At 38.3% G+C, this 288,358-nt stretch overlaps 1 long non-coding RNA gene across 1 annotated transcript; it reads right to left on the minus strand.

Annotated features, from left to right (window-relative positions):
- Positions 1-34,728: 34,728 nt before the first annotated feature.
- On the minus strand, positions 34,729-186,526 carry LOC119535965. Its single transcript, XR_005217324.1, has 3 exons — positions 186,460-186,526; positions 72,846-72,937; positions 34,729-34,749 (listed from the first exon to the last, which is right to left on the minus strand). It is a non-coding gene; the product is annotated as an uncharacterized LOC119535965 (long non-coding RNA).
- Positions 186,527-288,358: the final 101,832 nt, after the last annotated feature.

Consider the following 288,358-nt stretch of genomic DNA (forward strand, 5'->3'; position numbering starts at 1 on the left):
GATGTTGGTGCAAGCTATTCTTTCCCCTCACTCCATATATTTTCATTCTAAGGACCCATTTAGCCAGCCCCAACTCAAAGACTAACTTCTCTGTGCAATTGTCTCAACTTCTTCCTTTTGCAAACACTTACAGTCTCATATTACTATATTTTTTCTCTTTCATCTTGCATTAAGGCCATTTATGGAAAGAACACTTCTTTCCTATTAGCCTGCAAACTGCTTGAGAGTTGAGCTCAAGTCGTATTATCCTCATTCAAACCACTACTGTTGATTGAATTGATTTGGTTCCATGAGACATGCACTTCATTGAAGAGGATATGAGTGCTGCCAGAGAAATAAAGTGATCACAAGTAATTCTAACCATGAAGGAATACACCATAGCACCTTTTATCAGGGAAATTTAAATCACCTTCCAACCTTATTGGTCTGATCTAAACTGCTCCCTGTGGCAAAACAACTTTCTGTAACTATTTTTTCAACTAGTCACTGACTTTTTAAATCCTTTACCCATTGTCAGTATCTCATTTGACTCCTGTGTCATGTCCCCTCCACCACCATTACAAATCCAGTGGAAGAACTTTGCTATTTTTTTTCTTGGGTATTCTTATCCATCAGCCCATTCACCCATCTATCCAATAACTATTTATAACTCAATTGCAAAGCAACAAACACTGTACAAGTCACCAGAGATATAAAAGTAAATAACGTGCTTTCCCAGTCCCCAGAAACATACTGAAGAAACATGGTATCAGGAAATTCAATTCAATTCCATTAAAATTGATTGAACACTCACCATATATTTGGCTCTGAGAGTGTGAATGTGAATAAAATACAGTCACAGGTATCAAGCAGCTTACAAGGCTAGTGAAGGAAACCAACACAGAAAATTCTTGTAAATGTCACAGTGTGATAGGGTTGAGAAGAAGCAAATATCAGACAGATATGGAATTAAATGTAGGCTTTGTCACATGAAGGCTTGATGCCCTGGGAGAAGTTGGAGAGTTGCTTTAATACTCACTTTTCTCATTTGTAAAATCATGTATAATGGTATCATTCAGGGTTACTCTGAGCACTGAGAGAATGGATAATATGCTTATCACTTGTAACTAATTTTAGAGCTCTTACATTAATGTTTTCTTTTTGAAGTCACTTGGGGGATAAATAGGATAATGGATGGGAAACACCCTGTATATAGCAGGTGTTTAATACTTATTAGGTTCCCTCTCTCCTCCTCGACTCATTTGGTCTGTGTAGGCTTCATATTATATTTTACAGTCAGAGTTCCATGTTCTTCTTAAGATTTTCTCTCCCCACAGTTTTCTTTAGGCAGCAGTTCTATCTTGCTGTCAGATCACCATGTTATCATTAAACACTTGACAACTTTGTCCTCATCACAGAGTGAGATAAGAACAAGTTATGTGCCAAAAGTGATCAACTGTGGCTACCATCCATGGCACCCCCTCCATGTCATTGCTGCCCATAAAGGTAGAAAAAGAAGCTGCTCAGGGGTACCATATTGCTTCTCTATACTCAAAAGAAAAGTTAAGCTGTAGAAGGAGAGCAGACATTCACCCAAGAAATGGAAATAGGGAGATAATGTGGTCTGAGTTTCTTTTAGAGAAAACAAGACTGCCTCTTCAAGTTTACTTTCATTCTTTTATTTGTGACATAAAATAATCTATTCATCAAACATTTCTGAGGATTTACTGTGGGACTGTGCCTGTGCTAGGTGATGGTGAGTTACATGAAAAAGGCATTGTCTTACTCTCAAGGTCCCCACAATGTAGTAGAAAAGACAAATATTCATTTACATGTTATAAGAAAGGAATATACAAGGTGATGACAAAATTCCATTTGAACATGTCATGTCTTCATCTTTGAAGAGTAGGAACTGACCTCATATTTATTTAATAAACATTTATTGAGCAATTGCTGTATACTAGGCAATATACTAAGTTTTGAGCTGCAAAGGATAATATGACACTCATGGGCACCCAAAGGAACTCACAGCCTAATAACTGATAAAGTAGGATGCTCCAGAAGGAAAGGATTAGTCACCGAGTTGTGTGGAAACATGGAAGGTAGGGGAATGGTGAATAATTCAGATGTGGGGATTATAGAGAGTAGCTGGAGATGAGGTTGGTACCTGATTTAGAGAGTTCTGTAAATGTTAAAGGATTTATCATGGAATTTAGACTTTTTTTTCAGTTAGAGTAAAATGAATGCATATTGCCAATTCCATTTCGAAATGAGAAATGAGTGATGTAGAGAAACTCAAAGCTCTACAGCAAATGGTTCTTATTAACCAGCAGCATCAATAGCAATTGAAGCTGCTTTGCACTGCAGAATCTCAAAGCCAGATCAGACCTACTACATCAGGATTTGCATGTGAACAGGATCCCTACAGTGTATGGTTCCTAAGTACCTGGAGCAGGTTGAATTATGCACCCCAGGAAAAACACATGTTCTTAATCTTAATCCATTCCTGTAGGTGTGAACCCATTATAAATAGGAACTTTGGAAGATGGAAGATGTTCTTTTCCAATCAGGTTGGGCTTTAATGTGTATTACTGGAATCCTTCGTAAAGAAATTCAGACATATGGAGAAGCAGCCATGGGAAGAAGATGGAAGTCAATGGAACCCAGAAGAGCAAGGAGAAGATATTGTCAAGTGCATTGCCATGTGATGGAGAAGCCAAGGACCCAAGGATCATTGCTAGCCAACACCAGAATGCCACACTGTTGATGTCAACTCAATTTTGGAATGCTCCTAGCTTCAAAACAGTGAGCCAATAAATTTCTGTTGTTTAAACCAATCTGTCTTGAGGTATTTATGATTGCAGCTGAGACACTAAGACAGCACCTTAACATCTGAGAAGCATTTGTCTAGGAAATAAAGAAACATACTCATGGCCACACATCTGATAATAATCAGACACAGATTTTCTGACCTCCTACCCAATTGTTCTTTTCATTCCTAACTTCATTCCTCAGGTATATCTATGATTCCTCACCATGGTGGTGGGGCAGGAGATTCTTGCTTCTAGCCATGCTCAGGAAGGAAGAATAGGTCTTCCTGGAAAGGACAGGCCTGAAGAGAAAAACCCCATCCTGGCAAAAAGAGGTTTTTGGCTAAAATATTTACTGGAGTCCAACTCTACCACGTCAATGCTTATTACAGTATTAATTCATGCTCGTTCCCAATAGATATTTTGTGCTAAAAGTCTATCCTTAAACCAAATAATAATAATAACAGTAATAATAATAACAGGAATAGTAACAATGAATTTTAATTTTGATGGAATTCAAATTATCTTGATGAGCAAATATTTCTCTTAACAAGGATAACTCCAGGGTGATGTGTGTGGCAGGGGATGATAACAGCATTCATGGGGTGGCATGCAACAGTGAAAGGACCAAGACAAGGACAAAGGGGTATTGATGAGAGAATGGTCTTGGGCAATGAAAAGTGAGGTTCTCTCAGGAGTCTCAGGGTGCTTGAGAATGGTTCGTGGCAGAGGATTTTATAAAAGGGTTGCCATGGACAATGTTTGTTGATGCCTTTAAATGTTTGAGAGACATTTAGAAATGTTTATGTAAGTAAAGATTGTGATTTTTTTTTTTTTCAGGAAGAGCTTCTTTATATATGTTGCCACTCCAGCACTGAGGCAGGTGGAGTGTTTTACAGAGAACTTGAAGAAAAAAAAAAAATGCTTCTCCTAAGGCTCTTATTTGAAATTGGATCTCCAAATATGCCCCTCTCTCAAATGAACCATGTCCTACCGGCATATGTCTTTGTATAGTTCCCACCCTTTAAGTTTAGTCTGGCCCTGTCATTTGTCCTTGACTAACAGACTCAGAAGTAATGCTGTGTAACTTCTAATACTAGGTCATAAAAAGCCTTGCAGCTTCTGCCTGGGTCCCTTAGAATGCTAGGTCTTACAAAGCTGTGTATAACCTCCATTTAATTTGTATTTCATCCATATGAATTAGTGGATATGAGATAGATTACATCTTAAAAACTGTCTATACAATGAGGAACTAAGCAAATAAGATTTCTGCCCTCAGAGAGCTCAAAGTTAACTCCCTTCACACCATTTCTCTTACTTAGGTTTCCTTTCTTTACTTCCCTATTCTATTCTCTCATCACAGCCAGCCAGTGTTCTTCCTGAATCTGGACTCTTATCTTCAGGACACTGAGCATGTCAACACTTACCACTAAATGTATCACTTTAAAACACCACTAAATCTTGTAATCTTTCTGTGAAGAGACAAAAAATGCTACATCAGATGAGTCTCCAGGCTTCATCAGGAATAGGGGAAATTGGGGAGAGGAGCTGATTAAGAACCACTACAGAGTCTTGAGGTCTATGAAGTTAGTAGAGTGGGCATTATTGAGTACAGGACCTGAAATTCTAGGAGGCCAAGATGTGAAACCTACATTTATTAAAACAGAGTAAGGAAGTCCTGGTGATGGCCAGGTCCAAGGAGTATGAGGCTGACATTGACTGGGACAAATATCATTGAAATTTGGAAGGTTTAAGGGGTGAGATGACAGGATTTTGCATGGGTCATACACAAAGATTTTTAAAGCCCTCAATATGATGACAAGATTTGGGGTGTAGAATAAGATCATGAATCAAATACAGGCATCTCTAATGAATTTAGGGAAATGACGAGGGAGGCAGTGGATGACCCTGAAAGAGATAAAAGATGGAAGAGTAGACTTATCTTCAAAGCAAGATATAGAAATACTGATTTAGGAGCTGCACTGGGGAAATAGAAGAATTTGAACCTCTTTAACTACATGCCTGTGGTCAATGGGATGTTTATTCATTTACCCCATATTTTTTTTTAGCTTACCAAGTGCAAAGAACTGGACTGGATTGTGGAAGAAAAAGCAGCCTTCACTTAGCAGTGTCTTTAGGAAGGAAACTATCTGAGGGGATAGGGCAGTCCCTCGAAATCAGAACCCTCAGATCTGTGCTTATAGGAGTTTGTTTTTGTTTTTTCACACAAGTCCATTTTTCGTGGCCACTTTCTTGATCACACTTATGGAAATTCAATTTCACAATCTGTTTACACAGAAAAAATCAAGACTCACTTAAGGAAGCAAAGTAATTGTTATTATTACCAAGCCATTGATTCTTAGTATTTTCAGTAGTATGTTATTAAGGTGGCCACCTTGTGATTTTGCTCTTTGTCCTGCCTCCTATCAATTTTATTGTCATTTTACTCTTTAGCATTTCCTCCCCCGGAAGGCAAATAAGAGCAAAGAAAGAGAGAGTCAAGAGACAATGTTATATGCTTTGTCAATCCCTTGATGTATTCCTTTCACATCTGTTGCCTCAAATGTTCCTAACATGCCAGAAACTTCACATGCATGCATCAGGATACTGGGACCCACCCCCAGAGCTTCTGACTCAGGAAGTCTGGGCTGGACTTAGAGAATTTACATTTCTAACAAGTTCCTAGGTGCTGTCGATATTGCTGGTTCAGGGATCCCACCTTGAGAACCGCTGGTAGACAGAATTTGAGGGATCTGGTTTAGAGTCCTGGAACCAACCTAATTATGAAGTCTTAGACAAGGTAGTTAATGCCATCTGTTTATTTATCAGTAAAAGAAGACTACAAGCAATTCCTTTCTCTAGTGATGGTTGTAGTGTTTAAGGGAATTAATGCATGTGAAATCTTTTTGTAAACTCAAAAGCCTATAAAATATTAGTTTAAATATCCCCTAGTTTATAGCAGGAAATCTAAAGCAGAGAAAAATGCAATTAATTTAAAATATGAATTTGTGTTAATTGAGAATGCAATGAATTTTTTCCCCATGATCCATCAATAAACACAGATGGTCCGAACATAAGCAACTAGTGAAAAATGGGATTCTGTTCCTCCTCTACCATTTATTTACTTACTATGTACATTTCACCAATTGGCTGGAGACTTCTATACTTTTTATCTCTAGCCCTAGTCTCCTTAGGGAAGCTCAAGATTTGTATATTCAACTCTCTACTTGATATTTCCTCTTAAATATTTCACACTCATCTAAAAAATAATTGGAAATCCTCAAATGCTTGATTCCCCTCCCCCCATTCACTCCTGGACTCCTTCATCTCAGTGATACCACTGTCTTCTCAATTGCTCAACTTTCTTTCCCCCTCCCTTACATTATCCATCAGCCAGTCCCTGCCACCATTATATTTCTCCTGAAATCCTACAAAAGCCTCCCAATGATGTCCATATGTCTGCTTCTTGTCCAATGAGCAGCCATAGTTATCTTCTCAAAAGTGTATGCAAGGTGATGTCCCTCTATGGCTTCCACTGAAGTTAGAATACAATCCACACTTTTCCCATTGGGCATAAGGCCCTGCCCATACCCACTCCTTGATCTACCTCTCTTCCCCTTGTTCACCACATTCCAGTTATTGTGCTTTCTCTCTCTCTCATTTTTTCTATGTCATTTAAAGCATTATTTTTTACTGTCATTTTGAAAGTACAATGATTGATACACACAAAAGAACATAAGTGGTATATATATATTATAAAGCAATAAAATGTTTATGAACCTACCACCCTATTTAAGAATTAGAATCTTTGCTCTAACTTTACATTACCCCAATCCAAATTTATGACCCCCATACTGCCACTCTCAGGGGTAAACATTTTTCTAAATTTTGTTAATAACTATGCTTTAAAAATAGTTTTATTATATGTATATATCTGTTATGTTTGCTTGATTTTAAGCTTTATAAAAATGGTACCCTACAGTAAGTTGTCTTCAGTAATTTCCTTTTTACTTACAGTATGTTCCTAAAGTTTATCCATGTTGTTGAAGTAAATGTAAATCTCTCATTTCTTCTGCTGGGTGATATTCCACTGTGTGAGTAAACTATACCTAATTGGACAACAACTTATTCTCTTGTTGAGGGACATCTGAGTTGTTTCTACTTTGTTGCTATTATCTATAATGCTGCTGTAAATTGTTTTTGTATATGTCTCCTGGTGCATATCGGAGAGAATATAAAACTAGAATTGGAATTGCAGATTATAGAGAATGCAAATGTCCTCTACCTTTATGGCACCAAATTATTTTCCAAATGGTTGTACCAATGTACACTCCCATCACAGTTTATGTGTTCCCTTTGAATTCCATCTACTCCATCCCTTAGTCTATCAGACTTGTTTCTGCCAATTTGGTGGTGCAGATTAGTATCTCAGTGTGGTCTTAATTTATATTTCCCTGATTACAAATAGGATTAATGTTCATTCAGCCTTATTTTTTCTCACAAGGTCTCTATAGAACTGAAATGTACTGTAAAACAGTAGTTCCTGAACACCAGTCCTCAGCCAAGTGCCTAGTTAGCAGAGTCAGAATTGATGGGAAGGTGGGAAGGAAGAAGATGGTCAAATGCAAATTAGCCAGATATCTAAATCCAAATACCAATCCATAAATTCTAGAGGTGAGGTGAGGGTTAATGTGACAGGAAGTTATCTGTATTTTAAACCTCTTCATGTGATTTTCTTACAGTTGGCAAGGTTTGAACCTCACAGTTCTAAAGAACTGTGTGGGTGCAAATTTGTATTTAAATTGAGGTTGCTATTAATACCATTGAAAATGAAGAATTAACTGCAATGCTTGTGGAAATCAGAGCGGATGGGCTATTGAACATATGCTATAAGGACTCCGTATATTTCTATACAGGTGATTTTAAATATTCAAATCAACCAGTAATTTTGATGAATTTTTAGGAACAATGAATATAGAGTTTTAATCTGTAGACTTGTTATGAGTATGAAATAATTAACACCTAAGCACAATTCTTGGCATATAGTAAGTTCTCCAGAAATGTTAGCTCAATTAATGAATATGCTTTTAAAATATGGAAACAGGTGTTTGAGATTAGCTACCTTAGTGATATCACTGAAATTTAGCAATCTAGCCATTCTTTTTTTCAACAAATATTTCCTGAGGTCAAGGTACTCAGTTGGGCTCTCCTTGGGAAGCAAATCCTGAAGGTAAAGCTCTAGCAGTTAATTAAGGATAATAAGATGTGTGCCCAACAAAAAGCCATACACAGCAGAAAAAAGTGTCACGATAGAGGTCGGATAAAGTGCTGTGGGAGTCAAGAGGAAAGTGAGATCACTCCTGGCTGGTGGTACTAGGAAAGTTTCCCATATGAGTTGGCAATGGAAGAATGGAAGTGGGCTTTGAAGAATGAGGAATGCAGACTGGCAGAGATGAGGACTCTGAGGAAATTCCAGGCCTAGGAGTGAGCATTAGCAAAGATTCAAAGATAGTACATTGTACAGTGAAAGGCAAACAAGAAGGCAGATCTGAACAAAGACAAACTTGACTTAACAAAAGCAGAATCGGTGCCATTGTACAATACTTGCAAGGTGAGTCAGACTTTGGCTATATTAGCAGGTCATAGATTGCCACCACCCCCAATTGGGAAATCTGAAGAAAGTTTAATATAGACACTATATACAATGATATGGTCAGGCGGTCGTGAAGTACCCCGAGGCTTCTAACACCTGGGAAACATCATCACCACACCTCAGTCTGAAGGGGCATGAGGGAAGAGCTGTTTCCCAGAATAAGAGAGAAATGGGGGATCACCTCAGAGACAAACTCAGTCTGAGGGATCCCGGTGGGGGCCAAGCTGGGAAAATAAATACCCCAGTCTCATCCCCTTTCCTCTCCGCAATCTCCTATCAGGATCCTTAGAGGCACAGTCATATGCTGACTGACTTGACCACAATGTAGAAACATGCCCCTAATTCTTATCTTCTCATTATAAGCCTATGCTTACTTCCTCCAGAATATTTCACAAAAATCCTCCCCCTACATATCATGGACTTTGTCTTTCACTCAAGTTACTTTACATAATTGTCATCATCAAAAGTGACCATGTGTAAATTAACATGTGTATTATTGTATGTTTTGTGTGCCCTTATGGCCTACTTTTCAGTTGTGTGGAATCTCATAGCATTTCCCAGTCACAACAAAGGACAGGTGATTACAGCACACCACTTGCCAGCATAAGACGAAGCATTTTAGATTATGGGGACATTATATGCACATGACAACAAACAGTGTCCTATGTATAGACCAGGGAAACCACAAAACATCTCTTGGGAATCAGTGAGAACACAGAATAACCCAAAGTCTCATTCACATGTCAGATTAACTAGGATGTTAATGATTTCTGATGAGTAGGAGGCTATAGCTTCCACTGTGACATTAATGAACTTTTTCTTAGGGCAAGGCATTTTCTTCAAACAGGGCTTTTGATGGTGGTCTTAGTATGCTTAGCTCCATTTTTTCTACCTTCTTTTGATGACAGATTTTGCTAACATGGCCAAAGAAATGGGTGCATGATCCAGACTGAGCTGATCATGAATTGTTCCCTTCCGCAACCTCTTGTATACAAGAACAGGAAGAGAAAAGTATTTCTCCCTTACTTCTTTGGCTATAAAGCTGTAAGAATGTGACCCCAGAGCTGCCAGCCACTACATCACCTGCCAGGTACGTAGAGGAAGAACCAAGAGAGGATAAGGCTAACACTCAGAGAGAAGGAGAGGAGAGGGAATTAGGCCAAGGGCAGCTAAGCCAGGCTCAGCTCTCTGCAGACCTTCCCAAGTTGGCTGTCTTCCTGCATCTCATCTTTGGATTCTATGAACCACCTAAGTCTCCTTCCTGTAAATCTCTTTCTCTTAATCCAGTTTGTGTTGACTTTCTGTTACTTGCAATTGACAGAGCTCTGCCTGATATTGCACAGACACTGCCAGGCCCCTGCCAGCTTTTGGCCTCTGTACTTGTTGCTCTCTCTGTTTGTGATTCCCTTCTCTTCTGAACCATTGTGGTTCCCTCCCTCACTTTGTTTGGATCTTGGCTCTCAGGGAGGATTCCCTTGGAGGTTCTGTCTGAACCACTCTGCCTAGTGTTCCTCCCTCCTCCTTTCCCTTGTCAATATCTAACATACCAGATACCACTTTATTATCTTCTTGATCATCTCTCTCCTCAATTGGAATACAGGGAGGGATTTTTACAGTTTTGTCCATTGCATATTCCCAGTGCCTGAAAGAGGCATAGACACAGATATTGCTTAATAAATATTTTTTAAGGGAACAAACGAATTTTTAACACCTCCTATAGGCCAGACCTGTGCTCAGAGATTGACATGTGTTATCTCATTTTGCTCATTTATTCTTCATTTTTTTTTTTTTTGTAAAGATGATCTCATGGAAGTATTTCATTACATTGAAGTATCCTCTCTTGAAGACTGTCAGCTCTATGACAGCAGGCAGGGGATCCTGCCTACTTTTTACAGCACTGATCCCTACTGCCTAATGTAGTTCCTGGAACCTGGAACTTATGTAAATATACATTTTACCTTAAACATAAGAACATGAAATACACCTGTTCTGGTTTGCTAATGCTGCTGTCTTGCAAAACACCAGAAATGGATTGGCTTTTAAAAAGGGGGTATATTTGGTTACAAAGTTACAGTCTTGAGGCCATGAAGTGTCCAAGGTAAATGCATCAACAATTGGGTACCTTCACTGAAGGATGGCCAATGGCATCCAGAAAACCCCTGTTAGCTGGGAAGACACGTGGCTGGCATCTGCTTGCTTCCAGGTTGCATTTCAAAATGGTGTTCTCCAAAACATCAGTGTCAGCTTTCAACAGCCATCTTCAAAATGGCTCTCTCAGTTGCTCTCCAACATGTCACTCACAGCTGCTCTGTGCTCCTTCCCTGTCTGTGAACTCTTTTTATAGGACTCCAGTGATTTAATTAAGACCCACCCTGAATGGATGGGGTAACACCTCCATGACAATTATCTAATCAAAGGTCTCACCCAGTTGATTGAGTCACATCTCCATGGAAACACTCAAAGGATTCCAACCTAATCAACACTAGTACATCTGGCCCCACAAGATTGCATTAAAAAACATGGCATTTTGGGGGACATAATACATCCAAATCAGCACAACACCTTATATCTGAAATGTAGCAGTACTCCTCTTTAGTCATATATTTTTTATAATTTCATGGACACTGATCAGTGTAGCTGCTAAGGCTTCCCTTTGGAGGCTGGCTTCTGGAGACCTTTACACAAAACGGGTGACCTATTCTTGGCCATTGCTTTGGACTGACTCTTCTTTCCACTGCTCTTTAACTTATTTCTTTTCACCCAGTCTTAAATCACATTATTATGTCCTTGTAAGCCACCTTCAACCCTTTCTGGAACAAGGTGGAGAGTACGTTAATTAATTTGCAGATTCACTTAATTCTCAAGCAATTCAGTGAGGTAGGTATTAGTCCCCTCATTACATGGGAGAGGAAACTGAGCCTCTGAGATATTAAGCAATTTGCCCAAGGTCACACAACTGGTAAGTGCCAAAGTCAGGATTCATATCTAAGAAAATCTGTATCCATAATATGTGCTCTGCCACCCTCTTCACAATCTGCTCTGGAAATGATATTGCATATGGAAACAGAAGACCAGTGATTAAGCCCAGCCTTTTCTGTTTTTAGATCAGTATAACCTAGGGGTATTGCCTATTTTCTGGATCTCAGTTTCCCCACTCCTCATTGGGAATGGTAGTGTCCCTCCCTTCAAACTGCCGGCCTTCCTCTAGTTCCTTCCACCAAGGAGGGGCCTCATCCAAGAGACAGTAGTCAGAGTTCCAGAACGAGGACGCCAGTGCGAACCAGCAAACTGTGTCCAAAGACACAGCCTTCATACCTTCTTTCATTTGATATTCACAACAAATGAGTTGGACAGTGATAATGAGGGCTGTCTGAAATGGTTCTACCTGCCTCTGCCAGGGGCAGAGAAAGACCAGTGTCTCACAACATAGGGAGGCTTTGGCCATAGTGGACAGAGAATGGGCTTTGGATTTAGAAATCCTTTGGGAAAAACCCAGACCACTCTACTTGCTGTTATTTTGAACTACTTAATCTCTCTGAATTTCACTTTTTCTATAAATCAAGTTATACAAGAAAACTGGTCATAATATTTACTATCCATATATTCATCCTTTAAACCCATTTGAAAATAATAACTGTAAGAATGGCCCCCTACACAGAGTAGCTAGCCTTTTATAAGGCCAGATTCTTTTTCTTCACAAATTTCTTTTGCAAAGATCATATTCTATTCTTAGGACCCCTTGGGAGTTGGCCAGGTACTTGCAGAAGCAAAGCTTTTTCAGGATGCTTAATTCAAGAATGATATTCAGAAAATTATCCCCCAAGACATCTAAGTCCCTGAGATAGCTTATATAGAAGTGAGACCAAAGCTCACATCTCCCACTTGATTCATTCATTCATTCATTCATTTCACAAACATTTACTGAATGTCTATTCTGTGCCTGACATGAATAAAAGAAAATAAAATAATGCAGGAGGTGGGGTGGGCCAGACAGACAAAAAAAATGTTACCCACGGTGTAAGGAAGGGATAAAGGTCTTACAGGCGCACAGAGAAGATCTAGTTAACCCAGTCTTAGAAGGTGAAAAAAAACATTTTTTTAATGAAGATGCGTAATGTGAGGCACCTTGGAGCCTTCATATACATGACTGGTTCTAGCGTTCATATTCTGGAGAGCATCTGGCCTCTGCGTGGGAGTTCTCTTGACCTCAAGCACGTGCTCAGCTGGGATCTGTGCTCCTGCCTTTCCCAGGCTTCTGCTTACAGGCTTCCCCATTCCCTTGCTACTGCCCCCAAAATGAAGCCATGTAATTCATCTGGCTTGGTGCTTTGTCAATTCTGAATGGTCTTAATTGTCGTATTATCTGCTACTTTGCAAGAATAAAGCCTTTTAATAGTCCATTCCCCACCCAGGAGGGAAAAAAGCTCTCTCTCTCAATAGAATCATTATTGTCTCCTGCCTTTGTATAAAAGGAAAAAGAAAGCAAAGAAATTGCCCCATGCCATGGAGGTTACAGATACCTACTGTGTACCTACTATGTAGGATGCACATGCCCAGAAACTATATTGCTAGATCCTAGGGTTACGATGGTAGTTTGGAGCTGTCTGTACCCCAGAAAAACACGTTCTTAAACTTAATCCATTCTTGTAGATGTGAACTCCTTGTAAGTAAGACCTTTTTAATGAGTTTAGTTCAGTTAAGGTGTTGCCCACCTCAATCAAGATGGGTTTTAATCCCATTACTGGAATCCTTGATAAGCAGATGTAATTCAGACAAAGAGAGACAAAACCACAGGAAATAAGAAACCAAAATTCAATGGAACCCAGAAGAGAACAGAGAGGCAGCCCTGTGCCTTGCAAGTGACAGAAGAACTAAGGACCAAGGATCACCGCAGCCAGTTCCAAAAAAGCAGTCTTCGGGAAGAAAACATCACCTTGATGATACTTTTATTTTGAATTTATCCTAGCCTCAAAACTGTGAGCTAATAAATTCCCATTGGTTAAGCCAACTCATTGCATGGAATTTGCCTGAGCAGCCAAGGGAACCAAAACGGTTACTCAGGTCAAACTCCCTACTTTCCACACATGGTAACTGAGATTGGAGAGGGGTTGTATCTCAGTTGCAGTCTCCTGACTTCCACTTCCCACAACACCAGCCCACTTTCTCTGAAGGGCCAGGGCTCAGCACTTCTGCTTTCTCCAATCACTGTGTCTGCTGTGACCAGTGATCCCCATCTTGCCCAATCATTCTTTTCCAGCTACTTATTACTGAGCATGTAGGGGATGCTAGACCTTGTGATAATGATTCTATACATGTCTCCTTAGATCATGAAGGATCTTTCAGAACTTGCTGGAATAATGCACTTGTAATGGAATAATTTAAAAGAACCATACTGAAGAGTCCAATACTGCCTCCTTGGCTTAATGAATAATTTTGACCCTAATTTTCAAAACAGAGACACCATGGAACTTACAACTCTTTCCCAATGGCTTTGCTGAGCCTCAGATTCACAAAACCAGTTGCCAGTTGAATATCCCCACACTCCCTCTGTCAACTAAATGCAGCATTTATGTACCACTCGCTAGAACCAGAAGCTTAATGTTGACTCTAGATACTTGTCTTACCCCAATTTGAATTTGTTTCTAAGTGTGGACAATATAACTTTTAATCATCTTTAATCTAAGTGGTAGATATAACCTACATGGAAAAGGTATGTGGTATGCTCAAGTTTACAGAAAAGCTAAGGAGGATGCCAAGGATTCAATCCCCAGTATTAGTGTATTTTCTCTTCCTGTATCATGAAGAAAAGAAGAGAGAGGATCTAGCAGAATGGTAGCTTCCTTCTTTTAGCAATGTATTTAATCTCTCTGAACCTCAGGTTCTTCATCTATTAATAAAAATAAAAAGGTATAATATCACCCCTGCTTATTTTACATTAAAAATAAAATCAGAAGCTAAATGGGAAAAAAAAAAATGCTCTGTAAATTTTTAAAGTAATCTGGCTATTAATTTTGAATGAAAAGCTTTTTTTTTTTTTCCCCTAGAAGAGATAGGCAGGACTAATATCTTATATCTAATCTTGATTTTCAAAATGCTGACAGCTGGCACTTGGGGAACAAATTAGAGCTCAGAACCAAAGATAAATGGAAATCATTTACAAGCTACATGATCTAGAAAATGGGAAGAGAGAGAAGATTTTTAAAATGAAGAGAAGAAATTGACTGAATAATTAGAAAACAGAAATGACATATTAACAGTCTCAATATACCACAAAGAACAGGGGCATTGATCAAATTCATTGGATATATATTTTTTTCTTTTAACAATTTCAGTGGACAGATGTGAAGAGGAAGGATCAGGCAGTTAAGAAAGGCAGCAGAGGAACTGGATAAGAAAACCTGAACAAAAACAAAATCACATTATTTCATTATTTTGCATTGGAACTTCATGCAAACACAATTCCAGATGCAGGATCAAATTGACAGTGGCAAGTAAAAGGATGATTGCTTCAGTCATATTTGACAAATCCTTTCAAGAAATTGTGAGTTTCCTTCCTTCTAGGCATGTTTTAGGCTCACAGTTTTCATTCAAACTCCTTTGTGGCTTTCTCTAAGGCTGAGTTGCTGGTGACATAGTCCCTGACTGGAAGCAGGAGGACTGGATCTTAATCCCGGTTACACTATCAGCAAACTGTGTGACTTCTGGCAAATCATATAACTTCTCTGAACCTGTTTCCCCAGCTGTAAAATGGTGATTCTAGTACTTTCCTACCTATCTCTCAACACTGTGTTAAGAGTCCAGAAGGAGGTAATAGAGCTTAATGGATTCTGGAGCAAGGCCGCCTGTGGGTTTGAATCTCAACTTGAAACCTGTGTGACCTTGGGCAAGTGACAAATTCTCTGGCCTCAATTTCTTCATCTGTAAAGTGGGGAAAAGGATAGCACTTATTGCACTGAGTTGTCACTGAGATTAACTGAGTTAATGCAGGTCAAGTGCTTACAACAGTATCTAGCACATGAAGACACAAACATGTTAATTATCATTATCCAAATGTGAATGAAATTTAAGCTATTAAAAGCCCTACAAACATGAGACTGCAAAAAGAGGAGGAGGAGGAGAAGGATGAGGAAGAAACAACTCAAAAATCAGACTTCCTGGATATCACCAGTTGATGCATGGAATGCATTCCAGAATAAGGAAAGCGAAGAGAAAAACAGAAAGGTGAAGAATATATGAGGAAAGAAGAAAGTTAATTAGAAATATTAACTGAGAATCAGCACCAGGCAGACTCTTATTCTTCTAAAACCCAGATCAGGCATCACCTTCTGAAGCAAGCATTGTAAAGAAAAATAAATAAATAAATAAATAAAGTAGGAAAGTAGTTAGGTTATGACAATAAACTGCCTAGATTTATTTTCTTGGCTTTGCTTCTTACTACCTATATGTCCTCAGGCAAGTTACTTAACCTTTCTGAGTCTATTTACTAGTCCATAAAATGGGGATGATGATAACAATATTTAGTGCATAGCATTTTGTGAGGAGTAAATTAAGTAACTATGTAAGGTATTTAGGACACTGCCAAGCACTTACTAAACAACTATCAGTAGGTATTATCCCTGGATATGAAATATGTCCAGCAGTGTTCATGGTGTTGTTCAGTTAAACTCTTAAAATTTCTAGAACAACCAACTGAGGGCAGTGGAGCTGAAGGGAAGTAAATTATTTTCCCAGGACGCCTCAGCTAATGAGCAGAGCTAGGATTCTAATCCAGCCCTTCCTGTTTCCTAAATCCATGGATCCGCTGCATCCCAAATGAATTGCCAAGTGTAAATCACGTTCTTTCCACTGCAGAGCACATCACTTTACACCCCAAAATAGAACTGCATAAAGAAACTCAGCTTTTTGCCTAAACCCAAGACATTATTTTGAAGCCAAATTTTAACAGTGAATAAAAATTACAGCAACTGTGGTTTAATAAATGCTAGTTAGTTTGCACAGATTACATCATCATATTTTATTGATCACCCGTATATGTCTGGTGCTGTACTTAATGTTTTATATGCATACTTCTTAAACCTCAAACTGAACAAGAATCACTTGGAGATCTTGTTAGACTGCAGATTCTGATTCAATAGTTCTGGGGAAAGCTGGAGATTCTACATTTCTAACCCACTGCCAGGTGATACTAATGCTGCCAGTTTGTAAACATCACTTACAGCAGTAAGATTTTACAGGATTTTCTTGTTCATTCCTGATATTAACACTCTTATAAGATTTTGACTGGAACTATTATGCCCATTTCACTGAAGAAGAAACTAAGGCCCAAAGAAATTATATGCCCTGCCTCCCGGCATAGTTAGTAGGAGAGAGAGGAAAGATTCACTTGCCACCTAACCAGGTCCAATACCTCTCAAATACCTTCCCTCAAATACACTGTAGATGATATGTAATCTGCATCAGGATTCAGTGTTCAAAATATTCACACTTATTGTACATTAACCACATGTTCATATGTATATCAAAAAACCTGATCAGATATTAAAATTTGATAAATCTACATCCTTGATCTCTATTAAGATCAGTAGCAGACTTTTAAAACAGTCTCATGGAGTATCAACTGGTATACCCTTTCTGGCAGGCAACATATTTATATACCAAAATTCTCTCTATATACATATATATCAATTGACACAATAATTTCATTTCTAGACATTTATCCTGGAAAAATATATAAGTGAAACAAGATGTATATATAAGTATGTTTGTTACAGTATTGTTTAAAAATGTGAACAATTGAATACATCTTAGATATCTCATAGAATAGAATACTACAGATCTATTCAGAAGAAAGCTAAAGCTATATATATTGGCTTGGATGGTTTTTCAAAGTATATTTTTATGTGGGAAAAAAAGCATGTTACTGAACAGTGTGTTTGGTAAGACTTCTTGTGTAGTGAATGTTTATATAACCAGTAAAACCAGGATACAGTGTATAAACACATGGTGCTTCTCAGGGGGTTGTGGGATAAATGAAAAGGTTTTCACTTTTCCCTTTATACAATTCTATTTATGATCTTACCAAGTGGATATACTGTTTTTATAAATGGCATTATAAGGATATTGCCACTGTAAAATGAAACATTCACTGTCACAAATATTAGGTGTTCAGAGTGTTCCTGCAAAAGAGACAGCAACTCCTCTCTCTGCCTGACGAGGTTTGGTAAGCTCTATAGAAAGACTTTCCAATAGGAGCTAGACCCTAGGATTTTCTCTGAAGGTGAAGAGAGGAAACCCTCAAAAGTAGGGGATGGGGAGTGGGGTGGGAGACAAGTTTGGCAAGTCCCTGTGACTTGGTGACACCAGAATGAATAGACCTCAGCCCATTCCAACCTAAAGGAACTCCCAACCTGTATGATAAGACAATGACCACACAAGACAATTCACTAATGGAAGCCAGATAATGTAGGAATTCAGAGGAGAGATTGGATTTAGATAAGAACTCTTTAAGACAAGAGGATTTAGTTCCTTCTACAAAGGCTCTCAGTTTTTCCCCATCCCCAACACATCTGAATGAAAGAACACATTTCCATCATAGTGGTAGCTCAAAAAGTTTGCTATTCTTAAGGAATCCCTAGGTTTGTCTGTTCCCCCTTAATAATTCCTGTATAGAAAGACACTCTGGGAGAGAATGCTGGAGGGACAATGGGTAAACAACGCTGGCTGGAAAAGCTATGTGGTTTGTAGAAGTGTGAGCACCTATACTGAGCAAAAGTTGGAGTCAGGTCATGGGGACCCTGACCTTACCTTACCTTAGAGATCCCTCTCTAAGAGTCAAGTGGCCATGAAAACCGCATGTAATTTTCTCTTTTATATCCCCCATATTATTTACTAGTTTTCTTCTGGTATTCAAATAATTTTACAACATAAAAGGTAATTTTAATATGAAAATACTAACTCTTCTTCTACCATTTTTACTTAATTTCATAAGGTATGTATTGATCATTGAGTGGTTGCAACCAAGCATTTACTGTTTTTAACACTATAATATTACCTGTAAACTCTGATTGTGGATTTTTATTATGTAACTTTACAGGAACAAATTTTTCCATGTAAACACATAGTGCCTAATTGAAATTTTAATGGCACTATATTCTATTGAATTGGTAACCTATAATTTAACAGGCTGAAATAAGTCTTCTTAAAAAATATTTCTTTAAAATAAATTCTCCTGAGACAGATTATTAGGCCAAAGGTTATGCCCCATTTTTTATGCGTCTCTAAAAGGTCACTCTTTGCTTATGAGCATGCAGTTTTATCACAATGTCACTAGTACTTGGTACTATTTTTCAACAAAACATTAATAATTTTAAAGGATGCAAAACTGAGACTTGCTATGGTGTGATATTTTAAATTTTCAATTGCAAGTGCTAATGAATCTTTTATTCTGTGTTAGCATAGAGGTTAAGAAAATTTACTGGGTTCCAGCCTTCTGTATGATTGTGTGTCTGGGCAAGTTGTTTAGTCAGTCTGTACTCTCATTCCTTATCCATAGAATGAGAATAATATCATTTAGCTGGTTGGATTCTTATAAGGATTAAATGAGTTAATACATGTAAAGTGCTTAAAACGGTGCTTGGTACACAACTGTCACTCACGTTATGTCAGGTATTGTTACTATTACTATTATCAATAGTACAAGTAGTGGTATTATATTGATAGAAGCAATAGCTATAGAGTTTCCAAATCCTATTAGGAGAATTGTCAGTTAACTCATTTGGGACAGAAATATTTCTCTAATGGATTTGCATGTACACTGTTTACATTTCTACTGCTTTAATTCCTCTTAAAACCATATAGCTACATATTAATATGTTACTTTGGGAGGTATTTCACCTCTCAGTTTCCATTTCTGTATCCACAGAATGCCAAGAATGGCTGTCTTGCAGGACTTCTGTGAGGATTTGGAATAATACACATAAAGAAATAGGGAAGAATTAATCTTCTTAGAGCTAATAAAAGAATTGCCTTAGAAAGAGGGTCTTCTTTGTTCAGAGAGTGCCAGAAGTCCACTTGAGTTGGGCATCAAGTATTCTGAGAAAGAGGGAAAACCAGACTAAACATATTAAGAGCAAGAATTTGTTCCTGAGGAGAGAAGAAAGGAGAGTGATGGGAGTGAGGTGCAAAAACATGGCAAAGGCTTTCTGGTGTCATCCTGTGTCACCCTGTGACCCCTCACATTCTCCATAAAGTTCCCATACTCACAAGATACATGGAGTGAATTCGCTATGTGAGAAGGTTTGAGTTTGGCAGGAACAGTACAAAGTGGACCACAGGGAAACTGAGGTGCCCAGAGCTCAGTTAAGAGAGAGTGTGTGGAGGGACAACATGAAATTAACTGAATTTCTCCCATTAAGGCTTTGGACATCTTGACATCATGGAATAGGGTGATCTTAAGGTCCAGGGAGACCCCAGATAGCATGTAAATTATATGGATGTAATATTTAAGACAGTGTCTAGTGCATAAGAATTAATTGCTCAATAAATTGTAGCATAACTTTTAACATGTAACATTTATATTTTGCTTTATAGTTGACTATGCACTTTCACATACATCATCTCATTTGAACTAATTTAATTTTCATAAAAATCTCCTTTATTTGACGTACTTGGATCAAATATTTTTCTCAATCTGTTTTCTTTTCATTTTAGTTATTACGTTTTTCATTGTGCATACATTTTACAATTGTAGGTAACTGAATATGTCACTCTCTTCTTTTGTGATATCTTTTCCTGCTTTAAATCTTAGAAAGCTACCATTCCTCCAAGAAGTTGATAAGTATTCACTGTATCTTCTGTTAGTCATCTGATGACTTCTTTTTTTAATGTAACTCTTTACATGGTGCATTCATGAAAGCAAATGTGTATGTGGTAAGGGGAAGAGCTTCCATTAGTGAACTTCTAGATACTGTAACAAAAGCTAGGTGATTTGTATATACTTAAACTCCACAATGACCTGGTGAGGAAAATTTTATTGTACACCCATTTTTCTGAAAAGAATACCAGCATTTCTGAACCCTTACTCCCTGCAATATGCCCTTCTAACCCTTTGAAGTTCATCTTCACACTATCACAAAGATGTGGTTATTATCCTCATTGCACACAGGAGGAAGCTAAGGCAAAGAGAAAGCCAAAGAGTAGTTAAGTCAGTTAGCTGAGATCACAGCACTAGCAGGGATCTCTACTACAGTAGAGATTTATATCCTGCCAGTCTGATTCTGGAGCTACTCAGTTACCACCTGATACAGAAAATCCTGCAGCTCAGAGAAGTTGAGTCAGTCAAACAGACAGACACAGAGTCTGCTTCATCATGCAATTTTTCTTCTTTTCATGACTATACTCTATGCATTAGCTCCCCCTCCTCTAGACTGCATAGTCAAGATGACAGTGTCATCAGCACTGCTAGTTGCACTCAACTTTTTGAGATAAGTATATAAGTTGATCTGTAAGGCAAGAGTGAGCAATGTACTTAAAAAAAGTAGGGGCTTCAGTGAGTGAAAATGTGCTTCACAGTGCTATTTCCACCAAGGGGTTTATGTGCCTGGTAAAAATTAAATCACTATGTGATAAATTGACCATGAGATAAAGCAATTTTCAAGGAAATAATGCTAGGAGGAACAAAAATGATTAAGAAAATGGGACTAACTGGGTGAGAGATTAAAGGAGTTAACTGTATGGCTGAGCTTAGTGAAGTCAGAAAGAGAGCTGCAACACAACAAACACCCAGGCAAGCAAAGTTCAAAGGTAATTCCAAGGGGTGGGAGGACAATAATTGTTTTGTATGTTCCAAATGAAAGAAAATTAATAAGGGAAGAAAAATCATGAAACCATTGCTATTTACAAAGTACTCACATTACAACTAAATCACAATCAAAAACAAGAGCAGCCAAGGGTGGGCTGGGAGAAATGAGTGTCCCTGGTTTCTAGGTGGTCATTTCACTGTGCTCCCTATTTAACAGTGTGCTCAATGGTGTCAAAAGGCAGCTGCAGCTCCCACAAGCCCCTGCTCTCTTACATGGGGTGAATGACCTCTCTTCCCACTCTCTCACCTTGTGCGCCTTTAATCTCTGAGCTCCAGCCACCCTCCTCTTTACAATGACTTCTTGACCATGCTTAGCACCCACCACTCTGAGAGCCTTCACAACTTGTTGTTCCCTCTCTTCCAAGAATAATCATCATCAACATTGTCATCAGTAGCAGCAACGTCTTTATTATTATGCAGACCGTGTTCTAACTCCTTTACCTCAATTATCTCCCATAATTTGAAGCTATAGATTTTATTATTGTTTCCATTTTACAGGTGTGGAAACTGAGGCACAGGGAGTTTAATAGCTTGCTGTGTCCTACACAACTAGATTATTTCCCCATTTTCTCTTCATCTTTCAAGTACTATTCAGTCTTTATATCTCAGCTATAATGTCATTTCCTTAAGAAAGACTTCCCTGATCACACCATCCCAATTATAACATCCTCTTACAGCATCCTTTAAATAATTGGCAGTGCATCAGCATTTCTATTTGCTTAATATCTTCCTTTTCTGAAGTTTGTATGCTCCATGGGAGGAAGGACAGGTGTCTGTTCTGTGAAGTGCCTGGTGCGTAGTAAGAGCTTAACAAATATTTTCTATTCTTTTTTGTGGTCAGTTCATGTCTGAAATTTTTAATTCAATTCTTGCTTGTAGCCTATACACTGAAAAGAACAAATACCAATAAAAGCATATTCAAATGAGAGCCATGGGTATCTAAGAACAGGTGTCAGGGTCATGGCTCAAAGCTTTGTCAAATAAGAAATAGTTGATGAATGAAGGCTATTTACTATGGTAAAAACAGGTTAAGAGATATGCTTAATTACTGAAAATATTTGAATGACCCCATATGTTGAATAAATAAAATGATCAATTGCCCTTGTTTATTAAATCTGTCTTCCAATAACCATCACCCCCAAATCTCTTCCAAACAAACAAAAAATATTTTTTAAAAGTTCCATAAAACAGCAAACAATTAACTATTTTAGAACATGCTTGCAGAATAGCACAAAGAACAAAGGCTCCAGAAAACTGGGGATGTGAATTTTACTTGCCTTTGAGGTACCAACCTGGGCAGCAAAAGTCCACATCCTGTAGAAATGCTAATACTTTTGAATGGTCCATGTTCAACTGAATTGGATTTCATCAAAAGGTACAAAACAGTTTTCCAAAGTTTTGCTGTAAATGCCTTCTACATACTAATCATATTTGATTACCTGGGCTTTCAGTTATTTGCGGAGCCCAAGGAGCAGCCTGGGGGTGTTTTAGAATCAGCAGTTAGTTCAGTAACTAGGTGCTCTATCTGGAGAGCCACCTCCAGATTATGAGGAGCTGCCTGATTTAGCCTACATTTTACACAACACTAATATAAGAAATAATTACTTAGCCTTGCATTCATGTCTTGAGATACTGACTTCCAATCCTTACGGTACAAAACAAACCCATTGCTAAAGACAGGTTAATAGACACTCTGGCATTTTTACCTAGATATCAAATAGGTTTTTACCTCTTTTGGCTCTTCTATGGCTTGTTGCTTACTTAAATCCTCCCCAGCTCTTATACTATGCTTAAGCCATAAATTCCTAAGATGTCTTTCCAGACCTTTCCAACCCAGTGATCTCTCTGAATCTTTTGTGATCTCCTCAAACTCACCTTATCACTAAACTAGATGATGCTATGCATAGTAATTTAACAATATATGACTCAGATGGGGCAAAATGGAATTTCATTTGCCCTCTAGCAAACAGCCAGGAACTGTCTGGAACAACCATTTGGGGGACTTCCATGACCAGACACACATAATACACCAGTCTGGAATGGATGGAAGGGCTGAGATCACAGTGCAGAACTCTAAGTCAAGTCTCCCAAACTGTGGAAGCTGGTTCCCCTCCCCCATTAGCACAGTAGGCTGTTTTGGAGTTTCTTCCTCGTAAGGAAAAGCAGCAGTCTCTACAAGAAGCAAGGGAAGATAGCACAACCAAGCTCCAACTGTAGATTTAATTAACAATTTTGGACTGCTGAATATAAGCTCTGAGTATAGATAAACCTGGAGAAAGCACAAAAGGAACCAAGGGATCTTTCCTGGCAGACAGGAGGCAGGGCTGACAGAAAAAAAAAGAAAAAGGGGAAACAGAAAAACAGAGGTGTTTGGAGTTGCCTGAGTACAGAATACTAGAGAAGATTGCTGTTTCCCATGAAAAGGGGCACATAGAGCCAGGTACCAACTCTGGTTCTTGATTTGTGAGCTGGGGGGCTGGGGACCAGCTCTGAAAAGGATGGATTTATTTATTTGTTTGTTTGTTTGTTTATGTGTGTATTTATGTATGTATGTATGTATGTATGTATGTATATACATATTTACTCTTTAGCATAAAGAAAGTGCAAGCTTTTCTAGTTTTCAGCACTGCCCCAAGCAAGGGTGGAGTTAAGGAATAACTGAAAGACAAAGTAACTAATTTGCTGAAGGAGATAATTCCCTGAATAGTGTATCTTCCTCAAGAAAGGGGGTGGGGGGTGGGGGTGGGACAGGGCCCAGAACAAGTGATGGCATTCGTTCAGAGAATTCAGACCCCAGAGGCTGGGAAACAGAAACAGTTTAATCCCACCCTCTGCCTAAGCCTCTGACTCAAGCACACCCTTGGCAGGTACAGGGTCTGTTGAGAACTAAAGGAACTGTACAATTTTATGTGGTGGGGAGCTGCAGCCTGACAGTATATGAAAAGCACAGAATCCTGGGCAGGATAGGAAAAGAACAGAATCAAGAGGATTCACAGGAAAGAGTAGCAACCTGCTGAAGCTCATCTCCATAGAATCTTGTTACTTAGTACATACTCTTCCTGAGTCCTGGGCCTGTCTTGTCTAGGAAAATATGATTGGGGATGATCCTATCTGGAGAGATCCTCCTCAAAATAAAACTTCCATATCGGCAAGGCAAGAACAAGAGAAACAAGGGCTGAAAAATTCTGATCAGTTAAACAGAAGCTATGCTAGAGGTCTAGAATAAGTTGAACTGAATGTCAAAGAACAGATAGAGAACAAAGTCAACCAACAAGAAAGCCCTAGGTAAAAGAGAGAAAACAACCTCCAGAATAAACAAATCAAGGAAATCACATGCCTAGACAACGGCAAAATATCACGAGTCATACCAGGAAGCATGAAAATATAGCTCAAAGGAACAAACAAACACTCCAAATGATATAAAAGAGTTGAAACAGCTAATTAAAGATGTTCAAACAAATCTTCTAAATCAAATCAATGAGTTGAAGGAAAATGTGGCAAAAGAGATGAAGGATATAAAGAAGACACTGAGTCACCATACAAAAGATCATGAAAGCATGAAAAAACAAATGGCAGAACTTATGGGAATGAAAGGCACAATATAAAAGATGAAAAACACAATGGAGATGTACAACAGACTTGGAAAGGCAGACGAAAGGAGCAGTGAGATGGAGGATAGGACATCTGAAATCCTGCACACAAAGGAACAGACAGGGAAAAGAATGGAAAAATATGAGCAGGGTCTCAGGGAACTGAATGACAACTTGAATCACACAAATAGACATGATAGGGCTGTTCTGGAAGGAGAAGAGAAGGGAAAAGGGGCAGAAACAATACTGGAGGAAATAATCACTGAAAATTTCCCAACTCTTATGAAAGACATAAAATCATAGATCCAAGAAGTGCAGTGTACCCCAAACAGAATAGATCCAAATAGATCTACTACAAGATACTTCCTAATCAGATTGTCAAATGTCAAAGGCAAAGAGAGAAATCTGAAAGCAGCAAGAGAAAAGTGATCCATCACATACAGGGGAAGCTCGATAAGACTATATGCAGATTTCTCAGCAGAAACCATGGAGGCAGGAGGGCAGTGGTATGACATATTTTAGATACTGAAAGAGAAAAACTGCCAACCAAGAATTCTATACCCAGTAAAATTGTCCTTCCAAAATGAGGAAGAATTAAAATATTTTCAGACAAACAGATACTGAAAGAGTTTGTGAACTAGAGACCAGCTCTACAAGAAATACTAAAGTGAGTACTACAGGCTGATAGGAAAAGACAGGAGAGAGAGGTTTGGAGAAGACTGCAGAAATGAAGAGTATGAAGAAGGTTAAAAAGATAGGAAAAAAAGATACAACATTTAAAATCCAAAAGAGTAAATGGTTGAAGAAAGTACTGTCTTTATAGTAATAACATTCAATGTTAATGGATTAAACTCCCCAATCAAGACATAGACTGACAGATGGATTAAAAAACAGGACCCATCTATATGCTGTCTACAAGAGACACACTTTAGCCCCAAGGACAAAAATAGATTGAAAGTGAAAGGTTGGAAAAAGATATTTCATGTAAACAACAACCAGAAAAGAGCAGGAATAGCTATTCTAATATCAGACAAATGGGACTTCAAATGTAAAGTAATTCAGAGAGACAAAGAAGGACACTATGTACTAATAAAAGGAACAATTCATCAATAAGACATAACAATCATAAATATTTATGTGCCAAGACAGAATGCCCCAAAATACACGATGCACACACTGTCAACACTGAAGAGAGAAGTAGATGCCTCTATAATAATAGTTGGATACTTCAATACACAGCTCTTATCAATGGATAGAACATCTAGACAGAGGATCAATAAGGAAACAGAGATTTTGTATAGTATGATAAATGAGCTAGACTTAACAGACATTATAGAACACTGCACCCCACAATAGCAGGTTACACATTTTTCTCAAGTGCTCATGGATCATTCTCAAGGATAGACAACATTTTGGGTCATAGAGCAAGTCTCAATAAATTTAAAAAGATCAAAGTTACACAAAATACCTTCTCAGATCATAATGGAATGAAGGTGGAGATCAATAACAGGTGGAAGGCTGGAAAACTTACAAATATATGGAGGGTAAAAAACACATTCTTAAATAAACAGTGGGTCAAAGAAGAAATTACAAGAGAAATCAGTAGATATTTCAAGGCAAATGAAAATGAGAACACAACATATCAAAACTTATGGGATGCAGCAAAGGCAGTGCTGAGAGGTAAATTTATGGCCCTAAACAAAGAAGAAAGAGCAAAAATCGAGAACATAACTGCTCGTCTGGAGGAACTAGAGAAAGAACAGCAAACTAACCCCAGAGAAAACAGAAGGAAAGAAATAGCAAACTTTAGAGCAGAAATAAATGAAATTGAGAACATGAAAATAATAAAGAGCCTCAACAAAACCAGAAGTACATTCTTTAAGAAAATAAAATCAATGGACTCTTAGCTAGGCTAACAAAGAAAAAAAGAGAGAGGATATAAATAAATAAAATGAGAAATGGGAGGGGGGCATAACTAATGACCCCAAATAGATAAAGGAGATAATGAGAAGATGCTATGAGCAGCTATATTCTAACAAAATAGACAACTTATACAAAATGGATGACTTCTTAGAAAAGCACGAACAACCAATATTGACTTGAAATGAAATAGACGACCTCAACAAACCAAAGTAAACAGATTGATTCAGTCAAACTGCCCCCCCCCCAAAAAAAAAATCCAGGACCAGACGACTTCATATGTGAATTCTACCAACCATTCAAGAAAGAATTAGTACCAATCCTACTCAAACTCTTCAAAACTCTTCAAAAAACTTGAAGAGGAGGGAAAGCTACATAACTCATTCTATGAAGACAACATCATTCTAATATCAGAGCAAGACAAAGATACTACAGGAAAAGAAAATTACATGCCAATCTCTTTAGTGAATAAAGAAGCAAAAATCCTCACCAAAATACTTGCAAATCAAATCCAGCAGCACATTAAAAGAATTATACACCACGACCAAGCAGGTATCAGTCCCGGTATACAAGGTTGGATCAACACAAGAAAAATCAATTAATGTAATACACCACATCAATAAATCCAAGCAGAAAAAACACATAATCATCTTTATTGATGCAGAAAAAGCATTTGGCAAAATTCAACACCCTTTTTGATGAAAACACTCCAAAAGATAGGAATAGAAGGAAACTTCCTCTACATGATAAAGGCAATATATAAAAAATCCACAGCTAACATCATACTCAATGGGGAAAGCCTGAAAGCTTTCCCTCAAAGATCAGGAACAAGGCAAGGATGCCCACTGCCACCATGGTTATTCAACATTGTGCTGGAAGTTCTAGTTAGAGCAATTAAGCAAGAAAAAGAAATAAAAGGCATTCAAACTGGATAGGAAGAAGTAAAACTTTCACTGTTTGCAGATAACATGATGTCATATATAGAAAATCCCAAAAAGTCTACAGCAAAACTACTACAGCTAAAAAGTGAGTACAGCAAAGTGGCAGGATACAAGATGAATGTGCAAAAATCAGCAGTGTTGCTGTACACTAGTAAGGACAATCTGAGGAGGAAATCAAGAAAAAAATTCCACTTACAATAGCAACCAAAAGAATCAAATATTTCAGAATAAATCTAATCAAGGACATAAAAGACTATACACAGAAAACTACAAAAAATTGCAAAAAGAAATCAAGGAAGACTTAAATAGATGAAAGGATATACTGTGTTCATAGACTGGAACACTAAATACGGCAGATGTCAAGTCTACCCAAATTGATTTATAGAGTCAATGCAATACCAATTAAAATCCCAACAACTTTATTTGCAGAAATAGAAAAACAAATAATCAAATTTATTTGGAAGGGTAGGGTGCTCCAAATAGCAAAAAATGTCTTGAGAAAGAAAATTGAAGTGTGAGTTCTCACACTACCCTACTTTAAAGCATATTACCAAGCTACAGTAGTCAAAACAGCATGGTACCAGAATAAAGATAGGTATACTGACCAAAGGAATGGAATTGAGTGTTCAGAATTAGACCCTTTCATCTATGGGCCATTGATCTTTGATAAGGCAGCCAAGTAACTCAACCTGGACAGAGCAGTCTCTTCAGAAAATGGGGCTCGGAGAACTGGATATCCATATCCGAAAGAATGAAAGAGGAACCCTAACTCACACCTTATACAAAAATTAACTCAGAACAGATCAAGGATATAAACATTAGAGCTAAGACCCTAAAACTTTTAGAAGAAAATTTAGAGAAATATTTTAAATATCTTGTGATAGGAGGTTGTTTCCTAGACCTTACACCCAATGCACAAGTAATGAAAGAAAGAACAGATAAATGGACTCTCCACAAAACTGAACACTTTAGTACAAAGGACTTTGTCAGGAAAGTAAAAAGGCAGCCTATGTTGGGAGACAATATTTGGAAACCAAATATCAGATAAGGGTTTAATATCCAGAATATATAAAGAGATCCTAAAACTCAACAACAAAAAGACAAACAAACTAATTTAAAAATTGGCAAAAGACATGGACAGTTTTCCAAAGAGGAAATACAAATGGCTCAAAAACATGAAAAGATGCTCAATTCACTAACTATTAGGGAAATACAAATCAAAACCACAATAAGATACCATCTCACTCCTATTAGAATGGCCATTATCAAAAACCCAGAAAACTACAAGTGTGGAAGAGGATATGGAGAAAGAGGCACACTTATTCACTGTTGGTGGGAATGCAGGATGGTGCAACTGCTCTGGAAATCACTTTTGCGGTTCCTCAGGAAACTAAGTATAGAACTGCCATATAATCTAGCAATTCCATTACTAGGTATATAGTGAGAGGAACTGAAGGCTAGGACATGAATGACATTTGTACACTGATGTTTATAGCAGCATTATTCACAACTGCCTAGAGATGGAAACAGCCAAAATGTCCATCAATCGAAGAGTGGATAAACAAACTGTGGCATATACATACAATGGAATATTATGCAGCTGTAAGACAGTATGAAGTCATGACATATGCAAAAATGAGGTTGAACCTTGAGGACATTATGTTGAGCAAAATTAGCAGAAACAAAAGAACAAATACAGAATAGCCTCACTAATATGAACTAAATATAATGAGCAAACTCTGAGAGATCAGGTTAAGAACACAGGTTATCAGGAAGTAGACAGCAGGTAGAGATTGGTCATTTGATGCTGAAGGAGTACAGAATTTTCAACAGGATTCATTGTAAAGATTCAGAAATGGATAGCAGAATACTATGTGATGGTAGCACAATATTGTTAAGTCTAAGGAACAAAGCTGAGTGTGAGTATGGTTGAAAGAAGGCAGCTAGGGGCATATATGACACCAGAAGGAAAGACAGAGGATAAAAACTGGGACTGTATAACTTAGCAAAATCAAGAGTGGACACTGATGGTGTTTAAATGTAGGAATAAAAGAAAGTTATTACGTGAGGGAGAACAAGTGAATCTCAACATTGCAATGTGTTCAAAATAGGATGGGACATGAGGAAAAAAATGCAATCAATGCAAACTATGGTCCATACTAAACAGTAACATTGTAATATTCTTCCTTTAATTGTGACAAAGGCAGTAAACCAAAGCTAAATGTCAACAGAGGGGACATAAGGGAGGGGTATGGGATTCTTGTTATTTCTCCTTTTTTATTTGTTTTTATTCTTTACTATTTTTTTCCTCTTGTTTTTTCTTTGCAGAAGAAATGGAAATTTCTCATATAGATTGTGGTGGTGAATGCATAACTTTGTGATTATACCAGGGGTTGCTGATAGTTCACTTAGGATGGACTGTATGGTGTGTGAATAAAACTGTTTAAAAAATAAATAAAGATACAAGTGCTAGAGAAGATGTAGAGGGAGAAATATACCTATTTGCTCTTGGTAGGGAAGTAGAACAGTGCAACCACTGTGGAGGGCAGTGTGGTGGTTCCATATGATCCTGCAACCCCTTTATTTGGCACATACTTGGAAGAACTGAAAGCAGGGACACAAACAGGCATTGGCACACTGGTGTTTATGGCAGCAGTATTCGCAATTTGCAATGGATGGAGGTGGCCTAAGGGTACACTGACAGATGAACAGAAGGACAAACTGTGTTGTGTACATACAATGTAATACTGAGCAGCTGCAAGAAGGAATGAAGTTGTAAAGCGTGCAACTAAGTGAATGAACCTTGAGGACAATATGTAGCGTGAAATAAGCCAGAAACAGAAGGACAAATATTGTAAGTCCTCACTAATATAAACTAATTATAATGTGCAAATGCTGACAATTGAATTTGAGAGCATAGGTTATCAGGGAATAGAATGGGGCAGAGATTGGGCAATTGACGATGCAAGAGTACAGAATGTTCAATAAGGCTTATTGTAAAGGGTTTTAGATTATAAGCTTCTATAGTAATCACATCTATTCCTGAGTTTTAATTGTTATTTAAGAGATGTTTATGTGGCACAAAATTTATATCCTCTGTAGTACACTATCTAACACCATAATTACATGGAACCTAGAATAGGGAACGAGATCTTGTTATTCTGTACAGGTTAATGTAATACCCTGATACATACAAGAGTATTTTGAGCGGAAAATAAAAATGTATTTGCAAAGTCCCCTTGAGGGACTGGGGAAAAAGGTGGAAATACTAAACTTCCCATCCTGGGGAATTCCTGATATTCTCTCAAGCATTAGGGACTCCCAATTTAATGTCAAACCCTCAATCTTCGGGCTTGCCCTTATGAAACTTATTCCTGCAAAGGAGAAGCAAAGCCTACTTATAATTATGCCTAAGTGTCACCCCCAGAGGACCTCTTTTGTTGCTCAGATGTGGCCTCTCTCTCCCAGCCAACTCTGTAAATAAACTTACTACCCTCTCCCCTACATGGGACATGACTCCCAGGGGTGTAAGTCTCCCTGGCAACATGGGACATGACTCCCAGGGATGAGCCTGGCCTTGGCATTGTGGGATTGAGATCACCATCTTGACCAAAAGGGAGAAAATAAATGAAACAAAATAAAGTTTCAGTAGCTAAGAGATTTCAAATACAGTTAAGAGGTCATTCTGGAGGTTATTCTTATGCATTATAAAAAGATATTCCTGATTAGTTTCTAGTGTATTAGAAGAGCTAGAAGGAAATACCTGAATCTGTTGAACTGTAATCCAGTAGACTTGATTCGTGGTGATGATTGTGTAACTTTCCATGTGACCACGTGATTGTGAAAACCTCGTGACAGACTCTCCCTTTATCCAGTGTATGGCCAGATGAATAATAAAATAAAGACAAATATATATATATATGGGGGTATAAAGGGTATAAGATGTTTGGGGTGTTCTTTTTTTTTTCTTTGTTTTGGAGTAATGAAAATGTTCTAAAATTGATTGTGGCTATGAATGCACAGCTATATGATGATACTGTGAGCCACTGATTGTATACTTTGGATGGATTATATCTCAATAAAATTGCATTTAAAAAACAACAACAAAAAAACAAAACAAAAAACAATATATGGTATATTATCTCTGACAACATTAGTTTATAATCTAAGGCTGTTTATTTCTTCTATTTTCAATAGCCAGTAGGGTGTTGTGCAAAAATAAATAATTGTTGAATCCATCTTTGGTGATTTAGCTGGGTCAACAAATCAATGTGGTTTTTAAAAATAATTTTAAAATAACATCATATTTTATTTATCAATATTCTAACTCATTCCAAAAGGCATTTAAGGCAGACCACAAAAAACGGCAAGCACAGAATACGATTTCTAAAAGAAACAATTAGGGTTAATATTGGGATGAACATTAAATTTTTTGAGTCTCTCAGTGGCCAAATTGATACATGATACATTATATAATAACTTTCTATCAGATACAGTGTAGTAGATCAGTTCTTTATCCTTTGCCTTATATTAAATATTAATGGAAACTTATTTTTTGAGATATTACATAAGAGGTCACTAGCTAAGAGTGAATAACATTTTCAGTATATTTTATGGCAAATGCATAAGTGATCTTCCTATGGATTTTTCTTCTATTAATGTTTGCTAAAGACCAAAGGTATACTAGAATTGAAACTACTCAGATACAGATGGATTATGTGCTACTTAGACAGGCTTCCTTAAATATAATTTCTTTTCTCAATTGGGCTTTTGAGATGGACAATTCAGGGAATTTTCAATACCTCCATCCTTGGTCATTGGCCTCTTCATTTTATTACTGGTTTATGAAGCTTAGCTACCAGGATCATAGTCAACTACACACCTTCTCCATTCTTACTACTGCACACATCTTATTTAAATTTATTAATGATAATTAGACAAATTAGTATCTATGCAGTGCTTTAGGTCTACAGAATACCTTTTTGTCTGTTATGGAGAGTGATCCTCAAAAGAACACAAAGTGTTATTACTACCTTCATTTTTTACACAAAAAAACTGATGGGATAAGAGATGAAGAACAGATACTTGAGTCAAGCCTGTATGCGAATGTATACATTAACAAGATGGGGGAGAGGTAAGATGCTAATGATGGCACTTCGATTCTTTGCCAAGATAATGCATTTTGAAAAAGCAGTGCCATCTAGTGTTTGTTTTGGACACAAAAGGAATGAGGATATTTCAAGATGGCCCCTGGATAGTGCAATCAACATTTTATGCTATCCTGACATATTATTTGAGCTTACAGCATTTCCTGCTAGCTGACAGATTCTGACCTTTCAATATGAAAAGTGCTTCACATCTGCCCAGAGTCAGTCAAAGCTATTGATCCTGATAAATGATTTAACCTCAACCAGTGGTTCTCCTCCAATTACTTAATGCTTAAGCAAACCAGCAATGTAATCTGAAGAGGTCAAGTGTGCTTACAAAGGACTATTGACACAATCTCAGAAAAAGGCTCACTAATATGTGCATGTGTTACATGAAAACAAGACATGTTTTTCTGTATGTTTCCCAAGAAAAGGGACACTCTAATATTGTTCCACAAATATGACAGAGTCTCTTGATAACCATAAAAACAACTAATAACTAATGAGGCACCTAACATTTTGAAGGTCACAAGACTACTTCATATACATTATCTCATTCTTATCAATGCTTACAGGCAGTACATGTTTTCCTTCATTGGTTCAAGTCATTAGCTTTGCTTGGAATTCCCTCTCCTCTCCATCTTATATTTAAAAGCCAACCCAAGTGCCACCTTCTCCTTTAAGTCTTTTCTGACCCCACTTTTGCTTATCACTTTGAACTGCTATTTTTCTTTTTATTCAGATCTCACCACACCTCATTTCTACCTCTCTATAACACTTCTCTTTTTTGGTCTTATTTATATCATTTTTGTATGTGCATATTTTGTATCCTCCACTAGATTTTAAGTTTTACTGATTACTCTCTTCAAAATATGCCATATAATTGATCTAGGGCCTGTCAACACGAACTTCACAGACTGGTGGGTACCTGACCCTTATTTTAGTTCTGTAGCTCAAAGTTAAAGAATGGCACTTAGACCAGGGTTGTCAGCCTGTGAAGGCTGAGGGTGATAAATGAGAACTCGTTTCAAGGCTTGGGGTACAGTACTGTACTGTATTCCATAGTCATTAAGTATATCACATAGCCCCAGAATGAATGAAGTGCATCTGGCTGATAAGAGGTGACCCTGGCACAGAACTGCTCTAGTCTTACGTACATAAAGCTGACCTGGGGTGGAGTTGGTGGGCAAAAATGAACTTCCTATAGCTTTGATGTGACCTTCACTCACTCAGATATTAAACATTTGCAACTGTGCATCTCCTGAATGAGGATTTTGAAACCCTGAAATTTGTACCTCCACCTGTTCTGGGTAATGCTGCTGATCCTTCTTCTTTACTGTACTTACTTCTTTATTCTCTAGATAATTCAAGCTTGATTGATCTACCCAAATGATGGATGGATCAATTGTCATATCAATCTGAAACTACTACTAGTAGTCATTCAGTGTCCTTAGAATAATATTTGGTTTAGGGTACCAATGTCATAAAGAGGACTGTTTGAATGCCTAAATAAATGAATGAATGAATAAACACATGAATTGTCAAATGAACAGAGGAAGGAACATATGCAAGCTGTGCATGAGATGATACTATATATTAAATTTCATTTTATCATTTATTCAATAAGCATCTATGAGGTACCTCCAAGGAACTAAACTCTTCAAAGTTGTAGGGAGCCATGCCTGAATACATGGGTAAAGCGTAACAAAATGGTGTAAAGAAAACTGACTAGGGTGGTGGGTTCTCCTCTTACCTTACAGGACACAGCTCAACCCTTCAGGAAACCTAACATCTGCCCATATCTATACCAGCTGTTGGAAGGTGGCGTAGGGCAATAGAGAGCTGAGAAACTGAAAGCACAGAAAAACAAAGAGTAAAAATATCAAGCAACCATGGTCTACCACCAAGATAACCACTGTTGACATTTTAGTTTACATAATTCCAAGATTGTTAATAAACCAGAAACACTTGTATACTAATGTTTATGGAGCTTGCAATATATGCAAAACACAAGGCATTATTTTTCTTTGCATATGTCAGTCATTTTATTTAACTAGAGTCATAGTTGCTGTACTGTGCCTTCTAGAGCCCTGTGTAAGGCTGAAGGATGTATTTCCTAATTGCTGTGAAGGCTGTATTACTAGCAGTGCTTAGCTGTCATCACCCTTCAAGGATGGCTTTGGCTAAAAAGAACTGTCCCCCAGTCTCACCTCCTTTACCCCAACTTGGGACCACACTAAAGGGCAGTCCCATTTTTAGGACTCCTCATGGTGTAGGGGGAGTCAGCTAAGGTTGTATTGTAACTGCATCACAGCCCAACTTCTCCTCCCTCACAATTCAACTTCTTCTGCCCTCTCCACCCCCCACCCCCAGTTATTGATTCTGAAAGGACTCCCCATTAACTCTTCTGCTTGCTAACCTCTGTCACAGTCTGCTTCCTATGGGAACTCGCAACCTGTGGCAGCTATGTGAGAGGGAGATAATATTAGATCATATGTTAAATTCCCATTTCACAGATAATGAAACTGAAGCAGAAAGATATAATTAAGTTGCTCTCTGTCCTGCAGAAAGGAAAGAGTTGAGTAGAAATGCAAGGTCATCTTATCACTGAGACCCAATGCCGTAACAAGCTAATAAAGGAGTGTGTTATTGGAAACAAACTGATTTTAGCATCTCTTTTCCCTAGCCAAGAAAGAAACAAGATCATTGTGTCTCTTCAGGTAAGAACTTCTACCTCTCACTTTCTCCCATCTTCTCCTACCTTCCCCTACCCTCTTCCCTCACATAACAAATAGGAGGTAGCTTTAGGATTTCAGACTCAGAGCCGAAGATTAAATTGGGTAGTCTTGGACTTGAAGGACGTAGAGGCTAGTGCTTGGAGTTGAGAACGTGCAAGAGGTCCTGGGAACAGTGAGATTCTCTGAGGCTGACGAGGAGGCCTCAAGCCCATAATGTGGAAGATTTCCATACTGTTTCCAAAAAGCTCTGCCAAGCTGTGTCTGGGCCTCTGAGAGGATGATGTATGGATGCAGGAGGGAAATCCCACTAAGAGCCCTGGTCTCATGAACTGCAGCTAAATATCCTCATGCTTGGTGTGTGGAACCATCAGCTTTGGAAACGAGCAATGCGCTTGGATAGTAAACATCTCAAATATGGTCTAAGGAACAGACACTCCCTCCAGATTATGGCATCATGTAAGCCCAGGTCTCCTGTAGGATACTTTAGATGCTATGAGGACACACCTACTAATGTCTGAGAATCAATTTAGCACCAGACATGCAGGTGGATGTTAGAGCAGGGTTAATTTTATTTAGAGAAATATAAGACTATAGCTAGTCCTGCTCTTAAATGCTATGGAATAAAATATATTTTCTTTAAAGATAGATATAAATAGGGATGAATAGATATGTACAATTAAAATAAATGACATATTATACTTTAAAGTAATTAATATGTTTTTTGGAGACCATTTTCAACATCTGTATGGAAATCCATTATATGGGTTTTTAAGTATTAGTCTAACAAACCATCTACTCTCAACCATTTAAATTTATTTTAATTTTTCTTTTTATAAACACCACTGTTTTAAATACCCTTGCATGACATTTTTGCTCACATCCAATACTTTTTTTGTAGGATCAACTCTGTAACAGGAATTTTATTTCATATTTTATATCATAGAATATGTTCATTGTTAAGGCTTTTGAGACCTGTTCCCAATTTGCTCTACAGAAAATTTGATCCAAATTAAATACCCACTAGTCCATGTTTCCATACCCTCACCAACATTAGGTATTCTTCTTCAGTCTTTGCCAATTTTTTGTGTAAAATGTGGTATTTCATTGCTTTTAGGTATCTACATTCATTGATTTCTTCAAACACTTAGACTTTTACAAATTAACTAGTACAGATTCTTAAGGTTGATGTATTTAAAAGGGCCAATTTTGCAAAGATTCAGGACTTTTTAAAAATTCTTGCTTTCCCCTGCGAACTGTGAATCTCTTATCTAGGATTCCTCAAGTGGAACACACATGCTTGATGGAAACGGTAAATATAACCAGGTTCGATAACAGAACCCAGCCTCTCTTGCTTCCCAAATCAAAGCTGCATTTCCTTGTGTGATATCATTAATATCCAAAGGCAACACAAGGCAACATCACTGTCACTCCCTCAGTGACAAGTCTCACAATTAAGATTAGAGGCAGAGCTAAGGGTAGAACCTAAGACTTCTGACTCCTAGGAATTTCTCTTTCTCCTATATTTTAATGCAGTCCTAGGGTGAAAGAGTATATATTTATTTTATAATCATAAGCATTTTTGGCTCATAGTTAAACTTTGACTCATCCCAAGGTGTCTTCAAATTAAGGAAAAGGGCGTGGACATGAGATTTTTTAAAAGATGTAATAGATACTTGGCTTATTATGTAGCTACTATAGACCAGAAACTGCACAAAGTTTTAGAAATAATAAATAACATGTTCTGAGAATGGCAATTTACTCTAGTGCTTTTGGTTTTCCAGGATCTTCAGTCTTATTAAAAACAAACAAACAAACAAAAAACAGCTTAGCTTTTTGCAAATTATAACATTTACAAGTGTTTTAGTTTCTGAGGCTGCTCAAAGCAGATATCATGAAATGGGTTGGCATAAACAATGGATATTTACTATCTTACAGTCTGAAGCCAGGAAAATGCCCAAATTAAGCATCATCAAGGTGACGGTTTCTTCCCAAAGACTGGTTGCAGGTGATCCTTGTCTTCTTTGCCACGTGCCAAAGCAAGTAGCAGCGTCTGCTGATCTCTCTCTCCTCTTCAAAGTTCTGTTGATTTCAGCTTCTTGCTTCTGTGGATTTTCCTCCCTTTGTCTGAATTCATTCTGTTTATAAAGGACTCCAGTAATAGGATTAAGACCCATACAAAATGATGTGGGTCACACCTTAACCAAAGAAGCCTCATCAGAAGATCCTACTTACAATGGTTTGTACCATCAGGAATAGATTATTCTTAAGAACATGATTTCTGGAGTAGTTACAGCTTCAAACCACCACAACATGTTTCATTTTATGTAAATTACATGAGCTGATCACCCCCCTGGAGTCTGGACTGTATCTCTTTGACTCTATAGGACTTGTTTGCCTCAGTTAACTTGGTGGAGCTCCTAGACTTGAGTCCCTTGGTTGGCTCAATATTAAAAAAAATGGAAGCAAAAAATGAACCAACCCCTTTCTGTTCCTCCAAGATGAACAGATGAACCCCATGAGCCCCTTTCTTCCTACTCCTCCTGATTTAATGAGTCTTGTAGCTGTCATTCTGCCTCTAATCCTACCCCTAATATCTAGCCACACTTCCAGCACTGTGTTGTTCTGGCCAGATGTGATAGCAGCACATAATAGTAGTGACAGTTAGAAGCTGAGCAGACTCCTACATCCGTTCTTATTACAGCTAGAAATGATAAACAATTCTCATAATCTGACCCACAGCCTATGGCTAAGGAGAGTCCAAATGAGAAAAATAACAACAGCTTTGTGGGACAAATAGATGCTACAGTTGATTTAACCACAAGGTCCCTTCTGATGGGTTTTTATCTGGCTTCTCCATGAAACAGGGAATAATAATAAGGTAGCAGTGGGAAGTCTGACAAAGCAGGAATGCATTCAGAGAAGGGTGCTTGGGCCTTAAAGGGAACCAATACCATGTAACATTAGAAATGTTTAGCCTGAAGAAAATTCATGGGGAGACCTGATCTCTATCTTCACTTAACAGAAAGGCTATATTTGCAGTGGGTAGAAGTGAAAGACAAAGACAGGTTTTGGCTTGACATATAGAACAACTTTTCATTGGTCAGAGATGCCCGGAGATGAACCAGAGTACACTGCATGGGGATGAGTTTCCTGTCCTGGATACATGCAGGTAGAGACTGGGAAGACTTTGCAAAGGAATGCCCTTGAAGAGATACAACATATGATGGAATTTGGCCTTGAAACCTTAAATCTCCCTTTGAATCCTGAGAGTCTATATTTCTGCTGTTTCATCTGCTAATCTCCAGTTCCAGCTATACTTGCTCAGAACTTCCCTAAAATACAAACAGCTAAAATACAAACATCCATAAATGGTATGTCTTTGAATTCCCTGTGACATAGATAGGCTCACCCTCTTGACCCTGCTGCTCCTTGCATGCATGGTCTCCCTAAGCCTTGTGGTTCCAGGACACTAGTCCCCAAAATATACTGAGTTTGCTTTGCTTAGAACATGCTCAGCATCAGGCAGCTCTGATTCATCTGCTGTACAGGACTTCTGCTGGCTTATCCCATCAATCACCAGCCTCTCCATTATGGGAAGAAGTGTACTAGAGAAACGAAAATGGAAACACCAAGCGAAAACAGAGAGGAGCACACATTGTCCAACCATATGTGCCTAACGGCTTGTGTAACATTTCTTCCTTCCTGGAAGGCCAGATAAAAGCTGGCTGGTAGGAGTCTTTCCTGGGAAGGGCAGTAGTAGCTAGACTAAGCTGAATTTAGAAGAGGAGATGTACTTTTTTTGAGAGAGAGAGAATATGATAATCACCCAAACCACTCATTTGTGAAAAAGAAACTGGCAATATGCAATTCTCCATAGCTAATGGTAGTCCGCCTAGGATAATTCTGGGTTTTCTCTGACAGGATGAAAAGCCTGTATGTAAAGAGATAACAAACAAAACTAACACTCCCGTGTGATTAATGACCTGAAATAGGTCGGCTATTCCTACCAGTCCTGGTCCCACTAAGCATCACAGTCAGAGACAACAGATCTACAAAGTGCTGACCTCTTTAGTCGCCGTCGCTTTAATGCCATCTCTGCCTGCCTGTAGAAAGTAGTAGATGGACTAGGATTTCATACCCTCCCTGGAGTGTGGACCGTATCTTCTGGTCTCAGTTTTCTAGAGTTCTTTGTTAAATTTACATTTCAACAGAGTTTACTAATCTAATGACCAAGCAGTAACTCTAGGCCTTGTGATAGGGCCCTGGGTTTACAGAGAGGACCTAGACAAGATGATTCCCCTCAAGAAGACAAATGCAGTCAAAGAGATTATACTAATATAAAGTAGTGTGGGCTAAGACAGAGATGTGTGCAGGGTGAATGAGGGAGCTTAAGGATTACTGCCTCCAGTCTGGACTTAGAGACAGACTTCCTAGAGATGGAGATGACCCCTGATGAAAGACGAAATGAAGGGAGTCAGGTAATTGTAGATATTCTCCATCATGGAAACTTTACTATTACATCTACTACTTATCTACTGACATCTAATTTTCATGTCATCTTCTTCCCCAATCTTAATATTAGTATGTGCATGTGCATGTGTGTATGTTTTATCACCATTTGAAGATGAAGATGACAATAAGGAATCAATGACATGCCTACAATGACATTGGGTCAGGACTTGGATCTAGACATCAGACACTAAATTTGGGGGTCTGCACAAAACTCTATACTTGTTTGCATTTCATTTTCTTCTCACAATTGATTGTTCTGCTCTGTAACCTGAAGGTCATTCTTCCTAACTGCAATGAAGGAAGCAACTCCTCTGTACTGATTCCAGGATCCTTGCAAGACTTTAAAACTAATGACCCTGTTCCTTACTTTCTTCATTTGTAAAATATGACCTCATGTCACCATGTCACCCATGTGACCTCAATTCTCACCACTGCCCACTTCATGTCCCTTTATTCTTTTCCTTTGGGAAGAGTTAGCCCCAGCACTTCCCCTATCAGCTCATACTATATTTTCCTTTCTATAGAAAAATCAACCATCACTACAACAACCACTCACACTGAATCCCTGGTGGATAACCTGCTTATTGAGGAGTCCTACATTGGGCAAAATAAATTTAAACATTTTAAGGTAAAATTGCCGCATAGATGCAAACTTGTACATTTCTAATCCATTTAATCTTAGCACAGTCTCTCTGAACAAGTCTTTCACATTTTAAGATGAAAAATCTTCTTGCTCTTTGCTACTTGTATGGCTCTTTCCTCTGGCCCCTACCCTGGCTTGTTTTTTCATATTACTTCTACTTTTATTCTTTGAGCACTCTTTCCTATGTCTTCTGATGCTGAGATGTGCCATTTCTTTTAAATTCTGCCAACTACAAATAGTTTTTCTAGGACTTGCAGAGCATAACAGGTATTTTGGATAGAGATGTCAAATACACTCAGATAACAAAAAACAGTCTTCCATTCTCTCCGAAACCAGGCCTCTGAATGATGTTCTCACATAAAAGGGCCAACTCAGGAAAGGCACTCGTGACTATCTTGGCCATTTAAACTGTTCAAACATATAAGCCCAGATTTGCAAAACCTTCCCTTGAAGATAAGAGCTTAGGCTTCACAACCAGGTGGGTCTAGGATCTAACCCTGGCTCTACCATCTAGGTGCATGATCTTTTAAATCTCTCTGACACTGTTGTTTCTCCATAATAATGCCAACCTTGCTAAGATAATTATAGGTTAAAAACAAGAAGAAAACATATGCTTCTAAGCACAATACTTGACACATGCAAGGTATTCAAACAACAGTTGCTATTGATTTCTTTCACAATCTCTCATTCTTTCACACACAGAGAGAGAGACTCTCACTCCCTCACTCACATACACATTTGTCTGGTGTGGAAAATTCTTACAATAAATGGAAAGCATATACACGGGAAAAAATCATTTCTCTAGAGGTAGGAAGGTAAGTTATTATAATTCTCAGACTTTTTCTGGCTCATTAATTATAAATAATTTCATAGAGGATGTGTAGTTAGGCACAAATATCCTTATCTTTTGGCACTTCCCTTCTCTCTCTCCATCTGCCCTCACTGTATGGTCTAGTACCATCAAACATTTACTGAGCACCTACACTGTGCCAGGAGCTGTGCTGCTGAGTTAGATGATGAACAGGAAGATGATGATCTTGGTCCTCAAGTGACTCAAAATCCAGTTGGGAAAACAGACGTATGCACAAAACACCATTGTATACTGTGTTGGAAGAAGTATGTTGGAATGGGGAGAACCTGGGATCAGAGACCAGTTGGCAGGCTCCTATGAGGGCTGGAGTGAAAAGAGATAGTCTGAACAAGGATTCTGGAGCTGGAAAAAAGAGGGCTGGTTCCCAGAGTGATTCCTGGTGTGGAGGACCGAGGGTGAATAGGAGGTGCGAAATGTTTCCCTAGATGCTGGGTAGCATTATGAGGAGTGAAGTGTCAGATGAAACCTGGACATGTGAGGCAAAGAGCAGATGGGGGATGAGTTGATGAAGCCACTTTTGGATGTATGGGGTTGACCAGTCTATGAAATCCAAGTGAAGCTGACTAACAGGCTGATACAGATATTAAACTCTAGGAAGCTCAGTAGTGCCTGGCATAGAATGAGCATCTGCTAAATATGTGATGAACAAATGATTGAATTAATGAACAAAGGAAAAACCATGCTTCCTTTTTTGGAAATGTGGCCTTGATCTTCTCTTAAAAAGTATGCTCACACTTGAATGAGATATCTCAACTCAGTGTTTTCCGGGTACATTTATGGTCAACCTTTCATTTGAAGTACAATCCAGGGCTCAGGAAATTAACAGAATTACATGTAGCACTTTTTCTATCATCAAGGAAATGGATCCAAAGGACCATTTTAAAGCATAATGGAGTAGAATAAGATAAAATTACAGAAATGAGATAGCCCTTTCATTATTTTATCCAATTCTGTATTTTCTGGCAAATCCCTGAAAACCTGGGCTCAGTCATCACCTCTATTTTGAGGTCTTCTCTTACCTGACTTTCCTTCCCTCCATTCATCTCCCAGCCCTATCCTCTTCTAAATAATTCAACCATTTCTTCTTCTATTTGACTTGGTATGGACTTGGAGCCAGAGAGATCCTGGACCTGCCAAGTTTTAGTAATATAACCTTAGCAAGGCATTTAAGATCTCTGGAAAAATAATATTTAATAATTATACCACGTACTTGATACCTACTAGTCAGTCAATAAACATACACTGAATGTATGAATTTAATTTAACAGGAAAAAGTAGAGACAGCACTCACAAAAGTGGAGACAAAAGTGGGGACTCATTAACAGCTAGATACTTTTATAGTAGATGTGTCTATTATTGTATTTGTCACACTTTTTAACTCTTATTTTACTCTCCATTTCTATCTTCTTGAAAAACCCCACACTTATTAATCTTTGTGTTCACAGCATTTGGCACTTAGCTGGTGCTCAGTAAATGTTAGCTAGACTGAACCAGTGAGGGAAAGTTAGAAGTCCTTGGTCCTGCTGTCCTGACCCATAACGTCCACAGTGCTGAGTGAGCGAGGGTGAGCCCAAACCAGACAAGCAGAAGGCATGAAGAGGGGAAGGTGGTTCTCAACACCAATAATGGAATTTATTAAAAAACAGACTGTTCCAAGGGCATCCTCATCCAGGAACTCTGTGGCCCATGCATCCTCAGTCCATCCGCCTCCCAGCCATCGGGCAAAGTTGCTTATTCCACATCACTGTGTATGTCCTAATTCCACATTTAATGATCCATCTCAGTTCCCCAGACTTTCTTCCTCCAAAGCGCCCCTGCCTCCTTCTCCTTTGAGTTCATGTCACACTTTATATAACATAATTACAGATCAGGTTGACTCCTCAGTTCCCAGAATACAGAGGTTACTCTTTTAATTGCAGTGAGTTCTTTTAAATTCCTGCTTATTTTTAATTATGAATGCCTGAAGCCGGCCAGCCACAGTATAACTTTCAGCTTTGAAGAAAGAAACAAGCCCAAGAAGCAGAGAAGTAACAGAAAACATATTTTCGTGCAAATTGATTCAATGACAAAGAAATGTGGAGAGAAGAGGCTCATTCCTACATTCCTGAGAGGTGACACTGGCCTTTGAAAATGTCTGGCTCTACATTTAGAAGAGATTAGATAAAACTGGCTCATTATACCACAGTTTCAGGCCCTATAAACATATCAGTAACTCAACTTCTTTGCCTGTGTGTCTATAGCTCATTTCTGATATTTTGACTGGCAGGATGGGCCTTCAGCAATGTTTTTATTTTATTTTTAAAAATTTTTCTGCCTTCAGGAAACCAAACTCCTCAGCCTAACACCTGACAATATCCTTTCAATATAAAGTTCTAGTAACTACTACCCATGTGTGAGAAACTTCTTTTCCCAAATGGTCTCTACGGTTGCTGCAGGCAGACATCACTTTTTAATTCCTATGTGCCTGCCACGAGTTGAGCCCACAAATGTGACTTCATTATTAAACCAACTTTTAATCACAGAAACCTGCCAAGTATCTAATCTATCCATGCCAAATTCCCCACTGCTAAAATCCAGACTAGTTCAGGGCTCCTACAAGATGAGTGAAGGAATCTTTGCATTTCCTGCTGATTCGATGAAACCTCCTGCCTCAGTTGCTTTGTCTCTCTCTACCTCAAGCCTTCCTGAGGGTTGGCAGGGTGAGGAAGGAGGAAGGGACATCCCATACTGACCTAGGAACTAGCTATGCCAGGGAGTATACTAAGTACTTTATTAACAGTCTTTCATTTAAATCTGGATTGATGTGTGAAAAAGTGTCACTAGTCCTGGGTTTCAATCGAGAAAACCAAGGCTCAGTGAATTTAGGCAACTTGCAAAGTCATTGTCTTGGTTTGACTTCCCCAGAGGTGGACACTGAGGTGAGGATTTGAGTTTGAATAGGTTATTAGGTTATTTGGGAGAAATCACCTGTAGAAGTGGGGAAGTGAGACAAGGGGAGACATTTGATAAAGAGTGTCTCATCAAGCCGGCTATCACGGGGAGTCCCTGGGATCCACTGGAGCTTATTTCTGGTTTCACTGGGTTATCCCACCTAAGAGATAAGGGAGCTGGGGCATTACTCACAAACTTCTATCAGACAGTTGCCTTAGGGCTGCTCCCAGCGTTTTAAATCTTTGGCCAGTCCAGTCAGCCAACTGGCTGAGCAGAGTGGCTCCTCTGCAGAGTGAGAGAAAGCCCTCATTCAAAGAAATGCAGATAAAGGCATTTGATACAGTATGAGTGAACTAAAGTGATAGGGCCTCAGATAAATTGGAGAGTGACCAACAACTTCTGCTGCAGCCACCTAGCTCTTGAAGACAGAAGAGGGATTCAAACTGAGGGCTGCATGGCTCCAAAATCTATCATGATTCTACTATAGTATTCAATATCAGATGCCTCTAACTGTTGAAACAGATGATTGTCAGTCCGTATTCAGGATCTATATCATGCTGTTAAGTAAAATAAAATGGCTGCCTGCTTCGAGCATTGCCAGGAAGAGATCTCTTTCCAAGAAGGACTTGTCCAGAAGACAAAAACAATTAACCTGCAGAGGCTTTCTGAGAAAATGGAAAAAGCAACACCTGGTAATAAAAATAGTTTTGGTCTAGTAGAGAGAGCTTTTCAGAATGGTCAAGCATTGCCATACTAATTAGCGTATAGTTGCCCTCCACTTAGTAACAGCTCTCCTAACACAAAATGTAAATTTCACAACAGCCAATCAGAACATTTCCTCTTTTGCCCTATATGACCTTCCTCTTTCCACTCCCTTGGTGGAGCTCCCTTCTACTTCCTTAATGGGATAGTGCCCAGTTCATGAATTGTTCAGTAAAACTGTGAGATACTAAATTACATGAAAAGTGTCTCTTTTATTGATACATATAAAACAAGGTGTTAAAATTGTTGAATATTCAATATAAAATCAGATGTCATAGCCTGGTAAAGAATTTCTCCCCTCATATCACCCCTCAGTGCAGGAGACAATATGCCATCCCAATGTTCTGTTCAGTAACCTACTTCTACCTCAACCCCAGGTCCAGCCCCAGTCTCTGCAGAGCTAGTACAGTATTGTGCCGGCTGGCACAGAGGAGAGTGTAATGCTCCCACTTCCTAACAAAGTATAGAAGAGGCCTTCTTTCATCCCCTGGACCATTATACCTCTAAGAGCTGCTAGAAGAAAGATTATCATATAATTTCCATATTAAACAATTTTCCACACCCTTCTAGGAGACTTCCAGGACAATGATACCATTTATCTATTCTTCATCACTTTTTACATCTGCTATTGTCAGAAGCCAGTCTCCCTAACCCTCCCCCCCCCACTCCCACCCCCACCCCTCCCCACAGTCTTCTACCATCACCCAAGTTTTTCACTGTGCATTTTGGAACTCACAGTCTAACACCAGCACCATCTTTATAATTTCTCAGACTGCCCTCTCAAAATTCCTGCCCCTTTCTCATCTTGTCCTACCTGTCCAGCACCTAGTACTGCTTTCCCTGCAACTCTCTTTAGTGTGGCTATTTTTGCTTTTATTTCCCATGTCAGGGTGTGGGTGTTGGGTGACTGCCCATCTTTCTCCCAATTCTTTAAAGCATTTTCTTCTCCCACCTCCTTCCAAAACTGAAGTGTTTTGAAATTGAGACTGTCCTTCCCAATCTTCCTCCTCATTGCTATCAACTACCTGCCTCCTCATCAATCTTCATTGGTGATTTCAGCACTTAGCTTACTGTTTCTTTTCCATTCCTATCTGTATATTCACTCTAAGTGATTTTAAGATTCATTTAGATGATGCACTCAACACTTTGACCTCTCTGTTTTTTAAAGTAGGCTCCAGTGATCTTTCCTCCACCCCCCTCTGACACCACTCACACATTCATACCAGTTACCTTGTCCCCACAAATAACTGGGTCCCTTTCCACAATTCTTTCACCATTTCTTCCATGTTCAGTTCAATTATTTTATATCCCCACTCCAGCTTCCTTAATTATCATTATGAGCTTTTATCTCATCCCTCTTTTTTCTATCCTTATTCTCTTTATTTTTTCTATTTTTTTATTTTGAAATAAATTCAAAGTTACATGAATAGTTGCAAAAAACAATACTAGCCCCATACACAGAATTCCATCATACCCTGACCTCCCTCCCCCAATAGCTCGATCCACCAACTTTAACATGCTGTCACATCACTATTTCTTTCCCTCCCTATCTATCATCCATCACATATTTCTCTGTCTTCTGAATATATGAGAGTCAGCTGCACACATCCTTGAACATACACTATAATTCACGTATGTACTTCCCATGAACGAGAACATTCTTTTATGTAATTCCATTAAGCACAGCTAAGAAGTATAAGAGATTAAATGATACAATGTTTACATTCTATATTTTCTTTTCCTTATGTCTCAACTGTGTCCCTTCGAGCCACCTGTCCTCCACCCTCCAATCCCATCCAAGTTCATCCTTAGCATTCAATTGTTGTCTAGTTAGACTGTCTTTTTTTTAATTTTCTTTTTTCAGTTGTGGAAACATATATACAGCCTAAATCTTCCCATTCCACCCCTTTCCTAGCCTTTCATTAGTGGGATTAATCACATTTAAAATGATGATATGCTCTTTCCCATCATCCATTACTAGAAATTTCCCTTCACCTCAAACAGCAACCCTACACTCCTTTCTTAACTTCCCATTGCCCCTTCCCCCATTTTTCTTAACCCAAACTCTACTTTTCATCTCTATGGTTATATTCTCTGATAATTTCTTTGTGTTTACTGTGGGGCTTAAAATTAACCTCTTAAATCCCTATTAATCTTGTTTTTCTTTGATACCACCTTCACTTCAATAGGACACATAAACTATGTTCCTATACTCCTTCATTCCCCCACCTTTATATAGTTGTCTAAAATTACATATTTTACATTGAGTTCAAAACCATTGATTTGTCCTTAGAGTTTGTGTATTTTTTACCATGTAGGAAGTAAATAGTGGAGTTATAGTTCAAAAATTATTGACTTCTATTTGTATTACATTGTGTTTGGAGAATGTTCTTTGAATATATTCAAATTTTTTTTTTTTTTTTTTTTAATTTCTTGAGGCTTGTTTTATGTCCCAGCTTATGGTCTCTTCTGGAGAAAGATCTGTGATCACTAGAGAAAAATGAGTGTCCTGGTGATTTGGGATGTAAGGTACTATATATGTCTGCTAAAATTCTCTCTATCTCTTTCTCCTTTCTTTGTCTCTCTGTTGGTAGGGCTTCCTTTAGAATCTGAAGTAGGGCAGGTCTTTTATTGTCAAAGTCTCTCAGCATTTGTTTGTCTGTGAAAAATTTAAGCTCTCCCTCAAATCTGAAGGAGAGTTTTGCTGGATAAAGTATTCTTGGCTGGAAATTTTTCTCTCTCAGAGTTTTAAATATGTCATGCCACTGCCTTCTCGTCTCCATAGTGGCCTCTGAGTAGTCACTACTTAGTCTTATATTGTTTCCTTTGTATGTGGTGAATTGCTTTTCTCTTGCTGCTTTCAGAACTTGCTCCTTCTCTTCAGTATTTGAGAGTCTGATCAGAATATGTCTTGGGGTGGGTTTATTTGGATTTATTCTATTTGGAGTTCGCTGGGCATTTATGCTTTGTGTGTTTATATTGTGTAGAAGGTTGGGGAAGTTTTCCCCAACAATTTCTTTGAATACTCTTTCTAGACCTTTACCCTTCTCTTCCCCTCTGGGACACCAATGAGTCTTAAGTTTGGACATTTTATTTTATCTATCGTATCCCTGAGATCCATTGTGATTTTTTCAATTTTTTTCTCCATTCTTTCTTTTTTTCTTTCATTTTCTGTTCTGTGGACTTCTACGATGCTGAGATGTTGTTCAGCTTCCTCTAGTCTTGTATTGTGAATATCCAGAGTCTTTTTAATTTGGCCAACAGTTTCTTTTATTTCCATAAGATCTTCTATTTTTTATTTACTCTTGCAATGTCTTCTTTATGCTCTTCTAGGGTCTTTTTTATGGTGCTTATATCCTGGGCCATAGTCCTCTTGATGTCCTTTAAATCCTTTGCCATGTTTTCATTCTTTGATTGTAGTTCTTTAATTAATTTTGCGAGGTAAAACATTTCTTTCGAAATCTTGATTTGTGTGTTTGGAGCTGGATTCTCCATATCATCTGGTTTTATCATATGCATTAAGATTTTCTGTTGTTTTTGGCCTCTTGACATTTGTTTTGCTTGATAGGGTTCTTTCAAGTTGTATCAAAAAAAAAGGACATCGATCTAATTTTTCAGAGACAGTTTGGTGACGTACACTTTCTCTAAGTAACCAGCAGATGGCGTCTGTGAGCCACCTACATCCCTCCAGTCAGTTCTCAACCTTTTTTCCCGTGTAGTGTGGGGAAATGATTCTTGAGTGTTCAGTTGGAGAGCTCAGCCTGGGTGCGCCGCTGGAGTCGCCCACCCTGAATGTGGGGCACGCGCACGGGTGGCCAGGGGGGAAAGGCAGCTCTCTCTCGGTGTCCCATAAACCACTGGACTTGGCGTAGCACCCCTGGGTTCTCTGAGTGGATCCCCCCTCCCAGCTGCGATCCTCCCTCAGCCGAGGGGGATGCCGTGCTATGTCATCAGTGTGCGCCATCCCTCTAGGGAAGCCCTGGGCCGCTTGGCTGTGCCACGGGGCTCTCAGCTCATTTCAGAATACAGAATGTGTGAGGCTGTCTTTAGTGCAATGCCTTGTGGGCTGAGAGCAGCTGAGGTTTTCTCCACAGAGAGAGAGCGAGAGACAGAATATTTCCCCCGATTTTCCCAAGGTCAGTTGTCACCAAAAGCCTCTGTCTGCTTGTTTAGGATTCGCTGTCTGTATTGAGCAGTTATTATTAAAACCTCACTTGGAGCTGGGCTGAGAAAGTGCACGGCATGGCCTCCGTGAGGGAGGGGCTCCCGGCTCTAGGTTCTCGGCTCTCAGTGCGGGTCCGCAATTTTACTTACAGATTTTATGCTGTGATCTCGGGCATTCCTCCCAATTCATGTCGGTGGATGTTGAGTGTACTGTCACGTTTGTCTCCCCGCTACCAATCCAGGTTATTTACTGGTTTTTTGTTCATTTATGAATTGTTCTGGGGGAGACTAAGTCTTCCACTTCTTTCTATGCCACCATCTTCCCAGAATCCTCCTTATTCTCTTTTTTTCCTCACTTCCCTCCTTACTCAGCTTAGGTTTCATAGCTCAGCTCTTCAACCACAGCTTTACAAACACAGTCTATTCTTTTCCCTCCATCTAAATTGCCTGGAAGAAACCAACCACTAGTTAAATCTAATTACCCAGCAATTCCATTTGTGTACCTAAGCAACATTCTCATAGATAAACACACTTTGTTAAGCAGTGTCACTTTAAACAGATGCCCACAAATCTCAATGTTTATTCCAGAATTCCTGGAAATCCTATTACCCTTAATACACCCATGTGCCCACTCTTCAGATAACTATTTTCCATTTTCCTCTCTTCAAGCCCACATCTTCCCTTTCAATTCATCACTTACCCCATGATCTAAAAATAAAGACAATTAAACTTTCATGCATTAATCCACCACTAATACATTAATTCCACTAATATTTTGGCCTGCTATGTGTCAAGCATTATTCTAAGTAACAGGGATACAGTGCTGAACAAATAGATGAGGACCTTTACATCTTGGAACTTACATTCTACCACCATAACTACCATCCACATTAGTACCAAAACACTCTGCTCTCCTGTTGGAATGGATGGCCTCTTCTCTCATCTAAAGCTGATCCTACACTTGAAGTCTATATCACATCCTCTCTCACCTTCTTAGGTAATTAATCCTTGCAGTTGTCACCTGTGTTATCCAGCATCAATTTCTTTTTTCTCTACTGGATTGTGCCTTAACAATGTACAAAAACATGCTCTAATATCTACCTAAAAAATAAAAACAACCAACAAGAACCCTCTCTAGATCCCACACTCCTAATTATTCCCTCACTTTTTGGTTCCTCTGCACAACAAAACTTTCTCAGTTATCTATAGACACTGTTTTTACTTCCTAGCTCCACATTCTTTCTCAGCCCACTCCAGTCTGCACTTTTTCCATAAGACTTTTGCATTTTCATCAGACATCTAAGCTGCCAAATCTTATAGTCACTTCTCCATCTCCATATAGGTTATAAGATAAAGCTTAAGAGGGTAGGCTCTGAAGACAGTCCTCCTGAGTATAAGTTCCAGTCTGCTAACTTACTGTCTGTGTGACTTTGGGCAAGTTACTGTATCTTTCGATGTCTTGATTTCCTCATCTGAAAACTGGTCATAACAATTGTACATAACTCTTAGATTTGTTAGGAGAATTGAGTTAATATATGTAAAGAACTTGAAACTCTGTGGCAGGTACAGTGTAAGTGCTCAATTAATGTCAGTTGTTATTATGATAATTGATCATGCTACTTCTATTACTATTAGCATTATTTGGGACCTTATCTTGTTGATCACTAAGTACCATGTCATAGAATTAAGCACTCCTCCTTCAGTTTTCTGAGTCTGCTTCCCAGATCCTCCTCTGTATGACCAGTGAAAAGAGAGCTCCAGGTCTTAGTCCTAAGACTCCTCCTTTTCTCAATCCACACTCTCCTTAGGGTATCTCATACAAGTCTATGCCTTTAAATAATCTCCATATGATGATGACTTCTCAATGTGCATCTAAATCCTTTTGGTTCTTTTTTGAGGATAGGACTCAAATACTCAATGCCTACTTTGTATCTCCACTTGGATGTCTATAAGAACTCCTGCACTGATTTTCCCAAAATCTTTAGAAAGTGGCATAATCTTCTACCTGGTTGATTAAACCAAAACCTGAGTCGATCTTGATTCTGCACTCTTCCCTTCCCCCCATATCCAATCAACTCATTTTTTCAGCCAGTATTTATCGAGATCTTAGTATGTGCTAGTCATTGTTTTAGGCACTAACAATACAGATCTTAGCAAACCAAATTAAAACCCTTACTCTCATAGAGCTTATATACTTGTCTTTTGACTCGACCTTGAAAATACATTCCAAATCTGTTCACTGTTCTCCATCCCTATCCCAACTCTAAACCACTATCCTTTCTCATTGGGACAAGTACACTGGCCTCCTCACCCTTCTCCTTACTTCCATACTTGCCCCTTTACAATTCATTCTCTACACAGCATTGGAGTGACCATGTAAACACCTTGATTATTGTGTTTCAATAATAAAATCTAATCTCCTTACCCTGATGCCTCTCTCTGAATTTCTCCCCCATATCTCTCCTGCTCACTGGGCTTCAGGTATATCTGCCTTCTTTCCCTTCTGGATCATGCCCAGCCCCTTCCTGCTTTAGGGATTTTGTGTCAGCTATCCTGTCATTCAGATCTCAGTTTAAAACATCACCTCCTTCTTCACCTGCAGAAAGAGAGTACTTCCCTGATCTAAAATAAAGTAGCCCCCAGTCATTTTCTTGAGTCACCTTGTTATATTTTCATTGGCATCTCTAGTAAAATCCCTTTGCACTTTTCTCAGCACACTTACTACTATAAACTTATTTTCATCATTCATATGATTAATGTGCACATAGTTTCTCCCCAAACAGATTTTGTGTTAGGGCAAATGTGTCTATTAGTTATCATTTTGTATCTTCCATGCACATAATAGAAACAAATTAATATTTGTTAAAATACGAAAACATGAAAGAAGGGAGGTAGATATGGAAATAAATGGCTTTGGGCTATTGGTCAGGAATTCAGTGTTTAAATATTAGCTTTGTCACTAGCTATTGGGTATGGCCTTGGGCACATCAATTCTCTATGATTCCACATTCTTGTTTGAAAAATTAAGTAATTTAGAGATAGGTCTCAAAGTGGGTAGAGCATCAGTGTTAGAACTAGAGAGGACTGGCTTTGAGTCCTGACTCTGCCTCCTATTGAATATATATATGATTTGGAGAAGCTTACCAAAAACCACTCTATCTATTCAAAGAGTTGTTGTAAAGGCTAAATAAAAAACTATGGGAAAGAATAGTACAGATTCTGGCACATGTGGGCATTCTGGAAATTCAAGTTCTTTTCCTACTCCCATTTTCTGCTTTGAGCTATAATAAGCAATGTTCCTCAAACTCAGCAGACCCAGCTAAAGGTATGCGGAATGAGTGAAATATGTGTAAACTTGGAGTGTAGAAATGCATTTTTCTTTCGTACTTATTGTAAGGCATGGCGAGGTACAAAGTCATTCCCAGCTTTTGTTCAGGCCCAATCTTGAATGTGTCAAGCTAGTTAAAATGAAGAATAAAAAGAATCCCACTGTGTATGCACAAACAGACACATAATATTTGCATTCAGAAGAAAGGGGTATAGGCTAAACTTTGCAAAGCATGGGCCAGTCTTCCTTCTCAGAATAGGTTGTGCTGGGAGCAGGGAGCCCAAAAGGAAAGGAGGTATGTGAGCAGGTGGACTCCAGGGGCCCCTTCTACCCTCAGAGGCCCCAGGCAGGACAGCTGGGCTAACACCTGGGCACTTTTTAGAAGCATTTGATGCCTCAGGGAGGCTTATATATTCCATGGCTGCTCCGAGAGCCCCTATCTGCCTCCTTGACATTGTCTAACCCAAAGAAGAAAGGGAGCCTACATTTAGACAGTCCCAATACCTGGTAGCCCTTCTTCCTAGGCAGTACATAAGCTTTACAACAAACCTTAGAGTAAGTAGTATTTTTTTACATCTCATATTTGTTGAGTTTCTACTATGTGCCAATGACTCTGACTGGTGTGTCTCAAATTTCATTTCAATCTGCACAGCAATCCTAGAAGAAAAGGTAATTGTGCACTTTGTTTCAATGAGGAAATTGAGGTTTAGAGGGAGTGGATTACTGCTGGGGTCCCACAATCAGAAAGGGGTAGGGCTGAAATTGAAAACTTTGTCTATGTGACTGCAAGATCCAAAAGAGGAACTATATTATTCAAGTCTGACAAAATTAAAGACCCAAAAGTAGAGTCTATGCATGTGTGCTTATATATACAAGTCTATACAATTAAAAAAAAATGTATCTTGATGAAAGATTTCATAATTTCTGGATGTACCACAAGCTTTCTTTCTTTAGTGCCTTAATAGCAATTGTTCACTACACTGGAATGTCCTTTTTTTTCATTCCCAAATGTACATATTGTTCTCTACCCACCAAAGCCAGAGGAATAAGGGTGGGTGGTATTTCTTGATGGGTAAGTGACTGGGCTTTGGGCTTTTCTCAGATAACCAGACATGTTGGAGGATTGAATGAGATAATGTATGTAAAGTGCCAGCTAATTGCAGCCTTTAAAAAATCAGTTGTTTTTACATAAACATTTATATATTATTTATCTATAGATCACCTTCCTGTGAAACAGTCTTTCATCTTCCTAAGTAGAAGTAAGCTCTCCTACCCTTGACATTCCAAAGAAATTTAGCTGGGCTTTTCTTCTGAAGCTCAGCATTTTTGCTTTGTTTAAAATATATTTCTTCTGTTCTCTTACTTTTTATATAAACTATTTTCTTGAGTATGGGCTCTACATGTGGTTCATCTGTTTATTGCTCTTTATATGTAGAACAGGGCTATGCAGATAATATAAAAGCCACGCATATTTATAGAAGGAGGAAAAGGAAAAAGGAAGGAAGGAAAAAGAGAGTGAGAGAGAGAGAGGTTAAAAAAAAAATGAGGAGGACAGAAGGAAGGAGAGCATAAAGGCTGACTATATTACATATATTACATAGCTACCTAAATTCAGTGGACTTTAGCAAGTAATAATACCAACAACAATGATAATCTAAATCAATGCACCTCAGTAATAACAACAGCAAACATTTATAAATACCTATCTTATGCCCAGATACTACTCTAAGTGCTTTCCCCGTATTGTCTCATTAATTCTCATGATTCTCTGAGGTAACTTATATCATCTGCATTTTGTAGATGAGGAAACTGAAGTATAGGAGCTTAAGTATCATGTCGAGGATCATATACTTAGTCAGTGTAGACCAATCTGATGCCAGCTGGTTCTAACAGACAAATCTTGAAAGCAGCTGGTACTTAAATCCAGATTGTCTGACTGCCATACAGTCATATCTTGTTTTACTGTGCCTTTTATTGTGGGTCACAAAAATTACACTTTTTTTTACAAATTGAAAGTTTGAGACAACCCTGTGTCAGCCAAGTCTATCAGCACCATTTCTCCAAAAGCATGTGCTCATTCTGTGTCTCTGTGTCACCTTTTAATTAAGGTATGTACACTATTTTTTTAGACATAATGCTATTTCATACTTAATAGACTACAGCATAGTGTAAACATAACTTTTATATGCTCTGGGAAACCAAAAAATTCATGTGACTTGCTTTATCACAGTGGCCTGGAACCAAACCCACGAAATCTGTTATGATTGTGTCTCTCCCATTGACAAGTCTGTTCTCACACTTTCCCTATAAGAAGGGACAGCTACATGGGGGCATGTCCTCACCCTGGAGTGCTAATTCACTTCAAGTCCAGTAGAATGAATGCCCTGGCTCCCACATACCTTAGTGTGACTATAAAGAGATATTAGAGGGAGACCTCTACTATGCTAGGCAGGATAACGGCCCCCAAAGATGTCTATACCTTAATCCCTGAAACCTGTAAATGTATCACTTTACATGGCAAAAAGAGACTTTGCAGATGCAATTAAGATTTATAGACTTTGAGATGGGGGTGATAATGCTGCATTATCTGTGTGGGTCTAATCTAATCACACGAGTCCTTTAAATCTTAGAACCTTTGTTGGCTGCAGTCAAAGAGAGATAATGACAAAGGAAGATGGGTCAGTGATTTCAGCCCACCATTGCTGGCTCTGAAGATGGAAGGGGACCAGGAGCCAAGGAATGCAGTCAGCAAATAGAAGCTAGAAAAAGCAAAGAAATAGATTTTCCCCTAGAGGCTCCAAAAAGGAATACTGCCCTGCCAACCTTGATTTTAGTCCACTGAAACCCATTACCTCTGACATACAGACCTGTGAAAAATAAATATGTGTTGTTAGGCCAACAAGTTGGTGGAAATTTCTGTTCGCAGCAACAGAAAACTAACACAGATGGTCTCTTCTTCCTGAGTCCTGCTTTAAAAATTTCCTCATACACCACACCCTGTGATGTGAAATTTATTCAGAGCCTTGATGAACAAGAGGTGTCAAGCAGATAAGTATCCACCTTGCATGGTGGTTGGTTTATCTAAAAGGAACTGTTGAATACTTTCTTAAAAACAGTTATCTCTTACATTAGCACGTCTTAAAAACAGTTATCTCTTATATTAGCGCTTCAAATATAACACAGTTACATTAGCACTACTAAGTATTTACATGATATACTTCTAAGGTATGACACTGGTATAAGGAGTTAACAAAAGAGTGGTATATGGTAAAACTACCAGTTACATATTATAGACTATATTTAATAGGAATACCTTGACAGTACTACACTTATACGAGGGACAAATAATTAGGGGCTAAGAGCTTTGGGATGTTTTGTTTTATGATACTTGTTTAAAATTGAGATGGATGATGACAGTACAACTAAGTGAAGATAATGTGAGATATTGATTGGACAGAATATATGCTATGTATAATTTTACATGCTATGTATAATTGTACATAGAAGGATGGCCTGGAATCAAGTATGTGTCCTTATTCACATTATTTGTCCTTTGGTAGCCTTAGTTACCTCATCTGCAATATGGGGATTATATAACAAATTAGTTATCAAGAGAAATATTATGAGGATTAAATGAAACAGTAACTTTATCTAATATTTTGGGCTCATATCAAGAACTCAATAAATATGAATTGGTATTACATGTATCTTTTGAGTATCAAGACATAGAATGAAATAAGAAGCATCAATATTTTTCTTTAATTTGTATTTGAATAGCCCTTTCCTCTTTTCTTTTCTTTTGCACTTTCCTTCTTTTTTCTTTTCCTTTCCCTCTTTCTCTTTCCCTCATTGCTCTATTTCCTCCTCTCCTGCCCTTCCCTCCCCTTCCTCTCTCTCCTACCTCTAAGGTCAAGTTATCAGGGAAATGGTAGGCTTTGATTGTTTCAACAATTTTAGCTTCATAAAGAATAATATCCCAAATTAGACATCATGGAGAATGAATCGAAGCAGAAAAAGACTGAGGCAGTAACTCGTTAAGAGGCTATGATTACCACCATCATCATTGGAGTTTCTTAACATGGATGATGGTCTTTCATCTAACTCAACTTCACACTTAGATGCCTTAGAATCATGAGTCATCCTCAAAATAATCCCTTCTTCTACCCACCCATCTAAGCATTTAGGAGCACTTAACTTCCTAAGAATTTCTTGAAACTACTTCTCTTCTCTTTCCCATTGCTACTGACTCTGAGCACCACTTGCAGGGGCTTCTGTAAGAGGTTCCTAACTGCCACCTGCTGCCAGTCTCACCTTCTCCCATCCAGTTTACATATAGTTGCCAATGTGATCCTTAGGAAAGGAAAATATATTCAAGACCCTCTTCTGTTATAAACCCTTTGATGACTCCTTTTTACTCTCAAAATAAAGGCCAACTTCTGCAACTTGGCATATAAAGCATTTTAGAGTAAACCTTGTATACCTCTGCAGTTTTATCTCACACTTTGTTATGCACAACTTATACTGATACTTAACTGTTCTGAAATACCTACTATTCACCTTGCATCCTGTGTCCATGCCAACCTTTGCACATGCTGATCCCTCTGCCTATAATTCCCCTTCCCCACTCTTCTGCTTCCTCATTTGTGGTTTGATTGAATCATGTCCCCTACAAAGACACATTCAAGTCCTCACCCCCATTCCTTGGGTATGGACTCATCTGTAAATAGGATCTTCAAAGATACTATTTGGATAAAGCCAAACTTAATCAGGTGGGCCTTAATGCAATAGGACTGAATTCCTAGAAAGCAGAGGAAATTAGGATACAGTCAGTAGAAGCCACAAGAGGAGACAGAAGGACAAATCACTACATGGTGGAGGCAGAGATGTGGTTGCCAGCAAGCCACTACAGAATGTGGCAGACCTTGAAGAAGGCATGGCCTGCTGATACTTTGACTTTGGACTTTTAGCCTCCAAACTGTGAGCTGATAAATTCTTGTTGTTTAAACCAATCAGTTTGTGGTATTTGTCCAGCAGCCCTAAAAAACTAAGTCCACATTCTTTCCTTGGTTGAAGCCTACCTCCTTTGTGACTTCTCTCCTACACAGAGTTAGGGAAGGCCACTTCTGTTTCTTTAGCATCTTGTACATCCCCCCAATATGACATTAATTTGTTTCCTTCTCAGTACATGTGCATATGAGTTCAAAGGACAGAAACAGATTCTCTTCAACTCCTAAAAGCTGTGTGATCTTAATCTGGACCTCAAAGTCTTTGTCTCTGAGACTGAGATAATAAAGGTGTCTATGTCATAGAGCTGTTGTGATGATTAGAGTACACATACACATAGTGCCTAGAATTGTGATTACCCTTAGTCAGAAACATATATTTTCTCTTTTGGTCTCTGATTCTGTAAATTCTAGCACAGGCATGACCTGGAGTTAGTGTCTAACCTTCTCATCCTGTCTGATATATCCTCCCTCACCTGCACTCACCTGAGGCTAAATATTCCCCACCCATTAAAGCTCAGTTCCAATGACTCCTCTTCTCCATAAGACTTCCCTAATTTCAGTAGAAAGAAGATCTTTCTCTTCTATGCTTCAGAAACACTTTATCTCTGTCTCTCCTTTCCACACATTTTGAGTTCCAAATTGAAGTTATATCATATGAGTCACATTTCCCTGGTAAAGCTTATGCTCCCAAGGGCAGATCCTGAGCTGATCATCTGCATCTACTTTCTTCCCCCAGCACCAGTGCAGAGCTGGACACACAGTTGGAGTTCTGAGAATGGGTGTGGATAAAAGACTGCAATTGTAGGCTTCCTTCTTCTGTGTTTTCATTTCATTGTTAGCAATACGGAGGACCTTGTGGCAGGGAACACTAGGCGGCACACTAGCTTCAGTGAATAGATCTGCCTTGCAATGAATGCCTCGGGTTGTACTCTCTTACTGTGTGACTAGAGATAATAGGAGCTGCTGAGTCCAAAACCATCCACTGCTGTGCTCTGGGAGCTGAGGGTCTCTAGGACCCCTCTAAGAAGGAAGTGTTTCTCCAAGCAGGGAAGAAAAACTAGAGTCAGGAAGACCTAAACTTCCATTAACAATAGCAGAAGAGGAACTCACCCCTTATCTGGGTGGTTAAAAGACCAGAGGTAGAGATGTCAGGAAAAGGGGATGACATTTCCTTCTGGAACTGTTGGAGTTGTGGGGAGGGTTGGGACGAGAGAGGAGATGGTTCCTTCTGGAGTAGTGATTATGCAGACTTTTAGGGATAATATCACTATTTCCATTATGTCTTCTTCATCAGCACCACCACTGCCATGTTGTCCTCGCATATCATTTTACACTTGAATAAAACATGCTTTCATAACTCATATCTTATTTGTATTTGGTTTAAAATCCTGTGAAATAAATATAAGTTTCAGTCATTGACTCATCTATGAGTCAATGGGGCTTAGAAATGTTGGAGCCTGGGGATTGGTAGAGCTGGGCCTCTTCCCTTGCACTGGACCTTGAAGGATGGGTCACAACTCTACAGGCAGAGTTGGCCCCATTTTGATGTAATGCCTATTTATTTCCCCTGTTTCTATTTCTGGCTTTCTGTCCTCTGGGGCAGTCATTTACTCCATTCTCACGTAGAGTTCTTTCGAGAGGTAGGCTGGGGAATGAATCAGCCCTTAAAGGCATGGTATGGATGACACCTTGCACTTAGGAAACCATTATTCAACCTTAATCATTGTAGCAACTTCATGTTTTCTGATTTGTCCCCAAATGCTCAGCAAATGAGCAACCAATGTGCTAAATCTTTAATACTTTTTAAATCAGTTTGTTAATTTGCTACGTAGAAACTTTTTTAACCACTAATATCATTATAATCCTATTTTTTTCCCCTCAGAACATAGAGCAAAGAGGAATAGAAAGGTAAATAAACTATCCAGGATTTTTAAAGCAGTCAGCAGACTAATCCTAGGAATTATTCATATATCTAGTTACATCCTCTGTGCGTGAGACTGTGTATAAAGATTTGGATAAATGCAGGGATCAACAAGGTGCATCAACAAGGTAGGTCCTGACCTCTTACAAATTCTGTGACACTAAAGGACACTAAATAATCCTTTATGCAAAAAGACTGGAATACAAGAATGAAAAATACTTTAATTTAAACCTCCAAAATAAAGCACATACTAGAAAAAAAATATATATTTTCCCCCAAAATTAGCAATGGGCTGTAACTATATTCTGCAACATTGGCTTATAAAATGATTTAAGATAGTTGGGAGAAAACTGCGGTGTTTACTACCTTGACAAAGTGAAGGCATACTAGATTTGTTCACCCCTACATATTTTTTCCATCCTTCCTTCCTTCCTTCCCTGACTCTTCACTCTTTATCCAACAAATTTTTGTTAAATACTTAGAAATAGTGCTCACAATTTGCAAGCTCACATACTTTTCTTTCTTATTGCTTCTTTTACTCTCTCCCTTCTCTTCCCTGCTTTCCCAAGAGTCAAAAGCTACAGTCATTCCTATCTTATTAATATACATACTGTAGCTCTCATCACACTCATTTTTGTTACCCAATGCCTGGGATATGTAGTGAAAATAGGTTTGAATGAATGATTTCTAATAACCATAACCACAATTGATTCTCTTATCATCATCACTGTGATCTCTTTACTCCTACTATAACTATTACTTCTACTATTTTTCTTCCACCTCTTCTTCCTATGATGATAATATCTTAGGTATGTTGTCATAATATGTATAAAAGCTCTAATATTATATAGAGGTATTCTGTACACAGAGAGAGGCATTCTATATACAGGTATTCTGACTATATTGTAGTCAGAAATGTTAAGGCCTTCCCTGTCAAATGGATGAACGAAGCAAAAATCAGGAGGCAACTGATCTCTCTTTTCTCATACTCCCTTGGATTTGGACTTCTTCCATTTAAGAAAAAGGTATTTACCTTGGCTTCTAGGACCCATGGGACAGTTTGGCCAGCTCAGAGCTACTAAGCTATTTTCAAGAATCCTGCCCCCTTTCCTTCTCTTGGGCTCCATTTAGGCCCAGGGCAATGCAGACCTCTGCGGGACATTTACCAGCCTCATTCAGAAGTGTGGCAACACATTCCACTGGCTGGCAACCTCCAGCAGCTCAGCCACTTGTGACCCCAGCTGGCTGTGACTGATTCAGCAGGGCCTCTGCCACCCACCAGCAGCCCCACTCTAAGCCTTCTCTTCCTCCTCTTTACCTGCGTCCTCACTGGTGTGGCCCTGGCTGAGTCAGAGCTTTGGTACCTGGATGGGCCTGTCTGAACATTAAGGAGGTGCTGCTTTCCAAGGGATCAAAACACAGCTCCTTAAGGATCATACTCCTTAGGGTACTTTTAAACCAGGAAGGGGCAAAGGGAAGGCTGAATGCCATCTTTCTGTTTCTTTCTTTCTTTCCATTTTCCTCCCTCCTGCCCTCCTTCCTTTCTCCTCCCCCCGCCAATCTTTCTCTTTCTCACTCTCTCACTTTTTCTTTCTCTGTTTCTTTACCTTTGTTTTCCTCCCTCTTTGCTTCCTTCTTTTCCTCTTCTGCTACTGCTCTTCAACTCCACTTCTCTGATCTTCCTGTTATTATTACTATCATTATTATTATTACTTTTATTTCTGTCTTTCACTAAAATAACTTTCTACAGTTTAGGTTAATGGAAATATTCTAATATATGGATGACACAGCTCCAAACTGAAACAAAGGAAAGCCTCCAAATTTGTTCATGCTTATCCTTGTTTAAATATGGGTAGCTGAGTTAGTAGTCATTAGCAACTTAAGTCCTTTTGATTAACAAAGCCATCAAGAATAGGGTTAGAAATTCTTCACAGTTCCCCCAATTGTATAGTATATTTTTCCTTTCTTCTTTTAATTATACTGTGTTTTGTTTGATAAATTACTCATTTGTCCACCTCAGTCACATGAGGATAGCACTCGTATTTTCTCAATTGACCTATTGATATTATAAACCACCTTTGCTTTCCAGGAATGAACATCGCTTTGATGTAGTATATTAGTCTATAGTAAGTTATGGAATTCTATTTATTTTTATTTTACTTTTTTTTTTTTCCTTTTTGCATTAATATACAAAAGAAAGATTGGTCTGCAGCTTTCTGTATTTTTACTAACTTTGCATTGCTTTGGCATCATCATAATGGTTATTACTTAACAAAGACTTGAAAGTTTGCTTTTTTTTCTCCTCAATGCTTTGGAACATTTTCATGTTACTGAAATGACCTATTCCTTAAAAGTTTGAGACAATTCACCCGAGAAACCATCTGGCCCTGGCATTTTTCAGAACTACAAGTAGTGGTATGTTGTTAAATGTTTAATAACTGACTCTTCAGAAAAAAAAAGTCTTGCAATTTCCACACTCTAATACCTCCACCACGACTGAGATCAAGCTAATAACACAATGCCACTGAACTTGAAGGTGGGAAGGGTTGTGTAGGATCAGCTCTCACCAGCTGCTGCCAGCCAGCTCTAGTACACTCCCGCTTTGGAATTTGATAGTTTTTTCTCAATTTTGTCATTTGCTGTCTCTTATGGAATCATTGTGGTCACATATTTTCTTTAAAAATCATCAATTTCATCCAGATTTTTAAACATTTTTTTTTTAGTTTTGAAATGTATTTCTTAGGATTCTTTTTATTTCCTCAGTGTCTCTGATACCCACCCTCTACCCTTTTGTTGTATATTTGTATTTTCTCTCTTTGTACTTATCAGGTTAACTGGAGTTTCTGTAATTTTGGATTGTTTGTTTTAAAAAGAAACCAATTGTCAGATTTATTTATCAATTTTAGTATTTTTCTGTTTTCTAATTTATCATTTTCTATTCCTCTTTATTTGTTCATTATGTTCTAATTTATCTGGATTTATTATTTTCAAGTACCAGAAAATGAGAATACAATAAAGAATTGACATTCATTATTATCATGTAAAATTTAACCAATAAAATCTCTTAGTATATACTGTTTTCATATATTACACTAGATTTTTTAAAAAAATTGAGCTAGATTCATTAACCATAGAAAATTTTTTATGCTTTTTACAATAAAACCAAATCTTGCTTCACGTCTGTACTTCTGCAACCCCACCAGGGTTGCTGGGTGACATCATTTAGTTATTTCCCTTATTTCATTCATGCCAATGGCCATTTTTCTACCCACCGTGGCCTTGTGTCCCCATCAAGTCTCCTGTGGTTAACAACTCCAATTTCGCTGAACAACACCCTCATTGAAACATTCCCTCTCACCATCATTTTGTCTCTGAATATAGGCTGTCTTCCAATCACACCATGGGGCAGAAAACATAATTTCCTTTTGGTCATGGCCTGTGCTGCCCATGATAGTTTGTATTAAGACCAAGTTAATGGAGTTGGGTTGTAGAAATTCCATCTAAAATTTAGATTTTTCAAATGGTCCTGCAGGTCGTTTGAGAAATTAGGGCAATGGCTTTTAAAACAAACACATGGACAAGAAAGGATTCACATTAAGCATCTTATATTTTCTCAATTTCCTTTTTTGTAAAATATGGAAAGGTAACTTTGGGCCACACAAGGGTAGATGGATTGATGGTTGCTGGTTAACATAATCCACTCTTAAGAGTGGTATGAGTATAGAGTCCAAGTGAAAAAGTAAGCACAACAGTGGAAGGAAGAGGAAGGAAAGTACTCTGGTTGAGTGCCTACTATGTGCCAAACACTACTTATATTCATTCGTTCTTTGAACCTCTCTACAAGATAGGTATTACTTTGAAATGGAGGCTCAAAAAAGTAAAATATTTTGACCAAAGCGATGAGGGAGGCAAGGTACAAAGGCTTCCTGATTATAGAATTTGTACACTTTCCCCTCCCAGGCACTACTGCCTTTCTTCTGCTCAGGACAATTCTATGTGATGTGTAATTTAACTCTCATTGCCATGGAGTGCCCATGTTGTGAGTTCTACAAATAAGCTGATTTGCTTCATACTCATAACGCTTGGGAATATCTTTGAACCTAAGAGGCATGCATTGACTGTCACTCAGCACATAGTAACAGAAGTTGTTTCGTTCTGCATCATTCCTGTTATCATTATTAGCATTGCCAAATGTCATTTGGAAACTGCTCCACCCAACTCTATCCTTTCAAATCTTTGAAACCTTGGCCACTGTGGTTGTATAGCTTGAGAATCTTACCCATGCACTGCTACCCACCTATTCCATCTCTAGTAAGTGCTCAGGACTATGAATCCCCTCTCTCTCTCAAGGTCTTGAATGTGTGCCCTGATTCAAACTTAGGTGCCCTGGAGCCAATGAAGACTTCATGGAAGTTTCTGGGAAGAATCCTTGTTTCTCTCCTTCAGTTTCACAACCTTTTTTTGCCTCAATGGTCCAACAAACAAATGAAAAACCAAAGAAAGAAAGAAGAAAGTAAGGAAGGGAGGAAGAAGAAAGAAAGCTGTTAAAGGAAGGAAGGATGAAGGAAAGAAAGAAAGAGAGAGGAAGGAAAGAAAGAAAGAGAGAGAGAAGGAAAGAGTAATTTACAGCTATTTTTAAAGTCACTAGCTGAAATCTCCTGGGGCATCTCCCTTCCTATCCTAGGACCCTTCTTTTTTTTTTTTTTTTTTTTTCATAATTTTACTATCATTTCCATTAGAGCTAGAACAAATATACACATTCATATTTCTTCTGTATTTCAAAACTTAAAGAATCCTTGCCTTAAAGAATCTTTTACAGATGAAAGCTATGCCAGTTACTTTTGGGCACTGCTCATCTTCCAAAGCTTCACCCTTTTTGGAAAATTGTTCCTGGATCATTGGAATGAGCCCTGATACCACTTTACCCAGAAACCATATTTATACTATATGATCAGCCCTCTGACATAGTGGATTAGCTCAGGAAAGGGAAGAGGGAAAGAAGACAAATGTGTGTTTTGGTGTGTGGCAAGTACTGAAACATGTAAAACCGAGAGCTGTGACACCTGCCTCCATGTGGACTGCAGAGAGCAGAGAAAGGTGAGCTCCAGAAAGAGAAGGATGGATAAGACATACAGAAAAACCTGGAAGTGTGCATTCTAAATGCTCCTCAAAAATGGGCTTACTCCCCTCTACGTGGGACCTGACTCCCAGGGGTGTAAATCTCCCTGGCAATGCAGGATATAACTCTGGGGGATGAATCTGGACCCGGCATCATGGGATTGAAAACATCTTCTTGACCAAAAGGGGGAGGTGAAATGAAATGAAATAAAGCTTCAGTGGCTCAGAGATTTCATATGGAGTCGAGAGGTCACTCTGGTGGACATTCTTACGCACTATATAGATAACACCTTTTAGGTTTTAATGTATTGGAATAGCTAGAAGTAAATACCTGAAACTACCCAACTCCAACCCAGTAGCCTTGACTTTTGAAGACAATTGTATAACAATGTAGATTACAAGGGGTGACAGTGTGATTGCGAAAACTTTGTGGATCACACTACCTTTATCCAGTGTATGGATGGATGAGTAGATAGAAAACTAAATGAAAAATAGGGTGGGATGGGGGGGATGATTCAGGTATTTTTATTTTTATTTTTTTATTCTTATCCTGATTCTTTCTGGTATACGGACAATGTTCAAAAATAGATTGGGGTGATGAATGCACAACTATATGATGGTACTGTGAACAGCTGATTGTACACCATGGATGATTGTATGGTATGTGAACATATCTCAATAAAACTGAATTTTTAAAAAATTGGCTTAGACTCTTCCTGAAGTCTGAGTATCCTTGTCCTTGGTTTCAATGGTGGGTTTGGGGAGCCTATTTCTGATTAGGCTAGGATTAAGTGGCTCCTTCTTTCTTACAATCACAGCTTCTCAATGAATAGGAATGTTGTCAGAGCCCCTGTAGCCTATTGCCTGCAATGCAGCATGGCACATGAGTGATGCCTAGCACCAAGACACCTGGAATGGATGCCCAACTCCAGCATGGCTAGAATGTGGAGGGCTGAATAGTGGCCCCTACAGTTATCCAGGCCCTAATCCCTGGAAGCTGTGAATGGTAACTTCCATGGCAAAAGGAACTTCACAGATGTGATTAAGGACCTTGAGATGGGGAGAGTATCTTGTATTATCTGGGTGGGCCCTAACTGTAATCACAAGTGGCCTTATAAGAAAGAGGCAGAGGGTGATTTGACAGAGAAGAGGAAGTAGCTGTGATGACAGAAGCAAGTGCTGGAGTGAGGAGAGGGAGGGTCAGGAGCCAAGGAATGCAGGCAGCTTCCAGAAGTGAGAAAAGTCAAGGAAATACATTATCCCCTCAGAGCCTCCAGAAGAAATACATCCAGTGAAAATTTGACTTTAGCGCAGTATCACTGATTTTGGACTTCTGTCTCCAGAAGCGTAAAATAAACTATTAGTATTGTTTTAAGCCATCAAGTTTGTGGCAATTTGTTACAGCAGCTATGGTATATTAATATAGTAGCCATGTGACCTTGGACAGGTTTCCTAACTACTCTGTGCTTCTGTTTCATCATTTGTAATGTGCAAACACATGCCTCGTCATGTGGTTGTGAGATCGATGAGCTAACAAAGGCCAAGTGCATAATATAATGCCTTACACGTGTACAGTACTTTATCTTCCTTATTCTCATCCCTGATATATTCCCAGGAAGTTTCAACATCCAGTTAAGCAAACATATTAAGAGTAATGCTAGAAATAATTTCCAGATCATTTGCCTCTCCAAATGGAATTTCATGTTTTTGTTTTTTATCAGTAAAGCACAATTTCTTGACACAACACACCACTGTTTGCTTGGCTGCTAGGAAACTCAGACTGGAATTGCCCTTTCAATTCCACCATCACATCCCAGATAGTAATACAGTTATATTCTTTTCTCTAAAAGGATTCCCTATCTCAATCTGTTTCTTTTTCTCCTTTCCAACCCTTTCTCCTCAGCTTTCTCTTTTTCTCTCCTTCTCTCATTATCTTGTTTCATATGTTATTGATAACATAAGGAAACATGAGGGAATAAATACTAAATAATTGTATTTATTACTATTTATTAAATTTATTAAATAGTAGTTATTACATTTACTAGCCACTCTAGTGCTGGACACTTGTGGATGTTATTTAATGTTCAGGGTTATTCAGCAATGTTTCTCTCTTTCTTTCTGTCTTTCTCTCATAAGTATGAGGAATAAGAAGAAAACAAGTTTTGGAGTCTAGTTTTCTGATTCCAACATTTGCTTATTTTATGACTGTTGGAAACAGGTCTAATTCTTTGAGATTCAGTTTTCTCATCTGTGAAATGGGACCATAAATGTCCCCTCTACAGGGTTGTTGTTAAGACTAACATAAAATGATGTACATGGGGCTCTTCATGGAGAGCCAGACAGGTTATTGGGATGCCATATTGGATAACTATTTTTCCTCAGTACTTACCATGTTGTCTGCCATGTGACAGGCACTCAGTAAGCATTTTGCTTATTTAATGCTTGCATTCAATATAATTTTAGATACACTGTTAAGTTATTGATATAGTAAGGACTTCTACCCAAGTTTGTCTGACTCCAAATCTACTACAAAGAAATTGGAGAGAAACTATCAAGTAATAGATCAACTCTGATGTGAACTGACACTCCTTGGGCTTTCCTTTAAAAGTGACCACTCTAAACAAGGAAAATGCTATTTTATGTCACCTGTCTGTGGTTTTTGAAGAGACCAATTTACCTTATGTGGTCCAAAATTCAACTCTTTCTCTGCTGAAAGAGATACAAATAGCTATCCCCAAATTCTCTTTTTCCTGTTCTATATGTATATTATTTTTATTTCTGACATTATACTTTTTAAATCACCTAATAGGTAATATTTCTAAAGACATCTATATTTCTCATATTTAATAAACTTTGACTAGTGATTGGGATGTCAATTTAACTCAACAAACTTTTACTAAATACCTACTATGTGCAAGAATCTTCCCACATACTTATAGAAAGCAAATCAACTATTCATGTATCCATCCATCCTTCTACTTCACCAGCCATCCAACCATCCATTTAGGCAAGCATCTGTGGACCACCATTGTGGTCTATTTGTATATGTGCCAGGTGCTGGAGCAGATGATATGTTGTAGTCTCTGTCCATGGAGGGCTTGGGGTCCACTCCTGAATCCAGACAAATGATCTGATCATCAAAGGAAGGTGGTAATGACAGTGATAAGGGTTTACCCAGGGACTGAAGGGAAGCAGGGTGAAAGTGTGCTAATTCTTACAGAAAGCAGTGATTGTAAGGAAGATTTCACGGAAGAAATGTAGGGCTGAGGTTGGGGAGTTTAGGAAGGAGGATTTCAGGGAAAAGAAAAAGAACCTTAAATAAAAGCTTTAGAAGCATTAAAGGGAAAAGATGTTATGGCTAGATTAGACATGGTATTTGAAAACATATAATCAAAGAAAATTTCTTTGCTTCTTCCAGACAAGAGTGCAGATAGGCATTTGGTTGTCTGATGCAAATAAGTTAGAATTACATACTAGCATACTAGCATGCCATATATCAAGGCAGGCAGCTTTCTGAAATTAATGCATGCATTCTTACTTTCTATTTTTCTTTTTCTTTCTTTTCCCTGAAACATTACTGACAGTCATGGCTATAGTCCACAACTCTTGAAGTTGACATATGCTGAGTGACAGATCCGAGATAAGAGTAAAATACATTTGAATGTGCTGATAAAGGAAAAATGGGAAAGGGATGAAATTATAGAGTTATAAAGGTGTACCTTTAAAGCTCTTAGGAGGATAAATTGCTAATCAGGAAGAGAACTACATAGAGGCTTGATAAGTTTGAATGCAGAAACCCTTCTGAGATAGAAAATCTTTCTAGTGTGTAGTGGTTTTAAAAGAGGTCTAATGAGACCCATTTGAAAGTACTGGCTCTGTTAGGTATGAAGGAGAATTGTAGAGAGATGTTCAGATGTCTGAATGAGCAGTAATAAGCCCAACAGAGCCAAGGTGGGGTGTCCCATTGGCCAAGGGGCACACAAGCTATCTTTGGAAACTCATCATTCACAATAGTACATTTGGTTCCCTTCAATTTCTGACAAGTGGAAGCCATTTGTGAGGAAATAACTGACATGGATCAAGTCAATCATAGCTTGGAATTTCTTATAACCTATAATTCTAGTATATTCTATCATTTTATAGTCAATGAAACACTTAAATACACACAAATGCACTCCTGCACATATGGGTTTTTATAAAGCATATATAATTTCAATTCTTATCCTGTCACCAACCTCCCATACAATAATTTCTTCAATTGTTTAATTTTTAAGAAGCTGTAGTAACTACCATGTGGTTTTCGTATTTTCCTTTCTCCAGGATCATTGGGCCTGTAGTGAATAGGGATGACAAATTGCTAAGATTCTGCCCCTGCATTCCTGGTCCAGCTGGTTGATTGTGGGGCCAGCCAGACGATCTCTTCTTGGAACTGCGGAAATGGTGAGGGGAGACCTAGAGGAGGAGCCCATTCAACGCATTCACGTAGAACAGTGCACCTGTCCCTAGAATCCTGGAAACCCAGCTCTTTGAAGACTGCTGATGTGGATCCATTTGAAAAATGTCCCCTCTGTCTCTCTGCCAAACAGTTTGCAAAACAATTTGTTAGAAATGGAAACCACAGTTGCCTTCACATTTCCCATAGTAACAACACAGCCACCCACTGAACAAGCAGGCATCCAACCCAGACTGCTCCAGAAAGACACATCACAAAAAATTTCTGATAAAAGGCTAATTTAAATTTCCTTATGATGCCTTTAACACCTCCAAAATTTACTTGCCAGATGAACCATTCCTGAGGTACTAATCCTTCAGTTATCTCAAGTATCAATATATAATATGATAAACTCTGAAACAGGATAGATGGATTTTGATTTTAATTAAGATAACATTTATCTTAGGATATGGAACCTCAGAGAATAAGAAGTGTAGAAGGACAACCTGTTGCTAACCTATAAACATATTAATTACTGACGATGCTCCAGATGCTGTGTCATTTCATGTGTGGGTGACATATATCTTATATCATATCATGTGATATACTGTCTCAATTTTAACGGACAAAGTGAATATGTACATTAAGAAAAGTGCAAAACAGATTCTAACTTGTCTAATGAATAAATATTCAGAGCTAAGATGGCGTACTGTTAAGGGAAACTGGTGTAGAGTAAGGTAGACTAGGCCGAATTGTGGCTCCTCCATCTACTAGCTACTTAGCCTTAAGAAAGTGTCTTAACTTCACTGAGTTTAGGTTTCCTTAGCTATAAAATGATAGTACTATAATAGATGTAACTCACAGGGTTTTAGCAATAATTAAATTGTATCATATATGTAAAGCATTTATGACACTGCTGGGTTCAAGAAAGTACCTACTATTTCTCAGCCATAATTACTACATTATGATTATACTGGGAAGCCTTATGGAAAGCATGACAAGGCAGTAGCCTTTGAGTGGACCAAGAAGGCAAATAGAATTAGACAAGCGTAGTACTAATAATAATTATCATTTTTGATAATTGAGTGTTAATTAAAGGAGAAACATTTTAATACATATATTTAATTCCCATAGCATTCATAGAATTTTCTCAAGTTAACAACAGGAAGTTAATACTATTTTCTCCATTTCAAAGGTTAGAAAATTGAAGCATAAAGAGATTAAATAATTTTTCTAAGGATATCTATTTATCTATATCCTTAGAAATATATATATATATATATATTTACTGACTATAATAATGACGATATTAACTACCAAATAACAAACCAGCCTAAATTCAGAGCCTTTAGTTTCAACAGCAAATGCTGTTAATTTATAAAATATCCATTATGGTATTTTATGAAATCCCTCATTGTATATAACATTTGTGTCATAGCTTTATATGCCATCTTCTGCAATAGACTGATGAGAATGAAAGGTCAATGAAGTAAGAACAAGGACAGGAAAGAGTGAACAGAATGAGAAGCACAGAATTGGTGGAACAGGAAGACTGTAGCAAGGAATGAAAATGATTTGGTTTATGCTGGAGGGTGAACGTATGTTGTTGGTTTTTCCAAGAATATTTTCATTTAACTAGGGTTCTCAGGAAAGATAAGGCCTCAATCCAAAGAAATAAGTTGTTAATGATGGAATGCATGGCTCCTAAAAGACTAGGGGAAAGAAATATTGAAGCGAGCATGAGAACTATACCCAAAATATTCAATCATTTAATCCTTCCTTCAATCAATATATTTTAACTGTCTCTGTGTGCCAGATTCCATATGTTTTCCATGCTAGTCGAAAGTACTAAGTCGAATTCTCTTTTTCCCTCAATTTCAAAAAAATGTATAGAAATATTATAAAAATTTTACAAAACACACATACTTTTCACCTAGATTCACCCATTGTTAACATTTTGCCATGTTTGTTTTCTTTTTTGGCTGGACCATTTTGGATTTAGTTGCAGACATCAAAACACATTACCATTAAATATTTCAGAATGTATCTTCATAGAATAAGAAGTCTATATAACCACAATACAATGATCACACATAGTAAATTAAACATCAATACAGTTCCATGATCTAATGTACCTGAAATATTCAATTTATTCCAATTGCCTCAATTGATGTTATTAATAGATTTGTTTTCCTAATTCAGGATACAATCAAGAATCAGCTGGAAGTAGTCCTCATATCTCTTTTACCTAATATAGAAGAGTCAACCAGAGTCTTTAAAAAAATCATAACATTGACATTTTTAAAGAGTTCAGGTCATTTATTTTGCAGAATCTTTCTCAATTGGAGTTGTCTGATTTGTTGTCTCTTGATTACATTTAGGTTAAACAGTTTCGCAAGAACACTACATGGGTAATATTGTGACTTCAATGTATTATTTACAAAGCTCATCATGTCAACTTATTTAGTCTCTTTATCTATAAGTGAGAATTTAGAATTCTGAAGGGGCAAATCCCAGCCTCAATTCCCTATGCTGCCTTTGCTTGGAGCACATATTCTGCAGTGAGGTCAGTGCAACTCTGTGTTCATTTATCTGCAATTCATTATGTTCATTCAATCACTCATTAATGAATGAATGGTGGGCTCATCGATGAAATGATTTCTATTTATGGTGGTGAAAAAATATTTTTCATAAGTTAAAAACCTTTATATGCAAGGCTGGGGACCATATCTGTATGGGGGTTTTGATTATTATTAAATTATAATTTTCTCAAAGTAGGGGAAGGGACATCTAAAAAAACTGAAAATAGTAAGTTTAGGATGAGGAAGATAGAAACTTACTTTCTATAGCAGCTACAATCTTGTAAAGTACATTAAATGGGTGACCATGGACCAAGTTACTTAACTTTTCCAGGCACAGTTGATTTATTTTAAAATGAAAGGGATCACTTAAAGGTTCTAAATTCTTTTTCCTCCTTGACATTCAGTTTCAAGCTAAGTCTGTTAACATTTTAAAATGTGGTTTGGATAAATTCATTGAACACAAATATATAGTGGGTTATTAAGGGAAACTTGGATGCTTGGAAACTTCCCTAATATCTTCAGTAGACATCATAGAAGGATCACCACCGTAGCCCCAGTGGTACCATGCTTACACTACCCAGCTTATGTTAACTTCACAACCAATTGTGGCTCATTCTGACTTTCAAACACCTGGCTCATTGTTTCGTGTATGGTTTCTTTTTCTCTTTATCCTTCTTAATACTTTGCCAAGGTATTCTTTGGTTCTCGATCCTCTACCATGATACAAATGTGTTCTTTGACATTGTTGCTGTTGATGGCTGATGTAAACAGGTCATCCCAGCCTGGTCCTGGCTCATAAAGAGCCTGAAGAGAGGGGCTGCTGACAGTTTACCTTGGCTATAGAATGAAACCCAGACAACAAGAGCATCAGTCTGACCAAGTACGCCAATTTGTAATCTTCTCAATTGTTAAACCCAGAGACACAAAGACATTCTGACCTTTTCAGTTTCAGCAACACATTCCATATGATTTGTTTCCATTTCATGGTATATCTGGGGAAATCGAAAGTAGAAGCCACTCAAAATGTTGGCTGAAGAAAAAACACAAAAGAGGGACTGATGAATTTGAATCACCCTGGATTTGAGAATAGGGCATATTTTTTCCACCAGGATTTGAGTGTGTTTAACTGATGAGGCTTATTCATTCATTTACTCATTCATAGAGTAAGAATCTCTGTAAGAATGATGGTAAAGAGTATAAATCTTGGAACTCGACTGCCTTCCTTTGAATCTCAGATCTGCCACTTACAGAGAAGTCAAATAACTTTAGAGACCTCAGTTTCCCTACGTAAAATATGGGAATATTAATGGTAGCTACTTCACAGGATTGATGAGGATTAAATCTGTACTGGTAATTAAATCCTTCAGAACATTACTTGATACACAGCAAGGGCTACATATACATTAGTTATTACTATTAATCAATAAAACTGTGTTTTACTGTACCCTTTCGCAAGGTCTTCTGGGAAGCATGTAGATATTTATGTTATTACGTAAAATTTAATACATTCAATGCTAAAAAACACACCACTGCCATTTTTTATCTTCTATGAGTTAGGTGCTTTAGATGTATCATTAATGTTACTCTCCACAGTCATTTTACTAAGTAAGGAATTACTTGCCCATTTGACAGATGGAGAAAGAAAGGCTTAGAACAATTACATAATGTGCTCAAGGCATCTCAGCTAAGTGAATGGTAGAGTCAGGATTGAAAGCCAGCACTCCATGCCTCACAAAGTTGTACTGTTTCTTCTATACCACCTTGCCAGTTGGGTAGGGTAGGTAGACAACAACTTCTGACAACATAGATAACTGTATGTAATTCCTCCCTAATAGGTAAGCTAAAGTTATTTATTTATTTATTTATTTATTTTTAATTTAATAAATTTTATTTTGAAATAAATTCAATCTTACAGGAACAGTTGCAAAAACAGTACAAACTCCATACATAGAACTCCATCATACCCCGACCCCCCCCCCCCCAAACCCCGATCCACCACCTTTACCATCCTATCACACATACCACCATTTCTTTCTTTCCCTCCCTCTCTCCCTCCCTCCCTATCTATCATCTGTTGCTCTGTCCTCTGAACATATGAGAGCAAGCTGCACACATCTTTGAACAATAAAGTTATTTATTTTTATGAGAAACAAGGCTTGCAGGAGACTTAATTAGCACATTAATACCTTTAAATATTTTGTAAACATAAACCCAATAGAAGAATGAAGGACAGTGTTTATTTTGTAAGCACATTCTTTAAAAGAATTATTCATCCTAGTAAGTCTCTTACATAACAATTAGTAAATAAGTATTTCTTAATAATTTAGGTTTAATGAATCTTGGGATGATTAGACATTAAAGGCTTGCACACTAGTTTTTATTTTTTTAGAAGGGGCAGAGCTAGGAGGAGATTCAAGATTATATAGTTTTATTTTCCCCAATTTATTAATCAAATTAGATGCCAGCCAACCAAATGGGGGACATTTTAAAAATAAAATGATCTACACAACCACACAGTCATTGGTATAGCACAACAGCTGTTTTCTTTTTTCTTTTTCTTTATTATTTTATTTTATTTTTTTATTTTTTTGCATTTCCTTCAAGACTTACTCAGTATGGGGCTGTAGTAACTTTATATTGGAAGTATTTTTAAGAATAGCATACTGCCAGGAACACAGGGTCTTAATAAATATGATTTCTTGAGAAGATCCACAAGTTCATCTTCTGCTCCCAAGAGTACAATGTAACAGCTTTATTTGATTAAGAATCATGCACACAGACTGCGTTACTGCTCATAATGACAGAAAGAAGTATTAAATATGAAGAGAAAGTCACATTTTCCAGTGAGATATTAAATAGACAAAATAGGCTGAAAGATCAGGGAGGGAGGAAGTTTTAGAAGGGAAAGGAGAGGAAGAACAGTTTTCAGCTACCTGACAGATAACATATATAGAGATAAGAATATCATTGTTATTTGTTTTTTGGAACTCTTTCTCAACCAAAAAAGGTCATTCTGTCTACTTATAACACACATGTGTATATATATATATTTTCAGAATTTACTAATTGTTCAGCCCTACACGTGATGTAGATATTAACAACCCCATTACACTGATAAGGAAACTGAGAGGTTAAGTGATTTGCATGAAAGTTGTAGGGCTGATAAGTAATGGTGGTAGGCTTTGCCGGAAGGCTGTTTGACTTTGGAGTCTGCACTCCTAACCATACACTTTTCTACCATTCATGGAATCCTTCTTGGAATTCTTAAATGTACCAGGAAGGTGAACTGGTTTATGGACACCTGTTAGATGCTTTACATATATTATCCTTAATTTTACCAAAGCTCTGAGAAGTAGCTAGTATCATCTATGTCTGACACTCCAAGAAGCAGAGACCCAAAGAGGTTGGCAATTAATGCAAGTTTACACAAATAGTAAATTGCAGAGTTGGAATTCAAACTCAGATCTGATTTCAATGTTAAGCCCTTTCCACAACAACATGCAGCCTTTCCCCGACTCTCTGATTATCCATCAAATTTATGACAAAAGTGATAAAAGACAGGAAGCAGTAGTGTCAAACATGTTTGCCTGTATAAGGAAATGAGAGAAGGTAAGAACAACACAAGAGGCAAGTTAATTCAGCTGAATAACTAATTTCTGAGGACCTATTATGAGCAAGGCACTGTGCTTGGTGCTTCAGTGACTAACTCTTCTCACTGAGAAACCCCTGATCTGGCACATGCTGTAGGCAAGTACACAACAACCGTGGAACTGTAGACATTATTAAGGAGTGGCACAAAGATGGATGTGGTAGCAGTGGCTACATAAGGAAAGCCATCTGATTAAATATATATACCTATCTACCATTATAAGGCACTCTGCTAGGTCTTCATATGTATTATTTTACTGATGTTCACAAGAGTCCTTTTAAATAAGAACTACTACTGTTTCCATTATACAGATGGGGAAATGGAAGCTCAGAAGCTCAAGAGGATTAAGAATTTTGTGTAGAGTCACACAGCTAGTAAGCCCTGGAACTGGGATTCAGACAGATCTTTACTCCCGAGTTAAGGATACAAACGACTTTCCCATATTAGGTATATTCCAGGATCTCACTTCAGGCTTTGAAGGCCTAGAGTCAGGTTCTTCACAGTACCCTGGGTTGACAAAAATCTAACTAACAGACATAGGAGAGCAGATTTGGAGACCAAAAGCCGATTTCATTCATTTTTTCAACAAGCATGTATTGAACTCCTTCTATGTGCTAAATAATGTTCTAGGAGGTAGGGATACAATGGTAAATTTTAAGCTTTGTTAGACAAGACAAACTATCAAAGAGTTAAAAAGGAAGGAAGGAAGGGAGGGAAGGAGGGAGGGAGGGAGGCATATAGATTACATGATGTAGTGCTAAAAGCTTTGAAGAAAAATAAGGAAGATTATGTTCAAAAGTAATGAGTAAGGGTAGCTATATCAGGAAAGCCTTTAACAGGAGACAAGACCTGGTGAATGAAGTGAGGGCACCTGCCATTAGAAACCCAGAGGAAGAAAATTCCAGGAAAGGCAGTCTCTGAGGCCACTGAGTCGTCTAGCATGTGGGTATCAGAACATGAATATTTGACAGAATGGTTCAGGGAGGGAAAGAAGGAGAGGGGTAGGAGAAGGGATGCAGAGGTAAGCAGGGGCTGAACCTGGAGTGCCTTGTGGGCCATGAACACAGAGCCTGGAAGTTACTTTGAGCGTTAGCCACAGGAATGTTCTGAGCAGAAGAGTAACGTGCTCTGCATTAAGTTCTAAAAACTTCATCTTGGTACTGTGTGGAGATTTTACTACAAGGACACAAGGATGGAAGCAGGGTACCAGGCAGGAGGCTGTTGAAGCTGTCTGGGCGAGAGATGATGGTGGCATGGGCCAGGGTGAAAGCACTGGAAATGGAGAGAAGTTTGAGAAATAGAACTTTCTTGAGGATCAAGAAGGTTACACTTGGATAATCAACAAATTCTCTTACTGGATTCAAGCTACAATGGGAAACAAAATCATAATCAGAAACCACTTCTGAGTTTTCCATGAGCAATTACTCCAACAGGAACTGAAAGTCTTGTGACCGGAAGGCAAACTTGATGAGCCAAGAGATAATCAAGGAGCTTCCTTTGTGGGCATGGAATTTTAATAAGCAGAGTAAGATAAGAATTTTATGCTGACTAGCACAAGAGAACGCCTTATTTGACATTTTCATAGTAAGGATGGTCTTGCCAAAGGCGTGAGAAATGTTGAATTTAGTGGCCATAATCCTGTGCACCCATCTCATTTTGCCTGTGAGATCAGCAAGTTAGATGCCTGAGCATTCAAAGTCCTCCTCCCTGATAAAAGCTTAGATCGGCCTGGAATGTTTGTTTCTAACATGTTTCTTTTGCTGCACTCCCAAGGCTAACCACCTTTATTGTGACTTATTACACGATTGTGCATCAGGTCTAAAATTTACCCATTATTACCTAGGTCTGCAAAAGAATGTAGCTATTTTTATTTCCCCATAACTGATCAAAATATTCTCACAAGCCTTTATTAACAGAGGTGGAGCGGGTCAAATGATGAGACTGATGATCACCACTTTCCTTTTTAAGATATGTCAGTTTTTTTTCCCTGCTAAACTTATTCTCTTTGGAGAGAATGTATAATCAAATTCAAGGCTCAAACATTCTACTGTGGCTGTTTCTTTCCTCTCCTAGTCCTTCTCCCCACCATGGCACCCGTCTGCAGGGCAAGCTCCAGTAATTTATGGTAGCAGGAAGAGGAGCTTTAGCTGGTGTCCTGACGTCACTAGTTTCTAGCAAGCTGGTTAGTTTGAATCGGTCTCTGTGCACATATTTTCTTAATTGAAATTGAAATTTTAAAAAAAGTACTTACGTACATATGCATTTATTTTATGCATGGCATTTTTGCACTTACTGCTGAATTCCATAGTGCTGGATATTTGTCTCTTGTCTTGAGATGCCCCATATTCAGTAGCTCCCTCATTCTGGCCACAGACCTCTGGGGCATCACTGTCTTCTCAATACCTTTGGTGTCCTTGCCTCAGGTCACTTGGGGATCCCTAGGTCTCCTGAATTCTCTACAGAGACATATCTCTCTAAACACCTCTGTGTCTCCCTGCTGTCTTCCATCTCCCAGGCCATCCAGATAAAGCTGGGAAGAGAAGCAGCAGCCTGCATCTTCTTATATTGTCATACAGTCTCCTTAGACTTCTTTTTCAATCTTCCCACTCCAGCCTCTCCTTTGGCTAGGGCCCTTAGCAGGAGTCAGGCAGCGTCCTGATTCAGTTGCATTCCCTCCAAATCATTCTCCTTTTGGCACCCCACCTAGAAACGAAAGGTTTCTCTGCTCCTTACCCTTCCTTTCCATCTCCTCTCCTCTTTGGCCTTGTCCCTCACATTTCCATTGGCATTAATGGCAAAAGGCACTCACAGAACAAAGATAGCTTGCTGATAAAGAAAAATATATGAGGAGGCATTCTTCAGATATTATTACTGTTAATTAGGCCAGCCAAGGAGCCAAGTTAGTGCCCATTGCTTATCAATGCTCTGACTTTTTACATGTATCACTGCTAGAAGGCGATATACTTCCCCTTCATCAAAGTTCTTAGGGCATACATATAGTCCCTAAGGGTCTATGAAAAGTGCAAACAGAGCTATACTCACATATGAAAGGAAAAGAAAGAGACAATTAATAGTTTACAAGAGTTTATTTGCTAGACACTGCTAGGATATTTATATACATTTTCCAAATTAATACTCCCAACAAATAAACGAAATCCCTCCATTACAAATCTGGAAACGGAGACTAAGTCTCAGATCAATACAGTTATCTGCTTACTGATGTCCTACAAGTATCTAAAATCCACATTTTCTACTCTTCTCTGTATGGAGGTTCCTCCTTCTTTATTCCCTATTTTGATGAATGTTACCAATATACATCCAAATTCTAGAGTCAGAAAATTTGTAATCATACTGTAACACTTCGTTCCACTCATTTTCCCAGTTAAGCAGATACCAAGCTTTAAAGATTCTGCTACCTTAATATATTTTTCCTTTTTGTCCTCTTTTCTCTGTTAACCATGTGACTGGCTTGGTTCAGACATTTATTGCTTCTCAGTGCAACACTGCAATATCATCCTTATTGGCCTGTTCCATTTTATATTCCACAGACTATAGGTGATATTTCTGAAACATGGATTTTATTGTGTCACTTTCTTGCTTAAAATTCTTACAGTGGTTGTGGTAGATTCAGTGATGCACCCCAGAAAACAAAACAAAACAAAACAAAACACGATCTTAATCTTAATTCCATTCTTGTGGGTTAGAATCTATTGTAAATAGGACCTTTGGAAGATTTTTTTTTTTCCAGTTAAGTTGTGGCCAACTGCATCAGGATGGGTCTTAATCCTACTACCAGAAGCCTTATAAAGAGAAAGCCACAGTGGGGAGCCAGAAGCAGGAAGTCAATGGAACCCAGAAGAGAAAGAGAAAAGAGAGGACATCACCGTGTGATGAGAAAGCCAAAGAACCCAAAGATTGGGGGCCAGGCAGAACACTACCGATTCTGGGAGGAAGCAAACCTTTAAGCCTCTGAAATCATGAGCCAATAAATTCCTCTTGTTAAGCTAGCCTATTGTGTGTTATTTGTCATAACAGCCAGGAAATTAAGGCAATGTTTTTCCATTTCCTCCTTAATAAAGTCCATCCTCCTAGTTTGCCTTAAAATGCCCCTGACCTGCCTACTTTCAGCCTTACCTCTATGCCATCCTGGGAGTTCACACTTCTCTGCCATTGCAATTGCTTGCTGTTCCTTTGGCCTAAAATGCCTTTTCCTTTGTCTGCCTCTGTCAGTGAACTTGTCTAAAAAGACCAATCTAAGAGTAAAGCTTTCCTGATCCCCAGTTAAGATCAACCCTTCTTACTATGTGCTTCCACTAAACCACACTTCATAGGAAGTTTTCCTCCTTAGATGCCTGTAGTTATAGAGTCATATTCATATTTATATCTCTTGTGCCAAGAAAAATACCTAGATCTTAGCAGGCACCTACTAAATATTCATAGTCCATTTTGAAAGAGAGACATAGATGAAGAGAAAAGAAAAGAAGAGATAACAGGAAAATAAAAAAGTAATGAGAAAGATGGGAGAGGGAGAAAGAGAGAAAGAGGCAGAAATGGAGGAAAAGAGAGGGGAAGGTGGAGGAAGAGGAAAGGCAGACAGTAGGATTATTAGTCTAGACATTTAAATAGAAAAGATTGCTATGTCTCCATTATCAAATCTGTAAGCACTTGTTCAGAGACTAAGATGAAAACAAACATGGGCTCTACAAAGCACATTTGGGAAGGTGTCAATCCTGGAACAATCCCAGCTCATCTCTCTGGCTTTTCTATTTAAGTCAAGACTTTCTGGGCATGCTCTGCAAAAACATAGTGAGAATGCAGCTGAAGTAAATGTGTTTTGTTCTATTACTGTTATTTTCAAGAGAGATGAGTTAAAATACCTGCTATCCACATTGGAGAGCAGTTATCAGCCTGGCAGCTTATGGAAGGGTTGCCTAACCCCCCAGATTGTGATCTGGGTGCTTGGCACACACTCTGATAGAGAAAGTTCCCTGTCTGACTCTGGATTCATGGGCCAGGTGATCTGAGCACTGAGTAATGCAGAATCCAGGTGCCACCTGAACATGGACTAAAGTCAGAGGTTATAGAGGGCTTGTGACTAGCAGGAAAACAAAATATGTGAATGAAGAAATATTAGGCTTATTTATTTGATTTATGGAAATAAAATAATATTTTTTGGCATTGGAGCTGCGTTTGTGGCATATTTTCCTTGTCTCTTCTACCACTCCCACCCCTCCCCAGTAGTGGCTACTGGAGGTATCTCAGATTGAATAATAATAATGAATATGAGGACAACTGTAAACCTGGTCCATAATAGAAACTGTACCTGTCAGGCAGGGGTCAAGCACTAAATGCATTACATAGAACAGATAATGTAATTCTCAAAATATATTTATATATTTTCAAGGTGGGTATCATTATATCTGTTTCCCAGAGGTAAAGTAACTTGCTCAATGTCACATAGTAAGTAGCAGAGGGGTTCAATCCCAAAAAACCTTCCCATTGCCCAAGATTAAGTTCTAAATTCCCTACCATTGTTCTTCACGAACAAGGGCCACCGGTTTCTCTGATCTCATCTCTGACTGTTCCCTTCCTCCTTCACAGTTCTTTGATTACACCGGTCAGCAGTATTTGATTTTTCAGAACTGCGTTGATCATAATGGCCTTGGGGCCTTTGAATTTGTTGGTCCACTTGTCCGCAATACATGTCCTGGTCCTTTACGTGGCTGGCTCCTTCTCTTACTCAGAGAGAGAGTCCTTTCTGGCCATTTAATTCAAACTAGTTCATGTCACTCTGCCACTCTCTGAATTCAAATGACAGGATTGGCTGTTGTCATTAGCTCCTGAGTTTTGAAACCACATTTCAAAACATGTACAAGATCAGGAGTTTTATATTACCAACTGGTAAGTAGGAAAAAAACAGGTGCTATCTCCATTTTATTGACCGGAAAGTGAGACAAAGGGGGAGATCTTGGTCATAAATATAGAAAACAAGTAGGTATAGATCAGCTATTACGGGCTGGACACGATGATGGGCATTTCCACCTCATTGAAAGTCACAATGTGTTACTTCTGGCATGAAGACTCAGACCTAGGTCTTTGACATTTCAAGTCCAGTAATCATCATACCCCCACTTACTCTAATAATCATAGCATCTTATCAAAATCTTAGTTGGCCTATAAGCAGCTAATAAATGCAGAAAGCTTGGCAAGTATATATATATATATATATAATTTTATATGCATGTGTGTATTTGGTGTAGATGAATCAAAGGTTTAGAATGACAGACAGCAAAAAGGGAGGGAAAAGGAAAAAGCCTAATTTATTTCTGCATTGTCTGGTTAGTTTCTCAGAGACTTCTCCACTGACTTGACTTTAATTAAGCTTTCCTTAAGCCCATGCATTCTGGGAAGCTATAAAGTAATGGGTGCCAGGTGGGAATATGCCAAGAATTTCCAGATCTGATTTTTTTAAATTCTTCTTCACAGCAAACATGTACTATACAGATTCTGTTGACAAATGACCCATATGCAGCTGAGGAGTACTGGTAGTACATTTGTGTTTTGTGTTGACAGAAGAAACTATGCTACTAGGAAGACCAAATCTTTACCAGGCTCCTGGCCTCCAGGACGCAGCAGGCTGCAATGGAGAGAGGACTGGACTGGGCATCTATAAACTTGCTTTGCTACTAACAACTTGTGTGACCCTGGGGATATTAGTGCCATTAGTGCCATTTTCTGCTTTCAGTTGACAAGTGAACGATGTAGTCTGTGCTACAGACAAAAATTCCTTCTGGAATTAAAAGTGTATACTTTCCGATTTTTATTTAAAGTGAATAAAAAGCTTTATGCTTCCCTTTAAATGAAACAAAATAAAAGTAGTATTTGTGCGGAAGGCATTATTCTTTCTCCTGTCTGAAATAGCATTCCAGCCTTGTTTGTCTGGCTAATTTTCTCTCATCCCTCAGTTTTCATCCAAGATAAAATATCTTTTTCTCTTTTCTAAAATCTCTTTTAGAAAGTATTTCCTGACTGCCTAGGTTTGCCCTTGTTGATCTTGTCTTTGTGCTCACAGTCTTCTCTTTTATATCCCACCCTAGACTATCAATTGAGGCCAAGGCCTTGTCTTCTGTTTTCTAGCCCCTGTACATGACACAGTATCTCCAACATAGTACATAGAAATAAACATTTGCTCAGGGAAGAAATGAGTGAAAGAATAAATGAATGCTAAAAAGGAAAAACAAAAGGAAGACAGATACTGTGTTACATTTTTATAACATTTAAAAATTTACCACTTGTGAAGTAGTTTTGTTTTGTCTACCCAACACCATATAGTAGGTTACCAGCAAAGCCTATTGGCATCTGGGGCAGGGCCTGCTCTCTCTCTACCAGGCCACAGCCAGCCACAGTAGTTCTCAGTTTACAGGGCTTAGCCACAATATACAGGGCACATACTGCAAAGTGGAAGATGAACTGTCTCATATCAGGGGGACACAGGAGGTACTGGGAAAACTTTGAGTCTGGTTGCATAGAGCAGGGCAGCATCAGAGTCCAAGTGGATGGATGATAAAAAATGCCTGAAAACTTAAGCAGCTGCTCAAGGCAGGAGTAAGAGGACTGTCACAAGGCAGCATAAGGTTAAGTACCTACAGCAGGGTATGGATGCATGAGTGCTCCTTCTCCTTGTCTTCCAAAGCAGGCAGTGCAGGGATATGCATATAGAAGGCATTTGCAACTCCCTGCAAACTAAGAGCCTGAATGAGGAATACCTTATGGAAAACACATGTACTTTTTTCCATCCTTAAGAACGAAGTTCCAGGCAAGGAAATTCAGCTAAGAAATTACTTAAAACAAAATGTAAAAATCAAATATTGGCTTGATGCTACATGTGAAACAATTGTTTTTGTTCATTGAAAATGTTGTTATTATACCAGTGACACATCTTAGAGGCACTGGGTGCCGAATCATTCATTTAATCTGTCATTAATTCTGTCGGTCAATATTTCAACCCAAATTACTCAACAACTATTATGTGCAGAGCCTTGACAAGGGCTGGAGAGTTCTCCATGCCTAAGACATACTTTCTTCTAGAGGAGAAGCTGGCAAAAAAACATGATTTAATGAACATATATTATCTGCTCTGTACTGTGCTAAGCATTAACACACAGTAACCCTGTGAAGCAAGTTTTATTACACTGGTTTTAGACGTGGGGCTACTGGGACTCAGAGAGCTCCAGTTGCTCAAGGTCCCACAATTAGTGGTAGAGCCGGGCTGGGGATCTGGATCATTCAGGCTGAGAGTCTTTGTGCCAAACCATGTGTTATATGCAAAGAAGCTGGGGCTCCTGTCAAAATGCAGATTCTGATTCAGTTTATCTGAGGTAGGGCCTAAGATTGTGCTTTTCTATCAATAGCTACCCGATGATACCTATGTTTCTGGTCTGTAGAACACACTCTGAACAGCAAGGGTATAGAGAACCTGGCTGCTCACAAAGACCCTTCTTCCCTCCTCTTTCTTCCTAAATGGAATCTTAATTCCACTCACATCTTCCTTCAGTCCCCTAAAATTCACATGACTCAGTGGCATCTGACTGCAGTTACCACTCCAGGTAGTGTCCTCATCACTCTCCTGCACTGGTCAGTATGGTAGCTACATGTGTATTTAAAAATAATAAAGATTAAAGTTAAGTAAAATAAAACCTTCATCTCCTCAGTAACAACAGCTTGTTTCAAATGCGTAACAGCCATATGTGGCCAGTGGCTACCAAACTGGACAGTTCAGAATAGAACATGTTCATCATTGCAGAAAGTTCTATTAGACAGCACCAAGAGTCTAGGCCAATCATACATTCACTCCCACTGTTTCAGATCCTATTTTAGAGCATGGTATGCCTCTGTGACTGCCATTGGCCCATTAATACATAGTTTGTCTAAATTGGCCCAAACTGGTTGAAGGATAAGACTTGTTTGGGGGGAGATGTTTCTTCTCTCTTTCTGCATGTGCTAAATTAAACAAACAAATGTGTATTCCCAATTGCTGTTGGCATCCATCTGTGGGCTTCAGTGGAAATCTAATGACCAGGAGGGCAAACAAGAGCCCTGACTAACCTGCAGTTGCAGATTTCTTGTCTTCTATTTCTGGTCATGTGAAATATTAAATTTCCTTAGTATTTAGACTGTTTTGAGTTTAATTTCTGTTACTTAAAGCTGAAAGAAAATTGATAGATATCTGTAATCCACATATTTTCAATTCAGTTGTATAGGTGCCAGGGCTAAAGATAGAGCAAGTCAAAAAGGTATAGCTATTATTCTCAAGTGCTATTTAGTTTTACATGAAAGAAAGTTTCCTCTACAGAAAAATGCCTAAAACCAGGAGCTGCTGGAAGATGGGGAGAAACTGTTGCCTTTGGAGTTTGGAGTAGGGGAAGTCCCTTCTTTATGAGAGAAAATCCAGGAAGACGTCCAAGAGGAGGTGCTATTTCAGCAGGATTTTGGAACAGAAAGATTTTGAGGCATAGGTTTGAGTGGCAACATTCTACGAGGTAAAACAATACGAGAAAAGGTGCATGACTGAGAAAGGGCAGGGAATTTCCAGGGAAATGGCAAAGGCCTGAACACTATGCTTCACATTATACACTGTATTAAACTGAGAAAGAGAAGGGCTGCCTTGCTTACTAATGCGTAAAGATATCCTTGGAAAAGCCTTCCTAACATTTGTTTAGCATTTGACATTTGTTTAAACATTTTCCAGTGTCTAACACACTTTAGCAAACTTTAAAAAAAAAAAAATTGTTTTGTTTTGGTTGCAATATTGCAACAACATAGAGTAATTAGGCCAGGGTGGGAATATGGCCAGGGTCATAAATTAAAAATGGCAGAACTAAGCCTTTAACCTACACATGTCCTAGCACCTCATCTTGCAGCATTGTTGGGACAAAATGTGCTATGGCTTGAGTGACAAAACTTTGTCCTTTCTCAGGGACAACTCCACTCCATGCCTACTGGGCACAGGCATGCCAAGTGTTAAGAGCATCTTCACTTTCAAAAGAGTCCTGGTGTGGGTGACAGATTCTATGGTCTCCCTATCATTCCTGCAGAATTGACTGCTGTGAGTTCCTACAGGTTTTTAGGAGGTTAGACAGGCCTAGACAGACAGGCCCCAAGCCCCAGGAAGAGGTTCCCAAGCAGCCCCAAAGACTCCATGGGCTCCAGCCAGGGAAGAGTTTTCAGAAAAGACAGTGAAAATGGTTTTATGTTAGTAGGCAATGGTTTACTTCAGCAGACAGTGAAGATGTCTGAGGAGAGGATTAACCTGATCCAAATTCTGCAACTTATTTCAAATAGTTCATAACAAGTATATGTGTGTGTGTGTGTGTGTGTGTGTGTGTAAAGAGATAAAGAGAGATGATTAAAGGAAAAATGTCAATGACAAGTGAATCTAGACAAAAAACAAAACAAAAAAAACCCACACTATTTTTTCAACTTTTTTACAAGTTTGAATATTTTCAGTAAGTAAGAAACAAAGCAAAACAAAAGATTACTAAAAGTGTAATTAGAGATAAACTTAGTTGGGGTTAGGCCATGAAATCTGTGTGACTTAAGCCATTACAATGTTGGCCCTTAGAAGTTAATGTGTCTGCACTTTGTAGGCACAGCCTGGTGAACTTGTATGTCAGCAGCATTTGTAAAGTGCCTGACTATAATAAGTCCTCAAGTAATGCTAGTTCCTTTCAAGAGTTTGCCTATTCCCTTGAGGGATGAGTATCTAACCTCTACATTAGCTGGTCCCTATAGCTGGAATTCAGTTTTACACTTCCTCAACCTGCCACCCTTAGCAAGCATGACACTGAAACTCATTTTGTCTGACACCAAAGCCTGTTGCACACTGCTAGATTAGGCTTTCTGACAAAGACATACTGAACAGAATTACATCTAAGCCTGGGTAACCACTTGGAAAGTAAATGTTAGATATAGAATACAGATCCAGGTGTTTCCACCAGGGTTTGAGAAATCTGAGAAGGGCTTTAGATTTGTTGGTCTTCAAGAAGAGGCCAGTGGTAAACCTTGACTCTGGGGTCCCTGTTTCCAGGCCTGGTTGCCAGAGATGGAACCTGGGGTAGGAATTAGGGAGCCACATAAGAGAAAACTTTATAGATCTTGAGCCCCAGATGATGGAGTCAGTTCCTGCTCACAGGATGCAGTAGACTGAAACTCCTTTTGGTTAGGGACAGGGAGAGAAGCAAAAAGGTTCAGGCACACCATGGGTCACTGCAGAGGAAGACAGACGGGGGCAGGGAGTATGGCTGGTGCTATCTGCACAGATACAGAAACCATCCTAAACGAAGCAGACAACTTTATTATCAGAGAACATTTTGTTGGATATTCCTCACTCCTCCCTAAGTTACATCATTATAAGAGGATGGAACACAGGGTAATACAGAGCAGGGAACAGTCAACTTATCTAAACATCATTAACAATAATTACTGGCCTGGAGAAAAATCTTTTAGTTCAACCGAAGTATTTCACAAACATCATTGAGAGAATTTGTGTGGGGTTAGCAATTCTCCTAACATTGATGGGCCCTGATCAAGACTAATATGACCTCCCAGAAGAGAATTTGCACTCAGCTGGGCTCCTTGGCAACTCAGTAGCCTAGGCCTGCCTAAGTATGGTGGCAAGGGAGAGAAGAAGGAAAGTACTGTGAGGGTCATGGTGCAATGTTTGAAATAAGTGAGGCTGAGCAAACTGTGTGTTACTGTGGTTAGCCCAGTCATGTCCTTGGCCTTCATCAGCTCATCTCCTTCAAGCCTCACCAGCAGACAAGTTATCAACTTATCTGGGATGTTTTCTTTGATAGAAAAAAGAGGAAGAGACCAGAGGAGAGAAAAGCATGGGGATTTTGGAGAGGAAGACAGGAGGACCGTCTGCCAGCCTGGCACCAGGGAAATGCTCTGGGTTCTAGTAGGAGAGAAGACTTTGTGGGAGATCCCATGTAAAGAGGTTCTCAAAGTGTGATCTCTGGATCAGCATCATCTGAGAACCTGTTTTAAACACATATTCTTAGGGCCTGTCATAAGACCTAATGAAACAGGAACTCTGAGAGTGGGGCTAACCATATGTGTTTTAACAAGCCTTCCAGGTGATTCTGAGGTATGGTAAAGTTTGAGAACCAGGGGTTAGATCCAACTGTTCTTTCTAAGCTCCTACAAAGGGCCAGAAGTGATGCAAGACCCTGTGGTTCAAAAGAGGATAAAGAAACTAATGAAGAATTGATTTTGCTCCCAAGGAACTGGTGGGAATGAGCCAGAAGAAGAAAAGATAAGGCAAGAATGAAATAAAGAAGCACTAAACAGAAAAACAATATGTATGCTCTAGAAGGAAAAAGCAGCTCTGCCAGGGGGATAATTTGGAGAAGTTCTTCTCACAGATATGGTGCTTGATCTGTCACTGGATCAACCCTGAGCAGAACTGCAAAAGATGGTGGTCAAGGTGACAGAGACTGCTTTTCTACATGCATTTTTTCCCCTGCCTTTTAAACAGAAAGCTCACCCTCAACCCTCCCCCCCCAGATACTGTCTGTCTTTCCTTCTTTGTTTGTTTTGTTTTGTTTTGTTCTGTTCTTCCTAGGCAGCACTGTATCACAGGAAAAGCCTAATTACATTTCAGCCCTGTCACATCTAGGCGTAGCCAATGAAATAAAGGGGGAGATTGTTCGATGGAACATTGAAGAAGGCTTCTTAAGCGCTTGCACTCAGATGGCATGTGCACTTTTTGCCTCTCTTGCTTCTCTGGCTTCCTCTGTAGTGTGAATGTGATGGCTAGACCTCTACCAGCCATCTTGTGTCCTTAAAGACAGAAGCTGCTCGCTGAGAACTGTGGAATAGAAGAACAGAATACCTTGTCTTCCTGGTAAATTTGTGAGTCACAAAATCAGTCCTGGACAGCCCAGCACCTAAACTTTTATTTTTAATAAAATAAAAGAATAAACTCTTACATATTTAAGCTACTTGTGGGTCTCTGTGACTCACAGTTAAAGACACATCCTAACACATACAGTCAGGAATCTCATTCAGGGATGAGAGAACAGTGAAAGCAAATATAGATAATTATGAATGTTCACTGAAGGCTTGGCGAATTGCCATAAGCTAAGACAGCTGGAGAGTGAGACATATAGAGCAATGTAGAGGGAGACAAGGCAGAATGAACCTAATGGGGCTTGCTTTATAAGGAGGAGACAAGGGTCAATTTTCAGAAAGGCAGTGAGTTCTTTGTGTCCTAATATGACTTTTCTACAAACACCTTAAACTCAAAGGGCCCCAACATGAATTTGTCATCTACCTTCATCTTCTGTCTCAAGTCTGCTCCTCTTTCTGTGAAATGGCCCCACATTCACCCACAAATCTAAAAAATGGCATACAAAACCTTTCTTCTATCCCAAATCCCATATATCATCACATCTCAGTCATCTCTTAAAAACCTTGCTCGCACTTCCCTCCTTCAGTTGCTCCCATCACTAGCACCCAATTCCAACTTCATCTTCTCCAATTGAAGTATTGCACAGCTTCTTATTTCATCCCCGTTTCCAAATTGAAAGCTTCCATCCCAGGTCCCACACTCTAACCAGAGTGGCGTTTTGAAAAGCAAAATTGATCATGGAAGTTCCTTACTTAAATCCTTCAAATTCTAAAGTATTTGCTGACATGGTGTTCCATAGGATTCAAATAGATGTTGCGAGGAGGAAAAAAAATTGTCTTTTTGAGAGCATTTCCTAAACATTGGAAAATGGTAAATTTCAGCTAAGCTAAACAGCTCCCTCACTTTTTAGTTGCTTTTATAAGCAGATGCACAATGTAAATGTCTAAAAAATACATAAAGAGTTTTTCAAACTTATTTGTTTCTAGAACCTTTCCTAGAGGAGCTTCTTGTGAGAATCAGGAATTGCCAGCCAACAGCATGAAGGCCAAGCCCCCTAACCTGGCAATTAGATCTCCACAGTCTCACCCTAACTAACATGGCCAGCTTCTTCCAACCCATTCCTGATATGATGCTAATCATACATCCACCTCCAGCCACCACCAGACTATTCAGCATTCCTGAAAACACCGTCCACCATTGTTCTTTTCTTCCACTATTCCTCTACCTGATATGTCCTTCCCACATCTCCATATATTGAAATTCTCCTCTTGAAAGATTAAGCCCCAAAGTCACTTACTCTCTAAAAGCATCCTAGATCCATTCCCAACATTTCAGAGAAGAGTTTTTATCTCATTCCTCTACCTTCAAATTTCTGTGTATATATTTAACAAAGAATACTACCACATGACAGAATTAGGTATAGCCTACTGTGTTTGCTTCTACCACTAGGCTGAGGAATGCACATTATTTATCCATCTGTCCATCTATCCATCCATCCATCCATCCATCCATTCACAATGATATGATGGTATAAATAGTACTTTAAACCAGACAAACATTTTGAATAAAAAAGTGGTATACTCACTAACTTAGCAAAAACTTATTTGTATTACAAATTCAATTTAGGGCAGAAATACACAAAGGTGCAACAGCTCTAAATTAGTGTGTCTTTTTCAAAATTATGAGGGAATACCTTAACTAAAATTAACATGCTCAGGTGGTCCTATATATAATGGAGTCACATCCACAGGAAAGCAGATTAAGATTAAAAACATGTCTAAATTGGAGTACATAATTCAGTCTACCACATACACTAGTCTTAATCTAACTTTCTTTAAACTAGGATTACAAGCCTTTTCTCCCAGGAGTCCTTTTCTGCTATCACAGTTCAAATTGCCACTTCTAAGTATCCATAACACTCAATATCTTCGTTAATCTATGTTTAGATATTATTTAAAGGTCTTGTGTCTATAAAAATATATATGCAAAGACTGCATTTCCCCTTCTAAACTATAAATGTCATGAAAACAGAGGCTTTTCCCCCTTGCTCTTCTATTCCTCATAGTTTGTACTGCATTTGATGTATAATCTCTCATCAAACATTTTTTAAGTACCCACTATACCCCAAACCCTATATAGGACCATCTGCAACTGCTTCCTTCTCAGAATGAGTTGAATTAAAATGAATGTGTTACTAGCCTCTTCATTTGCTTTTTCTTATTCATGAAGATAGTCTGAAAACTAATTCAAAGCATATTCCAACTTTTACCCATCTTTCAATGCCCTGCTAAAATTATGCTTCTTTACCAAAGCTTTCCTGATATACTCAGTTGTGATAAATCTCTTCTTGCCTTATTCTATTATTGCATTTTATTTTTACACATCTTAAGCACACATCACAGCACCTCTTGCATTGTGGTTAACTATTTACTCGCTGCCTTACACCCTCTCTCAGCCCATTGTTTTGTATGCCCTGCCTTACACCCCCTCTCAGCCCACTGCTGCGGCCCAGTGTCACTCCAATTAAGATGCTTCTCCATCTCACCCACCATGCTGTCAGCTCTCAGAGGGAAGAAGTCATGTTTCCTTCATTTCTACTTCCCCAGCCCTAACTAGAATTGGGACTAATTAGATGTTCAAAAATCTTGGTTAAACATATTAAATGAAATCTGTGAGGTCTAAAAGGGCAGGGAAGGCATTCTTTTTTCATTCATTTATTTTACAAAGTTGTATTTGTGTGCCTGACATATGCCAGGCCCTGATCTAATGTCTACAGGCAAAGGCAGTAAATAAAGTTTCAGCCCTCAGAGAACTTACATTCTAATGTAAAGAAAATATGCTAATGAATATATGATATACAATATAGTGAAGAAAATAAAAGTCCATGGAGAAAATAAAATAAATCAGAGAAGAGGTAGCTAGTGCAGGGGAAGGGTGGTATTGTAAATAGGATGGTTAGAGAAGGGAGGCATTTCATTAGAGACCTAAGGCCAAAGTGGGAATAGATCACATGGAGAGCTTGGCAAAGAATTAAGACAGGGAACTTGGAGTCCTGAGCCAGAGGAACTCCAAGGAGATCAGAGTGGCTGGAGAAGAGTGAGTGGGAAGTTAAGGAGGAGGAGATGGGATCTAAGAATTTGCAAGTGGCCAGATCATGGAGGGTCTCATGGGCCCTTGTAAGACATTTGGCTTTTCCAATGTATGGTCATTGGAAAAACTTGGGCAAGGGAGTACCATGATCAGATTTACATTTTAAGGGATTATTATTTTGTGTTGAGAATAGACAGAAAGGTCAAAGGTAGGGAGGACATAGTCAAGTTAAGAGATTCTTCCATTAATCAAGTCAAAATATTATATTGGCTTGGTCCAGGGTAGAGGAGTAGATATATGGTAAAGATAGAAACACTAGGATTGGCTAGTGGATTATATGTGGAGTGTAAGAAGAGATAAATCAAGAATGACTCCCAAGTACTCCAAGGTACTGGAAGGATGGAATTGAAAGTTTCTAAGAGGGGGCAGATTGTGGAATGAGCCAGAGTATGGGGTGGTGGGAATAATAAGTTCAGTTTTGGAAGTCTTAACTTTGAGATGCCTATCAGACAGCCAAGCGGTGATTTCAGATAAGCAGTTGGAAGCATGAGTCTGGAGTTCAGGACAGAGACCTGACCTAGAGGTATAAAACCACAAAATAGCATAGATCATATTCAGAGTCATACCACTGGATGACATCACCTATGGAACAACCATGGACAGAAAGCAGAAGAAATCTGAGAGATGAGCCCTAAAGCATCCCAGAATTTAAAAGTCTAGTAGGTGACACAGAGCTATGGAAGAAGAGAGTGAGTTAAGAAGAGAACAGGAAGAAGAGTATCCTAGAAGACAAGTGAAGGGAAGGTTTCTAGGAAGAGTGATGCCAACTGCTGCTGATAGATCAAGTAAGATGGAGACCAAGGACTGACTTCTGGTTTCAACAAAATTGCCATCTCAGTGACACTGATAGTACCTATTTTGAAGGAGAGGTTGGAGGTGAATGTCTGATTGAAATGGGTCAAGAGAGAATGAGCAGAAGAGGATTTAGGGCCATGTCTTAAACATCTCTTTTGCTCTGGAGCAGTGGCACATTGTATGTAATGAATTGCATAGACTATGAATTATATGTGATCCATGAATTCACTGAGGCTCCCCTCTAAGAGATCATATTTCTGTCCATTATTTTCTGAGCTATAAAACAAGCAGGAGATTAAAAACAGTATCTTCCTCATTTGTTTGGCACCCATAATAGTGGTTTCCTTATAGGGTTGTGTTAAAACTGGTATTATCCTCATGTTACTGATGAGGAAACTGAAACAATGAAAGATTAAGTAATTTGCCCACGGTCACATAACCAATAATACTGTAACCTTCTAAAGGAAGGACAAACATTTGGGGGAATTCGGGGCTTCTGTTTCTTGAACCCTTGGGTCTGCAGGTTCACCCTCACCAGATTTCCTCTGATAGTGGGTTCGAGAATGGGATAGCTTTCATTAGAGACCACTGATTTTCTGAGTAGACCCCTGCAGAGATGAAAACCTTGATCATTGTTGCAAAATAAAAGACACAGTGCATGCTCCTGCATCTGCCTACTCCGGGCTTTTCTGTAGATTGGCAAATAGGGGTTTTTTTTCAGTCTTTCATCTGAGCCTTTCTTTTAAAAGCTGGCAGAGAAAGCTTTAAGTAGAAAAAAGTGGTATCTCTTTTATAAAGAATCTGTGTGTATACATAATGTTTTATTGTAAAGTAAATAAAGCAGCAAAGAAGAGAATGCTGAGGAATTCAAATACTCTGCTCTTTGAATTTGAATTCAACATTTTCTGTCTCAGGAGATAAGTTTTTTTTTTTTTTTCTTTCCTTCTCAAATAGCCATTGTTAAATACTGTGCTGCTGTTTTATTTGCCTTTTCAATAGCTCTATAACCACAATAATAAACAATAAAATGAACATTATCTTAGACATGTCCTGAGAATGACAGTAAGACAGAATCAGGCAACTGGATTTAATTTCCAGCTCAACCATTCCTCTTGTATCTGAGTGGCTTTTCCTGGCCTATTATAATTAGCTACCTCCGTAAAGTCTAATTGGAATAGAGAAGAGGGTCTGTGCTATTCGGTCCCCTCATTACTAATTTCTGTGATCCCATTGCCTCTTTCCTGAGTCACTGAAACAGCCTCTGAATTATTTTCCCCACATCCACTCTTGCCTTCCTCCAAACCATTGTCCACACCGAAGCCAGAGTGACTTTAAAAAACACAAAATTTGATCATGTCATCCTTCTGCTTTAAAGACTTTAAAGGTGACTCTCTGTTGCACTTACGAAACAGAATAAACTCTTTAATATGCACAGATGTCTGTCTGATCTAGCCCCTGCCTACCTCAAATGTCTAAATATATACTATTCTCCTTATTAGGCCTCTGTCCACACTGGCCATCTTTTACCTTCTGACTCTCATGTTCTCCCTTCTGCCTGGGAAGATCTCTCCCCATCCTTCATTCACACGTTAATTGATGCTCATCTTTTAGGGCTCAACTCAAATTCATTTTCATAAGGTAGCACTCTCTCATGCCCTCACAATCACCTCCAGAATAGGTCCATTCCCCACTTTATGCCATTATACACTGCAATCCCTTGCAGCCCTCACTACAACTGAAATTAAATATTTGTAATGTAATGATTTATCTAAATACTCTAACAATTGATAGAGAACAATATTTATAAGGTAAAAAATTCTTATTACCCATCATTTAGCTCCAAGCCCTCAATAAGGATTTGCTGAATGAATGAATTCAAGTTCTCATCTTCTACATCTGTGACACAGGAAGTGTTTTCTATCTTTCTAGTTTGTAAGGGTCTTGGGGGCTGGAGATACTATGTACTCATTTCAAGGTGTGTGATTAGCTTACAATGACTCCTCCTACTACTCTGGAAATTGCTCCCCACCCCCCCACCGCCTGCCTTGTCTCTTGATGGAATGGTTTCACAGAGATACGTTTTCAGTAGCCATCTGTGCACCACTCCACTAGTCCCCAGATCACAGCTGAGTGAACCCCAATCTGGGCTAATTAGGAGCCATTCATCAGGAATTTGGACTTAAGCCGGCAAGTCACCTATCTTATTCTGGACTTCTTTGAATAGGAGATATATGAAACACACACACAATAACAACAGCAGCAGCAAACAAACAAACAAAAAAACTAAACCAAAAATCATACAGGCAGAGAGTAGATATTTTCCAAAATTTGGACAGAGTAGTGAAGAAACTTGATATGCAGAAAAATAAAACAATGGCACAGATGTGCAGAGAGAAGCTAAGACAGAATTGGAAAGAAAAGTCCCTGGGTTCCCCTCTCCTGGTTCTGCTACCTTTGTGAGGTTTGGCTGCCTGCCTGCCTTTGAGCTGGTTCCACAAGATAACTCTGTATTGTTGATAATAAGTTCTCCACTTTTTTGTATAAGCCAGCTTCTGTTGGTTTCCATTACTTGCAACCAATGAATCCTAACTTAAAGAGTATATAAAGTGTTTATAGAACATAGTAGGCACTATAAATGGCAATTAGTATAATTGTGCTTACCTCAAATGACAGTACTCATAATGACTCTTGTACTGGTTAATATTTACTGAATGCCTTCAACTTAATTGATGCAATGGTTTTCATGTAATATCTCAAATTTTTACAAAATCTGTGTAAAGTGGATTGCTAAATGTTTTTCAGATTGCATTAGAATTTGTTCTCAATGTACCTGTGTCCTTTACTACAGGTAAACTCTGCAATGGAAGAGATTCTGCCATTAGTTATTTTTAATCATCAACACCTTGAACAGCTTGTGCTATACTGATATGCATAAAGTATATGTTTGTTGACTGAATAACTGGATGGCTTTCTGTACGTTTCTAAATCCTTCTGAGCCTTCATTTTATTATTTTTAAGTGGAGATTTATACCTGCCACAAAGAATTGGAGTGCAAATCGGATGAGACAGATGTGAAAGTGATCTGAAAATATCAAAATAAAATATCAGTTGTTATCAGCACTGTTAGCATTAGGCAGGGCAAGTCCTATCAACCCCATTTTACATAGGAGAGTCTGAGGCCAGAGAAGTCAGATGACATGCCTCAGCTTCACAAGAGTTAAGTATTACCCTTTGAATTTAATTATATCAACTATATATTTAGGTAAAATAGATCTGAAGGGAAAATTTATTTTTTTATGAGAGGAGGGAAAACACGTAAGACCATAAAAACAACATGTGTTTAGTCAGCGACATGGGAATAAAGAGACAAAATACAATGGAAATGAGGAGATAATCTGAGAACAGAGAAGGAATTCAATCAAAAGGAGCAAAGCTCCAAATGAGGCAGAACTCCCAGATGCCTCAGTTATGGAACGTCACCTCATTATAATATTATCACAAGATAAGTATCTGAACAACATGCAGCCTCAGGATGTCCACCTTGAGGGAAAATCTGGAAAGAAATAGACAGGTTTCACCCAAAGAACCAGTGATACTGTGATAAAGAGTGATGGACTTGAGTTTTTGAGCTTGTGATCTGGGAAATTTTCTGGCTCTGAAGACCTATTGCATGTCTTAGTGTAAATAAAGTAAATCATCTAAATCCTTGTGGCCTCATACCATCTATCACAGATCAATGGCCAAAACAAATTTTATAACATGCCAAAATCAAATTTCTTGATTATCACCATCCCTACCAAAGAAAAATAAAACAAAACAAAGCAGAAGACCAGCTCCTCCTGTAATTTTCCCTACTTCAGTAAATGACATGCTAATCTTTTTAATAAATACGGCCGATGTGCTACTTGACTTTTCTATTTCTCTCATATCCATAGTCAATCTTGTTGGTTTAATCTTTAAAATATGACCACTTCTTACTACTTCATAGTTACCAGCCTTGCCCAAGCCACCATCAACTCTTGGTCAGAGGTGATAGTATCTTACTGGTCTTCTTTTGCCCTTGCCTCCTGTACTGATTTGAATCTATTACGTCTCCCAAAAAAGCCATGCTCTTTAATGCAATCTTGTGAGGGTAGATTTATTAGTCTTTTGATTTGGGTGGGACTTTTTGATTAGGTTGTTTTCATGGAGATGTGACCCACCCAACTGTAGGTGAGACCATTTGATTAGATCATTTCCATAGAGGTGTGACCCCACCCATCCAATGATCAGTTCACTTGAGTGCTTTACCAGAGAGAGCTCATGGAGAGAAGGAGCTCAGAGAAGCTGAGAGAGTCATTTTGGAGAGAAGCTAAGATATGCAATCCAGAATTGCCTCCAGGAGAAGCTAAGAGCTGACACAGACCCCAGACTCTTGGAGACACTGGGAGAAGCAGACAGAAGGATGTTTGGAGATGCTAAGGTAAGAGATGAAGTCCAGAGTTTGCCCCAGATAAGCTAAGAGAATACTCCCAGATGCTTAGAGAGAAACTCCCTGGGAGAACAAGCAACAATGCACAGGAGCTGAGAGAGAGAAGGTAAGAGAAACAGAAACCCAGAGACATGTTGGAGAAAGCCATTTTGAAATCAGAACCCAGGAGCAAAGGACCAGTAGATGCCAGCCAAAGGCCTTCCCAGCTAACAGAGGTGTTTCTGACACCATTGGCCTTTCCTCAGTGAATCAAATTGAAATAACTCCCTTCAGTTTATTCTTAATATTGCAGCCAGAATGATCATAAAATATTTATGGAGCATTCTGTTGCATAGAAATCCCCAATGGCATTTCACCTAATTTAGAAAAAAATGACAAAATCCTTACAGTGGCCTATAGGATGTGACATAATCCACCCACACACAGTCCATATATACATATACATATATAGAACAAAATTGTAAGTCTCTAATTATTGACTTAAAAAAGACATCCTGAATTTGACTTATTTTTATTGCAGAAATAAAGTATTAAGAAAATAGTATTAATAGTATATAAGCACTGTACTCTAGCTGATAAAGTTGTTCCTAATGGGTGCAGGGGTTAGTAATTCTGAAACCACTATACAAGTCATGGTAGTTAGAAGCTATATGCACACCAAAATAATATGTTCTTAAATCTAATCCATTTATGTGGCTGTAAACCTACTGCAAATAGGACCTTTTGATGAGGCTACTTCAGTTAAGGGGCGACCCACCTCATTCAGGATGGGAACTTAATCCTATTACTGGAGTCCTTTATAAAAGGAATGAATTCAGACAAAGAGAGAAAAAGTCAAGGAATCAAGAAGCTGAAATCAATGAAACCCAGAAGGGAATGGAGAGACCAGCAGATGCTACCATGTGGCAGAGGAGCCAAGGATTACTAACAGCTAATCTTGAGAAGAAAGCACCACCTTGATGAGGTCTTGATTCGGACATTTTCTCAGTCTCAAACTGTAAATTAATAAATTCCTGTTGTTTAAGCCAACCTATTTCATGGTATCTGCTTCAGGCAGCCTAAGAAACTTAAGCACATATATACTGGAATTTAACAATTAGATAAAGGAATGGCAGAGGGTAGGAGACAGGTTTCTCACTGTTGAAGTGGAAGCTACAGATAAGGGCAGGGAAGAGTCTAGAATGATCTATATGGTAATGGATTAGAGTTGGGGACATAAGTGTGAACTTGTCTTTAGCTTAATATAGATAATATAGATGGTTACCTATAGAACTATTTACAGATACATGTATAAATACAGGTTTGTATACATGCATATATTTTCTTGCTCTGTCAGTTGAGAAGGCCTAGAAGCAATGATACTCCAGCAGCAACAAGTATACCTGTGTCCTGATACTGGTTTCTAACACCAATAAAATGAACCAGGGCTCCTTGGGGAAATGGCTGATTCTAGGACTGGGGCAGGAATTATACAAGATGACCCTGGAGTATCTTGCAGTGGCAGAAAGTAAGTGCTAAAAAATATAAAAAATTAAAACCAAACACACATTGACGGGGGTATGTCAAAGACACACAAGGACCAACAGAAAGAGCTCCCAATGTCCAAAGTTGGAACAATCTGAGCAAAACAAAAATAAAGTAATATTTGATGATAACCCAAAATACAGAATATCCATAAGTCCATGCTAGTATAAACAAACGATCGATGAAAAAACAAATCTCCTATGCAGAAAAATTCAAACTAATTTATATAGATATTCTGCCCTCAAGGAAGTGCAACATAAATCTCCACTCCTCAGTAGTGTAGGCTGTGAATATAAATTCTTCCCAAAGAGTCCAGTATGGAAAGGAGGAAAAAGTAACTTGACAGTGGAGAAACCTGATAACCGCTACCTCAGCCAGGTGATCAAAGTTAACATCAATCATGAAAAAAGGCAGGTTGATAATACGTACCCTTAATGAGATGTGATGAAAATGGCACTTTATTTTTGTGGTCCTCCTCCCCCAAACCCCCTTAACACCAGTCTAATCATGATAAAACATCAGATAAATCCTAACTGAGGATCATTCTATAAAATACCTGTTCAGAACTCTCAAAACTGTCAAGGTTTCCTTAGTCTTGGAAACTGTCAGATCCAAGAGGATTCTAAGAAGTCATGAGGACAAAATTGTATGTATAAAGGAAGGGATTCTAGGACAACAAAATGACATTAGGTTAAAAAAAAAAAAAAAAAGGCAAGGCAGTCTGAATGAAGTATAGTCTTTAATAGCAATGTGTCAATATTAGATCATTAATTGTGATAAATGTAGCATAGCAGAAATAAAGAGTTTAATAATAGGGAAAAGTGGTGTGAGGCATATTGAAGCTCTTTGCTATTTTTAAAAATTTTCTGTAAACATAACCATTCTAAAATTTTAAAAAAAGTTTATCTTAAAATACAACATACAAAAATGGTCCTATTTACATAAAATCATATGCATTTGTTTATATATACATAGATATCTTAAAGAATGTTCTTGAAAATATTAACAATGGTATGATTTGGATAAGTGTTTCCTTAAAGTGTTTTTATTCTGTTTTGCTTATTTTAAATGGTACTTTAAGCATGCATTATTTTACTAAAAATTTTTGTCTACCTACCTACCTATCTTTCTACCTATCTCTATCAAAAGAAGGTTCATACCTTGGGGGAGTCTGCCAATTTACCTCTAAAGTGTATTTTTCCCTATTATCAAGAAGAATAAGTTCCTTCTTTCCTTACAGAGAGCTGTATCAGCATCCCCAGCAAGCAATGTTTTTTGGTCTGACAACATATCCTAGCTTTAATTTTTTTCCTCTACAATGGGATAGCTTCTAACAGTCAGAGAGAGCTAATCAAAGTAATTGCTGAATGATAACCAGAGCTTCATGTGCCAAGCATTTTATCCCACACTGGGTTATTTGGAGTCCAGTGAAGCTGGGAATAAATGTATAAAGTTAAGTAATTTGGAGAGATTGTAGAATTTTCAGAAAATTTGTTTCACTTGGAAGCATGAAATCACACACTACAGGGAAATGAAATAAAATCAATCAGTAGTTTGGAATCTCCCTGGCTCTACAATCAGCAGGAGGTAAGAACTCTCTCACTAGGAAGGAAGCTAAGGTTTGGCGGAAAAGTACCTTATACTAGAAAGCAAAGAGACTGAGCCATTGTCCTTTGGGAGATCCAGCTTTGGTAATTGATGAGGGAAATGCACAGGAGAATACAAGTTGATCAGAGGACAGGGACAGATGCTGGAGAGATTGCCCTAATGTACAACTCTCTATCCCGTACTTGCCTGCCAGAATCCTTCAAAGGCTCCTCACTTACTTTTCAATAAAGCGAAAACTCTTTAGGGTGGAATAAAATTTTCCTGATGAATCTAATTCTTGCTCCCTCTTGAGCCTATTTTCATTACTTCCTCCATTCTACCCAAATTCAGTCAAATCAGCTAGATCCGTCTTCTTGTGAGTTTCTGAATGAAGAAGTGCTCTTGGACCTCTCTGCCTTTGCACCAGCATCTTCCTCTGCTCAGAATGCCCATTCCCTGCCCAACACCTGGCAAAGTGCCCTCAGTTAGATGCCCACCTCTGTGTTTTCATACCACATGCACCAGATATGTTATAGTACATCAGGTTTCCTGCCCCTTTCCACAGGGAATAAAGACTCTACCTTCTATCATGGTTTTACCATCATATAACACAGAATCCAGCACTTAGTAGGTGCTCAAAAACTGTCTGTGGAATGATGCATGAATGAATGAATACAGCAGCTCACAAAAAACATGAGAATTTGGAAAGGGGTTATTAAGTTAAGAAAACACAGGGCAGATTTCAAATATTCAGGAAACTTTGCTTAAAGGTATATACAAAAGCATAGTACACTACAGCCTTAAATGAATACAAAACTGAACCTAAAAGGAAAAACAAGATATGCTTCTAAAATGCCACCTTGTCTAGTATTTTCTTACAATGTTCAAAAATGTCCCCAGTGCAACAGGATAGAAATGGGGGCAGAGGACATTCATCAACACTGTAAAACAGCTCATCTCCCATAATCAGACAAATATCAGTCCAAGAGAATGCCTCTTGGAGTGCATCAGTAATTAGAGAGCTAATGGAAAATTACCAACCAACAAAATCTGTAACCATTCCGAGAACAATGGAATCACAGACTGAGAGTACCAAAGGTTTATTAGGAACAAATCATGCCCATACATTTTGATAGCTTTTTTAATATTGGCTGCCCACTTCTTGCCACACTTGCTCCATTGGTTGGTTCTACATTGCCTTCTAAATCAATTTAAAACACTTTTTTTTTTCAGTTGACCTTCAAGGCTCTCCAATACTCAGTTTATTACTTGCCTTTCATATACTTGCTTGCTAATTCTCCCATCTGTTCACCTTCTGTTCTTGGATACTCCTCCTTGCTCTTTGTTTTTGAGCACCTGCTCTGAACTTTGTGCACACTCTCATATACATAAATTGTGACTTCACACGTAACATTGGCTTTATCCCAAAGCCATCCCCTCTCTAGGTTACCCAGTGACGTTCTACACATTCTTCAAAGTCTAGCTCTGATGACACCTTCTTTGGGATCTTACATTGTCCAGACCAGCTTCCAACATCAGAGTTAGGTCTTAAGTCTACCACATTATTTGTTTTTCTTTCTTGATGTTTTTCATTTCTCTGTTTTCTTTTCCTGTCTTTCTATGAGGAGGGACAGCCTTGAAACCCATGGATGATAGTCAAAGTCCTGACTCTTTACTAGGTTTCCTCTGAATCTACCCCAGCAGGGAGAGGGACAAGTGCCTTGCAATTGCTGGGTGAGGGTTAAAGTCCAGGCTCCCCATGTGGTCTCCACTGACACCATGTGGGGTGGGGATGTGGGCTGCTTCACTACTTCTCAGTGGGGGTGAAAGTCTAGGCTTCCTTCTCACCTTTGCTGGCATGGGCAAGGGGTAAAAATCACATTTTTTTCCTATGGTATTTGGCAGGAGTAGGATAATTATAATCCAAAAGTTTTCTGTCTTGCTAGCCTGTCCCTTTCCTATCCTTTGCCTAGAGTTGGTAGGCTTTTGTTGCTGTTGCTTCTGTCTGTGCCTACTGGCATTTTTCAGTTGCTAGCTCCATCCCCAAGCCTTGGATATGCGTGGAAAAAAGAAAATCCAGGAAGTCCTCATCATGTAATTCCTCAGGTCTGAAGGTCTCTGTGTGGTCTACCTGTTTCTCACCACCTTTCAGTCTTCTTATATTTGTTTAACATGAAATGTCCAGGTTTTGTAAGTTTTCAGTTATCCTTTGTAGGAGGAATCAAAAAAAGTATATCTACTCCATCTTTCCAGAAACAGAAATCTACTTGAGGTAGGGATTTGATGATGATGATGATGGGGGAATCAAAGGTGAAAAGAATTGGCCCTCACAGTCTTTTGGGAAAAGCAGCCATATAATAATAAAGTTGATGGTGTAGAATGTAAAATAATATTTTCTGTGATCAACAGAAAATAGTCAGAGGGGTTAAGCCTGACCATGCCCAATTCTATTCTGCTGCTGTAACAGACATGAGATCCACAGACGGAGCCCCATTGGAAATGTAAGTCAGTAACAATCCTGGTGAGAAGGGAGATGGATGTTGTCAATTATATTACTGACATTTTATGTAAGGATATTGATGATAGGTGAATTGACAACGTTAGTTATTGACCACTTGTATGTAAACTCTGTGAAGACAAGGACTTTGAAAGTTTACCTAGGGACACTGTCTGGAATATAGGAAGCAAAAAGGAATATATATCGAATAAAAGAACAAAGTAATAAAATTATCTTCAAACAATATTTAGCACTGCGTGAGCACAAGAATCGTTCACTGCCTACAATCTAATAGTTTTCTCCTAGTTATTCTTCGAATTACCAAGGGATTCCTTTATCCAAAGGAATAAAGGGAATGTCTGTAATTTCTAATTTACTCTAATAATTTTTTGGCCTTTAACAGATGCATGGCAACTGTACTATACCATCTTATGAATTCCAATTACGTATAAGACAGATGCCTCCCCCTTCCCACAAAGCTCACAGCCTTGTGAACTTTCACTGTAAATTGCAGTCCAGAGTAAAAAATGGATGTTTTTTATTCAATGGGCATGCATGTTTAAGTCACTCAGTGAGTTTCCTATCACTTAAGATTTCTGAGTTGCAGTACATAGTAAAATAGATACATATTCATGTATATTTGAACACAATTTTACGATTCTGTAATGTGGTCACTACCAAAAAAGCCAAACAACAATAATAAAACTTGAAATTTATCATTTGTTGATGGCTGCAAGACATAAACCACTTGTTACCCAGAAAGCCAGTTCTTTAAAATGAAGTTCTTTGTAAAGATTGCTTAATTCCATTATTATATAGACTTGGTTATGAATCTTGTCTCCACCTTCACCATTGATAGTGTGTTTATAAGCAAGTTACTTAGCTTGTCTTCCTTTGTTCATGAAAATTTGGAATAATGATGATAATGATGATAAATATCAACCAGCACATCCATGGTTAAGGGCTCACTATGCTAGGCAAAGCTCTAAGTCCTTTTAAATAGACACTTATTTAATCGTCACAATAACCGTCCAAGAGACATTTTCTACTCAATTACTAATGTCTATCTCATAGGAGAACATAAATGGCTTAACATATATGGACAAGGCTAAGTAATCACTTAGATGTTATATAATATTAGCTACAATAGGTTCTTTGCATCATTATTTGCATGGGCTATAACAATTTTTATATAAAATCATACAGACTGACCTGGTTTTAAGGTCAGGTTCTACCACTTATCTCTTTGACCTTATACAATATTCTTAAACAAGTCTCAGTTTTCTCATCTGTGAAATGGGCATAATATATCACCTAACTCATAAGAACAGTTTGAGGATATACTGAGACAATGCATCATGCCTGGTACATTTACTCAGTAACTGTTAGTTATAATGCTGAAAGAGACACAGTGAAGATAAAAACATTTGTTGAGAAAGTGAGTGGAATATTGCAAATGGTGAGATAGCTCCTTGAAGTTTTTGCATGATATAAAGACTATTTTAATGCACTGTGGTTTATGTGTACGTAACATATTACCTTTAACTTAGTTACTAAGTCCTTGTTAGTAACTAAAGTGCATACCATATTCACGTCTTCTAGCACAAAGTCCAGTTCATTTTATTTTATTTTTTACTAGATACCTGAAGCCTGGAGAGATTAAGTACCTTGTTAGTGTAATATATGTGAATCTGTTTAAATTATAAGGTTCTAAATTCCAAGACAGCCTAAATATTCACTAGAGATCACTGTAAATAAATAAATCAGCAAATACTCAATGCACTGACGATACAAGTTTGGGCACAGGGGAACATTTATTCAAGACATGAGGTTACCACATCATTAACATAAAAAAAAAGTGATAATTTATAACTGGAGGGAGAAACTGGAGATATTTCATCTATTTCTGTTTAGAGGTCTTGCATGAGTTTTAAAACAGAACTCATCATTTTTTGATCCAAACTTACCTGTCTGTCTTCCTGTGTTCTGTACTTCCTGTAAATGACTCCCATGGTCCCAACCAGAAATTTTGGTGTCATGCTTGATTCTTGCCAATGTCTCACCCCACATTTCTAATTAGTCTCTACCTGCTTCCTTCCAAATATCTTACATACACATTCCCTTCTCTCCAATCTCATCACCTGATATTGACCTTCATTGTTTCTCAACTGCACTAGTGCAGCTACATCTTAATGTAGTCCAGTGTTCACTCTTACCCTTTCCAGTAAAGAGATAGTTTTAAAAACACAAATCTTAGCAAATCACTTCCCTGCTTAAAACTCTTTAACGATTCCTATTGCCATTGCAATAATGTGATAATATGGCCTTATGGACTGCCCCTTGCCTGCGTCTTAAAGGATCTGAAACATCTTCCCTGCCTCCTTCCTTCCTCCTTAAAACACAATTTTCTAGCCACAATGAGTATCCTTCAAGTCTTCAAGGTTCCAAGGCTCTCTTTCTTCCTTTGACTCTTTGAACCTGCTCTTCCTCTGCCGTGGACAGTTTTCTCCCTGCCTTCCTTCATTTAGATCCTTCCTACCCAACTTTAGATGTAAGCTTAGCTTCACTATTCAGGAAGCTTTCTTCAAACCTTCCTTATTATCTCCATATTACTGCTGTCTACTCCCATCACAGCACTCAACTCAGTAATTGAATTCCCTACTAGACAGTTCCTTGAGTACAGACCCTATGCCTATTTTGCTTACCATTGCATCCTAAGGGTTCCTCTAAAAACAAGGTAGAGATTAGAAGCTCAACACGGATTTGTCAAATATACTCATGCATGAAAGAAGAAATTCTGAAAAGGACTCATGAATAAAAATGAATCAGTATAAGTTGATTAGAGGAAATAGGGCAGGGGGAAGTGGGCAGCAATTTCAGATAAAGTAGTCAAAAAGTATTTTTTTTTAAGGAAGTGTCAGTTGAGCAAAGACCTTAAAGAGGTAAAAGTGTGTCACATGGATATCTGGGGATAGAGCCTTTCAGGCAGAGAGGGTTGGTACAGCTCTTGAGGTTTGGGAGAACAACAAAGAAGTCAGGGTACCTGGAGGGTAGTGAACAGAGTGGAGAGTGGCAGAAGTTAGGACTAGACCATGTGGCATTTTGTAAAGCCAACATATCACTTTGGATTTTATTCTAAGTTCAGGAGAAGCAATTGGAGGGTTTAAAGTAAAGAATGCCAAGATAGGGCTTAACATTTATTTATTGAATATGTATCATAACAAAGGGCATTGGAAAACTAATCTTAGATTTCTAAGGGATGCATCTGGAATGAATGATGTTCACAAAGATAGTTGTAAAATCACAGATCATTTTACAGATTTCAGGCAAGCTGATTATTTTACCAAAAGTCATATAGCAAATTCATTGCTAAGTAGAAATCAGGAGCCATGCCTTTTGACTCCCTGCCTGATTTGCTATCATAAGGATGAAGAGTAATACATGCGTTACTTGGAGCCATACATACAGGCTTCTAAGTGGCCATCATAGATATAAAAAGAACCTCAGGACATCAGAAAGCTTTTGCATATTTCTTCTTCCAACTAGATTATAAGCATTTTCAAGGCAAGCATAGATTTGCCCTCATTCTTTCCATTTCTCTTAACACATGGCACAGATGCCGATGCTTCATAGGGCATCAACAACGAATGTCAACCAATCAACAACAAATGCATTGAATGTGTGGTTCACTTCTTTTCTTCCTAAAGTGATCCAAAAACCATTTATCCACCCATCAATATTTCTGAGTCCCTATTTTGTGCAAGGCACCATGATAAAGACTAATACAGCACAGCATCTGCCCTCAATGAGCTTACACTGTAATGAAAGTGACAGACATGGAGGTGAGGCATCTTGTAACACAATGTGAGAAGTGGCATAATGAAACCAACACAGCATTTAATGGTTTAGCAAAACAATTATAACACTGCTTAACATTTAGTGTTCACTTATGTAGAAGTGTGGTAAGTGCTTAATTTACACTATCTCATTTAGTCATCTAACAATACACTTAATATCTTATGGGTTATAAAACTTCCCCAATTTCCTTTTTTTCATGAGAAAACTGACTATAGAAAAGTTGGTTGGCTTAAACAACTGGAATTTACTGGCTCAGGGTTTTCAGGATAGGAGAAATCCAAATCAAGGCATCAGCAAAGCAATGCTTTCCATCAAGGACTACGACTTTCTAGGCAGGCTGCAGGCAATCCTTGGGTCCTTGACTTTTCCATCATATGGCAATGCACATGGTTTGCTTTCCTTTCTCCTCTGGGTTCTGCTGACTTCCAGCTTATGCTCCTCCATGTGGCCTTCTCTTCCCATTACTGGATTTCTTCCACTTATAAAGGCCTCTGGTAAACTGAATTAAGATTCATCTGGTTTCATTTGGCCAGCCCTTAACTAAAGTAACATCCTCAAAACATCCTAGTTGCACTGGATGCACACCCACAGGAATGGATTAAGATCATGTTTTTCTGGGGTACACAATTCAACCTAGCACTGGAGAGAACTACTTCAGTCAGTACAGAGCACAAAAATATGAGGTCTTTCTCACTGACTCCGGCCTGTGGAAGTAACAGGACTTTGGAGATGAATCCAGAAGAGGCTTCATTTGCTCTCCCAATTTACAGACAACATACAATGTAGGTAGATGGACCAGCTGCTGGAAGTTCCCAATCAACAGACATGCTGGAAATTTTTTTTTGTTGTCCCAAACTACTGAACATGTGAAAATTGCTCATTTTCTCTAAGTTCTTTTATAGTTGTGTGGTAGGCTCAAAGTGAACCCTCAGATAGGCATGAAAAAACTCCATATCCTGAACTTCCTCTAACAAGTACTGGGTATCCTATCTCATAAGGGTAGTTTGTGGATGCAACAGCAACAGCCAGATTCAATTTATATTTTCTATATTTGCAATCATATGTTCATTTATAATTTGAGACATTCAAAAATACCATAAGGAGTACCCAACATTCAGAAAATGACTGAGAATCATGTATCTTTATGTAAGATTAGTTCTCTTCCTTAAACCAAATTAAAACAGGACCTAACTCATAAAAGGTTAAATGAAATAAGGAAGGTAAAACATTTGGAACAAGTCCTGGATCATAGTATTTTTCCCAGATTAATTCAATTCTCACTTTCAACACATTTTTTACTGAGCATTTACTATATGCAACGTACTATGCTAACTTCAGGATATACTTCATATGTTGTAAAAATGCATTTACTGAGGGAGAGCATCTAAAATGGCGGCATAGAGAGGAGTGGAAGCTAAGCAGCCCCCTGGAACAACTAAAAAAAAAACAGAAACAACTACTAAATAATCCAAAATAACTGCAGGGGGACAAACATGACCATCCACTCATCACACACCAACCTGAATTGGGAGGAATGCCCAAGATCAACAGCAAAAAATCTGTAAGTAAAAACTGCAGCTCCAAATCAGGAGACCCCTTCCCCACAGCCTGAGCTACAAAGCCTCCTGGTGCCAGAGAGAAGCTTTCTCCCAGCAAGTGAATATAGCTCAGCTGATCTCCAACTCAGGTTTTAATTAGTGAGTGTGAACTGCTCACTATGAGCTATGAATCCCCAACAAGGAGACAGAGGCTTTGGGTGAGGTCTGACCTTGGAGAGCCGGAGGGTCGCCTCAGACTAGCTCTGTTCCTTTTCCGACTCAGTGGACAAAGCCTCAGCCATTTTCAGTTCCCAGTTCTGTGACCCAGACAAGGGTATACCACAGGCAGAGAGAGACCATTGAAATGCTAATGACCCCCCCCAGGGCATCTATCTTCTCTAAGAGGAAAGGGGTGGGGCCCAGCTCTACTACCTGCCTTTCATTCAGAACTTACACCAGACAAGAATTATGGGCTAACAGATACCACATGTTGGGCAGAAAAGCAGTGACTGGAGGCATCAGAGGGTGTACCAATTTTCTAAGATACTGAATATTTCTTCCTCCTGGGACCTTAGCTCATTCTGGTCTGGGGGGGTCTGATTGGGGTAACCAAGGAAACCATGCCTAGACAACAGAAAACTACAAACTACACCAAGAAAAATGAGGTTATGGCATGGTCAGGGGAACAAACTTGCACTTCGACTGTGAGGCAGGAATTGAAACAACTAATAATAAGTGAATTCAAAAAGTTTAGGGAAGATATGGCAAAAGAGATGAACCATATAATGAAAACACAGGACATACATAAGGTAGAAATTGAAAGTTCAAAAAACCAACTGGCGGAATCTATGGAAAGGAAAGGTACAACACAAGAGATGAAAGACACAATGGAAACATACAACAGCAGATCTCAAGAGACAGAAGAAAACACTCAGGAACTGGAGAACAAGGCACCTGAAAGCCTACACACAAAAGAACAGATAGAGAAAAGAAAGCAAAAATACGAGCAATGTCTCCAGGAACTTAAAGACAAAACGAAAAGCAAGAATTTACATGTCATTGGTGCCCCAGAAGGAGAAGAGAAGGGAAAAGGGGCAGAAGCAATAATAGAGAATTAATCAACGAAAACTTTCCATCTGTTATGAAAGACATAAAATTACGGATCCAAGAAGCGCAGCATACCCCAAACAGAATAGATCTGAACAGGCCTAGGCCAACACACTTAATAATCAGATTATCAAACATCAAAGATAAAGAGAGAATTCTGAAAGCAGCAAGAGAGAAACGATCTATCACATACAAAGGAAGCTTGATAAGACTGTGTGGATTTCTCAACAGAAACCATAGAGGCAAGAAGGAAGTGGGGTGATATATTTAAGATACTGAAAGAGAAAAAACACCAACCAAGAATCCTTCAATCTGGCAAAACTATCCTTCAGATATGAGGGAAAGCTTAAAATATTCTCTGACAAACAGGCAATGACCAAGTTTTTGAACAAGAAACCTGCTCTACAGGAAACACTAAAGGAAGCACTGCAGATAGAAAGGAAAAGACAGGAGTGAGAGGTTTGGAAAACAATTTTGGGAGATAATAGCACAGCAATATAAGTACACTGAAAAATGATGATTGTGAATATGGTTGAAGGAGGAAGGCTGGGATCATGTGGGACACTGGAACAAAAGACAAATAATAAAGACTGGGACTGTGTAACTCAGGGAAACCTAGGGTGCTCAACGATTGTAATAAAAGGTACAAATATGTTTTTACACAAGGTAGAACAAATGAATGTCAACATTGCAAGGTGTTAAAAATAAGGTGGGATTGGGGGGAAAATACAATCAATGCAAACTAGAGGCTAGAAGTAACAGAAACATTGTATTATGCTTCCTTTAATGTAACAAAAGCAATATACCAAAGCTAAATGCATGTGGGGTGGGGTATAGGGGAAGGGTATGGGACTCCAGGCATTGGTGATGTTGTCTGACTCATTATTCTACTTTTAGATTAATGCTATCTTTCCTTTTGTCACCTTCTAGCTTTCAAGTTTTTTGTTTGTTTGTTTTTCTCTCTCTCCAGCCTTTTTCTTTTGCCTCTCTGCCTTCTTTGACTCTTCCTCCATCTTTGTGGAAAAAATGTCCCTATATAGAGAGTGGCAATGGTGCTCAATACATCAATATGTGACTATGCGGGGAACCAACGATTGTTTACTTAGGACGGAATATATAGTGTTTGAACAAAACCATCTTAAAAGAAATGGGTTGATGAAGAAACCTTGAGGGCACTATATTGAGTGAAATAAGACAGACACATAAAGGCAAATATTGCAGGGTCTCACTGATATGAACTAATTATATAATATGTAAACTCATAGACATGAAATATTAAGTTACCAGGATATAGAATGAGGATAAAGAATGGGGAGCAGTTGCTTATTATGAGCAGAATATTCAACAAGGGTGAACTTAGATGTTTGGAAATGAACAGAGGTGACAGTACCACATTGTGAAAATAACTAACAGTGCTAAAAGGTGTGTGAAGGTGGTAGAAAGGGTAAGCTCAGAGTTATGCATGTCACCAGAAGGAAAGTTGGAGATTAAAAGATGGGAATGTATAAAACAGTGAATCTTGTGGTGGACAATGTCCGTGATTAACTATACAAATATTAGAAATCTCTCTCACGAACTACAACAAATGTATGTCACTATAACTAGAGGTTAATAATAGAGAGGCATATAGGGAAAAAATAAATACCTATTGCAAACTATATACTACAGTTAGTAGTATTTTAACATTCTTTCACCAACAGTAACAAATGTACTATACCAAAACTATGAATCAATAATGGAGGGGGGGCATGGCTAGGGGTACGGGACGATGTGAGTTTCCTTTTTTTTTGTCTTTGTTTCTTTTCTGGAGTGGTGAAAATGTTCTAAAAATTGAAAAAAAAATAATTGTGTTGACGGATGCACAGCTCTATGGTGGTGCCGTGGGCAATTCATTGTATACTTTGGATCTTCGGATAATTGTAAGGTATCTGAACAATCTCAATTAAAAAAAATAAATTAAAAAAATGCATTTACTGGGGGTGACATCATCAATATGGCAATGTAAACAGGTAATGAAAACTCCCCTCCAGAGATTCAATGAAGAAAAAAGGACAATTCTGAATTGTTTGAAACTCTGGAAGAGTGTATAGGCTGGAGAAGGACCCTGCAGATGCTGAATTGAAGAAAGAGAAGAAATATCAGGTAGGACTCTTCTGTCCCACACCAGCCTGTCCTTTCCCCTCCCCCTCACTTGGGCTCAGTGTGGGAAAGGCACAGAATTGGTAGACAGAAATCCTCCAACCAGGGACACAGATTTTAAAATCTCTCACAGCAGTAAGACATGCCTATACTCTCTGAAGACCAGAGTGACAGGGAGTGCATTTCAAGACCCAGGTCAGTGAGAGACAAAGAGACAGAGAAAATGTGGACAGAGACTGCATTTCCAGCCCTGGATCTGAAAATCCTCCCCCTACTCTTAAGGAAAGCAGCAGGCAGCCATTTCCTTGCCTTGGGGATGGCTGGAGAAGTGGGTCAGAAGGAGTACTCTGCCACAGGTGTAGCCCCACAATGAGCCAGGTTTTGGCTGGCAAAGGTTTTGGCATAAGAATCCCACAGTTTCAGCTCATCTTTGTAGACACAGCCAGTGCTCAGAGGCAAAACAGCCTCTGAGGATGAGTAAGTTACTGAACAACGCCATCTGCTGGACAGTCCAGATGGTGCAAGGGAATAGAAACTCCTTTAAAAAGATGCTTCAGACCTATTATTAGGGCCACAGGAGCTGGTCTACATGCCCTTCACAGAAACCCAGACAGATTTTGGCTGACAAATACAGACAGCCCAACTGTCAAAGCAGGGCTCTAAAGCAAACCAAGGTCTTGCTGATTGGCAGAAAATGGAGTACCACTGGAAGCCAGCAGATCTGTATTACCAGACACAGTGAACTTTCTGGGGTACCCAGTGCCTATCTCCTATACCTGTGGCAGGTCATGGTGGATGCTTGATTTGGGGGCAAAGACTGGGGAGCAGAGCCAATCTTACAACTGGCCAGTGAGAGAAACAAAGAAATACAGTTTAAAGAAAACCCAAGGCAAAAGAGAGAAAACAACCTCCAGAATAAACTAATCAAGAAAATCAGATGCCTAGACAGCAAAAAATCATGAACCACACCAGGAAACACACAGATATGGCCCAGTCAAAGGAATAAACTAACACCTCAACTAAGACTCAAGAGTTTAAACAACTAATTAAGGATGTTCAAACAAATCTTCTAAAATAAATCAACAAGTTGAAAGAAAATGTGACAAAAGAGATGAAGAATATAAAGAAGCATAAGGAAGAATTTGTAAGCTTGAAAACAAATGGCCAAACTTATGGGAATGAAAGGCACAAGAGAAGAGATGAAAAACACAATGGAGTCATACAACATCAGACTTAGAGAGGCAGAAGAAAAGATTACTGAACTAGAGGACAAGACATATGAAATCCTACACACAAAAAAACAAATAGGGAAAAGAATGGAAAAATAAGAGCAGGGGCTCAGGGAACTGAACAACATGACATGCATGAATATAAGTATTATAGGTGTCCCAAAAACAGAAGAGAAGGGAAAAGATGCAGAAAGTGTAATAGAGTAAATAATCAATAAAAATTTCCCAACTCTTATGAAAGACATAAAATTACAGGTCCAAGAAGTGTAGCATACACCAAACAGAATCGATCCAAGTAGACCTACTGCAAGACACTTAACTAATCAGATTGTCAAATGTCCAAGACTAAGAGAGAATTCTGAAAGCAGCAAGAGAAAAGCAATCCATCATATACAAGGGAAGCTCAATAAGACCAAGTGTGGATTTCCCAGTAGAAACCATGGAGGTGAGAAAGCAGTAGTATGATATATTCAAGACACTGAAAGAGAAAAACTGCCAACCAAGTATCCTATATCCAGCAAAACTGTCCTTCAAAAATGATGGAGAATTTAAAATATTTACAGATAAACAGACACTGACAGAGTTCATGAACAGGAGACCTACTCTACAGGAAATACTAAAGGTGCTTCAGACAGATAGGAAAAGACAGGAGAGAGAGGTTTGGAGAAGAGTGTAGAAATGAAGATACCAGGAGACAAAAAGAGGGTATAGATCAGGCATTTGATACTGAAGGAGTACAGATGTTCAATAGGATTGATTGTAAAGATCCAGAAATGGATAGCGCAATATTGTAAGTACACTGAACAAAGATGACTGCATGGTTGAATGAGGAAGGTTAGGGGCATGTAGGACACCAGAAGGAAACATAGAATATAAAGACTGGGGAAGTATAACTTAGTGAAACCTAGAGTGGTCAATGATTGTAATTAAATTTACAAATAGAATGTTTTTACATAAGGAAAACAAATGAATGTCAACTTTGCAAGGTGTTAAAAATGGGATAGTACTGGAGAAACACACAATCAATGCAAACTAGAGTTTATGGTTAAGAGTAACATTGTAATATGCTTCCGTTAATTGTAACAAAGGTAATATACCAAAGCTAAATGTCTATAAGAGGGGGATATAGGGGAGGGGTATGAGATTCTTGGTATTGGTGGTATTGTCTAATTATTTAGAGTTTTATTTTAAATTTATTTTTTCTTTTGTTGCTTTTTAGTTATCATTTTTTTTTATTTTTCTTTTTTTCTTTCTTTCCTTACCTTGTCCCCTTTTTTTCATGGAAGAAATGGAAATGTCTTCGTATAGACAGTGGTGTTGAATGCCTAACTGTGTGATTATACTGGGAACCACTGACTGCTTACTTAGGAAGGAATGTATGGTATGTGAATGAAATCATCGAAAAAACAAACAGAGGAATACAAGTGCAGGAGAAAATTTGGAGAACAGGATGTACCTAATCACCATTGGTAGGGAAGTAGAATGCTGCAGCTCATCTGGAGAGCAGTGTGGTGGTTCCACAGAAAGCTAAGAAAGCCAAGCATGGCATTGCCATATGGTCCTGCAACCCTGTTATTGGGTATATACTTTGAAAGACTGAAATGAAGGACACTAATGGACATTTGCACAGTGGGGTTTATGGTGGCAGTATTCATGATTTGTAGTAGATGCAGGTGGCCTAAGGGTACATCAACTGATGAACGGAATGGCGAACTGTGGTGTATACATACAATAGAATACTGAGCTTCTACAAGAAGGAATGAAGTTGTGAGGTGAATGGGCATTGAGAACAGTTAGTTGAGTGAAATAAACCAGAAATGAAAAGAAAAATATTATACTGCTTCACTAATATGAAGTAACTATAATGTGCAAACTCTGAGAAATGAATCTAAGAGCACAGGTTATCAGGGGGAGGCTTATTGTAAAGGTTCCCAGACTGTAAGTTCTTACAGCATTTATATCTGTTCCTGATCCTAATGGCTATTTCTAAATTCTGAGATGCTGAGCTCTTTGTGTATAACCTGGTCGATCCCAGGTCAAGTGTGTGACACCTGAGACTCAGAGCCAGTGTCGGGCAGCTATGATTGTCAGCATGACCCTATACAGCAAATGTTAAAAGAGTCTGAAAAAGAGATCAGACTTCAATTAGAGATATGAACACAATAGACTTGGTTAGGACTAAGGTAAATCAGACCAAAGAATAAAAGACGATATTGATGGTGTTTAAAAACTTTAACTTTTCTGTTAGACCAAACAAAGAGATGTTTATTAGATGCAAAATCTATGTTTTTTGTAGCACACTATATAATTTAAGTTGTATGGTCAGTTTATTCAAACAACATAATTACATGGAACTTTGAATAGGAAGCAAAATCTTCCTACTCAAAGTTGTATAGGTTAGCATGAAGCCCTAATACATTCCAGAGTAATTTGGGCAGAGATTAAAAATATATTTGCAAAGCACCCTTGAAGGACTGGGGGAAAATGTGGAAATATTAAACTTCCCCACCTGGGGAATTACTAATATTCTCACAAGCAATGGGTACTACCAATTTAGAAGGTTGAGCCCTTAATCTTGGGGCTTGCCCTTATGAAGTTTGTTACTGCAAAGGAGAGGCTAAGCCTACTTAAAATTGTGCCTAAGAGGAGTCACCCCCAGAGAACCTCTTTTGTTGCTCAGATGTGGCCTGTCTCTTTCTAAGCCCTCTTGGCAGGAAAACTCACTGCCCTCCCCACTATGTGGGACATGACTTCCAGGGGTGTAAATCTCCCTGGCAACGTGAAATATGACACCCAGGGATGAGCTAGACCTGGCACTGGAGGACTGAGAAAGCCTTCTTGAACCAAAAGGGGAAGAGAAATGAAACAAAGTTTCAGTGGCTGAGAGATGTCAAATAGAGTTGAGAGGTCACTCTGGAGGTTATTCTTATGCATTATACAGATATCCCTTCTTAGTTTTTAGTGTATTGGAATAGCTAGAAAGAAACTGGGTTGAACTGCAACCCAGTAGCCTTGATTCTTAAAGGCGACTGTATAACCATATAGCTTACACTGTGTGACCGTGTGATTGTGAAAACCTTGTGGCTCACACTCTCTTTATCCAGCATATGGAAAGATGAGTAGAAAAATGAGGACACAAAGTAAATGAATAATAGGGAGGGATAGGGGCTATGGGATGTTTTGGGTGTTCTTTGTTACTTCAATTTTTATTGTTATTCTTTCTTGTGTGTATATAATGGTATATGAACAATTGATTGTACACTGTGGATGACTGTATGGTTTGTGAATATATCTCAATAAAATAGAATTTTAAAAAGATACAACAAAAAACATATTTATTTATTGAAGGAATGTGATGTGTCAAGCTCTACATTAGGCAATTTATGTTACTTCATGTCATCTTCACAATAACAACTCTCTCAGACTTTAATTAGAAATGAGGGACCTGAAGTTCATGTAAACAAAAGAACTTTCCCAGAGTTACTAAGTTATTCCTCCATGCAAATATCATAAGCTAGGCTCTGTTTTGGAAACAGGTCATTCGCCCACATTTAGTCACTGGGGACCTGGATATTTTTACTGAACCTCCATCCCATATTCCATCTCTTGGGAGAATCTGAAAAGATAAGTCTAAAACTACATTTCCTAGACTTCTTTGCAGCTAGGTCTCTATTTTCCCTGGGATCTGAAGGCAAAATTGAGACAGATCGTATCTTCCCACTTACCTTTGCTGTGTCTATACAAGCACACATTGGGAACATGACATTTCTATACAGTGGCACCCATGCCCAGCCTCCTGGGTGACTAAGACAAGCAGTGGCTCCAGTGGTGGCAGTGTTCTTCACATGATTTCTCATGCTGACATCTGCAGATATGGGTTTACTTTCTCCACACATCGAGGGTCTGGAGGCAAATGCAATGTAGGAAGCAGTGGGGCTGGTTCATGATTGTGTTACAGCTCCAGAGGTAATCCAGATGTGGTAGCACCCCTATGAGTTACTTCCGTAGTGTTTGGGAGTCTTTCTTGAAGGCCCAACTTACACTCCATTCCTTCAACATAGGTAATGAATTTGCAAGCCTCTAATTCTATATATTAAATCTGTTCTTGTTTAAAATATCTAGAGCAACATCTGTTTTCTGTATTTAATTCTGTGTAATACACTGAATAATGGTCCCTACTAGTTAGAGGAAGTCTACAAAAGAGAACTCTTCCAGCAATTTTCTTGCAATAAGGAAAGAGGAAATATTATCAAAATCTTACACACACTTTCACAACAAAGATGTCAGTTGCAGGACGGACGGGGAAGATCCATGGTAGGAACTCCCTCTGCCATTGCACATATTAATGAATGACCAAATGAACAAATAAAAGATCCATTGACAGCACTGCTTTCATATTATTTTTGGGAACTTCAGCTTTCTTTTTTACCTTAATCACAGAAGAAGCTCCTAGAAGCTCCTACTTTTTGAGTACTACTGTGTGCCAGAAATAGTGATAGGAACTTAGGGAACTTAGATAAACCATTATCAATCCACAAAACAACTTTGTAAGATAACCATTTAGTCCCTGTGTTGTTTGTTCAGATGAAGAAATCCAGATTCAGAGGTGTTAATCTGGCTGATTCAAAACCAACTCATTTCTAGGTAATGCAGGGTGCCTTTTCACAGACCTTCTCTTTCACCTTTCATATAAGGCAAGCTTTGAAAGCTCCTCCAGCCACACTGGGTGAAAGGAAATGCACCTGAGAAATCAGAAGACCTGGTGTGAACCCTATTCCAAAATTTCCTAGAAGTGAAATCTTGTGCAAGTCACTTATTCTCAGTCTGAGTTTCCTTCTCAGTTAAATGGATAAAGCAGCATCTGCCCTTCCTACTACATGTAATTCCTGTGTCTATCCACAGCTCTGGTACAGCAATTACTAAAATGTTGGAAAGGTTTTAAAATATACCCATAATAACAAGCAGACACTTGGGCAAGTCCCTTCTCTAAATCTGCTTTCTCATCTTAAAAAAAAGGGGGGGGGGGGTGATAGGATGATAGCTGTAGCTCTGTTACTCAGTTTTTATAAGAGTTAAACAGGGTATCATTATTGAAATGCTTGGAACAGTGCTACTACATGGTAAACATCCAACGATGTTAGCTTTACTTATTTTCATTATAAAGGGCACAATCATAAGTTCATCCAAGACTTTTTTTTCAACTAGCCTCCTCTACAACACTCTTCAAAAGTTCAAGGGTATTTTTAAGCAAGAATGATGCTGTTGGCTTTAGCAGTGCCCTGAATTTAGTTCACCTGCCAGGCATGACTTGCATCCTGAAGAGGAGATGTGAAGCCTCCTGCCAGTTGGCCTTGTGCTCTGTTTGGAAGGCTGCTTTCTCCCTGTCCTCTTGGCTCCTGAGGCAGATAAGTGGGTTTTTCATCCTTTGGTCACTGCCAATGTCTCGGGCCAGAGGAACAGATGTGAAGAGCAGCTCCTCCAAATGGGGAGTCTGATCAGATGAGAACCTTCCTTGGAACTGCTGCTTTCATGTCTGGCCTCCCTGGAGGCAGGAGAATGAATGAGAGACAGCAGCCATATGCCAGAATCCATGGCGGGTACCCAGCAATTACAAATACATTGCAAGGTTACTTTTTGATTGCTTGCTTCTTGTAAGCCAGACAAGATTTCAAAGTCTCCAGAGAACTATAGTGAAACTCATATCTAAGTGGATATGCAATACGGCTCCAATTTAGATATTTGGGGAGAATGCCTGACTAACCTGGGAACTAATCCTAGAGTCATTCACTTATTTACAATGGGGAAGCTTTCAATTTTTGCATGCCAACATCTTACCCATCAACCAAATGACAGAAGAGAGATAGGTCTATACCAAGAAAAAGCAGTGGGCATGCTTGTAGATCACATACTAGAGGAGGGATCTCCTTGAGTACCAGCACTGAACAAAAAGTAGGAACAAGTAAGGCATACCAGCAGCTAACATTATAGAAATATGAACACAGAGGGTTTTGTGTTTCAAGTCTGAAGCTTAAGCAACTGTAGTCAGAGAAATTGAGAATTCTCTGCAATTAGTTTATCAAATTTGATAAAGTCAGTCCAGTGAGAGGCAATATATCATATAAAAAATGATCAGAGACCTTTTAGAATCAGTGCAATATAAGCAGGACTTCTGAGCTGCAGCAATTCAGTAACATTTCCCTTATATACTCATGAGGAGAGGGGGCATGTGAAAACAAATCATACAGTGTATGATGGATGGTTGTTCTTTTTTTCATGTGTGAGCATGTGCACGTGCTGAATCTACTGCAAAATGCATCCTTGTGCCATTATTCAGACATTATTAACAGTCTTTCAGAGGGTTTTTACACAATCTGACATAAAATAACTCCATCCAGATTTCCCAGGGAAAAACTTGAACAAGCTCTACCCAAAGGGCAATGTAGAATCCGGATTTTCATGCCCAGAATGGAAGACCTTGTCGGACAAACTTACAAATAAGAATCCTTTACAGTTTCAGTAGTGCACATGTTACAGTAATCTTCTAATGTCTAGTTTTCCCTTTGGGGCTCCTGGCTTCTTAAACTTCTATATAGTTTTCAGTGACATTGTTCAAAGATTCAGGAAAAAAAGATGAAACCATTTTGCTTTTCAATGTGTATATAAATATATACACAGTCCTGGGTACTTTTAAAGGAACACTTAAAGGAAAGCAAGGCTACTCCTTGAGAAATCTCTTATGGGGATGGGTTGGTTAGGTCCAGCCTCAACTCCCTGCTGCCCTCTGTTGGTTTGGAAAGGGGCAAAAGGAGCACACCTGGGTGACAGAAGGATCCAGCACCCTATATGGAGGCAAATCGGGTAGAAAAAGAGAATTATACCCTGTCCCATGGAGCAGCTGGTTAGATGGTGTAGGCGGAAAACGGTCATTAACATTTATTGAGAGACTACTATAAGCCTAAAGACGTCTTCTCCTCTAATTCTTAAAAACCACACTGGAGGTAAGTAATTTTATTCCCATTTGACACAGGAAGATACTAACAGTCAAAGTATGGAATAACTTACTCTACATTACAAAGGAAGTGAGTGGCTTAATGAAGATTTGAACCCACCTCAATTCCAGAATCCCTTCACTACTATGTCATTCCAGATCTGAAGTCACAGTTGGTCCTTCTCTATTTCTTATCTCCTCTCTCTAATCAGTAGCTAATTCCAACAGAGTGGACTACTTTTAGGTTCTCCCACTAACTCCTCAGTTTTTTCTCTCCATTCCGACTAACTGCAGCACATGGACCTTATCCTGGACCAGATGTCATTTCCTAACAGTACTTACCAGTGCTGGTCTTTGCCTAACATCCATTATGTGTAGTGCTGTGAAGTTAATGTTCCTAAAGTTAAAGTCTTCATATTATTCCATGATTAAAAACAAAACAAAACAAAGCCATTCTTCACTGCATTCACAATTCTGATTATACTTTATACCCTGACATTTAAGGTCTTCTATAATGTGATTATTAGAGAGTTCATAACTTAATCCAGCCCACAGATACATTTCATTTGACCTGTATAGTCATTTCCTTTTATTATTACTCCTCAACTTGGGAAAGAGCACATGATAATCTGAATTTTTAGCTTCTCTTGAAAAATAAAACCAGCAAATATAGGTACTTTGGGTCTGCATTCTCTTATGGTCCCAGTTGGTTTAATCTGCATATTGATAACCCTCTTTGTAGCAAATATCTTCCAATTTGTGATGGTCCCACCCTGTCCACTCTATGTTATACCATCCTAATGTCTGTATATTTGTTGTAGTTCTTGAAATCTAGATCTCTCTCTTACTCCATTTTGAATGAAAATACTTCACATGTAGCTGGCACAGTGCCTCCAGCAGAGAAGAGTAAGGGATTCAGAGAGAAGCAACATTTAAAAGCCATTTTTTGTCTGTTTCAGAGAGACCTTAATTTGAATCTCAGCTTTATTTTACTAAATGTTGGGAGGCTTACTTAACCTCCTTCTACCTGTTTCCTCCCAGAGTTAGTGTGTGAATTAGATAAAATGTGCAAAGTTATTAGTAATACGACTGGCACATAGTAAGTGCTCAATAAATATTAGCTCTTATTATGGTGGCTATTATGTCTGGATTTTAAGCAAATTGAAAGTATTTTCCATTAGCAATAATAGAACTAGCAAAATGAGAAAAAAACAACAATTAAAATTCTGCCATTTTACTGAATGGATCACATAGGACAATCTTTTTTCTCTCTTTTTCTTCATTTTTCACCAAAAGCAAAAGAAAAAAGTCAATCAGAAGCTGCTAGAGCAGAGAAAAGAAATCACTTTGGCACCTGAGCAACAAAGCAATGTTAGTTTATTTTCTTTGTAAAAAGTCATCTGTTCACAAACCTCTTTTATGAAATACCTGTCATAGTCCATTTTATTGAACGTTACTCACTCTGCGTTTTTCTGGCCTCAAGGTCATTCCATTATCAGTTCCTACATCACCTTCAGTATTGGAAATGGACTGGGAGAGATGGGAGGGAAAACACACACACAAATACACAACACGCTCATCAGATGGACAGTTCAGAAAATAAAGGCAATTTCAATCCATGGCAGGTGGAACTCAGATCTGTCCCTACTTCAGAAGAAACCAGCACCAGTGACACTTAATGACAGATCCGGAAAGACAGCCTGCTATCGAAGGTGCCTGAAGCCAGGAGCAGCTTTCAGTATAAGCAACAGCTCTGATACAAAATAACCCAAATATATTTTATGTATAGCTTCATAGCTTCATTCTTTTTTAACTTACTCATTTTCACTTCCTTTAAAAAAAAAATAATGCAACCACCAAGAAAGAAAGAAAGAAAGAAAGAAAGAAAGAAAGAAAGAAAAGAAAAGAGAGAAAGAAAAAAAAAGAAAGTGCCTCAAAAGCCTCTTCCCATCCTGAAAAATACTGCAAGTCCCCAGCACATTGTCAAAGGTGCTTTATTCCAAGATTCCTGCTATTTTTTGCTGTTTTCAGGCTATTTTTTTGCTGTTATAGTCTTAATGGGGTTGGCATGATTAACTAATTTTTTATGTGGTACTTTAATCATCATGTAGAGTGGTCTAAAAATAAGTTTGGAGATGGATGGGGTTTATGGTCTGTCCATATTTCTACACACTTCCATCTTGCAAACAACTTGGAAGCATGTTTTCTAATCATGATCTGCTACTATGTTACAAATCAAATCTCTCATTTTGGCCTTTGAGATGAAGGTAAGGGGGCTGCAAGTCTTGTGCATTTTGGGCACTAGGCTTATATTGTACCTACTTTCTTTCACTGAATTTGTCAAAAACCTTGGGATGTATCAATGCTGATGATGACTGATAACAATGATGATAATATGACGGTAGTGATGGTGATGGTGGATATTTTATAAATTAGGAAATTGGAACTTATAAACTTTAAACAACTTTAGTCAATATCATGTAGCTATTAAGGGTTTATCCAACATTTAAACTTGGGCCTATCCCATGTTCTCAATGCTCTGTAGTCTGCCTGATCAGGCATTTCCCAAGATTCCTCTTGGAGGCTTTCCACCATCAATCTGCTCCATTCACTGCTCTCCAAGTATCCTTTGCCTATAAAACATCACTGTTAATTGAAATGTTTATCATAATAGCTTTTAAAGTTGCTCAGGGCCAGATACAAAAAGGAGTTGATACATGTAGGTAGAAGTTAATTAAATTCAGAGAAGTGATTGACTTTCTAAGCCCTTTCACTCTTTCTATGAATGAATTGTGGTTTAAGCTGCACAAACAGCCAGGTTAAGTATATGAAGTCTATATCTTAAGATTCCGTTGAGGTCTAGGACCTATAGGAATGATATTCTGATATAGAAGATGGTAATTACAGACCAGGTAAGACCCGTGTATGTTTAGCCACTCCTTTCTTTAGAAACTATATCATAATGACTTAATACCACACTTCCGGATGAGTAGAACACATGCCTTCAGATATAGAGAAGTCAGAAATATTCTCGTTCATATTGAAGATGTGTATTTATTGTCACAAAAGAAAAATCATCTCAATGGACAACTGATCATGTTCTCTAATTAGAGTCAAAAAAGGGGCTTTAAACCAACCACTTTAGAGTGAAAAGCTTTAATTTTGGCAGATGTCTTTCAACATTTTACAGGCTACTAGCGAACAATTCCTAGTAGCAAATCAATTTAGTTACATAAGGGTATATTTTACAATGAAGATGTCTGTTTTAGTTTCCTAGGCTTCTCAAGCAAATACCATTCAAAGGGATGGCTTAAACAATGGGAATTTAATGTCTCCCGGTTTTGAGGCTAAGAAAGTCCAAATTAAGGCAACATAAATGCAACAGTTTCTCCCCCAAGACTGTGGCATCCAGGGGCTGGCTGCAGCAATCTTGGTCCTTAGCTCCACTGTCACATGGCAATGCATATGGCACCCTCTCATGGCCTCTCAATTCTCTTCTGGTTCTGCTGAATTTTAGCTTCTTGCTTCCTGTGGCTCTCTCTATCTGAATTCATTCTGCTTCTTAAGGACTCCAGTAATAGTATTAAGAGCCCTCCTGATTGAGTGGTTCACACCTTACCTGAACTAACTTCCTCAAAAGGTCCTACTTACAATGGATTCATACCCACAGGAATGGGCTAGAACATGTTTTACTGGGGTACATATAATTCCAAACCTCCACAATCACCAAAAATTAGAATATTTTCTATTCAATCACCAACCTTGAAAAAGAAAAAACAAAAGCCAGCTCTCTTATCATCTTATAAACATTAAACAATAGTCATTTTAAAACTAAAAATTTCCTTGGTGTGCCTGCAACATTTGTTTTTACTTACAGAATGGTTCTGTGTTGACTAAAAAAAAATACTAGAATATCCCAAAGTAATATTATTATATTTTTTAAGTTTCCATTAATTCTCAATGAGATGCTGAGATTTGGGCAGGCACTTAAAGGGTTATGGCCAACCAATTGTTAATAACAATAAGACTAATAGTTCTTTCATTCAAGCAGAAATTTAAAATTTACAAATTACATTCATACCCATTATGTAATTGAATTCTATACAAAATTCATTTCAAAAGGTAAGTCACATCATTTTTCTTATTTAAAACTTGAGGAAATTGGTGTTCAGAAGGGTAAGTGCTTTACTGAAGCACATACAACTAAAGTGGAGTTCTTAGTATATTTTATGAAGTAGCTTTAATTATCAACTAAATGAGGATAACTTCCAACTCTGTAACTCTAACCCAGATCTCTCTCCTGAGATTGAAATCCTATCCTACTGCTTTTCAGACATCTCCATCTGGACGTGCCATAATCCCATCCAATTTAGCATGTTCAAAATTGTTTATCAACTCTCCACCCCAAACCTGCTCTTCCTTTTGGGTGCCCGATTTCAGTGAATGGTACCTTCGAACACTAAGGGACCCAAACCACAATTTCACCTCTTATTTTTCCCACTACCTCACATCCAAATAAATCATCAAATTAAGTCAATTTTATGTTCCAAATGTAATTAGAATCTATTCACCTCTCTTTACTTCCCTCGTTAAGGGCATAATTTTATTTTATTTGGAATAATACAATTATCTCCCAACTAGATTCTCCTTCCTACCGTACTGCAATTCCAAAATGTCTTAAAAGTAAAGTTTAAATTATTCAAGTTTGAATTTCTTCCTCCATAAAATGGAGTTAACTGTATGTATTCTCAGGGTTGTTGTACAAGAATAACATCATGGGTATAAAAGTGGAAAGGTTTATAATCATCATTTCAGGAAAGTCTAGGAACTCTTGGGCTATCTGGACCACTAGCATCCTCCAACATGGAGGGTACTGTGTCCGTTTTGCATGTGGGGAAACTGAGATTTGGAAAAGTGACGAGATCAGTTGAGGGGCATACAGTTGGTAAGCGATACTCTGGAGATTTTTCCAAGTAACTATCTTACTCCAAACCTTTGTATTTTCTTTATAGTACCCTTGATCCTGTGGGAACTTGTAATGCAGGGCTGGTTTATGAGGCTGACCTAGATACCCAGGAGAAGATGTGATGCTACAGTGCTTCTGGCCTTTCGGCAGTGCCTTGTAAGAGCCTATGGTAGGGAGACTGAGTTAAGCCTTGAGCAGAAAGGGATGCTGGCTTACTCAATGAAATTAATGAAAATGGTACCTCTGAGATGCTCGGAGAAACACATTAGTCCCATTAGTAGCTCAGATGGGTTACTCTGCCTCTGAGTTGCTGAATAACTTGTTGCCATGTGTCTCTCTCATCTATATTTATCTAATGAGTAGCTGCAACATTTTTCTTGTCAAGGCAATGGAAGAGGTATAAGATGACCAGCCCAATCACAAGTACTTTTCAAGTCTTTGATAAAAAAAAAAAAAAGTCATGTCTGCCAACAACCCACTGGACAAAGCACCTCATCTGAAGGAGTCCAAAATCAAGGAGCTGGGAAGTACACTGTACCTGTGGAGATGGTCAAACTGCTAAAGTACATGGCAAAGGATGTGCATGCAGGAAGGGCTCAAGAATTGCAGACAGCAATGCAATTTACCACATGGTAGTTTCTCATTGAGGCTATTAAAAACAGTGCTACTTTTAACGTTCTAGTCCATGTCTTTTGACAAACATGTTTGCACTTCTGTTGGGTATATACCTAAGAGTGGAGTTACTAAGTCATAGGGTATTTATATGTCCAGCTTTAGTAGATACTGACAAAGCATTTTGTAAAGAACTTGTAGTAAATTATAACCATACAATCACTGAGTAACAGTTTCAGTTGTTTCCTATCTTTTCAGCACTTATTTTCTATTTTATTCATTTTATCCATTCTGGTGATTACAAAAGATATTACAATGTGGCTTTAATTTGCATTTTTCTAATGACTAATGAAATTCAGCATCTTTTGTAAAGTGACTGTTCTAGAATTTTTCTGTAGAATTGTCTGTATTTTGCTTCATGATTTATAAGACCACTTTATATACTTTGGATACCAGTTTTTTTTTTTAGATCTATACTGCAAAAACTATTAGTACTGTGTGGCTTCTCTACTCACTTTCCTAAGAACTGAAGGTCTTAATCCTAATACAGTCCAACATAGCAATGTTTCCTTCTATTGTTAGCACTTTTATGTCCTGTTTAAAAGTTTTTTACCAAAAGCAAAATCATGAAGATCTTTTTATGTTTTCTTCTATATGCTTTTGTTGTTGTTTTACCATTCACATTTAGATCTATGATGCATTTAGAGTTAATTTTACGTGGTGAGAGGTAGGAGGTAAAGATTCCTTTTTTTTCCATATGCATATCAAATTCACATCATTTATAGAAAGTGCCATCCTTATCTCACTGTAATGCCCTCTTTGCTGCAAATAAAGTGGTCATAAATATGTGCATCTGATTCTGCCGTCTCTCTACTGGTTTACTGACCTGTTTATCCATCTTTGCACTGGAGTGTAATATAAAGCCTTCAGCTTTATTTTCCTTCGATTTTCATGGTTATTCTTTGATCTTTTCAACACTTTAAATGCTTAAATGGTTTCTCTTTGTACTTTGGGTAGACCAAAATTTTTATGAGAGCCTATGAAGCCTTGTTTGGACAGAGCACCCTGGCTTCTCAACCCTTATCTTGTCCCATGTTCATCCTTGAACTCTTGCCTGACACTAAGCTTCTGGGGTTTTCTTACACCAGTGGCACCTCATCACTCTGAAATGCTCTCCTATCTCCTTCCTCCTTTGCACTTTGATCCTTCAGCTGACAGTCCAGTTGTTACTTGTGATGATTTGGAACTGCATGTACCCCACAAAAGCCTGTTCTTAAAGTTAATCCATTCCTGTGGGTATGAATCCATTGTAAATAGGATCGTTTGATGACATTACTTCAGATAATGCGTGGCCCACCTCAATCAGGATAGGTCTTAATCCTATTACTGGAGTCCTTTATAAGAGGATGAAATTCAAAAAGAAAGCAAAAAGCTGAAATTAACAAAACACAGAAGAGAAGTGAGAGACCAGCAGTTGCTGCCTTGTGCCTTGCCATGTGGCAGAAAAGCCAAGGATCACTGGCAGCTGGTTTTCAGAAAGAAAGCATTGCCTTCTTGATACCCTGATTTGGACATTTTCCAAGCCTCAAAACTGTGGGCAAATAAATTCTCACTGTTTAACCAGACCCAATTGAAGGTATTTGTTTTGAACAGCCTAGGAAACTATAACAGATTTTGGTTCTAGGAGAGTAGAGTACTGGTATTACAAATACCAAAAACATGGAAACAGCTTTGGAATTGAGTAATGGGTAGAGGCTGGAAGAATTATGAGGCACTTGATAGAAAAGGCCTACATTGTTTTGAAGAAACTGTTCAGAGAAATATGGAAGCTAAAGGTACTTTCAATGAGGCCTTAAAAAGAAATGAAGAAGGTGTTATTGGAAAATAACTACAGGACAAAGGGACAGTCTCTTTTTGGGTAATCATTGAAGTTTGAAGATGCAAGCACTACCATTTGGGAGAAACAGATAACTGACTGGTTTCATGTCCCCACTCATTTCTGCTCTACCACTTTTATTAAGCCTGAAGCCTGGGAGAAGGACTTGCCTGGGATACAGAATCCTCTTGAACTAGAGAAGTCTCAAATACAAGGCAAAAGAAGAACAAAGTCAAAGATAACAGTCAGAAAGCAATGACAGTGGATGAAAACTTTGTAAGATATTGCTACCTTTGGCACTTCTTCAAATTTATATTCTGAAATTATTTGTTTCTATGCAGTAACCAGTAGGAGATGTGTTCAATGGGAAGAATTTATGGGCAAATCTTTAGAAGCAGCAAGAAGTTTAATGTCCTTGAAGAGCTTGGCTGCAGGTGGTAGAAGCCCAAGGATAGAGTGTATGGTGGCAGCATTTACTTATATTGGCTAACTGGGATAACCCACAGGATGTGCACCGTGGGTGCAAAGCAAAGCAGCACTGGATGGCACCAATGCAGTTTCCTGAACCTAATCTTGTAATATAATAATGTTCCTTTCAGACATAAAGATCCATTCCATTCCGCTATCCATTTCACTCTGCTATCATACCATATAAAACAACTTCAGGGTAAACAATGTTTGTTATCTGCATCTTTACAGGTTCTTCATTATCATATCTGAAGCTAGGATAACTTTATGAATACTTTCGGAGTACATGAATATTTTCTGGATGTGATTTTTCAGTGGGTCTTGCATATCAAAACACCAAATGACTGAACCATTTGGTAGAATGTTTAGAAATACAACAGTGCAGGAAAACTCTGTCTTGGTTAGAACCTCTCACCTAATTCTGCTTCACAACCTGTGTAAAAAGCTCATGAGCTTCTGTGTCAGAGGGCCCTGTGTGCAAATATTGCTTCCACCAGCAAAAAATAAGGTATGTGAAGCGTGTAGCTGACATGTGGTACTGCTTGGTGAATATTAGAGACATGGCTGAGATCCTACTGTGTAGACTCCTATTTCAGTATTCTTAGTAGATCATGTTATAAACATCTGGAAACTATAAGGATTGGGCCAGAAAATTTCTGGGATGCAGTAATGGTTAATCTCTGGCTCAAATTAGATCACCTGGGTTTGAAACCTGGCTCTATCACTTACTTGACTCTATCACTTGGCTCTTCTATGTAGCATATCTGTGCCTCAATTTCCTCAACTATAACCAAGGGGTTATTGTTAGGATTAAATGAGATAAAATGTGTAAAACACTTAGAGTAGTACCTGGAAGGAAGAAAATGCTCAGTAAATGGTAATTGCTATTTCCGTTATAATCAACATCATCTTTTCAACATCATCATCATTGTTGTTCTTATTAGCTTGGGGAAATAATGTGCCAAAATACAGGCTCCATATGTACATAATTATGATAATGTAGATGACAACTGCATATATATCTTCAAATACTCCATCATGCTGGATCCACTTGCCCATATATTTAAAATAAAATTCCTTAAAAATAACTAAAATGTTTTTCAAAACTTACCTTTGTTGATAAAAGTCATAATAATGGTTACTTCTTGGGAGTTACTGATTGGGAAATGGCAAAAGAGAGTCTTTCAAGTGCTGAAAATATGGTGCTCGTTATATGAGTATAAATGAATGTAAAAATTTATCAAACCATACATTTAAGAACTGTGCACTTGACTATAAGCATGTTATACATCAAATAAATGAAAACGAAAATTCCTTGAAGCTCTACTTCTTGTTCAGTGGCAAATGCAGACTTCCCCACGCTGCTGATCCTATAATTCTCAGGAAGATTATGTTTTTCTAGTCACCTCTTACATCATATGTATGCTTCTTTTGAAATCCCCAACTTGTTCAACTCTCCCTTATAGGAGGCATATTTATCTTTCCACTCAATATTTTAATAGACTCAAATAAGAAACACAACTTTTCCTTGATTTTCCCAAGCACTGCTTACAAATGGTGAGGTAACCACAAGAGGGAATTATAATGGTTATAACTGTGTACCACACACAACTTAAAACTGAATATTAGATGCTCCAATTTGTCAAAGCCCCTTGTCCACATCTGCCCCTGAGCAATTCTCACCAACTTCTCCCTGGATTCCAACTCCTTATTACCTTGCTTTATTCCCTACAATCAAATCTCACTGTTTTCCCCATCATTAGATCCCTCACCTCTGCACGGCCTGTCCATAGAACTGAAAACTTGTCTTTCTTTACCCTTCAAGAGTACCTTTCCCCCTAGCCAGAGGCCACGTGCTTAAGGTTTGTCTGTCTATCCACAAAACAGCCTACCAGAAGAGCAACAGATACAGTTTTCAGGAAAAAAATCAATTTCCTCCACTCATGAATGTTTTATGATTGTGCTTTTTAGGAAAATTATTTCATATTCACACTCTGCAGCAATATTAATGATATACAGCCCCAAACAAACTCACCTGATCACTATTTAAACACTGCTAAGGTTATTCAAGTTAATCTTCTCAGATTTCCTTTTTTTTTTTTGTACTTTATATATTTAGCATTACCAAAATATATTCTGTATATGCTATATATATTATATATACCATGTTCATGTACATATATACTATATATAGCATTTATAAATTTATTCATATATATACACATAAATACCATATATCCTTGATTTAAATGTACCTATTTTTCACATTTTAAGGTATCTGAAATATAATTTCAGATTCATAATTTATAATTAATTTTTAATTTTTAAATTATAATTTATAATTTCTGTGAAAAATAAAAAATACAACCATTAAGCAGAGAGGTATATGGAAACATAATTTTGTCTGTGCACGAGTTAGCTAATTTCATACCAGTTACCTCAGTTGCATTACTTACATTGTTAACACTGCACAGAGTTAAAGTTTGACTTAAATTTGGATCCCTAATTGTCATTTAAAATGTCTTCAAAAAGATTATACAGTACTACAATGTTCAACTGAAATAAAAGTTATTGTGTATGCCAAAGGCTGTCTATCAAACAGCAGGCATTGCAATTAGAGTTAGTAGAAATTGTCAAATTTCTGGGAATAGATAATGGTATTTTCAACCCTAGGAGAGGTTAGTGTGACCAATTTATGCATCATGAAGGAATACCACTCAGGAACATAACATCTATCTGTCAAAAGCCTTTACCTGACTTGCAAATGGAGGTGTTTCATTTCTCATAATATATAATCAAGTTACAGAAATTTCAAAATGCCAAGTTCATCCAAATGTGGAAAAAAATCTAGCTTTTTTTTTTTATTTTATTTGGTTCAAAATTATTATATCAGCCCAAAAGATGACAAAGCCATCTAGATAACAAGCAGAGGTTACAGAAACAGAAAGTTGTCACTAAGATACTGCACACACCAGTTTATGGGCAAATTGATTCATGAGATCTTTTAGGTTCAAGGTGAAGGTTTAGGCTAAAACTCTGACGGCCACACTAAAGAAGACTATGGTTTGTAATTGTGTAGATAAATATATATATTACTATTTATTTATTGTAAAAAATCTAGTTTATTTTATATTCTGTGTTTTACCCTAGCCTTTTCCTCTAAGATATAGTTTATTTGATGCGACATTTTATAATTACTGACATTTTAGAATTAAGCAGATGGGGTTTTACATATTAAAGCTGAATATATGTGAGATGGATAGGTTGTTGTATGGGTATATGGGAGAGAAGGCAAGAAAGAGGGAATAGAATAAAACTACTCTGTAATCTCTGTAGTTTTGATTAGGGCCTGTTTTGTCAGTCATAGTTTAACTGAAATACTTCATTTTACCAGTTATTTTAATCAAATTCTGCATATATTCACTGAGAGGCCGTACTGTGGTAGAATATAGTGAAGGGCATTGCCCATGAGGAGACAACACACTGTTAATCTCTTGATTAATATGTAGCCACATAAGAGTATTAAGTGGGTAAGTCCACAGGAGAGAACAGACTCACTGTTGACCATCAGGGCAGAGGGTTTCAAAGAACATTATGCCTCAAGCCTGAGTTAAATTTGGAAATGAAAGAAGGAGTTGAAAAATTGTGGGAAACAGTACAACAGGGCATGGTTGGAATGATTTAAACAGATTATATTAGCAATATTCAAGGGAATTATTTATGGGCTTATGTTTTGATTATTCCTGGCCTGATCCATAACAATAACATTTACTTTATGCCAATAACTCATTTAAGTGGTAAAATAACCTAATGTAATAGTAGAGTTATACCCATTTTATTGATATGGACAATGAGGCATACTAACTCAGCCAGGGTCACTCAGCTGGTAAATAGTAGAGCTGGGATTTGAATCCAGATAGTGTACCTACAGAGTCTAGCCTTTTAACAACTATACATTACAGCCAGAGATGTGGAAGTTCATCTCAGTAAGTCTATCATGACCATCCAATCCTGGTTCTTTAAACAAGATGGGATTTTGTACTTCTTATCCCACCTAGGCCCATTTTGGTGACCCCCTTTTAGAAGCTATCTTAGGCAACTTCTGTTATATATAATCTCCACCTCTTGTCTGCATTTTTTCCAGTTTCCCTACAGCACAGTTCTAAAACTTGTAGTCTAAGGAATCTTTTGAACTCTGAATAATTACTGAGGCCTCCAAAGACCTTTTGTTTACATAGGTTATATCTATCAATATTAACTGCATTAGAAATTAAAAAGGAGGAAATTTAAAAGTATATATTTATTAACTCATTTTAAATAATTTATATTTTAACATAAATAACAAGTTTTTATGAAAAATAACTACAAGACAAAAAACAGTGAATGGAGAGGAAAGGAGGAACATTTTTGAGTATCTTTTTAAAATCTGGAATAATAGAGGAGAGTTTACTTTTGTATCTGCTTCTGCAATTAATATATTTTGAAATGTTCTATTTGTTGAAGTATATGAAGAAAGTCCAGTTTCACCCATATATGTAGTTGGAAAATGGAGGAATATTTCATTTGTCAGATAAGTACATTCTTATTTGATAATACACCCAAAGTTGACAAGTCGTAATTTCTTACCTAATTTGCAGTGTGGAATCTAAAAGACTATCAATGAACTTTTCCTATTATAGTGGAATCTGTTTCCTATTATAGTGAATCTGTTGCTCTATCCATGCATGATTTTATATCATTCACTGGTCATTTAAAAAATATCTTATGATATATTGATTTATGTGGATCTTGAAAATAGTGACACATTTCCTTTTACAATAAAATCTCATTCTTGAGAAATCACCCCTGATCTAAACAGGAAAGTCTTTAATTATTGGTAAGTTCTCAAGCTCACAGTAGTGAACAAAGATTTTCAAAATTTCTAATTTTCACCTAAAATCTCAAATTTTGTCATTGTCAACAAATATGTCAGTTGTTTTCCTGGAAGTGACAGGTTAACATCTTTTATATTCAAAGGAATGTCTACAAAATAACCACATATGAATAATCAAAATTTTGTTTGCCAATTATTCCTTTAAATAAAATGATGTTCCTTGAATAAGTGGCCAGTTCAGCTCATAACTCAATCATACAAGTACTGATACAATCATCGTATTTCAATATGTAGAACTGCTTTATGCAAACTCCCATTTCATCGTGTAGAATAGTAACAAAGATGTCTCCTCAAGGGTTAAGATTTAATAAAATTAATAATAAATTAATAATCTCTACTACTCCTCAAGGGTATTCTTCAGTGAAATTGGCTTTTTTTTTTTAATCTTAAAATAGTGTTGAAGAATGCACTGATTCTAATACAGTTTGGTGCCACTGCCATGAATCATGCTAAGGCAGTTTTACTCACCACTTTACTCACCACTTTTACACTATCAGTGGGAATATCAATACAGTTTAAAAGGCAATCATTGTTTAAAATTATTATGAAAGCCTTCTTCAAGAAACTCCTGGAAAGTTCAGAGACCCCAAGGAGGCTGGGCCAAACTGTGAGAACTCTACCTTAGTGTAAAACACCATACTTCTGCAGGTTTCTGTTTACAAATAGTTCCACTCAAAAGTGTTTTAAAAACTTAAAAGGAAAGAAACCAATAAGTGAACTTTAAAAAATATCATTAAATTGCAGGTGTATGAATTGGAAGACAATATAAAAACTTCATTTAAAGTAAATTCAATGAGGAAAATAAGCTTCAAAAATTTGAATTGAGAGGATGTTACTTAGCATATCTGGAAAACAGCACATTAGACTTTGAGTAAATTGCTTCCTTTTGCCTATAAAGCAAACTAAATTTTCAATGCATTGCCATAGGATCAATATCTGAGTAGACAAGTTTAAACAGTTCAACATTGGGAAAAATTTAATTTTTTCTGGGAGGAAAAAGAATTAGTTTCTGTGACATATAAGCAATAAATGATATTAAAATTTTAACAGTTATTGTTTACTTCTTTTTACGTGTTATTCAATTTAATCTTGCTGTGCAGTTGCGATTTAATCTCAGATGAGAAAGTAGGCATGAACCATCTGCGTTCTGTCCAGAGCTAGGAAACTATGAACCAATATCTACCCAGGTTTGCATGACTCAAAGCCTAACCCTTACCACGAGGAAGTCACACACTCAGAAGTCTTCTTCAAACTTTACATTTTTGATCTGGAAGATAAAAGGTGCAACAACTATGACTATAAAGAAAAACCGCTTAAAATCTTGCTTGAAATAGGCAGTGATCTAGCTCTCCTTTGCAATAAAAGGATGAAGTAGAATATTCCACATCTAATTAGCAATCTTAGGAAAGTAAATTAACACCTTCTCTCTGAGGTGTTTCAAGGCAGACACAATCAAGCCTCAATTCTTCCAGGCCTGATATGGAGAGGTCAACAATAGTAAATTGCTGGGATGGCTGGTGCAAGGCATCACAAAAGGTACCCTGGTGGGAAACCAGCATTTCTCTACAAAACATAATGAGGGAAAATAGAAGCAGATTAAATATGGATGGTATTTAGTCTTCCCTCTACCTTATCAATATATTTTGGGGGAAAAAATGCTATATAATTCATTTTTTAAAATTTTCTGAAGAACAGAATGCTCTGGCACATGGAAGGCCTTCAATGTATATATATTTGTTTTTAACAAAGTTGAATGGAAATTGAAGTTTAGTGTTATAAAAAGCGATAACCCTTATAGTTGAGTGTTAATATTTTCAAAACTTTGTTCTAATCATGCTTAAAGTTGTTAGTAATTAGTAAATGTTTAAAGAACTTTTTATTCTGAAATTAGTAAAATTATATGCCCAAATAGCATCTATGTTGTAGATGCCTCTTAGGTCTTTTCATTGGTGAGCTAAGCTTCGCATCCCAGCTTGTAGAGTGTAAGAAACATCTGTCCCTGAAAGTTTTTATAATTCTTTCCTCACATCATAGATAATAATATATTTTCAAGGTTATATTAGTTTCTACACATGCACACACACATTTATATTTTGTGCATATATTTGCATGAATTGGTGTGTATGTGTATATATACACGTTATATACACATGTGTGCATATACATACATATACTATATATTATAAAGACTGATATATCAACTTTTTTTTTAAATACACATCTATTTTTTAACCTTTTATTGATACAAAAACATGATTCATACTCTATGTAGCACCTCTCCTCTAACAAACATATGAATAAAAAAAGTTCTTTAGCTTGTAGGAAGATGGTAGAGTAGAAAGATCCAGCAAGCAGAACAACTACTAAACAAGCAGGAACAGACCGAATCAACTAATTTGAAACTCCAGAGTTTAACAGAGCACTATACAGCATCTAGGAAAGAGCAGGAGGAAGAGACTGGCAAATGTGTGGTAAATACTGGTGAATTTCACTCTCTATTCAGTGGCCACTGTCACCCATCCTCCAGCCTTGCAGCAGGCAGCAGTGAGGGACTCCACCCAGACCTTGGTACAGTTTGTTGGTTCCAGGATGGGATAAAAGGGGCTAACTCCCCAAGATTTGGAGAGTCGAATCAATGCTTTTGATTAGCTATTTCACATCATTACGGGCCCAGCTCTGAGGGTGGCCATTGTACCAAACCACCGCAGGAGCTTTAAAAAAAATACATATCCTCAAAACCATGCAAAACAGTTAAAAGAGTTGCATTTACTTGGCAACCCCTGAATCAAGAAAACACATCTTCAAAGAACCATAGGAGAAGCTCCTGGCACCTTTACCAGCTCCCCCACTGTCCTCCCCAAGGCAGTGTGAAGCCAGAGGTGCTCCAATTTTGTGTGCCTAGCCTCCTTCCAGCTGAGAAAAACTAACCTAGGAAATTCCTTACCAGCTTGCCCCCAATTCCAGAACTTGCCTATTGGCAGAAACAACTTGACGACAGCAGAAGCCCTGTATGAAACATTTAGATCAGGAAGCATAGGGCAAAGGTTAATTTTCTTTAAGTACTGAGGTGGAACACCCAGGAGAGGGACATGGTTTGTTTCCTAGGGAATAGAGGGGACAGTCAAATTCCTGTAAACAGAGGAACTCCTAAGGACACTAGCAAACCCATATATTGGACTACAAAACAAAGGTAGGACCCCATACTTTGCATTCACCTTGGGCTGATCTTCTTAAAAGTATGGTTGAATACTAAAGTAGAACACCTGCCAACGCAAAGACAACTTGCAAAAACTGTGAAAGGTGGTTTTATACATTGGTTCGTTTGTTTTTTTACCTGCTAGCACTCAAAATCTCTGTCATGTCACTAGCTATATAAAAACTCAAGAAACAATTCAGGGACTAAATCCCAGAGTTAATATCTTAAAATATTAAAATGTATACTGTGCAACCAAAAATTACAACACAAAGAAAAAGGAATGATGGCCCATCCACAGAAAGAAGACAGAAATCCAGAAAACATTAATGAACAAGACCACACTGTGGACACAGAGGGCAAAGACTTTTTAAAAAATCATCTTCAGTATGCTCAAGGAGATGAAAGAAAATATAGAGAAAGAACTAAAGGATATCAGGAAAACAGTTAATGAACAATATGAGAATCTCAATAAAGATGTACAAGCATTAAGAAGGAACCAAGCAGATTAGTGGAGTTGAAGACCAAAATAACTGAAATGAGAACTTCTAAGAAGGTTTCAACAGCAGACTAGGGCTGCTAGAAGAAAGAGTAAGTAAACTCTAAGACAAGACAATTGGAATGAGTCAGGGTGAGGATCAGAAAGTAAAAGGATTTAGAAAAAGTAAAAATATCCTAGAAGACCTGTGGGACACCATCAGGCCTAACAATTTATGTGTTATGGGAACCCCAGAGGAAGAAGAAAGAGAAAAAAGAACAGACAGAATGTTCAAAGAATAATGACATAAAACTTCCCAAACTTGGCAAAAGATATGACTATGCACATTCAAGAAGCTCACTGAACACCAAACATGATAAACAAGTAGAGAAATACAAAGAAACACATGGTGGTCCAACTGCTGAATGCAAAGGACAAGGAGAAGTAAACCACAAGAGAAAAGCAGTATGTTTTATACAAGGAAGTCCCAACTAGATTAAATTCCAATTTCTCACTAGAAAACACAGAGGCAAGGAGGTAGCGGGTTGAAATATTTAAAGTGCTGAGAGAAAAAGTTGCCAACCCAGAATATTATATCCAGTGAGACTTTCTTTCAAAAATGAGGGAAAAATTAAGACATTCCCAGACAAACAAAGGCTGAGGGAGTTCATTACTAGATATGCCATACAATCAATACTAACATGAGTTATTCAGACTGAAAGGACACTAGACAGTGAATCAAAGTGGTATAGAGAAATAAAGACCTCTGATAGCAGTAATCATTTGGGTAATTACAAATGCCAGTGCTATTGTATTCTACTTTTTATTACTTATAGAGGCTAAAATGCAAATGCTTAAAAATAATGATGAATCTATGATTTTGGATGCAAATTGTACAGATATAATTTGTAACAAGTCCAAAAACTTGTGAGGGGTGAAGTGATATAGGAACGGTGTATATGCTATTGAGGTTAAGTTGGTATCACATCAAAAACAATTTTTATATATTTAGGGTATAGAATTGTAAGCCCATGGTAACCGAGGAGAAAATATATTAAAAACATATACAGAAAGAAATGAGAAGGGACTCAATCTGTTACAACATAAAAATTAAATAAATATGAAAATAAATATGAAAGTAGACATTATCGAAAGAATTGAGGATCAAAGGTATAAGATTTACAAAAGCAAAATAGCAAAATGGGAGAAAAAAGTCCTTCGTTATCAGTAGTTTCTTTAAATGCAAATGTATTAACATCTCAAGTCAAAAGGCAGAGATTGGCAGAGATTGGCAGAAGCAGGACCCAACTATTTGCTGTTCACAAGAGACTCATTTTAAATTCAAAGATATAAATGGGTTGAAATAGAAGGGATGAAAAAATTCGTCATGCAACTGTAACCAAAAAAAATCTGGGGTAGCTATACTAATATCAAACAAAATAGACTAAGTCAAAAACTGTTAACAAGGGACAAAAAGGGTCATTATATACTATACACTGATAAAGGGGTAAATTCAACAAGAAGACCTAACAATTTTATATATTCATATATATATATATATATATACACACATATATATATATATACATATATATATATACACATATATATATATACACATATATATATATATATATATATATATACACACACATATATATATATAAACAGTAAAAGCCCATAACACCTGAAGCAACTATAGACAGATTTGAAGGGAGAAATACATAGTTCTAAATTAATAGTAGTAGAGTTTAATATACCTCTTTCAATAATGAATAGAACATCTAGACAGAAGACCAATAAGACAATGGAAGACACGCATGATACTTTAAACCAACTCTCCCTGGCATATTCAGGGCATGCGACCAAACACCAGCAGAACACACATTCCTCTCTAGTGCCCACGGATCATTTTTCCAGGTTAGACCATAAGTTAGGTCAAAAAAACAACACCCAAATTCAAAAATATTGAAATCATACAATGCATCTTCTACAAACACTGAGGAATAAAAATAGGAATCAGTAAGAGGGAGAAATGGAAAATTCACAAATATGTAGAAATTGAACAACATTCTGTTAAACAACTAATGTGTCAGAAGAAAACACAAAGGAAAGTAGGAAATATCTTGAAGCAAATGAAAATGATACACCACATAGTAAAACTTAAAGGAAGTAGCAAAGTCAGTGCTGAGAGGAAAATGTATGGCTCTAAATATGTACATTAAAATAGAAGAAAGATCTCCAATCAGAGACCTAATTTTAAACCAGAGGATCTAGAAAAAGAACAAACTAAACTCAAAGCAAGAAGAAAGGAAATAAAGATTAGAGCAGAGATAAATTGAGAATTAAAAAAAAAAAAACAATAGAATCAACAAAACCAAAAGTTAGTCTTTGAAAATATCAGTAAAATTAATAAACCTTTAGTTAGACTGACAAAGAGAAAAAGCGAGAAGACATAAATAACTAAAATCAGAAATTCAAAGGGAAACATTACTTGTCACCTCAAATAAATGAATAAGGATTATAAGATGATACTATGAACAACTATATGCCAACAAATTAGATAACCTAGATGAAATGGACAAATTCTTAAACCATAAAAACTGCCTATTCTGACTCAAGAAGAAATAGATCTCAGCATACAAATTACTAGTAAAGACATTGAATCAGTAATAAAAAACCTCCCAACAAAGAAAAGCCCTAGTCCAGGGCTTCAAAGGGAAATTTTACCAAATATTCCAAGAAGAATTAATACCAATATTGCTCAAACTCTTCCAAAAATTTGAAGAAGAGGGAATACTCTCTAACTTATTTTATGAGGTCAACATCACCCTCATACCCAAGCCAGGTAAAGATAACATAAGAAAATTACAGACTAACATCTCTTATGAATATAGATATGAAAATCTTTAACAAAATACCAGAACACCAAATCCGACAGCACATTAAAAGAATTATATACCATAATCAAGTGTAATTTATCCCAGGAATGGTTGAATATAAGAAAATCAAATAATGTAATATACCACCTTAACAACATGAAGGAAAATACAAACATGCAACACATAAACACATAATTATTTCAATTGCTGCAGAAAAGGTGTTTGAGAACATCCAGCAGCCCTTCATGATAAAAGCCTTTAGCAAATTAGGAACAGAAGGACACTTACTCATCATGATAAAGGGTATATATGAAAAAAGTCACTACTAACATCATATTTAATGTTCAAAGACTGGAAGCTTTCCCTCTACGATCAGGAAAAAAACAAGAATGCCCACTAACACCACTGTTACTCAACATTGTACTAGAAGTTCTTGCCCAGAAAAATTAGGCAAGAAAAAGAAATAAAAGACATTCTACACGGAAATGAGGAAGTAAAACTTTACTTACTTGCAGATAATACGAGCCTATATACAGGAAATCCCAAATTAAAAGAATACAACAAAGTTCTTAGAGCTAATAAAAGAATTCAGCAATTGGCAGGGTATAAGATCAATACCCCACAATCATTAATGTTTACATACTAGTAATGAACAATCAGAAGAAGAAATTTTTTAAAAATTCTATTTGCAATAGCAACTAGAAGAATCAAATATCTAGTTATAAATCTAACCAAGGATAAAAGGCTTGTACACAGGAAACTACAATACTCTGCTATAAGAAATCAAAGAAGACTTAAAGAAATGGAAGAACATTCCATGTACATGATTGTAAGACAAAAGTTTAAGATGTCAATCCTATCCAAAATGATTTACAGTTTCTATGCAATCCCAATGAAAATTCCAACAGCCTTCTTTGCAGAAATGGATAAACCAAGCACCAAATTTATATGGAATGGTAAGGGACCTGAATAGTCAAAGCCATCATGAAAAAGAACAAATTTGGAGGACTCACTTCCTGATCTCAAAACATATTACAAAGCTACATTTATCAAAACAGCATAGTAATGGCACAAGGATACATATAGACAATTGGAATTGAAATATCATTCAGAAATAAACCATCACATCTTGGGCAAATTGATTTTTTTAAAATTCAATTTTATTGAGATACACTCACACACCATACAATCATCCAAAATGCACAATCAACTGTCCACAACCCCACCACAAAGCTGTGCACCCATCACCCCAATCCTCTCCCTGAACACCTTCCTTATATTAGAAAAAGTGAAAATAAGAGAAAAATAAAAGTAAAAAGTAACACCCAAATCATACCTATACCCCCATTCTTTATTTAGTTTTTTAAGCCCATCTCTCCACCCGTCCATCCACACTCTGGACAAAGGGAGTACGATCCACAAGGCCCACACAATCACACCGTCACCCCTTGCAAGCTGCATTGCTATACAATTGCCTCCAAGAGTCAAGGCCACTGAGTTGCAGTTTGATAGTTTCAGGTATTTATCTCCAGCCACACCACTGCATCAAAACCTAAAAGGTTATCTATACAGTGCACAAGAACACCCACCAGAGTGACCCCTCAACTCCACCCAGAATCTCCCACCCACTGAAACCCCACCTCATCCCACTTCACAGGAAGATGCTCTTAATCCCACAGTGTTGGGTCCAGACTCATCCCTGGGAGTCATATCCTGCATTGCCAGGAAGATTTACACCCCTGGGAGTCCGATCCCATACAGCGGGGACGGCAGCGAGCTCTCCCGCCAAGTTGGCCTAGCTAGAGAGAGAGAGGGCCACATCCAAGCAACAAAGAGGCACCCAGGAAGAGACTCCCTGGCACAACCACAAGAAGGCCCAACTCCTCCCCTATAGCAATGAGCTTCACAAGGGCAAGTCCTGTGATAGAGGGCTCGGCATACCAAACCACCAGTCCCCAATGTCTGTGAGAACATCAGCAACAATCCAGGTGAAGCCCAACACCTCTGCACTTTTCCCTCAGCTCCTCAGGGGGAACCTGTATATATATTTTTATTCTTTGTCCAAATCACCTTGGGCTGTGTCGCTATTTCACACTAACCTATGCAAACCCACCAGGTCCCACTTCCTATTAAAAGTTCCATGCAATCATGGTATCTGAACAAACTGTACAAGTTAAATTGTTTAGGAGATAAAGATCTTGCACCAACTAAATATCTCCTCCCTTGATCCCACACAGAACTTGAGGCTCCAAAACCAGTCAGCACCATCTTCCACCCCCTGGTCCAAACTGCCCCAGTCCCAACCATATCTGCTTCACTCATATCTCCAGTTGAAGCCTGGACACTTCTTCAGCTTTTTTAACCACTGCTGCATGTTCAAATACAGTCATTCATATCTGCTGAGTTCTAGCTCTGAGTGTCAGGTGTCACACAGATACCCAAAGTTCCAGGGACCGACCAGGCCACACACAAAGGGATCAGCAACTTGGAATCTGGAGATAGCCATTACAATTCAGGAACAGATGTGGCTGATGTAAGAGCTTACAATCCAGGGACTGCCAAAACAAGAGATCCCCTGATAACTTCTGCTTTAAGGTTCAATTCTGAGTTTACACATTGTAGTTAGTCCGTATTGCTGAGGCATTACAGTGTTTGCCTTTGTTTCTGGTGTAGTTCACTCAAAATGCTGTCTATGAGGTGAGGATCCATTCACCTCATTGCAGGTCTCACAGCTTCACTCCTTCTAGCAGTTGCTCAATATTCCATTGCACGCACCCGCAACAGTTCACCATTCCATTCCTCAGTTGATGCATCCCCAGGCCACATCCACCCATTGCAAATCATGCATACTCTCTTCACAAACACCAGTGTGCAGAGGTCCACCCATATCCCTACTCCTAGATCCTCCAAGTAAATGCCCCCTAAAGAGGTTGCAGGACCTATGGCACCCACATACGTAGCTTCTTGTGGAACCACGCCACCGTCCTCCAGAAACACTACACCATTCTATCAGCCAACCAACAGTAAATACATACATCCCTCTCTCCATGTTTTCTCCAGCACTTTTATCCCCATTTATATTTTTCCATGCAATTTTATAGAGCTATATACACATGCCATATAATTATCCATAGTGTACAATCAGTTGTTCATGGTATCATCATACAGTTGTGCATTTATCACTACAGTCAGCATTTGAACATATTGAACATATTTTTAATGAATATAAAAAGATAATAAAAAGAAAAATAAAATATCATACAACACAACATAACAGTAAGGTCAGACACCACCACCACTACCAAGAATCCCATATCCCTCACCCTTCCTCTCATACACCCAGTTTTGGTACATTTTGGCAAATTGATTTTTGACAAGGGTGCCAAGTCCACTCAATGGTGAGGAATCATTTCTTCAACAAATGGTGCTGGGAAAACTGGATCTTCTATGCAAAAGAATGAAGATCGATCCCTAACCTCAGACATATACAAAAAAAAATCAACTCAAAATAAATCACACATCTAAATAAACTATAAAATTCCTAAAAGAAAACAAAGGGAAGCATCTTCAGGTCCTTGTCTAAGACAATAGTCTTAGACTTTACACCAAAAAGCATGGGTAACAAAAGAAAAAGTAGATAAATAGAATGTCATGAAAATCAAAATATTTTGTATAAAGGACTTTATCTTAAAAGTAAAAGGAGAACCTATATAATGGGAGACAATATTTGGAAACCATATATCCAATAAGGGATTAATATCCAGAATATATAAAGAAGTCCTACAACTCAACAATGAGAAGAGAAACAACTCAATCAAAAATGATCAAAAGACTTGAATAGTTATTTCTCCAAAGAAGACATACAAATGGCAAAAAAGCACATGAAAAGATGCTCAACATTATTAGCTATCAGAGAAATGCAAATCAAAACCATTTCACACCCACTAGAATGGCTGCTATTAAAAAATGCAAAATTACAAGTGTTGGAGAAGATGTGGAAAAATGGGAACACTCATTCATTGTTCTTGGGAATGTAAACTTGGCAGCCAATATGGAAGAAAGTTGGGCAACTCCTCAGAAAGTTAAACACAGAATTATCATATGACCTGGCAATCCTACTACTTGGTAAATATCCAAAAGCATCGAAAGCAGAGAGTCAAACAGATATTTTCACACCAATGTTCACAGCAGCATTATTCACAATTGGTAAAAGATGGAAGCAACTCAAGTATCCATCAACTGACATATAGTTAAACAAAATGTAGTATATACACACAATAGAATATCATTCAGACATAAGAAGGAATGAAGTTCTGATACATGTGACAACATAGGTGAACACTGAAGACATCATGTTTAATGAAAGAAGCCAGACACAAAAGGATAAATACTGTATTATCTTATTGATATGAATAAAAAAAAATAAGCAAATTCATAGTCAGAGAAACTAGAATAGAGTTATCAGGGGCCAAGGTGGGGGAAGGGAATGGGGAGTTAATTCTTACATTGTACAGAGTTTCTATTTGAGATGAAGGAAAAGTTTTGGTAATGGATAGGGTGACGGTAGCACACCATTATGAATGCAATTAACAGCACTGAAATATATATTTGAATGTGGTTAAAAGGGGAAAATTTTAGGTTGTATGTTACTAGAATAATTTTTATCATTTTTTATTGTGGAGTATAACACATATACATAGAAGTGATAACTTCCCAAGTGCAATTTAACAAGTAGTTAGAGAGCAAATTTCAAAGAATGTCATAGGTTACAGTTCCACAGTTTGAGTTATTTCCTTATTGTGAAATATAACCAAAGGTAGTTTCTCAATTTCAGTACAGTTTGATGTGGGTTCAGAGGTTCTTTTCAACTCTTCTCTGAGTGGTGACTCATAGGCCTTGGCTGCTTCCATCTTATCACTATGACATCTCTATCGTGCCTTCTAAGGTCACCACAGAAAGTAAGCTGAGGGCTGAAAAGTTACATGGGTTTTTTCTAACACCAGGTCAGGAAGTTATATGAATCCCTTTCATCCACATCTTATCTGCCCAATGCCATGTAGCCTAACTGCAAGGGAGGATGGGAAATGTCATCCTCCTAAGTATATCTCAGGAATGAGGCCATATGGCAAACACTGAGCATTGTCCCTGCCACAGTTACTTTTATCATTACCCTTAGAATTATACATCTATACCATCTTTTCTTTTTTAGCCAACTAACTTGATTACCTATAGTAAAACCTTGTAATAATGTGCCCCCCAGTAATGACAATCTAGATGAATTGTCCACTGGCTCCCATTTTCTGCTACTGACTAACTCTAGCTATTTCAACAACCTCACAATAATGTGACCCTGCATTTTATGTGGTTAAATTTTTAACACTACGGTGAGAATTTTCTGTTTAACGTGCCTTTTTGAATGTATTAAGAGAATCTAAGAGGTACAGTCAATTCTGACCTTCTAATATAGGAGCACAGAAGTAATTTATTGATGAACTTTAGCTCATTGGACAACCTGCTTTATAGTGAATCAGTCTGATTTGGTGTATAAAGAATTAGAATGAGATGAAATAAAAAGTCCTAGTTGTATGATTCAACAGCTTAGTGCCTCAGTTTCCTCACCAATAACTTAGGTCTTGGTAAAATGTAAAAATGAGTCAAAGTGTGCTAGTAGTTATCTATTCTAATACTGAGCACTATAAACACGTGTATGTGGTGTGTATATATGATCTTATTTAATGTTCAGAGCAATCTTTTGAAGTTACTGTTTCTAGTCCTATTTATGTAAAAGGAAGCTAAGGTTAAATAACTTGTCCTAGCTCACACAACTAGTAATTGTTAGAAATTGTATTTAAATCCAAGTCTGTTTAATTATAATGACCAGAATCCATCATGCTACTGCTCAAAGAGTTCTGTCATTTTTAAAATTAGTGGTGCTGTTGTTATTTGGTTATTATTAAACCATCAGTCTTGGTTTTTCCATTCTGTCTTAGGAAGATTTTCTACTTTCATCACTAAAAGAGAGTTTTGCTATATACCACTTGGAAAATATAAAAGCAGATATATTCAAGACACTGATACAGTTTCAGAATCAGCAGAACTATAATGAACATTTAATTTTCAATTTCAATGGTACTTCTGGTACTACGTGAGATACTAATAAATACTGAGTGCGGCTGAGTCCCTGCCTTAATTGCTCTTGTCTTCAGCTTCAAGTGGGCCAAAAATCCAAAGCCAGCTCATGCTCATTAGAATGTGAAGTAGTTTTACACTGTTTCCTTTTTCTCTATGAATTTGCTCTCTGAAACCCTCAGTTTTTAAGTCTGGTTTTTTAATTTCTTCACAAACACTTTTTTCCCCATATTAAAGGAGAGTTGAGAGGGAGAAGAGAAGAAAGGATGAGAGAAGAAAGAGAAGAGGAAAGGAGACAAAGAAAAGGATGAGAAAGAAATGCAATATATGAAACCTCCTTTTTAAAGTCTGGCTCTGTAACATTCTTCACCAACACATTTTTTTTTTTCTTGTATTATATGATCAGTTTCAAAGGTGAGAGAAAGAAGTGAGAGGTAAGATGAGAGAGAGAGAAAGAAAGAGGAGGGGAGGAGGAAAGAGACATATCAAAGTGCCCATCACTCTCGTCTGCCTCACCCTTGGTGACATGCGATAGTGCAGCAGTTGGTCCCCACATTCAAATGTTGAATATTTCCTGAATGAAAATATTATATTTCATAGACTGGTAAGATATTAAAAGATTTAACTGTGCCATTCCCAATCAAGACACTTATATAAAATACAAATGGCCTCTAGCAAATACAGTTTCTTGTACTACAACTGCACTGATGGCTGGGCACCTGTATTAGATCCTTAATGACCGCATTTAGAAATTTCACTAGTCTAGATAAATAAGGTGGAGAGAAACTGTTTAAGAAAGACTTTTACATGCTAAAAATATGGGGCTTTGATGAAAGAATAATTGCACAGTCAAATGGGAATCTCAGTGTATTTCTCAGGTGATTAAACTGAGACAATCTAGTTAAGTGCCTCCTCAGGGGGGGAAACAGGATTTGCACAACCCTCACCCCAGGCCCAGTGCCTCTCTCATCTGACTGTACCCCATCATTCTGCTCCCAGAGCAGCCTGAGAAAAATCTACACTGAGATAAGCTAAATTATATCTTCCCATCTTGAAAAGTTATTTCCCATTGATATTACTAATATTTTTCAATTTCCTCTCCCTCACTCTCCATTATTCAACAATCTTTACAGAAATATGTATACTTATGTATGTGTGTATGTATGTGTGCAAATATATACACACACATATAAAATATTGCCCAGCCAAAGAATTAATAATCTAAAAAAGGGCGAGAGGGAAGATTCTTATGACTTGAAAGTTAGGAACCACAGACAGATGATCTATCATTCCTTATTTTATTAAAACCTTTTCTATAGAAAGGAAATCTGCATTTATAAACACATTCCATCTGCTAGCACTGTGCTCAGTGCTTTGCAGACATTTATTGTTTCTTTCTTAACAACAACCCTGTAAGGTGAATGCTGTTATGCCTGTCTTCATAAATAAGGAAACAGCAAATTGAACATTTACACAATATTTACATGGTAGCTGGGACTGAAGCCCTGGTGTGCCTGATTCTTTCCAGCATTCTGTGCCATTGTCTCTTCTTTTATTTTTAACTTATAATTTTACTGGTATCAATGACCTCTTAAACTTTACTATTTACTGGAAGTAGCACATTCAACTACCTTCAATTCACCTCTTCATTTTGAGTTCTTATGTAGAAGTAGCAAGGTAATATTCTCTCTACCGATTTATTTCATGATTTTACAAATGCCAATCTGTAAATATCCACCATCCTTTTATTTGAGCTTGAAAAGAAACAGGACACCTAACCATATCATGTGGAGAATAAAGGGAATTGGTATTTCCATAAGACAAATCCTGATTTCCTGGGCTAATAGTGTCTATTCTTGATAATCTATTGTTCTAGAAAACAACAAAAAGCAATAAATTTGATCAATAAATGTCATGAGTTTCAGTGGAACATCCTAGTTGAGGGCACTTTAGAAATAGGATATTGTGAACATTGCAATGATCTAATTATTTCTGTATTCTATGAATGAATTTTATGTTTGCAATTTCCTTATTTTTATTAAAGAGACAGATTGCATCTCATAATTTTTGTTGCACCCACTGACTGCCTACTGAGTTGTGGAATACAGTAAAGTTGAATCAAGGATTTGCTCCTGAAAAAGAAACACACCAGCACAGTATCATTGATTTCCAGTTGGTTTTATAACAATATGCAAATTGAGCTCCTACTCTATTAGGAGCTACTCCAGGCACATGGAGTTTTCCAAAGTTCTATCATTTACACAGTATTTATGATGAGTATTTTTATCCCCACTTAACAGACAGGTTCACAGTAAACAAGTGCCATGTTCCAGATCATCCAGTGTGTAAGTGCATTTGATTCCAAATCCAAGAGAATCTATGCCTTTGAGCCAGAGCATCTCAAATATTTCTTTGAAAGTATCCCACATGCTGGAAGGGCAAAAAAGGTTTACACCATAGGGTATAGGCCACAGCCCAAAAAGGCAAACTTCAAATTCAAAATACATATGAAATGTTGGGTGTTGAAACAAAAAATTTCACACTGTATTCACCAATATAGCCATGCTAATTTTAATGTAAACCACAATATTTTCAATTATTTTCCCTCAATCAACCACAGAAATAGTCACCTTGCTTTCTAATGGATTCTTTAACCCACCTTGCACCAGGCAACCTTCTTGCCCTGGTCCCTCACTCCTCTCTATGAAGCAGTTACATTCATAGAAAACTCTTTCCAACATCAGCAACCTTCTCCCATTGGCTTTGGGAGTTGTTCTTCTCACTATTTAGGATGCTATCTCAGTAGTCCTCAGGATCACCCTCCACCTCAACTCATAACCACTTTTTCATGTTCCAGCTCAAGTTGCCTCATGGCTGTCTCATTTCTAACTTAACCAATTGTCCCTTATTCCTTTTACTAGAAGTCCTTAGGTCAGAGGCAAATCCAGAGCATTAGGATAAATATATGTCTTGTACCCTCTGGCCTGGAAAATTATTTTGTTATTATTATTAAAATCTATAACTATAGCAGCTTTTTTATTGCATTTTCAAGTATAATTCTCACACTAACTCAGTAAGTGTTGTCATTATTGCCACTTTCAGGTTAAAAATCAAAACAAAGACAAAAACTGAGACTTAGGAAGGTTTATGACTTCCCAAGGTCACAGGCTGGTAAGTGGAAAAGCCAGTAAAGAAATGTTTACTTAGGTACACACACACACACACACCTGATACACTGGCTTGATATCCACTGTCTCATCAGCCTACACAAGCATTAAATCCTGTGCTTGAATTGCAAGTTTACAGCTGGGCTTCCCCCCACCCGCAGCTCAGGCATCCAAGAGGCACACCTGGATACCTTCAGTCCCAATGGCTACTTAAATTCCAAGTTCTGGTTGTATGAAAAGCCTGAGACCTGATTATAATAACTAGCAGGAACCTCTATCAGCTGTCGATATAGTGGGCTGTCCACTCTTTCTGAAAGAATTCCCAATACCTAACATTCATACATTCATTCAATAGCTATTTATGAAACACCTATGCTAGACTACAGTAGAAGCTGCATATATATATATATATATATATATATATATATATATATATATCTCACAAAACCATAATATTCCTGTTCCCTCCCCTTGCTGCCACAATGGATGTTCCTGGGAACCCTCTCCTCCTTGCTTCCCTCAGGCAGCCTTCAATCCTATAAGTGTTGGAAGGTTTTACCTCTACTCCCCAAGCACACCTTATCTACTACCTACCTAGAAATAAGAATATTCTCAACATCACAGTTATTGGTACCACTCAAAATGTAATAAAATGTTATCTTTTTTTTTAAAGTATACACTTGTGAATCCACTGCAAATGTAAGTGATTTTACACAAATTAAGGTAAGGCAGCCAGTAATCCTATTTTACAGGTGAGGAAACTTAACTTTAAGAGATTCTGCAATTTCATGCTGAAACAAAGTCCCTAATCCATTTCCAGTTTATTTTCCTTGCACCAAGCTTTCTATTATAAATAGAATATAAACCATCTTTTCCCAAAGAAGCACATCAAATGTATTAAAAATGTAGACAATAGATGCATAAATGGAAATATAAACAGTGGAAGAAGGTAATAAAAAGCTCTAAAAAATAGAATTTCTATAATTGAGTATTCAGTTTTGCTCTGATCTTCTTAGCAGCTAAGAGAAACGCAATTAGAAATTCATGGAAATATATTTCTAAGTCATTTAGAGACTGCTGATATTTCTAAAAGATAGCAGAATTTTTTTTTTAATTGTATTTCAGTAATCTCTAACACTAAGTAACATTTTCTAATCTGTGGTCCGAGGCTAAGCCGCTGAGAACTTTAAATGAGTCCCTTAAGTGGGGTTCCGTGAGCGTTTTAGTCGGAACCCCAGTGAGAGACAGTCTCTACTCAGCAGGAGCCCACCCATGGCTTCGGAGGGACTAGACTAGAGGAGATAAAGCACTAGAATATAGCAGCTAAAATTCCACTCACGAGGGTTTAAGTGGAGATAATTTAATGAAGAGATCATGTTCTCAGTTAAGACGTCTTGAGGTGTCCAGAGAGGGACAAGCAACAGTGAGAAACATTTTGCACAATTAGGCCTGAAAATTCAAGGATGGAAAGAGGTCCCTGGCGCCCGTGAGCGCCACAACCAAGGAGGAGGGTTCGTTCACCTACCAGCAGCTGTCGGCGCAGGGAGCCAAGCGGGAAGCAGGCACCAAGCTCAGAGGCCTGAGGAGGAGAGAAATACCGCCGCCTCTCTCAGCCTTTGTCTTGCCGCCTCCCTCCGCCAACAGGGCGACAGGCGTTTGAAGCTTTCAGGAGGGCGAGCCTTCAGGGCGCAAAACAAGGACTGAAAATAGGCCTGGAGGCCGGTGGTGACGAGAATAACCAGTACACCTGCGTTCAAGTCTAGGGCCCTCCTCTCATTACGTGGAATTGGGCAAATTACTTCACGTTTCTCAGCCTTAGTGTCCTCACTGGGTTGTTATGAAATCAAAAGGTTGTAACATGGTGTCTCAGTGTGCCAGAGCTGTTGTAACAAAGTTTCACAGCCTAGTTTGGCTTAAACAACAGAAGTTTATCCTCTCACAGTTCGGGAAGAAACCCTGGTCTGAATGAGGACGGAAGAGATCATATTAAAGTTTCTTCACTTGCTAGCAAGGTGTCGGCGGGGAGCTGCTTTCTCTTAAAGGGGAGGATGCGTCCCAGGAGCCTCTCGGTCCACGACATTCCGTGGCCCATCAGTCTCTCCATCACGTGGGCAGCTCTCTCTGCTTCTGTCTCTGCATGTGACCGCATTTCTTCTCCTCATAAGGACACCGATCACATTGGGCTCACACTAATCCATTTTGGCATTATCTTTAATAAATTCTTCCAAGTACCTATTTACAGATAAGTTCATATTCATAGGACCCGGGGCGGGGCGAGGGGGACAGTTCAATCCATAATACATAGTGAGTAGAACATAAAGAGTGTTCTGTAAATATTTGCTGAATATAAACCTGAAATTAAAATTGTAGTGCCTATGGCCCTGGGATGAGAGAATCAATTTGATAGTTCTGCAGGCAAGGTAGAGGCCATGAGTAAAGGCCTGATTTCCTTAACATCTCAGCTGAGTAAATTTTGATCATTAGCAGTAAAAGTATAGCTTTAGAAATTCTGAGTGATCATGTACTCAGAAACCCAAACACTAAATGTTTTAAAATATAAATTACTTACATCTTTATAATTCTTTATCCCAGCTACAGAAGGTCCACCTGACTTCTCACACTGAACTCACATGACATGTATTATCTACGTACACAGTGAAGTACCATTTACTAACATGTGTCCAGAGACTTAAAACAGGTTGATAATGGAACTTTCTTGACTGCCTCTTCTGGAAATGGTCTCAAGTACAAAAGGGTGGTCACACTATACCACGGTATCCAGGGACAGTCACTTGATGCAGCCTGAGCTAATCTAACTTCATTGTTTTCCTAGAGGAAGAAACTGAGTGCTCCAGAAATTGAGGAAGCCATGTCTATAGCCATGTTCTATAAAGGAAAACCTAAGAATTCTTGCAGCTGAGACCAACCTCTCAACAACCTTCCACACCTGAGCCTTGGGTTGTTTCCCTCCTCTTCTAAGAATACAACATACTTTAATATCCTTCCAATAAACTCTGTAAGTAAATGTGTACATAGATAAAATCTTAAATTAGCTATCATCACTTTCTTTTGCTAGCAACTGAATGAACTTTAATTAATATGATCTCTTCCATCCTCATTCAGACCAGGGTTTCTTCCTCAACCCTATTAACACTTTGGACCAGATCATTCTGTGTTGCGGGGTGCGGGTGGGGAGGTGGTCCTACACATTTTAGGTAATTTAGCAGCATCCCTGGTATCTACCCACCACCTTCCAGTAATACCCCCAGTAGCACTCCCCAGTCGTGACAAGCAAAAATGTGTCCAGACATTGCCACATGTCCCCTAAACGGGGAACAAAATTGCCCCCCAATAGAGAACCTCTGATTTAGAATAAGAGAAGGCCATGGTAGACAAGAAACGTTACTCATCTTTATGTAACATTTGGTGGTAGCAGGGTTCTTGGTTAAAAATCATGTTTTAGAGGCAAACAGGTTTAAATTCTAGCTCTACTACTTACTCTGTCACTTTGAGTAAATGATTTAACCTCTTTGAGTTTTTGATTCCTCACTTTAAAAATGGGGATAATACTATAAAACCCACTGATGATTGTGAAGATTTAGCAGAATAGTGCATGCCGAGATCCAAACACATAGTAGAGCCTCAATGAGAGCTTGTCCGGGCCTTCTTTCTTCACGTATCATGGTGCATTTCTCTCGGAAATAATTCAATCACTTTTTCTTTAATGAACACATGATTTAAAAGCTTGTAGCTGTGCATGTGCATACATATATGGTCATTTCCAACACTTCTGTTTGCTTATAATAAAATTTCAATTAAGTAAAAGAGACAAAGTTTCTGTGTGCTCACAAATATCAGAGCAATTAGTAATGATAAGAAACAAATAACCTGACATTTAATAGGGAATTTAGCAAAATACTATACTTTCAGTGTTTGCAACATGTGGATATGGTCTTCTAGGCAAACATAAGGTTGCATGCAAATCACTTATGTGTAGAGTTCCCCAGTGCCTGAGCCCCTCCCAGCTAGTAAGCTGCAGTGACCCCTTAGACCCTTTGGGGACTTGAGGCTCAAGTGAATTATTCTCCAGAAATGGATTTTTTCATGAAATGTTTTAGAATAAAAAAGGATGCCAAAGTATAATGCTGAAGGTATGTATTTGGTGTGCACATAGGGTGAGTTTTAGTCAATATTTGCAATGAAAAAGCCAAGGGAGGGGTTACTGGTTGCAAGTAGAAAATTTTCTAATTTTCTTTTCCTCCTTCTTTCCCTCCCTCCCCTTTCCTCAAACCTTTTGAGAAGAGTGGAAAACTATTATTGATATTAGGAAAAGAAGGGGAAAAAAAACAGAGCCCCATTCATTTATTACTCTATTGTGCACATGCTTTGTGCCAATCACTCAGCTGCTGGGAATATAATAATACTCAACTAGAGTGCCTAAATCCCCACATTACATTACTATTTGTATTAGTTAGGGTTGTCCGGAGAAATAGAACCAACATGGTAGTCTCAGGCCCTTGTGAGAGCTGGGCTTGGCAAGGGGTTCCCCTCAAATAGATGGAGGCACCATCCTCCTGTCCACTCTCATTTTCCATTCATGGCCCCCTTTTTATTCTTAAATGGGAAGCAGACACAACTGCACAGGCAGGTCCCTTCTCTCATTCAGAGGGAGACAGAATTATTATGGGAATTGTAGGAATTGGGTCACATAAACATTGTGACTGGCAAGTCCAAATTCTGAACAGCAGGTTGCAATTGGAAAACTCCAGTGAAGATGGGGTTGACTTCCCCAGGAGAAGCTGGCTGGTTGAAGTAGAGGCAGGAATTATGTCTTCAGAAATCCTTAATTCTGGCCTTAAGATCTCCAGATGATTGGATGAGGAGACTCCCCTCATTGCTGAGGACATTCTCCTTTGTTGATTGTAGAAGCAATCAGTCATAGATGCAATCAACTGACAGTAGATGAAAATCCACAGCCAAATACCCTCACAATAACAATCAGTTCAGTGCTTGCTTGACCAAAAAACTGAACACCATGTGCCAGCCAAGTTGACACTTGAAATTAACCATCACAGGCACCAAACAAAGGACAACTCAAAAGATTGGTGAAGAGTTACAAAAGTGAATGGCCCAGACACGGCCTGGGTAATAAATCCTTTGGCAATGTGGTTGCCTATTTTTTGCTTTCTATGACATTGAAGGAGGACCTAATAAAATCTCAGCTGCTGAATCATTAAAAATATTTTTTTTAAGAATGATCACACTATGATTTGGGGGATATTAATCAGAAAGAGATAAAAAATGAATAGAGTTGCAATAAAAGATCTGTTCATTCCTGTGATGGTTGGGTTCATGTGTCAACTTGGCTAGGTGGCCTAGCTGTCTGGTCAAGCGGGCACTGGCCTGACGATTGCTGTGAGGATATTTGAGGCTGGTTAGTAAACCAACGGGCTGGTTTGTCGGATCATCAGTCAATTAACTGCAGCTGACTGATGACTCATCAAGGGGCGTGCTTCCACAGTGAGAGAATGCAATTGGCTGGATTTGGTCCGGGTGATCAGTTGGAGGCTTATAAGCCGGACGGTTAGAGAACCTTCACTTCTTCAGCTGCTCAGTGAAGCATTTCCTGGGGAGCTCATCGAAGCTGCCGGTTCGTTTCCTGAGGAGTTCGTCAAAGTTGTCGGTTCGTTTCCTGAGGAGTTTGTCAAAGTTGCCGGTTCGTTTCCCGAGGAGTTCGTCGGACGTCTTGCTTGGAGTTGACAGCTTGTTGACGGCTCTGCAGAATTTGGACTCCTGCGCTCACGCAGTTGCGTGAGTCACTTTTACAATTTGATAATCAGAGACATCTCTCATTGATTCTGTTTCCAAGGAGAACCCTAACTAATACAATTCCCGTCCTCTTATATATGAGAAAGAGCTTTCTCAGTGATTATATTTAAAAAACAAATGAAAAATAAGAATGGCATTGATGTGCATTGAGTTTTATTCTACCCATATGAAATATTAATCCATGGACACATGAACTAATTGGAAAAAGGAAATAATTTCTCTGATTGAAATGCATTTCCAATAAAATTTTGCTTTTATATTTAAAAATTATTTATTAAACCTACAAATATATGTATATGGTTTTAATCAGTGTAGAAATAATAATTGTAATAATAACTCAATTGAGAAGAAAAAAATAACACTGAGTTTTATGACCTAGGAAATGGGAAAAATTTAATTTACATACATATTTTTGTTTCAGAGAAGTTTGATAAGGTGATCAATAAAAGACTTTCAAGCATAAAAATGCATTAGGAGAAAATTCTTTGGGGGATGTGGGTTGGAAATAAAAGTTCAAGGAGATAAGAGTAACGAAGTAAGATTTCACATTGTTAAAAAAGAGCTTGTTCGTGTATTTTTAAAATGGATGATGGCGGGTTTTAACATCACCCTAGTATTTAGATTTCATTGAATGCTTTTAAAAGAATGATGCAAGAGTTTTATATTTAAATGTTAGTTTTTACAATATACTGTAAATTACATCCTCTGTGACTATTTACGTTTACAATGAAAAATTGTAGTTGTCAACTAAAATTGTACAAGAGGTATGTAAGTTTTTTTTTTTTCCATAATTCTTTCATAGGATGGGTGAACCAAATGGTTTGAAGACCACTGATTTAGAGGGAAGACTCATGGTGGGTTTTGTGAAATTTTCAGCATGGTTGATGAGGAAAAAGGATATGGAGGGGAGGAGAGGGAGTTCTTGGGCGTTTCTGTGCATTCCCCAGGGGGCTTTGATCCTGTTTATCTGCAGAGCGCTACTGGCATATTGTCCAGGGCACGTCTGCACTGTGAGGAACTGTGCTATGCATCCCTGGCCTATGGGCACTAAATTCCAGTAGCAATCCCTTTTCCTCATTGAGACACCCTGAAGTGCCACAAACATTTCCCTACCCTGGCTGAGAACCACTAGAGGAAATATTTCCGCTCCTCTTTTGGCAGATGCATAGCAGAGGCCTTACAGGAAGATTTTGCCACCATTTTTGGCTCCAGCTTTGTTTGCCCAGGGCTTTGTCAGGAACCAGCATCATGCATATCACTCTGTCACTCCAGAACCACAATATGACACAAGAGAGACAGCTCCATGTTTCCATCCAGATAATAGTGGAATTACGCTCTCAAAAGGGGTTTGGAGTTCAGACCATCATTTCATCTGCAACCCAGGAATCACACCTGCTCCACCCATCAATATTCAATGGCTACTGAAGGGAGGACAGAGCTGACATACTGTCAGAATTTATCAAGTAAAGAGCAGGAAGCAAGCTTGAACTTCCCCAGAGTAGCCCATGGGGAGTCTAGGTACTTGGGAGACTGCTTTTCTTATTCTAGACAAGGACTTGATGTAAGCAGCCAGCAGAGGGTAGGGGGGGTTGTGTTGTGTGTGTGCAGGGTAGGTGGGAGGATGGGGAAAGGGTGATTCCATATGCTATAAAATCTGGCATGAGGAAAATATGGCTAAATTAATATGTCCAGCCTCCATAATTGCTCTGTCTCCAACTTCAAGGGTGATGGCTAATTTTATATGTTATGATAAAGAAAGTGATTTCCGGCCACTTCCTCTGGGTTACTTTCCCTCACCCCCCTACCACTCCATGCTGGTTTAGGAGCCCTTCTCCTGAAGTTCCAGACAACTCCCTGATTCCATCTATAATGGCACTGTGTATACTTTTGGTGTGTGGCCAGGCTGAAGGGATAAAAGAGGAAGGAAGGGGGAGCAGTAATGGTCTATAAGCTCAGAGGTAGAAGCTGGAATAGAATTCAAAACTTCTAACTCTCATGTGCTTTTTCCCTGTGGATTTCTCACCAGCTTTCTCTGTACTCTTGTTCTGTTGTTGTTGGCTAAATCTTGACACATATCCACATCTTCACATACAATTTAAATATGTTTGTAGTTGCATTTGTAGTGAATGTAGTGATCCATATGACTATTTTGAAATCAAGGAGTTAATAATGGTAAAATTCTTCATTGGGTCCCAGGCCTCTCTAGAAACCTGTATGTGGAGAAGGGAATCGTGAAGCCATCATTCCCATTATAAAAACTATGCACAAGGCAAACCTGCCCTTAAAATGAACTTTGACAAAGGAAAGAAAAAGCCCATTGAGACAGAACTTGATGACAGGGAAAGAACATATTATGAGAAGCTTTATAGAATAAAGTAGTATCTACAAATAAAGTAGGAATAGTACATAAGACTACTGAGAGTCTTGAGGAGTCAAATACAATATGTTCAAAAAATGAAGTAGCCTTAAAGGTCATTGTTTGAGACATTTAAGAAGCATGCCCAACCCATGCCTTCTAGGGAAGGGCTTCCATGTTTCCATTCATGGCATGTTTGTGTCATGTGATTTGGGGCCATCGTGCCATAGCTCCACAGACGCCTGATTCAAGCTAAGCCAGGTAGATTCCCTCCCTCCTCAGTATTAGAATCAAAAGACCACAACTGTGAACAAAAGATTCTCGGAACTGACGCTATAAGGCCAGGGCAGATTCAAAGGTGAGAGCCATAGTCTATCACTGATAACTAAGTGGAGAAAACCAATCTGCAGAGAGAAGGTGCAAAGAAAGCAGAGACAGACAGGAAGAAATAAGATACAATATTGTACCAGACAAACAAACACACACACACGCACACACACACACACATACAGAAAGAAAGAAACGGAGAGAGATGGATGTTTAAGATGTTAGGTCCAACTATACTGCCTACTATTGGATTTTACAAGTTACCTTCTACCCTTAAAATAAACCTCTTTTTACTTGGGGTTTGTTATTTGAGTAGGTTTTTTTTTTTTCTTTTTTACATTGCATAGAATCACTAAGAAAGGCTTGTCGATCAAATCCTTTGTGTACAAAAGGAGAAACTAGAGAATAATGCTAATTTACTCAAACTCTAATTGGTGAGAGTCAGACCTGGCATACAGATCTGAGTTTCCTATGCTACCAGCTGGGATTCAGAGTAAAGGAGAAATCAGCTTTGAAACATGTTGCTGTCATTTCTCCTGATTTCTCCATCCCAGCCCCAGGAGTGCTCATCTGAATCAAAGGAATTTACAGTTCAAGATTGTTCACTGATGCTGAATCACCAAGCTATTGGGGGAAAATGTGTGTGTGTGTGTGTGTGTGTGTGTGTGTGTATGTGTGTGTGTATGTGAATGTTTATATTTTCACTTACTTGATTTTGGAATTTAGCATTTAACAGTATTTCTACATATTGAAGATTACTTCTTTTGGTCATTGGTCACTGCAGAATTTAGAGTACAAATACCATTTATATCTCCATCATTGATCCTTGTAATTCCCTGGCCAATATCTGACCTATTAGGAACCCAGCTCCATGATGATCTGCCCCAGGAGAGTCCTCTCTTCCACTCCTTTACCAGGGCTGTTTTCTCCTATATTTTAGTCCTCCAAATAGAACAGTGCCCTGCAATCAAGATAGTAGAAGCCCTTATCCTAAAGTGAAGCTTTCACACTGTCCTGGGAGTCTGTAAACCAGGCAATGGTCCTCAGACCAGGACACGATGGCCTCTTGGCAAATCTTTTGTCAAATACCATCTCCTCTCTGTTGGACTTTTAAACTCCTCCTGGCCTTTCTTCTTTCTTTTTCTAGACTGGGTCCTATGGTTGTTCATCTAAACTACTTTCACTTCAACACCTTCAATGCCCTTTCATCCTTGTCATTCTGCCTCTCCTCTCCCACAAAATCCCAACCCTAGAGCAGAGCCATCTCCTACTTTTTCCATGTCTTTACATTGGCAGCTGAATCCAGCTGTTCAGACTGGCATTGTTGCACACTTAAGATTGCTAATCTCAGCTGGGACTTGGGCACTACCCATCAGCCCTTTTACTGGGGCTTATATACCTGTTCTTATTCCGGTCCAGTTTAAAACAATCCCAGAAAACGACTGTGTGCCTCCTACTTCATCAAGGGTACCCGAGGACCTCAAGTTCCATATCCTTTAATTCCATACCAACCCCTCACTCCTACCACACTATCTAGATCCATACTTTGTGACATCTTTTCCAAGCCCAGAAGAGAAAGTAAAAGTGATTCTACTTCTCAATGATAGCCTATCCACTTGGGCCTTCTCTTGAGCCCTTCCCCACAGGAAGACCATGATATCTCAGTAATCCCCCAGCCATAGGGTAGTTTTAGCCTCTCCCTTCCTACTGGCTCATTTTCCTGAGCCTATAAACAAACTCAAGTCTCTTGAAGCCTGTGTCAATGCATTCCTGAGAGAATAAAGCCCCAATGCCTTAAGGCTTATTTTGCCAGGGATGCTATGACAAATACCATAGATTGAATGTCTTAAACAACAGGAATTTATTGTTTCACAGTTTTAGAGGCTAGGTGTCCAAATCAAAGTATCAGCAGGCCATGCTTGCTCCCGGTATCTCTAGCAACCCAGCAAACCTTGGGGTTCCTTGGCTTGTAGATACATCTCTGCCTGTGTCACAAGGTGATCTCTCTCCTCTTCTCTGGCTTCTACCTCTGTGTTCAATTTTCTTTGTTTCTAAAGACTTCAATCATAATGGAGTAAGGCTGATCATCATTCAATTTGGCCTCATCCTAATTAATAACGTCTTCAAAGGTACTATTTACAAATGGGTTCACACCTAATACCCAAGCTTAAGACTTGAACATGTCTTGTGGGGGACATGGTTCAATCCCCAATAGCACTGATTGTACCTAAAGAACTAAATTCTCCTTTATGGATCTAGATTGAAACTGCGCTCTCTAGTTTACCCACAAATAGCACCCCAATAACACATGACTCTCTGGGAAAAATGCCTTGATTTATAGCATTTACAGACCCCTCTGGTATAAATACTATCACTATTTGGACAACAAGTTACCAATACAATGTCATTGAACATGGAGTTGAGAAAAAAATGTGTAGTAGTACACCACGATGTAGGATTCCACCATATAAACACAAGAAACATAAATAACCTCAAGATCATAGATAATAGTAACATATGGTAAGTAATTAGGAAGTGTTGAATTTTTAATATTTATTAACTGTTTTTAACATGATTTATTTTGTTATAATTTTACATTGTTTAATTTTTAATATTGGTTGCACTTAACAACCAGCTTATAAAATTCTAAACAATTAATCAGCTCTCACACACCAGTAGCAGCCAACTCGAGGACACCATTTTGCCACCAACTCTAGCACACCATTTTGTTAATGAAGTTCCTTCTTGAAACCTAATGCTTCCATACCTTCTGTAATTCTATGTTGTGGGAAGACTCTTCATATCTTTCCAATGCTGCATTCCCTATTTCCTCTGTGAGCTCTTTCTCTTCTTTCCACCTAAGCAAATTGATATTACTAAAGTCCTACACTCAGTCAACTGATCTTCTCACACTGTACACATTCCTTGGTACATTCCTGTATTTCTATTTCTATTTTCATTAATACTGTCATTACTCAGCCAGACAACTGAGTAAGTCACTTCAAGTCATCCTTGATTCTCTCTAATTCTTTGATATGCCACAATCAACATCTTTCTTATATAACATTCTAAATATACCATGTACCCTCTCTTCTTCTTCCCTTCTGTAACCATTGTTCTAATGCAGGTCCTTATCTTACTATAACCATTCCCAAATGGACCTAGCTCCCTCTATTCTTGCCTATACTTCTCACCAGTTACCATAGTGATTTAGTAAAATTCATATCTAATTATTACATTCCTTGATTAAGTCCTTTCATTGGCTCCCTATTACTCACTGGATAATTACAATGCAACATAAATTCATTCTTTATTTGGCCTCTGCCTAATCTCACTAGCCTCATCTTTCAACCTTCTTGATTTACATTTTGTGCTACATCAGATTGAACTTCAAATAAATGTCTTCATAATGAGCTCTTGCTTCCTTCTATGATTTAACTCAAGCTATACTTCTCTGTTGAAATATGCTGCCCATCAGCCTTCATCAGACCTTCTCTTTATCTAACTCTTTAAGTCTCAGATCAGTATCAGGTCCCTTTTTTGCTAACTTTGCTAATCCTCTAAGATGTACTAAGTGTTTGTGACAGTCATGAAAATGAGCCACTCACAGCCCTGGCTGTTGGAGCATAATTGACTGATGGTCCCTGCCTCTGGCCCTGGAGTTCCTGTTGAGGTCATGCTTTGCACAGCCTGCTTCCAGCCAGCAATGGAGCATGTTGGGTCTACTAAGGCAGGCCCATTCTGGTTAGAAGCAGTACTGCTCTGATGGGTGACCCATTGTTCTGGCTGAAGTTTTCTTGGAATTATGATGCAATCTGAGATACTTCACACCCCAAGTCTCCTTCCTTTCCTCTTTCCTTCCACAGGTGTCAGACCTGCCTCAGGATCTAAAGGCTTAACCCATACTCTCCTGCTTCCTACCCCAATAAATCTCTTGCATGTCTAAGTCTGTCTCGACATCTGCTTCTTTGAGGACGCTGTCCTACCCTTCCACTGATTTCTATCCTAAAACTAAATAACTATATTAAAATAGTCTGTGCATGAGTGTATGTATATGTATGTGTATATATATGTTTGTGTGTGTGTGTATATATATATATATGTATATATATGTATATAAATTTTCCCAAATGAAACTCTGCAATCTTGAAGGTAGGAGCTCTGGTATTCATCTCTATATCTTAGCACCTAGACACAGCCTAGTCGATCAGTAATATTCACTGAAGGAAAAAATAAATGTGATGAAAATTTCTATTTTGCAAAAAAACAAACAAACAAACAAACAAACATAGGTGCAGTGCAATCCTCAGAGTAATTTACTGAGCTAGAGTTTCTCATAGCATGAAAATATGTGCTATGTCAGAAATATGGCAATTTCATAAAAAGTGGTTTAAACCATTATATCACCATTTCAACTTAATTGTAGTGTATGAAATAACTTTAGCTCTCAATTTGGAAGCAGCCAATATAAAAAGAGTGACAATATATTTCTCACAAGTCTGTGTCTTACAGTAAGTAACTTATTTCTTCTAAAATTGATCTGGAATAAAAGCTAGTTAGAATTTTCCTTAGGAACTTTGGGGAAGGATAAATGGAAATAGAAAACACTCTCATTCAGGGACTTTGCAAATATATACTGATTCAGGAAACAGCATGCAGCCTAGGGAAATCTCCCTCCATAATTTCAAATATACCTGTTTCATTTCACCTATTATGAGGTAGTATTCATTGAGTGTTTGTGTTTCAGGAATTATTTGAAACATGAAGAGGGGTGACACATACGCTTATATGGTTTGTGAAAATCCTTGAGAATCTTTGAAATAAAAAGCAATAGAAAAACATGATCATTTTTTGTGACTTTATGAGTCCATTCTCCTATATTTTAAAAATATCTAAATATGTTCAAGGACATGTACTTTTAAAATTATTACAAACTGAAAAACCCAGAGGATATACTGTTTATTTGCTCATGAAAGAATGGGATACTTAATTAAATAAAGGGGGGGGGTGGAAATCCTTGGGACTTTTTTATTATTACATAAATTTTAAATCTGACATTTAGGTGGATTGTTGCTAGTCCTATTCTGATTTTTTTCTATTATTAAGCTGCAGAAGAAAGGGAAGACTCTTGAAAATATATACTCCTGAACGGAATGCATGGAACACAGATATTAAGGCTAGAAAGAAATTCTGAGGCCATGTGACTTATAAGCTCCAAGGAAATAAAAGAGGCCCAGAAAAATTAAGTTACTTGACCAAGGATACTTAACAAGTTGATGATAGAGCTAGGAATTTAATGTATTAATTTATTCATTGATTGATTGATTCATTAATTGATTCATTTATGCTTTCTTACAGTCATGGTAAACACCTGTGGACCACTTAGGATGTCCTAGGTGTACTACTAGTTGTGAAGACATTGAGACTACAGCAAGGTCCTAACTCTCAAGGAGCTCACAGTCCAGTGATGGAAAGAACAAGATATGTAAAGGAATTGCCATAAAATTACAAGAAAATATTAAATATATATTTATATTAAATATAATAGAGGCAAAAATAAGTCCTTTTGGTATACCCAGGAGGGAAAGAACTTAACCTTTTAAGAGAATTTAGAAAGCGTGTGCTTCTGTATGTAGAGTTTACCTTGACCCTTTGTTCATCCTGGTGAGACCCCCTCTTCTCCACGGAGCCTTTTGGTTCTCCAGTTACACCTATCTTCCAGAGTGAAACTCCAGGAGCTGAAACTTTCTTGACTCTCTTGTGAAAAAAAATGGGTTTATCCTATCCCATCCCAGGTTTAGAAGAGATTTGCATGTCTCCCAAATTGTAGAATGTGTGTACTCAGAGAATGAATAATCATTTGGAACCAGAGCACTCAAATGGAAGATAAATGAGAAACATCCAGAGTCATATACGATATCCACATCAGCATCCTATGGATTCAACTTTAAAGGATTTTTTTTTTTTTTTTTTTTTGCCTAATTTTAGAAGATACTTTTGTTTGGGTCACGTGGAGATAGATTTCAGAAAACTGGAGGTAAGAAGTCTCTTTGACAAAGGGCATAGGATGTGATTTGCACAAGTCAAAACTGCTAATCACTATAATCACTAGGAACTTTGCTTAATGTTCTCTACGGAGGTCAGGGCTGGCTGTGACCAAAGGACCTACACTTGCTAAGAGGATAAACGTCCCTTATGTAGATATATTTGGAATTTGTTATATTCAAGATCCCCAGTGCTAAACAGCTCCCAGTGTTTTGTAATGAAAATTCTGCTTTTTAAATCCTAGAGGCATTTGCCATTTCTGTCTTCTCACTCTGCACTTTACTAAATGTCTTAATTATGCTGGGTAAGTTCTCACCTCTGGAGTGAAACATTTTATTTTGTCTTCCTGAAATACCTTTCCCTCCTTTTTTATCTCTGTAATAGCTACTCATCTCTTTCATCTTTCTCAGGAAGCTTCCATGATTCTTCATTTCTCACTATATGCACTTACATCACCTTTTGCTCAGGTCTGTTGAAACTAATGAAATTGCATTAAAAAATGCCTGTTTACTTCCGTGCTACACCAGCCCTGTTGAATAGAATGATAAAGCAGTCACATGTGTAATTTATAATATTCTAATAGGAACATTAAAATGGTAAAAAAGAAAATAAAGAATTAATTTTAATAATTTATTTTATTTAACAAAAAAATCCAAAATATTATCATTTCAACATTTAATTGATATAATAAATTATTAATGAGACATTTGCAATTTTTGTACCTAAGTCTTTGAAAATCCAATAGAAATTTTAACACTTACAGCATATCTCAATTTGCACTAACCACATTTCAATTACTCAATATGCTACCACATTGGATAGCATAGTTCTAGATCTTAAGTTCCTGAGGACAAGCATTGTGCCCTTCTATAGCTCCAAGACCTATACAATTTAGCAGAGGGTTTTTGCAATAGAAAGAGACATTGTTGAGTAACTCCCCAAGATGGTCAGAGAAACTGGCTCTGCCACTTACTATCTTCATGATGTTGGGGAAGTTCCTTAACCTGTGTAAATGTTCTAAGTTTAACTTTTCTAACCTTTCTTTATCAGCAGAACTGAAATCTATAGCATCAATCATATTGTGGTGATTAGTAACATAATATATGTAAATTATTTAGCTCACAGGAGGACTCTGTATAAGTGGTGTGTTATAATTGACTGCTCAATTAATATTATTCAATTGAATTATGTGAAATACTGAATCATTTTCCAAGGTAGGATTTTTGCCTGAGCATTTGAAAATTAATCATAATTTTATGTCTAGACAAAACTTTTTAAAATAATCATTTGTTTTTCTGTCATTATCAGGAGAATATAGCTAGATAAATTTTCACCAAATTTGGGGAATACTTTGGTTTTGTGTGGTTTATTGGAAAGATACAAGATATAAAGTTTATTTTTGGTTCTTCAAGAGGGACTCCCAGTAAAGGCATTTATAATCTACAACAATCAAGTTGAGATGCAGTAAGAGGCTGTGTTACTGTTGATTTGGACAGACATGTCATGCATATTGTACATATATGGATAGAGAAAGAGAATAGTCATTTCAAATATGAACAGCATAAAACAATTCACAAAGGCAAGAGTTAAGACCTATTACAGGTGTTGGTTTGCAATTGAAGACATTCTCACTTAGGCAACTGTGTAGTCTTATTCCAGGGTCAGCAGGAGACAGATTTATTTCTTAAAGGACTACTAGTCTTTTTGTTTGTTTTTGTTTTTGTTTTGTCTGGTTTTTATTTTTTATTTTTTATTAAGATTTATTCACATACCATACAATCATCCAAAGTATATAATCTATTGATCAAATTACCATCAAATAGTTGTTCATTCATCACCCCAATCTATTTTTTTTTTTAACATTTTCCTTGTACCAGAAAAAGTGAAAGTAATAATAAAAAATTAAGAGAAAAACAGAACACCCAAATTTCCACCCCCCCCCGGCCCTATTTTCCTTTAGTTTTTTTTGGCCACATTTTTCTACTCATCCATCCATACACTGGATAAAGGGGAGTGTGATCCACATGGCTTTCACAATCACATCGTCGCCCCTCATAAGCTACATTTTTATAGGATCATCTTCAAGATTCAAGGGTTCTGGGTGTAGTTTGACAGTTTCAGGTATTGACTGCTAGCTATTCCAATTCATTAGGACCTAAAAAGAGTTAAGAGTGCCCACCAGAGTGACCTCTCAGCTCCTTTTGGAATCTCTCAGCCACTGAAACTTTATTTCATTTCATTTCACATCCCCGTGTTGGTCAAGAAGATGTTCTCCATCCTATGATGCTGGGTCCAGACTCCTTCCCCATAGTCATACTCCATGTTGCCAGGGGTATTTACACCCCTGGGTGTCAGATCCCATGTAGGGGGGAGGGCAGTGATTTTACCTGCCAAGGTGGCTTAGCTAGAGAGAGGGCCACGTCTGAGCAACAAAGAGACACTCAGGGGCAGACTCTTAGGCACAATTATAAGCAGACCTAGCCTCTTAAGGACTGCTAGACTTTTGAATTAATACATAAACAAACACAGTAACACTAATAGAACAGCTATTTGCTAAGTATGTAGTACATAACAGACACTGTGTCAAGTGCTTAACACACATTCTTTTTAATGTCACAAGCCTTGAGAGGAAGGTATGCTTATATTCAATTTTACAGAAAGGAGACTGAGCTCTGAGATCTAAATAACTGCCCAGCTCATATAGCTGATAAGAATCAGAACTGGAATTTGAATCCAGTTCTGATTTAAGCCTAGAACTCGAACTTCCAGAGCAGGTTGATTTCCTTCATTTCTAGAGTTTAGTAATTTTGACAATACTTAGAAGTCTATTTGAAGGATTAGAGCAAGATTAGCACTTAACATGACTGGCAATAAAGTGGCAAGTTAATTATGTCTGTTCCTTCTTCTCCCCTTTCATTTTAAAGATTAGGGATTTAGCCACAGAGAGATTACTTAACTTGCACAGAGCCACACAGCTGTTATGTGTGTCATGCTTTCTAACTCTTCCCAAACCTCATTGCAAATATGGGAGAAACATGGACTATAATCTCCCAGGATGACTTCATAGGTTTTTGAAAGTAGGCAGGCAGACAGAGAGCAGGGTGGCTAAGACCAGAAGGCTTGAGATACTCAGGGCTCCACATGCCACCTAGTGAGGGCAGGAGAGCAGACGGTTATGAAATGCAAGCAGGAGGAGCCAACACCAGAACCATTTTTTTTTTTTTAAAGGCAACATGGAATTTCACTATCTGACAACTTCAATCTTTAGCATGATCACAATACATGTAATACTTGTGCTTGGAAAATACCACAGTCTGAAAAGAAATAGATTTTAAGAGGCTTATCATGTGGAAGAGAGATTGGCTTATATTGTTCATAACTTAATCAGAAAGCAACCAAAATTGGACCAATGGAACTGAGAGTTTTTACAGGAAGTTAAACTGAAATGCAGTGTAAAAAATTTATAATTATTAGTTATATGGTGTTCCTCTATAAGGGCTTTTCTCTATCACTCCCTCTTCTCCCCACCACCTTTCTTCTGAAAATGTCCCCCACATCCCATAAACATGTGACCAGAGAAGCAGCCATATAATGCAGTGGTCTGTACGGGTACCTGATATCTCTGGAACTCATGCCTTTACTTAGATTCTGAATAGAGAACAGAATGTCTTTGCACTGAACCTGGAAGAAGAAAAAACCTAGGGACTCACATTTTACAATATGTAAAGAAGGTCCACAGCATAAGAAAATAATTAAGCTAATTAGGAGAAAAAAATGAGAAAAGATTCTGATGTTGGTTGAGTCAGCCGTTTTGGCTCTTGCAGCATCCATGGCCTTGTGAGATTCTTCACTCTTCTATTAATTCCCTTCTTCTGTTCAAGCTATATGGAGCTGAGTTTCTCCTATTTTCAACGCAGCATGAGATCTCATTACTATAAGTGAGCATGACTGTTATGGAATTAAAGGAAGAGGAAGAAGCAAGAAAGAAGATGTTCTGGTTTGCTAATGCTGCAGAATGCAAAACACCAGAGAGGGATTGGCTTTTATAAAAGGGGGTTTATTTGGTTACACAGTTACAGTCTTAAGCCCATGAAGTGTCCAAGGTAACACATCAGCAATCGGGTACCTTCACTGGAGGATGGCCAATGGTGTCCAGAAAACCTCTGTTAGCTGGGAAGGCACGTGGCTGGCATCTGCTCCAAAGTTCTGTTTTCAAAATGGCTTTCTCCCAGGACATTCCTCTCTAGCAAGCTTGCTCCTCTTCAAAATGTCACTCACAGCTGCACTCCATTCCCTCTCTTTGAGTCAGCTCATTTATATGGCTCCATCGATCAAGGCCCACCCTGAATGGGTGGGGCCATGCCTCCATGGGAGTATCCCATCAGAATCATCACCCACAGCTGGGTGGGGCACATTCCAAGTAAATCTAACCAGCACCAAAACGTTTGCCCCACAAGACCACAAAGATAATGGCATTTGGGGGACACAATACATTCAAACTGGCACAGAAGAGGAGGAGGAGGAAGGAGTAATAAGTTTTCCAGGCCTCAGTACTTAAACATAGTACCTGCCACATGCCAGGCACAGCTGGAAAGACTCAAGATCTGAGATATAAGGACTTGGATAAAGTATCTATAAGGCTGAGGTATAAGACTAGGATCACTGTGTGATGTACCTCCAACTATAATACACAAAAAACATACACTTAAAACACTCATTTGCATAATAGTTGTTCTAATTTGCTAATGCTGCTGGAATGCAAAACACCAGAAATGGATTGGCTTTCATAAAAGGGGGTTTATTTGGTTACACAGTCACTGTCTTAAGGCCACAAAGTGTCCAAGGTAATGCATCAACAATCAGGCACCTGCACTGGAGGATAGCCAATGGCCTCTGGAAAACCTCTGTTAGCTGGGAAGGCACATGTCTGGCATCTGCTCCAAGCTCTGGTTTCAAAATGGCTTCCTCACAGAACGTTCCTCTCTAGGCCACAGCCCCTCTTCAAAATGTCACTCTTGGTTGCTCTTGGGGCATCCTCTCTTAGCTTCTCTGGAGCAAGATTCTGCTTTCAACAGCCGTCTTCAAACTGTCTCTCTACAGCTCCTCTCTCAGCTTCTGTGCATCTTCAAAGTGTCCCTCTTGGTTGTGGCTCCTCTTCAAAATGTCACTCACAGCTGCAGTGAGTTTGTTCTGTTCATCAGCTCATTTATATGGCTCCCATTAGTGACTCAATTTAGATGCACCCCGAATGGGCGGGCCAACACCTCCATGGAAATTATCCAGTCAGAGTCATCACCCACAGTTGGGTGGGGCACATCTCCATGGAAACACTCAAAGAATTACAATCTAATCAGCACTGATAACGTCTGCTCACACAAGATTACATCAAAGATAATGGTGTTTGGGGGACATAATACATTCAAACCAGCAAAACAGTGAATTATGTATTGAAGTTTTACTCTTTTAAAGCATTGACTCTTACTTGAGATAGTTACCACTTTTCCTGAGATGGAGTCTCATATTCTGATTTTGCATATGGAGAAACTGAGGCTTCAAAAGGTCAGGCATTATACTTAAAACCACAAAATATGGTGACAGAGCAAGAGCTTAAACTCTTGTCCTCTGATCCCTCATTCCAAGTTTTCTCCTGCTCCTTTCTGAATCAGTAGCTCCAGACATCATCTAAGCAGAAACTGGATGACTCTCTGGCAGGGATCCTGGTGAGGGGATTTCTTCTTGGGATAAGGGCTGGGATAACAAGTGGCCTCTTTTCCCAACCCATATCTCTAGGAGACACTGAAGCAGTTGACTTTGTACTGAAATCTACAATGGAATCCAATCCCCGCCACAAATTTTGAACAGTAATTAGTATTATAGATGGGAAGCATAACAGAGAAAGGCATTTAAACCTCCTGTTGTTAAGAATCTTTAGGTCAATAGCAGCATTTTAAAATCAATTTGAGAGTGTCCTGGAAGATGTAGAAGAGGAACTACAATCAACGTAATAAGGTTAGATAACCCTAGCCATGTTAATAGCTACCTAAAGCTTGACATCAATCCCTTACATTGATTCCCACTTATGGTTTATAAAAAGGAAAAAAAAAAATAGAAAGGACAAGCATAATACATAATCTCATTGAAGCATCAAATTAGTATAAATAATGATTAAGAATAATTGTGGCTGTTATTGGAGAACACCTTGAAAACGAGGTTCCCAAGATAACTACTGACAATGAGTAGAGGCCTTGGCAGTTTGAAAATGCAGAGGAGAAGATTAATTGGCACTGCAGGAGAATGACTATGATAGAGAAAATGCAGAGCACAGAGCTAGACAGAAGGTCAGGTTTGTCCCCACTGGGGAGGAGCCTCTTCCCCATTAGCTGCGGGAGGTCTGGCACTACCTAGTACTGGCATTGTGCTAGGCATTTCAGGAGTCACAAAGAAATGAGGTTCCAAAAATTACAAAGAAGACAGTGTAATAAGTAAAAGCTGAATAGAAAGTCAAATCCTGTTCGTTTCAGCTACTTTCCACTTTTTATAAGCTTTGAGCTAGTTATTCACGTCTCTGAATCTCAGTTTTCTCATCTGTCCAAAGGAATAATGCCCATTCTTGGGGTTATTGGGAGAACCAAGTGAGAAAGCTTTGTGTATGATGATAACACCAACTGACACGTGAAAATTAGTTTACTTGCTGAGGGTAAGTGAACTGCTCAGAGTTACATAACTAGCTCAGTAGAGGAGCCAGGTTTCACACCCCTGTCTGCCTGGTTCTGGGGTCCAAGTCCTTGACCACTCATCATACTTCATGGCATTAGCAACTTCTGGCGATCCAGGAGTGCCAAATGCTCTTTATCCCATGGCCACAGTACTTATAAGCAGGGAGAGTACTTTTACTACGCCCCCACCACACCCCCTACATCCAGGCAATTCAAGTTTTGAAGCTACAGATATGAGATTAACTGAGCGAATAACATTCACTAGGTGAATAAAATTTTAGCCAAAAGCAATAAACACATTGAGTTTTAGATTGCCCAGCCTTAGACTAGCAAATGTGTGGCATTTATCTAGTTCTTTTAGATAGAGCAAATAGCTTGGACCCATCATGAAACTACAAGCCATGTAAAATAGGAACCAAGCTTGATTTTACTCACTTCTGCATTCCTATACCTAGCAGAGTCCCTAGAGCTGCTAGTCCTCAATAAAAACTAGTGGCAGGCAGGCAGGCAGGCAAGAAGGGAGGGAGGGAGGGAGGAGAAGGGGAAGGAGGAAGGAAGGAACAAATATTTATGATTTTTTTCAAAGATAAAAAAAGATACAAGATAAAAAAAAGATTACAAGATAGTTCCTTAGCCTTTAAAGATGAGAAATCTGAGGACTATAGAGACCATTTAGTTTGTTCATGTGAATGTCAGAGCTTAATAAAAGTTGTGGTCCTCTGACTCCTAGTTGAGAATTTAGAATTATATACACAATTATTGGCTTAGAGAAGGAAGAGATAGTGGGAAGAGCTGCTTCACAAAAGAAGGCATCAGAAAGCTGCAGAGACTAGCCCTGAATATACCTAGTTCATCACTTCACTTGATGGTTTTGGTTGATTGAGATGAAACCTGTCTGGGTTTTCTGGACTCCTCTCTCCAATCTACTGTGACTGACATGCTGTAGAATTGCTGCTGATTATTGTGTGATTGCATGCTTAATGAAGGTCAGTGAAGTTTAACGAACAACTAGGTCATATACCACTGGGTTTACAATTTTGTCATTCCAGGTTTGGCTGAGGCTACTCTGCTGATACATGGGCTTTTGCAAATAATATAAACCATCTCTGAAACCTGCTTCATGATTTTAGTGGAAATAGCAATTGCATCTCTATTCATCGTTCAAATGTTTATTTGTTCACTAACACACTCTTTCAAACAGTCATTCATTTATTCAGACATTCATCATTCAAAATATCAACTCACTCATCCATTCATTAATGCAAATGTTTGTTTACTGACTTGTAAATGTGCAAAGCGCTGACCTAGATGCGCAAGACTTGCCTAATTGAAATGTTTTACAAACATATTTTCCAAGAGCTTACTATGTATCTTCTGTGTCTTACAAGTACCTTAAATGCAACATGTCCAAAAAACTATCTTTATATTCAAGTCTGTTTCTTCTCCTGTGTTCTCTATTTCAGTTATTGGCATTCCCACCTATGTACCTTGGGTTTTTCATTGTTTTCTTTCTGTCCCATTCTTCAGACAATTACTAAAAAATTCTGCTGACTCCACCCTTCAGATCTTTCTTAAACTCTTTCCAAATACCACTTCTTGAGTTGTATTCCTCTAGCCTTGCCATGTCTTCCCCACTGTCTGACATGATCTTCTCAGGCACTGACTGGCAGCTACCCTCCCCCTGTTATGGCTCCAGACAAAGAGTGCAGAGGGGCTGTGGGTCAGATTAGTCAACTCCTGCCTGCAAGAATGCTAAAAGGACAAGAACCTTCATTTAATATCCAAAACAAACCAACAAGTAAATGATGCAAAGCTGTTTATTGCTTACTGAAATTAGAGAGAACTTGCTGGTCAGGCATAGTCTCTCTGAGCAGACTGGGGGAAGTGTGCATTTCAGGGATTGTCAGGGTTTTCAGAGACCTGAATTGTTTGACCCAAGCTGGAAAAGCTATTTTACTTGGTTAAAACTGTTGATTTGTTGGCACTCAGAAGTGTTTTCTTTGCAGTGAATCCTTTCCCAATTGGTTGACTTTCAGAAGCAAGTGGGTTGCAAAGAACCTTCACTAAGGTAAGTTGTTCTTGATTGGTTAGACATTTAAAACTGGTTCTGGTAATTCCAAAGCTCTAAACTGCCACCCAAAATTATAATAATTATGAAATTATCTTTTTCTATGTGTGGGGAAATTTTTTAAAAAAATTCTCCTGAGATATCTTTCAATAGTTCCCCACTTCCATTTAGAGTAAAAGCCAAAGTCCTCATAGTTGTTTGTAGGACTCTACACAATTTGTCCCCTAACACCCCATTTACCACTTTGAACTTCTTTCCTACTATTCTCCCCTTTGCTGATTCTACTCCAGTCACCCTGTTCTTCTTGCTATACTCCATACTCCCACCTCAGGCACTCATAGCTCTCCTTGCCTGGAATGTTATCCCCTCAGATGTCAATATGGCTCAATGCCTCATCTCCTCCAAGTCTTTGCTCAAATAGCACCTACACTTTCTCATGAGACCTGCTCTGATCCTCCCCTCCATTTACACTAACATCACAACCCTAACCCTCCCTCTCCCAAATTTATTTGTTCCTATATTGTCTTATATCATCAGTAATTTTTAATTTTCTGTCTCATTACACCAAATGCAAGTTCCATGAGGGGCAGGGATTCTCCCCCCCTTTTTTAAACTAGCATATTCTTAGCATCTAGAATAATAATACCTGGTACATAGTATGCACTCAATAAATATTTGCTCAATACATTTTTTATCGAAGAGTCCCTGCATGGTTTCCCCACCTTCAGTTTCCCCTGTCACATTCGCTATATCTGTTCTTTATACTGTTACTGGAGTCACTGTCTAAGAAATGAATCACCTGCTTTAAAACTCATTTGCAATCAAAATGGGGAAGAGATGTGAGAGAAATTGAAAAAGAAATAAAAATTAAAAAAGAAAATAGAAACCTGATGGTGACATTTCTCAGCTTGAAACAAATTTAGTGTTTTTCCAATTGTTCTTAGGATTTATTTCAAATTCCTTAGCATGGCTTGCAGAGTGCTCCACCTAATATTTCTAGCTTCATCTTTATTTCTCCTTATATATTCATTTGTTTTACTCATTTTGTACATTCTCCAGGCATGCTGCATGGTTTTATGCTTTTATGGCTTCGTTTACTTGGTTCATCTCCCTGTACTATATCCCCGATCTTCAGGTTATGCTGAACAAATACTTCAAGATCCAAGAAGTCTATGTAGATTTTCAAGATTTCCTCAAAGTCTAATTAGTCTCTTCCTACTCTTTCTCACTACTCCATGAACATGCCTTGGTTTGAGAAGTGAACTCATGGTAATATAATATAATCCCTCACAAGACTCTGCATTAACCAAAGGTACAACTACATCAGCACTGGACCATCATCATGCCATCATCACATCATCACCCAAGAGGTAGGAGCCCTAGTTCTCGTGCGATACCTGGCCAAACAGAAGATGCTGTAGAAAGTGTTCTTGAATAAATGTCTAAATTAACAGGAACCCAGATCTAAGCAGCAAAACAATATGTACCAAATAATAGCTTAATAAAATTGGGGCTTACTATGTACTGGACATTTTTCAGATTTCAACTCACTCAGTCTTTGCATTACCCCTATGAAAGAGTAACATCCCTTTTTACAACAAAGGAAACTGAGGGCACAGATAAATTAAGAAACTTGTGCAGCACACACTGCTTTTAACTTGTAAAGTGGGGACTGAAACCCACATGATTTACTTCTACAGTTTGCACTCCCAGCTGTTCTACTGTACACCCTCCCCCCCAGTAGAGGCCCAGAGATGTGGACAAGGTCTAAGTTGTATGACAGTGGGCCAGTCATTTAATCTTACTGAATTCTACTTTTTGCATTGGTAGTGTAAAAGTAACAATACATCGCCTGCAGAATTGAAGCAAGAATTCAGCCAAAACTAGATATGGAGCTTCCACCACCCTTTTCCTGGTGGTTGCATGGCAGTAATGGAGAAGGTAACTTACTAGTGGAGTTTACACATGCCTTGATAACTTATGGACAGTTAAAATAAGGCAGCACCAAGCTGATACCATTATAGAATTTCTAAAATCCACCCCATTTTCTTCAATTCAAGTCAGCAGAAAAGACTTAATGTTTTTCTCCATGAGAATTCTGCAGAAGAGTAAGATGAGTCATCACCCTCTGGGTGAACCTCAGTGTGGGAAGGCTGTGCTGTACTCCACGCTCCTGCCTTGTTCGTGTACGTGAAGCGACTCCCTGCACAGGGGAATGTTAACCGCCCTTGGGGAAAATAGCAATGCATTTCTGTTTCCTTGAATGAGGGAACAATAAGCCAAAGCTATCCAGGTAGGAGACAGGCAAGGGTGAATGACAGGAAGTTTATTTTATTCATTTATTATTGAGAGCTAATAATATTCCCTTCCATTTTTACAGCATTAGAGTTTACAAATCTTTTATGTGGGTGACAAAACTCTTCCTTCCCACTCTGGTCTGGTGTTGGGTATAATCATTCAGATATAAAGATGAAGAGACTGAGGATCGAAGAAGTGGTATGTTTGAAGAAACTAGTTAGCAGAAGATTCCAGACTTTAGACAGAAGTCTTCAGGTCTTAGTCTTAGAGTTTTCATCCTTAACCTCACCTGCCTTTCAAGTACAAACAGGTAGAAGTAAAATAGATGTTATTATTAGAACAGCTGGTACCAGAATTTCCCTTAGGATGAAATTACCTTAGATAAAAAATAACAACTGGTAGGAAAAAAAAAAATGCCTTGGAGTAGATGAGGGTCTGTGGGGAAGTATTCCCTAAAGTGAAATTTAATGAGAGTTGATAAGAAAGATCCTTGGCTTCCACTCATTCCTCCTGGCTTTGCTGTTTACTTAATTTAACAGTTATATATGTGAGATAATAAAAGTTAGGATTTAATATAGTCACAAGTAACTGATGGTTATAAAGATCTAAAACCTGATTATGACTGATTTTGGTGATTTGGAAATTTTATTTTCCCTCATCAATGAGATCTGCTTTTCTGTTTTATTTTTTCATAAAGAAAAACAATTCGAAATATCTAGAAGTCCCTGATGAAGCAGAATGCAGCCAGATGGCTCAGGTGAAATATAGACAAGCATAGCAGATGAGTCTGCCCAAGCTTGAATTTAGTGCCTCCGAAATAAATTTGTCAATGTTTTAACTGACAAAAAGGCCATGGGCTCTCCCAAGTTAATTTCACTTCCTGCTGTTTATACCAGAATGGTATTACAGTGTAAGGTTCTGTAAAATTTTGTTTTCATTATAATCTTGGACAGTCCAGAACTCCTAAGCATGAGTGGGGGTTTTGAAACAGTCCTGAATCTGCAGTAAGGAGATGTGGGTTTGAATCCTGACTGCCACCAAGTGTGAACTTGGATGATTCACTTCACCTCTTTGAGCCTCAGTTGTCTGTTTATAATATTGTTGGGATTTCAGACAGAATTCAGATGTTTCTGTGTAAGTGACAAACTAGAGTCATGGGTCTGCTAGGGGTTTACTCCATTAAGTTGACTTGCGGGAAGGTTCCCCAGCTCACCCACAACCACTGCTTCCGGGACAGAGAAAGGGCAGGAGAAAGAGTATTAAAAATCCATATCCCATAGCAGTGGTCCTCAATATGTAGTCCCTGACCAGCAGTATTAGCATATCCTGGGGGCTTATTACAAATGCAAATCCCCAGGCCCCACACTGGACCTCATGAATTATGACTTTTGGGGAGAAGGCCCCAGCAAACCGTGTTTTATCAAGCCCTCCATGTGATTATGGTACACTCTAAATGGTGAGAACCCCTGTCCTTGTGGGAGGGTGAAGTGAAGAAGAAAGCTTCATGCTGTATCTGAGTTTGGTTTTCTTGCTCATTCCCTTGGCCTCATGCCTGAAGCCTAGTAGGAAGAGGGGAGAAAGTGGAGAACTTACTCCAATGTTTCTTCACTAACGTTCCCTCTTTATGAACGTAAAAAATGCCTGGCCCACATTTAGTGTTACATAAATATGGATGAAATTGTGCCAAAAAGCAACTTAAAGCAACAGTCTAAAATACTACTCATGCTTGCCTGGAGATTGTTATGTGGGGATCTTAACTTTCTCTCCATCCCCAACCACAAAAACTCACTTGTATATTCTACGCAATCTCCGGAATGTCCATATATTTTTCCTCATTCCATACTCAATGCCATCTCTCAAGATGCTAGAACCTGTCTGCCCCAGCTTCATCTAATAACTTAAAAGGATTTCCCAGACACCTGTAGGCTTTCCCATCTTTTCTAGGAAGCAGTGAAATCCCAGCCTAAGGGAATGTTTAGGGCATACTCTTCCCCTAATAAGGTGATCTGAAAGTAACTATCCACTTTTTAAGGGTCAGAGTGCACAGAGGCTTATAGGACCTTTTTCAGGTTGGCCATGCACTTATTTATCACAGATACCTCCAAACATACTTGGGCGATGGGTTTCATCTGCCATATATAGTAGCTCACTTGTATCAGATCCAGTCTCACTTGGCTGCATTTTTTTTTAACTGTATGGATGTTGGCGATGAAAGGTAAAAGAGCCAAAACTTACAACAGGAAAACAAAAGTAAGGCCAAATTTGACACTCATCCAACCTAAATAAGAAGTAACTCTCAGAACACAAAATCATAGAATTATGCCAATGTCACTGAGAATGATCACTCAGGTTGGAATTTCAGAAAGGAAATGTATGAAAAGAAAGAAAACTGATATTTCCAAACATCAATTTTTATGTTCCCAAGTCATATTTTATGATTGAAATGCATACCACATGGGTACAAAATTTGCCAAAGTCAGTCACTGTGGAAACTTAATCACCAAGCAGAGCACAGCTATGCCTGGCTTCACCTCACCATCACCCTGCACTGGGAGGTAGGTGCTCCAACCACACCACCCCCTTTTACAGAAGAAAACATCAGGACACAATGAAACTAACTTGCTCATTACCACAAAGTCAGTAAGTGAAAGGTTGCTGTGCATTGGTAACTTCATGCCTCCAGAGAAAATGGGATTTCAAATTATTTTTCCATCTCATGATCTGATATAAAAATCTGGGATGAGCCAGGGAATACCCTTTCCTGTAAGCATTCTCCTAGTTCTTAACTGTGTTCATCTCACCGAATGATTGAGTTTTTTCCTTGATTTCCTACTTTTGCTCTAATTCTTTCCTCTAGGATAGGAACCCTTCACAGAGCCAACTGAGCCAGGGCTCATACCCTCCAGTTCCCTATAACTGAATAGGAGCTACTTCAACTGGAAGGAGCATCAGAGACTGGATGCTGCCACTTTGAGAAATATTATTAAAAATGTCCTGGCAAGATGGCAGAATAGGATAGGCAGAGCTCACTCCTCCACCGTGGAACAACTAGAAAAAAGGCAGATAATGTCCAGGACAGTGGTTCCAGGGTTTGGGTGACCCGAGAGGGACTTCTACATTATATAGAGAAGACCTGGAAGAAAAAGCAAAGAAATTACTACTGATAGGTTGGAGTGGGTTTATTTTATCCTGACCATTCCTGAGGCCAGCTGATACATGCCGGCTGGATTGAGTGACAGAGGAGCAGTACAATTCTGCACTCCCACTTCTGCAGCCAGCTGGGGAGCTCCTCCCTCTCAGTTCCACAGCTGGGAGTTCCCATATGGGAACCTGGGAGCCAGTAGATTCATTTTATCCACACACAGAGACCTTGCCAGGGTACCCTGTGCCTACCCCCATTCCTGAGGCAGGCTGCTACAGGTGCCTGGTTTTGGGGGAAACTGGGGGACTCTCCCCTCAGGAGAAGAGGGGACACAGAGCAGAGCCAATTTGACAATGGGCTATGAGACACTCTGGGTCACACTGCCTCAATCCTTTCTCCCTGGAGGCCAACAGCACTCATGGCATGCATGGATGGAGAGGCAGGGACAAAGGAAGGAGCCACACTGCAGTGCCAGGAGCTCTTTCCCCACCCAAGGCCTGTGGGTGCACACCAGTCTGAGTCTTGCTGGCTGATGGAAAGAAGGGCCCTCCTGGGCTGGCTATAGACTGTGGGAAACTTTAAGTCCCACAGCCCAAAGTCATTCCATGCAGGAGCCTGGGAATCACCAGACCTATTGTACCCATAAACAGAGTATCTTTCAAGGTGCAGTTCTCACCCCCACCCTCGGGACTGGCAGTTTTCAGTACCAATGGAGACCTGTGACACTGACTGAATTGTTGCCCAGTCAGGACCCTGTCTTGTGAGCTGCTGCAGTCAGGGAGAGGGAGGCCATTAGAGAAGAGGTGGTCCAAGAGTGCCATCTCCTGGGAAGATAGGGGAAGTGCACTCTGGCAAACTGCTTCTCTGTCCAGCCTGTAACAGACTTCCAAATAGAGTTACACCTCCTGGGTGAGGCCCCAGCTCTGGTTTGGCTGGGAAGTACTGACAAACCAAGTGCCAAAGAAGACCTTCAACACAAACCCAAGCAACTACAAAATCTTAGGAAAGTGATGAAAATCAACTTTCAAAATAACCTTATCAAGTTAATCAAATGCCAAGAAACCAATAAAAAATCACAAAGCCCATGAAGATGCAAGTAGATATAGCCAAGCCAAATGACCAAGCTAAAAGCCAGAGAAGACACAGAATTTGGAACAACTAATCAAAGATGTCACAAAAGTCTCCTAAATAAGTTCAATTGGTTGGCAAAAAGACATAAAAAGATATCAAGAAGACAGCAGAATAGCATATAGAAGAATTTAAAAGAGTAAATGGAAAAATAGCAGATCTTATGGAAGACGAAAGATTGTAGATCAAATTTAAAATACAATGAGAATACACACCAGCAGATTTGAAGAGGCAGAAGAAAGATAAGAGAACTAGAGGACAGAGAAACTGAATTCAATTGGAAAAAAAGGACAAATGGTGAAAAAGACAGAAAAATTTGAACTGGAGCTCAAGGAAATGATTGACAACATGAAGCACACATAATAAGAATCACTGGTGTCCCAGACAGAGAAGAGAAGAGTAAATGGCTAGGAAGATTGAAGACATAAATGGGGAAAACTTCCCAACCCTTATAAAAGACATAAACATGCAATCATAGAAGCCCAACAAGTCCAAAAATAAGTCCAAACAGACCCACTCCAACACCTACTAAATCAACTGATAAATGCTGAAGAAAGGAGAGAGCCTGAAAGAAGCAAGAGGAAAGTGATTCAACACATACAGGGAAGTCACATAAGACTAATCTGACTATTCAGGTACCATGGAGGCAAGAAGGCAATGTATGATATATTTAAGACTCTAAGGAAAAATTGCCAGCCAAGAATTATTTATCCAGCAAAACTGTCCTTCAAAGTGAGGAAGCAGAAGAGGATCTAAGATGTGGCATAGAGAGGAGTGGAAGCTAGTTAGCCCCCTGAAAAACTAATAAACAACCAGGAACAACTAGTAAATAATCCAGAATAACTGTGGGGTACAAATGTGACCATCCACTCATCATACATCAACCTGAATTGGGAGGAATGCCTGAGATTGTAGCATAAATCTGTAAGTAAACTGCAGATCCAAGCTGGGAGCCCCCTCCCCCCCACAGCCAAGCTGCAAAGCTTCATGGTTCTAGAGAGAAGCTCTCTTCCAGCAAGTGAATGTAGCTCAGCTGAGCTCCAACTGTGGACTGCTACGAGCTAAAAATCCCCAACAAGCAAACAGAGGCTTTCAGTGATGACCGATCTTGGAGAGCCAGAGGGTGGCCATAGACTGGCCTGAAGAGGGCTTTCTGTCTCTGTTTCAACTCAGTGGAAAAGGCTTCAGCCATTTTCAGTTCCCAGGGCTCTGACCCAGACAAAGGTGGAGATAGCACAGGCAGAGTCTATTTAAATGCTAATGACATCTCCCTAGGGAGGTTATCTTTCCTAATGGAAAGGAGTGGGGCCCAGCTCTACTACCTGCCTTCCATTCAGAACCAGACCCCAGAGCCTGGGGAAAACAGCCATGGGCCACACCTCCATATACCAGTCTGGAGTTACAGGCTGACAGGCACCACCTGCTGGGCAGAAAACCACAGTGACCTGAGGTATCACAGGGTGTACCAATCTTCTAAGACACACCCTCAGGGAAACTGGATACTGAATATTTCTTCCTTCAGGGGCCTGAGCCCATTCTGATCTGGGAAAACTTGATTGGGGTAACCAAGGAAACCATGCCTAGACAACAGAAAACTACCTAAGAAAAATGAAGTTATGGCCCAAAGGAACAAACCTACTTCAACTGAGATACACGAATTGAAACAGCTAATAATAAGTCAATTCAAAAGTTTAGGGATGATATGGTGAAAGAGATGAAACATATAATGGAAACACTGGGCATACATAAGGTAGAAATCAAAAGTTCAAGAAAACAACTGGCAGAATCTATAGAAATGAAAGGCACAACACAAGAGATGAAAGACACAATGGAAACATATAACAGCATCTCAAGAGGCAGAAGAAAACACTCAGGAACTGGAGAACAAGCCACCTGAAAGCCTACACACAAAAAGAAAAGATAGAGAAAAGAATGGAAAATATGAGCAACATCTCCAGGAACTTAAGGACAAACAAAAAGCAAGAATGTATGTGTCATTGGTGTCCCAGAAGAAGAGGGGAAAAGGGGCAGAAGCAGTACTAGAGGAAATAATCAATGAAAATTTCCCATCTCTTATGAAACACATAAATTATGGATCCAAAAGCACAGCATATCCCAAACAGAATAGATCTAAATAGGCCTACACCAAGACACTTAATAATCAGATTATCAAGCATCAAAGATAAAGAGAGAATCCTGAAAGCAGCAAGAGAAAAGCGATTCATCACACACAAGGAAGCTTGATGAGATTATGTGTTTTCTCAATAGAAATCATGGAGGCAAGAAGGAAGTGGGGTGATATATTTAAGACACTGAAAGAGAAAACCACCAACCAAGAATCCTATATCCAGCAAAACTGTCCTTCAAATATGAGGGAGAGCTTAAAATATTCTCTGACAAACAGACAATGACAGAGTTTGTGAACAAGATACCTGCTCTACAGGAAACACTAAAGGAAGAACTGCAGACAGAAAGGAAAAGACAGGAGCGAGAGGTTTGGAACACAATTTTGGGTGATGGTAGCACAGCAACGAATGTACACTGAACAAAGATGACAGTAAGTATGGTTGAAAGATGAAATTGGGACCATGTGGGCCACCAGAACAAAGACAAAGGATAAAGACTGGACTGTGTAACTCAGGGAAACCTAGGGTGCTCAACGATTGTAATAAAAGATACAAATATGTTTTTTACATAAGGTAGAACAAATGAATGTCAACAATGCAAGGTGTTAAAAATAGGGTGGTATTGAGGGGAAATACAATCAATGCAAACTAGAGACTATAATTTAAGGAAACATTGTATTATGCTTCTTTAATATAACAAAGGCAATATATCAAAGCTAAATGCATATGAGGGATGGGAAATAGGGGAAGGGTATGAGACTCCTGGCACTGGTGATGTTGTCTTACCCTTTATTCTACTTTATGTTAATGCTATCTTTCCTTTTGTTGCCATCTAACTGTCAAGTTTTTGTTTTGGTTTTTTTTTTCCCCTCTCTCTCTCTCTCTTTCTTTTCTTTTTCTTTTGTCTCTCTGCCTTCTTTGACTCTTCCTCCTTCTTTGTGGAAGAAATGGAGATGTCCTTATATAGATAGTGGTGATGGTGCTGAATACATAAATGTGTAATTATACAGGGAACCAACAATTGTTTACTTATGACAGAATGTATGGTGTGTGAACAAAACCATCTTAAAAGAAATGGGTTGAAGAAGAAACCTTGAGGGCACTATATTGAGTGAAATAAGACAGACACATTAAGGCAAATATTGCAGGGTCTCACTGATATGAACTAATTATAATATGTAAACTCATAGACATGAAATATAAGTTACCAGGATATAGAATGAGGCTAAAGAATGGGGAGCAGTTGCTTAGTATGAGCAGAATGTTCAACTAAGGTGAACTTAAACATTTGGAAATGGACAGGGGTGATGGTAGCATGTTGTGAGAATAACTAACACTGCAGAAAGGTGTGTGAAGGTGGTGGAAAGGGTGAGCTCAGAGTCAGGTATGTTGCCAGAAGGAAAGTTGGAGGTTAAAATATGGGAATATATATAACAGTGAATCTTGTGGTGGTCAGTGTCCATGATTAACTATACAAATATTAGAAATCTCTCTCACAAGTGATGGCAATGACGGCAGTACTGAGCAGGAAATTTATAAGCTCTAAAAGCATAGATTAAAAAGGAAGAAAGAGTTAAATCCAAACTTAACTGAATAACTGAAGAAACTAGAGAAAGAATAGCAAACTAACCTGAGAGCAAATAGAAGGAAAGAAATAACGAAGACTAAAGTGAAAATAAATGAATTGGTAAATGTACTATACCAAAACTATGAATCAATAATGGAGGGGGGCATACTTAGGAGTATGGGAGGATATGAGTTTCCTTTTTTTGTCTTTATTTCTTTTCTGGAGTAATGAAACTGTTCTAAAAATTGAAAAAAAAATTAATTGTGTTGATGGATGCACAGCTGTATGATGGTACCATGGGCAGCTGACTGTGCACTTTGGATCTTTGGATAGTTGTATGGTGCATGAACAATCTCAATAAAATATACATACATACATATATATATATGTATGTATGTATAAAGTAAGGAAGAGTTTAAAATTCTTACAGACAAACAAATGCTGAGAGAATTTGTTAAAAAGAGACACACCCTGCAAGAAATACTAAAGGGAGTTCTGTCAGCCAAAAAAAAAGACAGGAGAGAGGTCTGGAGGAGGGCACAGATTGAAGAGTATGAACAAAGCTAACTTAACGGATAGAAAGAGAGTCAAAAATAGACCTGACAAATAAGAACTAAGGGACAAGATGGTTTAATCAAAACTGCATTTACAGTGGTAACTTTGAATGCTAATGGATTGAACTCCCCAATTAAAAGATACAGATTAGTAGAATAGATAAAAGATATGATCCATCTGTGCCAGTTTGAATGTATTATGTCCCCCAGAAAAAGCCATATTCTTTGATGCAGTCTTGTGGGGCAGACAGAATAGTGGGGATTAAGTTGGAATGTTTGGATTACGTTGTTTGCATGGAGATGTGCCCCACCCAGCTGTGGGAGGTGACTCTGGTGGGATACTCCCATGGAGGTGTGGCACCACCCATTCGGGGTGGGCCTTGATCAGTGGAGCCATATAAATGAGCTGGCTCAAGGAGAGGAAATGGAGTGCAGCTGTGAGTGACGTTTTGAAGAGGAGCAAGCTTGCTAGAGAGGAACGTCCTGGGAGAAAGCCGTTTTGAAACCAGAACTTTGGAGCAGACGCCAGCCACGTGCCTTCCCAGCTAACAGAGGTTTTCCGGACGCCATCGGCCATCCTCCAGTGAAGGTACCCAATTACTGATGTGTTACCTTGGACACTTTATGGCCTTAAGACTGTAACTGTGTAGCCAAATAAACCCCCTTTTTATAAAAGCCAATCCATCTCTGGTGTTTTGCATTCCACAGCATTAGCAAACTAGAACAGATTTTGGTACCCAGAGAAGTGGGGTGCTTTTGCTGCTGAGTTTGCAAATACCAAACATGTTGGAACAGCTTTTTAAATGGATAAGGGGAAGATTCTGGAAGAATTGTGAGGAGCTTGATAGAAAGGGCCTAAACTGCTTTGAAGAGACTGTTTGTGGAAATACGGACTCTAAAGATACTTCTGATGAGGCCTGGAGGAGAAATGATGGATGTGTTGTTGTGAACTAGAAGAGAGGTGATCCTTGTTTTAAAGTGGCAGAGAATTTGGCAAAATTGAGTCCTGGTGTCAAATGGAAGGAGGAATTTGAAAGCAACAACCTGGAATACTTAGCTGAGGAGATCTCCAGACTACGTGTGGAGGATGTATCCTGGCTTCTCCTTGCAGCTTATAGTAAAATGCGAGTGGAGAGAGATAAACTTAGAACTGAACTCTTGGGTTCAAAGAAACCAGAAGCTGATGGCTTGGAAAATTATGAGCTTCCAGTGGGTGGAATCCCAGAAGATACAGCCCAACGTGAGGACATAACCAAACATGGAACCCAGCTGCCATTTCAGTACAAGCCAAGATTGGAGATGGAATTATCCAGAAAGGATTTGTGGAAAGTCCTATTGTCTGATGGCTTTGACCCCTGCATGCTTCATGCAAAGCCAACAGAATTTTTGCAAGATTTTTACAGACAGAGCCATTGCCAGTCTGGATTGGAGAAGACAGACAAGGAAAAAATTGAAGGAAAAATTACTTCAAAGACAGAGCCATGGAGGTTGAGGTCTGGAGTCAAGAGGCCTTGGGCTAGGAGAGTGGAGCAGCCCACACACATGGAAAGGGTGAGTTTGCCCTGGAGATCAAGGGCGGGCCTTCCACCTCGATGCTCAGGAAATGTCCTGCCACCCCAAGCCCCAAAGAGGGTGGAGCACATTCCTAGGGAATTGGGGAGAGCCTGGCTGCCACCACACTGTTCTAAAGGGGTTGAGTGTGTGCCCCAGAGATGGAAGGGAATCCGGGAGCTGCCCCGATGTTTGAGGAGGGTGGGGCCAAGAAGGTGGTCTCCTCAATGTGTAGGTATGTTGGAGCACTCACCCAAGCATTTGGAGAGGAGAGGGCTGCCAAAAAGGCCCTTAGGAAGGGTTAGACTCCTGCTCTCTGAAGCCCCAAGGATGCAATGTTTTTCTGTAAATGACTCTCAGACTTTGAAATCTAATGGAGTTTGTCCTGCAGGTTTTAGGAACTGTTTTGGTCCTGTTAACCCTGTTTTCCTTATTGTTTCTCCTTATGACAATGGAAATGTTTATCCTATGAATGTCTCTCCTTTGTATATTGGGAGCACATAACTTGTTCTAAGTTCACAGATCCACAGCTAAAGGAAAATTATGCCTTAGGACTGGCCATGCCTAGAATTGATTTTGATGGGATCTTGTACTTAACTTTTGTTACTGAAATGATTTAAGTTTTTGTGATATTGTGATGGAATGAATGTATTTTGTATTTGGAAAGAATATGTTTTTCTGGGGTCCAGGGGGTGGAATGTGCCGGTTTGAATGTATTATGTCCCCTAGAAAAAGCCATATTCTTTGATGCAATCTTGTGGGGCAGACATAATAGTGGGGATTAAGTTGGAACGTTTGGATTAGGTTGTTTGCATGGAGATGTGCCCCACCCAACTGTAGACGATAACTGATGGGATATTTCCATGGAGGCTTGGCCCCACCCATTCAGGGTAGGCCTTGATCAGTGGAGCCATATAAATGAGCTGACTCAAAGAGAAGGAACTCAGTGCAGCTGTGAGTGACATTTTGATGAGGAGCAAGCTTGCTAGAGAGGACCGTCCTGGGAGAAAGCCATTTTGAAACCAGAACTTTGGAGCAGATGCCAGCCATGTGCCTTCCCAGCTAACAGAGGTTTTCTGTATGCCATCAGCCATCTTCCAGTGAAGGTACCTGATTACTGATGTGTTATCTTGGACACTTTATGGCCTTAAGACTGTAACTGTGTAGCCAAATAAACCCCCTTTTTATAAAAGCCAATCTGTCTCTGGTGTTTTGTATTCTGCAGCATTAGCAAACTAGAACAAATATTCTCTCAAGCATTAAGGACTCCCAATTTAACAAGCTAAGCCCTTGATTTTGAGGCTTGCCCTTATGAAATTTATTTCTGTAATGACAAAGCTAAGCCTACTCATAATTATGCCTAAGAGTCACCCCCAGAGAACCTCTTTTGTTGCTCAGATGTGGCCTCTCTCTCTCTTTAAGCTAAACTCTGCAATAAACTTACCACCCTCCCCCCTACATGGGACATGACTTCCAGGGGTGTAAGTCACCCTTGCAATGTGGGTCATGATTCCTAGGGATGAGCCTGGCCCTGGCATCATGGGATTGACCATGCCTTCTTGACCAAAATGGGGAAAAGAAATGAAATAGTTTCAGTGGCTAAGAGATTTCAAATAGAGTTGAGAGATCATTCTGGAGGTAGCTCTTACACAAGCTTCTGTCAGATATTCCAAAATGTCACAATATGCCAAGCCTCAAACTACAGTACTCCTGAAAACCCTAAGGAATACCCTGGGATCTCTGTAAGACTATATAAAAGTTTTACTGATTAAGTTTGCTTTTTCTGTAAACTTAAAACCTCCAGATTGTTCCTATGCCAGATAAGCCCTAAAACCCAGAATTACCAGTCTCTCCAAGAACATCAACCAGTTTGATTCTGCTACCCCATAATGGCAACACCCCTTTTCAGCTAGAAGTATTTAGAATGGTCATTGCCCAGATATCCCTGAAGATTAAGAGAGTGATCAAATGAGAGGGAGGAGTTTTAACAGAGAAGTTAGGATTTAACAAATGATGATGGCTACTGAATCATAGAGATTTTGTTTTAGTTTCTAATGTCTTAGAACAACCATAAGGAAATACCTGATACTGTTGAACTGTAACCCAGTAGCCTTGATCTTGGATAATGATTGTATAAGTATATAGCATTTATCTTGTGACTGTGTGATTGTAAAAACCTTGTGTCTGATACCCCCTTTATACAGTGTATGGTTAGATGAGTAATAAAATAAACACATGCGTGGAAAAAAATGGCCTGCACCCCAGATCAGGCTCCCTGAGATGTCAAAGCTTGTTCACACCAAATACAAGTTTAGTTAAGTCCCTGAGGATACAGACTATTGTCTTTTAATTTCTGTCCTCCATATCATACATCAGATCCTTACTTAGGACTGAGCACATCTCAGATCTCTTTCTCAAGCCTCACCAAGATTCAGCTCAAATATAATCTTGAGTAACCAATGCTACTGTCCGAGGAAAGAGATTCCACTTTCTTCTTGCAACATTTTCTTTTTTAAAATACAGGTAAAAACTTAAAAGTTCAACTGTTGGAAACTGCAGTATCTGAAAGTTTTTGGTGCTTTAAGAAACGCCTATTACAATATTTTCTAAAGAAAGGTATAGAGACAAATTAGAAGGAAGAAAAAGAAAAGAAAAATTCAGATCCCCAAAATTGTCACTTGCGATAGTGCTCTTACCTTTTAATGAAAGAAAAGATCAGTGTTCCAACCAATCTTCTCATTCCTTCAGAAAAGCAGCTTCTGCTGAGAGAATGATTAATGGCTCTTAATTATTTGCCTCCAATGACTGAGTTTTAGGGCATCATAACAACTGTTTTCATTGGTTATCATTGGCTTGTTTCTTAGTACTATCAACTTTGACACTCAAGCCAATGATGCGTGAAATTCTGGGCAGATGGTGCACACACTGTACCAATAGGAAAAGCTCTGGGTCTTTGTTACTGCAGAGCCCCAAACTCTGTGTCACTTCCTCATTTAAGAACTTAGAATAATGTTGAACAGGTAAAAGGGGCCAGATGATGAGAGCTCTGTATGCTGACTGTGGAGTCTTATGTTTATCCTAGATGTGATTACCAAAGAATTTTACTGAGAAGTTTTAAGCAGTGAAGTGTTTTTGAAGAAATACTCTGGGTACTGTATAGGGCTGGGCTGGAGGGGCAGAACTGGAGGCAAGAAGACCAGTTAGGAAGCTGCTAAATATCCGAGTCTGGGGACGATGAGATTTAAACTGCAACAATGGCAGTAGGAGTGACATTGAGAAATACATGAAAGTGAGCGCTCAGTAAACATTTGGGGAAAAAAGAGATGGAGGAAGGAAAGGAAGGAGGAAGGGAATAAAGGAGGAAGAACAGGTGAACTGAAGTGTCTCAAAATTCTCCCAGGTGGTAAAACCACATGGACCACATATAATCATTAAAAGTCATGCTCCATATCAGCATTTCCCAACGTAGCCACATATTAAAATCACTTGAGTAATCTAAAAAAATACTGATGCCATGACTATACCCCAAACCAATTAAATCATAATCTCTAAGGGTGGAACCTGGACTCAATATTTTTTAAAAGCTCTCCAGTGATTCTGATGTGCAGCCAGGACTGAAAATCAATGTTCTATAGACTGTCTGCATCTGGACTCAATCTCTGCCTAATAATCAGTTGCCATGGAAATTTATCCACCAGCTGGGCGAGGGTTGTCCAACCTCCAGTTCACTTCCAAAACTAAAAATAACATATTTTTCTATAGTTGGGATAATAAAATCCTTTTATGATCTGCAGCAAAATTAAAAGTATTGCAACTGGACACATACCTCCTCCTTATACACATTGAGGCCTGCTCAGTGGACTCTTCAGTTGGGCTCTCATTTTAACTATAAACTAAACAGCAACATAAAACCACTAGATACTTGCTTCTCATGTTAGATACAGTCACCTCTAAAAGTGTGTCCAACTGTTATGTATCTATGAGTCAACCACAGTAGAGTGGAGAGAATGTGGAAAACTGGCTTATAAGGCTTGAGTTGGCATATCATCTCTGCCATTTATTAGTTGCATGATCTTGGGTGAGTCAATTCCCCAGTTGGACGTTCATTTTCTTCATCTTTGCAACTGGGGCAATAATATCTCAATCAATATCTTTTCTTGAAGATAGAATGAGACAAGGCATGTGTTAACACTGTGAATTTCAACTATCTTAAAATATAGTATCTATAACAGTAATAGACAATGAAGTCCACTGACATCAATAAAGATGACATAGAATTTAAGGTAAAAGGCAATATATGGAATATCTTTCCTCCATTCTAGCAGCCTCCTAAATATCAAAATCCATTGTGGGTTCCATTGTGTCTATCAAGTTTCATTCTAAAGCAATATAATTTGGAATACCAAAACCCATGGTGTGTTGCATTTTTCTAGGGTATTAAGGCAATTTTCCGCCTATGTCTTGCTAGGGTTCTGAATAAGGTGAAGTCCTACAAACTTCAATTGTACAGTCTATCCACTGGGGTTTGATGACTAAAATGGGTGGAATACTTGTGTTCTCATAGACAGCATTACCCAACAATGAAATCATTCGCATTTGCTAAACACCTTTCACATGACCCTTGCAATTGACAACTGCATCTCAATGTTGCCACAGAGGCTTTGTTACCTAAAAAGCAAATTTGAAGAGAGAAAAAAAGAGCAAAGCAATTCATTTTCAATCTAATTAAAGTCATTATAAACATCCTCACGGTGCTTAACCTTTTTTCCTCCAACTTCCCAATCTTTCAGCTGGATGCCCAGATCTGGAACTTCACTGAGGTTTTCCTTAATTGACTTTCCATCACTAATGGGATTCACTTCATCATTACTTCTGCCAAAAGCTGCCTCCAACTTTCAGCCCCATGCTGGGCCATTTGTATGCTTATTTATAATGCACATTTTCACTAAATGCTGAAGTCACACCACTTCCAGTTTTAGCAAGCCAAAATTGAAGTGTGGCCCCTCTAACTTGTACGCATCAATTTAAATTATGTTTTCTTACATAACTCTCTCTCCAAACCCTTCCTTCTCTGTTCATTCATCCCCTACTTCTCCCTTCTTTCTTTAGTCTCTCCTTCCTTTCCCTCCTTGATTGCTTCCTCACCTCCTTCTTACCATCACTTCCCATACCCACCCTCACAATAAAATCGCAGAGACATCTATTTTAACCATGTCTACAACCACCCACACCACTCTTTTTATCGAGCAATGATTTTGCCCAACTTATTTTAACTACAACAAAAGCCTGTGAAGAAAATATAATGGATCCCAGTTTAAAGGCAAGGAAACTGAAGGTCAAGAGGGGAAATGCCTTGGGGAAGAACATCCAGCTTACATATGGCCAAGCTGGGATATGAACGGAATCCTTAACCTGTAGGAAGGAGACTGCAGAGAACTGCCTCCGATCACTGACAGAGAACTACCCAGAGAGGAGCAGTACGTGCCCAGGGTCACTTACTGTGTCAGGGAGGAGGAGCGGCAGGAATCCAGACCCACAATCTCTCGGGGTCATGTTTACGCGATGATCTCTCTTTAACTAAACCTCTCCGAATGGCGCATTAAGTTGTGATTGCTGTGGTGTAGCTGAGGATAATGAGCTAGCAGGGCGAGTGGGCCAAGGGTCAGATTCTTACCCAATGCCAGGAAGAGGGCAGCCAGTGCTAAGTGGGGCTGAGGCAGCTTTAGGTGGTTTCTTGGAATAAGGCTTAGGGACTTCCTATTTTCTGTGTGAAGAAAGAGGGAGGCTGTGTGGTGGGGTAGAAACTTGGAAGAGAACGTGGCACAGTGCATCTCTATCAGCTCCCTATGTGAACTGGGCATACACCCCCACTCTCAGAGCTTCTGTTTCTTTATCTGTAAAATGGGAGCAGGGGACCAAATTAATTCTAAGGTCCCTTACATTAATTGTCTAGAACTAATAGGAATACTTGGGGGGGGGGCTATAAGAGGTATTCCCGAGAGACTGGAAATGATATAAAAACCATGAATTTAAGGTTACCCTCAAAAAATTATAATATTAAACCAGTTATAATAAATCATGGCAGAGCTCTGGGAAGTTCCTATAAAAAATGTGAAGTGGCTTCCATACCTCCAAGTGCAGACAATCAGTTGACAAAGTAATGGATCCACCCAAGGAAATAATGTGTCAGTAAGACAGGGGAGAAGTAAAGGATTGTGCCTGAGGCATGAGGGTGGGGGATGGGGAGGGTGAGCATCTCAGTGGAGGGCAGGAAGGTGAAGTCTCAACCAAAGGACATTGCCTATCACCATACCACTTGCAATGACAACAGTAACAATGGCTATTAGAATAATAAGAGTTCCACATATTGAATACTTATCATATTTCCTTGATTCAAAAAAACACATTGCTTTTTGTTTTGGGGAAAAAACAGGTACCTTATGATCAGTGCACATATTCAATTCAGCAGTGTTTCTTTTATGACTGAGAAGCTGCTATTAACTTGATAGTGCCCTTCACAATCGATAATATTTTAGAATCAAGGAACTGTAGTGCTAAAAACTGTGCTAAGTTCTTCACACATGATGCCACTTTTCATTCTCACAACTCTATGAGGTAAACATTGTTACTATTCATATTTTATAGGTGGGGAACCTGAGAAAGGATAAAGTATTTGCTTATGAATACATGGCTAGAATTGGAAAAGCTGAACTTCCAATCCTGGTTTATCTAACTCTAATATTCTTACTTTTAACCACTTTTAGCCACTGACTATAGTGGGATAGAGAAACTCACACAAGAACACAGTTTAAGATCATGAGTTTAATGGCCCTTGTGCTGCTCTCTTTTCACCAAGAATCCTTCCAGCAACTATTTAACTTACACTTTAGGGATGCTCATAAAAAGAGGCTGATTTTTGCTAATTTGAATTTCTGGCAGTTGCATCTGTCATTGTGCATTAATAAATTGGCATTCTGGACTTAGACATCATCCTTGGTGACCCCAGTTAATGTAAATCTATCTCTCAGAGAAGGAGCTACCTTCACAGACAATGAGCTCAGCTAGATGTCTCTTGGAAGCATCTCCACCCCCCATTTTGCACCCTCCTTTTTGAGCTCTGCATTTCCTATTAAAACTCACCTGGGACTTGGCATGGAAAAGAGGAGATCACCAAAATAAATGAGTGGATGCACATAGCAAGCTGTTTCTTAGACTGTAAAATGTCAGCACGGATAGAATCTTCTAAGCTTAGAAAAGGAGCGACACATCCTAATAAATGGAAAACCTGGAGAACAGCTTCAAGAGTTGTGGACATCTGTAGGAAGTGGTGACCAAAAACTCAAACCTTACTCAAATTTTAGTACCTCAGATCTTAGCCCTGTGCAATGTGGCCTGGGTTTATGCTGCAGCTGAGGGCGCAGAGACTTTCATGAAAACTGGAAGCTACCTTCTTCCTGTTGTGCATTTCTGTTGATTCTCCTTGTCCCTGCCTGTGTGGCCAAAACCAGCTGTGGCACAGAGGGAGTCAGCTTCTAGTAGCCACACAGCCACACATAAAAAGGAATATATTCACCTTTAGTTATTCATGGAGTCCATATTTGCAAATTCAACTACTTGCTAAAATTTGTTACCCTAAAATCAATATTTGCATTACTTTCACAATCATTCTCACACATACACAGAAAGGTGAAAATTTTGAGCCACCCAATGTTGATGTTCCCAGCTAAGATTGAACAAGGTCACACTCTGCCCTCCTGTTTCAGCTCTTGTACTATAAACGAGTATCCTTTTGTCAGTGTATTTAGTGCCATGTTTGCATTTTTCCATTTTTTGTTGGCAATTTACTGTTTAAAATGGTCCCCGAGTATAGTGCTAAAGTGCTGTCTAGTGTTCATAAGTGCAAGAAGGCTCTGATGTGCCTTACACAGAAAATATGGGCTAGATGAGCTTTGTTCAGACATGAGTTATTGTTGGCCATTAGTTCAATATTAATGAATCAACAATATATATTTAAAAAGGTGTCTTTAAACAGAAAAATACATAAAACAAGATTATGTACTGATCAGTTGATGAAATGTTGTGACCAGAGGCTTGTAGGAAACTAACCCTGTATTTCCTCTAGAAATTATGGTTCAGTATTCACTGCTTCAGTGTCTGCAATGACTTTATAAAAGATAACTACAACAGAAAATGCAGAAAATGAGAATTAACTATATATACATTGATGATGTGCCACAGGGGACACCCTTCAATACTACTACAGGCAAAAATAAAATTAAAAAAAAAAAAAACAAAAAACAAAAACTTGAGCAGAAAATTATAAGTGGGCTCAGGTTGATAGTGCCCCTAAAGTGACTAGTGGAAGCAAACTTCTCTGGAAGAACTTTAATAGCAACTACAGAGATTTTAAGTCACTGTTGATTATACAATCCATTCCAAATTCAAAGATGTTAATATATGAACATATCTACATATCTGTATCTTGGAATTGACGAAATGTGGTCATTCCATTCACATATAATTATTGTAAGGAATAATGATGGTATATGTTATATATTTTATATTATATTGTATATTTATATTATGACCTATAGACATTTATAAGCATACTCAGCACACTTACATATAGATGCATATAAATAGATATATAGATGCATTTATATATGTGTGTGTACATATATATATATATATATATATATATATGTAACTCAGTATAGCAATGAGTAATGGCTTTGGTAACTGGCTCTGCCTCTTCCTAACTGTGTGGCCTCGGATGGGTCACTTAACAGAGGGATGAGACCCATGATTCCTAAGATCCACTCAACTTTTGCTTTAATGATTCATTTTAGGATGGTCCAGATGTCTGTCTTTATTCACAATGATTTACTTCTGTCAGGTTTCAAGCTCAAGATAAGGCATACTTGATTGTACTTGACATGTCCCACAACAGTTTAATAGCTCATCTTTCTGAAGAGTTAGGAGAAGTCAAAGTTTTCAATAAATTCCTCTTTATCACCTGCAGTCTCTGTTCTAATCACCTGAATTTGTTCATTATCTCCTTTAGCGTTAAAATGTGTTACTATGCCAGCACTCTTCTGCTGTGAAATTCAGTCCCGAACAAAGAAGGCAAAGGCGTCCCAGAAGAAGCCATTTTCCATGCCTGGATTCTAATAACGAGGATGGTAATCAGCGTGCAACCTTTTGTTTTTAATGCCACAGTAAGAGATTTCACGAGGGATTAATTCATTAAAGACCACAAAAGGGCCATATCTACTTTTCTTATCCATAGCTAATTAGAGAAGGACAAAAGGGCTTTTTAGGGAGACAGCAGAGTGTGGGGAAAAACAAGGAATCAGCAAGTCTGCAGAAGAACTACATGCCCATGCTTTCAACACACCAGTGCTTCCTTAAGATTATATCTGCTTTCTAATTCCCTTGCCCTGGTGGTTTGGTGGGACTAAGGGCAGCATGTGGAGGCAAGATTAGAGTTTTGGGAGGAAGTCACATTGAGAGAGGCTAATCTCAAAATCTTTCAAGCAATCATACGTGACAAAATATGGAAGAGTTCTTTTGAAGAAAGGACTCTAGCGGGAAAAAAACTAATAAGAAAGTATAATGGTATAGGAAGGTCTATTCATCCCTTTATTCATCCAGCAACAATGAACTGAGTATATTCCAAGTATCACTGGGCTAGGCTCAGAGGAAAGGAATGAAGTCTCCATGTCTCTTGTAGGGTATCCTTTCTGCCATCGTCTTAATTATACATCTATCATTGTGTGCAAGCCACAGTGCACTGTGAAAGGGGCCCATGGAGGACACAAAGATGAAACTGTCAGGGGTCTTGTTCTCTGGGAGTTTGTAATTAAATAAGAGAGATGAGGCATGGATATAAAATGCTAATGGAGACTGAAAAGTGATAAGAGCTAGTAGCGAGATGTGAGAAAGAACTGTAAGGGAACAGAGGGAAGGGAAATTACTAACAGGTAAAGGTCAGGAAAAGCTTGATAGCTGGACTTGGACATGCTGTGCCCTCTGCCCCATATCCACCCCTTCCATGGCTTCCTTTCCTCTAATATCATGTCTCAGAGAGGTACTCCTTAACCACCCTACTTCTCCCAATTCCCTGTCTTCCTTCCCTGCATTCTTTTCTCCATATGCACAATTTCTTTTACTTATTTACTTGTTTTAGTGTCTAACATGTAAGCTCTATAGGCAGAGTGCTTTGTCTGTTTTTTGCTTTTTAATTGATGTCTCTCTATTGCCAAGAAATTAGCAATGCTTTGAACATAGTGGGTACTCAAGAAATAAGAACTACGGAACTGACAATGATGGTCAAGACAAGGAGACTGGCTTTCGAGGAATTTCAAGATGGAATGGATTGACTGGATTTAATGAGTTATAGAGGAAGATTCCAAAGTTTAGGAATAATTGCAGAGAGGCAGGCTTATTGACTGGATCATGCATCTGTTCTTAATCTGCTAGGCTGGAAATGCTAATGGATATGGAGCTAATTGGAAATAGGGAACTGAATCTCAGGAGAAGACAGGCTACAGAGACAATACACACTAGAAAAGGGAAGAAGGCTTTTCTTTTTCTTCCCCAAATGAATTAATATTCCCTTCCTTCCTTCCTCCCTCTCTCCGTCTCTCCCTCCTTCCCCCCCCACCCCTTTATCAGTTCAATAAATATTTGAACACATACCATATGCAACACTCTATGCATAATATGGCACTGTGGTTGGCATGGCCCTCAAGGGAACCTGCTCTCAGGTCTTGTACAGAACAGGAGCCCAACTAATCCCTGCCAATAATGCTGGTATTAGGGATGATGGTTTGACCATCAGGCTTTTTTTTTCAGTTGCACATTTAAGAAATTATTTGCTATGAATCCCAGTTAGCTATTAATTACCTATTTTAAAATAATGACACTAATTTCAGCAGAAGGTTAGTCTAAGAAAATGTCAACAGATTCATTAGTGCATAATTGTTTTTTTCCTAAAGAAGTTGATTATGAAATTTTCTCAAGAAGAGAGGAAAAAAGCTGACTATTTTAAATAATTCCTCTTACAAGATTGGCAAGAAAATTAGATGTTAGTTTAGGCGCTGCTTAATAAAAATATGATTTTCACAAAATGCAGTGTTTCATCATATTCCCTCTGCAAGCTCCTTTATGACAGACCTGGGAGGCTGAGTTTACTGTAGGAGCACAAGAGTTAACAATTGAAGGCATGAGACTTATGCTCAAACACTGTGACCTCAGCTGTTATCTTTGCATTCAACACTCTGAACCTCAGCTTCTTCATTCATAAACTAGAATTAAATCCCCAGTTGGCCCACCATTCAGAGTTGTTGAAAGACCCAAGAGTAGAAAATATACATCAAATGCGTTAACAACTATGATATAATTAAGATTTTAAAATTAGGCATCTGTAACAATAAACATAAGAATAATAAGGAAAATCTTTGTTCTGTCTCAAATCTCCTACACTGATTTAGGATCACATTAAAAATAAGTCAGGGTTTGGCTCACTGTCTGTGCCAGTTTGTATATTTATGTCCCCCAGAAAAAGCCATATTCTTTAACACATTCTTGTGGGGACAGACGTATTGGTGTGGATTGGGTTGGAACCTATTGGTTCAGTGTCAATGGAGAAGTGACCCACCCAACGGTAGGTGATAACTCTGATTAGATAATTTCCATGGAGTATAGCCCTGCGCATTCAGTGTGGGCCTTGTTTAGTTTACTGGAGCACTGCATAAGCTCAGACAGAAGGAGCTCATAGAGAGCTGGAGCTGAGACAGACATTTTGAAGATGGTGGTTGGAAGCTGATGCAGATATTTTGGAGAACGCCATTTGGAAACGCAACCTGGGATCAAGGAGACGCCAGCCACGTGCCTTCCCAGCTAACAGGTTTTCCGTATGCCTTTCTCCAGTGAAGATACCTTTGTTGAGGACACTTTATAGCCTTAAGACTGTAACTGTGTAACCAAATAAACCCCCTTTTATAAAACCCAATCCATTTCTGGTGTTTTGCATTCCGGCAGCATTAGCAAACTGGAACACTGTCTGAAATTCCACTATTACAGATATTGAAGGTGGTTCCATCTTTCAGATTCTTTCTACTAAAATTTAAATATTCCTGGTTGGTTACACTAACTGATGGAAAGAGTAGTGTGTTGGATGCACATGATCCTGTGTTTGAAACCCAGCTCTTCCACTTACTAGCAATGAAGGCATGGAATGCATATTTAGCTTTTCTGAGAACAGAATCTTCAGCAAGAAAAATAACTTGCAATGGTGTCTGGCACGTAGTAGGAACAGGCAAAAAATATATTTCTAAATCCTCTATGATGGTGAGGCAATAAAAAAATAAACGCTTTTCTCTTTTAACTCTCTTCTCTTTTTTTTCAGGAAGGAGCAACCTTCTTGGGGGCAATGACCCACAAGAAAGACATAACAGAGTGGAAAGAGGTAGAGAGCAGAGAATGCGTTGCCTGGCCTTAGCTACTTCATCTGTCTGAAACGTGTACACACAGATAATTATAATATCTGCATGCTCACTGAACTTGGGAATGCAGACATTTCTGGTGCTTCCTCAGCATCCATTTTCATCTTCTTTTCTGAAAAACCCCTAATTAAGTTGAAGGTGGCCACATGCCCAGATAAAATAAAATTCTCCAGCCTCTCCGCAGCTTGTGACACAATTCTTACCAATGAGATATAAATGAAAGCCACTCCTTGGGGCTTTGGAGAAAACTTTTCAAGGGGAGACAAACTCAGCTGGCATTTACCTTTTGCTCTTTGATCTCTTTCTTTTTGTCTGGAATGTGGAGGCAAAATGAAGCCTGAACTGCCGAATTGCAACTCAAGTGTCTCATGGAACCAACACACCAGCCTTGGAACGCTTCTCGTTGCAGGAGAAACTTAGAACTGCTGCTTAGTCAAACAGTGTAGTTTGACTCCTATTTCATGGAATTAAATACATATTTTAAATGATGTAAGGACTTTATGAAATAATAAATTTCCTCTGCAGCTTCTCTCATATATTGACAGACCCTCAATAAATGTCACTTCCCTTCTCTTTTTGCTTGCCAAGATAGAAAACACATACAAGGATGCAGGACAGCAATTCAGTTATGATATAAGTATACTCTGTAACAATCTCGATTATGAATTGAGTAATAGAGAGTTGAGGTGCAAAACTAGGAGACAAGAAATTTAAGCCTCAACATTGGAGGAGAGGCAATAATACGTCCCGGGTCCTCCATTTTACAAATCAGGGAACTGAGACTCAACAAGGATGAGCAACTTATGCAGGTTGAGATAGCCTGAAAAACGGTAATCATTTGAGGTTTAAGACTGATTCCAGTCTGATTCCAGTAACTTGGCACCCTTTCCATGGTGCCTTTCAACAGGGGTGCCCTTCAACAGAAGACAGATGTATGTTTTGTTTATCACTGCACATTTTAGGTTTGTCTAGTACCATATCTACTTCAGCTTCATGAAATACAGAAAATAGATAGAAGATACTTGTCTTCTTCTCATTATGTGCTTTCTAAGAATATCGAGGCACATGGAGCAAAATGCTTACAGTTGTCAAAGACTGAAGGTACCCAAGGGTTAGACACCGACAATTTTTTCCAGGCCACGGCTACTCACAGTTGTCCTGGAGGTCAAGGATGTAAGATGATGGTGCTAAAGTGATCACCAAGGAAGCATATGACAGCTCGGGCTCTGGAGTTGGATCACTTTGACTCAAAAACATAGCTCTCCTTCTTTTATAGCTGCTTGCTCCAATTTGAGTAAGTTAACTCCCCACTTCATTTCCAACAAATGTAAAATGGAAATAACACCTACACTATAAAATTATTGTAAAGAGTAAACAAATTAATGCAAGCAAAATATTCACTTTAGTGCCTAGCACAAAGTAGATGCTCAATAAATTTTAGCACTTTTTTAAAATTATTTTGGGCCTTTACTTTTCCAGTCCATCAGAAGAAGTACAAATGGATTACCATCAGAAAAATATAACCATGGTATACATGTGCAGGGGAAAATCAAAGCTGTGTGTCCACATGTTTATGGAAAAGAAAGCTGTTGATAACTAAGCATCTCAGCTGTTTGAGTTTCTCATTAACATTTGTTTGCTCTTTTAGATTCCTTTTGTTTTCTGCTAGCAGACAAGTGGTAGCAGGTGCCAAAGTTTAAAGAAAAATATGGGAGAAAATCTTAAACAAGATTTAAAAATATATCCATTAACTCTTTTTCTCCTTGCAAATTATATGAGGGGGTGAGAGTGAGAACATAACTCAGGAAACCAGTCATCTTCTGAAGAAGAATCCTGGGATGGTCTTCTAGAAGGTAGGACTGAGGTTGCTGGCTGAGACAGGTAAAGCACTCCCCAGGGAAATCTGGGACATCAGGTTTTGGTTCTTAATAGTGTTACACAGAGCCCTTTCCATTGTCCCAGTTTTCCTGGGGCTTTCTTGTTTTAACTATTGAAGGACTCATACCCAGGGAATCTCCTCAGTCCCAGGAAAACTGAATGTTTGGTCACCTGAGCCAGAATTAGATTCAGCAGACAGTTAAATACCAAACATAACTAGACATCCAAATCTGCAGGAGACTTTCAAACCTCATCCTTCCACCCTCCACTTTGCATCTCTGGTGACTGCCAAAGAAACTAGCCAATGATCACTCAGCAGTCAAACATGCCAAAGTAAGGGTGGCTGTTTGCCTTTGGCCAAGCCTTACTTCCATTGTTTCTTTGTTTGTTTCTAGGCTGAATCTATTTATGGGTGTATTTTTCTCTCTACTAGCTGAATAACTGACCTTAATTAGAAGCAATGGCAGTAGCAGGGCAACATTCCATCTGGACAAAGGCTTAATATTTGTAGACATGGTGGGTCTGCCATGTCTAGGAGGAGGTGGGGGCAGAACTATTTATGGCCTAATATCAAGGCCATAAGAGATATTCATTCAGAATGACTATCCACATGGAACCAATAAATGAGAGATTTCTCATTCATTCTGGAAAATGAAATCTGGTATATTAGAGAGTGTTTATAAAGGAATAAGAATAATTTTAATTTAAATAGTTGATCTTTTGAGCACTACAGTGTTATTCCTTCAATCACTCTGCAAGGAGATTGAGGAGAATGTTGTTTTCATTTTGAGCCATGCTACTAAGTAGATGAATCTTTTCGCCTCACTACCTCTTTACACGTATCTGTAAAATAGGTCTTCCTTATTTTCCAGAGTAAATTTGAGGAATACTCAAATATTAAAACTAATAATGAAATTACTATATAAAATTCTATCCAGAGATAATCATGCCTCTCTATACACATAGACACATACAAACGTACACTCACAAAAGCTTGTTGAATTTGGGCATTTTTTTTTTTTAGAGAAGTTGTGGGTTTACAGAACAATCATGCATAAATACAGGATTCCCATATACTACCCCACCAACAACACATTGCATTGCATGGAATATTTGTTACAATTGATGATAACACATTTTTATAGTTGTACTATTAATTAAAATCCATTGTTTAATTAGGATTCATTATTTGTGTAGTGTAGTACCATGGATTTTTTTAAATTTTTACTCTTTTACCATATAAACAATCTAGCATTTCCCCTTTCAATCATATTGAGATATATATTTCAGGACTGCTAATTGCATTTACAATGTTGTGCTACCATCACCACCACCTGCTACCAAAGCATTTCTATCATTACAAATAGGAAATCCATACATTATTTTAGCATAAACTTCCCATTCCCTATCCCTACCCTGTCCCCTGGTAACTTATATTCTAGATTCTGACTCTATGAGTTTGCTTATACTAATTATTTCAAATCAGTGAGATAATACAATATTTATCCTTTAGTGCCTGGCTTATTTCACTCAATATGATGTCAGGTTGATCCATGTTGTCACATGTATTAAGACTTCATTCCTTTTTATGGTTGAATAATATTTCATTTTATGTATATGCCACATTTTGTTTATCTACCCATTGGTTCATGGATATTGGGTTGCTTCCCTCTTTGGGCAATTTTGAATAATGTGTTTATGAACATCGGTATGCAAATATCTGTTCAAGTCTCTACTTTCAATTATTTGGGGTATATACCTAGGAGTGGGATTGCTAGGTCATATGGTAGTTCTAAACTTTGCTTTCTGAGGAACTGCCAAATCATCTTCCACAGCAGCTGCACCATTTTACATTGCTACCAGCAATTAATGATTTCCTTCTCTGCATCCTCTCCAACACCTGTTATTTTCTTTTTCTTTTTCTTTTTTTTTTTCCCAATAGCAGCTTTCTTGGAAGGTTTGGTAGAATTCCCCAGAGAAGCCATCTGGTCCTGGGCTTTTCTTTGCTAGGAGGTATTTGAGTACTGATTCAATGTCTTTACTAGTATTCAGTTTGTTGAGATCTTCTATTTCTTCTTAAGTCAATTGAGGTAGTGTGTGTTTCTAAGAATTTGTCTATTTCATCTAGTTTATCTAATTTACTGGTTTACAGTTGTTCATAACATCCTATCATAGTCCTTTTTATTTCAGCATGGTTGGTAGTAAACTCCCCCTTTTCATTTCTGATTTTTTTTATTTGTATCCTCTCTCTTTTTTCTTTGTCAGTCTAGCTAAAGTTTTGTCAATTTTATTGAGTTTTTCAAAGAACCTATATTTGGTTGTTGATTCTGTTGTTTTGTTTTGTTTTGTTTTGTTTGTTTTTGTTTCTGTTGTTTTCTTTTTCATTTATCTGGGCTTTAGTCTTTGTTATTTCCTTTCTTCTGCTCAACTTGGGTTTAGTTTGCTTTTTTCTTCCAAGTTCCTCAGTGTGAGGTTAAGTATCTAATTGGAGATATTTCTCCTTTTCTAATGTAAGCATTTAGAGTTATAGATTTCCCTTTCAGCATTGCCCTCACTGCATTCTATCATCTTTTGTATGTTGCATTTTCATTCACCTGAAGATATTTCATAATTTTTCTTATTTCTTTAACTAATTTGTTATTTAAGAGTATGTTGTTTAATTTCCACATTTTGTGAATTTTCCTTTTCTGCCTATGTTATTGACTTCTAGGTTCTTTCCATTGTGGTTGGAGAATATGCCTTCTTTGATTTCAATATATCGAATTTACTGAGACTTGTTATGTAACCCACAATATAGTCTATCTGGGAGAATGATCCATGTGCACTTGAGAAGAATGTGTATTCTCTTCATTTGGTACAGTGTTTTATATATGTTTGTTAGTTCTGTTAGTTAAGTATATCATTCAGATCCTGTATTTCCTTATTGATTTTTTGACTTGATGTTCTATCCATTGTTGACAGTAGTGTGTTAAAGTCTACTATTAAAGTAGAACTGTCTGTTTCTTCCTTCAGATCTGTCAATATTTGCTTCAGATATTTTGGGGCTCTTCTGTTAGGTGCATATATATTTATAACTGTTACATCTTCCTGATGAATTGTGCCCCTTTTCAGTATATAATGACTATCTTTGCCCCTTGTAACTGTTTTTGACTTAAAGTCTGTTTTAACTGATATTAGAATAGCCACTCCAGCTTCCTCTTCATTACTACTTGCCTGGTACATTGTTTTCCATCCTTTCTCTCTCAACCTATTTTTAACTTTAAGTTTTCTCTTGCATAGTTAGGCCATGCTTTTTTATCCAATCTGCCAATTTTTGCCTTTGACTAGAGAGTTTAACCCATTTACATTTAAAGTCACTACTGATAATATAGAACTATCCTCTGCCATTAAGCATGCAGTTGCTGGTGCTGGCGCAGGACCTAAATGTTGAGTAACATAGATTAGACCTACTCTACCATAAAAGCTTCCCTCCCCTTTTGTGGAAATATAAATGAAGGAAAATAATTTTGGTCTCACAAAATAGATATTACATTTTTTTAAATGGAATAATACTCACACATGGTTAATGCTAAGAATAATCCAATGTCAGATTGATGTAATTCACCACATGAAAAAAAAAGAGGAGCATCACAATCGACTTAGAAAAAAATAATTTAATAAAATTCAACATCTCTATCTGATTGAATATAAAATGTCTCTTGGAAAGCAGGAGTAGGAAACTTTCTTCACTTGCTAATGACAAAGAGAAAGCACCAAGTTAATTACAAAAATGTAGGGCATTTCCTTTAAGGCTAAGGGCTTAATATAGATTTCAGCTGTCAGTAATACTGTTCACTGCACATGACAATTTACAATTCAGTAAGAAAAGCAAAAGAAATGAGAAATTAAAGTTTGAAAAGGAAGAGTTAAAGTGTAATTAGATACAGATGATAGTATGATGTATATAGGATATCAAAGGCAATCAGCAAAGAAGTTGTTGAAACTAATTAGAAAACATACATAAAATTTCTGCTTACACTCTCGATATATGCAACTAATAGTGTCCATCTATACCAATAACCAACCATAAAATGTAAAAGAAAATGAGACCATATACAACATTATCAAAAAACTCCAAAGTATCGAAGAATTAATTTCATAAAGAATAGATGCTCACTTTAAAATGACAAGTAACTTTGTGAAGAAGTTGAATTTTCCCAATTTTATCTATTAATTCAATGCAATTTTATTAAAAATTTCAGTGGGGGGGTTTTTGAAGGCACTTGGCAAAATGTCTTAAAAATATCACAAAAACTAAGATTATATTGAAAAATGTGAGCAAAATTGGTGTTATTGCATATTAGGAAATAATCCAGGACACTTCTGCTTCCAATCAAGATGGAGTATCAGGGACTGGACTTATTCTCCTGTTTGAAATAACTAAATTAGAGATGGGGTTTTCAGACCTTGGACACAGGCACTGTAGGACTGTGATCACTTAGAGATGGGAAACAAAGTGAGTCCTGAAACTGCCTCACTTACCACCTGGAGAGAGTCCCCATGCCACACTACTGAGAGGGGAATTCAGCTGGGCTTCCTGAGTTGAGCAGAGCTGAGCAAGGCTGGGGAGCCATCAGGACTAGAGTTTTGCAGTGCGTGCTACTGGACAGGAAAGAAATGTTCAGAGAATGGACCAGAGATCTACAGAGGGTCCCCTTCCTGGGAATTTTCAGTTGAGAGCTGATAAGCACATGCAAATGAAGAAATTGCAGGAAGCCTGGGAAAGAACCATCTGAAAGGTTTGGAGGGAACAATTCTCAGGCTCACACAGGACCAGTAGTCACATACCAAATCAGTGGGTAACAACTGCTTGCTTCGTGAAATGTGTAAGGAAAAATTACCTTGGAATCTTTTCTGCAATTATATATGGCATTAAATTTCAAACAGATTCAAAGGTAATATAAAGTTCATGGATTAAAATGTCTGATTGTCTTTATGACTTTGTGGTTTGGAAGGATTTCTTAGCAAATTTTAAAAAGAACAAAATTTTAAAGAAAAATTTTAAGGATTTGATTAAAAGGAAGCTTTCTAATCGGGACAAATTTATCATGAGAAAGTAAGAGACTGGAGAAAATATTCTCAATGACCTAAACAATAAAAATACTATTCTGAATATAAAGCATCTTCTACAAATCAGGAAAAATAATGGCTAATAAATATAAGCTGAGATTTTCAATCATAGTAAAAGTAAAACAAGCACATTTTTACAATGGTAAAAACACATCAATATGTATTTTATTTTTTAACATTTAAACGTATTTATTTTAAGTAATGAATACATTTTCCAATATAACTATCTTTAAAAACAAAAGGTATGTATAGGCTATTTTTGCTATTTATTATTCCATTTTTCTTTCTGCTCCTCAGACTGACTCATTCAATTGTCTTGTTTTCAAGTTCTCTGTTTCTTTTTACTGCCTGATTCAATCTGCCTTGGAACTCTCCTGGGAATTTTTCCTTTCAGTTATTGTTGTCTTCAATGCCAGTAATTCTGTTTGGTTCCTTTTAAAATTTCTATCTCTTTAGTGAGATACTCATATTGCTCATTCATTGTTTTCCTGATATCTTTTAGTTCTTTCTCTCTATTTTCCTTCATCTCCTTAGGCATACTGAAGATCATTTTTTCTAAGTCCTTGTCCAGTATGTCTACAGTCTGATGGTTTTTGTTGATTTTTTTCCTCTTCCTTTGGATGGGCCATTTCCAGCTCCTTTGTCTTGCAATCTACAAGATTGTTTCAATATTTTAAAATGTTAGCTCTGGGATTTATTCCCCGAGATGTCTATTTCTTGAGTTTGTATTCAACTAGTGCTGTGACAGAGCTTTTTTCTAGTGTCAGGAGCTAAGGAAACCAAGCAAACTTAAGCAAAAAAAAAGAAAGGAAAAAACACCTTCCACAGTCTTTGCAAACTGGCTCTGCATCCGCTGGTGCTGTCCCTCCTATCAAGAAGGTCAGTCCAAGGCAAATTTAAAGTGCAGGGTCCTCCCTGTCTTTTCTTCCCCTGTGTCTTGTCCTGGGCTTGTGCTTGCTAATGGCCTTAGGAGACACCCTGTTTACAGGAATTTGAAAGCCTCCTCTACTCCCAAGGGAAACAGATCTTCTCTGGGGTGTTCTCTACAGGCTTAAAGGTAAGCCTTTGCCTCAGGTCACCCAACTCAATGGTTTCTTACTCTGTTTTTGGCTATCTCAAGCTGTTTTTTCTTGAGGATAAATGGGGGGGGGCTGAGGGTGTGTGTGGTGGTGGGGTGGCACACCAGAAAGGAGTTTCCCTGAGTCAGTCTTTTCCCCCCAAACAAAGCCAGGGACCAACAAAAGGCACACCAGCAGGCTTCAAAATTGCCCTGGGGAGAGGATGAAGCAGGGGCTAATAAGGATGCCAGAAACTTCCCCAGGGCTTCCCAAAGCTGCACTTTCTTTTCTCTGCACCTGCCCAGCAAATGCAGACCTTCAATTGTCCTCTGCATCTCTGAGGAAGCAAAATGTCTTTAAGTCTCTTCTGCTGCCTTTCTCCCAGGATGGTTAAGACAAGGGTAGTCCTCAGAGCCAGGCCCTAGCAATTGGAAGTAACTAATCAAAAGCAGTGTTCAGTGCTCAGATATATACCCCTGAATCTTGGGGAAATAGGTCTTTATGTCCTACTCTGGTGCCAGCAAGCTGTGCCAGTACCTCACTGCTGCCACAAGTTGCTGGATGGGTTTCTGCTGTGCTGAGAGTACAATTCACATGTATTTATCAGAATTTACCAGCCCCTTCCTCTCGCTCACCACTGGATGCTGAACAGAGTCTTCCTGGTCTCTGGAGTTTCAGAAGAGATGATTCAGATAGTTCCTGCCTGTTTAACAATTGTTCTGGTGGAGGGACTGATTCCTGGAGCTTCCCACTCCATCATCTTGTGACAAACCTCTCCAGATAATGTTTTCATTGTTTCCACATTTTTGACCCCCATGCTGGAGAAGTTATGTAAGATGCCAGAGTAGAGAGGCCTGGAGGTCACAGTCAAATGACCTCATTTCTTCTCCTTATTGGCTATATGATTTAGAAGTTATTGAACCATCTTGAGGTTCAGTTTACTCTTCTGTGAAGTGGACTTACTGAGATTTTTCTTATGGCCTCAGAGTTGTTGGAGGCCTGACTGTTTTTACACCTGAGCTCAGGTGGGGTACGTGATTTACAAACTTCAAAATGCTACACTCTATTGAGAGGCAACTCTACTGTTAATTTCTTGCTCTTGTGAACTAAGGTAAATAATTTAAACTCTAAGCCTTCGTGTTCTTCTAAAGGCTGAAAAGATTTATAGCAAACCAAATATTCTCTAGGTTATAGGGGTCAGTTAATTGCTAGAGTATATATTTTCCCCAAAGTTTCTATATGGAGCATGTATTATTTTTGCAATCATAAAGAAACTATAAGTGTTATTAAAAATAATTAGTGAAGGTTTACCCAGTGTAGGTGATTTGTGCTTCCATTTCAGTGGCCTGGTGTGTTCAGGCTTGATAAGGAAATTGTTTCTCCAAGAAGCACTTCCATTTCTATGTTGCATACATCTATGTGAAAGCCAAGAGGTTATCATTTAACACAAGTCTGTTTGTCCACACAATGGTTTTAACTACCTTAGCAGCACAGAGCCATGAACAATTGAAAAAAAAAAAATGTCAAGGATTTCTATGCTAGGGCATATTTTATAACTACTTACATGTGTGTAATGATTTATCTGTTCAATAGCAATTTCATGTCCATTAACATGTGGTATATTTACCACTGTTTTTTAATGTAGTCAGGAAAGGTGTTATTATTGTTATTTTGTTCTTATTGTTGATGTTTTACTCAGGAAACAAAGATTCAGAAAAAAATTAATTAACCCAAATCACAAAGCTGTAGGAAGATAGGGCCTGATCTAAAACTCAGGAGATTTGCTCAAGATCAGAAAATAAATAGTGTAAAGTTGGATTTAAGCACAGGCATATCTGAGAGCAAAGCACATACTAGTATATGATACCATGTTGCTCTCTGTACACAAAATAAGTTATCATACTGCGATTTTAATGTAAAATAATCAACTCATCTGTTTTTTACATGTGGGTATGTATATATATATATACACACATATATATACATATATATACACATATACATATATATATATAGAGAGAGAGAAACAGAGAGAGGAAGAGCGAGAGATTTATTATAACTATTGTAAGGAATTGGCTCAGTGACCTTGGAGAATGGCAAGTCGAAACTCTGTAGAGCAGGCTGCAAGCTAGAAACTGTGAAAAGGGTGATGCTGAAGTGCTTAGTAAGAATTCACCAGGGGAAGATGGCTGGCTAGAAATTCTGACAAGAGTGAATGCTAAAGTTGAGGCAGAAATTCTCCTGAACTCTCAAATCCTTAAATCTTCAGTTCTGACTTTTAAGATGTCCAACTGACTGGATGAGGAAACTCCATACATTGCTGAAGGCAATCTTCTTTGTTGATTGTAGATGCAATAAACTGATTATAGATACAAATCCCATCTAAGAAATCCACTCACATAACAAACAGGCTAATGCTTAACCAATACTGGACAAGTTGACACATGAAATTAGCCATCATAACTCATCATTTCACCATGACTCTCTGGTTTTCTGAATCTCTTCTTTAATAAGTGTTACATTATGTTATCAGTTTTTTTCCCAGATAAGGACCCCATCCTCCAGACCATAGTATAATAAAACAAAGAGCATTGAACATACTGGCCTGACCTAGGATAAAGAGCTACTTCTGTTGTTTACTAGCTGTGTTCAAAAATCACTTGAGAGAATTCAAGTAATTATGGTAATCGACAGTTTCCTAGTATGTAAATTAGATGAATCAGCATATCTGCCAATATCACAGGTTTATAGTGAGGACAAAAGTAGAAGATGAATGCTTACATGTGTAAATGGTAATTTTTATGAAAATTTATATTTAATTCACTTACAGTAATATCACACTTACCAAACTTTATTTACTACAATAATAACACTTACTAAGTATTCTTATTCAGGGCACTGAGCTTGTTGGATTTACCTATATTATCTTGCATACATTATCTTCTGTACGACACTGATAGGTAGATAAAATAATTCCCACTTGGCAGAAGAAAAAACTGAGGCTTGAGTGGATTAAATAATTTGCCCAAGGTCACATGACTTGTCAATAAAACATTTTCCTTCTCTTCTGAGTACCTGATTTATATTAACTGAAGGTACAGAAACTAACTCAACAGGAGGAGAAAAAAATATGGCAACAAATGGTATTCCATCCTCGATAATTTTGGAGAAATAATGAGATTTAATTATACTGCTCTCACACCAGGCCAGCATACTGTTTCTTTCAGATATGGGAGGAACATAAAATATCAACCAGTCTTGGAAGCCAAGGCTGGCCAACTTCACCAAGCTGAGGAATTACTTATTTGCTAGGGGCATCAATAAAGGATTTTCATCAGGGCTGCTCAACATTTTGTATCCAGTATTTATTCATTATCTCAGATATAAGCCAGAAATGTTTACACTGTTTATTCATTAGTTCATCTGCATGGGAAATCTGTCCTTTAGGAAGGTCTTTTAAAGGACATAGTATTAATTTTAATCATAGCATTAATATAATTTGGATTTTGTTTCTCTTTGCATGTCACTCATTCATTCATTTATTGAGTAAATATTTATTGAACATCAATTACATGTAAAATACTTGATTCAAAGACCATGAATAAAGATATAGAGCATCAAGGGGTGGTTTATAGCTGTTCTAGCTTGCTAATGCTGCCAGAATGCAAAACACCAGAAATGAATCGGCTTTTATAAAGGGGGTTTATTTGGTTACAAAGTTACAGTCTTAAGGCCATCAAGTGTCCAAGGTAAGTCATCAACAATCGGGTACCTTCACTGGAGGATGGCCCACAGTGTCCAGAAAACCTTTGTTAGCTGGGAAGGCACGTGGCTGGCGTCTGCTCCAAAGTTCTGGTTTCAAAATGGCTTTCTCCCAGGATGTTCCTCTGTAGGCTGCAGTTCCTCAAAAATGTCAGTCTTAGTTGCTCTTGAGTGGTTTGTCCTCTCTTAGCTTCTCCAGAGCAAGAGTCTGCTTTCAATGGCCGTCTTCAAACTGCCTCTCATCTGCAGCTCCTGTGCTTTCTTCAAAATGTCCCTCTTGGTTGTAGCAACTTGCTCCTTCTGTCTGATCTTATATACTGCTCCAGTAATTTAATTCAGACCCACCCTGAATGGGCAGGCCAACACCTCCATGGAAATTATCCAATCAGAGTCATCACCCACGGTTGGGTGGGGCGCATCTCCATGGAAACACTCAAAAAATTACAATCTAATTAACACTGATAGGTCCACCCACACAAGATTACATCAAAAATAATGGTGTTTGGGGGTACATAATACATTCAAACTGGCACAATAGCCAAGGATTTACCACTTTCTTTTTTCCCTACCTGGTGCTCAAGAATCAAAAAATCACCTCATCTGTGACTCACTGTTCCAGTTTGCTAACGTTGCCTTTATGCAAAATACCAGAAATGGATTTGCTTGCATAAAGGGCATTTATTTCATTACAAACTTAGAGTCCTAAGGCCATAAAAGTGTCCAAATTAAAGCATCACAAGAGGATATCTTCACTGAAAAACGGCCAATGGCATCTGGAATACCACTGTTAGCTGGGAAGGCATGTGGCTGGTGTCTCCTGGTCCTTTGCTCCCAGGTTGTGTTTCAAGATGGAGTTCCCCAAAATGTCTCTGGGTCTCTCTTAGCTTCTCTGGGGCAAACTCTGGGCTTCATCTCTTAGCTTAGCATTTCCAAAAGTACTTCTGTCTGTATCTCCAACCATCTCTAAGCATCAGCAAGCATTTGAGTCTGCTCTGGAGCTCTCTTAAGTAGTCCAGTGAACTAATTAAGACCCATCCTGAATGGGCGTGGTCCACATCTCCATGGAAATAATTCAAACAGAGGTTCCACCCTAATTAACACATGACTCAGTCTGCCCCCACAAAATTGCATTAAAGAATATGCTTTATCTGGGGGACATAATACATCCAACCAGCACACTCATGGAGGAACATGTAATGCCAATAACTTTAGCCTCTGAACACAGATTCCAAATCTTACTAGTTTAGCTATAAAGTCAATGATTCCCAAGTCACTAGCCCATGCACCAGTGAAAACTGAGTATAATATCCTATGCAGGATATTAAAATGACAAATTCCTGTCCCATATGTATAACAAAAGATTTTGAATCAGTAAGTCTAGAGTGGGACCCAAAATCTTTATATTTTTTATTGCAGGTGATCATTATGTAGGCAGTTTGTGCTGGCTATATCAATACAAATTATTTTTTCTTAACTCTTCTGTCTATAGATTTATATATATTTATATTTTATTTAAATGGAATTAAACAATATGTAGTATTTTGTGTCTAATTTCTTTCACTTAGCATAATGTTTTCTTAATTACTATTATTATTTTTATTTAGAGAAGTTAGACAAAAAGTCATGTAAAAACACAATGTTCCCATATACTCCCCTAGTGTTGACACTTGGCATTAGTTTAGTACCTTTGTTACAATTGATGAAAGAATATTAAAATACTACTATTAACTATAGTCCACAGTTTACATTAGGTGTAATTCTTTTCCACATACCACCCCAAAATTTACACCTTTTATTAATGTGATACATTTGTTATAACTGGAAGAACATTTTTATATTTGTGTAAGATTTTAGCAACTGAATTTGTCAGCCTCTCCTGTGCTCTGATACCTTATGCTTGGGAATAGTAAGTTTAAATGCTTACCTCTGATACATACTGATTTCCCAACAGAGAGACAGGTTGTGAAGAGTGTATGTTTTTGCTTATGAGGGAGGAATTCAGATAAAACAAATCCTCAGACTGAGGGAGGACTATTCATACTGAGACGGATGTTATTAGTATATATTCCCAAGGCATTCTTCTTTAGTCATGCTTGCTTTAAGTAGGTTGTTTGCAAACTCCTGTCCACAGAGCCCTGGAGGTTCAGAGACAGTATAATAGAAAAGGCTGGGGCAGGGCAGGGTGGGTGGCGAAGGAGAAAGAGGGGAGACTGAGAGGACCCCCTTCTCCCACAGTGCAGCTCCACCTTATTCTGCTGGAAAGCTCTGCTACTGTTTTTAAGTATGGAAATCACTATTTAAGTAATACTTAATCTCCTAAAACTTTCTTCATCAAATGATGTTAAAAATCTCCCTATGTAAATCTGATATAAATCTGTATATCATTCATACTTCCTTGAAGAAGCCTACTTATGCAAGCTATGTAATCTGGATAAGGCACAACTACCATCTAGAGCCAATGTTCATGGAAAAATAATCTCACATGGCTGTGTCCTAACAGTGCAACCCCAGTATAATGGTGTATATAGTGTCATGCTCCTCAAATCAAAGCCCATTCTGGAGGAAGGTATCTCAGGGTACTTTCTAATTGTGGAGAAAGTAACCAACACCCCTCAAAGTGGGTGTGATGGTTAGGTTCATGAGTCAACTTGGCCAGGTGATGGTATCCAGGTGTCTGGTCAAGCAAGTACTGGCCTAACCGTTGCTGTGAGGACATTTGTGGCTGCTTGATAAACCAGAAGGCTGGTTTCTTAAATCATCAGTCAACTGACTGCAGCTGTGACTGATGATGTCAATGAAAGGCGTGTCTTCCACAATGAGAGAATGCAGTCAGAGGGATTTAATCCAATCAGTTGAGGACTTTTAAGCGAGACAGAGGACCTTCACTTCTTCTTCGGCTGACCAGAGAAGCATTTCCTGAGGAGTTCGTCGAAGTTGCCAGTTCGTTTCCTGAGGAGTTCATTGAACACATTCATAGAAGTTGCCAGTTCACTGCCTGAGGAGTTCATTGAACATCTTCATTGGAGTTGCCAGTTTGCTGCCTGCCCTATGGAATTTTGGACTCGTGCATACCCACAGTTGCATGAGACGCTCTTATAAATCTTATATTTATAGATATCTCTTGTTGATTCTGTTTCCCTAGAGTACCCTAACTAATACAGAGGGCCTCTCCATAAACAGCATGTAGTAACAGGAGTAATAGGCTGGAATCAGACAGACTTACTTTCAAATCACAGCTCTTCCATGGGCCAGCCCTATGATCCTGGGCAGGGCCATTTAACCTCTGAGCTTCACTCTTTTCGTCTGCATAATAAGGATAAACATCTCCACTTTGTAAGGTGAATGTGAGAATTAAATGGGCTAGCATAGTTACCCAGAGGCTCAATAAATAATCAAGAGTCTTAGAATCTCATGGAGAAGTGAGGAAAATAGATGAAAATATCTCTAATGCAACAACTATACATTGGGAACCCCCTCTGACCAGCTTGGATGACAGACGATGAGTCCACGCCAATGGCTGCAGGAAGGTGTGTAGACCACCCCAGGGTCAGAGGAGTGACTCCACACTGCTTTCTGAAGTCTCACCACCAAGTGTTCCTGAGTTTGAGGCCCACATTCACCAAGACCTCCAGCCTTTGTAAACCCTGAGTCATATTTTCTTAGTATGTAGAGTTTTATTTTTTTCCTTTTCAGAAAAACAACATGATCTAGTTAAAGAAATTAACTTTAAAAAAATCCTAAATGTATAAAAGGAGTGGGGCATGATTTCCCCCATTCTCTATACAATGTTCTTTACCTAAATGGCATCTGGATTCATACCAATAAGAATTCCAAGAAGAATATAAAACGTGTTGGGATTCAAAGGAGACCCAGATACATGGTGGAAGCACCGGGGAGGCATGAATGCAAGTTAATTACCACAATGGGAACCACTGTAATTATCCTGCCATTTCATTTCCTTGAACACATTTTGCAACAGTAGCTGAGTTTAAAAAAAAAAAAAAAAAAAAAAAATCTAGTGGAGGATGAAAATTACCAGGGCTCTATTACTGGAATAATAGTAGAGAATTGCATATGAATTTTAAAGGTTTGAGAATTCCAAGGTGGCATTCGTGTGCACATATTTATAGTTTTAAGTATCCAAACTCATGGGAATATGGTGCCTTTAAGCAGAGCTGTGAAGGATTGGGGCATGAAAAAAGGCAGGGTGTACAACAGTCTATACCTAAACAGCTCACTACGGTGATCTTAGCCATCTGTATATATTTTAATTAAAATTACCTAGAATTAAAGGAAATTAAAAATTCCATTCCTGAGTTGCACCAGCCACATTTGTAGTGCTCACTCAGTAGCCTCTATGGTTAGTGGCCGTATTGGATGATACTGATATAGAGTACTTCCTTTATCACAGAATGTTCAAATGAACAGTGCTGACCCACACAAAGAAACTCTGGCATAGGAAACTAAACAGTATTTCTGGAAAAGAGTAAATGCTTTAGTTTATCTGAATTTAGGTATCTTGAAGGTAAATAATTTTAGGTGACCTTGGGAAAAAAAGTTGGAACCAGTCCTTGGAGGCATTTGAGACTGTGTTTGATTTTGTTTAAAAAATGATTAAGTGATCAGAAAAGTACATTAAGAATTTGGGAATGATAGCAATCAAGGATGGTTTAAAGAGGGAAAACCAACTAGGCTCTAGTTCAAGAGAGAGTTGTTCCACTCTCTTGAAATAGACTGATAGCATTCATGCAACAAATAATTATTTACTCCAGTACTTTTCCAGACAAGAGATACAACAATTAAAAAATAGACAAAAGTTCTTATAATCATGGAGGTTGCATTTTAGTGAAATCAGTTAGCTAGATTTTAAATTCAAATGCATGTATATCTAACAACAGTCTTTGGAGGTGGATAGTTTTGGTTCTCATTTTATAGATGAGATTACCATAATTTCCAAAGCCACATAATAGTTATAATAATAAAGTAATAATTTATTGTCATGGCTATATATTTATATAATATTATCAATACTGCCCTACATGTTTTACAAACCTCATTTAATATTTAATGTACGTTTAATATTCTTAACAGCCTTATGAGGAAGAGATTTGTATTTTCATCTTCTCTTAAATGAGAAAACTGAGGCTTTATGTTTTTACATACTATGTCTAGGTTCATCAAATAGAACCAGGATTTGAATGCAGGCAGTCTGATGGCAGAGGCCAGACTCTAAAGTGGAATGCAGTACACAAAGATGGATTTGGTCTCAAAACCCTACTTAGAAAGGAGAAATCATAATATTCAGTGACTGACTGGCTGTGGAATATGAATGGTAAGGAAAAATTAGATGCCTAGATAACAGTACCATTCATTTAGGGATATCTGCTTCACATTGTCATCTGATTAAATCCCAAATTCACATCATCATTGCTCTTACCACATTAGGGTAATGGAAAGGGTTGGTGTCTCCCAGATCAACTAATCCTAAATGAAGGTGGAGGAGAAGCAAGAATGAAAACACTTTCCAAAGATAGTATGAGTGAATTGGAGTTGAGAAGAATTCCCTTGTAACTGCACTGATTAAAATGGGAGTTTTAAATACAAAATGCAGATCACAGAAACTCAGGGCTCTTGTAAGGTCATGCCTGGAATTAAAACTCTTTAGAATCACAAGGGAGACACTTGTAACTGATTGGCGGTTTGCTTCTTTAGTGAATGACTGACCCACCTAGTCAAAGGCAAGTGGCTCAAAATTCAACACCCTCTGCTCTGATTTCCAAGGCTTCCCAAGAGTGGAAACTGATGTGTGATGCACTCAAATTGGGCCTTTTGCTCAGCTAAGTCCCTGAGGCTCTTGGTCCAGCCCTGCTATTTGGTGCTGATACATTCCCCAAGCTTGAAGTCTCAGAGTCAGTCTCTGTCCCCCTTTTCTTCTCTTCTAAGCAACACTTCATCAAATCCCATCCACAGCACCCTAAAGAGAGTTAATGCCTCTCACTAGCCTTGCACCTCACACTTAATTCATTCCTTCATCATTTCTTGCTTGAATTCCCTCAAAGATCTCCTCATCTCATCTCCAAATTTGCCTTCTCCCTGCTACATTGCAATCCCTTTTCCAGGTTGCCCTGGATTAGTCTTTGTAAAATGCAGATCTGATATAAATCCTGTAATTAAAAACTTAATAATCCCCATTGTCTTGAGCACTTTCTACGTTCCTTAACTTGGTTCACAAGAGCTTCATGATCTCGTCCTTTTCTCATCCTTAGGCATTCCTCTCTCTGCGTCCTCTCCTGTAACAAGGATCCAGTTGTTCTTCCCTGAAATATATACATATCCCATACCTTTGAAAAGAGTAATATGAGCTAAAATTTGTTCTGAGTGTTTTTAGTTTCTCCCTCACATATTTAATTTACTATTCCTATTCCTAATCTCAGGAGACCCCTAACTCAGTCTCACCGTGGGAACCAAAACTAAGCCTTGACTTCCTGAAAGGCACAAGCTCTGCTTGTGGATTGATGCTGAGCAAAATACAGACAACTTAAATGTACAAGAATGTCAGATGTGAAGAGACATATAAAGGTGAAAGCTCCTAGCGATGAACTAACTTAGGGCAAGGGTTTGGGCTCTCATGGACCTTGAGGTGCTGGATTTTGAGCAAATTATACCTTGGTCTTTATAGCACTAATATCCCCCAGCTGACATCAGTCACTTCCATATCCTCAAGGTTTGCTGTGGTCCAAGCCACCCCTAGAGAACAGGAAAGGATTTCAGGCCCATGTTCTAGCTTAGCCTGAAGACCAGAGTGGGGGGAGGGCAAGTGCCAAGGTCCACGTCTCACCTCTTTCAAAAATTCTGACCAGCACAACAGTAAAAATTAATCATTGAATCTCAATCTCAGAGTCCCTGAAAAACCTGAGAAGTAATGTGTCTTTGCCATTCTGATTTTTAAAAGAATGTTTAACAAAATAAGAGGCAGGCAAACAGAATTAAAAGGAACGTATTTAGATCTCAAATAAGGCAATTAGGACCTGGAGCTTTCCCACATGAAGAGACAATGTGACATAGCAGAAAGAGCTGGAGATTTGGAGAACAGCAGCCTACCCCTCACCCTGCAGAGACACTTGGCAATGGGAGAGATGGATGAAGATCCTGGGTCACACCCTCTCCCTCTTCTTTTCCCTCCACTCTTGCCCCCACCCACTCCATTGGCATGACTACGTATTTCAATCTGTTTACTCCTGCCACCATAATTGATACTTTTAACTCTGGTTCGGGGTACCTCTTCTGATGTAAATCTAGGTATCTGATTGGAAAGTCACTTATATGTACTCAGACATCTCATTTATGTAATGGAGGTGTTGGACAGGTGGTTTAAAAGAATCTCTTCTAGGCTTATGACTTATTGAATAAGGGTTTTTATTCCTTAGAATCCACTCCCTTTAGAGCTTTGACTTTCGAGGAGTTGAGTAAGAGGGAATGTTTTGCTCCATATGCAGCATGTCACAGGCTTGAATTTCCCATCAGTAACTTTCGTTTGTGTTCAAATGGCCAGAAGAGAAATGCTGCAGTATATTTATAAACTAGTGACAAATGTGACATTAAACACTTAAGATGCAACACTGTGCCAGACATGATGGCTGAATATTCATTAGAGAGAACATTTTTATCTCAAAATTATAACAATAAAAATGTTCAAAATGCTCTAGTTTGTGATTGTTAACCATAAATTGTCGCTACAAAATGCGGCTCAGTTTTCAGCTGGTTTGAACAATACCCAAGACCTTTCTCTCATATGCATTTATTTTTCAATATTATTAAACTTCCACTGACTTGCTCCAAAATCAATAGCCATGTGCTTGGTGAAGGGAAGAACTTTCCAAGAACTATCTCACCTTCACACAAACTTTCTTTTGGTCTCGGATTTTGGGACTTCAGCACCAAACCTAAAAATATGACCTTTATGTGTTAATGGAATCCTTGTCAATCTATGATAATTTTCTGGGAGCTTGTTAAAAGTATGAATGAATGAACGAACAGACACACAGTAAAGACACTCTGCAGACTTGTTCCCGTTTAATGTCCACTACAGTCCTTCAAGATGAAAATTGCGGCACTCACACTTGAAGAAAAGCAAGGTGACTAACCTCCTACAACAGTAAGTAGTAGAGCAAGAATTTGAATAGATACAAAGTTTATTTTTAAAAAGGTGAAAGTAGATCTTAAAAAGGCTTTCTCATAATATAAATATAAATATATTACTGGATCTGTTTTTACTAGACTGGGAGGCATTATATGCCTATAGATAATATGGTAGGCAGTAAAGAATATGGGGTTTGGAATTAGAAGTTTGACTCCTAATGTTGTTCTTTAGTAGTGTGTTAGGATTCTCTAGGGAATCAGAATCAAGAAATATCTATAAATATAAGATTTATAAAAGTGTCTCACGAACTGTGGGTATGCATGAGTCCAAATTCCGTAGGGCAGGCAGCAGACTGGCAACTCCACTGAAGATGTTCTATGAACTCCTCAGGCAAGAAACTGGCAACTTTGACAAACTCCTCAGGAAATGCTTCGCTGGTCAGCCTTCTGGTTTATTAACCAGCCACAAATGTCCTTGCAGTAATCGTTAGGGAAGTGCTTGCTTGACCAGACACATGGGTACCATCAGCTGACCAAGTTGACACATGAACCTAACCATCACAAGTGGCTATGTAACTTTGGGTAAGTTTATCAACACCACCAAGGCTCAGTTTCCTTGTCTATAAAATTACCTAGAAGGGTTCTTCTAAGAATACAGACAATGTGAGGGTCATCGTACACCCTGATGCATCATGGTGTTAAATGACAGCTATTATTATTACCGTGGGTGCTGATTAAGTATGTCATGAATGATAGCCTCAATTATACAAATATTTGAACAGTTTGGTATCATTTCAACTTCCAGAAAAGTAAAATAACACACATATGTCATTTTGGAACTTCTAATGAACAAGTGGGAAGTGAACGTTTTGGCACTAAAAAGTCATTACTGTAAGAGAAGGAATTACTAGCATGAGCTGCCTGGATTATCACTGACTTGACTTCTAATTTTGTTTGGGACAAAGGTCTTAGCAATACATCATCAGCAAAAGCCCCTAAAAGAAAACAGCTTTTCCCTTACTGAGCTGTGTTCACTCATGCTTACCTTTCCACCGAAGTCAGCTTCCTTGCTGTGGCTGTAAGGAACTTCGCACATTTCTGTACCTTTGAGGTGAATTTTGTTTTACCCTTTCGTAGTCATAAAATGAATAACATAACTCCATATCAACAGCTCTTTGCATAACACATCCTGATTATATGCTAGCCCGTATGATGGGGTATTGTTGCTAATGGGGGTTTTCCCTGCTTGTCTTGCAAGAATGGAAAGGTGCTCTGGTTTTATTATTTAGTGTAAAATAGCAAGTTGACCTTCAGCCTTTCCTTATCCATGTAAACAATAAAATAAGACTGCCTGATGATGTTGGTGCTCCAAATGTTATAATTGGTGTGGATATGTACATTTTGATTATATTTAAAAGTAGATAAAAATAAATCTTAACTCATTTTGTCTGATGCCTGAGAGAGCCAGATGCTGGAGGAGAGGGTGAGGGATGCAACATGCTTATGGGGAGTTTAATGTCTAAAGCCAAAAGTCCTGAGTTCAAATGTTAGCTAAGCCAGTCACCGTTATCTTCCTTGTCCTCATCATATCAACAACAATGGCAATAATAATAACTATAGCAACCATCACAACAATAGCTACCTTCTTTGTTCCAGGTACTGTCCTAGACATTTTAAATGTGTTATAGCATGTGAACATCACAACAATCCTGTTTTCTCCCCTGTATAATGGGCGTACTATTAATAATCAGGCCTGATTGTTTGAGGATCAACTACAATAATACAAAGATGTACACAGTCCACTGTCATAGGCATGTTATTAATACATGCTATGCATACATTAGATTATCTTTACCCCTTAAAGAGATATTATACTCCCATCATTTTAACAGTAACAACATGCACTCCCCCAGGGACCCAAAACTGTCAGACTGGCTTGGCTTGCAAGATAGGGAGCCTGTTTTCTTCAATGGGATAAACAAATGTTTTGTCCCCAAAGTTCCATTACTTCCTCTCCCTGTTGACTAATTCAGTCATCAGACTGGCATTGTCAAAGGGAAGATATCTACTGAGTGGCAAATGCTATTGAGACTGCCATGGATGAAGACATACTGGACGGTAATTCTCAGAAGTTCCATGTTTGCCTTTATTTATGCCAAACTTCTCAGCAAGGGTATCTGGGTAGCATCTCAAGCACATGGGATGGGAGTAGAAGTAAATGAATCTATTTGGGAAAGCAGGGGTTAAACCCATCACAAGAAATTTATTCAGATGAAGAATGATCTTATTGTATATACTGTATTCTACACAGACCCTCTGTGTCAGTTTTTGAGTTACTGTTTCTCAGATCCAAACCAACCATACAGCACTCCACTTTGTGACACTAAGACCAGCACTCTGCAAAACCATTTTCTGCTTTGCCAGCTGCTCTCTGTTAAGCTCCGAAAAAGGGGGTGAAAGAGGGAGACTACAAGCTGGAAGGGGTACCTAAGTCTACTTCCCTTGCACACAAGCAGCTAAATCCAATTTGAAGTTTTTCCAACACTTGCAAAAACAGCTTCAGTTTAACCCATTTGGATGCACCAGCATTAGCTGGCCAGAGCCTCTTCCTCAGAAGGCCCCCTCTTTTGAGCTCGGAAATATCTGCCCCAACACCAGCAGAACAGTGCCCCCTCCTCAGAGGTCTGAGTTTCAGCTCCTTGATGCCCCATTTCCAAACTTTTAAGTTTTAATAATTCCATCCTCTTTCCCTGAGTTCCAGGCAGCTTTCTGCAATTGCTACCTCAATGATACCACAGTGTTCATCTTTTGCCTTTTCAGTTATCTAGTTGACAGTTTTGTCTTTAGTAAGAATGCTTTTATATTAAGTACTCTTTGTTCAAATAACTGGTGTGGTTTCTGTTTCCTGACTGGATGCTGTGTACATAACCTCCCACTGCCCTTTGGGTCAGATGACAAGAGTGAAGGGTGTAACTGTGGCCAGAAGCAAGTGAGAATACAGAATCAGGTGTCTCAAAGGGGAAGAAGGCTGTCATTTATTGAGAAGATATAATGTTCAAGCACTGTGCTAAGCATTTTACGTATATTATTTCGAAATTCACACAACAAAATTGCAATCCTCATCTTATTAAATCATTTTAGCAGTAAGGTTCAAAGGAGCTAAATAATTTGCTCAAGGTTACACCAATGGTAGAGCTGGAATTCAAACCCAGGTTTGACTGATAACGAAGTCTAGTCTAAATTACCAAAGATAAAGGAGAACTTCCAGTTTTCATTCTATTTTGTTTGGTCCAGTACCCCAGAGAGGGAAGGGGGACAGGCAAAACATTTTGTTTAGGAGCAAAGGTTGTTCATGTGTACATGGGACTGTTTGCTCAGAAGCATAAACAGAGTAGATAAGGTCCTAGAGTGGAAGTGAGGAACTCCAGGGAGCCTGCTATTACTATTCCCTCAATAGGCATTGGCCATATCATAAGAAATGCCAAGTACCCAACTTTCCAAGACTTACTAGAACAACCCCCTAAAGAAATGATAAATATTAAAGTTTCTAAGGGAGAAATGTGTACAGAATTACTTTCTATTGAGATGTGACCAAAAGCTATCTTCCTATAATTTCTGAGATTCTTGTAATTCCTTTGACAAAACACTCAGGAGTGTAGGTCTGGAAAATTATAAATGAGTTGGGGTTGTGGTTTTATCATTAATGCAGTTATCCATATACTTAAAAGACTCCTGGGGACCCCCACCCTTCTATGTATCAAGCATTGTGCTTTCTCAGGGGATCAAGGGATGATTGAGATATGGCCAGTATCCTCAAGGAGCTCCTGGTTTATTGAAGGAAATCCACTTAAAGATGATGATTATTGTGCAGAGAGAGAAAGATACTGTTAGAGGGAACTGAGGAGAGCAATGATACCACAAAGCAACACTTCCAAAAGCTGTGCAGTGGCACACAGGTGAGATGCAAGTGGCTTATGGTGGTTTCTGCTATTAATCCTCTTGTGGTTGGGTATGGCTTGGAATGACTGGGGCCCCACTGGTCAGCTTTGGCCACAGACAGCATTCCATTCACCCCATGAGCTGTAGTGACACTTTGTATGCATGCCACAATGTGGAGAAAGTCAGGAAATGTTGAACTAGTATATGTAGTGGTCAATTCCAGGACGGAGAAGAGGGAATTCATAGATGATGTGACATTGTAGCTGGGCACGGGTGTTAGAGGTTAGCTACAAGGACTTTCAAGACAAAGAGCACAATTTGTAAAAAAGCATACATATAAGAAAGGAAAAGTTGTTTTCTAGGAAGTGTAGTAAGAGTGGACAGTAGGAGGAAGATGGTGAAAGGGGGCAAAATTAACCAGAGAGGGAAGAAGGGACTCGATCTGATGCAATGTTGATCTTTTGTGTTCTAAGATCATAAGGCAGTACAGGTTATATGAATCTTAAAAAAAAAAAAAAAATTAGTTTGAATTAATTTTGGACTTACATAAAAGTTACAAAAATAGTAGAGTTTCCTGGCTTCTCTCAAACTGTCTCCCCTAATGTTAACATCACATACAACAATAGTATAATTATAAAGGATAGAAAATTAGCATTGGTCAGTATTATTAAATAAATTGCAGACCCCTTTCAAAGCTCACCAGGTTTTCCATTAATATCATTTTTTTTCTGTTCTAGGATCCTATCCAGGATCACACATCACAATTAGTTATCATTTTTCCTTAGTCTCCTCTAGTCTGTAACAGTCTCTCAGGTGTTCATTGTCTTTCATAATCTTGACATTTTGGAAAGTACTGATCAGTTATTTTGTAGGATGGCCTCCAATTTGACTTTGTCTGATGCTTTCTAGGGAATGAAGGAGGGCTATGCACTTTTGGCTAAAATGAAGTCGTGTCCTACTCAATGCATCATATCAAAGGATTCATGGTGTTTTTATATCTTTTTCTGGCGATGTTAACCTTAATCACTTGGCTAAGTTGGTGTCTGCTGGGATTCTCACTGTAGAGTTACTACGATCTTCTTTGTTGAAGAAGTGAACTGTGGTAAGTATCTTGGGGAAGATATTTTGGGATGATGTAAATCCTAATTCTCCTGAAACTCTCACCCACTAATTTTGCATCTATTGGTAGATTTTGCCTGCAATATTATTACTGTGGTGTTTGCCTAATAGCAATTTTCTAGTTTCCTCTCTCCTTCTGCATTTATTACTTAAATTTTTTTTTTGTGAGGAAGAGCTGATCAAGAGAGTATTAGAAAGAATGTGGCTGGAGGTATTTAATTTAGTGATTAACTAAGGAATGGAAAGGAGGGAGAAAAGAAAACATCAAGTTTAATTCTCTGTAGCCTTCTGATCTGCATGCCTGGTGCTGTGGGTGACTGAGGTGCAGATCCCAGTGAAAGGAGAAGGGTCAAGGAATATATACCCCAGTTTTTAAGACAGAAATAAATTCAAAGCTATATACTTTTTTGGCCTTCTCAAAAAACGATTTCCTCAGGTGAAAATGGGTATTAAAATATCCAAACAGCTACTTCAACAAACTGACCAAAGGAAAGAGTAAATGACTAAGTGAGCTCAAGTATAGAATCCACATAAATGTGATGATTATACTTACTGTCATTTTATTCCCCTGAAGACCACCCCCCCACACACATGGTGCACAGGATAGCATACAAATACATGCAGATGAGACTCCTTAAGATCTGGCTCTTGCCCACTCTTATAGTTGCATCTCCAGTCATGCCTTACCGTTTCAGATCCTTTGCTCATGCCCTATTAAACACCTGAAAATTTCCTGAATATAGTACAGTATTTCAAAACTCATGCTTGCACAGATGAAGGTTACTCTTCTAATACTATCTCCTCTCTTCCCCCTGCCAACATGACCTCATCCTTTAATTGAACCTCACACATCATTTCAGATCCAATGCATATGCCTCCAGCTCTAAAGTTCTCCTGAAATCCGCAGCTAGCTATGAATAGAATGTGTATGTGCCTCTATCATTGTACTAAAGTCAATACATTACAATTGTTATTAATATTCTTATACTACTTAATCATGATTTTAATAATGGGGTAGGTGTTATCATCCTACTTCTAAAATTCGTAGTTAATACCTACTTGGTGCTTGTTATATGCCAGCACTTATTGCATTATTTTACTTCTTCTCCTTCTATAGAGGAAGAAACAAGCTTGGAGAGATAAGTCAACTTGCCCAAGGTTACCCAGTTAGCATGTGGTGTCCCAAGCTGTCTGGGTTCCAAGATCTTGTACCAAACCATTATGGTCTCCTACCCCTCTCTCTAGTTCTTGAACTCCCATATAGACACCGCCAGTCTTTCTCCTCAGTTCACTGCATGAACTGAAGACATGACAAATAATGGAAGAGACTAGTATCTCTCAGTTTGCCTTGAAGGGAGCTGATAGCATGGGAAAAGATCAATGGTCCCTTATTCTCTGTCAATGTCTCAGGCAGGCATGAAACCTCCCTAAGAAAAGATGCAGGTCTGTGTGCATTGGAGTTCTTTGATCCACATTCTCCATATATTGTCTTCAAATCCCTCCTGTCTGGCTTTGTTTTGTGCACACAGCTGAGCCAGCCACATGTGTGGGGAAGGCTTATGATTACAGTGAGCAAGGCACCCACCTGGTGGGGTGGGATGAGATGGGGCTTTGTGATCACTCAGCTCTGGGGAATCAGAGCTGTTGTTTCCCAGCCTTTACCCTCCCTCACAATGTGCACTGGCTCTGATTGTGACCAATTTGGAAGTTCTTGTTGCATCTGCTGGGATAAAATATGTACAGCTGTGGAAATAATAAAAATGAAAACTCTCTCTGAGTGGAAAAAAAAAATCCTTCAGAAATTGCCACTGAGTACTTAAAATGAAAATTTTGCTTTTCCTATTAAATAGCATTGCAGTTTCTCAGAGTGCAGTTTTTTCTGCTCATGGTCATGCACACAATAGACATTTTCATATAAATTTCTCTGCAGAGTTTCGTTGGGGTTACAAACACAGAAGTGGGCCTTCAACTACAGCCTTTTATTAGGCCCCAAACTGTTGGACTAATAGCACATCTTAAGTCATCATAAGATACAATTATTATAGGACTGAAAAGGTACAAATCACCAAAAAAACTCTAGAATGTAGCATCAATCTAGAAACTACTACTTATTTCTCCTTGCCCCCACTGTGCCAGATCAGCTTTTATTATCTGGTAGATATTCAAGCACTGTTTCATGAATCAACTGAACAATCCCCAAACAATAAAAAGATGTGAGAAATCAAAAAGGAAGGAAAGAGAAAGGGATAAGACATGTATTGAGCCCATACTATTTTATGGACAAGGTGCTTGAAAATGTATTCGACTTATAGAACTTCAACCTCACAAAAACCTAAAGTAATTATTTATTCCTATTTTATCAGTGAGGACTCTGGGACTCACAGAAAGCAGCCTGAAATGATATGAGAAGCTTCACCTCATGCCAAGGTAAGATCAGTAAACAGACTGCTTTCCCACCACCCATGTTCCCATGTGGACCATACGTGGGGAACAGTCTCAAGCAGTCTTAAGATGCTTTCACTCACTAATTTTAGCATGTATTGGTAGATTTTGCCTGCAATATTTATTACTGGTTTTTTTGCTTAATAGGGATTCTCTAGTTCCTTCTTTCCTTCTGCATTTATTATTTAGAATTTTATTGTGAGGAATAGTTGAGCAGGACAGTGATACGACCAAATATATCTTATAACAGAATTATCTTACGGAGAGTAGAATTATCTTACAGAAAAATATCTTATAGTGGAATTGTCTTACAGACAAGTAGCACAATGGAGGCTGTATTGGAAAGGGTGTGGCTGGAGGTGTATAACTTAGTGACTAATTAAGGAGCAGAAGGGAGGGAAAGAGCAAGGCATCAAGTCTAATTCCAGTCTCTGTAGTCTTCTGATCCATGTGTCTGCTGCTCCAAACACACATTTGAGAGTTGATGATGTACAGATGCTAATTGAAGTCACTGTGTGAATAAAATTTTGAAGGGAAAGGGCAAAGAGAGAAGAGAAGGGACTAAGATTTAGGAGGAACAACTGCTTAAGATGATATCCTCAGGGTGGGGCATCATCCTTGCTTCCCCCATTTATTTTTCAGTTTCATGCAATCTATCAGCAAGTGCTGTCTATTCTATCTCCAAAACATGCTGACTCTCTTCTCACCACTTCATCTACCACCATATCCTAATTGGTCTCTGCTTCCACAATTGTATCACCAGCAAAGCAGATAGCATCAGTATTTAAAAATAAAGATGTGATAAAGCCATTCACTTTTTCAATTTTTCCAGTGGCTTTCCACTGCCCTTAGAATTAAATTCAAACTCCTGACCAAGGTTTGCAGGGCCTACCTGGTCTGGCTGTCCTCTAGCTCTCTGACATTTCATATTAATCACATCTTCATTCATGAGGGTCCAGCGATACTGCCTCCTTGATGTTTCTCAAATACACCAATTTGTTTCCATCCCATTTTCCATTCTCTCTGGTGGAAATTTTCTCTTCCAGATCTTCTCACGGATGACTTCTCACGTCTGTTCAAATGACACCTCAACAGAGAGGCCGTTCCAGACCATTTATCTACAACCCATGTGCTTTAGTCACAATTTATTCCCTTAAGTTTCTGCATAATATTTTTTTCTTTACTATCATCAATTATATTAGCTTTCTAAATTCACTTTTGGTAGACTGTCTCCACCACTAGTAAATAAGCATATGAGAATAGGGCTCTCTCTTCTTTATTCACAGCTTTTTCCCTAGCACCAAAGACAATGCCTGGAATAAATTTTTCTTTAATAGTGCATGAATTGATAAATTAATGAATGAACAAATGAATAAATGAAACAGAGCAAATCAGACAAAATGTGAGGACAAAAGTCTTCAGAGAGTGAATCCAGATGGCTCGGTTTATTCCCAAGTCCACCACTGTTCATCTGAGTGATGCTAAGTAGATCATTCCATTCTCTTGAGATTTAGTTTTCTTGTCTCCAAAATAGGGGGCTGGACTATATAATCTCTGAACTTCTTTGCTTATCACTATTGTTAAAAATTATATGAAGCTTAAGCAAGATCAGTTCTTGCCTTCTGTGGTTCCCTCACCTCTCTCTTCTTCTCTTTATACTGCATTCATTTTCAGGGTCAGTAGATAATATTTTCTCCTCCTCCTCCTATGCTCTCTCCTCTCTTCTTCCTCCTCTCCCTTCTCTTCTTCCTCTTCCTCCTCCTCCTTCTTCTTCATCATATCAAGCAACAAATATCCAATGAAGACTCCCTGTGTACAAAGCACCCTACTAAGTGTTTTACAAACCTTATTTAATTTAGCCTCCTTATCAAATCCATGGGGAAGGTATTATTATAAACCTCATCAATGGAAGAGGTAACTGAAGCTCAGAAAAATTGAGTGACTTGCCTAATGACACACAGCAAGTGAGTGGTAAAGGAGGAACCCAAACCAAGTTCTGCCTGACTCTGAAACCTGTGCTCAGGATTTACAAGACTGGAAATTTTAGAGTAGAAATGAAATACAAATGAAAGACGAATTAAAATATGCCCTTGTATAGTCCTTCTTTACACCAAAGACAAAAGCCTAGATTGATGCTAACAGAAAGTATATAATTGTTCTTTTGTTACTTGTGTTGTATGGCATTTTGCTATTTGTTGGTGAGGAACTCATCAAGGTAAATGACATGCTGCCAGCAATTCCATTAGCTCCTATTAAGAATTTCTATAAACCACTATTTTATAAAGGCCCATAAGTGCTACGCAACAGACTAAATATATCAGAATAATCAGAACATAAAGTTATTCTAATCAGTAAAATGGTCCTTTTTAATTCTCCCAAAGATTTTTAATAAGGTTCAATTTAAGTAAATAAACCACAATATTTTCCTGATGCCTGTATCATCACTTTTCTGCCTTATGAATGTCAGAATTAATGTTTGCAAAGAGCAAAAAGGAGTAAAATTAAATGTTTTCCAATAGAAATGATAACTAACTGCTGGTATAAAAGAATGGTATATTTAAACAAAGTAGGCTAGTGTTATGCAACGTTATACCTTAGGAATTCCAATTCTGTCACTCCATGCTGTATTCATTCCCAAAACAATAACTAAGGAGGACACATTCAGCCAAAGGGAAGAACCAAGGAAATCTGTTTCTGTATGTCAGATATCTAAATATAACTTACTACAATTCTCAACAGTCCCTGCATGAGCGATGCTTTTTCCATACTTCCAAGACTTTGGACCTGTTTTTCCTCTGTGCCAAGTAGGAGTAGAGGGCATCTTTGAAGGAAGGTTCATCAACTAACAAATCCCTAATCTTCAGTGAAAACCAGCAAATAAAACAAAACACATATGGTTGAAAGTGCTCATATTATTTCTTTTGCTCACCCCAATAAAGGTCATTTTTGCTTGCTTTGTGATGCCTTCGTTTCTCTGTTTGAGATAAAAACAAAACAAAACAAAACAAAAACAAACAACAACTAACCCAAGGTTTTAAAATAGGCAGATTGTATAGAAAAATCCAGATTTCCGTTCTTCTTACATTAACTCAACCAACCAGATGAGGGAAATGAAAACAGAGAGATTGAGTAATTTGCCCCAGGTCACACAATTATTATGTCGTGGAATCAGGATTCATCTCTGCATTCCTTATACCTAGCACAATATCTGTGTTAAGTGCTCATGAAAAATGGTGATATCATAACTGCAAATGAAGTATTATTTTGATCAAAATTTGATATCAAAATATCAGAGACAAATCATCATGAGCAGAATTTACAAAAAAAGGGACAAAGACCTGTTCATTGGCTCTTGAACACTTACTTGTTTTGAAATATGAAAAAGCATGAAAGTATGGAGACTTAAGTTGGCATTGGGGTGAGGGGAGTTGCTACCTCTTTAACTTCAAGCCTGGGGAATAAAGGATGGACAGAATGACTCAAAAAGCTTCCTGTGCATGTCCTTGAGTTGAGGTCTGACTGCTGCCTGGGACATTTAGAGTTCAGGGATCTGGTTGACCTTCTGCTTTAGTGTGGATCCAGGAGAGTGGGGTTTCATTAGGATCTTCCTCAAAGCCCATAACTGATCAGGGAAAAGGATGCACAAGTGTTCCCTTTGGTCCAAAGGTAGCCACAGAGGACGGAATGTTGAAGTGGGGATTGTCTTGAGTCCTGTCCAATAGGACCAACTAAGAAGCAGAAGAGACTTCAGCTGCTGGGTGATATACCTGAGCCTGGCTATTTAGGCTGAGGTAAAAAGTCCTGAATGACTAGCAGGAAGAGGGATGCTTAGGCCTGGGTCAAATGAACCGTAGGAGAAAAATCCTCCGTAATGAGACTCTCTGAGGGATCCCCAAAGTGTCCATGAGAAAAAGCATTACTTGTAAACATCTGCAATTCCAGAGTGTATGAGGCCAGTTTAAGAAATCATAAGTTAAATTACAACTCATCAATACCCTTGCTAGTCAGAAACCATCTAGCAAGCTGGGGTGGTGAATTAGAGAAGTCAGTAAACTTTCTGCTTCCAATTGCAGGTTTCTTCCAGCCTGAAGCAACTTCCAGATGAGATTTAATGCTGAACGAAGTGTGAATTTTCTTTAAAATCTTGGACTTAACATATTGACACTACATTTGTAAATTAAAGTGACCTTATGGTGGCAAGTTAGACCTGCAAAATAATGTTTTAATCTCCGATGGGATTCCATACACAAACTTTTTGGGTGTGGACTCAGGTGGATTCTGAGTAACTGCTATGCGAGGGATATCATCAAGATATTGAAGCCTATTAAATAAATCTTACTGCTGAAAACAAAAATTATTAGTGATTAGCCATTGTTTAGCAGTCATTTTTTTTTTTTTAACTGAAAACATAATTTTTTTTAATGTGAGGTATATTTCGATCCAGACTTGCACTATTTAGATTCCTTGGTCTATTTTTTTTTAATTCCGTTTTATTGAGATATATTCACAGATGATACAATCATCCATGGTGCACAATCAGCTATTCACAGTACCATCATATAGTTGTACATTCATCACCCCAATCTGTTTTTGAACATTTTCCTTACACCAGAAAGAATCAGAATCAGAATAAAAAATAAAAATAAAAAAAGAACACCCAAATCACACTCCCCCATCCCACCCTATTTTTCATTTAGGTTTTTCCCCATTTTTCTACTCATCCATCCATACACTGGATAAAGGGAGTGCAATCCACAAGGCTTTCACAATCACATTGTCATCCCTTGTAAGCTACATTGTTATACAATTGTCTTTAGGAGTCAAGGCTACTGGATTGGAGTTTGGTAGTTTCAGGTATTTGCTTCTAGCTATTCCAATATATTAAAACCTAAAAAGTGTTATTTATGTAGTGCGTAAAAATGTCCACCAGAGTGACCTCTCAACTCCATTTGAAATCTCATAGCCACTGAAGCTTTATTTTGTTTCATTTCACATCCCCCTTTTGGTCAAGAAGATGTTCTCAATCCCACAATGCTGGGTTCAGATTCATCCCCAGGAGTCAAATCCTGTGTTGCCAGGGAGACTTACACCCCTGGGAGTCAACACCCACGTAGGGGGGAGGGCAATGAGATCACCTGCTGAGGTGACTTAGAGAGAGAGGGCCACATCTGAGCAACAAAGAGGCACTCAGGTTTAGCAATCATTTTAATTTGTATTTTTGCTCACTGATTTGTACAAACACATATAGTCAAAGTGGAAAAGCCATGCTAAATGATCCTTTTCATGCTCTGCCAAGTCACACATTTCTGCCTCTAGTACGTTCTGTCTAGTTTAGAGTTAAATGATCCACATGAAGGGGGCTCCCTCTTACCTCTAAGGGAATTATGATGGAATGAAGACAACAGTGGTTGTGCACCTCTATGGGCAACACACATTTACATGCTATTGGACTTAATTCTAAAAAGGAGCATAAAATCAGGCATTATGATTTTCCCCTTTTGCAAGCAAGGTAACTGAGGCTACAAGGCTGGGAATTTGTTTTTTGGTCACTAATAATAAGTGGTAGAATCCTCAAGCTCTAGCTTTTGAAACTACAAGCTTGTCTACCTGAGGCCAATGGGAATAGCAGCAAATTTTGGATGGAGCTTATGAATGACCAGTTAAAGCTGTGAGAGGGGCGTCAGAGATGAGGGCTTAAGGGCCTTGCCTCTTGAGCCAATGTTTGAATCAAGGCAGTATTGAAAGGCAGATATTATTTTTCATGCCACACAATTTCTGTTCTAATTATAAATGTAGAACTTAGCCAGTGGGAAAAAATACAGCTCTTGACTTCTTGAAGTCATGTAAGAAAGAGGGTGAGTTTCAAAGATCAGTACCTTTGCCTGTCTTCCCACAAGGAACGCCTGTCTGCTTGTTTGTTTTAATCTGTATTACCTTTTGACCAAAATTTACCCTTACAAGCAATGTGGTGAACCAAAACTTTTTGTCCAAAGTTTTCTATATATGTGAGGTAAGGAGGGATTCCTATCGTGAAAGGAGGGTGCTGATTCCTAAAATCATAAGATTATAAGTTGGAGGAAAATTCTCAAAATGGTTTAGTCACAGTAGGAAAAGAGAACAAACATATCAAGCATTTATCAAGCACTTATAATGTGCTAAGCACTGGGTGAGTATCCAAAATACATGAATTTTTTTTCATTTAAATTGGAACAGCTCAATGAGGTGCATCCTATGTGACTTCACTGGGAGACGACTCCAGGGAGCTCACATCTGGTTTCCTCCAGACTGTGTCCCATGTGGCTTTTCCTTTTGTGGATTTTGTTTTGAATCCTTCCACTGTAATAAATCAGAGCTGTGACTACAACTATATGTTGTGTGCTCTGAGTACAGTAGCAAATCATAAACCCTGGGAGTAGTTTGGGGGACCCAAAACACGGGAGGGTATTTCAAAACTTTTAATTCTGAGTTTACTAAGAAACCCCACCCACCTTCAGTCTATAGTAGTAATAACATAATAATTATTATAGCTGAAAAACCACACATTTTTATCATAGCTGCCATTTGTGGTATGGCTACTCTAGACCAGGCCCTGTGTTAAACATCACACATGACACCATCTCATTTATACTCCACAGCCATCCATGCCATAATGATTAGCATGCTCATTTTAGAAAGAGAAAACTGGAGCTCAGGGTTAGTAAATATATTGTTCAGGGTCAAGCATCCAGATTGAGCTTGTCAGAAACCTGTGCTTTCAGCTAGCCAGTGAACAACATTGCCATCCTCCTATTTTGTTCTTACTAAGATATGAGAGGAATTTCTTCCATGGATCTCTATAAAGGTGACCCTGATGCTGTGTACTCTGGATCTGATAATAATCCCTGCAGTAAATTCAGGAAAGAGGTTCATGTGAACCTTCTCATAATGTGCTTTCCATGTAGCCAAGGCAAAGCAATCCATCCCTGTCCCACAGCTCTCAGATTGGAAGAGTGAGAACTTGAATCCAGTTCTCTTAAATCCAAATCCTCTACCCATTTTCACCATACCCCATTGCTTTCTCATGTGTAAACGGTCCTGCACAAGGTAAGTCCAAACCTTGTGTGGTCTAAATCTGCTTGTCCTTGAAGGGAAATGGACTGTTCTAGAGTTAAAACAAACAAACAAAAACATGAAATCACATTTCTATATACTTTTTTCCCCCAGGACCGATTAAACTGTTTGAAACAGAATGTAATTCCACCCCAGGATTTCCTTCATGGATTTGAGAAAGATGAACGTGTGGAGGCTGCATCATTCAGCTTATGCTTGGCTGTGCCAGTGCCCCTCTTGTCTCTCCCCTAGGCCAGGACAGCATTTGGGATGAAGAAGTTAAGGTGGAAAAGGTGTACAATATACAATTTATAGGATAGTCTTCATAGGATGTTTCCAGAGGCCTCTCCTTATTGCTGTAGACTCCCCGTCCCAGCTCTCTGTCCCACCAACTGTCTGGATTTCAAATCCCTCCCGTCTCCCCTGCTTCAATTTATATTAAGATAATCACCCAAGGGGAGTATAAGATAATCACGGGCTCATGGAAGTAGTTTATTATATTGTAAACCAAACAAAATTTTTTTTTAAGTAGAGGAAATAAAGACTCTTTCAAGTTTAGGAACCAGGAACAGTTTTCTTACCCTTGGAATTATTTAAAAATCACCTTCATGGGGAGTAACTGTTTAATGGGTATGGGGTTTCCTTTTAGGGTGCTGAAAATATTTTGGAATTTGATAGCGAATTGTTTACTTTAAATTGGTAAATGTTATGTGAATTATACCTCAATGAAAAAAAAAGAGAATCACCTGCAATGGTGGGTCCTGACCCTTAATATTTTTGTATACCTGTTTCCAATTCAAAATGCTTTTTTTTTCCTTTTTTTTTTTTATTAAATCTGTGGCCCTTTGTCTCACATATGTGATAAACCTATGGCCTTTGGATATTTCATCTACAATGAATGTCAGTTTCTCACAGCCTGAGGACTTCTTCAGACCAACCTTCTTAGAAAGAGGTAGGTTTGAGGCTTGGCTCTTAAACTGCTAACCACTGTCATACACTTTATGACTATATGGAAAAATCTGGTAGGATTAATGAATGTTAGCCTCTGGTACTATTTAATCCTTTCTTGGCATTTGAATAGAAGCTTCTGTCCAAGGCCTGGCAATGTGCTGAGAAGTGTCAATTATAGACAGTCCCTTGTTGCTGTTATTTATAAAAAGCCTGCCCCTTAATCTCAGTTACAGTCTCAGAATGAACAGGGGGAAAAAAAAACAAAAAAGGTGAATTAAGTAGCAATTTCAAGTGAAGGAAAACCAAGTTTATTTCAGTATTTAATTAATTAATTATGATTACTATTTTACCTTAACAACTCGAGGCTACCCCAATAAGATGTATACCTCCTGATTCTGAAGACCAAAGGGATTGTCATTTGATTGTATCTTTGGGCAACAAAAAGCTTATGAAAATACCAAGGGGTGCATTAGGTGCCTGGAATTTACAGTCATTAGGGCCACTATGATGCAGGGTTCCTCTGCTCCTCCCTGTGACCATCCTGTGGAGCAGTGTGCTGGGGCCAGGTGCAGTAGGATGCAGCAGGAGGCAGCTGCTCCTTTGTTATTCTGTTTGTGTGCCCTTGCAAGCAGGGGAAAAAACAGCCTTGAGCTTGGGCAGCAAACAGCCAGCTCTTGAGTGCCAGCTCTTCAGGCGAGTTTTATACCAACACTGGGTACACCAGCTGCCAGCGCCATGACCTTGCAGGAAACTGCAGTTTGCATGGACCCTCTTCCAGACCATGTGGAATTTCTAGTTTCAGCTAAGGCATTGCCAGGTGACTGTAGCACCAGCAGACATTCGTGTTGTTTTTCCACTCTCAGAAGCCATATTAGTTTACTAGGGCTGCCATAAAAAAAATATTACCATAAACAAGGAGGCTTAAAACAACAAAAATGTGTTCTCTCAGTTCTAGAGGCCAGAAATCCACAGTGAAGGTGTTGGCAAGGTGGGACTCCCTCTAAAGTTTCCATGGGAAAATCTTTGCTTGCCTCTTCCTGTTTATGGTGGCTCCAGGTGTTCCTTGGCTTGTGGCCACATCACTCCAATATCTGTCTCCATCTTTCCATGACCGTCTTCTTTGTGTCTGTGTCTTCTCTTCTGTCTCTTATGAGGACACTTGTTACTGGATTTAGCACCCACCTGGGTAATCCAGGATGAGCTCAACTCTAAATCCTTAACTTAATTATATCCTCAAAGACCCTGTTTCCAAATAATGTCATGTTCATATATGCTTGAGGTTAGGACATGGACATAGCTTTTGCGGGGGGCCACCATTCAATCCACCATAGCAACTAAATGGGATCTAAATGGACAAGTGGCTTGCTGGCTAGTAATTCCCAGAAGAAAGTGCTACAGATCAACAATCTAAAGTTAAGGACTTCATTTGAGGTAGATATCTCCCAATATTTAGAGGAGCTATATTTTATAATCCTATTTAAAAGGATTACTGATTCAAATGTCTCACTGTGCATTTCATAACTTATTTATTTTAGAGGGTACACTAGTATATTCTGTGGTTGCATAGAATACACTGGGGGGGGTGCTTATTTACATCTGATTTAGAGACTTTAGATGCTGAAAGTACATACTTTGTTGAATGACTGACAGAATGAATAAATGAACAAATGCTGAAAGCATTTTAACTGCTGGAGGTTTTGAATTTTCAATTAGTCATTGATCTGAAAGCTGTAGCTGCTCCAACACTAAATGTTGCAAAAACTTTTGACCCAACTTGCTTCACCCTAGGGGTATGACTTCTTATCTTTTGAAATGAGAGGTAGAAAGTCTATATACTTTAGCCATGACTTTTTCCTTTTATGAGAGGATATAAATTCTGCCTCCAGCTCAGATATTTTTAAATGCAATTTTATTGAGATATTTTCACATACCAGGGACTCATCCACAGTGAGCAATCAATGATTCATGGTATCATTATATAGCTGTGCATTCATCACCAAAATTTTTGAACATTTTCACTACTCCACACACACAAAAATAAGAATAAAAATAAAAGTAAAAAAGAACACTGAAACCATCCCATATTCCTTATCCCCCTTATTATTTATTTATTTTTGTCCTTATTTTCTTACTCATCTGTCCATACACTGGAAAAAGGGAATGTGACCACAAGGTTTTCACAATTACACAGTCACACCATAAAAGTTATATATTTATACCATCGTCTTCAAGAGTCAAGGCTACATATTGCAGTTCAACAGTTTCAAGTATTTCCTTCTAGCTATTCTAATACACTAAAAACTAAAAAGGGATATCTATATAATGCATAAAAATAACATGCAGAATGACCTCTTGACTCTGAAATCTCTGTCACTGAAACTTTATTTTGTTTAATTTCTCTTCCCCTTTTTGGTCAGGAAAGCTTTCTCAATCCCATGATGTCAGGTCCAGATTCATCCCTAGGAATCATGTCCCATGTTTCCAGGGAGATTTACACCCCTGGGAGTCATGACCCTCATAGGGTAGGGTGGAGGGCAGTGAGTTTACCTGCAGAGTCAGCTTAGAGAGAGAGGCCACATCTGAGCAACAAGAGTTTCTCTGGGGGTGACTCTTAGGCACAATTATAAATAGGCTTAACTTCTCCTTTGCAGGAATAAGTTTCATAAGGGAAAGCCCAAGACTGAGGGCTTGGTCTATTAAACTGGTAGTCCCCAGTGCTTGCAAGAATATCAAGAATTCCCCAGGTAGGGAAGTCTAATATTTCCACATTTTCCCCCAGTCCCACAAGGGGGCTTTGCAAATACATTTTATTCTCAGCCCAAATTACTCTGAGATGTCAGTTCAGATAATTTTTAAAGCATTTGGCTCTGAATTCATCCAAAAATATAAAACAAGTTTGTGCCAGTTGTTTCTTTTGGGATATATAACTTGCCCCTCAATGTTCACCAAAAGATTAAGGGAAATGGTGCTTATAAGGGATACAAGGATGCCCTTCCATTCCGTTGGGCATTGATGTCCATTCTTGTATTATTCCAAAGAGTGGAGAATATGTATAGCAGGGATTATCCCATTTTATCTCGCAGCAGATTTGTATGTAAATGAACTGTGACTTAGTTCGATGTCATCAATATTCAGTCATAAATATTACAAGGAAAAAATACCAATTGAATAATCAGAATATCTACAATAAGAATATTGTTGAAAATATTGCTCCATCACATTATTTATCAGCCCAAATTTTCTCTGGTCACCCAACCTGGAATAAATAGTGACACTGCTTCTAAGCACCTATTTTATTTTTATCTTATGGGCAGTGAGACTTTTGCAGTTCCCTCTTTGCTAGGTAAACAAATCTTAAAATAAAATTTTTGGTCTCACTCTAGAAACCACATAAGGCATAAATAGCAGGATTTTTTACATATCTACATTATACATGGCTTCGTATTTTTTAAATCACAATCTGCATTTTTCCTTTATTTTTGTTTTTTATCTACATGTGTGTTTCAAACTGTATGTTTTTAGGAAACATGCCTTAAATGATGTCTGGAACAAGTTAGGGCATAAATAAATAAATATTTTATAAACAGTCTGTTTACTACAATAACTGGGCTGGAGTAAAGTCAATGTCAGCAGTCTCGCTGCAGGCCTGTTAAGAGTCATCAGCTCATGCACATGTCACTGAATATCAGTTTCCTTAGGGATCCCTGAGAACCATAAGGAAGCTTGGCAGGGTCAGTGTGAGGAATGGTGTGTGGCTAGCTGGCCCTCGCTGATAATTCTGCCTAAGTCATTCCACAAAACCCTCCTGCAAGAAGCGTTTCCTGACCATGGTATCCCTCATTCCCATTCCAAAATTAAATTTCCTCAAGGCCAACTCTATACCTTGCCTATAGGCTCAGGGCTGGCTGCATTTAAGCTGTTATACACTTTGTTTATTTGTTCATCTCTGTTACTAGATTTTGGGCTCCCTGAGGGTAGGAATTTAGTTTTATTCTTTTCATACCCATAATGCCTAGAACATAACAGACATTCTGTAAGCGACATTTGGAACTAAATAGAAATGTATTCAATTAAATAGGGTAGAAAAATAAAAATCATGAAAGACTTCAAATTCAGAAGTTCCATTGCTAATGCCCTAATATAAATTAAATCAATTTCATTAAATTTATCAAAAATTGTCTATAATCTAACCATTTTGCTTGATATGGAGATAACAACGATCACTAATCAACTAGTGTACCTGTGATAGCAGAGTTCCTGGATATGTTCAACATTCAGTCAGATGGGGCAGATGGTCAGAACTCAGTGGATTTAGACTGTGGATGCTACATACTCAAACATTACTTAGAGGCAGCCTGATATAGAGGTTAAGCTTGGCTTTGATTTCTGACTTCACTCCTTGTAATCTTTTTGCCTTAAGGGAAGTTGCTTAAGCTCTCTGATCTCCAGATTCTCAAATATAAAACAACTATACTACCTGCCTCAGGGGGTTATGAGGATGAAAGAGCATCATGTTTTTAAAGCACTTAACCCAATCCTGAGCACACAATAAGTGTAGAAGAAATGCTAGCATTGATATTACCTATTGCATATGAAGCACTATTTTAGGCCCTGGGATACAAAACATGAATAAAAAATGCTCCCTGCCTTTGAAGAAATGACATGGGGTGGGAGCTGGGGAGTCACACAAGCAGGTTTTCAATGTACCATTGTAAGAGAATTAACAGAAGGGCAGACATGGTATTGTGGAGAACTCAGAATAAGTGGTACTTAGTCTCCTATCTTTACAAAGCTATTTAAGAATAAAATTTTAGATATTTAAGTGTATGTTCCTTTCTTCTCTGTAACCATCTATACAAGGCACATACTTTGTATGCACTACTTAGTATATGCTTCAATATGGATTGAAGATTAGATGCAGAGGTTGGGGTGCAAAACATGATAGAATCTCCCTTTGAAGTTTAGGGAATTGGATAGTAGAGATGACATCCTTTAGCTGCAACTGGATCTCTGATAGGTGAATGTCAATGACGGGTGTTAGGGTTGCCACTGCTTATTGCCTGGAATTTTCTGTAACGAGTGACTGAATGATACAGAAAACTCTGAGACTGAATTCCACTATATGAAGATTGAGGGTGGGAGTGGAGCTTAAAGCATGGTCAAGAGACTGCACATCCCAAAGACATGGTGTGTCTAAACCCCAGTGGGACTCAGGAGAGGGCAAAGTGGCATGTCTACTGGGGACCAGCTCAGGCAACCTAGGAAGACAAGAAGAAGAAAGGAAGACACTTGTAAATGTCTCCACTTATTATCCTACTACTATTAAAACATAAAAAAAACTTTGTAGAAATAAGGGACTAAAGCAAGCTCCTTGCTCTTATTATGTAATGGACTGCATTGAGAGTGAAAGACCAATGCAAGAACAAGGCAGAGAAATCTCAGAATTGTATGGGCTCTTCTTCAACCATACTGTGAGTCTGTCATCAATCCCTGGAAGGAGGAGGAAGAAAAAACAGGAGAGGGAGTTTTAAACTGGATGGAATTGAATTATACATCTGATAACTAAGAAATCACTGCATTACACTGAATTTATCTGAAAGTGGCCAGATTCAGTTCTGCATGAGGCTTGGATAACTTGGAATCAAAACACTGCAATGAATGATAAGAAAACAGAGTTAAATTTTTACCTTCATATGCCTCTGTGGTTGTGAAATTTATACCTACTACATAGTACATGCCTCTTATGTGATTTTCTGGGAGGTCAACAGCCAAGAAAAATTAAAAAGCAGAATAGGGTCCATGCAGGCTGCAAACATGACTGTCATGTTCATCTTGCTATCCCAGCACCATGAAATATAGGGTGGTTGCTGAATTCCTGCTATTTGTGACATGTCTTTGTGATTGAGATGACTCATGGCTGTAAAGATAATTCACATAAAAACACATTATGGAGAGGAATGCTGTTTTCAGAACAAATTCACTAGGTTGTATTTTCTACTCTTGACATACAGAATAGATCATGTTCATAGGCTCAAGATACTGCCATGGCCTTGCCCAGGAGAATTCATGTACAACTCCCAGCCCACTAGCTGTATTCTTAACATTTACTTCCCTGCATATAGGAATACAAAGTGAGAATGAATCTAGGGAAAACCTTGGATGTGCTTTCTAATACAAACATGTAAATCTTTCTGAACTTCTGGAATTTAAAAAAAATATTTAAATTATCAATTATTTGTGCCAAATCTTATAACATGTGCTGGCAGAGAACCTCTGCCCCAGCCTGTGTCTTCCTTTGAGGCCATAATTTAGTTTTGTACTTGCAGTGCCCAGGAGACTCTAGTGTGTATAGTAGACACACAGCAAACATTTAATTCAAGTATATCTGCAACATCAGAGCCCTTGGGAATTTTTTTTCACATTAAAAAAAATCTGTTCACTCTGAAATTCTATGCCCAGAATGTGTGAATGCTAACATAATTGAAAAGTTTGCCAGAAGGATTGCGAGAGAGTATCTCATAACGTATCTGTCTGTCACAATAAAGTCTTACATATTTATATGCATATAAATTTACAAGCATCTATCTGACATTATACATTTTATTTTTCATTTTTGTGCTTGACACTGAACTTTTTTCTGCCAATAATATGTCATTAAATGCTATATTTTGTCAAGAATTATTTCCTTCATTGTCTTCAATAATTATACTTAATATTCTACATAATAAAGGTCCTAAAAGGTAGCTAATTCAGATGAGGATGCTGACAGTCAAAGAAACTAGATAACCTTCTCAAGGCTTTATCTGTGGTGGACACTTTGCTGAGGATTGTCAGGTCATCATTGTGAAAGTTTTTAAAAAACTAGCCAAAAAAACTTTAAACCTGAGGTGGTAACAGATACCATTCCGTCATGTAAAGCATTACTAAAACACTTATAACTATAGCCTACATGTGTATATGTTGTCTTCCTAAACTTTAAAGGAGTTCTGCATATAGGAAAGTTGAAACAACTATTTAGAGAAAAATTGACAGAACTAGAATGAATTAATTTGAAAAGGAGGATTTGGAATTTACTTAAACTAGAAAAGCTGAATTCACCTACCACATAAACAAATCCCCCCACACATCAAAGTCACACAATCTTGGCTTTCTGCAGCAAGGATAAATGAATGTGTAGTATGTCAGAGAGAGGTGTCAGATGTTCAAATGTGTTTGCCTTTTTCTCTAACAGAAACTTTCCTTTCTGTGTGCTTATCACTTTTCTGTGCCTTTGACACTGAATGAAATATTTGGTTAATACTTCCTTCACAATCTGTCAGGTTTCTCTCTTAATCAGCTGTGCTATAGTAAAGTCAACTTTCTGCCAAAAAAAAAAAAATCTTGACATGTGCACATGAAGATTGGCGCCCAACACAAACCTTTTCTGGCATAACTACCATTGCTGTGTGTCCCTGTGCTCCACCATGTTTTAACTAGAGCATCTCACTTAAAACCCTGGATTATAAACATCTAGTTGTTTACATGATTCTCTAACGAGTTATAAATTCCTTGAGGGCAGGAATTCTATCAGAAGAGATTCTTAAAAGTGCCTAGTATAGGGGAAGTGCTCAGGTACATAATAAGTAAATGAACAACCGAAATAACATTAAATACTTGGCACTGAGTGACAAAACCATATTTAAGGGCCAAGGAAATCAATCTACAAAAACTTCATTAGCAGTATGAGCTCATACTTGATATCAGGGAAATATCAAGTAAGAAAAGGATTAGATGCAGTCTTGCTGGCTGTATGATATAGACGTCAGATAGAAGGAGCAGAAAGAGGCCTCCAGAAGCTAAGGGTGACCCCCAGAGGAAAGCAAACAGACAAGAATCTCACCCCTACAACCTCAAGGAGCTATATTCTGCCCAAACCCTGAATGATCCTGGAAGTAGATTCACCTCCAGAACCTCAAGATAAGCATTCCGGTCAGCTAGTACCTTGATATCAGTCTTTTGAGACCCAGAACAACCAGCTGAGTCTACCCAGACTCCTGACCTATGGAAACTTTGAGATAATTCTTGTGCTGATTTGTTATTTCAGCAATAAAAAACTAATACAGAAGGATCCCAAAAGTGATCCTCAAAAGAAAGATTCAAGAACCTATCCCATGATCAACATAGAGAAGTAAAAACCTACTGAAAATCTCTCCCCAGAAAATCAATGAAATAAAAAGGACAATTTTGAAGTGTTCAGAACTCTGGTGGAGACAGCAGAAGGTCCCTACAAATGCTGAATTGAAGACAGAGATAAATATCAGGTAGAAAAATCCTGTCACTGACCAGCTGGTCTTCTCCCCTACACCTCAGTCTGTCTTTACAGCAACTAGCATCACTCACACCAAGGACACAGAATATAAATTCTCTCAGAGCAGTGAGACAGACACCCACCATTTGGAGACCCGGGGGACAGGGGAGGACATTTCAAGGCCCTGATCAGTGAGGGACAAAGAGTCTGAGAAAATGTGGCCAGAGACTGTTTTTCCTGCCCTGGGTCCAAAAGCCCTTTCTCCACCCCTGAGGGAAACATCAGTGGGCAGCCGGATCCTTGCCTGAGGAATGGCTGAAAACTGGTATAGTTACAGGGAGTCCTCTGCCACAAATAAAGTGGGGGACACAGCCCCACATTGAGCCAGATTCTGGCTGGCAAAGTGAGGGCACAGGAAACCCACAGTTTCAGCCTGCCTGGTAAAAGGCTGCCTGAGGGCTGAGGCAACCTCCTTTTGAGGACAATTAAGTTACTGAACAGTGCCATCTGCTGGACATACTGGAAAGAGCAAGGGAATTGAAGGGCTCTTCATAGACTATCCAGATGCTATTTCAGTTGCACTGGAGCTGGTCTAGACCCCCAGCATGGGAAACCACCTCTGTTTTGGCTTGGAAATATGGACAACCCAACTATTAAAGTAGTGCCCTAAAACAAACCCAGGTCTTCCTGGCAGGTGAAAAACAGAGCACTGCTAGGAGCCAGTAGACATTTTTTCCCAACATACAGAAAACATCTTTTGGTGCCCAGTGTGTACCCCCTATCCCTGAGGCAGGCCACTGTGAAAAACTGGTTTTGGGGAAAGTTTGGGGGGCAGAGCAAATCTGACAACTGGCCAGCAAGATAGACAATGAACAGATAAAGATCAAGACAATTAACAAAAAAGCCCTAGTAAAAAGAGAGAAAATGACCACCAGAATAAACTAAGCAAAAAAACCAGATGCCTAAACAACAGCAGAAAATTGTTACTCATACTAGGAAGAATGAAGATAGGCCCAGCAAAGAAACCAAACTAACATCTGAACAGAGATACAGGAGTTGAACAAACTAATTAAAGATGTTCAAACAAATCTTCTGAATCAACTCAATGGGTTGAAGGAAAATGTGGCAAAAGAGATGAAGGATATAAAGAAGACACAGAGTGCCCATACAGAAGAACTTGAAAGCTTGAAAAAACAAATGGCAGAACTTATGGTAATGAAAGGCACAAGAGAAGAGATGGAAAAATACAATGGAAACAAACAACAGCAGTTTTGAAGAGGCAGAAAAAAGGATTAGTGAAATAGAAGATGGGACACCTGAAATCCTACACACAAAAGAACAGATAGGGAACAAAATGGAGAAATACAAGCAGGGTCTCAGGAACTGAATGACAACACCAAGAGCATGAAGATATGTGTTATTGGCATCCAAGAAGCAGAAGAGAAGAGAAAGGGGGCAGAAAGAATAACGGAGGAAATAATCACTGAAAATTTCCCAACTCTCATGAAAGACATAAAAGTACAGATGGAAGAAGTGTAGTGTACACCAAACAGAAAGATCCAAATAGACCTACCCCAAGACACTTATTAATAAGACTTTCAAATGTCAAAGACAAAGAGAGAATTCTGAAAGCAGCAGGAGAAAAGACATCCATCACATAAGGGAAGCTCATTAAGGACAACGTGTGGATCTCTCAGCAGAAACCCATGGAGGCAAGAATATAGTGGTATGATATATTTAAGATACTGAAAGAGAAAAACTGCCAACCAAGGATTGTATATGTGGCAAAACTGTCCTTCAAAAATGAGGAAGAGGTTAAAATATTTACAGATAAACAGAGACAGAGAGAGTTTGTGAAAAAGAGACCTTCTCTACAAGAAATACTAAAGGGAGTGCTACTGACATAGAAAAGACAGGAGAGAGAGGTTTGGATAAGAGTGCAGAAATGAAGATTAGCAGTAAGGGTCACTAATAGGGTAAAAAACAGAGAGTAAAAATAGGACATGACAGATAAAATCCAAAATACAAAATGATTTAAGAAAGTACTACATTTACAGTAATAACATTAAATATTAATGGATCAGACTCCCCAATCAAAAGGCACAGATTCACAAAATGGATTAAAAAAATAAAAATCAGCATCCATCTATATGCTGTCTCCAAGATACCCACTGAAGACCCAAGGACAAAATCAGACTGAAAGTGAAAAGTTGGAAAAAGATATTTCATGTAAAAAACAACTAGGAAAGAGCAGGGGTAACTATATTAATGTCAGTCAAATTAGACTTCAGATGCAAAACAATTAAAAGAGACAAAGAAAGACACTGTATTAATAAAAGGGACAATCCATCAAGAAGACATAACAATTGTAAATATCTATGCACTGAGCCACAGTGCCCCAAAATACATGAGGCAAACATTAACAGCACTGAAGAGAGAAGCAGACACTTCTACAATAATAGTTGGTGACTTTAACACACCACTATCATCAATGGATAGAACATCTAGACAGAGGATCAATAAGAAAACAGAGGTTTTGAATAACATGATAAACAAACTAGAACTTAACAGATATTTACAGAACATTGCACCCAAAAACAGCAGGATATTCATTTTTCTCAAATGCTCATGGATCCTTCTCCAGGATAGACCACATGTTGGGTCAAAAAGCAAGTCTTAATACATCCAAAAAAGATCAATGTTATACAAAGCACTTTTTTGGATCATAATGGAAAGAAGATGGAAATCAATAATAGGTGGAAGGCTGGAAAATTCACAAATATATGGACACTAAACTACACATTCTTGAACAACCAGTGGGTCAAGGAAGAAATCACAAGAGAAATAATTGAATATCTTGAGGCAAATGAAAATAAGAACACAACATATCAAAACTTATGGGATACAGCAAAGGCAGTGCTGAGAGGGAAATTTATTGCACTGGATGCCTATATCCAAAAAAAAAAAAAAAAGAAAAGAAAAGAAAAGAAAAGAAAAGAAAAAAAGAAGAACAAGAAGAAGAAAGGGAAAAAAAATTAAAGAATTAACTGCTCACATGGAGGAACTAGAGAAGAACTGTAAACTAACCCCAAAGAAAACAGAAGGAAAGAAATACCAAAGATTAGAGCAGAAATAAATGAAATTTAGAACATGAAAACAATAGAGAGAATCAATAAAACTGGAATTTGTTTCTTTGAGAAAATCAACAAAATTGATGGACTCTTAGCTAGGCGAACAAAGAAAAAAAAGAGAAAGGATGCAAATAAATAAATGGGAGGGGGAACATAATTACTGAACTCATAGAAATAAAGGAGATAATGAGAAGATATTATGAACAATTTTATGCCAACAAACTAGACAATTTAGATGAAATGAACAGCTTCCTAGAAAAGCATGAGCAACCAACACTGACTCAAGAAGAAATAGAAGACCTCAATAAACCAATCAAAAGTAAAGTCTTCAAAATCCACCCCCCCAAAAAAAATACAGGACCAGATACCTTTATACATGAATTCTTCCAAGCATTAAATAATTAATACCAATCCTGCTCAAACTCTTCAAAAAAACTGAAGAAGTGGGAAAGCTACCTAACTCATTCTGTGAAGCCATCATCACCCTGCTACCAAAGCCAGGCAAAGATACTGCAAGAAAAGAAAACTACAGACCAATCTCTTCAGTGAATACAGATGCAAACATCCTCAACAAACTATTTGCAAATTGAATCCAACAGCATGTTAAGAGAATTATACACCATGACCAAGTAGGTTTTATTCCAGGTATGCAAGGGTGGTTCAACATAAGGAAATCAATTAATATAATAGAACACATCACTAAATTAAAAAGGAAAAACCCATGACCAGACATGCAGAAAAGACATTTGACAAAATTCAGCCTACTTTCCTGAAGAAAACACTTCAAAGGATGGGAATATAAGGAAACTTCCTCAGCATGATAAAGCAATATATGAAAAACCCACAGGTAACATCATGCTCAATGGAAAAATACTGAAAGCTTTCACTCTAAGATCAGGAACAAGACAAGGCTGACACTGTCACCTTTATAATTCAACACTGTGCTGGAAGTTCTAGCTAGAGTAATTAGGTAAGAAAAATAAATAAAATACATACGAATTGGAATGGAAGAAGTAAAACTTTCACTGTTTACATAGGCATGATCCGATATGTAGAAAATCCCCAATGATATATGATAAAGCTACTAGAGCTAATAAATGAGTACAGCAAAGTGGCAGGCTACAAGATCAAAATGTAAAAATCAGTAGTGTTTCTATATACTAGTAATGAAGAATCTGAGGAGGATATCAAGAAAAAAATTCCATTTAAAGTAGCAACCAAAAGGATCAAATACTTGGGAATCAATTTAACCAAGGAAATAAAAGACCTATACACAGAAAAATACAAAACATTACTAAAAGAAATCAAGGGATATTTAAACACCAATGGAGGGGCAGAGCAAGATGGCAGAGTGGTGAGGTGCAGAATTTATTCTCTCCTCTAGAGCAGCTGGTAATTACCCAAGAACTAAATGAAACAGTGTTTTCGGGGGCTCCAATAACCATTCACACATTGGACACAAGTTTGGAATCAGAGGAAAAGCTGAGATTGCAGTGAACATTATTCAATTCTGAAGAAAATCTCTGCCCCTGTATTTAATGGGCAATTCAGGGTGACCAAGGAATTAAGCTGGAGTCACCCCAAAGAGGAGAGAGGAGAAGGGAATAGTGCCCCTGGCACACAGCTGGAATTCCTAGGATTGGGAGAGTGGAGGGAGGTCCAGCTCAACTGGCAGCCTCCTTCTGAGAACTCAGACCCCAGACACTGGAATTCAGATTCCAGCTTCAGACAGCCATGCCACCGACAGGATCAGAGTCACCGGAAGAACTAAAGGCTCCATATCTCCTTACGCTGGTGGGGGAGCTGTGGGCTGGCAAGCACCAACTGCTGGACAGGAGAGGAAAAGTACTGATTCTAGAGGCCTCATAGGAGGGTCTCATTCTCAGGGAAATTCAATACCCAAGTCATGAGACCTGGGCCTCTCTACACCAGGAAAATCTGACTGGGGTTGACCATATCTGAGAAGACTCTCTCACAGAAAGGCTATATAGAGGCAGGGTAAGAAACAGAAAAACAAGAGGTGAAAAATTCTGATCAACTAAATAGAACCTAAGTTAGAGGTCTAGAATAAGTTGAACTGAACAACAGAGGTCAGAGAACAAAGACAACCAACAAGAAACCCCTAGATAAAAGAGTGAAAATGAGATCCAGAATTAACTAATAAAGAAAATCAGATGCCTAGACAACTTAAGATAACAAGCCATACTAGGAAACATGAAAATATGGATCAGCCAAAGGAACAAACTAATAGTTCAACTGAGATACAGGAGTTGAGGCAACTAATGCTAAATCAATTCAAAGAAATGAAGGAAGATATAGCAGAAGAGATGAAGGACATAAAGAAGATACTGGGTGACCATAAAGAATTCATAAACTTGAAAAAACAAATGGTAGAACTCATGGGAATGAAGGCCACAATGGAGGAGATGAAAAACACAATGGAGGGGCACAACAGTAGATTTGAACAGGCAGAAGAAAGGATCAGTAAACTGGAAGACATTTGAATTCATACACACAAAAGAACAGATGGTGAAAAAAATGGAAAAATATGAGCATGGTCTTAGGGAGCTGAGTGACAATATGAAATGCACATTATGGGTGTCCTGGAAGGAGAAGAAAGGGGAAAGGGGGCACAAAGAATAACAGAAGAAATATTCACTGAAAATTTCCCAACTCTTAAGAAAGACAGAAAACTAGAGATACAAGAAGTACAGCAAACACCAAACAGAATAAATCCTAATAGACCTACTCCAAGACATTTACTGATCAGATCATCCAACATCAAAGACAAAGAGAGAATTCTGAACGCAGCAAGAGAAAAGCAATCCATCACATACAACAGAAGCTCCATAAGACTATGTACAGATTTCTCTGCAGAAACCATGGAGGTGAGAAGACAGTGGCATGATATATTTAAGATACTGAAAGAGAAAAATTGCTAACCAAGAATTCTATATCCAGCAAAACTGTCCTTCAAAAATGAGGGAGAGATTAAAACATTTTCAGACAAAAGACAGAGAGTTTGTGGATAAGAGATCAGTGCTACAAGAAATAATAAAGGGAGGGCTGCAGGCTGATACAAAAAGACAGGGGGGAGAGAGAGAGAGAGTTGGGGAAGAGTGCAGAAATGAAGTTTATTAGGAAAGATAAAAGGAGAGAGAAGGAAAAAATAAGATATGACACATAAAATCCAAAAAACAAAATGGTAGAAGAAAGTAGTGGCCTTACAGTAATCACACTAAATGAAAATGGATTAAATTCCCCAATAAAGAGACACAGACTGGAAGAATGGATTTAAAAACAGGACCCATCTATATGCTGTCTAGAAGAAACTCACTTTAGACACAAGTACAAAAATAGACTGAAAGTGAAAGGTTAGAAAAAGATATTTCACACAAACAACAACCAGAAAAAAGCTGGAGTAGCTATATTAATATCAGACAAATTAGACTTCAAAAATAAAATAATTAAAAGAGACAAAGAAGGACACTATATATTAATAAATGGGTCAATTCACCAAGAAAACATAACAATCATAAATATTTATGCACCAAGCCAGGATGACCCAAAATTCATGAGGCAAAAACTGAGATGACTGAAAGGAGAAGTAGACACCTCTACAATAATAGTTGGAGACTTCAGTACACTGCTCTCATCAATGGATAGAACATCTAGACAGAGGATCAATAAAGAAACAGAGATGTTGAATTGTACGATAAATGAATAGACTTGACAGACATTTTTTGCACACTACACCCAACAACAGCAGGATATACTTTTTTCACAAGTGCTCATGGAACATTCTCTAGGATAGACCACATGTTGGGTCACAAATCAAGTCTCAACAAATTTAAAAATATTGATATTATACAAAACACTTTCTTGGACCACAATGGAATGAAGCTGGAAATAAATAACAGGCAGAAGGTCATAAAATTCACAAATATATGGAGGTTAAACAACACCCTCTTAGAAAACCAGTGGGCAAAGAAAGAAATTACAAGTGAAATTAGTAAATACCTCAAGGCAAATGACAATGAAACACAACATATCAAAACTTATGGTATGCAGCAAAGGTGGTGCTGAAAGGGAAATTGATTGCCCTAAATGCCTATAATAAAAGAGAAGAGAGAGCAAAAATTGAAGAATTAACTGTTCACCTGGAGGAATTAGAGAAAGAACAGAAAACTAACCCCAAAGCAAAGAGAAGGGAAGAAATAACAAAGATTAGAGCAGAAATAAATTAAATTGAGAACAGGAAAACAATAGAGAGAATCAACAAAACCATAAGTTCATTCTTTGAGAAAACCAATAAAATTGATGAAATGCTAGCTAGGCTAACAGAAAAAAAAAGAGAGAGAGAAAGAGAGTGTGTGAGAGAGAGTAAGAGAGAGAGAGAGAGAGAGAGCACAGATGCAAATAAATACACTCAGAAATGGGAAAGGGAACATAATTACTGACCCTGCATAAATTAAGGAGATAATGAGAAGATACCATGGGCAACCATATGCTAATAAACTAGACAACTTAGACGAAATGGACAATTTCCTACAAAAGTATAAACAACCAACACCGACTCAAGAAGAAATAGATGACCTCAACAAACCAATCACAAGTAAAGAGATCGAGTCAGTCATCAAAAAGCTCCCCAAAAGAAAAAGCTCAGGACCAGATGGCTTCACATGTGAATTCTACCAAGCATTCAAGAAAGAATTAGTACCAATCCTGCACAAACTCTTCAAAAAAACTAAAGAAGAGCAAAAGCTACCTAACTCATTCCATGAAGCCAACATCACCATAATACCAAAATCAGACAAAGATACTACAAAAAAAAAGAAAATTATAGACCAATCACTTTAATGAATACAGATGTAAAAATCCTCAGCAAAACACTCGGAAATCAAATCCAGTGGCACATTAAAAGAATTATCCACCACGACCAGGTGGGATTTCTTCCAGGTATGCAAGGCTGGTTCAACACAAGAAAATCAATTAATGTAATACAGCACATCAATAAATCAAAGCAGAAGAAACACATGATCATCTCAATCGATGCAGAAAAGGCATTTGACAAAATTCAACATCTTTTCCTGATGAAAACACTTCAAAGGATAGGAATAAAAGGGAACTTTTTCAATATGATAATGGTGATATATGAAAAACCCACAGCTAAATCATACTCAATGGAGGATAGACTGAAATCTTTCCCTCTAAGATCAGGAACAAGACAGGGATGCCCACCATCACCGTTGTTATTCAACACTGTGCTGGAAGTGCTAGCTAGAGCAATTAGGCAAGAAAAAGAAATAAAAGGCATCCAAATCGGAGAGAAAGGAGTAAAACTTTCACGATTTGCCGACGATATGACTCTATATGTAGAAAATCCAGAAAAATCTATAGCAAAGCTACTAGAACTAGTCAATGAATATAGCAAAGTGGCAGGCTACAATATCAACACACAAAAATCTGTAGTGTTCCTATACACAAGGAATGTGCAACATGAGGAGGAAATCAAGAAAAAAATTCCATTTATAATAGCAACCAAAAGAATCAAGTATTTTGGAATAAACATAACCAAGGACACAAAAGTCCTTTACACAGATAACTATAAGAAACTGCTAAAAGAAACTGAACAGGACTTAAAAAAATGGAAGAACATACCATGTTCATGGATTAGAAGACTAAATATACTGAAGATGGCAATTTTACCTAAAGTGATTTATTCCCAACAACTTACTTTACAGAAATAGAAAAACCAATAACCAAATTTATTTGGAAGGGCAAGGTGCCCCAAATAGCCAAAAATATCTTGAGAAAGAGGAACAAAGTGGGAGGTCTCACACTACCTGACTTTGAAACATATTACAAAGCTACAGTGCTCAAAACAGCATGGTACTGGTATAAGGACAGATATACTGACCAATGGAATCAAATTGAGTGTTCAGAAGTAGACCCTCACATCTACAGACAATTGATCTTTGATAAGGCAGTCAAGCCAAAGCAACTGGGACAGAGCAGCCTCTTCAATAAATGGTGTTTGCAGAACTCGATACCCATTTCCAAAAGAATGAAAGAGGATGCCTATCTCATACCCTATACAAAAATTAACTTGAAATGGATCAAAGACCTAAACATTAGCACCAAGACCATAAGACTCTTAGAAGAAAATGTGGGGCAATATTGTAAAGATATTGTAATAGGAAGTGGTTTCCTAGACCTCACACCCAAGGCGTGAGCAACTAAAGAACAAACAGACAAATGGGATGTCCCCAAAATTAAACACTTTTGTACATCAAAGGACTTTGTCAGAAAACTAAAAAGGCAACCTACACAATGGGAGATGATATTTGGAAACCACATATCAGACAAGGGTTTAATATCCTGAATATGTAAAATGATCCTACAACTCAACAACAGAAAGACAAACAATCCTATTAAAAAATGGGCGAAAACATGAACAGACAATTTTCTGAAGAGGAAATACAAATGGCTCAAAAAACATATGAAAAAATGCTCAACTTCACTGGCAATTAGGTAAATGTAAATCAAAACCACAATGAGATATCATCTCACACCTACCAGAATCACCATTATCCAAAAAACAGAAAATTACAAGTGCTGGAGAGGATGTGGAGAAAGAGCCATACTTATTCTTTGCTGGTGGGAATGTAGAATGGTGTAACCACTGTGGAAGACAGTGTGGAGGTTCCTAAGGAAGCTAAATATAGATTTGCCATATGATCCAGCTATTCCATTGCTAGGTATATACTCAGAGGAACTGAAACTTAAGACACAAATGGATATTTGTAAACCAATGTTTATTGCAGCATTATTCATGATTGCCAAGAGATGGAAACAGCCCAAATGTCCATCAATGGACAAGTGGATAAACAGACTGTTGTATATATACATGATGGAATACTATACAGCTGTAAGACAGAACAAAGATATGGAATATATAATAACATGGATGAACCTTGAGGACATTATGTTGAGTGAAGTTAGCCAGAAACAAAAGGACAGATACTTTATGGTCTCACTAATATGAACAAACATTAACAAACAAACTTTGAGAGTTAAAGCTGAGAACACAGGCTATCAGGAGATAGAAAGAGGGTAGAGATCAGGCATTTTATATGCTGAAGGACTACAGACTGTCTAGCAGGATTGATTGTATAGATACAGAAATAGATAGCATAATACTGTGTGATGGTAGCACAATATTGTAAGTACACTGAACAAAGATGTCTGTGAGTAATGCTGAAAGAGGTGAGATAGGAGAATGTATGACACTAGAGGTAAAGACAGATGATAAAGACTGGGACTGTATAACTTGGCAAAAACTGGAGTGGCCAATAACAGTTACTAAATGTAGAAATATAAAAATGTTTTTATATGTGGGAGAACAAATGAATGTCCACCATGCAGAGTGTTGAAAAAGGGATGGTATTTGGGAAAAAAACATAATCAAGGCAAAATGGAGTCTATGGTCAACAGTAACACTATAATATGCTTCCATTAAATGTAACAAAGGCAATATGCCAAAGCTAAGTGTGTATGAGGAGGGGTATAAGGGAGGGATATGAGATTCTTGGTAGTGGTATTGTTTTCTGTCCTTATTATTATATTGTATTGTAGGAAATGTTATTTTTCTTTTTATCATCTTTTTATTACTTGCTAAAAAAAAAGAAAAGAAATCAAGGAATACTTAAATAAATCTAAGGACATACTGTGTTCATGGATTGGAAGACTAAATATAGATAAGATGTCAATTCTATCCAACCTGATTTATAGATTCAATGCAATAACTATTAATATCCCAAGAATTTACTTTGCAGAAATAAAAAAAAAACCTATAATCAAATTTATTCGGAAGAGCAGGGTGACCCTAATAGCTAAAAATTTATTGAGAAAGAAAAATGAAGTGGGAGGTCTCACAATACCTGACTTTAAAGCATACTGCAAAGGTACATTGGTCAAAATAGCATGGTACTGGCAGAAAGATCTATATACTGTCCAATGGAATCAAACTGAATGTTCAGAACTAGAGACCCTCTCATCTATGGACAATTGATCTTTGATAAGGTGGTGAGATCGACTCAACTGGAACAGAGCAGCTACTTCAACAAATGGTGCTTGGAGAACTGAATATCCATATCCAAAAGAATGAAAGAGAACCCATTTCTCACATCTTATACAAAAATTTACTCAAAATGAATCAAAGACCTAAACATTAGAGCTAAGAACTTAAAACTATTAGAAGAAAATGTAGGGAAATATCTTAAAGATCTGGTGACAGGAGGTCGTTTCCTAGACCTTACACCCAAAGTGCAAGTAATCAAAGAACAAATAGACAAAATGGGATCTCCTCAAAATTGAACACTTTTGTGCATCAAAGAACTTTGTTAGGAAAGAAAAAGGGCAGCCCATGCAATGGGAGACCATATTTGGAAACCACATATCAGATAAGGGTTTAATATCCAGAATACACAAAAAGATAATAAAACTCAACAGTAAAAAGACAAAGGATCCAATTTAAAAGTGGGTGAAAAACATGGTCGGACACTTTTCCAAAGAGGAAATACAAATGGCTCCAAAACATGTGAAAAGATGTTCAACTTAACTAGCTATTAGGGAAATGCAAATCAAAACCACAATGAGACATCATCTCACACCTTCTGGAATGGCCATTATCAAAAAAACAGAAAAGTACTAGTGCTGGAGAGGATATGGAGAAAGAGGTACACTTATGCACTGTTTGTGGGAATGTAGAACAGTGTAATCACTCCGGTGAGCAATTCTATTCTTAAGTATATTATTGCCATATGGTCCAGCAATTCCATTACTAAGTATATCTTAGAGGAACTGAAGGCAGGGACATGAATGAACAATTGTATACCGATGTTTATGGAGGCATTATTCGTGATTGCCAAGAGATGGAAATAGCCAAATGTCCATCAATGTATGAGTGGATAAACAAACTGTGGGTGTAAGGTGGAATCAAGTCATAACATCACATAACGTGGTTGAACCTTGAGGACATTATATTGAGTGAAATTAGCCAGAAACGAAAAGACAAACACTGTGGTCTCACTAATATGAACTGACTATAATGAGCAAGCTCTGAGAGCTAAACTTAAGAACACAGGTTATCAGGAGACAGAAAGAGGGTGGAGATTAAGCATTTGATCTGAAGGAGTACAGTCTGTTCAACAGGATTGATTGCAAAAATCCATAAATAGATAGCACAATACTATCTGATGGTAGCACAATACTGTAAGAATAATGAACAAAGCTCAGTGCGAGCATAGTTGAAATAGGAGGGCTAGGGGTGTGTATGACACCAAAAGTAAAGATAGAGGACAAAAAATGGGATTGCATAACTTAGTGAGACCTAGAGTGGACAATGATGGTGATTAACTGTACAAATATAAGAAAGTTTTTACATGAGGGAGAACAAATGAATGTTGCCATTGCAAGGTGTTGAAAATGGGATGGTATACAGAAAAAATACAATCAATGCAAACTAGGTCTATAGTTAACAGTAACAGTGAAATGTTCTTGCATTAATTGTAACAAAGACAATATACCAAAGGTAAATATCAATAAGAGGATGATATAGTGGAGGGGTATGGGATTCTTGTTGTGGTGTGGTTGTCTCTTCTTTTTATTTTTTATTCTTTTTTTTTTTTATTAGTTTTTGTCCTCTTATTTTTCTTTGCAGAAGAAATAGAAATGTTCTCATATAGTTTGTGGTGGTGAATACATAACTAGGTGATTATACCAGGAGTCACTGATAGTTGACTTAGGATGGATTTTATAGCATATGATTAAAACTGTTTAAAAAATAAACAGAATGGAGGAAGGAGAAGATGGCAGCATAGAGAGGAGAGGAAGTTAGTTAGTCCCCCCAGAGCAACTAATAAAAAATGAGGAACAACCAGTAAAAGACCTGGAATAACTGCTGGGAGATGACCATTACTGTCCACACATTGTGCAACAATCTGGAATGGGAGAAATGCCCAAGATTGCAGCATAAAATCTGTAAGTAAAAACTGCAAACCCAAGCTGAGAGCCAGCCCCCTCCCTCATGGCAGCCTGACCGGAAAAGCCTCACTGTGATAGACAGCAGCACTCTCCCAGCAAGCGAATATACCTCAGCCCAGCTCCAACTGGGATTTTAATGTTATCCACTCAATACAAACTACAAATCCCCAACAAGCAGACAGCGGCTTTTGGTGACGACTGACCTTGGAGAGTCAGGGCATGTATCTGTCTTGGGATGGGGAGCCCAAATGATCAGGTGCTGTCTCTGGCCGATGGGTGACTCTGGGGGCTGCAGACTGACCCTGAAAGGAAGCCTTCTGTCCCTTTCTCTCTCTCTCAACCTGGGCAGCTCAGTGGAGAAAGCTTCAACCATTTTCAGCTCACAGTGCTCTGCAGTAGAGAAAGCCTCAACCATTTAAACTAGCAGCACTCTGACCCAGACAAGGGTGGAGATAGCAGAATCAGAGAAACAAAGAATCTATTTATATGCAAATGACCTCTCTCTAGGGGGTATATCTTCCAAAGAAGAAAGAGGTGGGGCCCAGATCTACTACCCACCTTCCATTCAGAACCAGACCCCAGAGCTGGGGGAAAACAGCCATGGGCCACACCTCCTTACACCAGTCTGGAGTGACAGGCTGACAGGCACCACCAACTGGCAGAAAAGCACACGGTATGTCAATCTTCTAAAATACACCATCAGGGAAACTGGATACTGAATATTCATTCCTTCTGGGACCTGAAGCTGTTCTCATCTGGGAAAACCTGATTGGGGTGGCCAAGGTGATCAGACACCTAGACAACAGAAAACTACAACCTACACTAAGAAAACCAAAGTTATGGCCCCATCAAAGGAACAAACTTACACTTCAACTGAGATACAGGAATTTAAACAACTAATGCTAAATCAATTCAAAAAGTTTAGGGAAGATATGGCAAAAGAGATAAAGACTGTAAAGAAAACACTAGGCATACATAAGGCAGAAATGGAAAGTTCAAAAAAACAACTGGCAGAATCTATGGAAATGAAAGGCACAACACAGGAGATGAAAGACACAATGGAAACATACAACAGTAGATCTCAAGAGGCAGAAGAAAACACTCAGGAACTGGAGAACAAGGCACCTGAAAGCCTACACACAAAAGAATAGATAGAGAAAAGAATGGAAAAATATGAGCAATGTCTCTGGGAACTTAAGGACAAAATGAAATACAGAAATGTATGTAACGGTGGTATCCCAGAAGGAGAAGAGAAGAGAAAAGGAGCAGAAGCAATAATAGAGAAAATAATCAATGAAAATTTCCCATGTCTTATGAAAGACATAAAATTACATATCCAAGAAGTGCAGCATACTCCAAACATAATAGATCTGAATAGGCCTACACTAAGACACTTAATAATCAGATTATCAAATGTCAAAGATAAAAAGAGAATCCTGAAAGCAGCAAGAGGAAAGCGATCTACCACATACAAAGGAAGCTTAATAAGACAATGTGTGGATTTCTCAGCAGAAACCATGGAGGCAAGAAGGAAGTAGTGTGATATATTTAAGATACTGAAAGAGAAATACCACCAACCAAGAATCCTATATCTGGCAAAACTGTCTTTCAAATATGAGGGAGAGTTTAAAATATTCTCTGACAGACAATGAGAGTGTTTGTGAACAAGATTCCTGCCCTACAGGAAATACGAAAGGGAACACTGTGGACTGATAGGAAAACACAGAAGTGAGAGGTATGGGACACAATTTTGGGTGACAGTAGCACAGCCATGGAAGTACACTGAATAAAGATGACTGTGAGTATGGTTGAAAGAGGAAGGTTAGGAGTATGTGGGACACCAGAAGGAAGGAGGAAAGATAAAGACTGGGACTGTATAACTCAGTGAAACCTAGAGTGTTCAATGATTGTAATAAAATGTACAAATATGTTTTTTCATGAGGGAGAACAAATGAATGTCAATCTTGCAAGGTGTTAAAAATAGGGAGGTATTGGGATAAAAATACAATCAATGTAAACTAGAGACTATAATTAACAGAATCATTGTATTATGCTTCCTTTAATGTAACAAAGGCAATATACTAAGGTAAATGCTGATAAGAGGAGGGCATAGGGGAGGGGTGTGAGACTCTTGGCATTGGTGGTGTTGTCTGACTCTTTATTCTACTTTGATCTGAAGTTATCTTTCCTTTTGCTGCTTCCTAGCTGTCATGTTGTTTTGTTTTTGTTTTTGTTTTTGTTTTTCTATTTCTTTTTTCTTTATCTCTTGCCTCTCTACCTTCTTTGACTCTTCCTCCTGCTTTGTGGAAGAAATGTAGATGCACTTATATAGATAGTGGTGAGGGTGGTGAACACATAAATATGTGACTATACAGGGAACCATCAATTGTTTACTTAGGATGGAATGTATGGGGTGTGAACAAAACCACCTTAAAAAAAAAATGGGTTGATGATGAAACCTTGAGGGCAATATAGTGAGTGAAATCAGCCAGACACATAAGGACAAATATTGCAAGTCTCACTGATAGGAACTATTTATAATATGTAAACCCATAGACATGAAATATAAGTTACCAAGATATAGAATGAGGCTAAAGAATGGGGAGCAGTTGCTTTGTATGAGCAGAATGTTCAACTAGGTTGAACTTAAATGTTTGAAAATGAACAGAGGTGATGGTAGCATGTTGTGAGAATAACTAACAGTGCTGAATGTGGTGGAAAGGGGAAGCTCAGAGTCATCTATGTCACCAGAAGGAAAGTTGGAAGTTAAATGATGGGAATGTATAAAACAGTGATCCCTGTGGTGGTCAATGTCTGAGATTAACTGTACAAATATTAGAAATCTCTTTCATGAACCAGAACAAATGTATGACACTAAAACTACAAGTTAATAATAGAGGGGCATATAGGAAAAAAATATATACCTATTGCAAACTATACACTACAGTTAGTAGTATTTCAATGTTCTTTCATAAACAGTGACAAATGTACTATACCAATACTACGAGTCAAGAATGGAGGGTGGGGGGTAGTGGTTAGGGATATGGGAGGATTTGAGTTTCCTTTTTTTTTTTTTTTTTTTTTGTCTTTATTTCTTTTCTGGAGTAATGAAAATTTTGTAGAAATTGAACAAAAATTAATTGTGGTGATGGATGCACAGCTGTATGATGGTACTTGGGGCAACTGATTGTACACTTTGGATCTTTGGATAATTATATGGTATGTGAACAGTCAATAAAAAAATAAACAGAATGATACATGTTCTGGAGAACTTGTGGTGAGAGAGATAAACCTATTCACTGTTTTTAGCAAAATGGAACAGTGCAGCCTCTCAGGAGGGCAGAATGGTGGTCCCACAGGAGGCTGGGTATAGGGCTGCCATATGATCCTGCAACCCATCATGTGGTATATACTTGGAAGAACTGAAAGCAGGGATGCAAACAGACATTTGCACACTGATGTTTATGGAGGCAGTATTCACTATTTGCAACAGATGGAGGTGGCCTAAGGGTATATTGATGGATGAATGGAGGGGCAAACTGTGGTGCATACATACAATGGAATAGTGAGCTGCTGCAAGAAGAACTGAAGTTGTGAGGTACGCAACTAGGTGAATGAATATTGAGGACATTATGTTGAGTGAAATAAGCCAAAAATGAAGGGTCAAATATTTAAAGCCTCACTAATATAAACTAACTATAGTGAGCAAATGCTCAAGAGCTTAGGTTATCTGGGGATGAAATGGGGGCAGAGATTGGGTAATCGAGATTAAGGAGTACAGAATGTTCAATAAGTCTTATTGCAAATGTTCATAGATTGTAAGCTCCGAGAGCAGTCATATCTATTCCTGAGTTTTAACTGCTGTTTCTAAATTCTGAGATGCTGAGCTCTTTGTGTATAACCTGATAGTTCCTTGGAAATTTGGGTATCTGTGTGACACCTGAGACTCAGAGTTAGAGTTCTGCAGGTCTGAAAGTCAGCATTACTCTATATAGCAACTGTTAAAGAAGCTGAAAAGGACATCAGATTTCAATTACAGACATGAATGAAATGGACTTGTTTAGGACTAAGGTAAATTAGAATACAAGGTAAAGTATATTTTGGCTGTATTTTAAAACTACAACTTCTGTGGGAGATCAAAGGAAAAGTGGTTTATTTGGTACAAAATTTAAATTTCTGTAGCACACTATATAATTTGACCTGTCTAATCAGTTTATTTAAACAACATAATTACATGGAAACTGGAATTGGAAATAAGTCCTTGTTATACTGTACAGGCTAATGTATTAACCCAATATATTCCAGGATATTTTGGGCAGAAAATAAAAAAAGCATTTGCAAAGTCCTCTTGAGGGACTGGGAAAAATGTGGAACTATTAAACTTTCCTAGCTGGGGAATTCCTGCTATTTTCTTAAGCAGTAGGACTCCGAATTTCACAAGCCAAGCCCTCAATCTAGAGGTTTGCCCTTATTAAACTTAGTTCTTCAATGTCAGAGTGAAGCCTACTTATAACTATGCCTAAAACTCACCCCTAGAGAACCTCTTTTGTTGCTCAGATTGGCCTTTATCTCTAAGTCAATTCTGCAAATTAACTGACTACCCACCCCACTATGTGGGACATGACTCCCAAGGGTGTAGGTCTCCCTGGCAACATGGGACATGACTCCCAGGGATGAGCCTGACCCTTGCATAGTGGGATTGAGAATGACTTCTTGACCAAAAGGGGGAAAAGAAATGGAAAAAAAAAACAAGTTTCAGTGATTAATAGATTTCAAATAGAGTTGAGAAGTCATTCTAGAGGTTATTCTTATACATTATATAGATATTCCTTTTTGGATTATAGTGTATTAGAATAGCTAGAAGGAAATACCTGAGTCTGTTGAACTATAAACCAGTAGACTTGATTCTTAATGATGATTGTATAACTATATAGCTTTTATCGTGTGACCATGTGATTGTGCGTATCTTGTGACTGACACTCCCTGGATCCAGTGTATTGGCAGATGAGTAAAAAAATAAAGACAAAAAATATATAAGTAACAAGGGGGGAGTTTAAGGAGTAGGGGATGTTTTTGGTGTTCTTTTTTAATTTTTATTATTTTGGGGGGAAGTAATGAAAATGTTCTAAATTTGATTGTGGTGATAAATGCACAACTATATGATGATACTATGAGCCACTAACTATATACTTTGGATGGATTATACGGTGTGTGAATATGTCAATAAAATTGCATTAAATAAAAAGAACCTATATTGTCGTTCCATCCAAGCAGGGGAGGGAATTGAATCCATCAAGGGCAAAAAATATTCACTCCAAAGATGTTGCATTTACTCTTATATTAGAGATGGCAGAGGTCCTGGGTAGAAACTAAATACCTTGCCCCACCATAGGAAAACAAATAGATGAAAACACCTTTTTAGGTCAAGTCAGTTGATCCTTAAGAGTGATGTGGCCAGGTGATTTTGAACAGTGGTGCTTTGGCAGAGGACTACATTTAGGGATGTTTGGGCCAGAGTGACCCCTCTGTTGGGCTCATGCTGATGCTTGCATCAAACTGTGACTTTTCATGGTTTCATTTATTCAGTGACTTACAACTCACATATTAGTTTTTTCATTTACACATTTACCCATTAGTGCCACCTTGTGCTATGTTCAGTGAGGGAGAAACAAGGATAAAATAAAAGTAGCCTCAGATCTCAAGAAGCTTAAAGTCAAGAAAGATAAAAAACAGATAATAAATAGACGTAAACAAATAATCCTCACACGCAGGAAACTTATCACTTCACCAATAAAGACCTGCCCCATGCCTGGTACTCACCCTCTATTTTTTTTAATTAAATTCAATTCATGGTATATAATCAGCTGTTCATAGTACCATCATATAATTAAGCATTCATCACCCCAATCTATTTTTGAACATTTTCCTTATACCAGACAGAATAAGAACAAAATATTAAAGTAAAAAAGAACACTCAAGTCATCCCTCCCATCCCACCCTAGTTTTCATTTAGTTTTTGTCCCCATTTTTCTACTCATCCATCCATATGCTGGATAACGGGAGTGTGAGCCACAAGGCTTTCACACTCACACTGTCACCCCTTGTAAGGTGCATTGTTATACAATCATCTTCAAGAGTCAAGGCTGCTGTCATCCTCTATTTTTAATCTACCCTATCCTCTGCCACTCCATTCTGCACCTATATGTAGTCATTGAAATTGGCACATCTCTCTCCTCTTATGTTTGCCATTGAAATACAGGATCCACTCAAACAGGCAAATCTGTTTTGGCCTCATTCTCTAAAGAGCACTGCTGTTTTTGTTTTGATACTTTGAGGCATTGCCATAGTAGCCAAGTAATGAGCCTACTTGTGGTAGGTAGAATCATAAAATAGTCCCACAAGATTTCCCACCCGAATCCCTGGGACTGTGAATATGATGAAGTATTATCCCTTGATTATGTTACTGTTACATGACAAAAGAGATTTTGAAGATGAAATTAAGGTTACTAATCAGTTGACTTTGAGTTAACCAAAACAGATTTTTCAGTGGGTCTCATATAGTAACTTGAGCCGATTAAAAGCTCTGGCTGGTGGCAGAAGGGGAAATCAGTGAGAGTCAAAGGATAAGAAGGATCAACATGTCTTTGCTGCTCTGAAGATGGAGTAGGTCACTTGAGAAGGAATGTGGGTGGCTTCTGCTCTCTAAGACATAAATAAGTAGAGAGTACCGCATCCAACAGTGAACAACAGAACAGGGACCTCCTACAACCCCAAGGAGCTGAAGTCAGCCAAAAACTGAACAAGCTTGGAAAAGCACCCGAGCTCCAGATGGGAATGCTGCCCAGCCAACACAGTGATTTCAATTATGTGATACAAGAACTCAGTTGAGCATACTTAGACTTCTAATCTACAGAAATGTGAGATAATAAATGGGTGTTTTATCAGATACTAAGTTTGTGGTAATATGTTATACAGTAATAGAAAACAAATGCATTGCTGTAAAAATATAAAAATAGTTGCATTCTCCTGAAAGGGGTGATAGTTTCCTTTGTTAATCATCGAATGAAGTATTAAATAGTTAGATGGGAGTAAAAACCCGTGCTCCCCCTTTGTGGCCTTTATTTGCAAAATCCAGATTGTCCGCAGTGTGCTCTTGGTTCTGGATGATATAATGGCACCCATCAGATGGAAACAGGCTGAGTGGACATGGGACTAGTCTGGTTATCTCCAGACACCAGCCTTATCTTATAGACATGGTTAAAGAGTTCACAACGTTCACTAGGTTTATACTTTATCTTCAGCCTTTTAGAAAATCAGCGATGAATGTTACAGCCTCTCTGATCAATTTTTGCATAATGGTAAAGATTCCTTTTCCATACGTATCCAGAATCTAGTGCCAAGGACACCTTTTTAATGTCAGTGATTTCCTTAGTTTAATAATTGTATATGCAATATTCTACCTTGAAAGTTTGAGGGCATTTTAAATGGAGACAATCATTTCCTTAGGCATGGTGACTTCTAATGCTGGTTAACTGGATCTCTTCTGGGAAGTATCTATTACATTGAATAGCATTAAATTGCTAATATGCAACCATTTTAAAGATACATAAACAATGGTTTCGTATGGTTAAACATAATAAAAAGATTATTCATGGAGGACTTAATTTTTTTAAAGTTTAGTTGTAGTGATTGAAAGGTTCTTCGGACTGAGCTATGTTAAAGAATTCACATGTGCCTAGGAAATGTAAATAATATATTATTATGGTAGTTGGTCACCACATTTGATATTCATTCATGCATTAATTTATTCAATTGATCAATCATTTATTCATTCAAGATGATCATCAAGCATATATGAAGAACTTATAATATGTCATAAACTATCCCAGGTGGTAGAGATATAAGGTGAAAACTGGAGTGGGTACCCTCAAAATCCAGCAATTAAGACAAAATTGTCACAGAGTGCTCACAGATGCTAGGTAAGTAATAGGGCATCCATCCCAGGTTGAGGGTGAGGGGAAACTTACATGAGGAAGTAATAAATTAAAGAATGGGTAGAAGCTAGCCAATCAGACAGATAAAAGAAAGACATTCTGAGAGAGAGCATAGCAAATCCATGTCAGGAAAGCAAGAAAGCTTGACACACTTGGGAGATTCAGCCTGTGAGTTCATGGATTACAAAGGTGTCAAGGCTGAAAAACAGTATGGAGTTAGATAGAGGCTAACTCAATGGAGAAACATTGGTACCCTTTTAACAAACTTGGTCTTTATCTTGTGCTGTACAAGATTTTAAGCCTTTGAGGCTTAATAATTTCAAATGTAATGCCGTATCATCACTCCCTTCATCATCTCCTAGACATTGTTTGTTTGAACACTCAAATTCATCTTCTAAGCCTCTCTAGACCCCATAACCCAGAGCAGTTCCCTCCTAATAATCAGTATAGATTATCTATCTTTGGGAGTCACTGTCACTAATTTTTCCCTGACCACTGAGTTGCCAACCACGATTTGTAGTTCCCATTGTTGCATCACTGTGAGCACAAGACTTAAGTGTGTAACTTAAGTGCATTGTAATCATGAGTATTAACAGTCTGTCTGATTTTGCCTGTAGACCTTATGTGCTATGCATTAAGATAGTGCTAGTTTAATTCTTAACATTAGGAATATTGTGATCATGTTTTCTAAGAGTTCAGATAATGAAAATGAAAATGGTTACAATACCAATGCCAGCATGACCCAGAATCACCAAAAAAAGAAGACTAAACAATTGTGTTCTTTTAATGACTGATGTAAGGACACACACAACTGGATTAGGGAGGTAAATGATCCAAACAGAGCATGTTACACAATATACAGAAAACAATTTGGAATTGGGCATGGTGGAGAAAAGGATGTGAATGCATATGGTGACTGAATCTCACAAGTCTGGGACAAGACAGAAAAGTACTTCAAAAATAATTGAAAGTTTTTAATCTCCCAAAAAGATACCAACACTCAACAGAAAATTGTGGTTGCAAAATCGGCTTGGGAATACCATGTGAAAGAATACATTATTGTGTTCCCTTGATTACTCTATGAATTTGAGCAAAGTTGTGTTTCTGATTTAGAGATTGCACCTAAATTGCCTCCTGGCAAACAAAAGTGGAAAGTCTGATAACAGATGGGTTGGCCTCTCAAGGAGTAGAGCTTATTATGTCAGATCTTACCAATAATCATGTTTTCTAGAATATAGTGAGGGATGCACTGAATCACAGCAACAAAAAATTGTACCCCTTAGCTCATATGTATTTTGACTTGAAAAGAGGAATTTCAAATCATCCTCTTGATTTCTATGAAAATTTTAATGCTGCTGCACAAAACATAAAACAAAAGATTCTTGATATCTCTCCAAATACAAATTAGACTTTGCTCATATATCTGCATATTCAGCAGACAGTCTAAATGTAAATTTTGCAGATTCTCTTCAGTCTATAAACTTATCAAAGAAAATGAAAATGGCTTACCTGCTCAATGTTTTGAACACCTTGCACACAATGCAGTTAAAAAGGGGTCTGATTTGTTTATTTGTGAAAACGAGGCCTTCATGATGCAAATTTTTATTCACTACTTGATTTCTTTAAGATGTGCAGAAGCACCTAATGAAGTTTTTGACTTTATAGAAATGGAAGGAAATAGCCTCCTTAGATATGTGTCTAGAAGATGGCTATCACTGGTTCTGGCCATAAAAAAGGATGCTACACTGTTGGCCTGCCTATTTTCAAAGTGTGGGATAAGAAGAATATCCTTCTATGATATGGAAATACATCGAGTATAAAAAAGGAGAAAGGATTACAGTACAACAGAAATTTATGTATTATTTCTTCAAAGCTGTTTAACGATCTTTGACGAGGCCATTAAGAGCTTAGAAAAGGATGAATTGACTATACCTTAGTTGTTCTACGTTATACTTAGGCTATGACAAAAACTCATACATTGATCAAATGATTAATTTTTGTTTTTGTAATAAGACTATCACAGAATTGTTTTAAGTTCATCAGAAAAGGCAGCCACATTTAACAAGAGTTTCTCAATTTTTTCACTAAAACCGTAAGTTATTTGGAATTCTTCAGTTTCACAAGTTCAAATTACTTCTGCGCTTAAAACCATTTTCCTTGAGCAAGAGATCTAACTTGGGATGACATCCAATGTGCTCCAGCATGTTTTAAAATGATGGACACTTTTAGATGTGTGTGGCCAGGCAAAGGACCTGGATAACAAACAAATGGCCTATCAAAAGAAGCCTGCAGAAACAAAATGGATGGATACTTTTGGAGAATAAGAAACAACTCCATACAAGTATGAACGTCTACTGTTCATAATAAGTAAAAATCCTATTTTTTTCTTTTTTCTGATGCTTTTTCTGAGAGGATATTTAGCTTGATGCCATCACAATGGAATGACACCAAAGCAATGTAGGCTTGATAAGAACAGACATGCACATCAAAGTGAATTTTACATTTGACTGTATTCAGTTTTGCCATTGCAAAAATAAAAGAAGCATGCCCCAAAGCTGCAGGTAATTCAGAGAAGTCTTACTAGAAAAGGAAAAACAGGTAAAAATATCCCACTGTAACATGGGACAGAAAGAAACATTATTTTTCATTAAATATAGGCAATATCAGTTTAGTTAGTAGTATTGGCCCTATGGGTCCCATTCATTATACATACTTAACAGGACACTTTTGAGTGTTTTCTTTTTAAGTATGCATTTAAATACATTTATATAACTTATGAATTCACAATACTACAGTCTACAAACTTAAATTTCCAAAAAAGAGTTAAGACAAGTTAGAATAAATTGCTGTATCAGAGGATAAAACATTACATATATAGTGTTATATTTTTCTCACACAAATTATTTGGTTGATTACTTATGCTATTAATTACTCCTAATTTCCACTGTTAATTAGTCCTATTGCTGTTTTCTCTTTTAAAAAATTATTTAACAGGAATGTAAATATACAGAATAATACATAATTTCAAATGAAACCCTTATCCTTTTATGTTTTATGTTAAAATAATAACCATATGCATATAATTTTATATTATTTTTAAAATTATTTGTTGGTCTGGTATGACTGTGTCCTGGGTTGGCACTCTCAAAACTGAGCACTTTGCAGAAGGATCATCATGCAGCTTTTTAAAAATGAAGATTCCCAAGCCCCACATCTAGAGTGATAAATCAAGAATAAAGCCTAGGGATTTGTATTTTAAAAGGACGCAAGTTATAGCTTGATTTTGGAACCACGTGGTATTCTGCTGGAGGTTGGAGAATTCGTAAAGACTTTTGCTTCAGATTCGGGAGGTTTTATACTCAAACCCACAAATGATAGCTCTGCATACAGAATATGGCAATCTTAACAGTTTATATTTGACTGTGAGATCCTCTATATCAGGATTTTATCTTTTAGCTTTGTCTTCCTAGTGATAAAGGACTTTGGTGGGATTAAAACATACCTAGAAGGTCAGAGAATGTTATGGTAAGAAAACGGAACTCCAAGCTACCCACTTGTGTATCCAGTTTTTACCATTTACCAGAGGTAGGACAATGGGCAAGTTGATTTATGCCAATCTTATTTTTCTCAACTATAAAATGGGAGACCAAAGATAAGTAAAATTAGGAATTACTTTTTTTTAATTGGAAAATACCTAGTTCTGGGATATATGGTGTAGGGAAATGGAAATACGAAAATGGGATATAAAATCACTGAATGGTTTCACATTTCCCACTTATTTAATCTTGTACCATCTGAGCCTTGGTTTCAATCACCTTCCGCTGGGATTTTAATACCACCTATTTCACAGGATTCTTTTGAATCAAAAGAACATAATATTTGAAAAAATCCTACTAAATATTAAAATGACAGGTAAATCATATATATTGTTTTCTGTTTCTCTTGTGAGTTAAAAACTATTGCTGATAGATGTATGGCTGACATAAATGAACTGGAAATAAAATATAAGACAAAGTTGTAAAAGTGGACGGAAAATGTTCCTAGAGGTTGGATGGTTTATGAGTTTGTTTTATTTTTCTTACTAATATTTGAGCTTAGAAAAAGGGAATAAAATTCACGACTCCAGTGTTATAGATGTGCTTGATAGAGTCTGATGTAAAAAGAAAGAAAGAAATTCTGTCAATTTCTCAAGGTCTCTGATTGTTTTCTTTCACGTTGTAATCCTTATTTTCCTTCTGGTTTTGGCTGATAATGCATATTGTACCTGGCACCTTGATAGATACTTCATGCTGACTGAACACTAATGAATTGAGATTGTGAACAGGAACTTATAGAACCATCATCTAAGCTCATTCAAATTTCTGCATTTGACAACAGTCTCACAACTGGATGAGCCAGAAAGCAGTCCAAATTTCACACTGCTAGAAAGAAAATTAAGCTGGGAATTAACATTTCCAGATACTTCTCCTGAATTTTTGCAGGTCATGTAGTTTTAGAGGCCAGGGAAAGGGTAGGAAACACTAGGAAATGGTGTTTTATAGGGGTTGGCAGCCTTAGTCAAACAATATAAAGTGCCTAAGATTATCCTCAAAAAGCATTTCTTGAACAGAGTTATTCGTGTTTCTTCACTAGGAAATACATTAAGGACCTTAGTAAAATCCCAGCTGTAAATCCAGTTGTGGCCTCCCAGAAAGAGCACAATCTTGTGGGAGAAATCTAAAATTCCTCTCCCAGCTGTCTGACACTTCACTGCATGAATGGTCTTGGGCTAAAACTTTTTACATCTCAGTTTTCTCATCTTTAAGTTGGAGCATAAAGCTCCTTTAAAGGACTGTTCAACATGTTAGATGAATTAGTACAGATGAAACATATTTTTATACTATAGTGTAATATTAGAGAAAATTATTATTTAAAAAAGTTTTTCTGGAAGCTAACTCCAAATAGATGAGATCAGAGAAATGAGAGACCTGTTAATTTCTGTCATTGATGGTTCTTGTTGAAGGGAATGGTTTACCTCTGTGGCAACACTTAGCTGCACTGTGCTTCAGAGAAACAGCTACAATTGTTTTAAAGCATATATGCATGTGTAAGTGTGTGTTTGTCTGTGTTTGCACTTCCACATATACTTTTCACCACAAATCTGTAAGGTAGGTCAAACTGCCGGCAGGATAAAGATGAGAAAACTGAAACTCAATCAGTGCAAATGCAGGTAATATGTGGCAAAGCCAGAGTTTAAATTCAGTTCTATTTGAACTTCTGGTGGAAGACGGTGGCATAAAGGCATTTTTCCTCTATTCTCCTCCATTGAAACCCCCTGAAAACATCTAAAACTATTAAATATGGAGGAAAATCCAGCAACCTAGTGAGGGAAAAGCAAAGGGGAAGCCAGGGGAAGGGAAAGAACCCCTTTGATCACATGGGTGGTAAGCGGCAGAGTGTGGACTTCTTTGGTTGACTCCAAAGCACCCCCCCACACATACCCTACCCCATGATTTTTTTAACCTCTGTAAACTACACTGCTTCTCTGAACCTCTCTCTGGCACAGTCATCTTTAAGTGGAGTTCATCAGGTCCATAGAGAGCTGGTGTATGAGAGGAATGCTTATATATAATCCACAGTTTGTTGTTTTTGGAGTCAATGCCAGCCTATTGGGCTCCTTTTTGAACAGAAACCTGGTTCCAAACACTAATTCTCGAGAATCTAGGTCCATTAATGTGTGCTTGGGAAACAGTTGGCTTTACTCTCAGTGCCCTGTCTCCTACACTCTGAGCTTCTTGAGGGTAGGAAATGAGTCTCCAGGACTAGCGCCATGTCTAGTGCCTCCCTGATATTAAATAAGCATTTGTTAAACTAAACTGCAGAGAACTGAACGCTTTAATTATAATTGGAACCTTCAATGACGAAACTGTGGGACCCTAGATACATTTCTGTAGCCTCTGCACTTAGCATTTTCCTGGCCATTAGGAAGCCCACTTAACCCACCTATTTAATACCTGAGAAAGAAATCTCTGGAGAGCTTCACCCCTGCTCTATTTTGACTTAACGTTAACTTGGAATGGTCCATTTACACTGTCATAGGAATGCCTTTTTCCCTTCCTCATGTCAATGTTAGTTATTACCAGGAAAGCAAATCAAGTCAGCATCTTCCCTTGAGTCCTGATTCCTTGACCAGAAATTATGAATAGAACTGCCCAGAGCATGTACACAGCAGTTTGTGAGACAGCGCTGAGGGGATGAAGCAGTGAGTTCCTACTTCTACCGAGTACACCAGTATTGGCTCGTTTATTCCTCAAAACTGTGTTGCAGTGTGGGCATTATTTTCTCCATCTTATAAAGTGAGAAACACAGATAAAATAGTTGGTAAATGGCAAAGTTGAGACTTCACCTTAGGTCAAAGCTTGTGTTTCATGTGGATTAGCACCTTCCACAAGGTTTACAGAAAATGGATACATACAGTTGAATTAAGTAGAATGTGTGAGCATATCAGAAAGTAAATATTAAATGTACCAATTATGACCAATCCTCATGTGCTGTTTCCCAAAGGAGAGCATAAGTCATGAAATTATTTAAAAGCTGAAATCAATAAAATAGTGCAACAAAAAAACAAATATTCTCTCGAGACTTTAAGTTACAAGCACATTAACATTCTCACATGCAGAGGAATCAGTGCATCATAAATAGAAGAAAGAATAAAAAGGATAACCATTATCTTTATTAAGATGTAAAAAATTATGCAGTAGCCATAAATAATGAAATTGCTTAATAAATCTTTATATCCAATTATCTTTCCACATTGTCTTCCACTTTCATTTTTTGAGATATATTTCATGGAACATAAACATATTGGGTTTCATCAAAAAGGTACCTTAAATTAAGTACAAATATCCCCACTTTATCTAGAATCTCAATCTGCCAAAACCAACCAAGGAAAGAATTTACACTAATAGTAAAGATATCTCCCTTGATTTGAGTCATCAAATCATCCTAGAAAAATAAACAAAATAAACATTTTGTTACTTCATTGCCTTTACCTGAAGCTTTGAACCTCAAATGTGAAAGTGATGGAATGGATGAAAAGGACAGTTCAGCACAATTCTGGATGTGCACGAACCTCCCTCCCCAAATATTCATCTTTCATAATCACTTTTATTATTTAATCAGCTCAATCCCATGAATTTCAGAAATTTCTTTTTTATTCACAGCCCATTTAATCTGACCTCTGATCTGACTAAATTATCTGTATAGCAATATTCAAACCAATTAAAAAGAAGAGAAAGAAAAAAGAAATCAGTCAGAAATAAAAAGACCTGAACTTTATTTATATCTTTTCTATTGATAAATAGCTTATTTCTGTGGATAAATAGGTTATTTCCTTGCATTCATTTTGCCCACCCTTCTATTGCCCACTGTTCTATTGAATGCCCACCAAGTAACAAACCCCGGGATATAATGAAAACAAAACAAACAAGGTGCCTGCCCTCATAAAGCATAGAATAGACTTTTCAGATAATTCTTTTTATCCTGAGTATTCCCTCCCTTCTTCTGCCCCACCCTCCATTCAAGGATTTAGAATATTCCAGGCTCATTGCAGACAATTACAACTGGGCCAAAAAAACAAAATGTCTATTACTGGTTTTCCAAACTGCCAAAGCGTAGAAGAGGATGAAGAGGATTAGCTCTCAGCATCGCTCTACTACCTCCTGTGGAATTTGGCATGCCACCCTCATCCCTTGCCCAGAGCTTTGCAATAGCAAAGCAAGGTATCCCTGCTTCTATCCTTGTTGCCCTGAAGTCCATTCTCCATAAAGCAGCCACGAGATCCTTCTTAAACTTAAATCATATCATGCCACTGCTTTGTTTAAAACCCTCCAATTTCTTCCCATCTCGGAGTAAAATCCAAAGAACTAGAATGTTTTTAAGGCTTTCTCTGAACTCTCCCACTTCTCTCCTGTAAGCTCATAACCATTCCTTCACTGCCTCCTGGTTACTGCAAAGGTGGCTACAAAAGGACAAGCCATTTCCAGAAAGAAATCAAAATCATATTCCATGAAATGCATTCTCCCTCATCCTCCCAGTCCTGGTTCACAACCTTAAATTTACAGGCAAGAAAGGAGACAGAGTATCTTGTTAGCTTTTCTTGAATCTCATCTGTGAATATCATTTCTGACAGACAAGCCAAAGGAAACTGAACTTTTAGGGTGAGAATTTAATTCCTTGATTTGGAGATTAGATAAAGTTTAGGCTCTGTATAGGTTGTTCACAAACTACATTTGTTATAGGGTATTTATGAAATAATGTGTTTTTCTTCTTAGTCCAAATAAGAAAAGGCAGTTGCAGTATCGATACCCGCTGTGAGATGTTGTTTTCCTTGTTGTCCACATTACCCTTCCACGTATTTGCTGATACCCACTGTGTGCTAGGTGGAGGGCTGGGCACTGGACAGGCAGAGGAGAAGACAGAGTCTCCATCTTTAAGGAGCATGAATGGTCTAGCAGTAGAGACAGAAGCTGGTGGTTCCACCACACCTCGTGGTGATAAAGTGTTGTGAAAATACCACTGCCTAGAAGTTAAACTTAAAGTTTCACCTTCTTGGACAAATCACTTGACCTCACTCAGCTTTAGTTTTATCTGCAAAATGCTACTGTGAAGATTTCGTGATTAAGTTTACATAAGTGTCCTAGTTTAGTGCTGGCACATAGTAGGTACTCACTAAGAGGCAGCTATTATTCAAATGCATGGTAAATGCTTCAGTGGCATTGCCATGACTGCAGATTTCCACGTGTAGCCAGCCTGTCATGGAATTATCTAATTCATTCAGAAGCAAACAATCAATGTGGAAGCAAAATGAAGTTAGGGCAGTGGCAGTCAGAAAAGAAACAGAAAGGACATCTGTAAATATAAATTCTGGATCAATCTCTATGTTTCTTTGAGATGGATTTATTTTAATCCTTTTAAAGATCCAGCTTCCTTACAATTCTTAATTCAGTCAGTATATCAATCTTGGCCATTATGACAGAGCCAAGTGTAAAATCAACCATTTTAAAATCTGACCTTTCTTTTTTAACACACATAATATAGGCAATGGATTTCTCTGCTTCTAGCTAGTTGTTCTTGAACTTTATTCAGAAATAGTATCTCAAAAGGAAGGGGAAAGAGTCTAAAATTATCTGGAAGCTGCCAAGTGTCAATATATGTTAAGAATGTTTACATCATCTTAGTTAATCCTCAAAACAACCCTGTAACCGTGTCCTGATCGCAGCCAAGGATTCAGGTTCCAAGAGGTTGCATATGTTGCTACAGGCCACAGAGGTGGTAAGGGCAAGACCCAGGGACTGGAGGGCAAGAATTCTTTATTTACAGAGAATCGCTGCTTCTTAAGGCTGGCAGAGTTCAAGGGGGGCTTTCCACAGGAGAGCCAACACCCTTCATTCTTATTACCTGCTCTTCAGGAAACCACCTGACTTACAACTTTGTTTTCTGAGTGAGAGTTTCTCTGCAAGAAAAAACACTGGGAAGTCATCACTGGCTTCTGATCTCCAAGTAGCATCATCTCTCACGAAAAAGGACCCTAGCTACTGATAAGTCTCAGTTGACTTCAGTGGGTCAGAGCCAGGCCTGGGAGAACTGATAACATTCAAGTTATTAACAGCTGCCAGGTTGAAGACCAGATGCTGGGTCAAGGTGTCTTGCATAAGCACTTCCACATATAAAACCCTGGGTTGAACAATTTAAGTGGTTTTCATTGTTGCAGGACTTCAGAGAGCTTGTAATGTGCTAATGTGCATATTACAAGCTTGTGGTTTTTTTAATCTGAAGAAACTAGTGTTCTGCTAAAGATACTTTGGAAGCAACTGTAATAATTATAAAGTAATAATAACAAAATAAGCTGTAGTCAAGGCTACCTTATTAATTACAAGTTATTATATATGTATATATGTGTATATGTATATTTGCTTCACAGGACAATATAAAAATAAGAAAAAATAGCAAATAACAACTAATTATTGAGCCTTAGCTTCCTGCCAAAAACTGTTAACTCCTCATTGTTATGAAAACCCTATAAGTCAAATGGAATAAAATACTATGAAACAATATAATTTATTAAGAGTATGGCCTCTGAAGCAGGGTTGCCTGGGTTTCAATCACAACTTGCTCCCTATGTAGCCTTGAGCAAGGTCTTTAGTCTTTCTGTATTTGATTTCTTCACCTATAAAGTCTGTCTTATAATGCTTACATATCTTATAACCTATCATCCCATAGTGCAAATGAGGAAACTGATGCTTGGTGTGGTGTGACATTATCTAAATGACCTAGGCAACTATTCATTTTTTATTGAGAAAAGTGAGAATAGCTGTCCTTCGGGAAAGGATCTCTGATCTTGGAGCCAGAAGACTAGACTCAAACCTGAGATTCACCAGTCGCTCTGGCAAACCATGTCTCCTCTCTGAGTTTCCCTTACAGGTAAAATCGGGCTGATGCTACCCTCCCTCACTATGCCATTGTGAGGATTAAATGAGATAATGAATTGGAAAGAGCCAGCATGGGGCCTGGTGCACCAACATTCAGTAAATGTTTGCAGAATCTAAATGATGTCCTTGTAACATTCTCTCCCCATTAAACTCCAATGGAGAAAATGGCATTTTGAGATAACAATGACAGAAAACTGAGCCAGCAAGGCATTGTGTAAGTCAAAGATCTGTTTTGTTTTTTTTCCTTTCCAGGAAACATAGCCATTTATTAAATTGCAAATGCAATTGCCACCCTGTGGAGCCTTCCTAAGAGAATTTTATCTTTCATTCATTTTTCTCCTACAGACTTTATGTTGGATAAAACTTGCATGTATAGCCTTTCATGCTATACGTTTCCTGCACCCTACTCAACACATACTTCTTTATCTTTCACTGCTTTGCTAGAGGCTTGACAACATTTTTCAATATAAGTAAAAATTAAATGGCACTCCCTCAACTTCATATAACTCCTTTGGTTTCAGACTCTACATCTGGCCATTTATTATGCGGAAATTTGGCAACCTGAACATGGCACAAAAACAACTTTCCTCTCAGATGCTCATCAAGGTGTCATCAATTGCTGTGATGTCTGACTACCCCTGTCGGTTGCGTGTGTTTACCTCACGCTCAGACATTTACCTTTGGCTGATCTTCATCTGATCACATGATTTATTCCCTCTTATTTTACTCTTTTATTTGACAAACATTCACTTACCATCTACCGTTTGCTAGGTACTATGGAAATCACAAGTTGGGTAGCATGGGGGAATCTAGCCTCCTTGACCTGCTGATATGTACACAGATAATTTCTGTACACTTACAGCTACAATTAGAAGGACATCACCAGAACAAAAAAGAGTAAGCATTTCACTTGCCCCTTCAGATATGGGGAAGGCTTTGCACTAGAAATGGCTCTTTATAAGTGAGCATTGAGTTTCCACAAAGGAAATGGATTGAAGATGCAGAATTCTCGGCAGGAGAACAGCATGTACAGACTCATGGATTTGGAAATGACAGCAAACCAGAAAAAAAAAAAAAAGCTCATATGGGGAAGGACCATAAAAAGAAAAGAAAACATACAATTCTTGTAGACTTACAAAATCTGAACAGTGTCAGGGTGATAGAAAAGTGAATCTAATGGCAGAGGTGTCTCCTATGGGGACAGAATCCAACTTTTAAAAATTTTTTTATTACAAGTGAGTAAAGGCAGATTTTTGCAGGTTTAAACAATATGAAAATATTGGTGAAATTAGAAAATTAGTGACCTTTATATATTTAGATAAGAGGGTTATAGTTTATTATTTTTAACAGTAAAAATGATTTTCATTGTTTTCAATCTCCCAACCTCCCTTAACTTTTAGGATAAAGTCTAAGAGTCTTGACAGAGCCTAGAAAGCCTTTTGTGAACTGTTACCTCTTAAGCTCTCCAGCCTTGGCTTCTGGTTCTTGCCAGGATGCACCTATACTCCAGTTTCACCCAATCATTCTCTTGTCCCTGGATTCTGCCACTGTTTCCCTCATCTTGGTGCAACTGCACAGGCTCTTCCACTCCCAGAAACTCTGCCCTCCCACCCAAAACTTAACCTGCCTTTGTAACTCCTAATTACCCTTCATGTCCCTGCTGAAGTATCACCTCCTTTGAAAGGCTTCCCCTGAACATCCACTCTCAATCTGCTTTGGAAAATCAGGGAGGGTTTCCTTCCTCTAGGTTCCCACAGCATACTATGCTTCTCTCAACTGGAACAGTTAATTAGTGGATTATTGTGGTTATTTGTTATAACAGTAGGATGTGAACTTTGTTAATGCTTTTGTTTGTTTATTCATTCATTTATTATTCATCAAAAATACATTGAAGACTTCTTATGGGAAACACTGTGAAAGAGACACATGATTTCTAACCTCCTTACAGAACTTACAATGCAGTATGAGAAATGAAGAGACTGGGAAGTGTGGAGAAGTAGGGTTTAGAATAGCTTTGTGAAGTCATTTTTCAAGCTGAGACTTCATTCATTCATTCACTATTTATTCAGCACTTACACTATACCAGGCACCAAGATGTTTGGGCTGTATCAGTGAACAAAAGAGACAAAGATCCTTGCCCTGTGGATCTGACATTTCAGTGCAGGAAGACAGAAAATAAATAGTTAACATAAATAAGTGAATGATAATGTATGTTATAAAATGACAGGTGCTACGGAGAAAAGAAAAATGTAGAGGAAGACAAGAGGGTTTAGGAATGGTGGGTGGGCATAGGAAAGACTTAAAGGGTCACTGACCTCGGGTGGAATGAGGTGTTTGGATGGAAGTGGGGAGGGGGTGCAGGTGCACATGGGAGAGTCTCAGGCAGAGGGAAGATCATTAAAGGTCATAGATCATTGAAATCAGTGGAGGAATAGTCAAAGGCAAGCAGGAAACGTGGCATCCTCAAATTGGGATAATTTGCGGAGGTTTTCATTCAAGAAATATGGGTAGAAAGGTAAGGTCAGGGTGTGAGGAAATCACAAGGGATAGGGTAGAGCCCAGGGTTAAAAACAGCGGAGCTACATTACGCCCACCACAGAAGGACAAGCAGAGTGAGCAGTTTATCAGAACCCAGAGACAAGAAGGCCCTGGGTGGGGGCTTTGTGACAGGAGCTGTGGTTAAGGAATGGCAGGAGGCAGTGGAACCAAATGTCCCAAATTTACTCTCCTCCATTCCTTTAATCTATGGCTGCTGCTTCCCATTAATGTAATTTAACGGGAAGCCAGAGATCAAGGGAGCCCTGAGGCATATAGCAAGTTTGCAAAGGATTAAGAGTGGATTTGAAGGAACAAATGGAAGACATCTTCACAGGGAAATTTGAGAATGAGAGGCTATTATGTAATTAATGTGCTTAATAATAAGCATTTAGTCAAATGAACGAAAAAGAGTGAGGATTTGATGGGGGTTATGAAGATGATCAATGATACCTATTAGTGAGAAAGATTGTTGAAGAGAGATTGGATTCAAAGCAGTATACATTTTCCATGACTATCCACGAATCAGTGTTTGGGGAACGACGTCATTTTTACAACCGTGCTTAGAAAATACTGCACAATTTTGCTTTTTTGCTTCTTACATTTGCATATGATTACTAATGTTCTATTAAGTGGTCATGACCCTTCCATATCTGTCTTTCCCTCCTCTTTAGAGGACCATCTGTGTACCAGCCAAAGCTCAGGATTCAGCTAATGTAGAAACACTCAACAAACAATGGTGATGCTATTTGGAGGAAAATAGCCTAGACACCAAAAATAAATGGAAAATATAAAATACTCAGAGAAAAGAAGAGAAGAAAGACTGTGTTCCTTTCCATTGGTTTGATGGCCTTCTTACAAACCATGCTTCACTGGTAACTGAGAGTATTCATTTTTATTTGAGAAATCGGATTGCAATAGGGTATCATTGTAGAATCAGAACCATGACGCAGCTGCCCATAATGTACTTTAAGAGGATACAGATGAATCTTCTTTCCCTGACCCTGCCTTATGACAATGAAAACAAACAAACAAACAAAGAAACAGGGAAGGAAAGTGTCAGAGTGAAAATGGGGAGCAAAGCTGTTTTATTTTGTTTGAATGCTATGAAAATGTGATGTTCATTGACTTTATGGTCATATTTACTGGTCTGATTTCCTTGGCTTAACTCTTTCTCTGCCATGTTATCTTGCCTTAAATAAAAGAAGCTATATAAAAGCTTCCAATCTGGAAAAGATTCAGCACCTCAATTTCTTTGCCAAGACTGAGTAAAGAGCTTATATTAATTTATGAGACATTTAAGTGATTGGAAATGAGACTTGGCATACAGGTGTTCTTATCTGTCAAATGGGCACAGCATCATGAAGGGATCTACTCTCTGGATCTCTCTCTCTGAACATTTTCTCCCTGTGGGGAAACACGTCCGGGGTGGAACCGTGTGGAAGGCTGGGGAGCCTTTTATCCAAGGTTTGAACTGGAGGGAATCCATAATGTTAGACTAGTTTCCAACTAGCTATTGATTCCAGGGACTGTGGTGAGGCCTTCAACTGGAGCACAGCTGAGGATTGGAAAGGAAAAGATTGAGGAATAATGACTATCAAGAGGTTATCAGATGGCAGGTTGAAAAATAAAATTGACATGGCCAATCAGGGATGGCTGGAAGGGGAAAGAGACACAATTCCTAATAGATATAGGTGGGTATTAGAAAACTGCTGCAAGTAAAGTGTTATGCTGCCTCTTAAATTTCTGACTTTAGGGGAGTGTCAGTATTATTTGTAACACATTGTGAACAGATGTTTTCTCGTGGATTTTTAGAATGGGATTTTGAAGGGCTGTGGACCAGAGTAAAAGGACTGATGTAGTGTGAAATTAGAGTTGTAAGTGATTAACAAAATGGAAAGTTTCTGCCCTGTAACTGTTAAATGACCTTGCTAGAGTCTATATTCCATGGTGGTATGCAAATATTAACAGCTTACAAGTAGCTAAGCATATCAGATAGACTTTCCATATAAACCATACAGATTTGATTTCACACAGGAACATAGAAGGTGGCCTAGCATCACTAATATTGCTATTTACTACCCAGCTATTGCTTCTTTCCATCTCCAGAAACCTTTTCATGTAAGCCAAACTACTTTAGGTGATTACAACCCTCTCTCTTAACTTTTCATGATCTAGAACAGTGACACTGGCATAAAAGGTAAAGAAATTTCTTCAGAGGTTGTCAATTTAGAATCAGAGAGATCAATGAAGGGTATTTTGAGGCCATCTAATCCTATCACCAATCTGCTGCTTAAATTATTTCTATAGTGATGATTTTTAACTGCTGTGTCAGGGATCAGGGCAACAAGTATCTACATTCAACATGTCTTTACTGAGAATCTACCATGGGCTGAGGATACAATGGGAAACAAGACAGATATTATACCTTCCTTCATAGAACTGAGAGCAGAGGACAGATAACATGTAAGTCAATAAAGAAACAGTAATTTTGGAGAATCACAAGCACTATGAAAAAAATAAAATAGAGCAATGTGATTGAGGTACTGTTAAAATCAGCTCTATATAAAACAACAACCTACACAATGGGAGAAAATATTGGAAACGACACATCTGGTGAGGATTTCATATCCAGAATATATAAAGAAATCCTTTCCTCAACAACACAAAGACAAATAACCCAATTATAAAATGGGCAAAAGACTTGAATAGACATTTCCCCCAAAGAAGACATACAAATGGCCATAAAAGCACAGGAAAAGATGCTCAGCATCATTACTATTAGGGATATGCAAATCACAACTACAATGAGACACTATTTTCACACCTCCTGGAATGGTCACTATTAAAGAAATGGAAATTACAAGTGTTGGAGAGAAGGTGGAGAAATAGGAACACTCATTCATTGCTGGTAGGAATGTAGAATGATGCAGCTGCTGTGTAAGACAGTTTCCCAGCTCCTTAGAAAGTTGAGTACAGAATTCCCATATGACCCATTATATATACTTCTAGGTATATACCCAAAAGAACTGAAAGCAGGGACTTGAACAGATACTTGCACACCATATTCATAGTGGCATTATCCACAAATGCCAAAAGATGGAAACAACCCAAGTGTCCATCAACTGATGAATGGATAAATAAAATGTGATATATACACATGATAGGATATTATTAAGCTATAAAAAGGAATGAAGTCCTGATACTTGCAACAGCACGAATGAACCTTGAAGAAATCATGTTGAATGAAATAAGCCAGTCACAAAAGGACAAATATTGTATGATTTCACTGATATGACATAATTAGAATAAGCAAACTTATAGAATCAGAATCAAGAATTAGGTTACCAGGGCTATGGGGTGGGGGTAGGGAATATAGAGTTCAGGCTTAAAATGCATGGATTTTCCATTTGGGACTACGGAAAAGTTTTGGTAATGTTTGGTGGTGATGGTAGCAAAACATTGTGAATGTAATTGACAGCACTGAATTATATGTTTGAATGTGGATTTCAGGTCATATATATATTACTGGAAAAAAAAAATTAACCCATGGAACTGTACAACACGGTGAAACTTAAACTTAAGTTCACAGCAATGCAAGGTGCTAATAATAGGGTGGTATATGGGAATCTTTTATTTTATGCATGATTGTTCTGTAAACTAAGAACTTCTCTAATAAAGAAGAAAATAGATTTAGTATATATTTAGCACACAGTTGTTTCCCACTTGCTATTCGCTGGACCTATGCTGCATAGGGGACTCCCCAGCTTGTGGTTCTTTATCTTAAATAATAGAAAGAAGATTATAATAATGAATCAAGATGATCATAATGGGGATTCATATGGAAATATATATATATATATATATATATTTATTTATGTATTATTTTCACACACACACACATATGCCAAACAGAGTTCCTGGTACTTATTTCATGCTCTGTATAGAAGGCTAAGTGCTCAAATATTAAATTGAATGAGAAATAGACCCTGTCCTTGAGTCACAAACTAATAGGCCATACAGACATCTCAAACAGAGGTGTTGAAATTATGGGCCAAAAAATAGTAAATTAATTTCACAAATATATGCCACCATCTACAAGTGTCCTGAGCATTAATCTGGGACTCTTTCTGAACCATCAAGCTGTTCTCCCCTAAATGCTCTGTACAAATTGTACGATGTTTCTCATCTGACATATATCATTTAAAACCTTTCATCCAAGCTTTTCCCTCTGAAGTTTGTGTATGAATATTAATGTAACAGATTTTACTCCTTCTATTCCCTTTGCAGTTCTCACGACAGAGAAAACAATGAGTAGTCTTTTCATCATAGCTGATGAAGTTTCACAAAGCTAGTCATTTCAGTGGTGTATGTTTGCAAAATGGTGTGCTGATGTGTGCACTCTTCTCAGATCTGAAAACTCAGTAGAGCCACTTAACTCCCCAGTGCAAGCCTCAGTTTCATAAAATGAAAGTGCATTTTCTATCTCAGGATTGTTTGGAAAATTATTTGAACTAATGTAAGAAAAAATCCCCAGATGTAGTGTCAGGATCTAGTAAGCTGAATAGTCTAAATATGGTTTAATTCAAGTGAACAAACACACAAATTTTAAATCTGAAAATAGTTACAGGGTATAAAACAAACTAGGTATCAGGAACTAAAAATAAATCCAAGTCAGATTTTACTTGGTCTAAGTTCATAACGTACTGAATATAAAAGTAAATGCATTTATATTATATTATTTATACTTTAGGAAGGCAAATCACACTGTTTCAGGAGGGTACATTAGTGGATCAGGTATGTTGGCCAAGGTCCTGGGAGGAAGAACATGATACGCTCCAAATGTGCAATTTGAAAAGTTAAAGGAAGGGACTATTTACTGGTTTTAAGGAAAGCACCCGGTACACCAAGGCTAGACGAGGCAAATGCAGGGAGCTGCGGCCTTCAGTGGAGGGATGTAGGTAGCCACTGGCATGTGACCTCACTCTCTGACCTCATTTCCTGCCAGTTTCATTGGCTGAACTCAAACCAAAGTCAGAAGATGAGAGAGAACTCCACATGTCAGCCTTGTGGAGAAGAGAACAATGTGGAAAATGGCAGGCAGTGGATCTCAAGGAACAAAGGAAAGATAATCGGGACAGAAGAGAAGGGGCAGGACAGATGTGAAAGAAATCACCATAATGCTTTGGAATGTACGTGAAAGTAAGGTGGTGTTTAAATGCTATAGGGACACAGATGACAGCAATTTAAATAAATGTTCCTCAAGATTATTTTATGCTCTGTGTTCATGGTTTATGTTTTGAGCGCCTTATTTCCAAAATGCTGAAAGAGCCCTGTGTCCAAATAGCTTTACTTCTTATTGTTGTTGCCCCTATAATTCAAAGATCCAAAGACTAACCTATTGTCCCACCCTAAATCTTCCCCTGGGATGTTTGGGAAGTTTTTCTGGAACTGAGGTGAAGTCATTTATAAAATAATTGAGCTGAACACATTAACCCCCAAGACCGATTCAGCTTCTAGGATTCTGTGTCCAAGTTTATGGCTTGGATAGCCATGGAACAGAAGGGTCTAAGCCCTAGGGGAAACATGATTAAATTTGCTCAAGTGGGTTAATGTTAGGCAGAGGTGGGAAAAAGTGCAGCTCTTACTGCTTGCGTCCTTAATTTAGGCTTGGTGATTTCAAGTGATCTAAACGTTGTCTGTACTAAATTGTCACCCATGCAGATAATTTCTAAGGATAATGAACACAATTAAAAATCATTGTAGTCCTCCATTTAGACACCTTTATACAGTTAACATATTGCCAGTGTGACTTTTCCTATATTGCTCTCCTCCAACCACCTTTCAATCCAGGTGGAAGGCAATTGGAATAAAGTCTGCAATTAACTTTTACAAGAGATGGCATCTCTTGCTTTGGTAAAATCAACACTTATATCATTATCACAACCTTAATCATGCTATCTCCTAACAGAAGGCTAGTATAACCCACACAATTCTTGTGTAATCTTTCACAGACATGCTTCTGGCTTTTGATCTGAACACAGTTTCACTGAGTGCTCTTAGAGTGCCAGGCACTGGGACACGTGTTTTTATCCACTTGATCTTACTGATTCTTATAGAACAGCTCAGTGAGGAGAGTTAAGACTTTTTCTGTTTACATATGTGTGCGGAGTCCTCTTATTTTTGTCCATACTTTCCTTTCTGTCCAGAAGCACCCTTCCCTCCAATTTCTTCAGCTGATCAATTTCCTATTCATCTTTCAAAATTTAATACAGGTGTTAACATCTCCAGAGATCCAGAGGAGAGGCACTGTAGAATAGTGTTTAAAAATAAGGTCTCTAAAGCTAGCTTGCTCGGCTGTGAATCTGAACTTGCCATTTACTAGCTATGTGATCTTGGCCATGTTATTTAATCTTTCCATTCCTCAGTTTTTCGTCTAAAAAAGGAGGGCATTTAGAATAAAGACTGTGTTTCTCATTCTTCCTTGTAACAAGATGTATCATTTCTGGAAAATGCCTTTAAACAGAGGTGACATGCCATTCTTTCACCATTCTTCCTTCCTGCTGTCTGGAATGGGGGAGTAATGGTTGGAGCACCAGCTGATATTTTGGATCACAAGTCACTTAGGATAAAACACCATACACTGCAGAATACAAATTGAAAGGAGTCTAGGTTTTTGTCATTGTGGACAACTTACCTATAATATCTGTGTGAATAAGGGAGAAAAAAAACAAGCAAAAAATTCTACAGTATTTTTTGCTACTTTTATTTGGGGTTTTCTGTCACTCACAGTAACAGTTAAATCTACTCCTATGACTAAGAAAGAAAGAAGGGAATCCGGGCTGAAGGCACAAGCAGTAATAGAGAATGTGCATTGGTCTTAGGCTCATTATGTTGAATAATTGAGAAGCAGAAACATTCTCACATCTACTGATGAAGCACATGTTTATGAGTCTTAGCATAGCCTAGTAGGCCCTGAATTCTGAGGCTCTCATTTTCCTTTCCAGACTTCTTTTTTTTAAAACGCAATTGTATTGAGATATAATCACATAACATACAATCATTCAAAATGTACAATCAGTTATTCGCAGTATCATCATATAGTTGTGCTTTCACCACCACAATCAAACTTGGAACATTTTCATTACTCCAAAAATTAAAATTAAAATTAAAATAAGACAGAACATCCAAAACATCCTATTCCCCATTGTTCATTTACTATTTAATACAGTTTAATTTGGATTTATTCACACACCCCACAGTCATTCACAGTGTATAATCATTCACAGCATTATCATATAGTTGTGCGTTCATCACCAGAACCAATTTTTGAAGCTTTTCCTTACTCCAAAATAAAAATAAAAGCAAAAAGGAACACCTAAATCTTTCCATCCCCTCCACCCCCCCATTCTTCATCTAACTTTTGTCCCATTTTTCCACTCATCTGTCCATATACTGGATAAAGGGAGAACAAACCACAAGATTTTCACAGTCACAGTCACACTAAGCAATCTACATAGTTATACAATCGTCTTCAAGAATCAGGGTCACTGGATTGCAGTTTGACAGCTTCAGATGTTTCCCTCTAGCCATTCCAACACACCAGAGACTAAAAGGTGATATCTATATAGCACATAAGAATACCCTCCAGAGTGACCTCTGAACTCCATTCGAAATCTCTCATCCACTGGAACCTTATTTTGTTTCATCTCTCTTTCCCCTTTTGGTCAAGAAGATCCTCTCAATTACACAGTGCTAGGTCCAGGCTCATCTCCAGGAGTCATTTCCCACGTTGCCAGGGGGATTCACACCCCTGGGAGTCACGTCCCACGTAGAGGGGAGGGCAGTGAGTTCACCTGCCAAGTGGGCTTAGTGAGAGAGGGGGCCACATCTGAGCAATAAAGAGGCTCTCTAGTGGGGGACTCCTGGCACAATTATAAGTGGGCTTAGCCTCTCCCTTGCAGCAACTAGCCTCACAGGGGAAGGTCCCCAGATGAAGGGCTCGGCCCACTGAATCGGCAGTCCTCAATGCTTGCAGGAGAATCAGCAATAGCCCAGGTGGGGAAGTCCAACACTTCCTCATATCTCCCCAGCTCCTCGGGGGATCCCACAAATACACTTATACTCTGTCCATATCACTCTCCTTTCCAGCCTTCTTTCTTTTCTTTAGAGATTTACCTGATTCCACCCTCGTCCTGAGTAGGTCAGATTCTCTATTTCCCTTGCATGGTCTCATAGCAACTATACATTTTCTTTGCAGCTCTTTTCAAAGTGGGATTAATTGATGTGTTTACATCTGCCTCTTTAACCAGAAAGTGAAGAATCCAGAGACAGAGTCCTCTTCTTTCTTCATCAGTGAATACGTTATCACTTTGCACAACGTCTGCCACATGGAAAATACTCAATAATATTTGTTTCCATTCTCATGTACACTTTTGGCAACTTTATGTCTTAAATCTTATGTTCAGACTATGAAAACTATCAAAAAAATGAAATGAATGAGTGAATAGAAGAAAATATGCTAGATTCCATACTAGGTGCTGTGGAGACATTTTCTCATTTAATCCTCACAACAATCCTATGATACAGATATTGTAATTATACAAATGAAAGGCCCCGAGCCATGAAACCAACACAGCAAAAACTATATTGAACTGGAGAACTATTTAAGTATGCCCAAGTTCTCCAGAAGAATCCCTCTGGATGCCCTTCTCTACCCAACCCTTGCCATCCAAGCCCTGTATTGGCTGTGGAGTTTCCCAACTTCTTTCCCCAGAAGAAAAATCAAATCAGAGACCAAGAGGCTAGATCGTCCAATAAAGTAAATTAGAGCTAACGTGAATGAACTAATTGATGACAGCATCTTTTGATGCAACATCTGTAGAAATTCTAAGTTTATATATAGATATACTTAGAATATAAATGTGTGTGCATATATATTCACACATACATATATACACACATACATATATACATACACATACATACACATGTGTTTTTTCCCCCCAAAGATAGCCTACCCCACACTAGTAGTTGCTTCATTTAAGCATCGTCGTAAAGAGTAGATAGGAACAAAGGGTAGTGTAGTAGGCAGAATAACAACCCCCCACCCCCACCCCCCAAAATGATGTCTACCTACTGATCCCTAGAACCTGTGAATATGTTATTTTATATGGTAAAAGTGACTTTGTAAATGTGATAAGATTTTAAGATGAGGAGATTATCCCGGATTATCCAGGTGGCTCCAATGTAGTCACAAAGGTCCTTATAAAGGAGGAAAGGTCAGAGTCAGTGACTGAAAAACACTATGATGCTGGCTTTGAAGAAAAGAAGGAGGAAGGGGCCACAAGCCAAGGAATGCAGGCAGCTTCTAGAATCTGGAAAAAGGGAAGGGAACAGACTCTCCCAGAGTCTCTGAAAGGAAGGCAGCCCTGCCAACACCCTGATTTTAACCCAGGGAAACTCTTTACAGACTTCTGACCTCCAGAACTTTAAGGTGATAAATTTTTTGTAAACCTGTTGTAAACCACCAGGTTTCTGCTAATTTGTTAGAGCCACAAAAGAAAACTAACATAGGTAATGAGGAGTGAATTGGCTACTCGTGTATTCAAGAAATAAATTCATGTGCTCTTTGTGGCATAGGAATAAACGCTCCTTCACAGCATCAATTCACCAAAAGACGCTGGGCTTGGGTTCAGATTTCTTGGTGCCCTGGTTCAAGCTGCATTTATCTTTCTTTATGTGCTATGAGGCAGGATGGTGTTGTGAGCTAATAGAGTTAGGTAAGCTGGATTCAAGTCAAGCCAAGTTCTACCACTTATTGTCATTACTTAGGGTCTGTAATGACTACCAGAAGGTTATTTAACCTTCTGCACCTTAATTTTCTCTTCTGTGCTACCCCTAGAAGTTATTCTGAGGACTAAATTTAATAATGCAAGTAAAGCTCTGAAACCTTCATGCATTATTAAAACATATTAACCTTCCTACATGTTTTTCTTCCCCATTTCCAAACATAGTCAGAAATCAAGAACTGCCATGAGGCATGCTGGAGAGATAAATGCACATCATTTCCAGGACTATAAGAGAGGAAATATATTCAGTGTCTAGCAAAGTACCCGAAGCATAGTAGCTGTTTACTTCGCTAATCATTTTCTGGAATGTAGCCTAGGAACAATTAGCTAATTGGGAATGCACGCTGTGCCACGAGCAGGTGGGTTCAAGACAATCTTGACAATGAAAAGTAATAGGTCACAAGGGTCAGAAAGTTCCCAAGTCTTCTGAGTCTGTGTATTGAAGCTTTCAGAAATGGTGTCTTTGGCAGGAGGGAAACAGACCTTGGCTCCTTGCCAAATCTGCTACTGGGTTTGGATTTTATTCATGCAAGAGGGTGTTGGGAATATAGAGAAAGCTTATTCCATGGTCATGACCATTTTTCTCCTCAGGTTGATGGCTGGATCCCAGCCATGCTTGAGGGCAGCCTCTGAATCATACTGAGTTCTAGGATTTCTCTCAAGAAAGAAGGTGTGCTCGTGCACATCCACATATTGACACATCCATGCAATCTTAAACTCTCCTGTTGAGGGCTTTCCTCAATCTGTGCTCTAATCATTCTTTCTGAGGGTTTCCAGTTAACAAGAATCTGATGCTTGGATATAGAATTAGACATATTAGACATATGTGCACATGTATATCACAGATTGTAAGGATAAATAAGTGAAATGGGGTATGTGGAGTTCATAAACTAAGACATTAAGAAAATATTGGTCTTAAATTTAGTTAACCAAATTCTACCCATCCTTTTTTTTTTAAGTGATTATACTATTTATTTTTTTCCCTCTGCATCAATAATCATCACCCCTTTTTAAATTTTTAAATTTTTATTTTTTTTTCCTATTGCTATGTTTTTTTTTTATTAAATTCAGTTTTATTGAAATACATTCACACATCATACAATCATCCATGGTATACAATCCACTGTTCACAGTATGATAACATAGTTATCTCTGAACATTTTCCTTACATCAGAAAGAACCAGAACAAGAATAAAAAATAAAAGTGAAAAAAGAACACCCAAATCATCCCCCCATCCCACCCCATTTGTCCTTTAGTTTTTATCCCCATTTTTTTACTCATCCATACACTAGATAAAGGGGGTGTGATCCACAAGGTCTTCACAATCACACTGTCAGCCCTTGTAATCTACATTATTATATAATCACCTTCAGGAGTCCAGACTGCTGGGTTGGAGTTTGGTAGTTTCAGGTATTTACTTCTAGCTATTCCAATACATTAAAACCTAAGAAGCGTTATCTATGTAGTGCATAAGAATGTCCACCAGAGTGACCTCTCGACTCCATTTGAAATCTCTCAGCCACTGAAACTATTTCGTCTCATTTTGCATCCCCCTTTTGGTCAAGAAGATACTCTCATTCCCACGATGCCAGGTCCAGTCATCCCCGGGAGCCATATTCTGCATTGTCAGGGAGATTTACAACCCTGGGAGTCGGGTCCCACGTAGGAGGGAGGGCAGCGAGTTCACCTGTCGAGATGGCTCAGTTAGAGAGAGGGCCACATCTGAGCAACAAAGAGGTGCTCAGGGGGAGACTCTTAGGCACAATTATATGGAAGTTTAGACTCTCCTTTGCAGTAATGAGCTTCATAAGGGCAAGTCCCATGATCGAGGGCTCAGCACATCAAACCACCAGTCCCAATGTTTGTGACAAGATCAACACCAGTCCAGGTGAGGATGTCCAACACATCCGCAACTTCCCCCAGATCCTCGGGGCTGGGGAGGGGGAGGCTGCAAATATATTTTTTATTATCTGCCCAAATTACTCTGGGATGTGTCACTGTTTCACTCCAGCCTATACTAACCTACCATATCTCACTTCCTATTCAAAGTTCCATGAAATTGCCGTGTTTGAACAAATCGACTGTAGAGTTGTACCGTTTAGAAAATTTAGATCCTGTACCAAATAGATATCTCTTCCCTTGGTCTCATATGGAAGTTGAAGTTTTAAAACACAGTCAGTTTCGACCTTTACCCTTTGGCCTGGCTTGCCCTGGTCTTAACCAGACCTGCTGCATTCATATCACTATTTGAAATCTGGGCTCTTTTTCAGCCTTTTTTTTTTTTTTTTTTTTTTTTTTTTACAGTGGCTGTATGCACTAATACTGACATTCATATCTGCCAAGCTCTAGCTCTGAGTTTCAGGTGTCTCAGAGATATGCATTGTTCCAGAGACCAATCAGGTTATACGCTAGGGGATCAGCATCTCGAAGTTTAGAGATAGGCATTACAATTCAGGGATAGAGGTAACTGCTGTAAGAGCTTACAATCTAGGGACTATTACAATTATTATGTCCAGGTTAGGCTATGTTCTAAGATTCAATTCTGAGTTTACACATTGTAGTTAGTCCATATTGGTGAGGCATTAAAGTGTTTGCCTTTCTTTCTGGTGTACTTCACTCAAATGCTGTGTACAGGATCCATTCACCTTGTTGTGTGTCTCAGAGCTTCACTCCTTCTTGTAGTTGCTCAATGTTCCACTGTATGCATACACCACAGTACACCATTCCATTCTTCAGTCAATGTACCCTTAGGTCATCTGCACCCTTTGCAAATCATGATTACTGCCTCCATGAACACCAGTTTGCAAATGTTCATTCATGTCTCTGCTCTCAGATCTTCAAATGACATACCTCATAATGAGGTTGCAGGACCTTTTGGTCCCCACATACTTAACATTTTGTGGAACAACCACACTGACCTTCAGAAAGGCTACACCATTCTATCTGCTCCTCAACAGGTAGATAGGTACATCCCTCTCACCATGTTTTCTCCAACACTTTTACTCCTATATATATATTTTCCTACAATTTTATAGAGTTATATTCACATACCATACATTTATCCACAGTGTACAATCAGTTGTTCATGGTATCATCATAAAGTTGTACATTTATCACCACAATCAGCATACCCGTCCTTTTTGGGCCAGCTCAAAAAACCTACTTTTTCAAACCTTCCTTTGTGACTCCAAATCACAACAATATTGCCTTTCTTGGAATTCCTACTACCCAATATATACTTTTAGCAAATGGCTTGTTTAGGTATTTAACATCTATTATTTTGTCTTACTTAAGCTATACCTAAGCTCATTTGCAAGGAGAGAGATGTCATTTCCTACGTGGTTGAAATCCCCCCCATTTCTAAACAATGCTTGGTCCTTTTAGGAGTTCAGTAAGTATATAGTTAATTGCATTTAAGATTTAAATTGCCTTTGATGTCCAAACTTTCAGCACAGCACACGAGGCCCAGCATACTTTTTCAGTACATTACTCACAGCTCTCGCAGCCAGTGCTTCAGTCACAACCAGAGAGTCACCATCCCCTGGGCACCATGCCCTTCATGCCTGATGCCTTCACTCATGCTATTCATTTTGCCTGAAAGAATTTTCACACCATTTCAACTTGTAAACCATTACTCTTGTGTCAAGGCCCCAATCAAATATTACCACCTTTGTACACCTTTTGCTGATCCTCATCAGGCAGCACTGATTGCTTCCAATACCTGTTGTCAGTGTGCATATTGATATTCCCAATTATGCATCACAATATTGCTATTTCATGTTTATCTTCTCTACTAAACTCTGACCACCATGAGGACCACAGCTTTTTCGTATTTTTCCTCATACTTGGCTCACATAGTAGATACTCATTTATATCTGTTTAACTGACTTGATTTGATTTTCCATGATGGACTTAAAAAAAATCTGTGATGAACATTTTGCAGAAATGCATTAGCATTTGGATACTGACATCTTATTCTTTCTGACTGCTAAGTATCTGTCACTCTGCCCGATTTAGGCTAACATCTGGCTAATCTGTAGTTGATTTATCAGATTGCTTCTCAACCAGATGCATGGCCACCAGCTGGAGGACCCTATCAGTTTGACTGTTCCATGGTCTCATCTAAACCTGTCAGTTCAGGTGCCCTTCGAATACTAAACCCGATCCTGCTTGAGAACCTAGAATATGATTGCAGCTGAGAAGTGCTAAAACTGCTTATTTATGATGTACATATTGATACAGCTAGTTTCCTTAGGAATTGAGCTAATAAAAGAGCAAAATGCAT

This window comes from Choloepus didactylus, chromosome 6 (assembly GCF_015220235.1).
Source record: "Choloepus didactylus isolate mChoDid1 chromosome 6, mChoDid1.pri, whole genome shotgun sequence".
Lineage (NCBI taxonomy): Eukaryota > Metazoa > Chordata > Mammalia > Pilosa > Megalonychidae > Choloepus > Choloepus didactylus.